Genomic DNA, 283,218 nt, shown 5'->3' with positions numbered 1-283,218 from the left:
CAAAGACTAGCCTCAGAAAGGTGGAAAAAAGTAGGCAAGAAAGAGACCCAGAGAGCATACAGTAGCCTTGGAGAGGTGAAAAAATATAGCAGAAAGACTGAAAGAATGCTGAGAGAGCAGAGAGTAGCCTCACAGAGACCAAGAAAGAAGAGAGATGTTAAAAAAGAGTCCAAGGAGAACACATGGTACCACTGGAGGGCCATGAAAATAGGAGGCAGACTAGAAGAGCCCCGCATGCAGAGTACACTTAGGGCACTGAAGAAACAAGCAGATAGCCTCAAACAGCCTCTGAAAGCATGCAGAGTGGCTCTCCTGAGTGAGAGAGACCAATGGGGAGGAGTTTGAGACAGGTTGAGAGGAGAGCAGAAGGAGCCTGTGGCAGGGCATGACCATGTCTTTTGACCTGCAGTCTTTTATAAAAAAGGCATTAAACAGTATTGGCCCCGGTATCAATCCCCAAGAAATGCAAAAAAGTAAACTTGCTGATAGTTAGTTTGAAGCACTGATCACAACCCTTTAAGGCCAGTAGTCCAGCCAGTTATTCACTCACCTTATCTTCCACTTATCCAAACCATACCTCAACTGTTGCCTGCAAGGTTACTATGGGAAACTGTGGCAAAGAGCTTGCTTAAGTCCAGGCAAACAGCACTCACTGCTCTCCGCTCATTCAAGTGAATAGTTGTCTCACTGTAGAAAGCCATCAGACTGGTTGGGCATAATTTGTCCCTGGTAAAATCTATATTGTCTTTTCCCAATCAGTTTCTTGTGCTTCATACAACTGGAAGCAGTTTTCGTGAGGATTTGCTCTGTGATCTTCCCAGGGGCGGAGATTAGGCTGACGAGTCTGTAGTTCTCTGTGGGCTCTTTCTTGCCTTTTGGGGGAGATGGTGGGGGTGTGTGTGTGTGTGCCATATTGCATCTTCAAATCATCAGGAACCTCCCCTGCTCACTATGACCTCTCAAAGATGACAGCAGCTTTGCAGTGACTTTGGTCAGCTCCCTCAGCACCTTTGGCTGCATTTCAGGTGGACCCATGGACTTGCATATGTCCAGCTTGCCTTTTGGTCCCCAACGTAGTCTTGCTCAACTGTGGGTGTTGCTCCACATCATTGCCAGATTTTGCCACTAAGCTCAGGGACCTAAGGCTTAAGAGCAGACCTTACACAAGTAAATGCCAAGGCAAGGAAGGCACCGTGTGTGTCCTTTGTCACTAGGTGCCCTGCCCCATTTGGCAGAGGGTCCCCTTTTTCTTAGGCTCCCTTCTACCACCAATGTATTTAAAGAAGTCCTTTGTGTTGCTTTCCACGTTCCTCACTAGTTTCAACTCCAGCTGAGCTTTGGGCTTTCCAGATCCAGCCCCACCATACTCGGGCAATGGCTCTATTCCTCCAGAGTAGCCCAGCCCCGCTACTGCCCTCTGGGCACTTCCTTTGTGCTGTCGACCTCAGTGAGTTTTCATTTCATCCATGCTGGCCTTCTGCCAGGCCTGGTAGACTTCCCACACATCAGAATGGACCCTTCTTGTGCTTTGAGGAGGTTGTATTTGAAGTCTGACCAGCTCTCCTGGACCCCTTTGCCCTCCAGGGTGACTCCCATGGGATACTGCCTACCAGATTCCCTCAACAAGCCAAAGCCTACTTTCCTCAAGTTCAGGGCTGTAATCTTGCTACATGTCTCACTCACATCTGGGTGGACCTTGGACCTACATTGCAGACTTGTTGGCAGTCCTGCCTCTGTGTCAGAGAGCGGTGAGGGCTAGCTGCTCCACCACAGAAGGCTAGTCAGGAGTGGAACGCAATAACAAGGCAGGCGCAAGCAGTGGCCTCGCCAAGAAGGAGCCAGGATGCACAACGGCAAGTCCAGGTCTGGATGAGGGCCAAAGACAGTGAGTCTCATGCAGCCCAGTGATCCCCCAGCAAGTCCATAGTGACGAGGCAGATCCCAGGTCAGCCAAGAAGCTGAACCAGTGGATCTGGGTCAAGGTCCAGACCGTGCAAGTTCAGGATCAGCCATAGACAGAGCTGCTACGCAACGGCGATGGAGCACAGGGAGGAGCCAGTGGCAAGGCCTCTGCTTAAAAACAGTTCCCAAGGGAAAGGAGGGACAGGCCCTTGCTCCTAGCTTTCTGCCCAACAGCCCTTATCAGCAAAGGAGCTGGATTTGGACTTGGCCACCTAAACTCTAACTGAGCCAACTAAACTCCTAGAAGAGGGATGCATGCCGGGCCCTGACACGCTGACCCCATCTCCTTCTTCTCCTGACTGGAGACTCTGGCTGGACCACGACCCCATGCACTACCTTGCCTTGCCTGGGAAAATCAGTGGACCCTGTAATCAGCACACCTGCTCTGCCCTCCCTATTCAGCGGGAGTGCTGTGGGAGTGCACCCTGGCCACTGAGGGCATTACCTGTGCTGTGGCCAACCCCAGCTCCCTGTTTGCCCCCCTTGCAGCTCTCCAACAAATGTGTGCGCAGCCATTTCACCATTTCCTTCCCGCTCCCCGGGCCGCCCCTCCTCTTCAGGCTTTGGTCACCACCCCCTGACAAACCTAGGCTCAAGCCCTCCTAGCGCGGCTGGGAAGCCTGTTGGAAAACATTCTCTTGCCCCACCCCTGCGTGGCACCCTGTGTCTCCCCAGCCCTCCCCGTTCCTCAAAGAGGGGGACCATGGTCATAAAAGCCAAAGGTCTGTCTGCAACACTGGCTGTGCGGTCAGGTGTTAACCCATAGGTTGGGTGCCCTCCTACCCAGGCCTTTTCTCTCCACTGGCAGGACCAAGGGAAAGGCACCTGGGCCCCAGCGCCCTGTAGCCACTCTTGGTTTGTTAAGGTCTCCCTTGACAGTATCATTGGTGCACACATGGGTGAGTAGGCCAGGGGTAACAGGCCAAAGTCCAGACATGCCTTAGTGCTCTCTGCAGCAGCCCCAGTCCAACCTCCCTGCAAGCAACAGATCATGTGAGGTAGCAAGTAAGGTCAGTAGCTGGGTGCCTCTGTACCCTGTAGAAGGAAGTCCCCAACCAGTGTCCCACACCACTTCCTCTCAGCGCTGGTTCAAGTGTGGTGCAGATTCACCTGGCTATGATGCATCCCTTGACAAGTCATAGCACCAGTGTTGTCCAGGGTAAACAGTGGGGTGATGCAGTGAGTGGATTAGACCAGATGCTGGGATGCATGTATGTGCACACATTTGCATATGGGATCATGCTGTAGCTGCGTGGAAGCTGGACTGTGTGTACAGCAGAGACTCAGAGGTTTTCTTTTCTCACTTTGTGGCAGGTTGACCCCCGCCTGCAGCTAGGCACCACACAATATCTCACTCACTCCCCCCACCCCCAACCCCAGCAGGATGAGGAGAGCAAAAGCGAGAAAACTCATGGGTTGAGATAAAGATAATTTAGTAAGTGAAGGAAAGAGGAAAGGGGGGGGAAGTGATGCAAAGGCAATTGCTCACCACCTCCCACAAGCAGACCGATGCCTAGCCAGTCTCTGAGCAATTGCTACCTTCCCAAAATCCTCCTTCCCTCAATTTTTATTTATTTCTGAGCATGATGTTACATGGCACACAATATTCCCTTTGGTCAGTTTGGGTCAGCTGTCCTGCTTGTGTCCCCTCCAAATTCTTGTGTACCCCCAGCCTACTTCCTGGGAGGGGCTGAGTGGGAAAAAGTCTTAATGCTGTGCAAGCACTGCTCAGCAATAACCAGAGCACAGGTGTGTTATCAAGGCTGTTTTAGTCACAAATCCAAAACACAGCACCGTACAGCTCCTACAAAGAAACTCTATCCCAGCCAGACCCAGTACATTCTTATACATCACTTGAGTGCTGGTGGAAAGAGACACCATGAGGATACACAGAGATGTGGGATGTAATTTTGCCTCTTCTTATGCATGACTATCCTCTCCAGACTTCCCAGACAACCACAGGCTCCCAACCCCACAGTTTGCAGCATGGGATTTTCTCTGATCATCTCAATTTTGCTCACTACATTCCCCGGACACAGAAGAAACTGACAGTTGCTTCTGCTGCCCGATGTAACTGGGCACAAAAGTGTTCCGCAAATGCTTTTCTCTCCTCAGAGACAATATTAGCCCAGTACAGGGAGCAAAGAGATGCTGCACAGCAAAGCCATTACCTACATGAGTGTTATTCACTAGGAGGTGAAGTGGGCAGGAATGCCGTCTCCAGTCATTGAACAAGGTTGCAAGTAATCCCTGCATCCTTTTCTAGGTTGCAATGAATGGTAGGAGATGAGTGCATCAGGCTATAGGAAAGTCTTTTTTTTCCCCTATGTATAGAACTATCCTTTGTATTGAAATCTCAGGTTGATGGAGTCCAGTGCAGGCATGATACGTACACTGGAGCACAGAAGGACTATGCATAGTAAACACACTGTAAGGAAGGGAAACAGTGATGAGTGAAGTCTAGTCATTAGAACAACACACTGCAGGGTCAGTGAGAGCTGAGCCATTCAGCTGTTTGTGTCATCCTTGAGAAACTGTGCTGGTGCTGGCAGACCCATGGTTTTGGAGGTTATCTAGTTCTCTGACTGTGTTTCAGCTGTTTGGCTCAGGCCTTAACGTCATTACGCAATGCTTCAGTTAGTGATACGTGGTTTTGTTAGCCTAGAAAAGGTAGAAGTCCAAAATGAGTGCAGGTATCAAAGTGTTCTGGTTCCCCTGGGCTCTGCTATGTCCTTCTCCAGAGAAAAACCAAAGAAAAAGCCTTCCAGCTCTCTGCTGCTGCTGCAAATGCATCTATTTGCACTTAAGTTCTCTTAATGTCAGCTGAAGATTTGGGAACTTCCTGGACTCCTCCTCCCTTCCAAAAAGAAGACAGGCTGAGATGCTGAAGCTCAGTCTATGCACAGTTGCCAAGGCGATTAGCTCCAGGGCTGGCACGATCAGCAGCAGAGCACTTCAGTGTGGTGCACAGGGGGGTTTCCCGAACTGGAGGAACCTCAGGGGGAGCGGAGAGCTGCCAGGAGCCTGCAGCTCGCATGACAGCGGCTGACGAGACCTGGCTGGGGCCAGGAGCAACAGGACCCAAGCCCCCACACATATAAAAGCAGCCCTTGGGGAGCGCGAGCGACCAGGGTGTGGCGTGGCAGCAGGGGCATGGTGCGGCAGTTCGCGCAGAAGGGCATGCAGGAAGGGCGCCGAGGCTCTGCTGGCTCTGCCAGTTCATCCACCCAGCAGAAAGCCATGGCCTCTCTAAGCTCTGCACCCACCACGACTGACGCAGCTTCCCAGACAGAGCTCCGTCGGGAATGCACTGCCACCCAGGTGCCAGGCTGCAGGGTGTGCCCTGCTCTTCCACCAGTACTGGATGGCAGAAGTGAGCACACCTGTGGGAGGTGCGCCTGGGTAGAGAGAGCAAGTCCTCCACTTAGTGACAGAGCTCCAGGAGGAGGTGACGAGGTTGAGGAGTATCAGGGAGTACAAGAGAGAGACTACTGGAATCGCACCCTACCTTCCCTGAGACAGGCCCAGCAGGCAGACAGGACGCATGATACAGAGGATTCCCTGTCCTCTCTCCACCTGGCTGAACCCAGTGACTTAAGAGATAGGAGGCAACGGTGACAAGTTGCTGCCCGGCGCAGCAGGCACATCTCCTCTGTGACCACCCCACCTTCCCAGGTGCCCTTGTGTAATAGGTATGGGGCTCTGCAAGTGGAACCAAACAATAATGAGGACTATGGCTCATCTAGCTTGGAGGTGTCAAGGTTAAGTTGGCCTATGCCCTGCGTCAAAACTGCTTCCACAAAGAAAGAAAGAAAGACGGGTCATTGTCATAGGAGACTCCCTTCTGAAGGGAACAGAAAGCCCAGTATGCAGACTGGACCCACTTCTTAGGGAAGTCTGCTGCCTCCCTGGGGCCCAGGCTAAAGATTTGAAGAGAAAGCTTTCTTACTTGGTACGGCCCTTGGATTACTATCCATTATTGATTTTTCAGGTAGGGGGCAATAAAGTTGCAACAAGAAGGCCGAGGGCGATCAAGAGAGACTTCAGGGCCTTAGGACAACTGGTTAAGGGATCAGGAGCCCAAGTAGTGTTCTTCTCTATCCTTCCAGTTGCAGGTAACAATGAGGGAAGAAACAGGAAGAGCCGGCAGATCAATACCTGGCTCCGAGCCTGGTGTCACTGGCAGAATTCTGGGGTTTTTGATTATGTTTACACAACACCAGGCCTGCTGGGGACAGATGGGATACACCTGTCTCAAAGGGGGAAAAGGATCCTTGCACAGGAGTTAGCAGGGCTCACCGAAAGAACTTTAAACTAGATTTGAAGGGGGAAAGGGATAAAACCAGGCTCACTAGAGATAAGCCTGGGGGCAGCACGCCAATGTTTGAGGGACAGTGTGCTAGCAAGGTCCTTTGGTCTGTCATTTCAGTGGAGGTAGGAAATGGAGAGCCATGCGGCAGCAAAGATGCCACACAAGCACCTGAGAATGGTCACATAGGAATTAGGGCTTCTCCCCCAAAAAAGGTGGCGGGATCAATAGGCCAACTAAGTGCATGTACACCAATGCACGCAGCATGGGCAACAAACAGGAGGAGCTGGAAGTCATTGTGCAGTGGGAAAACTCTTATATAGTTGCCATCACGGAAGCATAGTGGGATGACTTGCACAACTGGAGTGCTGCAATGGATGGCTATAAGCTTTTCAGAAGGGATAGGCAAGGAAGGAGAGGCAGTGGGGTAGCCCTATTTGTTAGGGAGTGTTTTGACTGTCTAGAGCTTGATGATGGTGATGAAAGGGTTGAGTGTTTATTCACCAAAAGTGAAGTAGTACTTCACCAAGTAATGGTGAAGTATTGGGTATGAGAGTGACAAAACTGGGGAAAAAAAAAAAGGACACCTAGGAATATGAAAGAAAAGTGAAGAGAGACAAAGTCTTCTCTTAGCTGTGGGCTGTGTTTTCCATGATTAAGGGATAGAACAGATACTGCTGGGGAAAATGGCTTTCAGTCAGTATCATCAAAAAAAGCATCAAAGAACTTAGATGTTCCCAGACCTTTTCCATTTCACAGAGATTGCAGAATAGGCATAATTGGAGAAAGCACAGCAGGACCAGGACTAAAAGAGTATCTTCTAGAAAACAGAAGGGTGCAGGAGAGTCAGGTTAAGAAAAATCACCTAACACATCTAACAGCTCCTTGAACAACAAATCAAGATGATTTAGACATTCAAGGAAAGAATGCATAATGATTGTTTCTACGGCTTCCTCCACATCTCAAGACCAATGCCGTATTTGAGGTGGACAGCCATTACCTCCAGATGTGACGCTCTGTAATAAGTAGAATATTTCCTCATTCTCTGCTCTTGCCTCTGGGCAATTGTATTCGTGCATGTACAAGTTTGTGGATACCACAGGCTTCACATGCATCCTACAATTTCCTTTGTGCTGCAATATACATGCCAATCACAAAATCTTAAAGTTTTCTGCAAAGTGGCAAAACACTGTCAATCTTTTTTTTTTTTTCATGGCACAGTCATTGTATTGTTACACTTTTTTTTTTTGGCACAGAATGCTTAAATTTTATTCCTTCTTTGGTTGTTCTGTTTGTTTTCTGCTTACTTTCAGTTAATGCTGGCAGAATTTATTTCATCATCATTTACATTATCATTCAATTGCATGAATGCATCATTACACTGATTATTAAAAATTAATCTACTGTGAAATGGCAAATACCAAAGAATCACCCTCTTTCTCCACTAAGAGAATGTATAATGGAAGGAAGTTTACCTTCCTTGTCTTATCCTAGTTGATACATTCAAGGGCAGAGGGCAGCTATTCAGAGGGATACAGACAAGCTGGAAGAATGGGCTCAGAGGAACCTTACGAAATTGAATAAGGGCAAAAGCAAAGTTGTGCACCTGGGAAGAAATAACCCCTGGCAACAATACAGGTTGGGAAATTACTAGCTGGTGAGCATCTCTTCTGAATAAGTTGTGATTCTGGTGGATGGAAAGCTGGATGTGAGCCAGCAGTGTGCCCTGGTGGCAGTGTAGGCCAACTGCATCCTTGGCTGTAAAATACCAAGACCCTACCCCGTAGTTCAAAGGAAAGGATTACTAGCATTTGTTAGATCCCATATAGAGATTGCATCCAGTTTTGGGCCCATCAGTACAAGAAAGGCACTGATCAACTGAAGCAAGTTCAGAAGAGGATCACCAAGACAGTGCTGGCGCACTTGCCCTGTGAGGAGAAACTGATGGACCAGGACTTGTTTAGCCTGAAGAAGTGAAGGCTCAGGTGGGAGGAGCTAACCAGAATCTTCCAATACCTACACAGGTCATCAAGAAGACCAGGCCAGGCTCTTCACAGAGGTGCATGGTGGTAGGACAAGAGACAGGAGGCTTAAGCTCTAATGAGAGATACCAAATGGATATAGGGAAAACTTCTTCACCATGATGACAGTTGAGCATCGAGCATTGGAAGAGGCTGGACAGAGAGGTTGTGCAGTCTGTATCCTTGTAGGTTTCAAGACCTGACTGGACAGAGCCCTGAACAAAATCACCTGATCTCATAGTTGACCCTGCTTGAAGCAGGAGGTTGGGCTAGATGACCAAGGTGCGTTCCAACCTGAATCCTCTTTTAATCCCCTGAATGATCCAATTAAAAAGGCATTATGTTAGAATACTGACTGTAATTTCCCTCTACTTCAGCTAATTTTTAGCACCTTGGAGACACTGTGCCTGTTACTTCCCTATCCAGGTAATCAGTATACCTGGTTAGGTAAAAAGGCATCAGAAGGAACACCGAGGGAGCTCATCTCACAGGGTTACAGTGAAAGGACAAGAGGTAATGTGCACAAGTTGCAACATGGGGAATTCTGGCTGGACAAAAGGAAAAAAACTTCTTGCCCCTGAAAATTGTTCAGCAGATACGCCTGGAGAAAAAAAAAATTGGCTGGACGAGAAACTGAGCAACCTAATCTAGATTTGAAGTTAGGCCTGCTTTGGTAAGGAGACTGCATTAAAGAACTTCATGAACCTTCTCAAACCTAGATCCTCGTATGATCCTATGTACCAGGGAGTTTTCTCTTTCACTTCCATTTGACCATTCCCTGCAAAAATGTGTAACTCAAGTTATGTGGCCAAGCCTCTCCGTTTTCTGCCTTTTTGCTGCTTGAAGTAGAGGCTCATGAGAATCAATTAATGCAATTATGTCTTCTCCAGATAGGCTGTTAGTCTGCACATAGTACATGAGAGCCACAGAAATCTTTGGATTTTAAAGGTTTTTAAGTTGCTATTGCTATGAAGAGTCTGGCATTAGCATGTAGCTTCCTGAGAATACAGTCACTCTAACAAGCTATGTTTTCACTGTAACTTATCTTATTTCACTGTAACTTATTCTTATCTCAAAAGAGAGGCTTATGCTCCATTATTAATTATCAGGTCTAAAACATACAAAGAAAGAGAAGAAACACAAAAAAAAATCTCAACTCTAACCCACACTTCAAGGCATAGCAGCAGAAACCTCCTTAAAACTTTTGGTTGCTAGACAGCTGTGTATTGTGCTACTCTAACTTCAGATATACTTATGCAAATTCTGCAAAAAGCCTGACCATTATTTAAAAAATACCCAACAGGCAATAATAACAATAGGAATAGATGACTCAAAGAGGCCCACGTTAGACATAAAGCATTGCCAGTATCTTTTCAAGCAGAAAAAGGTGTTCAACATTCTGTAACAGCTAAGGTGGTAACAGAATCCTCCCTTACTTTTATCCTGTGTATATACTCATAAAGCAAGGCAGCACAGGCAGGCTACATCCCCACAATCTTCATGTGCTTTCCAACAATGTCAATACAAATATCATGGCTGGAGAAAGATGTCTCTACTTCTGGAAAACTCCTTTATTCCAGAAGCACCATGTTGATGCCAGTGAAATACCCCCAGTGATTCACCACAGGCTGCTTAACTTTTTAACTCAGAAAAATAACCTTTTCTAACTGGATTAATTCTAACCTAATTCAGAGGCAAGATCAGCACAGCCAGAATCTGCATAGACATCCTGCCTCACACACCCTCAGAATTAGAGAAACTCATCGTTTTCAGTGGCGTTTTTGGTGTGCTGCTCAATGAAAATCCTTCACAGCAGGACGCACTGTAATGGCTTTGCACACCTTTATGAGGACTGCCTGTTTTTTGAAGTTACCAGCCCACTGGCTGACTGCAGACTACTTTAGCAGGCATCACTGCCTGATTTTCCACTCTGCCGCTCTCATCCTAGAGTCTCTGCACAAAAAGGCTGGGGTGGGCTACATTCGTGACTATGGCCTCTCTTACTAAGCAGTCCTAGAGCTGCTGCTGCTGCTTCTAGAGCTCCGTTATAGCATAAAGCTGCCCGCAGGCCCCAAATGTCCAGTTGATGAATGCCTGCAACAGGCTGCAGTTCCTGTTCCCTCTTTGCATTAGGTAACCATACCTCATGCATAGTATGAATGGTCACTTCTGCTGCCCTGCCTGGTGCCAACATGGTATCAGTTCTTTAAAATGCCATGTGTACAGAATTAAATGCATATACAGGCTGACATACATGTATATTTCACAGAAAAATTACGGACTGTAAAAATTCCTCGGTAAAGCAGAGGCCTGTTGCTATCCAGGAGGACAGCCAACACTCAAAAGAACTAAAAAATAAAGTCGTGGGGTACAGAGCAGCGAGGGCTGCTGCTGCACTGGAGCACCTCACCGCCACAACGCTACCCACACCGCATGGCACCGAGAAGACTGCCGGAGCCCGCACGACTGACGGGCGACACCCGCAGCAACGCCGCCGCCGCGGGGGCCGCCGGAGGCCCCGGGCGGGCGGGCGGGCGGGCGGGCCGCGGCCCTGGCCGCTGCCGGTACCGGCACTCCCCGCCCCGCTCCCCGGTAGCACGACGAAGGCTCCGCCCCCTCCCCAGCCCCGCCTTCCCCACTCGACATTTGCATACCAGGCCTCGCCCCTCTGTGTGACGAGCCTATCGAGCGCGACCTATAACGGCTGTTGCCCCACCCCTTTCTGCTGCCACCGATAACGGAAGCGCCCGGAGGCCGAGCCGTGGCGCGCCCCGCGCGCGGTCTGCGCGCCGCCCCTCCCACCCGCACTCCCCCCCCCCCCCCCCCCCCTCCGGGCAGCATGTGGGGAGCGAGCCCGGGGTGGGCGGCCGATGCGGTGAGTGCGGGCGGGAGGGGGGCGGGGGAAACGGCCGCTCCTTTCCTCTTTTTCCGACTCAGCCCGTCCCCGTACTACGCGCGCCCCGCAGGCCGCTTCCCCGCCCGCCCCCGCCGGCGAGCGCGCTGCCAGGTGGGGGAAGGGGGCGGGGGGCGTAGGCCACCATCTTTGGGGAAGCCTGCGACCCAGCCGGAGAGGTGCTGGTGCTGCGCTTAGATCGCCCACCCCGCCGTGTCCTTGAGCTCTAATGGGATCAGCTCTGGAGGGGGTCGGTAAAGGGGGTGACTGCAACGGTGGTCCCCTGCAGCGCAGAGGGGGTAAGTGGTGACACAGCTGCGGAGGGTGTTGTCATTTCGCCTTGCGTCCCGTGCGAGCGCTAGCGCTCTTCTTCCGTCTCGCTTCCCCTCCCTGGCCCTGCACGCTCGCCCCAGCCAAGTCTCCCGCTCAGGTGCTGTGTTCTCTCAGGAAGCGCCAAAGGGTCCCTTGGCACGGCTTATGTTCCCAGCAGGGAACGGTGCAAAGTTGATGTTTGTAGGCAAAAAAGTCTTTGGCAATAAAGCATGATCTGCCAGGTGGAAGCAGACAGCACAGGAAAGCAGACAGAACAGCCCGTTGGGATGCGTCTATATTTTTTACCCTGAGGGTGGTGAGACACTGGAACAGGTTGCCCGGAGAAGCTGTGGATGTCCCATCACTGCAAGTGATCAAAGTCAGGTTGGACGGGGCTTTGGGCAACCTGATGTAGTGAAAAATGTCCCCGCCCATGGCAGCGGGGTTGGACTAGGTGATCTTCAAAGTTCCCTTCCAGACCAAACCATTCTGTGACTCTATGCACTGTAAAGCATGTTTATCATTCAAACTTAGAAGTACTTCTGGAAAAATGAGGCAATGCATTACCAGTAGTAGTAAAGCCATTCAGTCACAGCACAATACACAGCGAGCATTCATTCTGTTTAGGAGGATGTTTTTGCTGTCAGAGTAATTGTGTTTAATTTGAGCTGTTCTGGTAACTCCTGGACCAGAAGAAACTGCTAATAATGGGAGTTGAGAGGCCTTCTGTTAGCAACAGCATTGCTAATAAAATTCGCATTGCTGCATCTTCGATAGTTGACATCCTGTCATCCAGAAAAACCCACTGAGAGTTTTCTGCTCACTGTGCATGCATTCAGAGTTTTTGGACAAAAAGCTACCTGCTCCTTATAAATGGTGTAGGTATGATTTTAAATTCATCAGTAAGCAGAGCAATTTCCTTTGAGCATTTTGGATCTGTATCACCTTTGAGAACAGCTCTCTTGTTTTTATGGCTTTACATGTTCATGCCTTTGGGTCATTCATACTTCTGAGTATCCTGCAGTCTACCTGCTTACCCTAGACTGTGTGACTAGGGTAATACATGTGGATTAAATGTAACATTTTTAAAAGCTACAGGAATAACTGTCTCCTTAGTAAATGGTTTATTCTGGAGGATGTGTTGCCCCCAGAGGAGCGTAAGTATGTTGATGGGGCACAGATGAACATGCCTTCTCTGTTTGTAACTTGTTCAAAAGGCATTACTGATTTCATTGATCAGATTCAAGGTCCTGAACTAACATTGGGATGGAGCTGAGGTCTGGCCATTTTAGTGAGAACATGAGGAAACTAAACATTACCAAAAAAGCCTGAATTTACTTTCCTCGGAGCTTTAAAAAAGTGTAGACTACCTCTGTAGGAGAGAACATAGCCAAATACTTACCTGAGAGGAAGAATTAAGTTGAAGGTGAAAGATTGTCATCAAAAGATGTTGGCCAGTTGTGCTTTAACACCAATCAAATGTAGGCTCTGTGGCTTTGTATTGCTGTGAGGAATAGAATAAATGTTGGTAGATGCCCTCTGAAATAGGGAACAGTTTTCTTACCTCTTTCAAAATATTTTTACATGCAGCTGATGTACCTTTAGTGTAGTTCTGCTTGAACTTGAGGCAGCTATCTATGTATGTAGCCTTGTGTAGGCTTCCCTTTGTACTAAAGTAGGTTTGCCCTCAGATTCTGCAGTTTAGAGTTGTTGTGGAGGTCCACTTCTGATTCCTCTGTTTTCTAAGTATCTAGATTTTTGTAGCTCTTTAGAGCTTTTAATGATTAGAATACAGTCTGTAGCTATTACCTCAAAGAGGTTTCTGGGATTGTTTGTCAAACAATCACAGAGGGCTAGGTTGGGAAAAATAAGGGAGAAGGGTAGTGCTAGAAGGAGTGCCTTCTGCTCTCAACTCCTGCCCCAGCAGCACTGGCTAGTTGGTGCCTACTTCTAGTCTCCCGTATTTGTCTTCTTCAGGTCTCTGCTTTTTTCTGAGTTGAAATGTCCAGAAACACCTGAAGCATCCATAATATTAACTGGACATTATTTGACTTATTTGTGCTGGAGGGCATTATTCCATTAGGTGGAAGCAAAAGTTAAGTTGAGGAAATCGTTGGGAAGAGTCTTGGTTAGGCAGTTAGAGTGGATGAATTGCTGACCTTTTCTGGGAGTAGGGCAAGCTTCTTTCTCTGAAAGATTCCCCACAACCTACTTAGAATTTTTGCTTGGAGGGAGTGTGGCAGACAGAGTTGACATGTTAGGAGATATATGCAAGTGGAGTCAAATACTTTCAGAGTTTTCAGGATTTTGTTGATGAATGAAGAACGAGCTGAAATCTGGCAGGGACTGTTCTTCTAAAGGTATTCTGGCATAGCTCTTGGTAGGCTTGAACTTGTCTAGCTGCTTTTTGAACTTCCATAAATTTGCAGCACCCACAGTATATCATGAAAAGGAATTCCATAGATTGCCATCTGGTTTATGAAGAAATTTCTCTTGCACATGTCAGATTTAAAACAAGTGAAACCTTTGATAGGTGTCTCCTTATGTTGGAAGAAAATGTGACTTGTTATTCCTTCTACGGTTTTGTCATGGTTTTGTAGATCTCTGCTGTATCCTTTCCTCGGTCCCTTTTCTTCTATCCTGCAGAACCGCAACTATGGTAGTCGTTGCTTGTGTGGAAGCCACTTTGGCTTTTGCTGTGAACCTTCTTTTTAATTACAAGTACAGAGTACCAGTAATTTTACTGTATCGTTTTTAAGTGGGTGCATTAAGGGGGAAACTAACCTTCATGCAGTGTTGAGGAATAATGCACTGTGGACTTGCACAGTTAAATAATTATATACTTTGTCTTAGTTTTTAAATTTTTTTTCTAACAACTTCTGATATCCAGTCTGATTTGTTCACTGTTGGTGAGTACCTAGTAGATGTTTTCATCAAGCTGTCAGATGTAACCCCGACACCTCATTCCTGAGTGGTATGTAACTCAGAGCCTATTGTATATATGAATGGCCTTGCTCATATGACCATCAGTATGAACTTTAGCACCTCTCTCTGATCTGATAAAGCCTGTAGCTCTTGCCTTTACTGGCACGCTTACAGACATTTGATGGAGTTTTGAAAATGTTTAACTAACTTAAAGGATAATACTGGATAAGTAGCAAATTGAGAATTTTTCTCTGAAAAGAGAAAACAAATCTGCCCTCCACCTGTCAGGGGTTTTTTTTTCAAGTATTGCAAATTGACTTTATTTTGCTTTTTTATGAATTTCTCAATTAATGCATTTTTGCAAATAGTATCAAAACTTTTTTGTGTATGTGTGTGAATGTTCCAGGAAATGCTTCAAAGAACGTCAGAAGATTTTTTTCCAAAGATGGAAAGTTCAGTTGAAGAGATGGATACCTCTGATACCCAGTGGGGCTGGTTTTATTTGGCTGAGTGTGGTAAATGGCATATGTTTCAGGTAAATACCTATGAAGTTATATTAGCTGTTATGGATTCCATACGTCAAACTACCTATTGCTGAATTTGTCTAAATGTGCTTTTTCATCTGTTTTGAAGACTGATTCGAACAGTCATTGCTCTGTTAGCAGTGAAGATATTGAAAGGAGCTTCCGGACAAACCCACATGGTTCTGTTTCTTTTACTACTGCAAAATTTAACTACACGCTAGACTTTTCAGGTATGTATCTTTTCATAGAGTAAATTTAAATACTAGAAGGTGCCAGATACATCAGTTCACTTGTTCATTCAGCAAATTATTGTCCTTGTATCTAGTGCAAAAACTTGTGATTGGAAATGTCATCTTTACTGGAAAGTACATAGGAATTTTTACAAGCAGCTGCCTTGTTACATTTTCTAGTGTAGTTTATTAATAGAGTAGCATGTCTTGTTTAGTAGCACTCCATCATGTTACTGCTGCTTACCTCAGCTGTAGGTGATATGTACCATACATCTATGGGACCGGGAAGTTTGAACCTTTTTCCTTTAACGTGCAACTGCTTGTAAGCTTGAAAAAACTCTTCCATTCAGAGTCTGTATAAGAAACATTGATATGAAGGAAGCTTTCTGCAAAGTACTGGCAGCAAAGTGATTTAATAATTCAGCAGGCAGTTGAAGCCAGTTCTGTTGTCAGAATAACAAGGAGATAGGCAAAAGGATTTTCTAGTAAAGATCTCATCTATGCCATGCTTGTAGAGTACAGATTACAGGATTCTAATGTATGTAGCTAATTATATATTAATCTGTCCTTTGTTCAAAGGTGTGTTCTAATGACTTTTTTTTTTTAGCTTTTCCATCCATAGATTGTTTATTTTCTGATTGAATTACGAAACAGATATATGCTTAAATAGAAGCCTCTTCCAAATCAAAGAAAATAATAGTATTTCAAATACAGAAAGCAGGGACTGGGTAAAACAGTGATGTACTGGGAGTGATGTAGTATGTAACAATACAAGGAGTTTTATGTTTACTCGTGTTGAAATGTCTGTTTAAAAAAACCTTTGTTTTGCATCCAGAATAAAAACACTAAATGCAAATACTAAAAAACCATTTTTATGTTACTGTTTGTAGGTCATGCTGTCTTGCATTAAGGATAGTAGTAATATGCTTTGTCATCCTAGTTGTATTAAAGTCAGTGGAAGTTTTGCCAGTGGGGCTGAATGTTAGATGGGCATTTTAACAACAAACATTTTGCTTGTGTAATATTTGCACATTTTGCCAACTCGTAAAAATGACAGTGATTCCAAGGCCAGCATTTAGAAACATTTATCGAAAATGCTGATTTGTTAATTGTTGAAATAGGAATTCCTGTCAAGCAACTTTGGGTGTAGTAATGTTATTTAAAAAAAATGACACTTAAATGTTTCATATGCTATAGATGAATTTGAGAAACTTTCATCCTAACTCTTGTTTTATGCTCAGTGATGAAACAAACCAACCTAACTACCCTTAAGCAACGTCCAATAAAGCGAGCTCCCTTTTCTATCAGTGCTTTCAGGTAAGGAAATAAAAGGAAGACTCCTTATTTTTATTTTATTCCTGATTCTTCTAAGTAAAATGAAACAAAAAAAGTTTTATATTTATTGTTTATATTTATTTACTTTTTGCATCAAACAATTTGAGAGGTGAATCAAGGCGGGAGAGCTAGTCAAGTGAAGAAAGAAGACATTTCATAGGAGATGAGTGACAAAAGAGTTTTTAGTTTGTTTTTTATCTTTTTTTCTGAGAAAGTAAGTAGCTTGTAGTGGGAGAGGCAAGGCATACTGATATCCTTTGGCAAGGGTCTTAAAGCTGTGTCTGACTTTAGCCATTGGAGTCCCTTGCTGGAAATACCTGTTGGATCAGAATTGCTGTGGAGACGCAGCAGCAAAAAATGGAGTAGTTAGTTCCATTGTAATAATGACTTCATAAACTATTTAGAAGTATTATTGTAACAGCAAAGAAGATTGAGTTATATTTTCTTGCCTCTGTGATTTGAAATTACAAGAAATTGCATCATAACAACCAGATTGTTTTATGCGTCTAATGGCTTTAAATTATAAGTTTCTTGACCATTTGATCAGTCATCAGATGTAAAGCTGTGCTGAGGTAAATCTCATACTCACTAAACAATAAACTGATATATGCAGTGATACTACCACAGGTAAAATTGAATATATGGAATATGTGGGTTTTTTTCCCAAAATAGTTTCTTAGAAATAGTTTTAGTTCTGAATTGTAGTCTGGTTATACTTTCAAAAAGAAATTTTGCATTTGTAATAAGAAATGTAGTAGCAATCTTTTTACACTTGACATTCAAGAAGTCCTGTTTTTTTGAAGTGTCAACTGTTTTTTCAATGGATATTTGCTGAAGAGCGCATGCAATAATGTGGCAATTCACTTCTGGTTTTTTGTTTCTTGAATAATTGCATTCAGTACTCTCTTTCCACGTGATGACGCCATTCTTTATTTTCAGGAGGTTGCTTCTTTTAGTCACGGTTTTAAGGCTCAAAAGCTGCTACATATGTGGTGTATATGCTTTAAACACTCTTTTTTTGAGGGTTTGGGTTTGTTTCTTTAAAAACAAATTCAACTGTAATTTTCCAGTGTGTATTTCTAACATGATGCTTTTAAATACTTCAAATGAGGGCTCAGTTTCCAGAGGCTTAGGCTGGTTGTAATTCTTCATAGTTTGGAATGTTCGGGCTATATCTACACTCTCACATCTCTAAATTAATGTTGCTCTCCTGATGTTGCGGACCTTTCTGACCATCTCTTCTGATTTATCTTCCTATCTTTTGTTGGGTAGATGGTATATTAAAACTGTTCATTACTGCGGTTTATTTCTAATAAGTTAAGCCAGAATTTGAGTACAAAACAAGGCCTCTTGCCTTTGACCTTGCCTGCTGACAACAGCCTTTGTTTGAATTAAAACTCTAAGTAGTTTTGTATAAGTTTCGGTTGGTTTGGGGGGGGGGCTGTTGTTTTTTTTTTTTTTTTTGCATACTGTATTGTTTGGAGCAGGAGTTTGACAGGAAGAAAGTGCCTCCTGTCCTTGATGTGATGTGTTTCTACCTTTTTTTGTTTCTAGTTTCATCTGTGAAAATGAAGCTATCCCTATGCCTTCACATTGGGAGAATGTAAATACTGAGGAGCCATATCAGGTAAGAGTTGGTATGCAAGTTGGTCAAAAACGTATGATAAAGAAATAATGCATCGAAGTGAAAGCGTACTAACCTCTTTTTTTCCAGCTTATTCCATTGCAAAAGAAAACAAACGAATATAATGAAGTTTCTAGTCTCTTTGGAAAAACAATGGATAGCCACCGAATTAAAAGAATTAAGAGAATACAAAATCTAGACTTGTGGGAGTTTTTTTGCAGGTGAGATTATTTCTAAAACCAACAGTCTTAGGATTGTTAATGGAGCAAATCTTGAAGGCATGTAGCAGAAATATGTTTAATTGCTTTTATTATTAATGAAAATGTGTTACTTTTTATCTTTTTAAAATTTTCTTATTTGTCATTCCTCTGTATTCAAAATTCCATTTTCAAGACTATGCAGCTTCTATAGGTGCAGAAATGTAATACTTGTAGAAATGCATTAGATGTAGATGTAGCACAGATAAGACTGATGCATTAAAGATGTTCAGGATGTCCATGTGGTAGATGCCCATAATACTTACAGTTAAGTACGGAGAACAAAAATAAGCTTTCAGTAAAATAATTCCTTGACAGGCTTGTATTATTTTAATTTTTTATAAACAAAGCAAATGAATATTTGTGGCTTGTTTTATTTCTCAACTTTATGAAATTTAGGGCAGAATTAAGTGTCTGATTAGCACATATTCATGTAATTTCTTTAAGTTTAATGTGCTACAAAAGCTTTTTCTAAGTTCTCTGCTCTTCCCTCTTCATGTTGTGCTGGCCTGGAAGAAGTAGGAAGTGCCAAGTTCTGTTTCCACTCATTTCGTAGTATCAGTCTTAAGCAGTTGTATTTGACAAAAGTTATTTGTGTAGCCTCTGATAAGGAGTACATGTCAGAATCAGTTTTATAGATGTATTACACTATTAAAACCAACTGAACTAAGTTAAATAGTGAGGAAATAACTAAGCAGGTGTATGTTAAGAATTTGCATAAGTTGTATGATTTTTTTTAAAAGATATGTAATTTATTGTTAATTTAAAGCTTATATCATGAATATGCATAAGGAAATGAATTTAAGTTCTTGGTTAAGAGAGTTAGCCTTCTCTTAATTGCAAATTTGGTTACAGTTACCTGTTTAAGTGTTAAGGCTTATTTGGTTGGCCTTGTGTTTCAACATCTACCTTTCTACAAATAAGTTTCTGTAGAGGTGTATTTATACCATCTTAATACCAATCTTAATTTTTGAGAATAGGAATAGCAAGCAGACTTCAAAGTAAATGTCCTTTGAGTCTCCAGTGTAGATTGGGGGGGGGCAGGGGAAGACCTTTTTTGCTTAGCTTAGGAACTGATGTCATTTGGAGAGTGTACTAGTTTTCCTGACTAGTCAGTGAGTAGAATTCATGGTTTAAGAACTCTGAATCTGTGGATGCTGTGCTAGAATATTCTCAGGGTACGAAACTGAGAATGGGAATTAGAATTTCATACATCTGGAGTATTACAGTATTGCCATATAACTTCTAAACAAGGTAGTTTTTAGTACCTGCACGGTATAAAAGTATATGGAGAAAAGTCATTTCAGTTTTAAAACTTTTTTCCTGTATCAAACAAATACAAGTGAAAATGAAAATTGCTATAATAAGTGTATGCAATTGAGGCTTAGCTGCTTTTCTGCTGAGGGTAAAATACAGCCTTGGAGTAGATAGGCTTACACACACTGGTGAAGAAATTAATTGCCTGGTAGTATATTACAAAGAAGTAGGTATTCCAGCATTTCAAATTCACTAAAAGTTCTTTTGGTGTCCCATGTGGGAAAGTGAAAGTAACAGAAGATGAATCTTAGTCTAGCATATTTTGGTTTATGCATCTCAGTTCAGAGTTGTAGAGGAGTACAGCAAGTAGAAAACAGTGTTTGAGATTGCTGATCATCTTTAGAAACAACTTGTGTGCTTCCTTATGTACAAAGAGCATGTCTCTGGGTATTTAGTTTTGCTTGAGATTTCTCCTTTATTGAGTGAACTGGCTGTATGAGAGCCTTCTGAGTGGTGGATCAACTTAATTTCGTTTTACTGGATTAGCTTGTCACTGCTGGTGGAAAGTGCTAAGGTGATGTTTTTTAGAATAGTTGGACTCCTCAATTTCTGTTCAAAATCAACAAAAAGTCCTGCTGTAGCATTTCTGTATTCTGCAGAACCACCTTCCCAGTGTGCTCAGTATTTTCCACTATTTAGGAAGAACAATTGCTACTTAAACTTTTGTGTTTTTGAGAAGGTGTTTAGTTTCATTGACAAGGTCAGTGATTAAATTTGAGCATTGCTTGAATGATTATTTGCATCATTGTAGTGGTCAAAACACATTTGCCTGTTATAATAGTTCTCATATTAATGACTATTTTAAATTGGTTTCATGAAATCAACTGGTCAGAGATAGTGAAGGACTGTTACAGAACATTTTTGGACAATTGATTATTCACCTTTTCTATAAATTTGTTCTGTTCCCCTGTTTCAAGAGAAGTTACTCTAGGCTACCTTTATACGTTGTCAGAGATCAGCAGCCAACAATAGAGGGCTGCTGACTGAAAAATTTCAAGTGTTCAGCATTACTAGGCCTGAGCTCAGAGGTGTTCCCTCACACGGGTGGTCTTCTCAAGATGCAGGGAATATTGGCTCCTGGGTTTTGTTGAATTGCTAATAGAGTGGAACGTGAGTGCCTGGAACCTCTCTGCCTCTGCAACAAACTGTCACAAATGAGATTATTAGTAAAACCTCCCAGATGCCCTTGGGATTCCACTGACATTCTTCTGATTTGGAAAGCAGTTGTAGGGGGAAAGAAAGACACCAAAAAAAATTAAGTTGCGAAGACGTAAGTATTTTAGTTTGCACTAAATGGAGGAGAAAAAAAAAAAAAGTTGAACAATAAAACAGAATAAACATATCTTTCAAGCTAAGTACTGCAAGATTTTCACTTCTATGAAATGTACTTATTTATAAATAATGCATAATTTCAATGTAATGGCATTAATATGATAAAGAATCTTTGCTGCCTGCCTCTTTCCCTGGATGATGGGACTTCCTCAGACTACATCTAAACTGTAGGCCCTGAGAATGCTTCCTCAGTTCAAGTGTGCACTCCACAGCAGATTGATTAATTTCATAAACCTAAGTATGTGCCTGATAAACCTAAGTATGTAGCAGAGTGCCCCATGCACTGTGGCTTTTATAGGAAGAGAATTCAGGTACATAGACAAGAACAAAGCTATGATGCACTCTGACTTGTTTTTGTCTGGACAGTCAAGGGATCATAACTATGAACAGCTCAGTGATTTAGACACAGGTCCAGAGTCAACGTCTTCATGGATCTTGGGAAAACCCATCTGACAGAAAGTCACTTTAAAAAGATTGATGGAAAATATCTCTGTTCTTTAATTGAAGGTGTGCTATGGCCTTCTGCCCATGAGACTGTAATATAGGTTCACCTGTAGTAGAAGGTTGTTGGGGTTTTTTTTGGTTTGGTTTGGTTTTGTTTTGGTTTGTTTTTTTCAAAATTCTAGAGCAGCGTAACCCTCTCAATGCATGACTTATCTCTTTTAGAAAGTATGTGAACCATAAATTCAGAAAAACATTATGAAATTATCATGTTGAAGTAATTTTACCTAAAAATTCAGGTAATTTTATTTTTAATATTTTTGTTGGCTTACCTGGGTAATTATACTTTATAATCCACTAACTTTCTTATCCCTCCCGCCATGCTATTTAAGTAGGTGGAGGGAACAAAATGGGAGAAAAATACCTTTCTTTTAAAAATGTATCTGCAGAAAATGACCACGTTGAAACTAATGCCAAATGAACAATGTTGATAAAATTGGTATAAAATACTTTTTTTCCTAATCTTGGATTACTTCTGAAAATAGTGCACAGCATCCAGAAGTGTGTGATTTCTACACACGTACCTTAAGAATTCTGATCTGTTTAGAAACTAGAATCATCTAGACACTTGTGAAAGTGGAATGTATGGAGTGTTTTAGGTCTGTCCCTTCTGCAGTGTTTTCAGAGTAGTAACTTAATTTGATTGCACAGATGTTTGTAATGCTATGTTGTGTGTTCTCTGTAGGAAAAAAGCTCAACTAAAGAAGAAAAGAGGTGTCCCAACTATTAATGAGCAGATGTTATTTCATGGCACCAGTAACGAATTTGTTGAAGCAATATGTATTCATAACTTCGACTGGAGAATAAATGGGATGCATGCTGCTGTATATGGAAAAGGTAAGTATTTTTGTCACATACAAGAGTTTGGTAATCTTAACAGTCCAACATTGTTAGGTGTTCCCTATAATATGTTCTTTGTGATGTACTCCCTGTGTTTATCAAAGAGCTGTTTAATATAGCTCTGCTTTTGCATCAAGTGTAATTAAGAAAGTTAGGATGCAGCAGGAATGTAATTGTCACAACTGGCTGGTAGGACCAGGGAGCGTGGGGAAGGGATGCCCAACAAAGCAGTGTTGATCACAAGAAAATCTCCCTACTAAAATGTTCCACTAAAAATATTTGGTCATGTTGCTATAATATAACGATTTAGAAAAAAAAATCGGATTGCTAATGAACATAAAAGAACAGACATCTTTCATCATCCTGCTACCTATATGCATGCTGTAGTAGTTAAGCTGTCATAGGAATGTAATGAGATATTTTTTTTTATTTCAAAGGGACCTATTTCGCAAGAGATGCATCATATTCCAGTCGTTTCTGCAAAGAGGACATGAAGCATGGAGATACTTTCCAAATTCATGGTGTGAATCTGCAGCCTCATCTGCATAGACCAGATAAAGTCATGTTTCTTGCTCGTGTGTTAACTGGTGACTATATCAATGGTGATTCAAAATACATGAGGCCTCCTTCAAAAGATGGAAGTTTTGTGAACTTGTATGACAGCTGTGTGGATAATACCTGGAACCCAAAGATTTTTGTTATCTTTGATGCCAATCAAATCTACCCTGAATACTTAATAGAATTTTGTTAAGTTTGAAAGGAGCTGAACTGAATATTGTTTGTGTCTTTTTGATACTTCTGTTCCTTTTGTAAAGACAATATAAAAACATGAAGCATGAAGGGAGGTGAAAGAGAAGCTAGCATATGTTTATGGAGGAGGGAAGCGATTAAACATTTAAGAGAGACTGTCAAACTGTTTTTAAAAATCTGTAAACTTTACTAATGCATTTTTCAAATGTAGAGGCTATTAAAATTTGAAATTGCTTAGTGAGCCTTAAATACATTGGGCATTGGTAAGTTTTCAAAGGCAAGATTTATGTTCCGATTTTTTTTTAATATATTACAAGTATTTATTCATGTGGTAGAAATATGCCTGTAATATAGTATGCATATGATGAAACTAATCTTTTATAAAGATTGTCTTTAGAACATAAAAATAACAACAACATAAAAAAAACAGGGAACTTGGCTACATATGTGTGTATGTCTGTGTTCTGTAGTGCACGTTGCTTTATGTTTGGAGGCCTCTTAGTTTGGATTCTAAACCTACAAAAAAATCCATCTGGAGAAAACTGATGAAGGAGCTATGAAGTTCACTGAAGCTGTTACGTTTAACTTTAGGTACATTTTACTGTACGCTTCAATTATATACTTGCAAAGCTTTAATCATATACTTGCAAGATTACAAAACCCTTGCGGTAGGATTTGAACTTTGGTTTTGATGGAAATGATGCTCTTGTGGTTGTTAATTGTTTGGTATGTAACTGTTGAGTTCAGTGTTCAGCAGTGTTGAGTTCAGAGTATCAGCAGTGCCATACACCTTTCTGAGTTCTTATTCTACAGGATTTTTGCCCTCTTGTTACCGTATGCATGTGCATGCACTTACATTCATGCAGCTGTGCTGCTGTGATTTTTGCCTGGTCAGGGTTTAAGAAGCACTCAGTGCTCGTGTACGTGCTGTTACAGAAGACAACGTTTAGATTAACGTTACTGGAAATAATGCAGTTAAACTAACAATGAAAACTTCAAAAGATGCCATCCTTTAATTTTTAAACACTTTAACAGAAAGCTTTCAATAACACTTGTGTAGATCAGGTTTTCATAACTGATATAGTTGTAAAGTTACGGAGTATTTTTTACATGTAGAAAGAGCAAAAAAGACAATATTTGGGTAAAAAACAAACTTGAGTACCTAAATACATGAAGAGCCTGAAGAAAGGGCTGTTACAGTGAAATGCACTGAAGTGTTAAACAATTTGCTATGCAATTGTGTCCCTAGTGTTTTTCTTTGTTAAAGGATCTAAGGATCACTAAGGGACAAGGTCTAAGTGGAAGCCTTTCCAGGCTGCTTCTTTGGCTATGAGCAGTAACAATTCCCTATAGAAATAGTATATAACTATGGCAGAGAGAGAATGATCTGTATTGGTCTGTCATGGAATTGTTAATGGACTTTTCAGATCAAAGGCTATGTTTAAAATCTATTGTATTTAAAAGGCACTGCAGCTGGCATGACCAAGGCTGCTCAAAATCATATTAAACCTATGGAACTGGAAGCAGAATATAACTACATATCTGGCATCATAACTGAGGACACAAACATCTCTTCCTTCTCCTTAGTGCTGTTATCTTTGCCTGTCAATGGATCTTGCACAACTTGGGTGTCTGTATTTATAATTTCATGGTAGCTTTTCCTTTTGCTTCTGTTCCTAAACCATTTAGGGCTGAGATGCATTTTCCTTTATTTTAGTGCAACATGAAGTATGATCTCTGACCCCAGTTGGGAACTCTAGGTTCTACTGTTGTAGGCATGATTTATGTTTGATTCACTACTATGCTAGCTGCACAAAAGGCACGTTGTTCCCCACATCGTATAAAATACTTAATAGCAAATCATGCAGGGAATTTGTGTATTACTGACTCCTTTTTATTCTTATACAGTATTCTACAGAACATAAATTTAATGAAACTAACAAATATACGTGCTCTTGTTCCTTTGATTTGGTCTTTTATTTCTTCTGAGGTCTGAACTGACCTTTTTAGTTAAGAAAACTGAAGTTTCTTTTTTAGTGTCTCATGGACACAAAATACCATAATCTATACTGATCTTAGTGACTTTTCCAATTGTTTGTGTCGTGGTGTCTTGTTTACTACTTAACTCACTTCAATTGAATGGCAAAATCTTAATCTTACCGAATTGCTGCACAATTGTAGTTTCAGCTCTTTTAATGTACTGTTCTGCTTTCTGCTGTCCATTTGTGCTGATGAACCTTGATACTGAAGGTATCTGTAAAGTAGCCATCTTTTGCTGGCAAGGGGAGAGAGATTATTATTGCAAGCAAAGTACAGAACTCTACAAGCAGCCAATACAAGAAATAGTTGGACTTAATAATAAGCAACGGTGAAAAAGGAAGGGAGGAAAATAATTTCTTGGACTGCGGAGCGTTAAAAAAATGAAAAGGGATTTGGTCTGATTCTGGGGAAGGAAACCTGCTATTTTCTGTTGCTATTTCATGTAATGAAACTTTATGCTCCTTTTTACACCTGTGCAAGAGAGCATGTCCTCCTGTTATGTGTCTTGATCTGAGGTAAAGCTTTCTTACTAAATTATTCTTGTGGCAGAATATTCGCATTCACTTTCATTCATTTACGCTTCAGTATGAGCTGATCTTATTTCTATATCGTGCTGGCCTCCTGCGCCAGCTTTGCTTTTTAGAATGGTTGTGTACTCAATTACTGCTGAACAGATCTCATTTCATCCAAAGCTGTTTGGGAGAGTGTCTGTCTTCATTCCAGTTCATTTACAGTGGCAGTTTGTACAAAAATTGTTTTTTTAAGTTAAAATCTGCAGAAACAAAAGGATACAGCTTTATTTTTTAATAGATGTCCCAGTACCCTCACATCCAAGCTAGATGTGAGATACATAATGTACCAGCTGGAGTTAGTGACTTAAATTCCAGGAGTACGTTGGATGCCAATTTAGCTGGTGGTTTGAGGACAACTCTGATCCTTTTTAAACCATTATCAGCACACAAGATCATAGCAGGAAGGCTAAAGTCAGTTTGTACAGTCTACATAGGTGGTGATTACTTTCAGGAAGAAGACTCATCAGTAATTGGTGTGCTCCTCAGGGGCCTATACAGACTGTACATCTGATGAGCACGTGTCAGTCTTAAAGTTCCTTTGACCTATATGTCCATCACTGGTCTGGTCTGACCCCAGAAGCTGGCACCAAATTCCCCTCACGCACACACAGGACTCACCAGTAGCTGGCACCGAGTTCTTGCAGCACACGTTCACATGGGACAAGGAGTGAGCATGCACAGAGAGATGCTTAAGAAAAGATTTAATAAGAAGATAAAGAAGCTAGGCTGGACTACAGTGATCAGGCACAGGGCTCAGCTAGACAAACATACTGACCAACCCCATTTTATGACTGACTGGCCCTACTTACACCCCATTCTGTCTACCCCCCTTTGCTCCCCCCTGCTCCCCCTTCCCCTGTGCATCCCCCACCCCAGGGCTCTGTACAGCTCTGTTGATTCCTGCACGCCTTGCAGTCCAGGGTCCCCTGGTATGCAATATCATCAGTTGCAAAGTCCAGGCTGATCTTCCTGGAAGTGGCACCTGTGGGTCCCTGATAGCCCATCAGTCAGTGTGTGTGGTGAGGTTTGTTTCTTGTGTTGTCTCCATGTTTGTTTTGTCAGGTCTGTGTCTCCATGTATTTTGTTTCTGGTTTCCCCTTCTTCCCCTTAGTTTCCCAACTGACAGATCCCCAGTCAGATCACCTCGCTGGAATAAACTTTCTCACACTCTCACATGCCCTTATGAATGGGTGTGACTGACCAAGTCTGGTTCTCATCACTGCCTCCCTTATCATGTCAGTCTGGTTTGTGTCCCATTCTCGTTCATGGCTTCCTCCTCTTCTTATTGTCCCTGCTGCATTGGAAAAGGTCCTTGACCAGATACCCTTAAAGGAATGACACTCTCCTTCCACATACCCTTACAGATAATTGTACCACATAACATGTCCTGCGGTTCTGGTCCCACATTTGTCCTAACTTGGATTTAGTGGGAGAGGTCACATTTCATTCCTATGGTAATGAATGCACCTAGCAGGATTGTTTGCACTGAGTTTTCATCCTGATGCCTGGACAAGAAACAGCCAATGTGAGGACAAAGACTGGAAGCTTGCAAGTTCTTTTGAGTGGATCTTTCAATAGTAAAGGGCCCACTTGAATGTACAGAAGTAGGAGAGTATTTGGTGCATAGTGGAATAAGCAAGAAAAAAAGTGCAGTGTAACGAAGAGAAGGTGTACAGTATGGGAAAAACATAAACGATATAAACTCTGCCCATTCATACATTAATGAGTTCCATGGAATACCATAAAATGAGTTTCTCTTCCTTGTGTGCTTTGAGCTCTTACGAGTTTGATACTGCTATCATGTTAAGGATGGCAAACCAGCTGGTCCTGGCTTTCTGCACACTTATTTGCAGACATTTAAAGATTAATTTACTGCTACTACTTCTAGAGTCTTTTGCAAAAGAGATTGTAACTCCACTGCTAGAAACAACGGTCTTATGCTGTTCTCAGCTATTGACTTTGTTGACTAGAAATGTCATTAATTTCTGTATTTATATTTTGCCTGCCTATTGCCTTAGAATGTCTTTGAGGAATTTTTATTTCAGTATTTTCCTTTTTAGAAAAATGTATTTTGCAATTAGAGAGGGATGAAAGAAGAAAAAGAAAGGATAAATGTATCAGCATTTGGGGAAGCTGCTCGGTCCATGTGCTAAGAGTGCGCCTATCATGAAGGCAGATAGTGGAAATGACATTATGTTTCCTATCTGAAACCAAGAACAGTTGTATCAATTTCCTGTTATAGTCTCCTAGCCAATAAATGCCAAATTTTACTTAAAGGGAATGAAATCATATTGACACCAAAAGGAACAACCTTAAATGTTTCTTCTCTTTACTTAGGTTCTCCACTGATATGGTTTTCTTCCCTTTGACTAATAAATGTATATAATAAAGCAATGTAAGATGTAAACTAAGAACAGGTGGTGAGTATCTGACCCGTGTCCTGATTTCATGAACAATATAAGACAGCATAAGACCTTAGCCTGCTCACCTCCCTCTTTCTGTTCCCATGCTCTGCTTGCATTCACGTTGTCATAAAGTGAACCAGACAAAAGATCTGGATCTTTGTTAAAAACTAATTTGGAGTGGGAAAGATCATTTGGCTTAGTTACAGTGCCATTCAGTTTTCTTTTCTGGTCTATAACACTACTGCGTAAATAATATATGGCTCCAGTGTAGCTATCTACTGTTGACAAGACACAAAGGAAGATAGGAGAAGGATGTCAGGAAAAAATGTAACAGGAACGACAGACCTGTGTCTTTGGAAGTAGCTCCAATTTATGGTGCATTGTGCATGAAACAATGTCAGCTGTAATGAAAATCTGCCACCTCAAACTTTGTCAGGCGGCCATCAGGCTAAAGCAGGCAGAAAAGACTTGAAGGGAAACAGTTGTAGTCACCTGTGAGTACATGACTACTGTTGTAGTCACAGTAGGGTTTTTTAATTTAAAGAAGGAGTCCTTAAGAGAAGGATCACCTAATTAACTAAAACACACATAGAGAAAGACCACATTAGCTCCAATAGTCTTGTATAGGGCTTAAGGCACAGGAATTGGAGCAGTAGTTACAAAACGCGCTTGTCCTTCAACCTACTTATTCACCTTTCTATGCCTCACTTCCCATTTCATGTCTTCTTTTATGTTTACAACACATACGGAGTGCAGCTTGCAGCTGAGCTTGACTAGCACCCCCAGATCCGAATCCGAATCCGAATTCTCTCAGTGCCAGGAGGCACACAAGGCGCGAACATCATTCTTCCACTTCGATCGGGTCTGCGGCTGCGTGCTCTGGAGTCCCAAGGGCCACAGCGCAGTCTTCTGTTGGTTTTTTCCTCAAGACATGACTGATCCAGTTCCATCTCCTCCTCCTCACTTCATTACTGATTTTCTCCATCTTCGAGTTGATGCTCGTCGTTTCTGCAACTTTTTATTTTTTTTCCGGGAGCAGGTAGTTGGCCTCCTGCCCAACCCCCATGACTTGGAGGGCCAGTGGTTTTTCTGTCAGGGTGGCCTTCCCTTAGGCTGCGTTGGTTCGCAGCACCTTCTTCAATTTTATCTGGTGCACCCTCCAGAGAGGGATCCCCTATCCACCACCCAGGGGACGCGCCTTCTAGCCGTGCAGCCCCAGCCGAAGGAGCACCCCCAGATGCCCTTTGTAATATGCTGATGCAGTTTATTGTATTAAGTGACGTGTTTAGGTTACAGACCTGGTGGTGACCAAGTAGTGTAATTTTTTTTGCAGTCAATATCTACCTTTGAGCTGGTGAAGGTTAGTAATCCCAGCTGAGAAGAGTTGGTGCAAATTAGGCTTTCAAATGATGATTGGATATTGGATACACTGTGCTATTATCTATGTATTAACCAGTTGGATTACTTTTAAAAGACTTTTTTGTATAAAAGGGCTGGCTGACACCAATACTTGCATCATAGATTTTGTGTTAACATAACTGTTGAGAATACTGTATCCCTGACAAAGCACTGTCAACTAATTACTGGATGTATATGAGAGTCACTTAAATAATAGCAGCTCCAGACTGAATTTTTTTAACGTTTTTGATTTTTTTTTAGTATAAGAAATATGACCCAAAGCAGTGGGATAAGACAAGGACAAGAGATGGAAAACCTGGGAAAAAAGATCAATAGGAGAAAAAATAGTTACATAAGTGAAATAGTGCACGTGTGTGCATGTATACTGGGGCTTGGGGAGTGGAAGCAAGAACATAAAGAACATAAAAATATTACTGCTTTAAATCTGTCCTTTAAAATTTTTAAACTCAATTTTCATGCTGATGATCTTTCTGAATGTTCAGCAACCTTACGTATTCCCAGTGGGACAGAGTATTGCATGGAGAGTCAGGGGACCTGTAGTCAAATTTTCATCTCTTTTGGCACTTTGTGGTGAGGGCAGACTTACGGAAGCGGTACATAAATAATACAGAACTGTCAGAAATGAGAGACGTATCTATAGCACCTCTTCTAAGCACTGTTGTTAAGAAGCGTGAGGATAGCAAAGCATTGCTGTCTGCTGTAAGCATAACTGGCTTCTCATGGAGCCAACATGCTTCCTGGAATATCCCCACACCAGTGACAGTGCATACATCTTGTCTTTGCATGTCTTCCATGACAAGTGTGTGATATCAATTTTACTGTGCTTAATTTGATCACTCTAGTGTGACGAAAGGAGCAAAAATGTTCTGTTTTATGTTAATGAATCAGAGGAAACTGCGTTACTGCTCTAAATCTTTCTGCTTTATGAAGCAATTGATTTCTGGACAGGAACCGTCTTCTGTTGTGTGCATATACTAGTTATTGCAATAGATCTCCATTTTTCTTGGCCTTTAGCTGCTATGGCGGTAAATATGACTGATTTCCAATTTCACAATATGAACTTTCTCTGTCTCTTTGTAAAAAACCAGGTTTCTATCAAGCATGCTCATAAGGTGGTGAATTTGTAAAAGTTTTCCTTTGATGCACAAAATCCTTCACTGAACAGTATTCAACACTATGAGAATTGCATTAGGGAAGACAATATAGTTCTCTTTATAATAACTATTCATTTAAATGGAAAAGCCCTGAGTGGAGGAGATGTAACTAACAGAGCTTTTAGCTATCAGTGCACTTCGGCTGTTTCTTGGCTGGAATCTATGTAATGCCTCATCACAGATTGCCAGGCTGTGGACAAAAATACACAGTTTACCCCCTCAGCATAACTGCGGGGGGAATTGGTAAGGCAGTATACAATTAATGTTGGATTTGATCCAGGATACCTTTCCCTTAGGAGAGTAGATCAAGATTTTTAATGGCAGTACTTACTTCTTGGTGCAGGTACCAGGAGCCGACTAGGAAAGGTGCCCTCCTAGATTTGTTGTTTGTAAACAGAGGTCTTGTGGGCAAAGTGGTGATTGATGGCTGTCTTGGTCACAGTGACCATGAAGTAGTTGAGTTTCAAATCGTTGGTGATAGGAGAAAAACCACCAGCAAAACTTTGGCCCTGGATAAGGGGAAAGCAGACGTTGGGCTGCTGAAGGAGCTAGTTAGTGAGGTCCCCTGGGAATCTGCTTTTGAAGGTATTGGAGTCCATGAACGCTGGTCACTTTTTAAGACCCATCTCTTAAGAGCGCAGAGGCAATTCCAAAGTGTGGGAAGTCAAGCAAGCAGGGCAGAAGGCTGGCTTGGCTGGGCAGGGATCTTCTTCTAGAACTTAAGCAAAAAAGGAAAGTGTACAGACATGGCGACATGGGAGGACTACAGAGATGCTGTTCGCCACTGTAGGGAGAAAATTAATGTGGCCAAAGCTTGATTAAAGTTCAAGCTGGCCAGCGCTGTGAAGGACAACAAAAAGGGCGTTTTTAAATATGTTAATAGCAAAAGGAGAATCAGAGAGAACATTGGTCCATTGCTTGACGGGGTCAGTCACCTCACAAATAGGGACATAGAAAAAGTGGAGATGTTTAATGCCTTCTTCGCCTCTGTCTTCAACACCGATGATGGTCTCTGGGACCCCAGGAGCCCTGTGTTGGAAGACCATGACTGGGGGGATGATAAACTCCCAGCTTACCCTGAACTTGTTTCAGACTTGCTGCTCCAGCTGGATGTACATAAATCTATGAGGCCTGGTAGGATTTGTCCCAGGGTACTGAAAGAGCTGGCTGATGTCATCACAGGACCTCTCTCCATTATTTTTCAATGGTCTTGGGAGTCTGGAGAGGTCCCAGTCAACTGGAACTGGGCAAATGTTGCTCCAATTTTCAAGAAGAGTAAGAAGGAAGACCCTAGTAATTACAGGCCTGTCGGTCTCACTTCAGTGCCTAATAAAAGTATGGAGAAGGTTATTCTGGGAGTTACTGAAAAACACTTGAGAGGCAATGCAGTCATTGGTCATAGCCAGCATGGGTTCACATGGGGAAAGTCCTACTTAACCAACATAATTTCCTTTTATGACAAGGTCATCCATCTAGTTGACCAAGGGAAGCCAGTAGATGTGGTGGGTTTGGATTTTAGCAAAGCTTTTGATACTCTCTCTCACAGTATCCTTCTGGATAAAATGTCCAGCACACAGCTAGACAAGTCCATAATACATTGGGTGAGCAATTGGCTGACAGGTCAGGCTCAAAGGGTTACAGTAAATGGGGTTACATCAGGCTGGTGACCAGTCACCAGTGGGGTTCCCCAGGGCTCAATTTTTAGGGCCAGTGCTCTTTAATGTTTCTATAAATGATCTGGACACAGGAATCGAATGTACATTAAGTTTGCCGACAATACTAAACTAGGAGGAGCTGTGGACTGCCTGGAGGGTAGAGAGGCAGAGATCTAGATAGGCTAGAGAGCTGGGCAATCACCAGCCCTGTGACATTTAACAAGAGCTAGTGCTGGATTCTCCACCTGGGACAGGGTAATCCTGGTTATAGGTACAAATTGAGGGGTGAGAAGCTGGAGAACAGCCCTGTGGCAAGAGATCTGGCGGCTTGGGTTGATGGCAAGTTGAATGAGAGTCAACAGTGTGCCCTGGCAGCCAAAAGGGCCAACCATATCCTGGGGTGCATCAAGCACAGCAGCGCTAGCCGGTCGAGGGAGATGACTATCCCACTCTGCGCTGTACTGGTGCAGCCCCACCTCAAGTACTGTGTGAAGTTTTGGGCGCCTCAGTATAAGAAGGACAACAGACTATTAGAGTGTGTCCAGAGGAGGGCGACCAAGATGGTGAAAGGCCTCAAGAGCAAGACTTACAAGGAGCAGCTGAGGTCACTTGGCTTGTTCAGCTTGGAGAAGAGAAGGCTGAGGGGGGGACCTTATTGCAGTCCACAGCTTCCTCAAGGGGGGCAGCTGAGGGGGAGGTGCTGATCTCTCTCTGGTGACCAGCAATAGGACATGGGGAAATGGAATGAAGCTGTGTCAGGGGAAGTTCAGATTGGGCATTAGGAAAAGGTTCTTCACTGAGAGGGTGGTCGGTCACTGGAACAGGCTCCCCAGGGAAGTGGTCACGGCACCAAGCCTGTCAGAATTCAAGGAGCATCTGGACGATGCTCTTAGTCATATGGTTTAGTTTTAGGTAAATCTGCGAGGAGCAGGGAGTTGGACTCTAAGATCCTTATGGGTCCCTTCCAACTTGAGACATTCTATGACTCTAAGTCTATGGAACCTGATGGGATGCATCCCAGAGAAGTGAGGGAGCTGGCCAGTGTCATTGCAAGGCGGCTCGTAAACAGAAGGAACGTTTCTAGCAAGTTTGAGGAAGGTGATCCTTCCCCTCTACTCAGCACTCAGACCACATCCGGAGTGTTGTGTGCAGTTCTGGGTTTCTCACTACGGGACATGGATGTACTGGAGTGAATCCAGCAAACAGCCACTAAAATGATTAAGGGAGTGAAACACCTGAGGAGAGACTGAGAGAGCTGGGACTGTTTAGCCCAAAGAACAGAAGTCTCGGCACATAATTTTATCAATGTATGTAGATACTTGGTCGGGGGGAATAAAGAAGACAAAGCTAGACTTTCCTCAATACTGCAAAGTGAAAGGACAAGAGACAATGGACACAAACTGAAATACAGGAAATTCCACCTAAACGTAAGAAAAAAAATGTTTTTACTGGGTGCATGGTCAAACACTAGAACAGGTTGCCCAGAGGGGTTGTGGAGTCTCCATCTTTGGAGATTTTCAAGATCCAATTGGACAAGACCCTGGGCAACCTGCTGTAGCTGACTCTGCTAGGGACAGAGCAAGGGGTTGGAATAGATGACAGCCAGATCAATTCCATGATTAAACTTTAATTTTTAGAAAAGTGACATATTTTTTTGCAGTGTAGCACAATCAAACTTATACTGCTGCAGGTGACATGAGCATGAAGTCAAACATGTATTTCCTTTACTCTGGCAAGTGAGATGACTCTAGAGCAGGTCAAGCTGGAAGACCTACAGTGTCATAGCTGTCAGTTAATACAATTTCCATTTTATAACCAATCTGTAAATTTCTTGCCATATGTTTATGACTCCAGTTTCTGTAACTTTTCCACTGATTCCTGAGCATAAAAAAGGAAAACATGATTTTGGATGGTACTATCAAGTTCCCTCTGGGTGATGCAATTTCACAGGCAATTAAAAGCTGCATTAGTGTGGAAAGCCAAAATAGGTCTGTTTGTTACTACCAGCCTAAATGCAGAAGAAAATGACCCCTTGCATCCCAACAGTATGATAGCTCTGCAGACTGAAATAAACACACATCACCATAAATAAATTGTGAAATACAGCCTGTTTTATTTAAAGGGTGGGGGTTTTATTTTTGTATTGCACTTGGCATTTCCTGACTTAAAGAGCTGCAAGCTGTCTTCTGCCTACCACCTGTTTCTGTTTGTAGTTCTGGCACTTGTATAACCCAGTGGTAGAGACTGTCATCCAGTTTCTGACTAATTTTACATTAAGCATAGCAGTCAGAAGGATCCTAGCTCTGGACAATATGTTTTGCACCCTGGTGTTTTTCAAAATCTCTTGGGTTTAGTCCTTGAAGAAAACCAAGTGAGTTTGTACCTAGACTTCATAGAGGACAATTCTGGACACATATAAAAAGGTGGAATTCTTTAAAGTATTCCGTTTACCACTGTAATTTAAGCCTGTGCTATGAAGTAGATTCATGCATATGCATCTTTATTCTTGGGCTCTTTTTTCTCTTTGCAGTTAGCATCATAGTCTCTGACATCGCAGTATATGAATTTACTGCTTTTCACTCCATTTACTCCAGGAGGGAGATATGGAAATGGATTTGATTCTGGCTTTTCATGAAGAACAAACTTGTGGCTGCTGAAACCTGTCAGGATCTTTGCCTGTGCCCTCATCAGCTAGGGAACTGAGTGCATATGAAGGTACATAATCAGAAACTGCTGAAAGAAATCACAGCAGTACGAGTGCAATTTTGAAAACATAATTCTGTTCTGAAAGAGGTTTCTTCAAGGCCTTGGAGGCTGAATTTCCATGGTAGTATACAGGAATCTGATGTTCCAATCCCACCAAATTTCAATGTGATAAATTTACCCTTTAGCTATATGTCAAAGTAGTCCATTCCTTGTGTGGACCTTCTGGGGTTGAGTGGTTGATAGTCCTCTGAAAGACATAGGTAGTTGCTCCTCATTCTTGCTACTCCTCCAGTCTGTAAATACTTTGATGCAAGTTCAATATTCTTCCCAATTTTGCTAAAAAGAAAAGAAAAAAAGATTCATTTTAAAGCAGAAGACATAAAATGGATAGGTCTCATGGTGCAGCTTTCACCTATCAGATGACACTCACTTAGTCAGGACACACACAGTTAGTTGGAAATAATAAATACTCAGTTTCTTTTGGCTAATGTGATTAAGTCCAGCAGCTCCCATGACTACTACTCACAAGAAGTAAAAGCAAAGATTTCTTTGGTTTATTTTGGGAGACCTAGACAAGACTGTTGAATTCAAACTGCAGATTTGACCCAAATTTTCAAACAATACCAGGCTAAATAATTTAGATTGTGAATTATAATAGTTACTGCTAAGCCCTATCTTCTAGTTGACATATATCTGCATGGGTATTGCAATATAGTTGTCATCCTACACTGGTAAGTATTGTATGTCTTGCTTCTTACTCCACTATTTATTCTTCCTACTGAAGAGCTAGAATCCATAACTTTTTGCTATGAGAGAGAATGAAAAGAGAGAGCCCATTTCTAGCTCTGCTCCAAAGTATTCATAGATACATGCAAAGACAGCATTAGCTGACTAGGCACGACCTAGACAACCTCAGTAACCAGCTCTTCTGTTGTTCCTTAGTAGGCCCCAAAACTTTCTTAGAGAAACTGGAAAGTCTAAACTGCATCATAGTAAATGATAAGGAAGAAAATTGAATGATTTGTTGCAACAAGGTGCCTAAGTAGTCCCCAGGTTTAAGATATATTGCCTGGGGTCTTAATACATTGATGTTACCGCTAAGTCTGCAAATGCTACTTGAGTGAGCTTTTTTTCCCCCATGCATGTGACAAATTCTCTGTTGTTCTAGAATTTTCCTGTGTCTTAGCTAATCCTGAATTCAGGATGTTTCTTGGAAATATTTCTATGTTGTTTTTCACCCCATCTTCCCTGAATTGTTTTAGTATGGATTGCTGTGGAGCCCTTTAGAATAGTTTTCAACATGGTAAGAAGTTAACTTTCTATATGCTGTCTTCAGTTTCTCCACAAGCTTCTGAATTATGTCTAGTACCTTGTGGCTGACAGTGGGCCTTCATTTCTCTGAAACAATCTTGTAAGAAACATTGTCCACACCTTTAAAAGAAATGTAATTCCATCTTTTACCTGCTATTTTACTAACACAGCAAAAAGTTAAATAGAAAAGTTACCCTGAGTCAAGTCAGCATGTACAGATTATTATAGCTGCTATTCAACATGATGATGATTTCATGGTAACTACCTGTGTGCCTATTTTAGCCCACAGTACATATAAGGCAGCTGCCATAAGGAAGTTTCAAATATTTACTTTATTACTGAGCATGGATGTGAGCAGTAACTGTCCAGTAGCACTTTAATGTACTGTAAATCCACACTCAAGCTTGCCTTGTGGAAAATTGTACAAGCCTGTAGTCAAAGAATCATAATAATTAGTGAAGTAAAATTTCCCTTTGCAGAAGCCATCCTAGTTAAACTCAGTTACATAATCATCAACTCGGCATTTAATAACTGATTTAAAAAATTACTTGTAGTGCTTTGTAAGTAGATATATCAGGCATACATGCCTGTATTCTACAAACTACCTGCAGGTCTTCCTCACTGTCACGTCCCACCTGGGGAGGAGCGGAGAGGAGTGACTAAGATTCGCAAATCCTGTCGGTGTGGATTAAGGTGGGCCAACACTCAAGGTCTGTATGCAAACACCAGCTTCAGTAGAAAGCTTTCATAGAGACAGAGATGGAGTACAAATATTTGATACCCACCAACCCTCTCACGATTATATCTACCCCAGCTATGCAGCTAAGCTATGCGGCTTTATAGAAAATCAAGGAAGGCTGTGCAGTACTCTTAACTACAATTTATCAACTTTGACGACTTTATTACCTTAGGAGAAGCGAAAAAGAGAGAGGGAGAGAGAGAAAGAGGGAAGAAGAGGAGAATCACCAGTCCTGGATCCAGCGTTGGACCTGCCAACAGGGGTATTCAGTGGAGAGAGCCCCCGAGAGAGAGTCCCTATTTACAGATTTCAGTCTTGGACTTTTGGAACCTTCTCTTGTCCCAGTTCCAGAGTGGTAGAGATACCAGTCGAATTAAGAGGGGTGACCAGTCAGACCAAGAGGGGCGATACCAGGACCCTCCCCCAGGCATTCCCCACAGTGTGTGTGGGAATAAGATGCTTCGCAGCCCGTGGGAGATGGGGCCAAGGCAAGGCCGCCCTGTCTCCACAGGGCTCCCTCCCTCACCTCACTCCAAGGCGCTGTCTGGTGCTGGGTCCCAGCAACCGTCGCTCTGCATTGTGGTTTTAGCACCAAGGCTGTTTGAGACATCTCATTGTTTTGCACTAGCAGTTCTCTACACTCACATTCTCCTTTCAAGATGGAAGATTTGCTGTTTACCAGTGCTCTGGTATTATAGCTTACTTTAAGGAGATAAACCTGAAGAGTTACAGGCTGTTCAGGGAAGATGAGGTGGGACTGTACAATGTGAAAAGGAGTGCCTTGGGTGCATGGAGCTTTACTTTGGGACAGTTGATGAGCATGAGTAAGGACCAGAGAACAGACCAGGGCCATTGATGTCATCCCATAGGATGACCCATCCCATACCATAGGGAAGTCTGCTGCCTCCCTGGGGCAAGGATAAGAAACATTACCAGGAAGCTCCCCAGGCTGGTGAAAGCTTCCGATTATTATCCACTAGTGGTTGTTCAAGTTGGCAGTGATGAGGCAGCTGATAGTGGCATCAAGACAATCAAAAGGGACTTTAGAGAACTAGGGGGATTCCTGAAGGATCAGGAGCACAGGTGGTGTTTTCCTCCATCCCATCAGTAGCCAGGAGGCATATGGAAAGGAACAGGAAGACCCATGTCATTAACACATGGCTCAGAGGCTGGTGCCAGCGGTGGAATTTGGGGTTTTTCAACCATGGGGCAGTTTACATGGCACCAGGCCTGCTGGAGACAGATGGGGTTCACCTGTTGCAAAGGGGGAAAAGGATCCTGGCTCAGGAGCTAGCAGGCCTCGTTGAGAGAGCTTTAAACTAGATGCGAAGGGGGAAGGGGATAAAACCAGGCTTGCTAGGGATGAGCCTAGGGGTAGCATGCCTGTGTGGGTGAAGAGATCTATAGCCCAACTGAAGTGCATTTACACCAATGCACGCAGCATGGGCAATAAACAGGAGGAGCTGGAAGCCACTGTGCGTCAGGAAAACTATCATGTGGTCACCATCATGGAAACGTGGTGGGATGACTCACACAACTGGAGTGCTGCAATGGATGGCTACAAGCTCTTTAGAAGGGACAGGCTAGGAAGGAGAGGTGGTGGGGTAGCCCTGTATGTTAGGGAGTGTTTTGACTGTCTAGAGCTCAACGACAGTAATGATAAGGTTGAGTGCTTATGGGTTAAGATCAGGGGGAAGGCTAACAAGGCAGACATCCTGGTGGGAGTCTGTTACAGACCACCCAACCAGGACGAGGAAACAGATGAAGTATTCTACAAGCTGTTGGCTGAAGTCTCACAATCCCTAGCCCTTGTTCTCGTGGGAGACTTCAACTTAGCAGACATCTGCTGGAAATACAAACAGCAGAGAGAAAGCAGTCTTGGAGGTTCCTGGAGTGTGTGGGAGATAACTTCCTGACGCAGCTGGTAAGCGAGCCAACCAGGGGAGGTGCCCCACTGGAACTGCTGCTTATGAACAGAGAGGGCCTGGTGGGTGATGTGGTGGTCGAAGACTGTCTTGGGCTCAGCGACCACGACATGTCAGAGTTTTCAATTTTAGGAGAAGTAAGGAAAGAGATCAGCAAGACCGCTACCCTGAACTTTAGAAGGGCAGACTTTGGGCTGTTCGGTAGTCTGGTTAACAGAGTCCCTTGGGAGGCAGTCCTGAAGGGCAAAGGAGTCCAGGAAGGCTGGATGTTATTCAAGGAGGAAATCTTGAAGGCACAGGAGCAGGCCGTCCCCATGTGCCATAAGTCAAGCAGGCGGGGGAGAAGACTGGCCTGGCTGAACAGAGAGATTTGGCTAGAACTCAGGAAAAAAAGGCGAGCCTACCGCCTTTGGAAGAAGGGGCAGGCGACTCAGGAGGATTACAAGGATGTTGTGAGGATATGCAGGGAGAAGATCAGAAAGGTGAAGGCGCAGCTGGAACTTAAACTGGCCACCACTGTTAAAGACAACAAAAAAAATTTTTATAAATATATCAGTGACAAAAGGAGGGCCAGGGAGAATCTCCCTCCTTTGTTGGATGCAGAAGGTAACCTTGCCACGAAGGATGAGGAGAAGGCAGAGGTACTTAATGCCTTCTTTGCCTCAGTCTTTCATAGTCAAGCTAGTCATCCTCGGGTTTTTCAGGCCCCAGAGCTGGGGGATGGAGATAGGATGCAGAGTGAAGTCCCAGTTGTTGAAGAGGTGGCAGTCACTGACCTGCTCATCCACCTGGATGCGCACAAGTCCATGGGCCCAGATGGGATCCACCCGAGGATGCTGAGGGAGCTGGCAGAGGAGCTGGCCAAGCCACTCTCCATCATTTATCAGCAGTCCTGGTCAACTGAGGAGGTCCCAGATGACTGGAAGCTAGCAAATGTGACGCCCCTCTACAAGAAGGGTCGGAAGGAGGATCCGGGGAACTACAGGCCTGTCAGCCTGACCTCGGTGCTGGGTAAGGTCATGGAGCAGATCATCTTGAGTGCCATTACATGGCACGTGCAGGACAACTGAGGGATCAGGCCCAGCCAGCATGGGATTATGAAAAGGAGATCCTGTTTCACTAACCTGGTCTCCTTCTATGACAAGGTGACCCGCTTAGTGGATGACGGGAAGGCTGTAGATGTTGTCTACTTGGACTTTAGTAAGGCCTTTGACACAGTCTCCCACAGCATTCTCCTGGAGAAGCTGGCTGCTCACGGCTTGGATAAGTGCACTCTGCGCTGGGTTAAAAACTGGCTGGACGGCCGAGCCCAGAGAGTGGTGGTGAATGGAGTCAAATCCAGTTGGCGGCCGGTCATGAGTGGTGTTTCCCAGGGCTCAGTGTTGGGGCCGGTCCTGTTCAACATCTTCATTGATGATCTGGATGAGGGGATCAAGTGCACCCTCAGTAAGTTTGCGGATGACACCAAGCTGGGTGGAAGTGTCGATCTGCTGGAGGAAAGGAAGGCCCTGCAGAGGGACCTGGACAGGCTGGGATCGATGGGCCAGGGCCAACTGTATGAGGTTCAACAAGGCTCAGTGCTGGGTCCTGCACTTGGGTCACAACAACCCCATGCAACGCTACAGGCTGGGGGAGGAGTGGCTGGAGAGCTGCCTGGCGGAAAAGGACCTGGGGGTGTTGGTTGACAGCTGCCTGAACATGAGCCAGCAGTGTGCTCAGGTGGCCAAGAGGGCCAATGGCATCCTGGCCTGTATCAGGAATAGTGTGGCCAGCAGGACCAGGGAGGTGATAGTGGCCCTGTACTTGGCACTGGTGAGGCCGCACCTCGAGTACTGTGTTCAGTTTTGGGCCCCTCACTACAAGAAGGACATTGAGGTGCTGGAGCATGTCCAGAGGAGGGCAACGAAGTTGGTGAAGGGTCTGGAGCACAAGTCTTATGAGGAGCGGCTGAGGGAGCTGGGGTTGTTTAGTCTGGAGAAGAGGAGGCTGAGGGGAGACCTTATCACTCTCTACAACTCCCTGAAAGGAGGTTGTAGCGAGGTGGGGGTCGGTCTCTTCTCCCAAGTAACAAGTGATAGGACGAGAGGAAACGGCCTCAAGCTACGCCAGGGGAGGTTTAGGTTGGATATTAGGAAAAACTTCTTCACCGAGAGGGTGGTCAAGCATTGGAACAGGCTGCCCAGGGAAGTGGTTGAGTCTCCATCCCTGGAGGTATTTAAAGGACGGGTAGACGTGGTGCTTAGGGACATGGTATAGTGATGGACTTGGCAGTGCTGGGTTAACGGTTGGACTCGATGATCTTAAGGGTCTTTTCCAACCTAAACGATTCTATGATTCTATGATAATAGGTGTCTGCTACCAGATCACCTGATTGAGAAGAGGTAGTTGAAGCCGCCTTCAGGCACCATGCCCTAAGAGCTCTTCTGCAGTTGGGAGATCTTACAGTGATAAGAACTATGTTGAGGTTTTTTTCTCTTCCTGGGGGACTACTCAGAGAACCTGATCCCAGATGCAGATATTTACACATTTCTCAAAACATACTTTGGACTAAGTGAAATCTCTGAATCAAATGAACGTGAAATCAATTCTGTCTCCTGTTGCCATCTTCTGTACATGCGTAACTAGACTTGGGACAGTTTGAGATCACAAGGCGTGGAAGATCCCAGATGGTCCATTTTGAGTAGTCACCACCTTAAGATCTTGCTGTGGATGAGTTTTCCTGCACCCTTCCAAACCCTTCTGCCCTGTGCCGTTCAGGTTACAGAGATTACAAGTCCACGCTCTGACCCTCGAAAGCCATCGTGGCTGCAAGAGGGACCAAGGAAGCCAGCGCCTCGTCGACCTCCCCTGGCTCTCCGACCTGAGTCGCCGCCGGGGGCGAGCTGGTCCTGCCAAAACTGAGGTGCGATCGGGCCCCGCGCTGCAGCGGCCTCCCAGGAACCGGCGTCCGAGCTCCGACCGCACGGCCCCGCGGGGCTGGAGGGAGGGAGGGAGGCTGGGCTGGACGGGCTCGCCGTCCCGCCCCCGGGGCGCAGCCCGCCTCGCCCGATTATGCCACCGGTGCTCGAAACAAAGTTTAGAAAGTTGTTTCTGCGGCCTTCCTTCCACCCCGAGGCGCGGGCAGGCGGCGGAGAGCCGCACCGCCCGGCGCGCAGGGCCCCTAAAGCGCCTTCGCCTGGGCGCCGGCAGGAAGCGGCGGGAGGTGAGTCGGGGAAAGTATCGTGGGCCGACGGAGCCGGGGGAGGAAAAAGAAGAGGACCGTGCACAGCCAGATCGTTCTCCTACCGAAGCTGCTGGCGGAAAGGCACCCGCGGCCGCTGCTTCACCCTTCTTTGCAGAGCCCCGGTGTCTCAGCACTGCCCTGCTCTTCCGCTGCGGTCCGCCTGTTGCAAGCTTTGCTTCCTGCGAGGGGCTGTCTGCGAGAGGACATCGCCTTTGTGGACTCGGCGGGGCCGGCCAGGGGCTTCGCAGCTTCGGGGCAGCCGGCAAGGGGTAGCCGTTACCAGCCCATCCCCTCTCCCCGCTGCCGCCCGCCGCCCCCGCCTGCGCTCGGCGCCGCGCCGGGCTCTCGGGAGGAGCAGCCCTGCCCGCCGGCGGTTGCGGCGCTGGCCCGGGGGCTTGCGCTGGGCCGGGCCGCTGGCAGCGGCGCCGGGGCGGCCCGGGAGCGCCTCCGAAGCCGCCGTGGGGCTCGCACCGCTGCCTTCGCAGCCCCGGGCGCTTTCGTTAACCCTCAGCTCGCCCTCGGGCTGGCAGGCAGCAGGGTTAGAACCGCAGCGGTTGCCCAACCGGCTGCTTCTGCCGCCGCGAACGCGAGCAAGTTGCTTAAGCCCGCTCTGCTGTGTCGCCTTTCTTCGTACAGCGCTGGTGCCAGCACTGGAGCCAGACGGGGGGAGAAGCTTGCATTCAGAACGACAGCTGAGCGTGCTGGAGTGTCAGGTGTTGCGGTTCCTCCCACACAGAGAATATTTCATAAAGGTGGTGCCCAAAAGTGCTGCTGCCTGATAGTCTTTGTATTTGCATTTCTGCATTCGTCATGTAGCTTCACGCTAAGGCCGATAGGCAGTGTCACAATCACTTTATTTCCTGGTCACTTCAGGAGCCGCCCAGTTGGTTTTCAGTGTACACATCCCTGCAGATAAAAAAGATAATTGAGTTTGTGGCTGGTGGCTGCCTTCAGGGTGGGAACAGGCCCACCGACTACTTAGTGGAAGGCAGTGCTGCTACTGATGGTTGTAAAAATGATTCTTATGTTCTCCTACGCTAGATTGGTGTCAGTCTTACACTGCTGTAGCAGTAGTGTGGTATCTGATTTAGTTTTCTGTCTTTCTTGATACTGAATGCTTATGATGATTGGAAATGACAGTTATAAAAGAAACTTACTGCTACCAGGATAATAGATTTCTTAATATATACCAGTAGAACAGATTATGACTGCGTGTAATGAAACTTGGCTAGTGTCACAATTGGGAGAATGGTGAAATCCCTCTGGAACACTTTGACTAATTTAAGACACTTTTCTTAGGTGCAACTTTGTGGTTTTCAACAATGGTTTCCAGGTTAGTTCCACTTTTCTTTTTAGATGGCATATATGAATTATTCTGATGCACTGGTAAAAGTTTATTGGTTGTCTGTGGGATGTCCCAACGACTCAGATACCTGGTCCCCAAATTTATCATTAAGGACTTCAGTATTGTACAACTCAAAAGGTAACTGTTACACCCAAAAGAGTGAAAATTCAATGTCAGTCTTCTCTGTACTAAATTCTCATCTTTCTTGACATCAAGAAAGAAATCAAAAGTCAGTGTTTCAAATACAAAGAGCAGATGTAATTTCTGTGAATGGATTAAGTAGCAAACGAGGATTTTAGGACAATAATAGTTTACAGTCTCCTGGTCTGCCAGCTCCTGGAGACTTAAGTTCGCTGCTGCTGAAATGAAGGAGGTGTATTTGGTTCTGTGTGACACACCTCTCCCCCCTTTTCCTCCTATCTTGTGATGGACTAGAAGAAAACTATAAAGAAAGTTAGCAGAAATTAATGCACTAAAGAGCGTTACTCGGCAAGCTTTTCTTGTGGTTCTTCAGCCCACAGGATGCATGTGCTGCTTCTAACAGATCTCTCTCTTTCCTCCTGTTTCTGTTCACTGACAAATTATACGCTGTCATATTTTTGTAGATGGGTAAATGGTAGCCATATGGAGGGGTAAAGAATGTAGTGGTCTGCCCAGATTCCCTCTCTACCATTTGCTAATTTGCAGCATAAGTATATATCAAAGTACAGTTCTACATATAAGGAGGGGATAATACATCTTTAGGGTTTTATTTATCTTGTTAAAAATGCAGATTTAATCAGTTTAAGTTAAACCTGATGTAAAAACATAATTGATTCCACTGTCCATGACTTAACTATGCAGAAGCACCAGGTTGCCTGTGTCAGGAAACTGACCGAAACTCAGTTAAACTCAAACTTTGGAGATCTCTCCAGACAAAGATCTAACCAGGTCAGGACTAGAGTTTTCAGTCTAAATCTGATTTGTTTTTTTATCCTAAGAGAAAACAAAAAAATTGGTGATAAATATTTACATGTGTCCCAGACTACCCCTTGCTCTGATACCTTATTTTGCCAGACAGAAATTATGAAGTAGCCATACCTGTTGCACAGTGGGAAGTCACCACATTGCTGAGCCGTGGCTAGGATATGTGCCCCTTTGAAGAGCCTGTGACCTCCGGAGAGCCACACCAGAAGATATTCTCCCTATCTGCAGTATTATGCAATAGCCCGTTTTTCCTCACATGACTCATCCCTTAGTCTCACAGTGGGGGTGTCAAGAAAGGTGAAGGGTCTTGCTGGGGAACTTCCGTTCATTAGAGAGCAGCATAAATGGAGGCAGGGATCCTGCACAATTGCAAGAATAACTTTTTGACTAGTTGACTCACAGAGAATGCTGGAGTTGTATTTCCACTTGAAAGCAGTAGTGAATTAAAATCCAGTTAAGAATCTGTAATGCATTTTTAATTGTTTGTGTTGCTAGAGTTTTTTGTAGAACTAAACAGGATGAGGTACACCAAGCCTACTAATCAAATGTAGCTAAGTGGATTGGTTTATATGTTTCCCAGACCTTGGAAGTAAGCCATGCAGAAGAGATAGCATGAAGGTTATCTTGTACTGCGTATAAGAAAATATGACACTTCTTCTGTCATATTTTACCATTACTTCTTGCAATGGAAAAACAGTGGACTAGCAAATTAAATATTCCTGTGCCTCACTCACGTGGTCTTGTCCCATACAAACTGTCCCACTGACTCAGGTTAAGTTGGTTTCCAAGATCAAGTTTATAGTTTTAGAAATTCCAAAAATTTTGAAAACAAGAATTGTTGCAAACCCAACTACAAACCAAGTGCCAAATAACTAAGGAGACAGAACATGCCTTTCAGGGCTTCTAGTGCAATCTGCATTAGCTTGAGTCCACTAAGGTCTGTGGCAGAGTAGACTGAAATTTTCCACTAACATTTTTTCCATTAAAAATGAATTTTTATTTGAAGAGAATATTTAATTTGCATCTCAAAATCCTTTAATTTAGGTTAAAGATGTAACATTCTTTGACAAGCTAGAAATTTTAGATTTCAAGCCAAATTTTTATTGGTTTTCAGGCAGATAAAAGGTTTTGATTTTTTTTTCCAGAAGTTACATTTTTAGCAAGGACTTTTGGAGGAGGCAGAATATTTCAAGATTTTTTTCATGAAAATGGTGTACGTGAAAGATGTTCTTGTCAACCAGATTTCACCATTTGAAAGTAGCTCCATTTAGCAGTGAGTCATTAGGAAAACCTGAAAGATAAGACAATTAAAAGAAACATATACTGCTTTACTTAAACTTTTTCCAGGCCTTTACTTCAGAGGGAGGGTCTGTTTCCAATGCAAATAATTTGTCAACAAATGGAACAGCTCATATGAATTGGCAACACCTCCTGCCAGAACATCATGTTACAGGTTACACCATTTACTAAAACAATGCTGTTATTAATATAGTTATTTGCATTTAATTTCATTGCTTGGGACAATGCAACACAATAAATCATGCAGTCAGATGGAGTCAGCTTGGTTTTGACTTTGCCATGCTTGGAATGTGTTGCATATGTTGTAAGGTGCTCCTTCTTAACAATAGGTTTTACTTCTCTGAACTAACATCCTTGCCACGAAGGATGAGGAGAAGGCAGAGGTACTTAATGCCTTCTTTGCCTGAGTCTTTAATAGTCAAGCTAGTCATCCTCGGGTTTTTCAGGCCCCAGAGCTGGGAGATGGAGATAGGATGCAGAGTGAAGTCCCAGTTGTCGAAGAGGTGGCAGTCACTGACCTGCTCGTCCACCTGGATGCGCACAAGTCCATGGGCCCAGATGGGATCCACCCGAGGATGCTGAGGGAGCTGGCAGAGGAGCTGGCCAAGCCACTCTCCATCATTTATCAGCAGTCCTGGTCAACTGAGGAGGTCCCAGATGACTGGAAGCTAGCAAATGTGACGCCCCTCTACAAGAAGGGTCGGAAGGAGGATCCGGGGAACTACAGGCCTGTCAGCCTGATCTTGGTGCTGGGGAAGGTCATGGAGCAGATCATCTTGAGTGCCATTATGCAGCACGTGCGGGACAACCGGGGGATCAGGCCCAGCCAGCATGGATTTATGAAAAGGAGATCCTGTTTCACTAACCTGGTCTCCTTCTATGACAAGGTGACCCGCTTAGTGGATGACGGGAAGGCTGTAGATGTTGTCTACTTGGACTTTAGTAAGGCCTTTGACACAGTCTCCCACAGCATTCTCCTGGAGAAGCTGGCTGCTCACGGCTTGGATAAGTGCACTCTGCGCTGGGTTAAAAACTGGCTGGACGGCCGAGCCCAGAGAGTGGTGGTGAATGGAGTCAAATCCAGTTGGTGGCTGGTCACGAGTGGTGTTCCCCAGGGCTCAGTGTTGGGGCCGGTCCTGTTCAACATCTTCATTGATGATCTGGATGAGGGGATCGAGTGCACCCTCAGTAAGTTTGCAGACGACACCAGGTTGGGTGGAAGTGTCAATCTGCTGGAGGGTATTTAAAGGACGGATAGATGTGGTGCTCAAGGACATGGCATAGTGATGGACTTGGCAGTGATAGGTTAACGGTTGGACTCGATGATCTTAAGGGTCTTTTCCAACCTAAATGATTCTATGATTCTATGTTTTGGAAAGAAGTCAAAATAATGGTAAAATAGCTCTATAATAGTTCTGATACAAGTTCTATAACTGCTAATGTCATCACTGCTTACATGTAAACATTTATAAAAATTAATGCTGCAGGCACAAATGTTAGCCAGAGTTGTTGCCCAAAATACATAACTGGCCTAATTGTATTTGTATGCAGTAAGGATTTATTGGTATGTTAGAGCGAGGGAGACAGAATTTGTGGGGAGAACACACACTCAGATACACATACCCACTTACACCACTGTCCTGCTCAGGTGTTAGGTAGCAGGCAGGCAAGAAACAAGAGGGACGGAGAACAGGTCTTCTGGAGACAGTGTACTTGAATAAGGCAGGAAGAGCAGGTGGAGGGAGAGGAGAGCGTGAGTCCTTGAAGCATGCAGAGACTACAGGCAGGGTGCTCTCACAGCTCTGATGATCCTGTGATTATTCTGCAACAATGATTTCCATGATGATAGTTACCCCTATACTTCAGTGTCCTTTTATAAGAAGTTTGCATTTCCAGACAGTTCTTAGCCTTTCATTTCTTAAATACATTAAAAAGGAAGCACCCAAAGCAATGAAGCAAGAGGAAAAGATGTATTTCCACTAAAATCCTAACTACTTAGAGTAGCTTTACTTCTCAAGGAGCCTAGCAGCACTAAGCAGGTCCATTTAACTTCACCCTGCTGTTTCAGTGTGGATCCCTAAGAACTGCTAATATTTAGGCAATAAAAATCACAGAAGATAGTGCTGGAAGGAAAGTGAGAAGTTCTGTGATTATTGTTGCCTGCACATTAGTTGTTTTTCATTAGTGTTTCCATATTGAAGGACTGGATGGGGAATAAATGAATCTGCCTGCTTCCTTTGCTTATCTCTGTTACCTTTGGACATCTGAATTTTAATACATGGATAGTTTTGTTTACTAATTCCATAGAGGCCAGCAAAAAGCCAGGCAGGTGACTTTCTTCTTCATCTGTGTGGGAAGCTAGCCTTTGGGAGAGGCAAATTTTCTTACAAACCCAGCGAAAACTAGTTGTTTGGGTGGACATGTTAAAAAAGGTAATGAGGACATGATCACCAGTCAGACAGCTGGGGTCCTGCATCATTGTGCACAGAAGTGGTGTAGTTTGTTTTTTCCCCACATTTGGATTTGTGGATTCATCTAGGGACAAATGCCAAGTGGGGAGTGAGTGGTCTCTCTCCGAAGTCTTCGGTAGCCTATTTTGGAATTGTTAATGCTGTCACTTTAAGTATCTTTTCTGTTTTTCTCCTGTTTCCCAGTTAATATTATGGAGACTGTGCTTCTGATATATGACCTGGGTTTTTTTCCTTCTTAGTTTTAGGTATGTTTTTTTCCTTAACCAGTCATCTTCTGAAAATGAGGATTTTCATTGATATGATTATGATGTATTTATAACCCACAACATCTTCTCCCAGGTCTTTTCCCTCCTTGATTTTTGCTCATCTCCCTTACCTTGAAATAAATTGGAAGTAATTTTATGGAAATCTAAAAACTGGTTGTGGTATAAATGAAGCTTTGAGCTTGCGTTATGCAGAATATCAAAGTAGGTGATCCTAATGGTTCCCGTAATCTTTAAAAGCTACAGTCAGGGCTGGTTGGAGAGTTTCTATTAAGACTGATTGTGAACAGAATTTGGTCCTTCCACACAAATTTACTCACAGAAAAGGAATTTCTACATAATATAAACTTTTTCCTTTTTCAAGCCAGTGGATGAAAGATTCCTTTGTTGTCTGCCTTTGCTGTTCCCCTGAAATTATTTTCATGACACATTTCTTTCAGACTATCCTGTTGTGGTCCCTCACAGGAACTCCATCCTGCCACAGTTAAACTCACCATGCCCACCCCATGGTACACTATCATGCGAGATCGTGTGCATCATGAGAGAAGTTACCTAGCCAGTGAATCCAGGCTGTGTGGAAGAAAAGAGGCTTTTAGACACATTTCAATGCTTCTCTGAAGCACAAGCATGAGACTTGCATGTTTTTACTTGAAAAGTCAAAATTGAAGGAATGAAAGTCCCATTTTTCATCCAGGTGTTCATATGGTTAGGTCAAGCTTTATAATGCTTCCATGAGAGCTTAAAGGGTGATTGTCTTGGTCACAGTAGAGGAAAAAACACAGATTTTTTTTTTTGGGGAGCGCACAGCTTTGTATCTCTGTTAGTTGTTTTAAGTGTGGGACCTGAATTTTTACCTTGAACGGTCATAAAATCTTTAAAAAATGGCTAAAAATAACATTGAGGTCCATTGATCTATTAATCTTTCTCAAGGAATGATCACCTATGGCATTATTTGCAGGTTTGTGTTTGGTCTGTTCTTCCATGATGGCCGTTGTACTGCCTTTGCAGTCAGTGGTTCAGTGCTCTACTTTCTTCATCATTGGATGCTTTTTCGTGTCTAGCTTGTCCGCCATGTTACAGCACGAGTGTTACTTCTTGTGTATTGCATTATGTGCGTAGGGAATATTGTTCTCCAATCCTGTATCCAGCAAACTTCTATGTACTTGAGGATGGTTACTGTGCTCTCTTTGGTCTTAGCAGTCCTGTTCCTCTGTCATTCTCTGTAGGTCCAGCTTTTTTTGATTCTTGATTTTTCTTTGATGGTTTTCTTGATGGGCCACTTGGCCTTAATTGAGCTAAATAAACTATAACTTTCTGGATTAAAATGAAAGGATTCTACAACAGGGTTCACTAACTGGATAAACACTTGTCCAAGGGCAGGGCACAGTAACAGGGAACAGAATCACTTCTTTCAGCAAACTGTGCCAACTCAAAATAATTGTGGTGGTACATTTTAGCAGCTTTAGAAGCTTTTCAGCATAATGCTAAAAGATAACTAACTCTGACACTACGTTTGTTCTGAAGAGGTCCCTGTTCATGTGTCAGGCATACTACAGAACAGCTGCAGGTTATTTTAACAATGATAATTTGGTTTTAGGAAAGTATATGTCTTGTAGCAAAAGTATGCAATCTAGTTTTTATTTTCCAGCATTTGTAAAACATAAATGTTATCTCTCATAAGAGTATTTTGTATAAATCCATGGTGACCTTAGTATTAAGTAAGCTTACTACATTTTTCTGCTGATGATTTGTGTTTTGAAGTGTGCTGCAGAAAGTTTGTACCTATAGACAGATGCTCAAAAAAATATTTTACTGAAACTTAGAAACTCAGAGAGATGAATGCAGGTAAAACAGCTCTGTAAATTTTTAACTATCAAAACTAGGGAGAATGGGGTTATCACAAGTCATGACTTAAGAAATCTGTAGATCAGCAGTGCTCTGTACCTCTAGAGTTTGGTGATTTACAGTACACCTGACTGGAAAATCGTGATGAAAATGTTACTTGAAATACTAACAGTGAGCTGCCTTTTGCAGACCAGTCCAAAAATACCTCATGATTTATCATCTGTAAAAACCTCATAAAGCCCACATCCTTGTTTAGTATTATTTGGAGCTATGCATGTTTGCATCAGCTCATGATACAGCCTGTTTTGCATAGTGAAGTGTTTGTAGCTAAAAGAATGGAAATCAAAGGTCTTCATAAAATAGAATAGTCTTTTGAATTTGTAAGCCATTTGATTTCTAAAAGAGAGGGATGAGTGAATGGAACTACCTGTGATATTTAAAACTGGCCTTGGAATAATTACATTGCTGATCCAGTAACGTGGGGCAAATTGCAGTTTTACTCTTTCATGTTATTACCAGCATTTGCGAAGTATCAGGACACTCCAGGAATTATGATGAACTGTACTAGCTTTGGAAGCTGCCATAAGGATTAAGAATTTTAGTGTACGCGCTAATTTAATTTTCTGCTGTATTCAAGACGCTTGCTGTGTAGCAAGTTTTTATGAGGTATATGGAAGGCGGGGCAACTTGTATGAAGGTGAGGCTCCTGTGGTGCACATAATTTCATTTTGTGGTATGGAAGTATTTAGAAAGCATGGTGACGTTTTCTGAATCATATCTGTACTGTTTGCTGAATGTAAACAACTCTATCAATCAAACTGTATATAGTGCCTTTTTGTTCCACCATTTTTGATCTGTTTTCATATTTCTATTCTTTCACATGCAATTGACTATCATTACTTGAACAGGTTTTCTTTTTTCTTAAGGAAGTCTAATGAACTGTGCAGAAACCACAGGCACTAGCAGCTCTTACTGTCATGATTAACTTGGCCTGTTCCTGCAGTTGTGGCCTTTTGAGAAATTGTTGAGATGTGAAAAAGAAAAAAAAATATATTGCTTCCAATACATTTGGAGTCTGGGTCAGATCTTGTCAAGAACATCTTTAGGCTGCACTTGTCCCACTGATTTCTGGTATTTTTAAACCTGTTTTTAAGTTAGTGTCACTGCAAAGTTGAAACTGATGGCCTGTTTTTGATTACCTCATACACTGGTGTCAGTCAAGAATGAGCTGTATTGAAGTACGTGAACTTTAGGTGTGTAAAAGCAGTATGAAAGGAGCATCTCAGCCAGACTATTATACCACTGTAGTCTGAATGTGGCTTGCAGTGGCCTTTCCATCTGATCCGCTTGTGGGTGGCTGTAGTCAGAGCAAAGATTCGTTTAGCTCATATACTGGTTTTGAGACTGTCTGATATTGGAAACATCAGGAAAGGGATTATGAAACAGGGCAGTTATGAAGCGATGTTTCCTTCATGTATCTTCCCAGCTACTGATGGTTGGCCAGACTTCCTGAGCTAGACATTTTCCTTGTAAGAGAAAGAGTACGGCTGTTCAGGCAGCTGCAATAGCCAAATGCCCCTTGTTATGTCTGACCTATAGTCCCTGTGATGGCATTTCCTAGCCTTGTTAATTTTCCAGGGCCTTCTTGGCTTCTGGCATGGGTGCTCTGGCAGGCTTCAGCGCCTTTTGGGGTGCAGAGCATGGTGAGCCCCAGCAGAGAGCTCACCCGCCACGGCAATGAGCGGTACCCAGTGCCTGCATGCTGTGTGCAGGCGGAGGGGCAACGGCTTGGTTCAAATAGCTGGTCTTGGAGTTTATAAAGCACCCCTGACTGCTGTATGTTAAAACTGAAGTAAGACCCATTCTGAGGAGGAGTCTCCTAAAGCAGGATGGTATTGGGTGTAGCCATTCTTTGCCTTCCCTCAGAACATTTTTTCTTCTGCTGCTTGCAACTCTGCTTTAGGAAGGATTTTGACAGCTAAGTTCTGTGATTGTTAAGCCAAAATTATTTCAGCTTTGAAGAGTATTTGAATAACAGTCCTGGGATGATTTGACTTGCAAAAGAGAGCAAGGGGGAGAGAGGAAAATTCACCTATGTTTGCAGATTTTTGCCACATGGTTTCAGAGCGGGTGGGTGATTTGCTCATCAAAGTCCTAGTTTTGTTTGAAGTCAATGGCCTGTTTACAGTGCTTTTATACTTACATGCAACATGGGAAGTCCAACAGCCTGGCCCATAGCTCTTGGAGAAATCACTTTGTCATGGAAAGCCACTGCAAGCTGCAAGTGTGACAAACTATACATCTAAGAAGTTCTTGGAAGATGCTGTTTTTTAAGAGGTATAAAGCATTAGCAGGTTTGAACTTAAACATAGAATAAAGCAGACTCTGGCTGAGTTACTCTGTCTATGTGATCAGAGCCTTTTCTCCTTAAGAAGCTGAGCAGACAAGCTAAATAACGTTCTTGTTTCCTCAGATTCTACCTTCACATCCATGCAATGCCAAGGCCTGTACTCTGAAGACAACATGCATTTCAAATTCAAATAATTCTCACTGGTCTCTGTTGGAGTTGTTCCAGATTGTGCCAGTCATGCTGGATCAGAACCAGGCTATGTGCCTTTGTAATAGTCAAATACCTCTAAAAATACTTCTCTCTGTTAAAAAATATCTGACAAATTTGTGGCTACTTTAGGTAGACTTGTTTAAAAAAACAGAAATACAAATTCAAGATGCAGATACAGAGTCAAGTTGTTGCATGTCATCTGAGCCCTGATAACTGTGCACATGTTCTTAGCCTGTCACAAATACACAGTATCTCAGTGAAATAGCCTGTTTCTCTACTTGGTTTACCCACATGATAATGAGTTAAGATCATACAGGAGTCTTACAAACATCAGGTGAGGCATGACAACCCGTGTTTCGTCAGCAGTGCCTTTGAGCCCATAGGCTTTTGGGAAAGCCTGCTCCTTTTGTATTGATACTGTGTGTTGTATGATTGTACAAGTTTGGAGGGGGAAAATTATTTACATCTGACCTCCTAGAATGAATTTAAGATAAAATTATAGCCAAACATGAATATATACAAATATTTTCATGCAGGCGGCATAATACAAATTTTCACAGAGGCTCTTCAGAATGTGATTAATTTATCAAGTCTTCCCACAAAGTTCACTAGCAATTAGTTCTCCTTCACAGGTGAAAGTCAAAGCCCTAAGTAATAAAGATGAATGTAAGGAAATGTTTCAGAATTCTGTAATCTGTTATCTTTCTCTTAATTTTACTTAGTTGATTTAAACATCATGATCCATCAGGTTCTATCAGTCATCAATCACCTTCCATTCTGTAGCTATTGTATGAACTGTATTCCAAAGCACTGGATGCAAATTGTGGTATGTGGTGTTAAGATGATCAGAGTCAAAAGGATACCAGTTGAATACTTGTAGTGACTTTAAATTATTTTTTCATTTACCTGTATTTCTTGTGTTTTCTTGTTCATGTTAATTGATTGTCTATATTTCTTGTTAAACTGGCTGATTTTGCTTTGAGATTCCTTTTCAGAGCTAGTTTTGTCTTCTCCTTGCCTCGGACTCCCCCCTCCTCATCCATTGTCCCATTTGCAGTGTTTTTAGTGCAGCCCATCAAAGGTAGGCATTTTCAAAAAGCTTTTTGTTCTTCTAAGCTTTAGTGCCTAATTAAATAGATTGCTAAGAGATTGCAGAAAGCATGTTTAAGAGGGTCTGATTTGCTCTTTTCCTTACCTTCCATGCACAGGTTTCAGATCAGAATGTGTGAGTAAATGGGATAGCAGCGTCCCAAAATATTCCTGTGCTAAGATTGTGACGATGGACAGAATACAAGGAGACTGTGCCAGTCCTGTGCCACCAGGAGATGCAGAGAGGAGCAGGACTGGAGAACAAGACCCAGGACTAACTGTGTTGGGAAAAGCACATGAGTTCTTTCAGATTTGTGATCTGGAAGGCAAAGGCTTCATCACTCATCAAGACATGCAGGTAAAACAAAATTGGCTATGTGAAATGCACAATGAGAGAAGCTCTTAATGCCCTTGATGAGTTGAGACTGATTAATTTAGAGTTAAAAATTGTGACAGCCTCCTGATAACTTTAAAGAGGTATGTAGGATTTAAAATAATCTCTTTGAAGTCTTTCTTACATAATACTTGCATTTATTTCCACAGACAAAGCAACAAAAAAGTGGAAAATAAGCGAAGTTTAAAAAAATGCCCAGGAATTTAGTTCCATTCTTGTTGAGAAAGTTGAGACTCCAGTAAATTCGTTACTTTGTGATTTGCCAAAGCATCATGAGTGTATTCCGTCCACCAATTTTATCCTTCTGTTTTTTCAGCAAAATTGTGTCAATAAAGTCTTTCACTTTGGTTTCACCTGCCAGACAATGGTGAACCCTCAGCCGGATCACATATATATGTAGGAAGTATAGAGGAACAGTATTTTAGCATTATTCAGTGTTCACAATAATCTTACCAAATTGTTCTTAAATTGTTTGAGGGGCCAAAATCAGATTTGCTGAAAATGTTGATGAAAAAAAGCAACTATATAACAAAATCTTTTGAAAATGGAATTGGGCGCATATTGCAGAAATGATAAAGTGATTTGAAGCAGTATGTGGCAGAAAACAAGAATGTACTCCTGCTTGACATGCAAAGCATAATTTCATTGTGTTCATCCATTTCTACTTCAGTACTTATGAATGAAATAGAACTGGGGAGTTGTAGCAAATTCAGCACAAACTACTGCCAATGGAAAGCATCTAATATAAAATTTAGAAACCTTCCATATCCTCAGAAAGAAATATGTGTCTGCGTATAGGAAAATGCAAACGAAACACTTTTAACTACCTGTGTTGGAAAACCAAAAACCTCATAGTAAATTGCTCAGATTACTAGCTCTCAAGAGCTTTCTGTGTCTTGCTGAGTTTTGCGATGACCTGCGCTAATTCTGCAAAGTTGAAAAAAGATAGGAGTGCAGATGCTTGCTGTGCTGTAGGGTTTACCAATATACATTACCTCATTGAAGTAACTGAATGCAAACAAACAAATATGTTGTTAGTGGTGATTTTGGTAAATTCAGACCCATAGAGAATTTAATGGACTATAATTTTACTGTCTTCCCAAAAAGTGAACAGCATATATTTTCACCTAGTGGAAGACCCATGTATGTGTATGTATGTATGTGTATATAAAAAGTTTTAATATCTGTTTTTGCAAGAAACGTAAAAACATTTGTTTATGTTTGATTCTGTTTTATGCTTATAGTGCTGATAAATTTATACTTCAGGTTCTAAAACAGATGTTGCAAAAGATGCAGTAGAAAAAGGGTTGCAAAGAACAGATAAAGTACATCTTCTATTTCACCATGAGTATTTTTTTTACCATATCTGACAACTTTGGTATGTATGTAAGCGTCTGGTTCATTTAAATACAGAAATAAGTGTGCTCAGAACACTTGAGAAGATGTTTCTTTATATTTGCTTTTGTTTCCTGCTGATCCAATTAAAGATAATATTACAAATACAGACCTTTTGAAGATACTGGATTATCCTTATTCCACTCAACACTTCAGTAAATCAAGACTAATTCAGCTGAAATCAATGCAGTTCCATTAACAAAAAACTGGGGCGAGACCCATCTCCTCCATTTGACTTTACAGTAATTTAGTGACAGTGAATAAAAATTATAAATGAAAGTCTTTTACATTAATTGCAGCAATTCAGAAACTAATCAAATTAATAGATTTATTTGGACACCAGTGACAGTAATCTACAATATTTTCTAATGGATTTGGTACCCATTATTTTATTGATATAAAAAATAATGTTGTTTTATACTGAACAACTGTACATTAGACATATACTGTTACAATTATTCATTATGCTTGATTAGAATGACTAGTTAACTAGAATCCCTGTATTGCAAACTTGAGTTTGAAATCAGTATAGTTGATTTTGATTGCATTTTTCATGATGTTCACTCTCTATAGTAAAGACGTAAATCAATAAAATCAGTTTTTTCCTTAAAAGGTACGAAGTGTTGATCACTTTTGCATCCTGCTGTTTGTTAGTTAGTACTACTTACCATTAATGAAGAATTGCTTCAAATACAAGATGCTAACATTAAGCTTTTTAATCTCTAGTCATGTGATATGAGGCATGATTTTCAACAGAGAGTGCTGAGTATCTAAAATCCAATTAACTTCAGTGGAACAGATCTTGCAAACAAAGTTTTCTGATGTGTCTATAATACAGTAATTATATTAAAGATTTACTCCCCCCTGATTACATCATGCTATTTATTTTGAGATTATGTTAGTACTGGTTGTTTGGAATTTTTCATTCCATTTCAAAACATTAAATGTGCTCAACTTTCAAACAAACAAGAGGTTTTCTGAAATTGCAAGAAAGCAAATTCTACCTGAGACTTGAAACCACAGCTTTGCACCTCGGGCCTTGAGGTTATAAAGAAAAATGAGGATTAGTGTTGTAAATTTTTTTTTTTTAAATGCATATAGCAGAATTGGGTTCAGATCTTGACTTAGCTATTTGACCTCTGTCTTTTTAGTTAGCAGAGTAAAAGCTTGGTATTTTCAGATAAGTAAGCACAGACATCATGAAAGCACAGAGCACAGTGGGTGGTAATGCAGATAATTTCTCTTTAAGTGCCAGTGGTGTCTTTGGATACGTTTTATTTCTTTTTTTTTCTTTTTTTTTTTTTAATTTTTAAGAGCCTCATATTGAAGGGACCTATGTTATTTTACAGTAAGCCCAAAATGAGAAAATAAACAAAAACACACCTATGAAACCAACAATAACATTTTGTTTTCCTAACAAAAAAAAAAAAATTAACTTTTTTTTTGAAGAATAAAAAAAAGAGGTTGGGAACACATTGTTAGTCACACAATCTTAGTAACAATGGTAAGTGTGGCCCTGGTTCATCAAAGTCAGTAAATTATCCTCAGGGAATTGGTACATTCTTCAAAATCTCCTAGTTTCATTTTTTTTTTCAAGAAAATGCAAGTAATTGTGGTGTTTTCTATTGCAAAATTAGTATAATTTGGTTCAGAATTTGAACCCTGCAATAGGGCACTCCAGCTGTAGTTAGAGAAGCATATATTTATCAGTCAGGTTTGCAGCAAAACCCACAAGCAGTTGTACTGGAATAGCAGGTTGGTCTGTGTTTATGGCATGGTCAGAAGAGGACAGCCAGCTCTCAAGTAGCACTCTTTCAGCAAGTCCCAAAGATCTGGCAGCAGGAGTGCAGTTTCTGTTTTTCTAAGAGTAAAAAGAGTAATTTGTCTGAAGCACCTCCTCCCTCATCAGTGCCATGTAGGCTGTAAGAATTTTACAAGAGAAGCTAATTTTAAAAAGTTTCGCTTTGGATCGAAGAGATTAAAATCTAAAGCTTTGGGAAGAGGAGTGTGTTTAAATGAGAAACTGATAATAAGTCAGGTGTATTGCTGATGAAGTAATGTATTTAGGCTGAATGTACATCAAGTTTTCTTAGTTTTTTGGAAGCAGGCAGCAATGCACAATTAATCCTGCTTAGAAATCCCTTCAGCACTATTCTGTGCTTTAGAAGCTCTGTTGCTTTCCTTTCTCAAGATCACCTTGGAATTCCTTTTACTGCTCTTCCCTTCTACTGATACAGGTTTATAACATATACCGGAAAACCTTTGTTGCAGCCAGGGAAGTCCTGGTTAATGCACTCAGGCAATTCTTACCTTGGCTATATGGCCTGATATATCGAATAGTGGTTTCTATTGTTCTTGGATTGCAGGAGAGACTTTCTTTGACCCTAAATCCCTTCCCCACAGTGGAACAGATTAGCACCTTTGTTCTGATGAACTTTATCAACCTATTAGCTTGCAATTTTAATATATTGTACATACAATAGCAGTTCAGGGAAGGGATTAAAATATTAACTAATAAAGCAGACGAATTTCATCGGTGTATATTTATATTGCTTCCCAAGCTGAGGAAAGGTTTTACTCTTCCTAGTACTGTCTCCCAGTGGAAATCCTTGCTATTGTAGTTGATTGCCACTCCAGTTTCCTCCTGTTTCTGGGAATCTGTCTATAGTGTTAAAAGAATTACAGTAAAACCATTAGGGCCTGATTTAAAGAAATTTTTTTTTCTCTTTTGTGCCTGTCTTTAGATTCTCAGGAAAAAAATAAGTGATTTTGTGGAGCTGGTTTCATGAAGTTTTGTCTTTTTTGATGTGAGCATGCTGCATTTCAGAAGTAGACAGTCATGAATTACATTTAACTCATTACAGGAGCAGCACGTTTGCTTCTTGGACCATGCAGCTTTCTTAGCTTTGTTTTATTTATTTATTTATTTATTTATTTATTTACACATTTTAAAGCAGCTTTAATTAGGACAGTATACTCTTTATAATGTTCTTGTTTAGAAAGTGTCTTGCTTGACCTCATGACATGGAAGGAACTAGGCTTACAGTTCTGCTGGCAAGTTTGTCCAGCTGCATGATAATCAAGCCATTTCACCAGGATGCTGAGACTCCACCTCAAATTCTACCTCTTCCCTGTGTGATTGGAATCTGTGTCACAAGGAGATTGTTCTCACTGCTTTGTCACAAAGGATTCATAAAGGCAAATAATGAAGTCATAAAAGCAAATCTCCCTCAGTTGATGTTGTTTTGCTCTGTGATGTATTTGAATTTTCACTCTGGGAAATAAAAGGACCTTCTGTATTATTGATGTTCTGTAGAAGCTAGTCTTCCTCTCATCCTGTAGTACTGGGTAAAGTTGCTGCATGTTTTGTCATTCCAGAGACTGCATCCTGAGTTACCTCTTAGCCTGGAAGAGCTTGAAAAAGTTTTTGTTACATTGGATGCTGATGGCAATGGCTCACTTACCCCAAAGGAGTTCACCACAGGATTCAGTGAGTTTGGAAAGCATGTCTCCTCTATAGAGCTTTATTCATATTCTATACTCTCCACATCAATAAAGAAGCATTTTGTCTTAACAGTACACTTAATGATGCACACAGGGAGCAAGACTATTCCCTAAATAGAGCAGATATATCTAACAGATGAAGAAGTGGTCAAATTATGTCTATAAATAGACAAAGGGCTCCAGGGTCTTTCTCTCCTGTGTAAGATGGCAAGCCATAGCACGATATGAGACATATGATGTAACCATTTGAATTACACCTGTTTTAAGCCATGGAGTAGATCTATGAACAAATTTCAGAAAATTTCCCTTGGGGAAAAAACAATCTTGTGTTTTATTTCATATCAGGTCATAAGACCTGAGAGATAATTAAGATTATCTCTAAGATTAATGTAAGACAATGTTGAAAATGTGTTAATACCACTGTCCTTACAGCTGTGGGAATGCTTTCTACAACAAATTAATTCTTCAAGTGATGTTACTTTATTTCAAAACAAAAGAGGATGAGGCAATTATTATTACTGCATGATGGGAGCTGATAAGTTCTTTGTAACTGCCTGCTCTGCAACAGCACTTTTACTGTCATGTTCTCTGTGTTTGTGAAAGGGTTGTTTTCTCCCCAGCTGTGATGTTCAAGATAAGATTGCAATGTTAGTTAGTGAGACTGTGTTTGGTTGTTTAGGCAGAATCAATTTTGTACTTAAATTTTTGCTCTGCTGAGTATAAGCATTAGATTTAAGCATTTTCTCTAGAAAATGAAATCTCTTCTGTGTGTGAATTGTAACATTAAATCTCCGTTTAAATACAATGTATAGGCCCAGCAAATAGGACCTTCATTTTTGTTTACAAATCATTAATCATTTGAAATTTTAATTCTCTCATGTCCCACCTCCCCCATTTTAGAGCTAGATCAAGTATCTTAATAGAGAGTATGCTTTACTCTGCAAATTACTATTATTTTAAAAAGAAATAATGTGTTACTGCTTTGCTTTGAGTAACTTATACATATTTCTTAGTTAAATGAAGATTATTTTCATAAGTAGTCCCTGCAAAACCAAAATTTTCTGTTAAGGGAGGCTGTAAGTGGCTGCCACCTCCAGCAGCTCCAGAGCCTGGAGATTCCTCCTGCCCAGCTGCTGGACCCCAGTCCAGAGACCCAGATGGATGTGGCAGCTGCTTTCCTGTTTGCAAGTTCAACTGGTAGTGAAGTTAAACGTGTATCCCAGAGACACCCACGTGTGCGTGCACACAGTCACACAAAGGACATGGATACAGCAGGCTACACAGATTGCCACAGACAAGGCACTGCCTTCAACAGCACCTATGTATAGGATTCACGTAAAACATAAGGACAGACAGTGTAAAGCATGCTACATTTTAACCTGCTGCACAGGATTGACAGGCATTTTCTAGGGATCCAGGCTAGGTAGTCATACATTTGGCTAGGTGATGATGTTGGCATTCCTAGTAGAAGCAGAAGCTGTATTAGATAAAGGCTACTTTGGAAAACTAGAGAATGCAGAAAGCAGAGTAGTGTCTGGCTAAAACTTCTACTGCACCAATTCATATGGGAGAATCTCATCCATATTTCTAAATGGTGGCAAATCTGAAATTTACTGTAACGTCTCTTTGCAACATATTCTGTTGTCTCTGTTAACATGCTCTGCTGGGTGCTATGAGAAAAAATGCAAGATAGAGTTGATAAAACCATAAAACCACACCACTATTTCTGTTTCCTTGGGTCTATGGTAACTTCTATACTAGAATTTAGAATATAACCAAAGATCCTCTGCAGAAAATCCCTTTTGCCTAGATTCCTTAAAAGTTCTGACTTGCAGATGCTCAAATAAAATAGCTGGCACGTTTAGAGTTTGACAGAATGTATCTGGTCTTCCCCAACTGAGCACAAGTACATATTGATTATTCATGTGGCAATTTCACTTCTGCATCCTCACTGTACAACTACTGTACGTCTTTCTTCCTTTCTTTTTATGGATGTAGCTAAAAAGCCTGTAGCTGTTTGTTTTAGTATTCTTTGCAGGTCTCAGAATTTTTGGCTCTCTTGTCTATATATATATATATATACACACCCTTTTTATCTCCAATTCTAAGATAGTTTCAAGCTTCACCTGTTTGTTAATTTACTTGAACCCTTCAGACCAGTTGACTTCAGTAATATCTCTTCTTGCTTAGCCTCATGTTTCATTTAAACTGAATCAACTCATTTGTCAATCAATGATTATTTCTTATAATCAATTCTTCTATAGTGTTCTCAACACTTAATAGGGGAAATACAAGGTAACATCCTGTGTTGTTGGCTAGTGAAAAATTGTCGAGAAACTCTCTTGAGTTTCATGAAATGACTCATGACTATGATGTGGTGTCAATAGCCAGGAATATCTGAATCACAGAATGGTTGAGGTTGAAAAGGACCTCTGGAGGTTATCTGGTCCAACCCCCCTGCTCAAGCAGGGCCACCTCAGGCCAGTTGCCTAGGGCTACGTCCAGACGGCTTTTGAATATCTCCAAGGAGGGAGACTCCACAACCTCCTTGAGTAACCTGTGCCAGTGCTTGGTTACCCACACAGTAGAAAAGTATTTCCTCATATTCAGATGGAACCTCTGGTGTTTTAGTTTGTGCCCATTGCCTCTTGTCCTGTCAACAGGCACTACTGAAAAAAGCCCAGCCCCATCCTCTTTCCACTCTCCCTTCACGTATTTGTACACATTGATTATATCCCTGAGCCTTCTCTTCTCTAGACTAAACATTCTCAGCCCTCTCAGCCTTTCCTCACATGAGAGGTGCTTCAGTCCCTTAATCATCTTTGTGGCCCTTTGATGGACTCTCTCCAGTATGTCCATGTCTCTCTTGTGCTGAGGAGCCCCGAATTGGACACAACTCCAGGTGTGGTCTCCCCAATGCTGAATAAATTGGAAGGATCACTTTCTGCAACCTGGTGGCAATACTCTGTCTAATGCAGCCGAGGATACTGTTAGCCTTCTTTGCAGCAATGGCACATTGCTGGGTCCTGTTCCTGGTGTCCACCAGGATTCCCAGGTCCTTTTCTGCCAAACTGCTTTCCAGCTGGGTAGCCCCCAGCATATATTGGTGCATGGGGTTGTTCATCCCCAGGTGCAGGACTTTGCACTTACCCTTGTTGAACTTCATGAGATTCCTGTCAACCCATTTCTCCAGACTGTCAAGGTCCCTCTGGATGGCTGCACAACCCTCTGGTGTATCAGCCACTCCTCCCAGTTTGGTGTCATCTGCAAACTTGCTGAGAGTGCACTCTGCCTCATCATCCAGGTCATTAATGAAGATGTTAAACTGGACTGGACCCAGTATTGATCCCTGGGGTACATGCTAGTCACTGACGTCTAACTAGACTTTGCACCACTGATCACCACTCTCTGGGCCTGGCCATTCAGCCACTTTTCAGTCCACCTCATCGAATGCTCATCCAGCCTGTACATCAACAGCTTCTCTATAAGGATCTTGTTGGAGGCCTTACTGAAGTCCAGGTAGACAATATCTACCACTCTCCCCTCATCTACCAGGCCTGTCACTTCATCATAGAAGTTTGTTGAGTTGGTCAAGCATGACTTCCCCTTGGTGAATCCATGCTGACTACTCCTGATGATTTTCTTGTCCTTAATGTGTCTGGAAATGGTTTCCAGGATTAGGTGCTCCATCACCTTCCCAGGGATCAAGACTGACTAGCCTGTGGTTCCCTGGGTCCTCTTTCTTGGAATTCTTGAAGATCGGGGTGACATTTGCTTTCCTCCAGCCTTCTGGCACTTCTCCCAGTCACTATGATCGATCTGAGATTATCAAGAGTGGCCTCACAGTGACATCTGCCACCTCCCTCAGCACTCCTGGGTCCATCCCATCAGTGCCCATGGACTTATATATGTCCAGTTTGCTTAAATATTCCCTGACCTGATTGATCCTCTTCCACGAAGTGTACATCTTCCTTGCTTCAACCCTTCTCTCTGATCTCTGGGACCTGGGATTCTTAAAGGCCAGTCTTGCTAGTAAAGACTGAGGCAAAGGCGGCATTCAGTACTTCCTCCTTTTCCATGTCCTGTGTAACCAAGTCCCTCCTCTCATTGAGGGACACATCTTCCCTAGTCTTCCTTTCCTTTTGTCTCCTATGTACTTATAGAAGCCCTTCTTTTTTTTTTTTTTTTTTTTCATCCCTGTTCAGATGCAATTCCATTTGGTCTTTAGCTTTCCTAATTTCATCCCTGCATGCCTAGACAATGTTTCTGTATTCCTCCCGGGGTACCCAGCCTTGCTTCCACCTTCTGTTTGCTTTCTTTTTGTGTTTGAGTTTGGCCAGGAGCTCCTTGTTCATCCATACAGGCATCCTGGCATTTTTGTCTGGCTTCTTATTCATTGGGATGGAGCTTGAGCTTGGAGGAGGTGATCCCTGAATATTAACCAGCTTTCTTGGGCCCCTCTTCCCTCTAGGGCCTTATCCCTGTCTTCTGAGCAGATATTTGAAGAGGCCAGAGTCCGCTCTCTTGAAGTCCAGGGTTATGAGTTTGCTTTTCACCCTCCTCCCTGCCCTCCGGATCCTGAACTCCACCGTCTCATGGTCACTGCAGCCAAGGCTTTCTTTTGACTTTCACATCGCCAGTGAGACCCTCCTTGTTGGTGGGTATGAGTTCCAGCAGAGCACCTCTCCTCATTGGCTCCTCTGTCACTTGGAGGAGGAAGTTATCATCGATGCACTCCAGGAACCTCCTGGTTTGCTTATGTCCTGCTCCATTGTCCCTCCAACAGATATCGAGGTCGTTGAGGTCCACCATGAGGACCAGGGCCTGCAAACATGAGGCTGTTCCTATCTGTCTGTAGAAGGCCTCATCCACTTGTTCTTCCTGGTTGGGTGGCCTATAGCAGACACCCACTATACTGTCCTTTTTGCCTGTCCTCTCTTTAATCCTAATGCATAAGCTCTCCATCAGCTCCTCTTCTATCCCCACACAGAGCTCCATGCATTCCAGCTGCTCTCTCACATAAAGGGCAACCCCCTCTCCTCGTCTTCCCTTCCTGTCCTTCCTAAAGAGCCTGTATCCCTCCATTGCAATACTCCAATCATGGGAGCCATCCCACCATGTCTCCATGATCCAGTCTTTCTGTTATTAATGGAAATATCCCAAATAGATGGAAGAAACTCCTGTAGGGGTCAAGTTTAGAGGAATTAAAATGCATGTGAGTCAAATGGAGTGAAAAAAGTGTTAATAAAATGTAGCTTTCTATATGCACTTTATACAGGAGTTTGAGGTGTGCCTTTGGTCATGCACTAAAAAGAATGTTAAAATAGGAGGTACGTTTTATCAGTAGCAATGCTGTGGTTATTTTCAATTCCTAACTTCTGTTTAAGAATATCAAGAAATAAGGCAACAACATTTATAAAGTGCTTGTTGCTGCAATTTATGTCTTTTGTTTATGGAGGTCTGAATTTTTTCAGTATGTTTGTGAATTTTGAGGTGAGTGATGTACTGAAGGTTAGATATTAAACTGGGGACAAACTCAGGCATAGAACTCAGGGATCCTCTTGCCATGCCTCATCCTTTTGTTGTTTCATTATACTCCCTTTTCTTGTAAACAAGTGTAGGAGTTACCTTCACAAATTATATTTACTATAAAATTTGATCTTTAGTACATTGCTCTTCAGTGACATTGCTTCTTATAGTAAGTTCTGAAAATGCTAACGTGTGTAATTTCTAATTCTTAGGCCAGTTTCTTTTGGGGCAGATTGCTTTGAATAATGAGATGATGAAGCAATCGGAAGGTGAAACAGCCTGCCCACTTAAATGTGAAGAGACCGTGACTGATGATGAGGATGAAGAACTCCAGTTCTCAAATCTGATGGATCGGCTTGGAGCTAAAAAGGTTTTGGATGAGTGAGTCTTCACAGCAATAGTAATAGATTGTATGATCTTCTATGATTCAGCTCTGGGTTTGATTTTAATGGAATCCATGATGAATGACAAGAACCAAGGCTTCTCAGTAACACAGTGATTCTTTAAAAATTAATTTTCTTGGTTGTCAGAGATGGTAAAATGCCATTCAACCGAAATTTCCAAGAGGATAGCTATTGTGCTCCAGGCATATGAAAAGTGTATTTGTGCCATATGAAAGCTATACCGTTAACCCACTGATGTACCATGAGTTTTGAACATAGATAATTACTAGCATGTAATCCACATGATGCCACTGATTTTCAGTCAAACATTGCATGATGACTGCTTTTTTGGCAAGGGCTGTGTTTAAAGTGCACCAGTTAACCATAAGAAAGAATGTTTTCTCCCCTTTTTCTGCTTTTTCTCCCCTCTATGCATAATTGCATGTTGTGATCGCTCTGATAACACTACCTCTTCCAGGACCAGGATGACTCACCCTGAAACACAGAACGCAAAAACTGCTCTAAAAGCTTCTTGTGTGTTGACCTGACATTCATTGGTCAATCACAGTGAATGTTCTAGACCAAAAAAAAACATGGGGCAAAAATGGGAGAGAATCTGGACAGATAGTAGGAATGTTTAAGAAATGCATCAGTGATCCTTACCATGAAATAAAAGTGCTCATCAGTGCTTCTCTTCACCTGACTGCCTGTTACAGGAAAGAGTTGATTGTCAATCATCCTGAAAGGCTTTCATTATGAAGAGATTTTTATCGCCCACTTTTTCTATCCTTATCCTCATTTTGTCCTTTAAATATAGCACTCCTTGCTGCCTAGGTTCAGGCTTACAATGCACATGGAAGAGAATGAGTCAGGAAGAAACAAACAAAAGAAGTTGTTCAGGAGAATTTTGGCAAAGTATTAAAAAACCCATTGTCATTCACAGTAGAACATCTTTTTTCCCATATCTGCTGAACAGATTTGGAAACAAAACATTCTCTTGGTAAATCTTTAAATCAAAATTTTCAAGATGTCATGTTATGATTTTTGTAGCAGTCCCATTGTGGAATTAAAATGGGTTGAAAATTAAAGAAGACAGTAAAAATGCAACTTCTTAGCTTGTCTAAGTAACTTAGGAGACTGAGTCTCATTCATTGCTCATGAGGAAGTGTATTTGATTAGCTTTCCCACTGCCCCCTCCCCACTAGATTTGTGGGAATTTCTTTACTTCTAATAGAAGTGACGGGATGGTACGGTGTAGCTCGTCTGTCTCCTTTCTTATCCATTCCTGTTTAGATGAAGTGTCTTTGCAAGGCACCCACTAAACAAGCAGTTCCTGTGATCCTCTGCAGTCATGCATGGCCAAACTTCATGACGCGCTTTTTGAATAAATGCAGTTTCCATCATTTCCCACCCACCTCATGCTTTTCAAATCTGGCACTGCTTAAGCAGCCCTTGTTTTTAATAGGCCTTGTGTTCTGACTAGTGATGCCCTGAAGCCTCCATCCACTAGGATGCTGTGAACTGCAGCCTGAGAAGTGTTCTCTCTTAATGAATCCTTTATGATCTCTTCTTTCAGTGAGAGTGACGTGAAGCAACTTTGGTTGCAGCTGAGAAAAGATGAACCTCATTTACTTTCCAATTTTGAAGAGTTTCTGGTCAGAATTTTTTCCCAGCTCCAAGAAGCAGATAATGAAAAGAACGAGTTGGAATGCGCTCTAAAAAAGTTAGTACTTCTCTTTGTTGGACTGTTTGTGTAATTTTACAACTATCTTTTACCTACTATTTGAATCTTTGAAATAAACAAGGTATCTCACTGAAGAACTAGGGACTATGATCACAAGAGTTCCCCTAACGTAAAATTTTATTAGTAATGAAGAGTACCAGTAAAATTATTTATAATGCAGAACTGGCTGAAATTAGCTTTTCTCTTCCAGTTAACAGATTTTGTTGACTGAGATTCTTTTGGAGATGGCTATTATTGCATTGCTGTTTTAAGACAATATTAAACAATTCACTAGTTAATCAGTTTGATTCCAGAGGACAGTCAGATTTAGCAGTAAATCTGGTAAATTGTCTGTGTGCTTTGCAAACATTGCATGCAGAAAAGCTATAAATCTGGATTAACTGGCGAGAGAAATGAGAGGTTTAAGATGTTAAAGCAGCACAAAGCACTGATACCAGTGAAAATGTAAGTTAACAAATATATATATAAAACAAACATATGAAGTATAGTAAACAATATATATTGGTTTTATATATAAAAACATAGATGTGTGTATATACAAACAAATATATAAAATGCATATATAAAAAAAATATATAAGAAATAAAAATTAATAGGTCATCCTTTAATATGTAGCTATCTAGAGGGAAAAAAATTGTGATGCTAAATCTAAATAGAATGCAAAATCATGCTTATAGTTCAAGTTCCCCTGTATTTTTATTGCAAAGTGTCACTTCTGAATTTCAGATTCTTACAGATTGAGTAATAAAGGCAAATATATTGTTGAACGTTTACTTCATTTGCTCAACAGTCTCCTGGCTATTTTGAGAATGTGACAAGGCTTCTGAAGAAAGAAAAAAACTAAAAACATATGGTGATTAAAGACAATTGATATTGATAGCAGCGTTTTCATCTAAGTCTACAAGTGTGGTTTTAGCTTTCAGACAGCTAGTCAGCTGGAAACAGCATAGAGATAGTTGTGCTGTCTGGTTTAGACTAGATATTATTAACAACCGTGTGTGATGAGGTATTTGTTTTGTGGTGGTTTTTTTTTTTTTTTTTTGGTCAGATTCTTGTCAGAGTTTTTTGTGAACTGGATGAATACATTTGTCTGTTTAATAGCTGTGGTCAGCACAGAGGTGCATGGAGATTACATTAGCATTGCCTGACTTTTCTGGCTGACATGAAATCTCTACCTCAAAAGTGCACAGGTTTTAGCTAATTTCTTCTTTCTATTGCTCCTGATAACACCTCTAATTTCAGTACATAGGTTGTTGTTTTGTTTGTAATCAATAGCTGGAAGGAGTTAGAACTATCAGAGGAGTAATATTGTCTTTGGTAACAGTGGGGATGAACAACCTCTTTTATTTTGAACTATGTACAAATAACAGCAAAGATCAAGACAAGACCATATAGAGGGGGAAAAATTATTTTTTTATATCCACATGCTTCTTAGCACTAAGATGCATGTGTCCACATAGACTGGCCAGGATGTACTGTGGGGTCACAGAAGATAAGGGATGCTGCTTATTGAGGTCTTATCATGACTCCTGGGTTCTTCTTGATTGCTGACAATAGTACCCTTTGGAAGTTGAGAATGAATGTAATCTTTCATCTTTTCTTCCAGACTCACCTCTGTGAGTCATTAGGCAATAACGCAGTCTACTGTCAGCCTTTTGTCTCCTTTCCTGGATGTAGGCTGTGCTTTTGTCTTAAGTTGTTCCTTTTTTTCTAACCTGGATGCCCTGAGAAGCTTCATGTGCATGTGCTAGGATCTTTATGCCCTGCCAATCTATGCTGTTGACCCATGCCATTCTTCTATACCTGGTTTTTGTCCTTTCTTCTGGAGCTTTCACACATGCATATTTTCATTCATAAACCTGAATCCTGTGGTCTAAGGGACTCAGGGGTTTCCTCCTGTCCAAGTTCAATAGATACAGTATGCTGCTGCTGCTCCCATTTGTAGGTCCAGCCAGTACTGAGGCTGAATGTATATTCTCAATACACACACATGCAGATATACCACATATGGGGACTGTGCAGACTAATACTTATTAGAAAGTAGTGCCTCTGCTGGCACCTGCCTAAACACAAGCAGCATTCACCTAAGCATGAAGGATGATAGCCTGTTCCTGTTTCTCCCATCCAGTTTATCAGGAGTGAATTTTATTCGTGAAAACATACACACATGCAGCCCACACACACATTTACTTTATTCAGAAACAAACTTGCATTCACAGATCCTTTTAATATTACCCTGGACTTTAGTCTACCTAATGTCCCTGCCTGCACCCTGGGCCCCTTACCCATTCCTTGACTCAGACCGTGAGTCTTTCCAGATGTGGGTCTCCTTCTACTTGCTGGCTGGTTCAGCTGGATTGAAGTTTGCTACCAGAATGTGTTCATTTGCTTGCTCATTAACAATCACAGATCCTTCAGATATTAGCATGAGGCTTTTTAAGTCCATCTAATGGCTATGCCGAGACCCTAGTCCCTTTACGTCCGGTCATCAGCTCAGACCTTGAGTTTTTCCAGATGGAGATCTCCTCCTCCTTGCTGGCTATTTCAGCTTGAAGTGTGCTAATGAATAACACCCACACAGAATAGACATTGAGTCCACACAGTTAGAAATAGGATGTAATAAGAAGATAGCATAGTCTGCGAGAATCAGACACAAGGCTTGACCAGACAAATATACTAACCATCAGATTGCTTAGACTTGACTAAGCCACTTATCCCCCCCTTCACATCTACCTTGGCCCCTTTCTCTACCCTTGTCTCCTCATAAATAAAGAACTTGTCCCTAAATACTTTCTTTGACATTGGTCCCAGTTTTTCTACATCTGTATGCAAATTTCATATTTCTGATATTGGTACCTAAGTAATCTTGCCCTTATATGATGTTACTGATGTGGTTATCTAGATGCTGTTTTCCTTGGCAAGATTCTTCTCTCCAAAAGGTGCCAAATACTCTCCTTCAGATAGCTATGCAGTTGGCTGTTTACTGCATAACTCCTCCTAGAACACCTGTGAAAGCCATCTATCAGGGTGCTGTCTGTAGCTGTTGTCAGTTTCTCACTGTTATTTGTTATGTCCAGCAGTTTCTCATATGATGTCCAGTAGTTTCTCATGCCCTGTTCAGTTAGTTAATCCTCAGACTAAGGCCTAGTCATCTCAACACTTTAACACTTAATCTATATTAGTGTTAACATGTCTCTTACAAATCTGTTTTCATAGAGCTCAATAAATTTATAAATAAATTTATAATACATATGTATAACATGCAGCATGATCCTGTATAGAGGAAATTTGTGATACTTTGTTGGGTGTTACTCAAAGGCATAGGGTGGATCTCCCTGTGAATTTTTATTTATATATATATTAACTTATATATTTGTGTGTGTGTATATATATGGGGGCATATATTTAAAGAAACCTTCTATAAGCCAAGTAAGTTTTTTTCCTAGAAAAAAATGTTGGTAACTTTTAAATAGTCTTGAAGAAGAGATTTGCATATTGTACTGTCTACTGCTGACCCTCTTACAGATACTAGTATTTTTGTCCTCTGAACATGTAAATTATGGCACTGTGCACACTTAGTGTGTGACTGTTTTTATTACTTAGTAACAGGCCATGATTTTTTCTAGTATTAAAGGTCTGCTTTAGTATTTCAGGTAAACTGACCCACTCTGATTTTGTCAAATATTAACTTCACCTCAGTTTTATATTTTATTTTAAGCATTTAAGACAATTGTTGGAGAAGAAACTTTAAACCTACCACTGCAATCTCTTAGTTAAAGTGTTTCAACAAAGATTCCTAACAAGATACCAAATACATTCCTGATACACTCACAGAAGAGGTCTGTTAGTGCATTAGACATATTCTGTGCCAATATAACCATGGGCATGTTTCTCCTTTTAGTTGATCTGTAATTCTGGTTCAGTAGAACAACAGTCAAAATACTGCTGATGAGTTTTTACATAGAACTGAATACACTTTAAGGAAAACAAAGCAAAAAGCCACATTTTTATCCCAGAACTGGTGTTGTTCTCCTCACTGGTATTTATCATCATAAAGGAATTGATGATGAACTGTTGCCTATATTTGTAGATTTTAAGGCAAAACGAAAATATGAGGTTTAAACCCTCTCCTTTTAAAAATACTCATTTGCTTCATTTCTTTTCATTTAAACAAAAGTGAGAGACTTTTACTACAGTAATGTATCAAACCAAATACTGTACATATATCTGGTCTGGTGCTGGAATCAGCCATAGCTAAGCTGTGCACTGACAGTATTGACTAGTAGCTCCATACATTCATCCATTTTGCTTTTGGCATCTACACAGTGGTTAGAATTTTTGTTTGCCAGGGTAAGTTAGTTGTCCTTGATTTTCTGATATTTGTATTTAATTTTAAGTGCTAATTTAAAATTAGATGGCTTCTTAAATTTAGCAGTAGGGTCATGTATTGAGTGGGCAAAAAAGCAGTAGATGAACTTCATCGTAGATAAATGTAAGGAAGATAATTTAAGTCATGCTTACGTGATGCTGAGCTTGGAATGCGCAGTTACAACTCTGGAGAAGGCCCTTGGGGTCATTGCAGAGAGCTTCCTGAAATCATCAGTTCAGGGTGCAATGGCAGCCAAAAAAACCCAGTAAAATGCTATGCATGTTCAGGAAAGGTACTGAGAACATGACAAAGCATGCTTTTGCCACTACGTAGAATCTTGGTGCACCCCCATCTTGAGTACTGAGTGAAGTTCTGGGCTCTGCAACACAAGAAGAATGTAGTGGAATGAAGAAAGGTATAAAGAATGGCAAGTCAGTGGTTAAAGGAATGGAATAGCTATTCTGAGAGAGGTATTTTTAAAAGGTAGGATCTCTTGAGTGAGGAGGCAAAGGCTGGAGTGGGATATGATAGACCTTTACAAAACCATGAGACCACTGACTAGGAGGAACTGTTATTCTTCAGATCCCTAGCAGTAGAACCAAGGGGCATTTAATAAGACTGATAGCAAGTAAGCTTAAAACAGGTGAGAAAGAGACCTTTTTCTTCTAATAGCCAACAAAATCTTCAACTGCCATTAGCTCTGTCTGCTGCCGTGCTTTGCGTTTGAAAGACAAACCTAGTAAAAAGGTGGGCTGTGTTTCAAACAGCAGAGTTCTAAACAGAGAAGATAAACATAAGGGTAAACCAGAAGGGAAGGATGAACTGCATTCTCATTGGGCTTAGCATGGGACAGTGTCAGAGTCCGCCTTTGGTGGAAGAAGAGGAGAATCAGCGTCTCAGAAGATTAGTGCACGAAGTGCACGAATCACTGTATTTTTTTAAAGGGAAAGAAGAACCATTACAACAAACTTAATGAACAGCAATTGTGAAACCCAAATAATTCACATAGCAGCTACATGAACGGGCAGAAATTAAGCCCTTGTGAGTGTGTTGATCCTGAACTCATGATCTGAACCTAGTGAACTCATGTTGCATTCCTTTTTGGTTAGTGTGCTCAACAACAGCACCGTCTGCCTTTCATCTCCGTCTCTGCTTATTCCACAGCATTACTGAAAGAGAAAGATTACATTATTGAAAATTGCTGAAATTATACAATTATGCATTGAGTAAAACTGGATGGTATGATCCCAGGGAACAGAGATTTTAATCAAAATGTTTTGGATTTTTGACATAACAATGATATGCCCTTATGGCTTTATTTTCCCCTGACTGCATGTGGGGAATATTTGCCAGCTAATGTGTTGGATTATTTTTTCTGCTGCTTGTTAGTTACGTTACTTATAATTGTGTTACACTTTTGATTATAACAGGATATTATTTTATCTTTCTGTTTAATTTGATCAGAGTTAAGAATGGTAAGCCATGAATGGAATGCTTGAGGAGTATTCGGCCTGCAGAAATGGCATTTGCTTATGTGCCAGACCAACTAAAAAGATTCCTACATCCAGAGGTACCTCCTGGATGTAGTCTTGATGGCGCTGCCATATCCTTTGCTTCCAAACACATAAGAGGAAAGAAATATCTAAATCAGCAGCTTAATAATACAGCACTAAAGTTATTCTCCCTGTGACACAGAAGCAAAGAAAATCTTTATGATTCCCATGGAAACACTGACTGCCGTGCAATGTGTTCTGCCTGTGCAAAGTTACAGGGTTTTTTAGTACGTAGTCAATCTAGCCCTGATCAAAGTGACATTATACTGCATGAATACAGTATTTTTAAATATCGTCTTAGCATCTCTGCCATACCTTTCTAAATAATTGTTAATTCTTTATGAATTTGTGCAATTTTATTCCATTGACGAGTGCTAATTTCTTATGAAGCATTTTCTTAGTTCTAAGAAAATAAAATTTGAGATCAGAACATGACCTGACTTTACACTGTAAGGGGAGTAAGGCAGCAAAAAAAGCTTCTGGATTTTCTGGCACTCTATTTGAAGCATTGCAGTCACATGAAGAGGCCCTTGTCTGGGCTGCTTTTCTCACCTAATCAGAGTTTACAAAAATCTAAGTGACAGCAATCATTTTCCTCAAATTGATGTAGCTTGATATTTGTTTATTGCTGCTGTAAATCATGAGAAAATGCCTCCCCCCCTCATTTTTTACCTGTGACTGAAAATGCAAGCTGGCAATGTCAAGTGTTCTGATGTTTGCAAGGGGTAAAGACAGACATGTTTCTGGTGTTTCTCACTCCTCTTAGCTTAGATAAATTTTTTGAAGTTTCTTTCCAATTTGCTTGGCTTTAACATGAGAAGAGAATCAGGCCTTTAGTAAGTGAAAACATTTAGTAAGTGAAAACAGAATATGTAGAGCATTAGGTAAAAAAAAAATAGTAGATAGGCAGATTACAAAATTAATGGCTTTTTTCTACTGTATGTTCCTTGTCTTGCTCTTATTGATGTGAATGCCCTAGGAGATGATGTACTTTATTTGTAAAACAGATGCATTCTGCGGATCGCTCAAGGAACAGCTCTAACAAGAGGAATGTAGGGGAATATACAGCAGTGTCATATAAAGGCCCTATTAATCTCTGTTAAAAATCTTTCTAGGATGTCCCCTGAGTTTGATGCAAAGTGATTTTTGCTTTTCAGTTTCTGGGTTAATGACAGTAGAATAGAGTAGAAGCACAACAAAGCAGATGTCTTGTTCCCTTTCAACAGTTAAATTTTTCCTGCCCAGACTAAAGCATCTGCTCAGTGTAATCCTTCATGTATCAAACTGCAATGATGTTAATTGCAATATTCTACTGGAAAAAGTGAGCTTTGTAAGTCCTTTTTTTCCTACAGTCAGATACACTTGTGCACAGCATATTTACTTCTGTTCCTCAGCTGGGCTTTTCAAATTTGTTTCAGCAAAGCTGTTAGAGAGGCAGTAAGGCAGCTTTCAAGGACTTTCAAGAAGTCCGTTCTAGCTAAATCATCTTAGACATGATAGATGTACCTCATTCAATGCTCTTGAATGATGAACAATGCAGTTCCAGAGTAAAAAAATGAAGTTGCTATGAAAATAGTTTTAACTGGCAAACTTAGCTCTGCTATTCTTAGTATTGTCACTAGGAAGCTCTGTTCCTTAAACCTAAGATTTAGTAGTCATTAAAACTGCATAATGAACATCTGCTTTATATGGAAACATCAGATGTGTAACTTTATTAGCCTTTGAGCTGTTGAAGCTTTCCTTCCGTGAGAAAAAAATTTAATCTGTGACCTTTCCTGCACAAAAATGTCTATCTTCTTAACCCTAGAACATTCTCTGGAGTCTTGTATTAAGGCAGAAATGTGGGGCTTAGCTCGTAATGTGAGCCATGACTTGAAGGAATGTTGCAAAGACCCACTCAGTATACTTTTATCTCTTATTAGGAAAATTGCTGCTTATGATGAAGAAATTCAACACCTCTATGAAGAAATGGAACAGCAAATTCAAAAGGAGAAAGAGCAGTTTCTCTTGAAAGTGAGTGTCTCTTTGTTATTGTGGGCATGGATTTGGCTCCCACTTCCAGTGGTTTTATACTCATTCTGGGTGTGAAATGAAAGCCCACAAAATGTGTTTCACAACAGAATAAGAAAAAACATAATTTACCTCACTGCTGCTTTTGTACTGCTCCAGGCTCTGCAGCTTCAAACTAAGTGACTTGTTGGATGAGAGGAGCATCGATGTCCTGTGCTCAGTGGTTGGCATACAGTAGCAGCTGGCATTCTTTTGAAAGTCAACTGAACTACAGCCTCGTTGTATTACTGATGCTGCTATAGGTCCAACTTCTGGTCACAATTAGGAAAAATGCTCTTTGAGGTTCAGAGCAACACTAATCCTGTTAAGTTCTGCGGTCTCTGCTTTTGAGGAGGGGATAAGTTCTCACTGAAGTGCAACAACAGAGATAAATCAAGTGATGGTAATTTCTGAAACCACCACAGCTATTTGCAAAATAAACGTAGGTCAGATTCTTTTGTCACTGCCATGGTGTTTCTAGAACACCTGACAATGAATTCCCTTTTCTTACAAAGTCTCCTTTAAATCTCCTCTACTGCTTTTGTAGTCAGTTCTTCGGATTTGTCTGTCCTGGTTTTTTTCTCCTAAAACAAGGAAACTAACAAGAACTCTCAGTATGCTCCAGGAAAGAGTAATCTTAGAATCATTTAGGTGGGAAGGCACCTCTGTTGCTAACTTTCAAACTAGATCAGGTCGCTCAGGGACTTTTCCAATTGAGTTTGGAGTATGCAAATAATGGAGATTCCACAGCTTCTCTGGGTGGCCTGGGACAACCAATCATGAGCTACTGGCTCATGCCTTTTTGTTGTCTTGAAAGCAGTCATATAAATGAAACCAATATATGGTTTCAAACAACATACGGTACACAAAATGTTGCCAAAACTAGTGGATATCCATCAATTATTGCCTCTGTTCTCAATCACATATGATATCTAAAAAATCCTTTTGTGATCCAAATATATGAAGTATTTTTTGTTTCCTGACATGAAGTGTGTTAGAGCAAAAAGAGCCTTAATAAGCTGTCTAAGGAATCAATCTTTTCACTTGCCTCACAGGGTAGTGAACCTGACTAATAAATTTAAAGTTTTTTCCATTCCAAGCTGAGAGCAGTTTTTAGTGGTGGATGAGATGAACCCTTTATATAAAGTTTGTATATCAGCTGAAGGATAAAAAGTATTTGCAACTTTGCCTGACAGCAGTTGTTGTGGAAGAAATGGTTTATATGCTCTTAATAGCCCACAACTGAAGTTGTATTGCAAATCCTAAAACAACAAAGACTTTTCCATAAGCAATGATTGTTGGATCTCATAATTAGTTGTATATTTGAGGTAAAGCCGTTTCTTTCAAGCTTTTTCATTAAAGCTTCCCACTGCAGCTATTTACAGCTTAGTCAGCATTCATACTAATGGTTGTCAGGCAGTCAAGAAGTATTGTTTCTCGGCATGACTAATTTGGGATTTGGGGAGATCTGACTGTTAAATTCTTTCTCTAATGCAAAGTTTCACAAAGACTTTACAGCCTGGAGAAATGCATTGATATCATATAAAAGGGAAATTATTATGACTTGAATGAAGAGCATTTACATTTAAAGAAATCGGTAAGATGCAAATAAGTACAAATTGTAGCTATTTACAATACTTAATACCCTGCTGACTGAAGGCTGTACAAAAGGGGCAGTTAGTCTGTCTTTTTCTCTTGGATATATATTCTTCCACATAAGAAGCCAGTTAACATGCATTTGATTACCCCATTGCGTGTACTGCTAAAGGGAAAAAGCATGTAGGAACCACTGCTGTCTTGAGGGAATTTTTATTTTTGTTTAGAGGCATTTTCCTGGGGATCTTAGAGAGTAGAAGCCTATTGTGGAGGAATAGGATAGATTCTCAGATGATATGAACTGCTGGAACCTGATTTTACTCAGGGGAGGTCTGACAATTTGTCTCAGCTGAGGAGTGTCTGAAGGAGTAATCCCAAATAGGACTGGGAGTTCCCAGTGTTTGCAGGATACTTAGATAGTGGACAGATTGATATAATTGAATGGCAGAGCCTGAAGCCCAGATCGCTTGCTTATACTGGTGGAACATCTGTGACAAATTGTTGTTAGTGATGGATTTTAAAGGTAGCAGGTATTGTTTCTTTTACTTCAACCTGAGTTGCTGTGCTGTGTGTCAGTAGCCTGTATCTCCCATGTCAATCCTGATATCTGGTATGTGAGTTACAGTATGACTCCATAATAATTGAAATTTGTCCAGGTTGTTTCCATCAGTGCATTCTCATCACTTCTCTGTGCCAGCAGTTGTCTGGTTCAGGAAACCAAACGTGCAGAAAGCTATTCGTGTTTTTGCTTTTTTTTTTCTGCTTGTTTAGCTCTCTGAAACAGCTCGCTGCTGCAACAGATAAGCATGAATGCTAGTGTATAAGAGGATGAGGGTGTGTGTAGCTGGAAATGGGAGGATGCATCCTAGCTCCATTGGTTTAGGTTGGTTAAGCTCCTAAGGCTCGTGTCTAAGATAGAAGACTTCTGCCTCCACTTTGTAGACTTGATGCCTACTCATGTGCAATCAGCACATCCTGTAGCAACTGCAGTCATTGAAGTTGCTGGACTACACCAGTTTACAGAAGCTCAGAGGCTGGATTCATGAGTAATACCATCCGTAAATAGAGTTCTATCAGTAGCTCATTATGTTCACTGTGAAAAGCTTGCCTATTATTTTCATGCCTGATTCCTCATGTCTCCTCCTGCTGATGAAATTGTGCTGTTCTGTTAATACATTTCCTCTTTGAATTTTACAGGACACAGAGAGGTTTCAGTCCTACAGTCAAGAGCTGGAGTGCAAGCTCCTGTCAAAAGAACAAGAGCTGGAACAATTGGTTCAAAAACAGAAAAGGGTATTAACTGATATCCTTCAGAGTTAAAAAATAGATCATTTTTATTTGTTCATATGATTTTATTTAGGTACTATTTTAGGTCCCAAAAATGCAAGTTGGTGTGATGTGGTTCTGCCAAACTGTGACCCTCTGTTGCTTTTGTGTCGTGATTAGATACCTGAATGCATTTAAAAGTGGAGTTATGACTGCTAGACTTCTATGCATGTGCTTAAGAAAAATGTTACCCTCTGTTTCTAAAGCAGTTTTCCTTTTATATGATAAAATGACAAAAAATGCTCCAGGTATTCTCCCCAGGTACTAGGTTAATTTTATGAAAATGTAGCAGAATTCCACTGCCTTCGATGTGCTAGGAACTGGCTTAATGCCCAGACAGCTCAAGAGCAGAGAAAAATGATTTGGGTCTTATAGTGTACACCTTTGCTCAAAGCTTGTACCAACTACTCATTTACTTGTTTTGGATGATTCAGCACTATGAACTTGAAATGCTTCCTCCTGAACAACCTGCTCCTGATACGTCTCTCTGTGATCACGGTTTTATAGCAGTGCATGGTTCTCTTGCATGGTAACAGCTTGTCAAGTTCCCATATTAAAGCCTGATGTGTTTTACTTCTTAAAATGCATGACCTGCTTGGGGAAGCAGAGTATTTCTGCCTGTGTGAACTTGCTGTAAAGCATCTCCAAGGTCAGTGCATGAAAGACTAGCAATAGGGAAAGGGGGTAGCACTGGACTGAAATGGAATGCTGTGAAACCAACTCCCTCTGTAGAATATGAATATAAAATACATGTAAAATTTCTTTTCCTGGCAGCAGTGCTTGGGAGTGCTAGTCCTGGGAAGCAGAAGAGGAGTAAGAGGGGAAGGGAAGGAAGAGGAAAAAGAAGTTTGAGGGCAGTTTCCTAGTTGTGTGTAGTTTTTTAGATCCTCTTCTGAGGAATGAATCCAGGTGCTGCTGAAGCTGATGAGAATTGTAGGATTGTACTTTAGTAAGAGGGGTGGCAAAACTCTAGCTTACTATAATTATGCAAGTTCAGCTGATGAGGATATAAGACTGAGGATGAAAGGCCATTACATAATTGAAATCAACTGCATGATGTTAATTACCTTTGTTCAGTACAACTGTGAGTCAGAATGGATGTGGTTTTATGGAGGCTGTTTACCACATTGCAGCACTGTAGTGAAATAATCTGTACTTTGAAGATATTTGTGGGGGCACACAAATCAGGTGTTTTTAGCCTGAAGCTAACTGCAAAAATATAAGAAACTATTTATCGTAATTTTGTAATGATTATATTTTAATATTCTCCTTTTTTGTTTTTGTTTGTTTGTTTTTAAAGCTGTGTTTAAAACTTAGTTATCAACCAGTAGTTCTGTAAAACCTTTTTCCTGTGGTTCTCTGAAATATATGTGTTCTAAATTTGGTATGAAAACCACAGAAGCTATTCAAAGGCTTACGCTCATTTTTAAGCCTGGTCTAATCTAGTAATACAGGCAGCAGTTTTGTCTTATGATTATTGTCTACATTGCCTATTGTCTACTATTGCCTATCTTGGAGAACATAGAATCATAGAATTATTAGGTTGGAAAAGACCTTTAAGATCATGAAGTCCAACCATTAACACAGCACTGCCAAGTCGACCACTAAACCATGTCCCTGTGGACCACATCTACATGTCTTTTAAATACCTCCAGGGATGGTGACTCAACCATAAAACAATGTCTGTGTTATTTTTATTAGTATTATTTTTTATTTAATTTTATATTTTCCTTTTCTATTCGTTGTGTTGTTTATTATTAATAGTATTACCGTGATTTCTATTTTATTTGTAATTTCTATTTATCATTTCCCCTCTCCCTTATGAATTTGCGTGAGTCTCGACAAGGGTGCTTTTTGAAGGACAGGATTTTCATAGTACCATAATAATTAAGCTATCCCATTTTATTTTTATTGAAAGGAAGCTGTGCTGGACAAATAGAATTCACTGCTTCTAATGATGTGATGAGTGAGATAATTTTATTCAAATGATTGATGGCATTTGAAACTTTCGTCATTCAGCCAGCTGATTGGTACCCATTGTCAATCTTACATACAATATTTGATTTCTTTTCTTTCTGGTATAGCAGCCTAGCCTGTTTATTTGAATGCTTAATTCAGTGTAGTTACAGGCAGTGTTTTGTACCTATATTTTTTAATTCCTAAGGAACATCTCTGAGAGTGACTCTCATCTTTCCTCAGATCTGTTTTTATAATACTATATGTAATATTATAACCCCACTCTTCATTCACCTAGATACCAGTGTGTGCTAGGTTAGCTTCCACCTGTCTAATGCTTGCTGTATCCAGAGTGCTCTGCCACTTTCGCCTCCTCCTCTTGCATGGAAATATACTTTGATAATTAAATCTATTCTTGCAGATGGTAATGGTGGCTTGGTTTAATTACAACTTCCATGCTTGATTATATGAGAGAACCTCTTGGGAGTAATACAAATGCTTTTTTCCAAACTTCATTAATAAGTTTGGTTTTGTTTTTTTTTAAAAATACAATGTAATTATTCCTGTGTTGGAAATTATTATAAAAAATGTGAAAGGGAACTTCCAGACAAGACGAGATCAGTGTTGTTTCTGCTGATTTAGCCAGAGGGAGTCTCCCTTATGAGGGTCTTCTGCCTGTTTTGACTGAAATACTGATCTGATTCCATGTTGACTGGCCTTCTGTAGGCCAAGGTTCCTTTGGCTAGGCCTTTTTGCTGCCTACCATGATCTTAAATTGTCAGCTTGCTCTACATGGCTTAGATAAAGCACAAGGTATTCTCAATAGTGTTCCTCAAGGGATGTGTGATGACATGCCTCAGAAGGAGGCACTGGGGACAGAGGATGTCCAGCATAACATCTAGGGCACAGAATCTTGTATTAGGGGAAGAAAGTAGGTGTGGACCAGGTAAAATGCAGGAGAGTTACTGGGCTTCTCACGTAAAATGATGCATTCTGTGCTGATGACAGTCACTGAAGAGCATGATTTTGGGGTTCTGAGTGAGAGATCCATGAGAACACAGATCAGTAGCACTCAAAAATGCAAATCAAATTATAGGATTGTTAAGAAAGGCATAAAGAACAAAATAATCCCCAGCCTTATAACACTGCATAAATGTTTCGTCTTTCACATGCACCTGAAATAAATAGAAAAAAAAAAAAAAAGAGAAAAAATACAGAAAGGCTGCTGAGCTAAGAACAAGAGAGTGCATGGAGAATGCTTAATGTATATGTCCTTGAGGGACAGCAATAGCTGTCCTCAACAGCAGTTTGTTTATATTGGACAATCCCAGTTCTTTATTAGATTTTAAACTAGTGAGTTTTTCCTCCCGTTTTTGTCAAAAAAAAAAAAGAGAATATACACCATCATCTACTGTGTCTCTGCTTGACCTGTGGTAATTGGTTAATTCTCTCTGCTTCCTGGATTTTCTTAGACATGACTGTGGGCCATGAGTCTTTCCCAATCAATTTTCATCTACTTGATGACCATGGGAGACAATTTGCAACTCCAATAAGCAGCTCGAGCCTATAGGGCCTATGCCATTCTATACCAGCTGAACATCCGCCTAATGAGTTATTCCACTGTATTAGGAGTTGTTTAAATGAATGCTTTAAAAGTAGTGTTTGGCATGACTTAAAGGATTGTATAGATACGGTGAAAGGAAGGAGCTCTGTATTGCTGTGAAATAACCCTTTCTCCTCTTATTGTGTCCTGGGGTTTAAATATTATGAGCATCTGCTATTGAGTATAGTTTCAACATAGTTGTTTTTCTCACAAGAGTAGGCACTAGGATTTGTAGCAATTGTTTCTAACATCAGTACTTATGATTCTGGGAGCTGATGATGGCTACCATTGCAGTTACATTTCCAGGCCAGTCTCTAAGTTCTCAGATGGCCATAGTATTCTGGAAGTGGGATTTCTGCCTGCAATTTGTCGCTCTTAAGCTTTTTGAAAGTTCATCTTTGTGTGATCACTTTTTGCTTCTCCCAAAACCGCTCCTCTGGATAAGAAAGTCTTGTCTTCTAGTACCTGAAGCATCTGGTCTTCTACTTAGAATAGATAATGTCATTCTGTCAAGGAATGGAAGCAATACTCAGGAACTGAAGTGATCTATCAATGTAAACCAACATTGCTCAGCAGTAATTTGATGCCCAGCTAGTCAGCGTTCCATATGAACTGTGAGCCTGCTGAGGCTACAGTTCAGCAAATATGTGAAGCTGGTGCTGCTGCTGAGATAAGTGCTCCCACTCTACTCTTGTTCCTGACCTTTCATAATCCCAGCTAGAAAGTATTTTCTGCTTTTGTTTTGAGCCTGGGCCTTAAGGTTGCATTCAAAACCAAGACTAGAACAGCAGCAGTGTTGTGGAGAGTGAACAGACTGGCAGAGCTGGACAGATTTTGGTTTGGGTGAGCTCTGCTTGTTGGGATGAGAAAAATGAGAGTTCCTCCATTGTGTCTCAGATCTGAAGGATTGAACTGGTATCACTGTAATGCTCCTAGTACACTTTACATCCATTAAAACGCATACTGAAAAAAATAAAAAAATAAAAAAAAGCTTTTATATCTTCAGGTCAGCTGTGCCTTCCCTAATATGAAGTGGACCAATTTTAGTCTACTTAACTTTTGCTCTGTCATCTTAATTTGCTCAGTTAGCCAGGGAGAAGCAGGTAGAACTTCTTTACATACCAGAAACCACTGTCATCTGCTGTTATCTCTTTCACAGGGAAGGTGTATCTTTCCTTTGTATATACTTTGGAGAGTGAATATAAAACTGAATAAAAATCTCTAATTCACAGTTCTTGGCAGACTTAGCTGAGATGGCAGAAAGGTTACTGCTTGTTGATGTTACTGGGGATGGGAAGGTTTATCAGCTACCAGATTTAAATCTAACAGTTTTTAGGCAGAACTCTGAATTGTTCTGTGTAGGCCTTGTCACTGTGGAAATTGTCTAAAATAGCAGTTGTAAATATCAACTAAGTATTGCTACTCTGCTCTGTAAACACCTATTTTGTGGTTTGTCCTGGTGCATTTTTGAACTGGATGAAATTCAGTCATAGAGTGGAATAGCTTTGGTTTTGTGTAACATAATTATGTCTGTATGCAGAGCAGTGGAAGAGCACCATGTGTGTTTTATTCGTATGTTGGCTTTGACAGAAGCAGCTTCCCTATTCAACTAACTCTAAGACTTGAATTGAAAGCCTCAAAACCAAGATGCCTCGCTTAGTTATAATACTTTCTGTTCTCTTTTCTTCCATCCCAGTTAGAGCAGCAATGTACAGAACTTCTCAGTGGCAAAGAAGAAACCAAAGTAGAGAACACCAAGCTGAAGCTGACTAACCAGGAGCTGCTGAGAGACCTGGAGAGAACATCTCACGAGCTATGCCTGGCTCAACAACAGTTACAGGTGCTTCAGGAGGAGGCGTCAAGACTACATGAGGAGAAGGAACTGTAAGTCTCCAGCTGCAGTGGTTCTAGTGCATTTGCTTAGCGTGCCAGTGAGCCTCCTTCTCAGGGTATTCAGTGCTGTGATTTAAATTTGTGTCATAAGCAGAAACCACTAGCAAAGCTAAGTGCAGTTCTAGTCATTTTTCTCCAAGTAATTCAGCATGTTTTCTGTAGCATATCTGGCTTCTACAGAATCTTTTGCTACTTCTTCAAAACGTCGGTGTTCGCCCACCCCTTTGTTTGTTGAGGGTGTTTGGAATTAAAAGTCAGTTTCATTGGTTAAAAATTATGTCTTAGTTTTGAAATACCAGTGGGATTCCTTACAGAAATTACAGTTGTGGCACATGTTACTCCATCCTCCTCAAAGCTAAGTCTATCTGCAGCTTGCTTCTCAGAATGTACTCTGGCTATGAGACAGCTAGAATGTGCTTCTTTTCTTCATCAAAAGCAAGTCTAGGACATCATTTCTGACGAACGACCCTGACCAGCAAGATAAAGTGTAGCTTATGCAGCTAAATCACAATTCAGACAAGGCCTTATGGCCTTGGGGTTCATTTTGGGGTTTCCAGTTCAAATGTTTTGGATTTCAGATTCTGACTCTGAATTAAAAAATATTTTTCAAGAAAGAATATTTGCAATTGATATTTTGAGGGATAGAAATGGTCTTTAAGTGACAAATCAATCTACCTGTCTTGCTCCAGCCTTCTGCACAAAGCAAAAGTTACATTACCCTGAAGCTGTAATTGGCAAAAATGTTCACTGAAGTCCATTTAATAGAAGACAGTTTTTAAAAAATGCTCAGGGATCTATAAAACCCTTTTGTTGCCAATGAAGAGCACATGGATGCCAGACTGTGGTGCATATCTTGCCAGACTCTATATATTTCAGCAATGAAATACGTAACTCAGAGCTGTGGCTGTTTCAGGATAGAGCAGAATATTAGATCAAATGTCATATTCTTTTTCTGTTAAGTTTTGTGCCAAACTCTTCTTAGTTATTACAAATTTAATTTTTCTTGAAGGTATAAATAATGAACTTTGTTGATAAATGATTGTTAAAGAACAGCCACTGTGTTTAGAGCACTAATTTTAGGTTTGCATGTTTGATGTGTGTTTTGGAAGTAGACAGTAGAAATGTTCCTCCTCAAGGTGGTTTGTTTCCTCTTTGAGGCCTCTCTTTTCAGATCCAGAGCAAAGACTGTGGAATGATCTGTTTTTAAAGCTACAGAGGAAATCTGCCCAGTGGTCAGACTGCTGAATAATACTACTGCATTTACAAAGCACTGTGGATTCAATAGTGTTTTATGGAATTAGAGCTCAGCCCTACTCAACTGCACCTGCAGTGTTGCTTTAAACAACTGTATCAGTCTGGTAAGACCTGAGCTGTTCAAGCAGGTGTAATGTTCAGACTGTGCACAGGAAGAACTTGAGGCTTCACTGAAAGGCAAAAAATGTTTAAGGCCAGACACCAAGTTGCATTAAGTCAAAGTAAATGGTGTAAATCTAGTGTAAAAATCCAAGACGCTGTGTCCAATGTTTAAGGCTGCATAACTGTTAAGTCAGGAACTGAAAAGAAATTGAAGGGAATATAGATGTGTGAGCCTGACATATGGTTCTAGGAGCAAGATAAATTCTAATTTTGGTTAAAATGTTACGTGGTCTTTAGTGGCCATGAGTGAGAAGGATTTCAGCAGTATGTCTTCTCTGAATGATGCAAGTGCCAGTATCAGTGTATATTAAGCTCTCTGGATGAAGAATTATAAAGCTATAATTTTTTTAAAAAGAACCTCTACTCCTTCCTCTGCTAACTCAAATTGCTGTGGTACTGTGGGCCTTATACCGAATAAACTTTTTTAAAATTAGTAACCATTCATGCAGAATAAAGTCTACAGGTTTGGAGAAGCTGAAGTCCCAAATGTGGATACTCCTAGGGGGAAGCATTTTAGCAGTGTTGTTACCATGGTTAGAACAATTTTATTTATTTCTTTTCATTACAGGGAGGTGTACCGAGTGACAGAAACCTTACAGAGAGAGAAGTCAGGACTTCTGAAGCAGCTGGATTTTTTCAGGTAATGCAGACCTTACATTCAAGGACTTCTTGCATCATTCTGAAGAGATACATTAAAGGATGAAATTATGTTGGGATATGTACTGGGTGTAGGTGTCCGGGTGTTGGCAGCGGGGCGCCACAGGGGCAGGCCTCTGTGCCGGAGAGGAGAGGCCGGGGCTGCCCCGTGCCAGACACAGCCAGTTCCAGCTGGCTCCAGCAGATCCACCACAGGGCACAACTGAGCCCCGCAGCCAAGATGGTGGTGCCTCTGGGAAAGCGTGTGTAAGAAAGGGTAGAAAACACTGTGCAGCAGTTGAGAGAGAGGAATAAGAAAAAAATGTGTGAGAAACAGCCCTAAAGACGCCCAGGTCAGTGGAGAAGGAGGGGAGAAGGTGCTCCAGGCGCTGCAGCAGAGATTCTTCTGCAGCCTGTGCAGAGTCCACGCAGGAGCAGGCTCCTGGCAGGAGCTACAGCCCATTGAGAGGAGCTCATGCAGGAGCAGGTCTTCTGGCAGGAACTGCGGCCCATGGGGGACCCACACTGGAGCAGTCTGTTCCTGAAGGACTGTGCCCCATGGAAAGGATCCACGCTGGAGCAGTTTGTGAAGGACCGTAACCTGTGGGAGGGAACCCACACTGGAGCAAGGGCAAGGTGTGAGGAGGAAGGAGCAGCAGAGAGGAGCTTTTATGGACTGACCACAACCCCCCATTCCCCATCCCCCTGTACTGCTTGGGGTTGGGAAGGAGGTAGAAGAGTTGAGAGTACAGAAGTGAAGTTGAGCCTGGGAGGAAGGGGGAGTGGGGAGAAGGTGATTTTGATTTTTTTGTCTTTGCTTCTCATCCTCCTACAGCTTAGTCTGTTTTGTCTGTGATGGTAGTAGGTAAGCAATCTTCCTGTCTTTATCTAGACCCACAGGATTTTTCCATCTTATTTTCTTCCCCTGTCCTGTTGAGTAGGAGGAGTGAGAGAGCGGCTGGGTGTGCGTCTGGCAGCCAGCCAAAGTCAACCCGACACAGGATAATGACACAGAAGACAGCAAAAATGGTTATAAAAGGCAATATGTCTTTTGTAAGCCCCGTTCTTGCACACAGTAGAAGGCAGTACACATGAAAGATTTGCTTTGTTTTGGCAATTTGGTATTGTAGGACAATTATCTCCGTTCCAAAAGTCAAATGTAAAACAAAACAATGGTGAACTGTTCTAAGCTGGTTCCGTGGTAGAAGCCTGGCCACAGGAGACTTGAAGCTTACTAAAAGGCTCTGTTTTTTCTGAAGTGATGGGAGTACAAACAAAACAAAGATTCTTTCCCCCAAATTTTTTTTGTAAAATTATATCAAAATATAGTTAGCAAATTTTCTCTGTAACATTTCTGTATTGATAGACTGCAAAGTTTGGAATTGTGTTCAGACAATTGTAGCCCTGTTTTTAATGTGCAGCAATGCTAGTTTTTATTTGCTTAATGGTAAGTTTGCATGGGCTATAGATTGTACTGGCCTGTAGGCCTTCATTCACTGCATTTCCTTCAGGAGGCCTCATTTTAAAGTTACCTAAAAAGCTTCTATGCTTGAGGAAAGGCTGTTACTTTGCAGTGTGTTTCCCATAGGCCACTCCATGTGGTGTGATTTTGCCTGCTACTGGTAACGGGGCCATAGATGGAAACATCTGACAGCAGAGGTTGTTTTCTGTTCACTAAGGCTGTAATGGCTGCTTAGTCTCTTTTGTGGCCAGGCCAGCAACATATGGAGACACTGAATGATGTACTAAGCAGGTGTGTTGTCAGATCTGATCAGAGTTGGCTGATTGCCTGGAGTCTTCGTTTCTTGACATTTTCATCTCTTCTGCATAATGAATGGAAGATGGACGTTTTCCTAGGGAGACTTTTCCATGGCAGCCACAACTGTAGCCATCAGAGGGACATAACTGGCCTTCACAGGTGTCACCAGATGAATAGAGATGGTGTTCATTACACCCTCTCCACATTAAGAAGTTATCTTTACTGTGAAAAGTTTTAAACATTCTAATTTAAAGTAAGTGAAGGCATATTGACCAGAACTGATTTCTATGTGTTAAGGCATTTGTTTTGTTCAGCTATGGAATGAGGGCCAGATGCTAGCTAGCTTTAATCAGCATAGCCCTACTGGAGATTCAGTGGCCCAGACAGGGAGCTGGCTGTGGTGAGAATATAAATAAAGCACAATCAAGGGTGGAGATATGCCAAATTAAAGTGCATTTGTCTTGCCTTTTACACTGCCAACTGTCCAGTCTGTTAGTGTTGAGTATTAAAATCAGCAGTTCTAAATACTTGGCCTCAGTGTTTCTTTTCTTTGTGTTCCCTTTGCAGGGAGAGGAACAAACATCTCAAAGATGAACGTGACATATTTTTACAGGTAAACAACTATTATTTTCAAACCCAATGTTGAGCAAACACATCAGAACAGCCTCAAAAGAAGGGTATGAGAAGGCTATGCAGGAGACAGACTCTTGTGCTACTTAAATCTTGCCCCATTCTTAATTTATAACGTCTTTTTGCTCATTTGAGAATAAGATTTTTAAGTTTGCTATACAAATTTAAGAGCTACATTTTTAGAATTACAAAGTTGGAGCTTCCTTGAGGGAGATGAATGTGTTTTATAAAAAGCTAAGGATGCAATCATGAGAGGACAAAATAACCTAAAAATTGAACAATTTAATTGTGTTAATCTATTCAGTCAAGAGTAGCTAATATCCTGAAACGTTTATACAAAAGTACAATATCTGAATACCTGAATCAGTACCTGAATACTGGTACTAGGTAAGAGCAGATCACATTAACTTTTTATCCAGCAGCAGAGAATGGGCCCCTGAGAAGTTCCAGAAGTCCTCTGGCTTAAGGAGACTAAGGCCACTTAGTTTACACTTGTTTGTGTTCTTATTCCTACAAGAAGCTGCTAGTGTAAATCACCATATATCTATTGACTTCTTTTCATGATATGCTGTTTTATTGTGGTCCACTTAGTTTACAAAGGAGATGAATTCTTGCAGGATCTGGAGTTTCCATGTTCTGATTGTTTATCAATCAGGATTTTGAAGCATTAATACCTCTAGACTTTTTTCTTTCATATTCATTGCATTATTTAAACGTTAGGAATGAAGGTAGTTAACCACAATGAACAACAGGAGTAAATTAGTAAGAAGTATTCTGTATTTCTGCAGAAATGCAAAACAAGTGTTCCAAAAGCCAGCTGGAAGCAAAGATCAGGGTCTGTCATTGGGAAATACATGGAGAGCAAGATGCTGCCTAACAGGTAAGAACTTTTTTTCATGTGTTCCGTGTTTGAGTACAATGAGGCAAATGAAGAGGCAGATTTTCACATCATAGAACAAGTGTACTGTCTGCAAAGGCAAGAGACTTCCCCATCGTGGATGAGTATATGCTGGGAGGCAGAAAAGCTTGCCCATTACCCTATGTTGATGTGGTACAATGTCCTTGGTAACTCCCTGGAAGAGTATACCTCCTCCCCTCTCATTGTAGAGGACAGCAGTCCTGTTGTAAAGTATGGGATGTGGAACTAGTAAAACATGTAGAATTTAATTCTCAACTGTGTGGTAGTAAACTTGAAATCAGCAGGAACAAGATGGTGATCTCAGTGAAACACTACCATGTTTCCTTTGAAACAAGAGGAGCTGGAAAGAAGACTAGTATTTCACTCTGAAATAGCAGCTAAGACAATGTCCCTGAAGTCACAGGGCCATGAAGTGTAAGGAGGGAAAGCTTTCAGAGACACAGCGTAGTAAGTTCAGTACTGAGAAGTGGAGCATAATTGGCAAAAGCAATTATGGCACAAAAATAACAGAAAAATTTAGGTGGGAACAACCTCTGATGTCTCTAGCCCAGTCTTCTGCTCAAACAGGGGTGAGTCTAAAACTAGATAAGGTTGCTCAGGGCCTTGTTCAGTTGAGTTTTTGAACATCTGGATGGAGGTCCCACAGCCTTTTTGGGCACATGTTCCCTTGGTGCACCAACCTCATTGCTGTGGTTTAACCCAGCAGGCAGCTAAACACCATACAGCTGTTCGCTCACTCCCTCCCCTCCCCAGTGGGATGAGGGAGAGAATCGGGGAAAAAAAGGGAAAAAAAAATTTGTGGGTTGAGGTAGAGAGTTTAATGGAACAGAAAAGGAAGGGAAAATAATAATAATAGTAATAATGGTAAAAGAATATACAAAAATAAGTGATACACAATGCAATTGCTCACCACCCACCAACCAATACCCAGCCAGTTCCTGAGCAGTGGTCACTGACCCCCTGGCCAACTCCTCCCAGTTTATATACTGAGCATGATGTCATGTGGAATGGAATATCCCTTTGGCCAGTCTGGGTCAGCTGTCCTGGCTGTGCCCCCTCCCAGCTTCTTGTGCACCGGGCAGAGCATGGGAAGCTGAAAAGTCCTTGACTAGTGTAAGCCCTACTTAGCAACAACTGAAACATCAGTGTGTTATCAACATTATTCTCATACTAAATCCAAAACACAGCACTATACCAGCTACTAGGAAGAAAATTAACCCTATCCCAGCCAAAACCAGAACACTCATGAAGACAGTTTGTTCCCCATATCAAATCAGCATTTCTCATATTGCAACTTGCATCTGTGGTCATTGCACACATCTGAGAAGATTCTGGATCTATTTTATCTACACTCCCCCTTCTGATGAATCCCCACTTTGCTTTTTTTTCATCCATATTGAACAAACCCATCTCCCTCCTACCTGCTAAAGAGAGAATTAGGTTACATATAGAAAGGGTCTGGGTTGGGGGGTTGTTTTATTCTTCTAGAATAGAGGCGGGAGGGGAGTAGGAGATCACAGCAGAGAAATTTACTTTAGCTATTCCATGAGGTTAGAAATGAGGCTAATCTTTTGTTTCGTATTCTGGTTCAAGTTTTCCCCATAAGTTATTAGCTTTCCCCATGACGCTTATAATTATCAAGCAGGCTATATATATATACACACGCTGTATGATGAGCTGACTTTTCAGTAGGCATTGGACTGAATCTACTATGCCTGCTGTGCATAGTAAAAAACATGGGAGATTAAATTCAGTTACACTAGAATAAAACAATAGGAATCCAGGTCCAATATATTTTTGTGATGTACTTGTTTCTTTCTCTGTCTAGCCATTCATTTGAAGAAGATGATGTTTTCAGTAACTCAAAGAGAAGGAATTCTGCTGGACTGAATGGAATTGTCTCTCTGGAGCCTGATGCTGGAGCCACTGGAGGAATATCTAAAACATCGCGTCTCCAAAGAATAATATCAATTGAGGAAGATCACCTACCCCAGCTTCTTGACAGGCTGGTTGATAAGCAGCTGAACAGATGGGCTGGAGAAGATGAGAATACTTCTTCTGAGATGGAAATGGATAAGAAAAACACAGAACAATCAATGGAACACTCACCACCATCTTCTAGAGAGCAGCCTGTAGGGAAGGAAACACTGTCAAATGTAAGGGGGCAAAGGGGACCTCATGTTGTGTCGTTCTGGGCCCCACCACTTAAGAAGGATGTTAAGGTACTTGAATGCATCCAGAGGAGGGCAACAAAGCTGGTGGAAAGGCTGGAAGGAATGTCCTGTGAGGAGCGGCCGAGGACTCTGGGTTTGTCTAGTTTGGAGAAAAGGAGGCTGAGGGGCAACCTCATTGCTCTCTACAGCTTCCTGAGGAGGGGAAGAGGAGAGGGAGGTGCTGTTCTCTTCTCCCTGGGATCCAGTGATAGGATGCATGAGAATGGGTCAAAGCTGTGCATGGGGAGCTTCAGACTTGACAGTAGGAATCATGTCTTTACCGACAGGGTGGTCAGACACTGGAACAGGCTTCCTACAGAGGTGGTTGATGCCCCATGCTTGTCAGTGTTGAAGAGGCATTTGGACAATGCCCTTAATAGCATGCTTTAACTTTTGGTGAGCCCTGAAGTGGTCAGGCAGTTGGACTAGATGATTGTTGTAGGTTCCTTCCAACTGGAACTATTCTATTCTATTCTATAGGACCTTGGAAAACATGAAATGGTGTTGAAGGGTAACGTGTTATTCTTAGAATCTAAAATTATTTAGTTTTCTGTTTTTAAGTTAAAGCATGACAAATTAAGCTGTTGCATGAAGAAGGAGATGGAAATATGCTGCAGATAAATATTGAAGGTGCAAAGAAGGGAAACTCAACCTAAGGAGTGGTAACTGCAGACAATGTGTGTGTAGACTTATGTCTGAAGGGCTGTTTAGGAAAAGTGAAGTTAAGCCTCGTAACAGATGACACAAGAAGATCCACTGAAAGGTAGCGATTGTCTATAAAAAGAAGCAACTCTTTTTCTGAAAAGTTGGGTTTTTTTTGCCAAAAAGTGATATTTCTCATATTCAGATACTTTTGAGTCAGCTTTAGTAGCTGTTACACTATCTGAGAAGTAATGAGAGCAGATATCTTTACTTTTTAATTATTTTTGAGAAGAATTTTAATTAGCAAATTGAAATCCAGATTTTTTTTTTTTTCAGGTCTAGCTTGTATGTGCATGTTAACAATGAATTCACCATGCAGTAATAATGCTTAAAACAATACTCTGGAAGGTACATTTCTTTGGAGTCTAAAGTCCTTCTTGCACTGCTATTGCTTCAGAGCTAGCTGTGCTTGTTTTCTAATTTTAGTATCATTGTTAAGTATTACTCATTTTTAGATTCTTGAAGCACGTATTAAAAAGATTTAAGTATGGGAAAAATAGGTATGCCTGGTCATAATTATATAGTTCTTTTAGAAGAAGCAAGCATATCTTAAAAATTATGATAGAATTCTGCCATGGTTACATAATAACTTCAAAATGGTACATTTTAATAAAAAGTCTAGGGCACAGAACAGAGCTTCATCCTTTGAAGTGATTTAATACAAAGCATACTTTTTGCTTGCTATATGACTTGTTTTGTATCACATTTTCAAAGTATGGCATCATTGGACTTTAGGACAGCAGAAGCCAAGTAGGTCATCATGTCCAGCTTGGACAAACCTGTCCTGCCTGCTCTGTTTCAGCAGTCATGCCCCTTGATAGTACATCCTCTCAGCTGGGTAGGAACTGGGAATTCCCTCAGATCTTGTTCCTTATAATTTTTCTTTTTCCCCAAAACAACTGAGAGCAAGCAGGGAGGGGAGAGAAGAAATCATAAAATGTCTCCTGCCTGGTTGTTGAAAACATTTTGTTTTGGCTTCTAAAGAAACATTGTGAGGGTAAACAAGAAGTTCATCTCCAAAGGTCACTTGGAACTTGGAATTCGATTTTTTTTTTTTTTTTTTTTTTTTCTTCCCTATGGAATGTCAGTGCCTTAGCCCAGGCCTTAGTTTGGGTTGGTTTTTTGCTTGTTTTTTTTAAATTTAGTTTAAAAAAAACACAGCAGAATACTTCTTTCTGATAACTCTCATGTGGCACTGAAATACGTGCATGGTCCTGCATGGTCCTCTTGGCCTGCTGACTAGGCCTGCCAATGACTATTCAATTGATGGCATTCCATTGCTTAGGGTAGCCTCTAGGCTGTGTAAGTGTCTGAACACTGACACTTTGTGTGAGTAGTACTTCGTCCCCTTCCATACACCGGCTGTAGTCCGATGAATTTCTCATACCACTTTGTGTTTCCTAAATGATGGCTCTTGGGATCACCACTTTCTGACCATGAGACTTAGACATCAGAAGTGGTTTTGTTCCATACAGTGATCGCACACTGATTCCCTCTCCTGGCAGCATGTCTGGGCTAGGAGGAGTGGTATTCAACTAGTAAGTGTTTTCAGGGCAGCTCTGCATATAATCCTCAACTGGAGCTGAAGAAAACTTCAGAAAAAGATAACTCCCTGCTTGCTGAATCATGAATTATGATGTGTGAGTCTCAGTCAACTAGACTGTCTTCTGCAGCCAGTCCTTCTCTCCTCTCATGTCTTGCTGCTCAAAGGATCTGCAGTATAAAGGAGTGTATGATCTAGAAATACTTGTGCAAAGGAGCTGGAATGATTCCATGCAGTTGTTACATATGTCACTCCCTCAGATATGAAGTCTTGCCATTCTCTGTTTTGCACTAAGAAGATGAAGGATCTGGGACAACCTGTATTTTTCAATTCATCGCCATTTGTGTTCCTATAGTCTACATGGCTTTGTATTACTGCATTCCATGGTCTCATGTCTTACTATACTGAACTCAAGCTCATAGCTGCTGACATTAAGACCTTCCTATTCACCACATATTCATAGTCATTTAACTGCTAATCCTTTATAACCTACTGCATCTTATAGGCAAGTAGAACCAATGTAAATTTTGTCTCCTTTTAGAAATGAACAAGTCCATTTCCATCCTATAGAAGGTGACTTCTGAAAGTGTCTAAGAATTTGCAGCAGTACATGAGGCCAGCAACTGCTCTTTTTTAACAGTCGTCAGTTAGAACATTTTTCTGAGTAGCTATGAAGATGAAGCTGCAGTTAGCATAAGCAGAAATGTGATTGGGAAGACACCTGAAGGAACCGTAATGGAAATGAAAGCAAGATTTTCTGTCCAAAACTTCTGCTCGAGATGCAATTCCTCTCCCCTCTGTTCTCTCAATGTGGAATATGAACCACTATGTTTATACCTGCCATCTTCCACATTTGTGTTAAATTGCACAAAAGGTAGGTATGTTACTTGACCTGGCTACTGTTTATATGAAGGCCACTCAGAAGACATGTCCAGGGAAGACTTTTTCAGACTGCATTGTTAACTAAAGTAAATTTACATATCACTGCTATTCCATTATCCCATAAGCACTTCGTTGAAGTAGACTATGAAGTAGCTCATCCCTTAGTATAGTGTTCAGATGCAGTTTTAGAATCAAGTTTGATTATTAAGATTATTTTCATGAGTGAACTTGATACATCTCAATGAAAAATAACTGCCTGTTATGTTGGGAGTTGAGCTGAAGGCCTCTGGTGTCTTTGAGTCTTGGTGCTACTGAGGTGTGTATGACCACCAGGGGCAAGGTATTTCAGGTCATGTTGTCCATGTATTCAGTTATTGTTCTCAGAAGCACTGTGAAAATGGTGCCAAGCTGATGATTGTATGTTCACTTGGTTTATTTCCCAGAGCACACAGACTAACAAGCTAGGAATGTTTTTCAGCAGAACTGAAAATGTGCTTTATATAGATCATAGAATCGTCAAGGTTGGAAAAGACCCTTAAGATCATCGAGTCCAACCGTTAACCTATCACTGCCAAGTCCATCTATACCATGTCTTCAAGCACCGTATCTATCCATTCTTTAAATACCTCCAGTGATGGAGACTCAACCACTTCCCTGGGCAGCCTGTTCCAATGCTTGACCACCCTCTCGGTGAAGAAGTTTTTCCTAATATCCAACCTAAACCTCCCCTGGCGTAACTTGAGGCCGTTTCCTCTCGTCCTATCACTCGTTACTTGGGAGAAGAGACCGACCCCCACCTCGCTACAACCTCCTTTCAGGTAGTTGTAGGGAGCGATAAGGTCTCCCCTCAGCCTCCTCTTCTCCAGGCTAAACGACCCCAGTTCCCTCAGCCGCTCCTCATAAGACTTGTGCTCCAGACCCTTCACCAACTTCGTTGCCCTCCTCTGGACACGCTCCAGCACCTCGATGTCCTTCTTGTAGTGAGGGGCCCAAAACTGAACTCAGTACTCGAGGTGCGGCCTCACCAGTGCCAAGTAGAGGGGCACTATCACCTCCCTGGTCCTGCTGGCCACGCTATTCTTGATACAGGCCAGGATGCCATTGGCCCTCTTGGCTACCTGGGCACACTGCTGGCTCATGTTTAGGCGGCTGTCAACCAACAAAGATGTATGTGTATTACTAGCAGCCTATAGTTGCAGTGGAGTTTGGGATTTTAATAGAAAAGGAGAAGTGAACAATGAGATAAGAAATCTCTGTATAGTTGTAATGGGCTATTAGCCCAGCTCATGAAAGAGACATGTATTTTTGTCCCCAAAATTTACAGCCGTGAATGAATTTTTTTCATGCTAAGGAAGACAACAGCTCGAGTTTTTTTCCCCATCAAGTGCAGCTCTGTATTGTTTCTGCTTCTTTCTGTAAGGCTTCAGGACATTTGTAGAAAACATTTGCAAGGCCAGACTTCAATGTCCCATTCAAAGGACTGTCGGGCAGTGAGTTCAGTTCTGATGTCTTCTTGAAGTCACCAGTCTCAGGGATTCTGTACCTCAAATGCCTAGCAGAGGGCCTTTCATTCCCTCCTCTCTCCCTCCTCACAACTCCCACCCCAAAAAACTAATCCCAGGAGCATCCATGATCTTGCTCACCTTCTGCAGCATAAAGACCAAACTCGCTATCTCCCTCTTCCTCCCCCACCTTTGTGCAAAATAGGAGAAGAGGCCAGCTAGGGCACCCCCTGCCAACCAGCTGGTGCTACAGTGCTCTTCCCTAAGTGACTCCTGATCTACATGTAAAGGTCTTGGGAATAATGACCTACTTGACAGAGAATATAAATATTCCCTCCAGCATCCACTTAGCTTAGCCTGCAGTAAACAGGACGTGGATAGGCAGAACAAATTGTTCGTCTTTCTGCTTAAAAAACTAAATGACAGAAACATAGCTGAATGTTTACAACCTGATTAACTGGGTCTGATTCCCTCTCTGTCTGTCTCTTTCCCCCGTGCTGCTGCCTGTAATGTTAAACAGATGTAGAAGTGCAGCAATTCCATGGAAGCTCTTGGCTCCACAGTAGTAGCAGAGAGAAGAATCTGGTGATAGATGGCATAAGCCAAAAAATTATGACTTTGCTTCTGTTATCTAGGTGAAGATGCACTGTTTCCTCTGTGTCATTGGTATAGGATGAAACTACTGAGCAGAGCTGTGTGAAGCTTTATGGGTTTTGATTTGCAGGGATGAACATAAACCATTTTCTTTTGGCAATTTCATGAATTTTTCAATGCAGTCTCATGTCAAGGTTCATATTCAGTGTACTTCCAGAGCTCAGTCCAAATCACTGCACTTCAAATGATCTGGAATGATGCATGGCAAACATCTGAAATGCTGGGTTATTTTAAGAAACAGAATATTGCTTTATGAGTAATGGAGAACACAATAGGATAAAATCTCTTCTTATTCCCATCTCAGTTAGTCTTCAAGACAAGGCAAATTGGAGAGGCAACAGGATTTATAGAACAGTTGGAGACTAATGTTTGCTCTTACTTGAAGGAGGAGAGAATAAACTCTGTCCCAGACCGCTTATTCAAGATTATTTTTGTGGGCAATGCGAGTGTTGGAAAGACTTCATTCTTAAGGCGATTTTGTGAAGATCGTTTTTTCCCAGGCACAGCTGCTACTGTAGGTAAGTTTAAGAAACATTATTACTATTATTATTTTTGTTCCAACAGTACTTAGCAGCTTCTACTGAGATCAAGCCCTGTGTTATAAAACAGAAATGTACAGATGTTGTAAAAGCCATTATCCAAAAGGAGAGTAGGACATGCAAAGTGAGTTCTCCTAAACTGGGAAGCAGATAATTGATAGAGAGGTTTCAGAGTAGAGTCCGTACTGAAATCCTGGCAGTACTGAAATAAATCAGAAAAATCCTATTGATTTCAGTGAAGCTAGAATTTCCTTGTAGATCTCACTGTTCTGAAACTGATATCTTGTTCTCTGAACTGCACTGTACTAACCATCCCACCTCCATACCCCATCTCTATCACTCTAAGTAATCTGATTTTGTTTTAAAGAGAAAGTAGAATATCTGAATTGTGCTTGAAAATTTAGCCTTATACTAAGCACCAAAGAAATATGTTGGACCAATGTTTTCAAAGAAAGACAAACATTTCAAAACCTATGTTGTAATTACATTGCCTGAAGTTGTAAACCAAACTTTCAAAAATCAGGCACATAATCAAGGTACAAAAACTTAAGTATAGGTTATTGTAATGCAGCTGAGTTACTGTAAATTACCAAATTCATTATACTTTGTATTGAGGCCTTACTTATTCTGCAGCATATATGAAATAAATCTTGTTCACAATAAAAGGTATTTAAATTAATGGATTTGTCTTGCATCTGTGACAATCTAGGAACATTCAGGTGAGCAGTTGCTGTAGCTCCCTTGACTTACGGGGTAGATAAAGACACCTGAGTTTAAATTTCTACTGGTATGTTGAGTTCACATTAGAGTCAGGGAGGATCTAAGGTCTTAGCATAGGGATTTAAATTCATTTTGGCACTATAAGGTATTTCACCCGGCCTTCTGCTGCTGCTTTGGAAGAAAGCAGGTCTCCTGGGTGTCCTGCCAGATTGAAACAGACATTTTGAATACCAAATGGCATCTCAGATAGCACTAGGTGCCTGCGAGCAAACAGCTGAATTCTGCCCTGCCATCCTCTCCAAATCAGTCCAGTCAGAGGACCCTAGGAACCAATTAATCTGACCTTTGATGCTTATTTCAGGGTGAGCTTAGTCATTTCCTAGACTCCTGTTTTTTCATTGACTAGATCTTCACTAACTGTAGTGAGAGCTTAGATACCTATATGCAATTGTCTACATTTAAGAGTCTGGTGCTATGTCCCATCCATGTTGTCTTGTAAATAGCTGATATGCTTCTCTAGACTCTGGTATCTTACACAGTGTGTGCAATTGTCTAGAGCTTCCAGAGGAAAACCACAGGAATGCATCTGACCTTTTCATCTTTTGGCTGGTCATCCAGTGTTCTTGCAAATGCAATAGCAAGAAAGTATTTGTCATAGCTTTGATTTAGTCTTCACATCAATGAGTTTCACAGGTGTGGACTATGGCTGGCAAGATACAGACAGTTGAAAAGTCAAGTGAACAACCTGGAGAAGAGTGTTCTCATTGCATTTCTACAGAATAGCTCGATTTTCTTCCCTTGAAATATAAGCAATGGGTATATCCTCCATCCAGATTTCTTAATTGCCTATTGAAGGAACATGGGCTTGGATGCTTCTTCATTAATGCCAGTGGTAAAAATCCTATTGATGTGGAAAATGGCCCCAAAGAAATTGTTGATGACCTGCTGAGGTCCCTTCTAGCCTGAATTATTCTATGATTCTGTGATTCTATGATACAGTACAGTGTGATACAAGAAAATGCAGGTTGTCATTAGGAGGAGGCAGTAACTGATTAAGACTCTAATTATAGTTATAAATATCCAGAAGATACTTATATCATCACAGGTTAGGGGAATTGGGAGAGGGTTCATTTAAAAGTTTAAACAAATTAATTTTTGTCTCGCTTTTATTTAGCCACATAAAAATTAGGGGACTAACCTAACTGTAGTCAGCTCATCTTCTATATTCTGAAGAGGGGAGGAGGTTCTTCACATATTCAGTCCATCTATCTTCAGCATTTATCTTAGGTTCTGCTGTCCCCTTAGTGTGGTGCCTTGTGTTTTTCCACTAACTGTAGAAGGTGGCTATGTGGCTAGCTCAGACTAAGCACTGAAATTTCAGAAAACTGAAGTTACACAGCATGAATTCCAGGCTAAAAGGCTTAGACTGCTGTGGACTGTCAAAGGGACCCTTGACTCATGTATCCTGATTTGGAAAGTTACTTATCTTACAGCTTTTACAAAATTCAACTACTCTGTTAACATTCAGTATTTTATTACCGAAGAACTTCTGACAAATAAAAGCCGTTGTTGTTCTCTGATAGTTAGAGACTATGGACATAATTTTTAATGTAGTATCTATATTGTTACCTTTCTGGAATTGTCACTATTTGCTGGATCAAGTTTTCATGGACATAATTTTTAATGTAGTATCTATATTGTTACCTTTCTGGAATTGTCACTATTTGCTGGATCAAGTTTTCAAACACCAAACTGAGCATATAAAGAGACAACCTACCTTGTATTTCTGTTATAGGTGTGGATTACAATGTGAAAACCATCACAGTAGATAATACCAAGGTAGCCCTGCAACTCTGGGACACTGCTGGCCAGGAACGGTGAGAAACATTCTGTTGTGGTTTAACCCTGGTAGTCAGCTAAGCACCACACAACTGCTCACTCACTCCCCATCCAGTGTGATGGGGGAGAGAATCAGAAGGGTGAAAGTGAGAAAACTCATTGGTTGAAATAATTAAATAATTAAATAATTAAAAAACCCCCACCAAACCCACCACCAACAAAAAAAACAATGAAGAGGAAAAGAAACAAAACCAAGAAAAACAAGTAATGCAAAAAAATCCAGTTGCTCACCACCAATCAATCAATGCCCAGCCAGTCCCTGAGCAACTGCAACCTCAGCCAACCTCTCTACGCCCCGCAGTTTTATTGCTGAGCACAGTGTCATATGGTATGGAATATCCATTTGGTCAGTTGGGGTCACCTGGCCCAGGTGTGTTCCCCTCCCACTTCTTGTGCACCCCAGCCTACTCACTAGTGGGGCAGTCTGAGAAACAGAAAAGGCCTTGACGCTGTGTAAACACTGTTGAGCCCTAACTAAAATGGTGTGTTACCAACACTGTTTCCATCACAAATCCAAAACATTGCCCCATACAAGCTAGTATGATGAAATTTAACTCTATCCCAGCCAAAACCACTACACATTCTAAGGTTTTGCTTCCTTGACTCATCTGTTCGAAGATCAGTAAGCACGGATCTAATCCTGCTTCTCAGGAGAGGAACAGATATAGGAGTATTCCTAATAGAGCCAGTGAATTCACAGTTTAGATCCTTCCCTGGCAGCAATAATGTGCTGATTTAGTGCTAAGTGTCCATTGAAAAACTGACAGTCTGTAAAAGAGAATCTTATTGAAGATCTTAAAAGTTTAGTACCACACAATTTCTTTAGGAGGAAGGCTGATTTTAAAATGTATCTAGAATTATTTCTATAGCAGAAAATGCCTTAATAGTTAAAAAAGTTTTTTTTTCACCAAAACAATCCCATTGTAGTTGAAGATCTCCAAGTTTTTGTAAGTTTTCAGTGGTAATTTCCTAATCCCCATCTCCTCACCTACAGTGTAGTTTTCTATTACTAAAAGCAAGGATGATAATGATCTACATTTTCTACAGGAAGCTTGGGACAAAAGCCCAGAAATCTAGCTAGCTTTAGGCAGGGCACTTTGTGAGGGGGGAAATTTCTGCTCCAAGCTTAAAATGAAAGAGGATGGGAGAAGGTGAGATATGCAGCTGATTATCCAGACTAACCTAGAATCAATTAAAGAAGGCAGAAGGAACTTTGCCACTTTCTTTCAAAAAAATATTTTTTTTGCAAAGAATTTATTTGCTGTTGCAGTAATTTGTGGTATTAGTGTCCTCCATGAATCTTCTGATGAATGTGAAAAGGGGTCTGATGATTCAGGAAGAATGGGATTGCTTACTACAGTTCATAATAAGCCTCACCTTTCAAACAGGATCTGCAGTGAAGATCAGTATTACAGCTTCTCCCTTGTCTAGTTTATGGAACTTTAGAATACACATATAAACCAAATTAACAGGGGTTTAACCCTTACTAAGACTAGATTAGAAGAAACTGTATGGCAACATCTTACTTTGGGGGGGGCTGGGGGTGGGGATTACTATAAAATTTTGCTTATATTGTCGGATTGCTACTTCTGTTGAAGAGAGCTATAAACAGGTTCTTACTTGTAGGTACCGAAGTATTACTAAGCAGTTTTTCAGAAAAGCTGATGGTGTCATTGTGATGTATGATATAACAGCAAAAGACACATTCACAGCTGTCAAGCAGTGGCTGATAAGCATCGAGGTAACATGACATAACTTTAAATCTAAACTTTGGTGTCATTATTCTCTACCTTCTTCTGGACAGGAAGTGTTAGCAGGGCAAAGCATAGAGAGCAGCATGTTTCTTGTGTTTTCACAATGACATTTTTGTTAGTCATTTTGAACTGCACAGTTACCAGTAAAGCTGTTTTTAGAATCTCTGTGTCTATGTAAATAATCACAGTTTGTGGGTTTTAAGGAATTAAAATGAGTGGTGGGGAAAGCCCAGTACAGTCCCCTCTAATTTCTCATAAAGGTTATCTAGCTGGTGACTCCCATTGGATCACCACTAGCACTGGGAGGTGCTTTGGATCAGTGATGATGGTCTGATGATCACTGATTATTACTAGCAGTTTGACAATGAAGTATGTAGCTCACGGGAAATAGACTGTGTTGTGAACATAAGGCATAACCTTAAAGCTATGGTATCTACATCAGTGCTATAAAACTCTCTCATGGTAGACAGTTCAGTTTCCTGGGGATCATCCTTTCAACCACATGAAAACAAAATCATAGCCCATGCCACTGAGTGGCTTCAGTTAATTAAAAATTCTCTTTTTTCCTCTTGGTATATCTTTGTAGCTCATAGACAACATATTGAGAGTGCAAGCAGCTGAATTTGCTTGTGGCCAAAAGAAAAAATAAAAATAAAACTGAGGTTGCTGCTATACAGGACTGTCGCTAGAGAGAAGAAAATGTGACTTCCTATTTGCTCACTATTGTAGAGTATTGCTGCTGAAAAAGTCGGGGACGAATTGATATGTGAAGATCGTTTAGTCTGATTTTATTGGGCATGTGCTGTAATATAATACACTGTTTTTCGTAATGGCCAGTAGGTGGCTTTGCAAGTTGAAATTAGGACTCAAATGTTTCCAAACAGGCACAGTTATTCCTCATCTGAGTAGCTCTACTGAAGTAATAGTAGCATGCATTTTGTTAGAACAGGCCCTTATTAAATATATGATCTTAACAAATCAGTCATTGTTATAATCCAGTATAGTAAAAGCTAGAGGAGAATTCCAGGTTTTGATCCAGAAAATCAAATATTGTGGTCAAAATCTTTTTCCAATCATCTGTAATAGTTCACTCATCTTTACTGACTGATTTTGTTTGCTACAAACTATTGCTAAATTGAAGGCATACGGCCAAGTCCATTTACTGCTGCAGCATTCAGCCCACTTTATGAATGTACTCATTGTGATAATTCTAACCATTTTCAGGATTAATTTTGATTCATGCCTATTCTGTGTATTTTTGGGGGCCTATTCTGTGTATCTCTCCACTACTTTATGTAATTTATTTGGCATAATTGTACCCAGATGTTGTCATTATTTTTCTGTCCATGTAATTAGAAAAGCAGTGGCTATAAACATGCAATGTCAGAGCCTGTGTAGCGTGGTAGTCCTCTCTCTCCCATTTTAATGTAGAGTCTGATGAGCTTCTGTGCTGTTATTAAAAAATGCCAAGTTAGTGCAATCTCTAGCATTCTGTCTTTTTCATGCCATTTATCCAACTCTTATTCCTGACATATTTGTAAGTAAAGCAGCACATACCTGACTCATACATGATGTCTTAAATGTCTTGTTGCAGTGTGACATTTGTTACTTTTTATCCTCTTGATCTGTCATTTTTTAAATATAATGCCTCAGTTGATATTTATTCTTTGTTCTGCAGGAGGCAACTGGGGAGAATGTACCTGTGCTTTTGTTGGGTAATAAAACTGATAATGAAAAGGAACGTGAGGTCCCTATGGGAATGGGAGAGCATCTTGCTAAGGTACTATACTTACAGGGGAACCCCTTACGAAATTTGAAGGTGAAGGTTCTAAAATGGAGTCTGAATGTGTCTAAATTCATAGAAACTCGGATTTTAATCAGACAAGTATTTTTAAGGATTAGGAACCCCATCACACTCATCAGTTCAGCTCTCGGTGATGTAAGTGCTGGTAACTATAGTAGTTGTTATAAAACTGTCCAGATGAAATAAACAAAAAGTGAGTGGTGCAAAAACTATTTAAGAATTCACTCTCATTGTCTCTCCTCTCTCTTGCCCCTCTCTCTCCCCCCGTTTCTTCTCTCTTTCTCTCTATTTTCCCCCTCCCTTCTCTTGTTCTCTTTCTGTTTTCCTCTTTTCTCTGTGGATGGATTCTTAACAGAGACATATTTTGGGGACCTTGTCTCCCTCCTACCTCCTGTAAAACCACAGAAGACCATCTGTTACTCTTATGGTAGGAGTAGAAAACATGTTTACTTTTAGTAACTTCCCATCAAGGAGATAAAATAAGTAGAGTTAACAGTCTGCATTTACCAGAGCACTGGTGATCCATGGGCCATAATTTAAGCATTAAGGGACTGCAAATAGCAGATACTTCTTTATATTCCTGTGTACCATGCCCATCAATTTTTCTTTTGAATCTCTCTATACAATGCATATAGTTTGAACACCAATGCCTCCAGAATATTCATTTATTTAGAAATAAGTCATCCCAATATTCCTGAGAAATTAACTGAGTTAGTAGGAATTTACCTAAATTAAACAATGTCCTGGATTTCACATATGTACTTGTTTCTCCTTTGAAAATAGATTTACAGTTCTGCTTGCTGGTAACCAAAAAGGATATTTTCAAAATCTGAAATGCAGCTGAGCTGTTCTTGGTTTATAGGAAAGATTGCGGCTGGGCACTTCTCTATAACTGAAAGAATTAGGGCCAGATCTCTTTTTATCTTATTTTGATTATTCATACAGCCTTTTACAAGCATACCTCCATAGTCAGGTTTGTGTCCGTTATTTTAGTTTTATAGGGGCGCAATATCAGCCTTGAACTTCATCCCTCAGAGGTTCTCCCTTTAGGAAATCTGGTTTATTTTCTTGTATGCATGGAAATACAGATGGTTTTGAGACCCTGGAGGCTGGGAGGGACTCCATGGTGTAACATTGAATCCTTCTGTGAAAAAACAAATGATACATAAATGCTAAATGGACAGAGTAGGTGTCTTATGTGTCATTTAGCTCTCTTAAAAAATTGTACGAGTAAACCAAAGATGAGTCATTCTAATATATAGAACTCACAGCCCACCCGGCCATTAATTCTAACATGTCATGCAAGAAAATAAAATGTTTTGCATAAGTAAAACAAAGAAAGTTGTCAAATTAAAGATGGTTATAATCAAATGAATGGATCTGAATGACTCATTTGAAGGTTTGAATGTGCTGCCTGAGGTAGCTAAGGGAAGGACAATGGATTAGTTGAAAAGCAGCATAGATATAATTAAGTTATAACAATTTGCTTGCTGAGCTAATAATAACCATGAATTTTAATGAGATATTAGTTCTTGCTAAACAGCCATGTAATTCCTATGAAACCACATACCACTGTCTCTGTCAGTGAATGCAATTGAGTTACTTATTTTGACCCAAAATACATGGGACTAGACGCTGAGCTGATACAAATATGTATAGCCATAATAGGTGAAAACAACCTTGAACCTGTTCTCGTGCAAAGAACCAGATTAGCCTGTTGACCCGGAAGTCTAACAGTTTTTATGGACTGTTTCAAGGTCTCACAGGATGGGATGCTTTTTACCTAGATTTTTCTATAGTCAGAGAGGAATGTGTACTTTCAGGGGGCATTCCAGCCCAGCTGTATTAACTCTTGCTTTGCTTCAGTCCCACATCTTACAAGTCAGCGTACTACAAATTCAGTCAGAAACCCAAGGGCTCCCATTATAATGCACGTGTCACATATAACTTCTTTTCAAGGCAGGCAGCACGGTGCATTATTAAAAGGAAGAATGGCAGCTTGAAGGGAGTCCTTTCAATTCCCTGTCATTTGAGAAGACTGGTAGTTGCAGTGTGTGTGATAGCCTGGGAAAGGGGGAATAGAATGAGGACAGGGATTCTGGAAGGTATCATAGGGAACAACAAGGCTGCGATGAAGCTGATCTGTAGTTGGATGACTTAAAGAGTAAACATCATGATGGTAAGGAGAATTTTGCAGTATGGACTTTGCAGGGAGAAACAGCAGACACAAACCAAAATGTTCACATGCGGTACAAGAATGACCTGATGGAAGACATCTAAAACTCTCTTGATAGAGCTACTGGGAGTATAAAGAAAAAGAGAGAGAAAGAAAAAAGAAAAGAAAAAAAAAAAAAGGCAAGTCTGTTGGACTGTTTTAGCAGAGGATCCAGAGGGAAAACTCCATTTAACAAATTTCTGTTTAGCTTAGCTTGATCCACTGATCAAGAGTTCGTATGAGCACAACAATACAGAGAGTATTTAGATCTTTTTGTAAGCATTCAGGAACAGCCAATGTTCTGTTTGAGTGGACTAGTGTAACAACCACTGCCAATTATTTAAATAAAATGGCTTGTGATATAGGTGCGGCTCAGGCATTCAGGCAGCATGATTTTATTTTGGCCCTGCACAGACTTCCTGAATGATCTTAAATGGGTCAATAAATCTTTCTCTATCTCTGTTCCTCAACTATAAACTAAGATAATAATGCCTTTGTCTGCCTTGACTTTGCACACTATGTATGCTTCATGGGATGAGGACTGTTACTGTGTGTTCATACAGTGTCTCCTTTACGCACCTGTCAGTGCCATTGTTATACAAATACTGCTAATGAGGGAGCTGTTCTTCTCAGAGTGATACTACTTTACAGGACAGAAATTGCCCACCTCCGTCTGGTAATCAATTTTCCTCCCTGTTCTTTAGATGTCTGCTGATTTGTATGTAACTTTTAAAAATTAAGTAATTGCCAGTGATTTCCCAGGTTCAACAGCTAATTCCTGGACGGCGATGGATGGCATTTCCTGGCTTATTAATGATATGTGCCCTGCCTTCCACTACTTTGTTCTCGTTGTGTATGCTATCAATTAAATTTTCCTTCCTGACTCAAGGAATGACACTTTGCATTTCCCGGCTGACTCCCCCTCCAGAGAAGGACCTGTTTGCCAGACTGACAGAAATAAGCAATTAATATCAAATGAGTTTAAATTGTTATCTTTCACCAATAAGAATTTGCTCTACCCATGGAATTTGTTGAAAAATCCATTCAGATTCATGCCAGCATAAATGATGTCATTACTCAGAGTTCTCTTCTAGTGAAATTCAGTTGTATGTGGGGATGATGTAGGAATAGTATCACTCTGTGCTTGACTGACACAAAGTAGCTAGATACTGACCACAGTAGGTTTTCTATTAGAATTCTGATCAGCTGAGCTGAAAAAAAGAGTGTAAATCTTATTTCAAACTTGTGAAATCTTGTGAAAGTAGTCAGATGCCTATTTTGGAGAGGATAGTCTGTTATTCCCTCTCAAACTTCTCTTACTATCACAGCTACCAGGTCAGGCTTTTGTGCAAATGATCTCTTGCATGTGCATTTATTGTGATAAGGCTTCAGCTGAAGTGCTGAGAATGTCTCCAGGGCTTGATCATTTATCCATTGTTCTTAATTGCAAAGCTCCCAAGGGCTACAAAGCCAAAGGTGCAGGCTGACTGCAAAAGAAGGTTCAGAAAAATTTTGCAAGTACAAAAAATTAAATAGAATTAATTTGTTATTATCTTTTGCTGAGGTCTTCAACTGGTCATTTGCTGGAAAACATTGGTCTCAGTTGAATACAGAAACACTGCTGCTGAACCTTTCAAAGATTAAAAAAAAAAAAGTTACTGGAATTATTTTCACCTGCTTTGTCAAGTACTCAGTGATGTACTAATTGCCTTATCATCACAAGGAGAGTTCAGTACCTTACAAGGCATGTTTGTGTTTGAGCCTTTGAGAGATCAAGCTCTTACAGCAAAAGCCACTGTATAGAACAAATATCTGCTAAGAAATGCATATAGTTGTTGTTTAGGAGGTACACTTAGACTCCTTTTCTTGCTCTTTACTGTTAGCTCTAGAATTAAATACTAATTTTTCCAAAGATGATCTAGTTCTGTTTCTTTATTTGCATATTTCACTATGTGTCGCTTTTTTAAAGCTGGAATGAGATATTGTGCAAAATCAATTGAAACAGTCTTTCTGTTTGATTCTAGGATTACCATTTGATTTTCTATGAATGCAGTGCATATTCTGGGTACAATACCAAAAAGTCTGTGCTTCACTTAGCTAGGTAAGAAGAAAACACAATCTATGAGTTCTATACGTGCCTGACTTCCCTGTCACTGACGACAGAGTGAATTCTGTTTGTTAAATAAGTTTGATAGGAACTTATGGTGATGAAATATTTGTTCCTTTTAAACTGACTTGTAGCCTGACCCTGTTGCTCCAACTGAGCAGTTACTCAGGTTCATAGAGTCTTCTGTAAGCTAGTGAAGCTCTGCATAGACCCAGAAACACCTGAATTGTTGCTAGGAAAGCTGAGGGCCTGGGACGTTGTGGTAGTTCTTGAAGGAAGTTCTTGGCTGTTTGGAGAAATATACTTGGACGTGGATGCTGCTGAGTCCTTGCAGCAGAACATTGGATATGCTTCTTTCTTCCCTCTGCTCATTACAGCTCAAATTCTGCTGTCTGCCTGGGGACTAGGAGAGAGGGAGAGATGGATTTTTCAAGTTATATAAAGGCTAGGGGTAAAAATACAGGTAAATCTGTCCCCTCTGACCTACTTACAGAGGTGAAAACACTGGTAATGAATTGACAGATCTTTAATATTGTTGCTGCAGTTAGTGAAATTGTGTGAATGTGTCAGGTAATTGATAAATGTCTAGGTAGCCAGATGTGGTTTTGTTTTGCTCCAGCCTCAAAAATAACAAATTAAAGTCACTGTTTTGAGTCTCTGTAAAATACAATAAATGCTAATAATCAGCAGCAACTACATTTTTCTAACTAAATGAACAAAGGCAATTTTGTGATGGAGCCACCATAATTGTACTTTTTTGTTTGTTTTTTAGTTCACAAAATTCTGTCATTTTCTGTCAATCTCTGGACAATTTTATAGGCTTGGGGGAAATGTTTTTTTGTTTTGATCTCTTATGAGTGTTATTGACTTTTTTCTCAAAAGCATTGTTTCTTTCCCCCAGGATTTTAAAGGAACATGAAGATAAAGTGAAAGAGAAAACCATTGAACTTCAATCCGACATGAATAAAAAGTCTTGCTGTATCAGGCCATAAAATGCTGGGGCACGTTTAGACAAGTCATACATTTATACGACACTACATGGCACCATCAGATTTGCTTTGTCTTCCAAATATTTCTTCTATATGTTCTGAGTGTAGGTGTAAGTGAACCTTAAAATCCTTGTATGCTCTGATCTTGACTTTTGCAAATATTGTCTTTAGCGAATTGACAATGTATTTGGAGCAGTAACAGTCTTTTATTCTGTTTGATGCCTAACACGACTGAATCTTGCTTTGTGATCAGGCTTATAGAAGCTGCCACATTATTAACAATAAGAAGTAATTTTGTAGGAAGAAAACTACTTGGAATGTGAAGTAAATTCTTACTGGTGTGGATGACCTATCTTCTGAATACTTCTGTTCATTTCAGTGCTCTTTAGATCCTGATTTTGTGCTGACATTTGTTACAGTTTTTTAAAAATTGAAATAGGTAGCTGGTTGGTTGTTTAAAAGCAACACACCAGCAATTGCAAAGTATAAGGTGATATTTTAAAGCTTAGTGTGAAATATACGTGAACAAAGGATTGAAGAACTACAAAGATTCCCGTAAGTAGTACTAACTCATTTATACTACACATTGTTGCATTGTCCTTGATAAGAAACCCGTCCTCCCACTTAGAGATGATGAATTAGGTATGTTTAGACAGGTCACTGAGATACCATACAGGCTTGCCTGAGCTGTTGCCAAATAAGCTAGCATGTTTCCATGGTGAGGTGGTGCTATGCAAATATCTAGCTTAGTTTCCAGAAACAGTAAAGTCATGGTAGTGCAGTGCTTTACTCTGGCTAGTTAGGATTGCACTCAGAGCAAATCAGCCTGCACTCTTCACCATATTTGACATGGCTGTAGTGCATTGTGTTGTAGAGCTTGCTCTGAACCTTTGTTTGGCTATGGCCTCCTATACTAGTCTCAAAGCAATCTGTGGCCAACTTAAACGTTCAAATCAATTCACTGTCATTAGTGCTGGTTGAAAACACATACCTACATAGGAAGCTCATTTCACTGGTATAGTACAAAGCATATTATGGCCAACTGAACAGCTCTTTGTCTCCAGAAGTCTGTCATAGAAGGTTTCATGCCAGATGTTGGAGCCAGAATTTTCAGAAATAGTAGATCTTCTTTTGAGGAAGATTTTGAGAAACTTTCCAGCATGGAAAAATCTCACCAAAATCCAGTGAGATACTGCTCTCTTTAGCAGTGTTAAGAAAAAATTCCTCCTCAAATACCTAAATACGTGAACTGATTTTTCAAAAGCATCTGCCACACAGCTTTTCCCTTTGGTTTAACCAGGGCGTGACAGCATCACGATATAGTGTTTGAAAAATCAAACCCATAGGGACATGTTATAGAAAATCGTGGCCCACCCTGGATCCAATTACTTCCAATTACTTTTGGAAGCCTTTGTAGAATATAAATGAAAATAAGAAACTTGAGTGGGTCACCCAGCCAGCACATGATCAGCAATTATTTTTGTTGGTGTTTGTCTTCACTGCATCCGACTATAATCATCAAGAATGATTATTCATGATGGTGAGCTTGTTGGGAAAGTGGAACCCATGGCATAATTTATTTCATTAAAATATCAAGCAAAACTGTAGATTTTATTATATGAGACTTACAGACATGTTTTCAATCCATTTTCTAAATGTTTCAAAAAAGTTATTTTTAATTTGAATAAAGAATCCATTTGAAACTAAAAATGAAAGTTAAGCACTAGCTCAATAAGTAACTCTATTTTGGGATAAACACTTCGTCATTAATTAATTGTGCTCTTGGGATTTCAGTCCAATCAAAGGTATTTATCTAGTGCCAAGAACTGTATGATAGAGGTTTGCAAACTTTCCCCTACAGCAATTCCTATATCCATACCAGCACTCAAATGCCCTTTCTTATGAGTTGAGATCCAAACATGACCCCTTTCCCTATCAAGTAGAATAACCAGAATTTTCCTTGTATCAGGAATGATGGATGGACCAAGAAGCCCAGGATGAGCTGATGCTTAGTGGTTTTTCCCTTCCCAGTCTGCTCATCCAAATGAAAAAAACTCCCCTTGCTTCCAGTGGGGTGCTTAACCCCTAAAACCCAAAAGGAGCAAAATGAGCATCCATTAATGAAAATCAGTAGGCTTTCTGTTCACAGGGTTGCTTCCTGAAGCCCATTACTGGTTGTGGAGTTGTGTAACACCTTATCAACTGTTACATGTTATCCATCACAGCAATCTTCTCAGAATTGAATCGCCTGTGTTCAGTCCTGGCTGGAGTTGAACTAATGCAAACCCCTAAATTAAACCTCAACAAAAACAATGGTTTATCCCAATTTATCAGGGAAGAAGTGTCATCTGTTAAAATATGGGCTTTGCTAACTGACTTTGAATGATCTGTTCCCCTGCAGTAGGGTGTTTTCTACCCCATCAATATCAGAACTGGCAGTATTTCTTCCAACCTCTGTCAGCCTCAGGAAGACAGTTTGAAGGCTTAATTTCAGCTTTACTACCACTGACTCTAGCCCCACAAAACTCCAAATTCAGATCCTTAATTTTTTGTTCCCTGAAGTTCATCTTGATTTTGGAGGAAAGTGACACATGAGGTGGATCTTCTTTATGTGACTTCTAGAACATCATTTTTATTTGGACATCTTTTAGCATGCACTGAGACCCTGCTAGTAGGATATACACAACTTGAGGGCAGACAATGCTAAGGCGCAGCTGAATCCTGGGATGAAGGGGATTTCTTTATCTACTAGAGCCAAATCTGGTGCGGTCTAAGACCCAGGTGGTGTCTCCCATGTCACACTGATAGCTGTGGCTGCTGTTGTTCCTTTTTGCAAGTCCAGCCAAAACTCAAGCTGAGTACATATTGCAAAGATGGAGATACACACACAACACTAACGTCATCAGCCACACAGATGAGAGCAGTGTCTTCACTGCTCATCACCCACATACACACAAACAGCATTGCCATAAATACAGATAGCCCAAAGCTTCTCTTCCTTCCCAGCTGATCAAGATTGAAGTTTGCTGATGAAAACATACATGTACACAACTCATAGGATTTGCAGTGCTCTCTTTCCCCCTCTGCCCTCCCTCTCTCCCCAGGATCATGGAGAAATTTGGTAGAAATAAGATTTAATAAAAAGACTGGATAGCCTGCAGTTATGGAGTGCAGGGCTCAGTCAGATAAACTCTGACCAGCAGCTTTCTTGCATACAACTGGTCCCTTTTATTCTACCTTCTCTTGATTTTTTTCCCATGCTTGTTCTTCCTCCATCCACATTGACCCCTTCCTTCCTCTGCCCTTCATATCCCAAAGAAACAACTGCCCCTAGTTGCTTTTTCCCCGTTAGTCCCAGTTTTGCTACACCTGTACCCACACACATTTTATATTTATTCTACCATTACCTAGGTCACCTTGGCTTTACGTGGTATTATTAATATAGTTACTTAGGTGCTGCTAGCCTTGCCAGTTTCCACTCCCAAAAAAGTCCCTACTATTCCCTTCCAGTTATCTGTGGACTTAGTCATGAAGTTGTCACATAACTCCCCCTTAACCTCCTGTAATGTCCAGCCATTGCTCACAGTGCTATCTGTAACTATTATCAGCTTCTCACTCTGCTATTTGTTATGTTCAGAGCTTCTCATGTCACATCCAGAGTTTCTCATGGTCTGTTTGGTTAGCTAAACCTCAGGCCAGGTCCTAGTCATCTATCTGCACACCTTAACAAACAGCAATTATTTGTTGATTAATGCCCACAGAAAATAGGTACGACTAACATGCTACAAGGCTCTACTTCTGGACAGATTCTATGGGCCAGGTGGTCATTGTCAGCTTCCAGTGTTCCTCGATGCTGACTGATGCTTTCTGTTGCTGGGTTGCTGTCTTCTGACTCTCCACCAGGGTTTTATACCTCCTGTCAGTAGTTTTCTCAGATCCATCAAAAAGCTAATACTGGCTTAATAGCAATGAAGCTTTCTTTTTCTTTTCTTTTCCTCCCCCCCCAGTTTTGAATTAGCTTTAACTTGCTCAGACACCCCTCCCGCAAGCTTTTTGGTAAAGATAAGCCAAGATCATGATGCAGCTGTGTGTGCATCATTAAACGACTCTGAGTCATGAAGTCTTCTCTTGTGGGTTATGTAGAGATTTTTGGAGATGTAGATGATGTCTTTGTACTGAAAGAGAAATGAATCAAAAGGTAGTAGGCAGGGGAATACTGAGCAGAAGTGTATTTCACCTATTCCTATTACGCTCAGAGAGCACCAAAACCATCTTCATTTAGAAGTGACTAAAATGCTGATACAGAAATCTTTGAATACAAGTATCTGCAATGCTACAGAACATTTTAGCTACAGAATGTTGTTTTGTTTCTTCTGTCAGGCTCTTCCTAATAGTCTTTGGACAAAATTCATAGCCGGTGTAAGTTCAGTGACTGTAGTATCTCCTTTTTGGGATGTATATTACTCTTGAAAATTTCCCTTACTAGAATGAAAATTACCAACAATAGTGAATGAGAAATTCTGCTGAAAAATTGCTTCTTACACTCAGCAGGCTTCGTCCTTCTCTCACATTCACTGATCTAACTCCTTGACTCAGTAATGTTTCTTCTGATGCCACCCTGTATACAGTAAATCAACTCACAAGTAGTGCGCACCCATGTAAACTCTCTGAGAGGCTGATCAGTTGGTAGGAGAAAGTGGGAGAAATTAATCTTCTCAGCCTGGTCAGGTACCTAATACTGGCAGATCTTTGGGTGTCACACACACTACAAAGCCCATTTGAATGGGTATAACACAATGCTCCTAGCCCTTTGGAACAGGCATATGTTACAGGCTGTAAGTAGCAGCGGGCTGCAGTTGTGACCTGCATGGGGGGGATCATGAACTGCTGTGTGCCAGTCAAAACTGGTTCCAGCCTGCTCAGATGCAAGCCAAGCAACAGCAGAAAAAAAAACGCTGCACACTATAACCTTACTCAGTGTACGGCACCTCCCCACATAACATATTTAAGAAGTACTCTACAGCTGTTAAGGTGGGGACACTCCACACACAAGGATTGTGTGAGGAACAGACCGCATTGAAGAAAGTTTGCTCCTGAGAGAACTGCAGCCAGTCGTCATTGCCCTGGAATGGAGCAGGAACAACTAAGGAACAGGACAACTGGAATCCCTGTGCCCAGGACAACTGGAAGCATTGGGCATTCAGCGGCAGAAGCCATAATACTTGGGATGGCAGAAAGCACTATGCACACTGCTTCAACTGCATGTATTGCCTGTTGCTGCACTGGATGAATTCTGACAGACAGAGTGTACCTCACAGTGAAAAGAGAGGAAGCTGAGACTCAGGGGCAGAGGAGAGGAAAAAAGCACATTGATATGTTTGTCTAGTTGTTTGCGTTCTTTTTCTTTCCCCAGTACCTGAATCAATGACACAAGATTTATGTTGGTTGCTAGTAAATTAACTCAGGTAAAATTCCCCAACTTCAGACTGTTTTTATTTGCAACATCTGTATATTGGCAGAATTTTCTACCATGTGAGATCATTATTGAATAAATCCACTTCACCATCTGCAGAAGTGGAAGCTTGTTTTAGAAAGTAGAAACATGCCCATGAAGCTCATCAGTAGCAACTTCCTGAATTCATCCACTGCTGTTGAAATAATGAGTCTTTTTGATTATTGAAATGACAAGAATTGCAATAACACTCACACACACTCCTAAAAAACCCAGAAAGATAGGCACTTTGAGCTGTTCACACCTCAAACAACTGAAGTTCTTTTACATACCAACTAACCTGAAATATTGTATCCAGTGACACTGATTCCTTCCAAATGTACTGGAAGTTAAAGGTCATCTGGTCAGTCAGATAAGGATTGCTTCTTTCCTTTCAAACACTGAAGAGGAGAGTGTTTCAAACAAGTTCAGCTATACTGGAAAACTGTTTAGCTTCTGCAGTCATCAGTCTCCTTCCGGTGCCTTTTCTGCAATACGCTCCTCCTGAGCACAACAACATTGCAAGCCTTTCCCCTTTCCCAGAAGACCCCAGATTCAGGGAGGCTTTCTTACTGGAAATTACTGATTTTCATAGGCTGAATAGGCAGGGAGTAGGGAAGCCAGTGGAACTGAGACATATAAATAGAATATTATGTGGCTCTGAGTATTACTCAAGTACTCATATTACTTGAGCTGCTGTTTGTGTGTATGTGGGTGATGAAGCAGTGAAGACACTGCACTTTGTGTTGTCTGTGTGGCTGCTGGCATTAGTGTTGTGTGTGTATCTGCAAAATGTACTCAGCTTGGGTTTTGGCTGGACTTGCAAAAAGGAACAGCAGCAGCCACAGCTATCATCCTTCTATGACATACTGTGTTGTGCCCTGTGTGTGCCGCATTTTATCTTGTGCCATCTTTATCTCAGAGCAAATATGAATCAGGAATGTGAATATTGCTGTATCTGTATAGCTGTTATTAAAGCTCAGGTGCCATCTTTTTCAGGGAGGAAAGTACAGGGTGGGTTTGTGACTCACTGTCCCTGCCAGTCATTACTTCTTCATTTTACCTTTTATAAGTCATTATAACTCTGCAATAAACCAGTTTAAGTTACTGCCTTGGCAGAATCTCAAGAAAAAAAGAAAAAAAAAAGAGTTTTCTACTGCATTTGTGAGCTGAACTAGCCCAGCAAAATCTGTCAAATACTGGAGCTAGTGGGAGGATATGGGTGGGAAAACACAGCTAAGATCAGAGTTGTGAGAAAAGAAGTCTAGAGGGGTGGGCAGCCCATTTTCAGTATCAGCAAGGTGTTTAATTGTCTCATCTGTTTGTAACTTCACCTTTAAATACAGATAAATGGAACTGGATGTGAACTAATTTACCATGCTTCTCAGGTGGCTTTGGGGGCCAGTGCTGAGCTCAGTATTGCTTCAGCCAAACACCAATTTGGATACCTCTGCTAGGGGCGGAAAAGCCTCAAGACTGCCATTGCGTAGCTCAGACCTGTAGCATTCAGCTGCAAAGTTTAGTGCGGTTCCCCTGTGAGTGTGAGTGCACTGTTCTTTTTCTGCATGGCCTTGCTCCCAGTCATCACAGGTGCAAATGACTGAACTACCTTGTACTGCACTACAAGACAGTTTTGATCAAGGTCCTTTGAATCTAGATTATTAAGGGTCATCAGTTGTCATAGCAACCCGGTATTGTATGGATTTATATTATGAAGCTTCAATAAGGCTGTTGCTCATCCCTTTGAAATAAGGCGTAAATCACTAATGCAGCTTCTCAGTGACAGGATTTCTTTAAGTATTATTCTAACAGAGAAACGGATTTGCATTAAATGACGTCTGTCAGCAGAGAAAGACGAGTGATGAGTGAAACTTTCTACATGTATACAATAGACATTTTTATTTGTAACCACACTGTGAAGTCACCTTCTACACTGAAATGCATTGGTGTCATTAAAAGCCCCAGGGGAGGTTGTGCAAGGAATTACTAAACTCAGATAGGATGTCTGAAGCTCTTGCTTTTGTCATGTCCATGTCCCATGGAGGGCGTGCTGTACGGAAGTCAAGTGCTACTCATATCAAGGTAAATGGAGAACATACACACAGATGATTAAGTAGTGGAAATTTTGTTTAATATTTGTTCCTCATTGACATGATTCTTAGGGTTGCATAGAACAGTAGCTAAAGTATCTTTTTGTCATTGCTGTGGCGACGATGTAGTTGTGCAAACGTAGTATACTTAGACTTCTGTAGGGTGCCATTTATCAAGAAAGTGGAGTCATACAAAATCAGCATTACAGACATCTATGAAATGGTTAAAAATTATCTGCTGCCAGGTCTGAAAATATAATGCTAAATAAGCAAGGCATGGTCTATTGTGAAGGGGAATGTGTTTTATCAGATCTGCTGATAGCTTATAAAATCTCCATCCTTGGAAGTTTTAAGTATAGGTTTTACACAAAGCCACAGTTATTTGACATAGCTTTGGGGAAAGTTCTGCTTGGAGCAGTAAGTTGGACGAGAAACCTCTAAGGTTTTCTTACAACCAACATTTCTGTGGTGCAGATGGAAAAAAAAACAGATAATCTTTTAGTCAAGCAAACCATTCTGCATGTCTGCTTTGTATACCAACATTAAGGCCTAACAGTTAGACTAAGGCTGCTACAACACCTGCAACATAGCATCCAAGGGTGCTATGAAAACACTCTGTGGTGCAAGACATTTGCAAGAAAGCAAATTCATTCCTATCTTCCAGAAGTGCAAGAAGGAGAGTCCAGACAACTACAGGGCAATAAGCCTTACTGCAATTCCTGGGAAAATGATGGAGCAACTAATCCTGGAAACCATTTCCAGACACATGAAGGACAAGGTGGTGATCAGGAATACTCAGCATGGAATTACAAAGGGGAAATTGTGCTTAATCAGCCTGATAGATTCTACAATGGGATGGCTAGCTTGGTGGATGAGGAGAGAGTCATGGATGTTTAGTGCTTTTGGCACTGTCTCCTATAACATCCTCATCGACAATATGACAAAGTATAGGTTAGATAACTGGACAGGAAGGTGCTTTGAAAACTGGCTGAATGACTAGGCCCGGAGGGTCTAAAGAAGAGAAAGCTCAAGAGGGATCTTATCAGTGTGTGTAAATACCTGATGGAGGTGGGGAATGCAAAGGAGGGAGCCAGACTCTTCTCAGGAGTGCCCAGGGACTGGACAAGAGGCTACAGGCACAAATTGAAACACATGCAATTTCATCTGAACACTTTTTTTTCACTGTGGAGGTGGTCAAACCCTGGAATAGCTTTCCCAGAGAGGTTGTGGAATGTCCATCCTTGGAGATATTCAAAACCCAACTGTAAATGGTCCTGGACAACCTGCTCCAGCTTGTCATGCTTCAGCAGCGGAGTTGGACAAGATGTTCTCAAGGGATTGGTAGATCACAGAGGTACTTTCTGGATCCTGGAATTCTGACTCTATAATGTTCAAAGCCCTGTGGGACTAGCAGGATCTCCAGGCTGACTAGATTTATCCTCACTATCACAGGCAATTACGTGAGTGTGGACCATAATAAAAAGAACACATGACACACAGGGAAATAAGAGATGACGACAGCTTAGAAGAGAAGTTTGATTTAGGTTTGGTTTTGATATATAAGCGGATTCCCTTTTTCTGTATATCACCGAAGTACAAGCTAGAAACATCTCGAAATAAAGGAAAAGCAACAGCATATTTATTGTGCCAGTACTGTTGAAAGAGCAAGGATGGGAAGAACATAACACAGTGTCAATGTTCTGGCAAGCAAAAGTGAATTTTGCATTTGGACCAATGAGCATTAGGTTGGAAAGGTCTAGGCATTTGCCCAGATTGAGACTAGATGTCCCTCTGCTTAACAGAACTCCTACTTAATGGTATCATTTAGCAATAGAACTCAAATGGAATATTCTCCCAGAAAATGTTATGCTTTAATGTCTCCGCTACGTTTGTTAGTGGGAGGTGTCAGACCAATTTACCTGGTCTTTTGAATATTTTCTGAATATTTTCAGAAGTTCTTTTCTCAGTTATCTCCACATGTTTACTGGTAAAGGATACCTTCAGGTTTTTTAATTCTGCTGCTTCCATATCCTCAATTCATAGCTCAAAACTTGTTGTCATCATATGTTTTGTTGTTGTCTACTTGATATACAAATGCTACCCATCACATGCTGCTGTTTCAGCTTCACACAACTTATGTTGCTTGCCTGCCTACACTCATCCCATAGGAAAGCAAGCAAAATAGTGAGCTATTTTTTCTGAGATGCTCTGTCAGTGGTGATAATAGCAATTATAGGATAATCAGACAACTATGGAAGTAAATAGTTTTTGCTTTAATCAGGTCTCATTAGCTAATAACATTGATTTGTCATGCCAATGAATGTGAAAAATATGCCACTATGATGATAAAGTACTTCTGCTAACTGATCAGCATTACAAGTTATTGTTAATTAATGAGTTATGTATGCCTTTTTGGACTGCCATTTCATATTTGTGCATCAAAATGGTAGAGCATGTATGGTTTGTGATTAAATTCTGTTGTGACCTTAACACAGGGGTCCAATTTCTGGTTCTAGGGCTGTGTTGTACAGGAAATGCTGATGGTTCATTTGAGTAAACGGAAATGGCTAGACATGAAATCACAGAACCGAACTGCAAAAGAGGATGTTCTGTTTTCCACAAGAGGATTCAGGGGTCAGCTCAGGCTTGATTTTGCTGACTGCTGTCCTTCTAAAAGACCATGTTTGATAACTCAGAGAAATGCCTTGGATTGTAACCCAAACCTGTTGTTCTGTGAGGAAGTAAGACTGATTTTTTGGTAGTAGTTGTCATCTGAAAGCTAACACAGTTTCTTTCTGTTTCACAATCACACTGTAGTTCTCTCCAAGCTTTCTCAAAAAATGCTATCTTCATGTTGTTTGCATCATAACTTATCTCCAATGTTTGTTTCCCCTGAAAAATGAGAAAAATATCAAATATACTAAGAAAAGGGAAAGGGAAGGGAGTCAGGGAAATTGTATCAGTACCTGCAGAGACTGGAAAGACAGGTAAAGAGAACAGCAGATTGTAACAATTTTGAGATCATAAAAACTCTTTTCGATTCCCTTCAGCAGTATCTGGACCGTGGAATAATTCTTTTTTGTCTAAAGGATGGGTGCTCTGCTTAGCAGTCATCTGTGAGCAGTGATCTGCCTCTTTCTTTGTCTCAGCTGTGTATAGCACGTGTCTTTTTTACCCTTTTTTTGTCTATCCCCAGAAGCAACAGCTATTTTCAGGGAACCGTCTTGTTTCCTGTAGACGTACTACTGCCCTGGCTCACCTCAGTCAACATACTGTGCAGAAATACCAATATTCTGGGGAATCTTTAGCTGATGATTCACATCCTCTTTGCTCTAAAACAATACATGAAAAATGAATTTAAAAAGTCATCTGTTTGTTTTTTTTTCTTTTTCAATAAGGCTATTAGAAAACAAACATATTGTTAGATCTGAAACATCAGGTTTGTTTCTTTAGTTGCTTTTTAAAAAGATTCGTAAGTGCTATAAATTCACACTTAATTTTTAGGAAGTTTAAATATGATCTAAAAGATTTGTCTTCCTCCCACCTGCCTGTGTGCTTTGGGGAGTAACATCTGAGATGATCTCTGAGAAATGTTGAAAGGAAATGTTTCAAAAAAGACTAAACACCTTCCACTTTTCCAGTTGGAACTAGTCTGTGAATTCTTAATGGCTATTGAAAAAGAAATCACCTGGCTCTGTTGTATGTTCAAACTAGGCAAGTGCACACACTGGCATAAACTTACACCTGATATGCCAACCTGAAAATTATTCATAAAAATGTGTCCTCCATGCCATCAATACAACACGGTAAGAGACCTTGATGTTCTCTTTAATTAGTGACCCTTGGAGTTTAACATTCTTTGGAAAACCCTTAGCTATATTTGTTAATCAGTATCTAACAGCAGCAATGTATACCCTAGCCTCTGTTAGAAGGAAAAAAGCGGGGGGAGGGATTACAGGTGGATAGGTGGTGTAATTAATATGAAAGGCTAGGATGCAATCAAGGGTTGTATAGGGAAGAGAGGAGTTACCACGAGGGGACTAAGGTGGGAACTAATTGTATCTACCAGTATCTAATGGAGAGTTACAGTGAAAACAGAGCCAGGCTCTTCTCAGGGGCAAATTGTAAAGGAATACGAGCCAACAGTCTCAAGTTATAACAAGAGAAAAATCCAGCTGAACATAAAATGCTTCCTTGTGAGATTATCACAGCATGGAACAGCTGCCCAGAGAGGCCGGGGAATCTCTGTTCTCGGAAATGTTCAGGACATATCTGGACAAGGCCCCGAGCAATTTGAATTGGCTCTGAAGTTAGCCCTGCTCTGAGAAGGCAGTTAGACTAAAGACTTCCAGAAGTCTTTTCAATTACAAATGATTTTAAGATTCTATGAGGTTTTATAGCAACTCCAGCTACTCTGTTTTGCTGTCTCCTTTGCATTTTGAATACCTTCTTTTTTCCCCCTCACCCATCCTCAGCATATATAGTGTGAGTCATTGCCTGTGGCTAAAGCAATCTACTTTTATTCAGCTGAGAAAGGAGTTCTGAGCCCCTGACTCCACCTGAACAAGGGAACCCACAGCCTGATAAGAGGTGGGTCACTCTGGTGCCTTCCTGCTCCACCACCCTCCCCACTCCTCTCTCCTGCTACTCCTGCCTGCAAAAGAAAAGCATGTTCATCAATAAAGCAGCCTTCTAAAAGCTATTTTCCCATTTCTAGAACACTCATGGGGCTTTGTAAATTGAAAGTAATTATAATGCTGTGTTGTTTTGTCTATTATATTAGTGACACCGGGACATGCCTTCGTTAAGTAAATCTTTCTTTCTTAAGTGTTATTTACACTTGAAAAAAAAAAAAAAGGCTTGTGGTGTATTCTCGTCACAGAGAACATGTTACATCTAGCCGTATGCACAGTACTTGAAGTTACTCATTATACAACACAGACAGATTGTCCTCTGTGACACTGAGTTCAAGCCATATGAATTGGGCCACTTACAGTGTTATTGACAAGATGTTGAAATGACAGCATACATACGTATTTTTTTATGTAAAAGTAGCATGTGTGGGATGTATTTTACAGATAAAGGAGAGTGACTGTTAGATTACCTTCTTAAAGTGGGGATTTATTCTTCATTATATACATATAATACCATGTATCCTTTATAAAATTACCTTCTAAGTGAAGGAAGTTTCTTTTGATTATTTACAACCAAATCTGTATGTGGTAAATTAATATATAGAATCATAGAATTGTTTAGGTTGGAAAAGACCTTTAAGATCATCAAGTCCAACCATTAACCTAGCACTGCCAAGTCCACCACTAAACCATGTCCCTAAGCACCATGTCTACCTGTCTTTTAAATACCTCCAGGGATGGAGACTCAACCACTTCCCTGGGCAGCCTGTTCCAATGCCTGACCACCCTCTCAGTGAAGAAGTTTTTCCTAATATCCAAACTAAACCTCCCCTGGCGCAACTTGAGGCTGTTTCCTCTCGTCCTATCACTTGCTACTTGGGAGAAGAGACGGACCCCCACCATGCTACAACCTCCTTTCAGGTAGTTGTAGAGAGCAGAAAGGTCTCCTCCCAGCCTCCTTTTCTCCAGACTAAACAACCCCAGCTGCCTCAGCTGCTCCTCGTAAGACTTGTGCTCTACACCAGCCTCATTGCCCTTCTCTGGACATGCTCCAGCACCTCAATGTCCTTCTTGTAGTGAGGGGCCCAAAACTGAACACAAAATTATGAATTAATATTAAATTTAAGACAAATCCTATAAGAAATTATCTCTGAGAAGGTTCTTCAAACTAGCTCTGTAGTAAAACCATTCTGTCTCAAGTATATTCTTGTCTATATTCTGGACTGTTTCAACCGCTATTAAAAGTCTAAGATGGTGTAAAAAGGCTCTAAAACTACTAATTCTGCACATAGGAAGGTCCCTGGAACAAGTCCTGCAAAAACCAAACCAAACCAAACCAAACCAAACCAAACCAAACCAAAACTGTGAAACTTTAATAACATCTGGCAAGGGCTAGTTGGTGCTGGCAATAAGAAATGAATGTGACAATAGAGTCATACTATACTGTTCTGTAGAGAACCTTGGGAACAGGGAGTGGCCCTCTTAACATTAGGGACTACCTCCCTAATCCTACAAGCACTGCAAGTGTGAATTGCACACTATGCCTTTTAGAGGTTTGTTCAGTATCAAGCTTTTTTTGGATGCTCCTTTGTGTTTCAAGTGATAGGAAAATCCCTGAGAAGAGTTTTAATACTTTTGCCTTAAGATGAGAGTCAAGGCAGAAGCAACCTGCTTTCTCTTTTCTCCAGTGCTGTATTTGTTACTCATCAAGGACAGTCTTTTGTGTAAATACTGTATTTCAGTTTCTTTGTCATGCTCTGTCCTCAGCTCATGATCTTTTCTTCGTGTCAGTGGGAAGGAAAAGAAAAGCTTTAAATGTATGTCTGTTTCAGACAGCAATGTTTGTTTTGTCATTAGTATTTTAATGCAAAGCTTTGAGGATCACTGGCTTGGGTTCAACCCTGGAGTCCATGATAGAACTTGAGAAGATTAGGCTCAGACTCTGTGGTAGTTACCCAGACTTGTCGGATTGCTGAGGAAAGTCTATCATCTGATTGCACCTGCCCTGCAAGCTCTCTGCATATTTTTTTCAGTAATGCTGACCTAACAGGTCCCATGCATGCTGAACTCATTGATGCTTTCAAAACCGTAGTGGTAGGTAACACCTGTAATGGTCTTGAAAGCCTAAATTTTATTTTTGATCGCTGTGATTTGAAGATACTCAACACTGCAGTAGGCATTCTTGGTTCTTTATGTGATGGAGATACATCTTTATGTGATATGCTTTTGATGTGAAGAAGAGCACAAGCCAGTTTCCTGGGGTTGAATGTGACTGAAGTCTGGTCATCACCTCAGAGCTGTGCCATTAACATATAAGCAAGGACTTAATCTTGCAACATTGAAGTGAACGGGCACTTTTAGTAAGAAGCCAAGGTGGCCACTGTTGAAGAGAGACCTACATTTCACTGTCAGGTGAAAGATGAGGCAGAAAGGTCAGTACACAGCAGTGCTTAAAATACCTCTCAAACTGGTTAATGAGCTGTTCTGATCAAGTTTTCTTTGCTGCTTCTTGTCCAATGCTTTCTGTCAGGCAAAAATGATGCATTCTCAGTAACAGCAGGCAGACCCCTTGTGAATTCGTTTGGGTTTTTTTTTTTTTTTGGTGATTTGTCTTTCTTTAAATGAGGTGGGTTTGGTTTTTTTCCCTTTTTTTTTTTTAATATTAAAGATATTAAAGATTCATGCAGTGGGCAAGAGAAGTGGATGGTCTGAAGTACTGTCAAAGTATAAGTTAGACAAACAAACAAAGCAAGAGTCTTTCCTCTTGCAGTTATAGTCAGCTCAGTGATTACTGACAAAGGAGAAGTTAAAAATATTGTTTGAGTATCTTTACATAAATGGAGAAGGCTGAGAAAAAATTTGGTAGAATTCCTTACCTTAAAGTCCTAGAATCACAGAAGTGTTAGTAGAAAGGGTCTTCTAGATGTTTTTCTGGTCCAAGCCACTACTGAAAGAGCAGCTGATCTAGCTATGAACTGATCCCTTGAAAATGACAGCAATATTTGACAGATAAAATCCTAGTCATTTTGTGAGGAAAGTTGTTCATCCTCATTCCAAGAAAATGAAAGAAAAGTGCTTTAAAACAATAGTGATTAACTACACTGCAAACAGTACCTTTTACTGCTGAATTACAGTTTAATTTCATTCTACATAGATACCATGTGATACAATCCCTAGACCATAATCTTTAGACCATAAGAAAATGGAGGCACTGTACAGTTTTTATGAAGGGAAAACAATAGAAATAGGTTTCTAAAAAGTAAAAGTTGACAAATACTGGCAAAATACATCTTCAAGTACGCTTTATTTGCAGGTGATTAAAAAGATTTTTAGGCAAAAAACTAGTCAATCTCATCCAATACATGATGGAACATGATTTACTGCCTAATGCCAGACAGACTGGAAAATGGGTAGGTAGGACCGATGATGCAGTTTTCGACGAATTACATGTGATTAAATGGTCAACATTCATATAATAAAAAGACTTGACACATATGTATGAAGGATTATAAGCAGTTAATATTTTAACTATAAGTAGGAGATATTGTAAGAAAAACAAGGGGTGTAAGGGGATTGGGAAGCTACAGACATCTTAGTAATATAGAAGCCATAGACTTTTTTTTTAAAGACATAAGCTTGTTCCTGCAAATCACTGCACTCTTGAGAATAGTATTTGCAATTTAAAACTTACCTAAAACATCACCGAAAGAAAACACTAATTCCTATTTTTTTGAAAATTATTTTGTATTAAGAATCTTGCAAAGAACTGAAATATGGCATGGCCAAGAAAAATGAATTACCCACCATTTCAGAGACTTTGAATTCATCACGTTTAAATACTAAGTGTCTGATTTCAGAAGGTCTCATGCAAAATCCAGCTATAAAAACTCACCACAGAATATTTTCAAGGATAAAAAGCTAATGTTTTTTAAAGCTCTGACAGACATCCAGTTGTGAAGGTGAATTTTAAAACTAATGGTCCACATTTTTCAGAGGACATTCAAAAAGATAGTTGTTGAACTTTCTGTAAATGCCCAGCTCTTATTTACACTTTGCATGGAATATTTACCAGAGCTATAATTTTAGACAGTTAATGGAATATATCACTGCCTAGAGTACTGTCAGAGGTAACATCATTATCTTTCCATAACTGCATAATGAGAATTAAATCATCACAAAACAAATTCCTATTATGAAATGATATTTTTTCTCATGTACTATATATATTCATTTATATTGAATATAAGTCCAGTAATACTATCACAGTAATGTGCTGCAGTGGTCTTTCATAGTGAGAAAACTGCCCTAATCATCTTTAACATGCAAAGCTTGGAAGAACCAGAAATTCACATAAGTAGTACAATTTGTATATGCATCTTCTGCCATCCTAAAGTTAACCAGAACACTCAAGACTGTTGCTTATTTTTCCTATATGTTTGAAAAAAGCTACAGTTCTGTATACTGTACATTCACAGTGGGGTCCCAGCCCCCTGTACTATCTGCAAGAAGGATCAGGTTACCACTTTCCATCAGAGTAAACATTCTAGTATTTAATATAATAATCTTGTGAACAGTTGTTCCTAGCTTGAAGTTCAGCAGTTCAGGACTTGATAAAATTCTCCTCTTCGTCTCTCTGAAAGGTTTCTTGCTAGCGCATTTTGTAGTCATTAGATACTGACATTTCACATAGCTGTCCTTTAAAATCCAAGTCTACTGTGAAATCCAGGTCACGCTGTAAAAAGATTTGAATGTAACATGTAAGTAAGACCATAAGTTTAGTGTATGAATTCAGTTATCATTGCTTGGGCTGAAAAGACCTGCAGATTCAAGAGATACCTACTGTGATTTCTAACAACTTTTGTTTTTAAATGGTGCTAACATTGAAAAAGTAGGATATAGGATGTGTAATAGCATTCACCATACAATCTATGTCTAGGGCATATTTATGTATTTTTCTTAAGGCTGATTTAGTGTCCTGGTTACAACTAGGAAGCTTCTGAAATGCTGTGCTATCATCATACGTATTCTATAACAATTTTTTAAGGATATCCCCCACTGAGATGCTCTTAATCTAGGGTAAAGGGCTTTCACACTAGGATTTATTCCAGAACAGATCTAGTAAACTTCCCATTGCAGAGAAGTCCTCAGTCATTCTTTATATGCCATGTTTTTTGGAAAGAGGCACTACATAGCCCTACAAAACGAAGCCGTCTCATTTTGAAAGCTTTTGAAAGGCTTCATGTTTCAGAAAAACAAAGCACTAACAACTAACTAATGATAACCATAACTTATGATAACCATCAAGAGCACCTTAATTTTAGCACGTAAATCTGCATTCAGGTGCTTACTGCTGTGCAAACAAATTTGAAATAATTTCTTCATTTTTCTCTCAAAAGAAAATTCATACATTCAACCCAAAAGAAAATCTTCCAGTCCCCCAAGGACAACATAAATGTGGGAAACAGACTATTCTCCTCTACTTTCACGGCAAGCGGTAGCTTCAGGAGTTCACTCCTGTGTTTGTTTTAATGCCAGGTTTATTTTGCATTTATTTCTTCCCCTGTATCAATACTACTATGAAAACCATATCCAATCTGTATTTGGTACAAAAAAGGAAAAGTAATGCAAAAAAGGAAGGCATTGAAATGTTAAGATTTGCTACAATCAATAAATGCACTATTTCAACAATTACAACAACTGCATGGATGGATTATAACCAGGTTATTGTAATGGCTGTATGTTGTAATAGAAAATGAAGAGATTCTGCTTAAGGTTTTTGGCAGAAAATGGTGCCACTGTTTCTCCCAGAAGCCACAGTTCTCATGTCTTGCTCTTCTTTACAGGCATGGGTTGTTCATCAGACCATGTCTCATAGTTTCCTTACAAGTGAAAAGAAGCACTGAATAACTGACATACTTGGTGAGGGATTCAGCCCATAGCAGAGAAATTGAGGAAGTTTTTACCAGTCATGATAGTGTGATCTCCGTCATGCTTTAGCTTTAGTCTTAAACAAAACATCTGTATTTTCTGTGGAAAGCCACCATTTTTAAACAACCATATCACTCGATTAGTGAGTTCAAGTACATTTGATCAGTGAGGTCATACAGACCTTAAGCTGAAATCTGTTACTTAATTTCCTAAAGGAGAGTTCTTGCGCACTGAGTGGGAAATCTGGCTATAGATGTGGAACTGAAGTACTCTTGATCACCCTGTGTTGTCAGAAGGGATCTTACCACTAATTTTAGTGACAATATGAAGAGACCCTTGCCTACTTGTGTCACAAAATGTGAGCCAAGCTGATTGCAGAGGGCAGCTGACTTAGTGATATACTTGAATCGTTTCCTCCTTCCCATGCTAGCTTGTTTGCAGGCTGAGTTCTGTAACATTAGCACTGCATTATCATTGCTGTCACCAGCTTTGGTGAAGCTGTGACTAGAGCTCTTACTAATAAACATGAATTTAGAGCCTTTAGCATGCTCATTGTTTTGCTTGTATGCATTTTATTTAGTGTTGATTATAGTTCGTGATCAATGAAGTTGGAATCAGTGATGCTGACTCACCACATTTTTTGCATTTGGTTTCATGGATATAGTCCCAAAGATTTCTTCTCCTCGTCTCACAGTTAAATAGTCCTCTAAGTAGAAGACAGTTTGCTTCCAGTGAGTATAGGGAGCATCAGGTGCTAAAAAATATATATATGGGTATTATTTATAGAAATTGCATCTTTGTCTTACAAATCAAATTAAGACTTGGGAACAATTGAAAAAAGCCTTTCTTATAGAATGCTTTAACTTATATACTGTATTAGCAAACATGCTTTACAACAACACAATTCTATTGACTGTCAGTGGGCTGTCTTCTGGATTTTACTGGAATATGTCAGATGTGAATCACACCCAGCAAGAAGGATCACACAATGGGGGTTATTGGGCATGATAGGCACTTTTTTGATGCTTTTCTTTCAACCCACACACATTCAAATTGGGGAAATCTTTACCACTAAGTGCTTTGAATGTCAGAAGTCTGAATTAGTCCAAAAAATAATTACACAAACACATGAAAGAAACATTCATCAGAAACTATTAATCACAATGACACAGATGAAACCTTTGACTTATGATCCCGGAACAGCAGATTTTATAGTTTCCAGGAGGATACAGCTGGGGAAAGGGCACTTTCACCTTGACCTGTTTTTGGACTTTTTAAAGGCACATGCTATGGGCAATTTGCCAGAGATGGATACTGGACTAAATTAATTTCTAGTCTTGCTTAGCAGAATCACTTTGATGACCTTCTACTATTTCAGGTTTTTATTTTACTTAGTTGTTGTTATTTCTGATTTAAATTCAAATCTTTGAACAGTGCCTAATGAACTTGCATTGGTTACTTCTTGTTCTTAGCATTCTTGCAGTTAAGAGCATCTAGGAACTTAAGAATAGTTGTACAAGTTCAGAGACTTCCTGACCTGGAAAAAAGCCTGAGATAAATTTATTTTTCTTCCATTTCCCCAATCACTTTTTTGATGCAGACACAGGCCCATTGTATTGAATCATGCTAATAATACCTTAACACTGTTTAATAAATTAAACAATGATCTCATTTCACTTCAACATCAATGTTTCAAAAAAATATTTGGCTTTAGAAATTTTTTGCAACTGGAGAAATAATGAAGCTTTTTTTTAAAACTGTCAGGACAGGGATTTTTTAACAGTTCTTTTTTTCCAAAATTCTAGAATCAGAAGACTGATATAAACAAACTTTTATCAGAAACTGTGTTGGCAAACTGGTATCTTCCAAAGGAAAAGTATTTTACCAGATAATTTCTGGCTATATGTCTAGACAGTATTAATGACTGTTAATCGCAGTTCCTAAATGGAGAGGTCTTCTTGCAGGAGTTCAGATCCAGAATCTGTTTTCCATTTGGACGTGCTTCTGTAAAATTTTTAACTGAAAACATGTTAGATTGAATTAAACTGAACTTATATTTTAAATCATAACTGCTATCTTGTACACACATGTACATGTGCACATGCCCTTATGCAGAGCTATCTTCCTTAGAAAAGCCTGACATATCGGTTAACTTGTGCTCTGTGAACAGGGTGTGTATGTGGAATGTAGGCACAGGTCTTCAAGTCCACTCCAAATCACACACTTATTTTCTTCATAATTAAAAAAATGACATATCAATGAAGTGGCACTTCCTCATGTCCTACAAACTTGGATATTTTACTGAATTCAGTAGAGCTTTGCCAACAGACACTGGCTGAGAATCCAGACCAGTCTTCTAGACAGTGGTGTCTATTCCTTCAGTTACACAAGGCCAAATGTGTAACTGAAGGAATAAAAAGGTTTATGCAGCAACTTGTTCCACACCTACCTTATCATGATGTGCTGAATAGAGGCAGAGAACCACTTCCCTCAACCTCCTGTCTACACTCATGCTAATACAGGTCAGGATGATTGGCCAGATTCGCTGCAAAGGCATACTTCTGACTCATGTTCAGTTTATTGCTCACCAGAATCCAAGAGTCTTTTCCAGCAAAACTGATTTCTATTCAGTTAGCCCAAGCAATAGCATGGAGTTGTTTGGTCCCAGCTGCAGGACTTTGCATTTGGCATTGCTGAACTTTATAAGGTTCTTATTAGCCCATTCTGAACCTATGTAGGTCTCCCTAAATAGCAGCCCTTTCTCTTCAGCCTATGCTCCTCCCAATTTGGGATCATCAACAAATTTGCTGAGAGTGCACTCTATGCCATCATCCAGGTTGTTAATAAAGATGTGGAACAATATTGACCTCACTGTTGGTCATCTGTGGGATGCGACTAATAACTGGCCTCTGGTTTGACTTTAATGATTGACACATTTTGAGCCAATTTTTCACCCATGTTATTGTTCACTTATCCAGTCTGTATCTCACCAATATAGCTGTAAGGATGCTATGCAAGGTTGTATAAAGGGCCTTGCTAAAGTCAAGATATACAACAGCCACCGATCTTCCCTCATCCACACAGCTAGCTGTCTAGAAGGCAATCAGGCTGGTCAGGTATAATTGGCTTTAGTAAATCCATGCTAGCTGTTCTGAATCACCTTCTTGTCCTTCATATAGCTGGAAATAGTTCCCAGGCGGATTTGTGTCATAACCTTCGCAGGAACTGAGGTGAGGTTGACAGCCCTGTAGTTCCATGGATCCTGCTTACTCCACTTCTTGAAGATGGGTGTGATAGCTGTCTTTTTCTAATCATCAAGAACCTTCCCCCATCACCATGACCTTTTGACATTATGCCAAACTTGTTATCTGACCTAGGCTTTTGTCCAAACGTAGCCTCTTCTCCCTAATACTCTTTAACCTCTCTCCTTGAGTTCTCACTTCCTGTGTGCTACCGGAAGCTAAGGCCACCTGTGGTGGTCTTGCAGAACATTTTCAGTCTAAGTACCTGAGTGAGCCCTCTTTATTCCATACACCCAAACATCAAGAAGAGTCAAGAAAGTCCTCATCCCAGCCACCTTTTGCTATACTGATACTGGAGCAAGTCTATATCTACTCTGCAGACAAGCAACGCCTTGCAATAACATAGTGGGTCCTTTTCTTTGCCACTTTTGATGCCTATTCACTGGGATGTCTAAAAGCCAAGCAAAGAATGGCTGGGTTTGAGGTTAGATTTGCTGATGGGACATATTTTATGGGAAAACATTTATCAAATATCCTAATCTGGTCAACAGATGTTTCTTAAAATATGTATGTTCATATGCACACATAAAACAGAAACACATTCCGTTATTCCTTTGCAGATGAAGCCACATTCTCAATGATATAAAAGACCTTTTATGTAGTTCTGGCAATACAAGTAGACCTCCTTTACTAAGGTAGGTTTTGGTTAACATCACAACACAGTAACTACATCCTTCATTCAAAGCTTTTTTATACAGAAAACTGAAGGTTTGACTATATTACCTTTTAGAAAAGATTAGTGTGCTGCCTTCTGCTGAAAAATCAGCCTTCTGTGGAAAAAACAAATGCCTAAAACCTAAAGTGTTTTCCACCTTCGATAATTTTTTTCAGCATGAACTGAGAAATATTAGCACTTCAGGATACCACTGCAGTGCCTCACAGATTGTTCATGTCTCCCTAGCTACGCTTTGTGATTCCTATCATGGTGTGGGAAATACTATAGTTTAACACATATATAAAATGTCCAGGGAAACATGGTTACTGAAAAACATAAGAACATGAGGTACCAAATAACATCATCCATATGGTTAAACTTCTAGAATTAAATATAAATAAGTATTTTAACAAAGTACTTCAAGCTTTGAATCTCATGTAAAGGGTTGAGAGCTCCTGTGAAGGGAGAAAAAAAGAAATTTCCAATCATATTTAACTTACATCAGGTCCCACTTACACCTGTTTGAGTTGTGTAATGGTGCTAACTGCAGCCAGCACCAACTCTAATTTGTTGTTCTTGTCATTAAAGCAGTCATGAAGTTTTTACATTTTTTGCAACACTGGATGGTTTATTCACTCTGGTGAACAATGCCTTACAGGAATGGATTTATTCCTTTAAATATCTGCTCACCAAGGTAAGTTAGAGTTTCACATTTTGGTTGTTAGAGCCAATTTACATAAGCAGTATGTGTGTGGTTGTACCTTGGTAAAAAACAATGGTTTTGTTCTAGTCTGACAAGAGCTTTTGTTGAGTTTTGGATTTTGGGGAAACTAGGATGTAGACCTGCTATTTCTCACTGAGCTGACAATTCCCTGTCTAATCTGAGAAACTTGACACAGGATTTAGATATAACTGGTGATGGGCATAAACTCCTGGGTCATCATTCCCACTGAGCTCTAAGCTTGGTAGCTATTGTGAAATCCTGCCTCTGTTTTTGCAGAATTCCTACAAACAGTTGTCCTTTCCCCATCCTGCTCACCTCCCCCAAAGTGACAATATTTTTTATTACTGAAATTCGAACCTGGTGGTACAGTAAGCCTCCATGTACCATCTGACCAGTAGCACTGATATACTGATAGCAATAGAAAAGAAATACAGATTACCTGTAGAAAATCCCATCTTCTTGTGGCACTTTGTAAATTCGATATTAAAATAGGTGACCAAGGCATGAATGTAATCATTACGCTGAATTTGGAGGCAGAATGCAGAAGTAAATGCCAATTCTTCAGTCTTCACTGTATAAATATCTACTTCCTGTTTTGAAGAGAAAGAAAAAGGCATTTACATGCAGATATCTGTGACTAAGGTAAGTGTTAAATAACGTACTTAAGCATTTTATTTAATGATCAGCAACAAAGACAACTGGCAGCCCTTTAACGCTGTAAGAAATCAATGGCACATTTGAATATATGAAATCATCAGAAAATGATCCAGTTATCTGACTAAGTTGACAGAGTGTGATAAGAGAGGCCACTCACAGAAGAGTGTACATCCTTGGGAAAGGCAGGGAAGGGCTGCAGGAGCTGGAGGAAATCAAGGTAAAACCATGCTTTGACAAATATAGGCACAATGGATGTTGAAATGGAGATACAGGTCCCAGTTCTAAGACCTTTCATCATCAGGGACTGTCGGCATGAGGAAGAGTTGGGTTTTTAAAAAAAATAAACTTCTGATTTGTTTGAGCATCTCTGGAAGGGAATGTGCTTTGACTGTGTCAAGCAGTCAAAACATCTGAGGCATGACAGGGGCCTGCTTTTTGCTGATAATGCTTTCTAGTCCTATGTCAGATAACTAATTCCAAATAGTAAGCACAGGGATCTTACTCTTGAACTAGACAGATGCAAATCATGTAAATTGTACTATGACTTGATTGCAGTGGTTGGGAGCAATGAGGTAGTCTCCAAGATTGCTTATTTCCATCAATATTTAAATCTCACTGTTCAAGGCTTAAACTGAGTTTTTCAGATGGATCTGATTTTCCCAGCTAGGTATTGCTTGTGTCTGGGTTGTTTCTAAAACTTGTAGTCATCATAGGGAGGATACTAAGTCTGAAATACTATTAATTGTATTCTAATGCTATGGGAAATGTTTCCTATCAGTGTACTTTCTGATATCCTTCTAAGTGTATCTGGCTTCACCGTCCATACTGTCTTTGTGAGGGCATATTTGGCAAGAGCCAGATACCCCCAAAATATTTTTCCCTCTATTATTTGGAAAGTCAGTATTAACAACAAAACTCTTCATGCATACAGAGAAACAGAAGCTTTGGAGGCAAAAATTTCCTCTACTCTACCAACATAAGCCAGGAATCATATCACTGACCTCACCAGCATTACTTCAGACTCACGCTGCAAAAATGGAGTCTAGAATGTCCATTAGAGGGCTCTTTTAGCCTCTTTTAGGGCACAATAGAGGCTTTCTTAGCAATTGCATTCTATAAGCCAAGAGAAGTGTGCAAAAATAGACATCAAAAGATGCAGCCATATTTCAGTTACTGAGGTCTTTGCATGGACCACATATCATGTGTTTCTGAGACTTAGAAAACTTATGGTGAGATGATTTAAGCAAGCTATAGTTTTGGCCTGTCTGATTAGCAATATTGTTAAGAATAACTTAACGATAATGAAAATTATTCTAGTACATTGCAATGGCACTCTGAGTCATTAGTGCTTATGTGACCCATGTTTATAAGTGGTCATTTAAAGGTGGGATAGACTTAAAAGGTATTTTTTTCCTCAAAAAAAGATAAAATAAAAAAGCATACTAGGAATAAGAATTTCCAAAGTCTCCCAGCAGATTTCGATAGCAGCCTGCAAAATTTGCTTTGACAAGCTAGACTGGACTGGTGGGTGACAGCTGCAGATTTCTGTAATTTTTGGTGGCTTTTTAGTGGTATCACTGTGGGGAAGTTGTGAATTAAGTCCGATGACAAGGCACATAAAAGGGACCTAGCTCCCTCTCTCTGAGCTGTGTTGGCTCTGCAGGGTAAAGTGGAATCAAAAGCAGTTGGAACTATTTTTATTACAGAAGTTAGTGGAAATGTCTCAGAAATATTGAACAGATGTGCTGGATAAAATGGTGGTCACTTATGCAATCATTTTTTTAAGGACAGAAGCATACCTTTTTTACTATGCAAGATACGAGACAAATGTGGGGTTTTTTATTAATTAATATAGTTTTGAAACTGGCCTGATCCTGTTTTGGTGATCTCTTTGAATCATACTCTGGCCACTATATATTCTTACATTAAATAACACTGCTTATTGAACGTAAATTACAGCTAACAGCACAGGGGACAAATGCTATCTTTGCATAAAGTAAGTGGAGAAGTCATGATTTACCAGATTTAATTTAGATTTCAAAACCAACAACAACAAAATGGGCATAGTTAAGCATGGAACTGATCAAAATACAGCTCTTAATTATACTAAAAAATAAAATGTGTTAAGCTGAGCAACAATAAAAGCGTCAGAATTATCAGCTAAATAGGGAGGTCGAGACTGTGGTTGACACTGCATGAAAGACCATGAGACCTCCCATGCTACATGTCCTTGTTGCAGAGAGACAGAGGTCCAGTTTTTTCATTCACTGCATAAAGAATGGTTCTTGGACTGTCCTGTGGCACAAATTGCTTTAGGACTGAACAAATGATGTATAGAAGATCATTTAGAATCACATGGATGGTGATAGTGAGGTTGAGATGCAGTGTTGCCAGCTGCTATGTATTTCTCGTTTGAATGGTATCACCTTAGCTGAAGGCAACCTTACTAATGAGAGAAACAGCCTTGAATCAGGTTTGCTGATGGGAAAAATGCTGACTTGCTGCCTGACGCATTTCCTCACGCAAATCATAATTAAGGTTGCTTCTAGGGTGCCACTCCACCTCGTTTCTGATCTGCTTCCCAGCCAGTCAGCTTACTCAGCTAGGATTGTGTGAGCATGGAGATAAGTTAAAGATTCAAACCTCAATCAATGTCTGGTTTTGGTGGGGTGTTTTGTTTGTTTCTTTTGGATTTGGGTTTGGGGGTTTTCCCCCCCTTCCTCTCTCCCATTGCACTAGCTGTCTTGGTTTGGACAAAGAGGGAAATGGTCACCCTACCATAGGATGTGATGGTGAAAGCAGTGTTAATCATAGCAGGCAAAGGTGCTGAACTGGTGTAGGAGCTGGAGGACAGGCGGCATTGGTACAAGCAGTATTGCCAGCTTTAGCACAAGGATTGATCTGAAGGCTGAGAAGTAAAATTAATTGCTAGGGAAAGGAGAAGGGGCCAAACCCTCTTTTCTGACAAACATTGAGAAAATGACCTATATTGTGAATTTCATGCATGCATAAAGATGTGGGGGGAGCACTGAATGCAATAGTCAGCCCCCAAAACACATTCACTTTTCCAAAAGAAAATTATTTTTCTGTTTGTTTTTGTTTGTTTTTTTTTTTTTTTTTTTTTAAAGAGTGCAGAGAACTAACAGTATTAATGTAGGGAGAGAAGAAACAACATTAAATTCTGGGTGTTTCGGGGGAGCAGTGAAAGGAAGAATGGAGTATCTGAGATGATTGTTTTGACTGGATATTGCAGCATATGTTGGTCTTCTATTAGATGAAATAACAGGGAAGCAAATGTAGCTATGGCTTCTAGATAACAGAGACCTCAGCCTCCTGCCAGGGCCTCGCTTCTGCTGTCTTTTCCTGTTTGCACAGAAGGAAATGCCTGAAAATTACTAGGGTGGTGTTTGGTGGGTTTGGGGGGCAGTGGGGGTGGGGCGGAATAAGCAGAGCTAAATCTGATTGCTGAAAGGAAAGACTGTGGGGAGAACTGTTGGAAAGGAAAGCGTGACAGGGAAAGTCACTTAGGAAATGGAAGGGAGGTTTTCATGTGGAGAAAAGAGTAGAGAAGAAAAATGAGAAAAAAAGAGCAGTGTTTGGAGAAAAATGGAAAATGAGTGGCATAGGTGCCTCTTGCTTTACTTGAGGAGAAGTCGGGAGAAAGGAATGTGATTAGGGAGTTCACTGAAGTTGCAGTGGAGCAAGAGAAAAGTCTCATGAGGAATGCCTTGTCCTAAACCTCATGGGTCAAGATTACTATGGGAGAAGAACATGGGACTCATTGCAGCTCACAGACAAGTGCCTCACCTGTGTGGCTGGATCTCTCTGAGCAACAGTACCATTTTGCAGACAATACTGCAGGTCCTTTGAAATAAGGCTTCATACAGGTGAATCATATTTCCAAAACAGCAGAAATTTTTCAAAGAACTGGATATTTGAGCATATAGGTCAATGGTTTTTTGCTATTATGCTATGTTCTCTGATAAACAAGAATGTTGCATAATTTTTTTGTGTAGGGAAGGCAGTTTGTGCTTTAAGTAGCATTAAACCGTGTAATCTTAAAATGGTGTGTGACCTGCAGGAACTTTAAACTGTTCCTGGAAAGTGTGGGACAAATGGGAGCATAAAATTAGATTTATTTCTTTTTTTTTTTGTTCTTTCTCTATGGCTAGATAGGGGAGGATATTCAGGGAAGTCTAACAGTATTTTTTATTATAAACTTGATGTGGCATGTTCTTCATTATTCTTTCGTTTTGAGAGTTTTTGCCACTCTTTCATTGCAGGTTTTCCTACAGCTGTGTGAACAATTGATTTATTTTTATTGTAGTCTCTGGTGCTGACACCAAATCAAAATTAACATAGAGAAAAAGTTTTGGGTCAACCCAAACCCATTTGTATTTCTCTAATATGCAAGGGGATCAGAGAAGAAAACACAACTGTTTTACTGAGTTTGAAACAAACTTTTCCATTTTTTCAGGCAATGTTAAAGCAGTAGGCCCTCAGAAGGACACTTGTACACTTTTCCTGAGATCAGTTATTGACTCTGGTGGTTTGAAGATGCTTTGGTCCCACTATCCTCCCTGGCTGATTTGGTTTGGAATTTGAACAGAGGACTCCTACCTGCCAGGAAAAATTCCTATGCCCCTGGGATGTATTTAAGAGATCATTCAAAGGGGAATTGCTTCCACAATAGAGAAGATGCTGTATTCCCTGCATGCACCACCCCCAGTGCACCTGTGGCCTAGTAGCTAGAGTTCCTTGAAGGGTTCAAGACTTGGGTTACATCCAATTCCTGAAGAGTACAAATGAGGACAATTTACTCAAGTTTCCAGGATTCTAGATAAGTGTCATGGTTACATAGCATGCAGGGGTTGATGTCTTATTTTGCTGATTTTGTAGAACAATTCAGAGCATCTAAATTGGAATTAAAATAACTGCAGAAGCACAGGGCTCTGACTGGTCTGTTAGGAATGCATCTAGTGACTAGTCCATCTACTGTACAGGGAATCCAGACTCATCTGGTAGACACCCTAAGTTAGCTGGTTTGGGGTTGAATACACCCCTAAAAAATCATAAAAAATCTTTGTTTTCTTAGGCTAATATTATTCTCTGAATTCACAAATATTTTCAGGATCAAAGAAATGCACTTTATATAAATAAACCATGTGCAAAAGTAAATTAAATTAAAAAAAGAAATGCAGCCTCAGTTTTTCCTGCTTCCATATTGCTAGCTTGAAGAAAAGCCTCCTACCTTCCTGCCTTTCATTGACAATTTTCTCTTTCTTTCGTGATCAGTTTGTGAGATTAGGGACAGATTCTGGGACAGAGAGTGGTTCCTGCTTGTGTAGTTATTACCTGCTTTGCTCCCAAAGTGCCACTACATGGTAAAGCACCTTTCAGTGTATGGACAAAATATGTCAGGCCATATAGAATTAAATATAAAACCTGAATAGGAACAGTTTGAAAAATTTTGTCTGTCTTCTTAATCCAATTACTTTCAAAGATCTTCTAAAGAAAGCATTAGATTTGCACTTCATTTAAGGGCATGGGGCTTTTACAACTTTTTATTCCAGAGAAGCCAACCCATTTTGCCACCTGATCTCTCACTCTCCAGATGTATTTTATGCAGTCTAAATAACTGTTTATTTTGTGTGTGTTGCAATTTTAAATTGCTCTGGCTCATGCTGTTTTCAGACACAACCATCTTGTGTTCCCCTCAGTGCAGATGGACTGTGCATGCATACATACTCACACAGTTTCTACTTCTGTTCCTTTTTGCTGCTTTCAGTAAAGGTTCTGCAGACTAAAGGTATATATTTCCTTTTAGTATATGGGGATACTTAATGCTGTGTTTGTTACTGGCAAAAAGTGAAAGTAAAAATTAGAACTGAGCCTTTGGGATAAATGAGCACACTCCTGAATTTATGGAACAGATCCTACCACTGCTATTGATGTGGACAGCCTTATTCATGACAGTAGTCCCACATGAGGAGGATTACTTCACGTGGAAGGAATTTTAGAGCTTTCATGTGTTCCTGCAGGCTATGGAACGTGTTCTTGTGAACAGGAAGTAGTGACCATTCTGTCTTATACGTAGAACATAGAACTTATATGTAGAGGGAACAAGCTAACCTCTGGCTGCAGATGTTGGGGTTGGGAGAGCACAGTAACATTCTGGATAAGGCTAAGAATTAGGAAGTTATACAAATAAATTAGGTTCCAATTCTGATCTCATGCTCTGGAATAAATTAGAGTTATTTCATCAGAGCTGACCAATTCAGAAACTGATGCTTTAGTCTTTTTTTACTGCAAACAGAATTAATTTACCCCTTCTCCTCAGCAGCATTCCATCAGTAATTTCCAACCTCTATTTACAAGAAGGTAGGGCAATTAAAACTCATATCTAAATACACCATGTCTCTATTTATCCAGTATTTGCACACATATAATTTGTAAAAGTCTTAAGTTACAGTTAGCAGTAGCCAGATGAGTACAGAGTCAGAGTCACAAGGAGCAGCTTGCTTTTGGGTATTCCATAAGTGATCAAGGTATCAATGTTCATGCTTAGCTCAGGTGACAGTAGTGGGCATGTGCAACATACTAGTACTGACTAATTCAAAACTGCACAATTCTCGTTCTTAGTGTGATAGCATTCTATGATGATGGCTTCTGCAGCTAGTTAGAAGCATACAAAGATAGTAGTAAAACATAAGCAGCAGGTCTCCAAAGAATCCTACAGTTAGGTGTAAACATTCATAATTAGGTATATTTGGAATTACCAAACCTTTATTAAACAGGCATTGGTCACCACTTGCTTTGGATCTACTATGTCCACCAAAGGCTCCTTCATGGCAACATCCCTAATACAGGTCATGTCAAAGCCGTACACATTCTCCCACCCTGTCAATGCAAATGGATGTGTCAAAGATTAGCAGTAATAATAAAAATATTTTTTGTTTCTCAAAGTATCTTTCATTTGAAAGAATTTCTACCATCCCCTAACTTTCAGCTCTCCTCCTTAGCTCTTTCCTCCCTGCCCCAGTTGTCTATGTCATCATTGCTATTTTACAGATAATGCAGTTGTGGCAAAATAACCCCTCAATGTACACCTTTGAACAAGTGGCCCTTATGTTTTGGTGTCCCCAAAACTGTGTTATATGAGATTTGTTGATGATTTTCATGGCTTTAGACATTTCAGAGTGTTGCCCAAAATCATATAATATGTCAGGTTGAGACTTGGAAAGAACTGCTAAGATTATTCTATCCTTTGCTATTCATTCTGGTTAATATTTCCTTTTTTTATACATTGCTATTCAATCAGCAGTTTGCATGCTCTCCTACTTATTTAAGTAGTCTGAGTTTCAGCAAGTGAATTACTGACAGGAGTAGAATTACAGGCGTGTTTCAATATTTGGGGCATCCAAGTTTTAATCTGCATGTACATCATGACAAAAAAGCAAAATGTCCACTTTCTGAAAGATTTAAAAGCCATACTAATCTTCCATATTTGAACTGTTCTTCTGATTGTTCCGATAAATGCTTATTATCTTGCTGAGTTTTTTTTTTTTTCTTCGACCAAAATGAAAACAAAAACCTCCAAAAAAAGTGAAATCTTAGTCTTATGAACCATACGAGTAAAGGTCCATTCAGTGCTCCATCTGAAAGTCTAAACTGAATACTGTGAACTTTTTAAAAAATTGTTTGAACACAAGCAAGGTAAACTGATAAACAGCAATACTGAGCATGTTTGAAATATCTTGTTTTTTCAGAGCATAGCATTTAAGTTACTGGTGTTCCCAGAGGACTATGATTGAAAATGTAGTATGAGCAAACAATCTGCACATTTCTAAATTGGAACAAATCTGGACATGAACAGTTCTTTGATATGTTATCATCTCTTTATTGGGCTGTGAATTTCTTAGTATTTCAGGGGAGAGAGTGATTAAAACTTCCGTTTCAGGCATCATGAGCATGTGGGAACTTCAGATTATATTTATAGAAGCCATATGTTTTCACATGGTTACTCAGAAAAGATTAACTAGGAAACCCTGAAGGAACAATTTATTAACAGAGCTGTTGGGGCCTCCATCACTTGATGTACTTCAGCCTACATGGGATGCCTTTGAAATATATGCCACAGTCTGTATTAGACAGAGACTTGTCACAGGAGTTAAAAGACAAAATTATATGTTTTACATTTTGCAGGAAATCAGAGTAATTTACTACAGTAATACTCTGTGGCATTAATAAAGTTTGAGACAGCAGAAGTCAGAGTTTTTTAGAAACCTCATATTGCATTATTTCTTAATCAATATGGTGGTTCTTGAATGCCCTTTGAAATGCTCAGCCCTGCATCTCATATGAAGGCAAGACTCTATCCACCTTGAGAGAAAAAAGAAAGATAAAAAATTGAAATGTAAGGAGACATCATCAAGGATTTATAAACTGAAAAGAGAGACAAGATGGTGATGCAGAAAGGTAGTGAGATGGAAATAACTGCAGAAGACACAGAGGTATAAAAAAGTGAGGGGGGGAAGGGAAATCGGAGGGGGAATCAGAAAAGAAAGTGTCTTAAAGGAAAACATAATTTCAGAAGAGAAAAAGAACCCAAAACATTTTTTTTAAATGATGAAAAAATAAACAAGCTGAAAACAGGTATATTGTCTGTGAGAAGAGAAAAGGACTCAAGGCCTAGAAAGGAAGAGGTTCAAAAGCAAGGTGAAAGAAAGCATAAGGGATTTTTCTAGGCCAAAATGGCTTTGATTCCTTTACAGAATGGAAGCCTCATACATCCTTTTGAAGCTGTAAATTTTGTAAGGAATTTAGCTGTCAAGGTCACCACATAACTGAGGAGAAAAATCTAGGCTATGCTTGAGGAGTAGATATAATTCTCCCTGGCACCTATACAGACTTCCTGTCACTGTCCCACTGCACTGGGCTTGCTTTTGACCCAAAATGGCAGTTTTGACGCATTGACAGTTCTGTGTATTGGCACTGAATTTGATTACAGAAACACCAAACTTTCTTTTCTGAGAGGAGCTGAGAGGCAAGGAATGAGGAGTTGTTAGGCATTTTCATTTAAAGTTTGACTGAAACCACTAATTTTACCCAAGCTTTTGAATGTATCCTTAGTTAATAAAACTGCTTAGGAATTTTGTGTTGGTTTTTTTTTTTTTTTTTTCCCCCTAATGGAAAATGCCTTAAAGTGAAATTGACCAGCTCTGAAAAAGAAATAAAAGTCAAAAATTAAAAAAATTAAAAAATAAAAGAAGAGTGAAACAATGTAGAACTTGCTCATTTCATCAAACCTATTATGATCAAATAAATCCAAACTTCGGTGACCTGGGGGACAACAAGTTGACTGTGAACCAGGAGTATGACCTTGTGGCGATGAAAGTGAACCACATGCTAAAATATGAGGAGTGTCCAAGAAACTAGGTTTGCTTAGCCTGGGACAGCAAAGGCCAAAGGTGGGATCTAATTGCTATCTGCTCCTACAGAAACAAAGAAAAAGTCAGATTCCCTTCAGGTGACAAGGGACAATGAAGATAAGTTTCAGCAAGGAAAATTCTGACTGGATATTCATAAACATGTTTACTCCTGAGGGTGCTTCAGCATTTGAACCAGTGCCCAGAGAAGCTATGGAATCCCCACCCCTTGACTCTGCAGGGCAGGGCCCTGAGTGACCTGCTTTAGCTGTGAAATCTGGCCTGCTTTGAGCAGGAGGCTGGACTAGGTGACCTGTAGAGGTCACTAACGGCACCAGTTATTCAATGAAACTTCACGGGAAAAACAAACATTTAAAATGTAAAGGAAAAGTCAATTTTATGCATCTATGAAGTAAAACAAAAAAGTTTATAACTTTTTTTCACATCAAAGTAAAATGGAAATTTCTGATCCTTATTTTTCATTTAAAAATTCTCACATAGTGTTTTAAAAAGTTAAAAAAGCATTACATGTTTTTTTCTTTTTGACAAGCTTATTAGTGAGATATTTTTTCTAGTCTTATTTCTTAACATTTACAATTAATTTGCATCCTATTAGTTTTTCTGTTCTTGTTATTTTAAAAACAAAAACCAGCACCTAGCTGGCATTACCATCTATTACCAATATTACCAATTTTAATGGCAGTTATGTGCGATGATGTATTTATCAAAACAACAAACCTAAACCTCCGAAAATCCACATTTTAAAATAGACGTAGAGATATCAATGTAACTCTAAGCAAGGTCTACATCAATTTATTCATGCATCTTTCCTTTGTGCACTTTAAATTACTGCAAGTTTCCTGAATTTATCATCAGACTAGAGTTTTCTCAGTGTTCACGTTTATATTGGAATTCTGGCCTGGTCAGTGTGATTTCTTGGCTTTTGCAAAACTTTGCCAGCGAAGACATTATGGTAGGCCACTACAGATTTAATATTTCAGGGAAATAACCATAGAAAAGGGTTACTGTTAGGCATTTACTCACAATGAATTTTGAAGTCCTTGTACTGTCTGTCTTCAATTGCTACCACGTACAAAGCAGCTCGGTCTGGAAACATTAGCCCTCCAGGTTTCTGTTGATGAATTGTGGGGAAATGGATCTCGTAATCTATTCACCTGACAAAGACATCACATTTTGAACTGCACATACAAAAACCAGACAAGCACCCCTTGCATGCCTTTATTGTTTTCCTTCAGATTGTCACATCAGCTTTAATCTCAGCAACTCTTGCAGCCTGTGGCAACATCATTAGATAGTGTCTATATGAACTTCACCAGCAGTTATTTGAAAGCAAAGCTCTTTCACTGAGATTCCCTTTGTTAATCTTTTCATTAAAGCCTAGAAAATGTCACGTGGAGATGTAACTGTGTCTTGTTATGGTGACAGTAGGAGAGGGAAGGCTTGTAGTCAGAAAATAAATGACGACTGCTCCAGCAAGGACTATGACATGCAGAGCACCTACCAGCCACTTGTCTCGTGCGAAGATGACTGTGTTTAACATTGACTCATAGAATAGACAGTAACCCATCCACTCGCTGATGATGATGTCTACTTTATCCACGGGTAATTCAACTTCTTCCACTTTACCTTTAAATATTGTGATTACTGAAAAAAGAATCCAAAGAAATATGTTTCACATAATAAAACACCTGACTAAGTTCCTTACTGGTGAATGTCAGGCTGACCTTTTCAATATGATTCTCTTCTTGAATGCCTGTAGATAAGGGGTGACTCGATGCGACTCAATGGATTTTACACTACTTTAAAACTACTTGCAATAAGTATAATAAACAGAAGTTTTAGTATCAGTATAAAAGGAAAAAAAAACAACCAACCAAACAAAACACGGAACCAAAACCCAAACCAAATAAAACCCATATATAAAAAACAACAGAAAAACAGGCCTTACCTGGTTACCTGCATGATCTCATTTTACACGCCCTTTGGAATTTGGAAGATTTCTAGATCATTGACCAAGTAATGCAAAGAATCCACCTAGAATCCTTTAAACATCCCTGTAGGGTTACACATACATGATCTCATCACTGAGATATTGGAGATTTACGGAACTAGGATCTAATTCTCTGCTTTTCAACATATTATGCTGGCTTCACAATGAGGAAACTAAGGTTTATTTCTTCCATGAATTCTGGGGAGCTGACTCAACTGAGAACGGCAGATCTATCCTGACAGTACACAAATAAGAAAATTTGTACAAACACGGTTCTCTCATGAAAAATCATTTTTCATCCCTTTCTGCTTCATGATTGAATCTTTTATAACATACTGGCATTCTCACTCTGAATCGTCTATCTGGTTTAGACTTGCATAACTTTCTGCAGTTATCTAAAGTGACTGCTGGAAAACATTGCTGTCAGTTATTTTGTCACCAAATTAGTTTCAAGGAAATTAAAAAGGTTGCTGGAAGTTTGATGGTATAGAATACCAGATCCTCAGAGACACTACTACAACACAGTGCAATAAATTACTGGCAATATGGTACACTACTTACAGGAGACTGGGTCTGCACTGCAAAAGCAAATCAACAAGCAATTAATAGAATTGGTTGATACTAGAACAGATATTTTGCTTAAAGGAAAATTAAATGCTGGTCCATATGTAGTTCAATTGTAACAAATAATTTAATTTTAGGATTACTACACAATTCACCAATCATTCTTGCATTTTTTAAAATATATTTCCTATTTATAAATGTATTCCAAATTCTTTAGACAAATAATCTTCAGCTTGTGTTTGTCTGCTATTTGTATTGTTTGTTGCAGTGGGTAAAGTCTCATGGTTCTGGATTCTTCCTTGACAAGGTAACTGATGCACTTGAAATTCAGGAATAGTATGAGTAGGGAATATTTTATTTTCCATTACTAATTGATTAGATTACTGTATTACTCTTAATAAATGGCAATTCTTAATGATGGCAATTTTTATTGATGAAAGTGGTCAACATTCAGTTTGAGGAAGATGAAGGTACTTTCATTTAGTTAGAACTAGCTAGGTACTTTCATTTAGCTTTTTAAGAGTGGAAGTGTGGGTTAAATGATTTTTAGAACTCAGCCCAGGGAAAATGAGATTTTGCCTTTCCAAAATACATGCAGTACTAGTATTAGTCAAACTAGATGTGGCCACTTGATTTGCATAGCAAATTTTTAATCCAGACTGGCTCCCTAAGAAGTTGGGAACACTGATTCAGACTGGTAACAAAAAGTATCAGCTGGTAAGAGCAACCTGATTGGAAAAGAGCAGAGTTCTCTTCTCCTTCCCATTCTTTAAACTCCTTCCTTTCACAGTTAGTAGCTCAATAGTTCATCTGTTGTTATACTGAAGACTCTTCATGTCTATAAGCTCCAGCCACGAGTTCTCTTTAGTTCTCTTTTCTCCTGAGAACTTTCACTGCCACAATTCTTTTGGAGTGAATTTTACCACTGTTGACATCTGCCAGAATGACACACCTGCAGACTTTGAAGCCCTCTGTTTATACCTAGAACAGTCACAGTGTAAGCAGCAGCAGCACAAGTTCCTCCCACCTCCCTTCACTTTGATGAACCATCTTCATAAGGCACCATGTGGGAACAGATTGTGCTGTCCCCAGCTGTATTGTATCTGTTCTGGAAACAGTGGGTTTTCTCTTGGTTCAGCCCCTTTTGCTGACTCTGCATTTCTCTAAACGATTAGGGGGAAAAAAGAAAAATTTCCATGAGCAACAAGATCCTTTGGCTCAGTACCTGGTTGCATTAAAATAAAAATGAATGTGGGTCAGTGTAAAGTATGTAAATGTAAATGTTAGGTCAGTTATGTAATTTGTTTATACTGGAGACCAAACTGCAGTTGGACAGACTGTCCAGGCAAGTCTCCTGCCAAAGGGGAGGGGTCTCTGCTTCTTGCTCCACAGTTTTTCCAAGGACTTGCTCCTTGGAGAAACAGGAGGAAGAAGCAGAGATGAATACCTTCTGCAGCCTCTGGAGCACACTGAATCCTTCATATCAATGGTCCCTTCACACACAATTCCTGTTGGTGGAAATCCAAATGTAAATTGATTTATGGTATGCTGTTTGTGTAGCTATTTGATGAAAGGCCATTCTGGGAATATACGGGCTCTGCACTGAAGGTGCAGGATAACCAAGCTGAGGTCAACACCTCATTGTTCTAGCGCCTTATCCCTACTGTGGAGGAGAATATTTTCCAGTCTTTTGCTTCCTTCTTTTTCTGAACTGAAAGTTGCATACACTGGCTGGCCTCTCACATCCCGCGTCACTGCTGTTTCTTTCACATCACACCACTTGAATGCACATGTTGTAAAATAAATTCTCCTCCCAAACAGCTCCATGTTAGTCAGAAGCTGCCAGTGACAGCAATAAAAATTAGAGCAGATCCGAAATCTATTCCTGCACATGTGCTAGCATAGCACCAGTGCAGACACAGCTGAAAGTGGCAGCAAATGAAACAGTCTAGCCAGCTATGACCTGCACTGCTCTGCAGCAAAGGCAAGCTCTTCACAAAGAGCACTTTTAAACAAGAACTGGCTCATAGCCTCAGTTAAAAAAGCCTGATTTTTTAGGTTGTAACAAAGATATCTTGTGTGCAGTGTTTTGGAGGAGGATTGAATACATGAAATAGAGCTTGTTGGAGACTATTTTTTGTTAAGAGTTTTCAGTAGGTTGGGGGTATTTTTAGTATCTTTTTTAATTGAAGTGTTTCCACATCGCTGGAAATTTCAACAGTTTTCCTTTCAAGAAAAAAAAAAGTTTTCTATGATACTGTTATTCTGAGAATTGAGCATTTTCATTTGTGTGTGTGTGTTTCAATATGGTTTTAAAAAAATTTTTTTTGTAAAGTTGGAAGTCAGAAGAAACTCTTAGTGAAAAATCTATATTGATATGGAATACTTTTTGCTTTGAACCTTATTTCAATTTGAATGTAAGTGTGTGTGTGTGTATTTGATTTAAGTGATAAGGTGGAATTCAAATGGCAGAATTAATTTGAAAAGTTCAGCTCTAATATGGGGCCTTCTGTCTGCTTTGCTAAATCAAACTGCCTGCTGATGAGTCCTATTTGCTTCTGTTGTTTGTGAGCCTAGAAGTAAATGTAGAAGTAACTTCTCCTGTGAGGAATTGTTGTAGTGCCTAGAATGAGGTGTTTAGTTTTGTATTGATATAAGTAAATTATTCAAAACTACCATTTACATATAAACCACACGACATAAATTAATCAGAAAAAGCGAAACAGTTATCTTCTCTTTCTCCTGAAGAAATTATTTTTATATATGCCTTACTGTTGTCCAAGTGGTTGGCCTTGATAATTTTTTCCGAGTAGTCAGATATACTTGAGCATTCAATCTAGGAAAAAAGGAAAAAAAGAAAAACAAGACGAAGGGTAATTATGTGTTAAGAGATCTCAGCTATGAGGATAAAACCAAAATCTACTGAAGGCAGCAAAGGCTCTACAGAGCATGTAAGCACTGATAAAGAGTAAGTCAAACCTGTGTGGGCAGGATCATGATCAATGATATCTTAATATTGAAACTGCAGTCGGTGTTTGAGTTAAACTGGCTCATATAGAAAAGACTGGTTTTAAAACTGTTAAAATGTGGGAAAAAAGGTCCTAACTACAGAATTACATAGTTTATTAGACATATTATTTAATTTATTCCTGCTATTTCAGAATATTGCCTCCTCCCCGCAAAAAATCTGCTGAAGGGAATGAATTAGCATGCTGCTACATTTCCTCACGTATTTTAAAACAAAATACATTCAAACTTTGTGAATAATGTTAAAATTCAAACTGTGCCAATACTGGTCTGTGTCAAGAAGCAACTACTTTTCTCTGTGAAAAATGTATCATCTTTGGCAATGCATGCTATCAGAAAAGAATACAGACATTTTACACATAGGAAATGACTGTAATTACTGTATTTACAAAACCATCTAGATCTGCATGTCTTTTCCTATGACCTATGCTTTTACTAGGAAGGGAATTACAAAGTACCTTCTAGCTTTATATTTGCCCTTAAATTTGTTAAAATCTGAGTTCTAGCATAAAAGCCCATGTTTGCAATGACCTTTGATATCTTTTAGAGAAATACTGCATTCCATGAATCTGTCTGGTTTTTGTGCCCTTTAAAATCAGAAGGGCCAAAGTTGCTGGTAGTTACCTAATCAGTTCCTAATTTACCTCTTTCAAATTTGACATTAAACTGCCAATGCTACTTTGTATAATCCTTGTCTCTTTAATTCCCCTATGGGAATGTCAAATAGAATTATATTACCTCTAGTGAGGCATTTTATATGTCCAGTGAATTCCATTTAACCTCTAAAAGCCAAACTGTGCTTGACCTGTGTGATGGCACTCACAGATGGCAGGACACACAAATCCCTTATTCTTTTTATATAGCTCATGAAACAGCTAGACATAATAGCAGTCATAATATCAATCCCTGTCCCCGCAGGAACATGAGCATTAATTCTACTTAGCTTGCCTGTGGATGTAAACCGCTCCTTAAGATGTCTAACTCAATGGCCTGAACATAAACCAAAACGGGCATGTAGAAATGAACACCAGAGTGCCAGTCCAGAGAGTCCAAGGAAGCAATCCCCTGGGGAGAACTCCATCCTTTTTCTCCACCCAGCTTCTTCTTCCCTTACTGTAAACTGTATAGACTACATGCCTTGTCTATACTTACAGCCATTATAACATACTCAGTTTTCCTGTCTGTATTCACACCTGTCTGGCATTTGCAATTTCATTGCCCATTCTTTCTGCTTGTTTTGGATGATTTTTAAATAAAGCATGGGTATGCAGGTGTTTGGAGGTGGCTTTCCAACCTTTCTAAAGAAAAAGATGCAAAGAAATAAAAAGTTCTATTTCATGAATGACTATGAGTTTCCAAAAACCAGCTTCATTCTCAAAGAAGCAAAATAATAAAAAAAACAACACTCAAATAATTCCAGGAAGGAAGATATATTTCAGAAAATAGAGTTGCTTTAGGGTGGCTAAAGCTGTTTTTCTCTATTTTGACTTGGACTCTATACCATGGTACAATTCTATTTTAAAAAGCAACTCATTTCAGAAGAAGAAAATACTGAATTCTGTAGTCAAAGAAATAGGGAAAAAATTCAGTTTTGTAAGTTTTTTCCCCAGATCTCCTTCAAGTCAGTGATCTGCTCAGATCTGTCCAATTTTACAAAGCATTTGGATTTTACGAAAACTGTGTGTTCCAATAAAATATGTCTGTACTTCAGTTTACAGTCATAGAATCATAGAATGGTTTGGGTTGAAAGGGACCTTCAAAGATCATCTAGTCCAACCCCCTGCCATGGATAGGGACATCTTTCAATAGATCAGGTTGCTCAAAGCCCCGTCCAACCCGACCTTGAACACTTTCAGTGATGTGGCCATCCACAAGTTCTCTGGGCAACCTGTCTCATCACCCTTATCGTAAAGAATTTCTTCCTTATATCCAATCTAAATTTACCCTCTTTCAGTTTAAAACCATTCTGCCTTGTCCTATCACTATAGGCCCTAGTAAGTCTTTCTCCGCCTTTCTTGTAAGCCGCCTTTATATACTGAAAGGCCGCAATAAGGTCTCCCCGGAGCCTTCTCTTCTCCAGGCTGAACAACCCCAACTCAGCCTTTCTTCATAGGAGAGGTGTTCCAGCCCTCTGATCATTTTTGTGGCCCTCCTCTGGATCCTCTAGAACAGGTCCATGTCTTTCTTGTACTGGGGACCCCAGAGCTGGATGCAGTACTCCAGGTGGGGTCTCACCAGTGTGGAGTAGAGGGAGAGCATCACCTTTCTCAACCTGCTGGCCATGCTTCTTTTGATGCAGCTTGGGATACAATTGGCTTTCTGGGCTGCGAGCACACATTGCTGGCTCATATCCGATTTTCCACCCACCAGTATCCCCAACTTCATGAGGTTCACACTGGTCCTCTTCTCAAGCCTGTCAAAGTCCCTCTAGGATGTCATCCTTTCCCTCAAGTATATCAACTGCATCACTCAGCTTTGTGTCATCTGCAAACTTGCTGAGGGTGAACTCAATCCCACTATCCATGCCATTAATGAAGATATTAAACAGTAGTGGTCCCAGTATGGACCCTTGAGGGACTCTTGAGTTTCTTCAGCTGTATCTAGTGTGTATACTCAGCTCTACTTTCATTTTACTTCTCAGTCTTCAATCTAATGCTGTGAATGTCTCCTCTTTTACTGGGGTCTTTTTCTGAAGCAGTCACCACATTCCCAGATTTCCTTTTCCCCTGGGCTGTGTCCTCATCACCACGTTTTTATCCAAATCATCTAACATCTGACATGTACCTTCATTTTATGTGTCTGTTTAATTCCTTCTTACCTACAGTCTTGTTTGTCTGAAAATACCATAGAATTCAGATAGTTCTACTGCAGTGATTGCCCTGAATTTTGTGTGACCAAATGCAGCAGATGAACCAAGGTTTCAATGTATTTGTCTGTCCCTCACTCACCCCTCCCAAGCACCAACAGCCACGTGCCAATCCTCTCTCTACATGTCTTACAACAGCTCCCCAGTTAGATGAACATCATTGCACAATCTACTGTTATTCTCCCACGATGGTTAGGGGTTAGAGCACATGAAGAAGGAAGAAAAACTGAGGGGGCTGGTTCTGTTCAGCTTGTAGAAGAGATGCCCCCAATCCAATAGCTATCTTCAACTATTTAAAAAGGGCTTGCAGAGAAAACAAAATCAAGCTCTTCTCTGAAGTGCACAGTGACAGGACAAAAGGCAGTAACCATGAGCTGCAGCAAGGGAAATTCCTGCTGACTGTAGCACTGGAATAGGTGCTGAGAGAGGATTTAGAGTCTCCATCCTTGGAGATTTTCCAAATTGAACTGGAAAAGGCCTTGAGCAACCTCATATAGCTTTAAACTTCAGTCGGCTTTGAGCAGGAGGTTGGATTAGATACTTCCAGAGGTCTTCCAGACTTTCTATGAGTCAGTGATTCTATGATTTACACCTCTTGAAGACCCAGAGATGATTCTAGCAGTTGGCTGAAGTAGTGGCAAGGAATAAGTTCCAACTGTGAGTAAGAGGGATAACAAGAATCAGACAGGGTAGTGGATGCATTTGAACCTGAAAAAGGGAGAGAGTGAGAAAGAGGACAGTGATTTCAGTGGCACTGTAGTCAGAAAACCAGCACTCTGCATTTGTCAACAGTTCCCACATCATACTATTTGAAAAATCACATCTAACTGTAGAGAAGAAACTGGAACATCTCAGCTCTATGTAATAACTCATGGCAAATGTTTGCTTTTTAAAAGGAACGCTCACAGTTTCCATTGGCACTCTTTGCCAATAGAACCATAAAGTCTTAATATGACTGTAAGGTTGCTACTGACAGATCTCTGAAATATCTGCTTTTCCAACACAAATACAACTCTGCCGCTTGCTGTGTGACAGGGTTCATGGTGAGGTAGGTCATGTGACAAGAAGGCTGAAACTCTTAGGCTGTAGCAGAGGAGTTTCACACCTAAGTGAGCTCCTCTGAGAGCTAAGTTTCCTGGGTAGCCCACCCCCCAGCTTCAGTGCCCACGGGTGAGCTGACACTGGTGTGCCACAGAGCTTTATAAATGCCTGAGGTACAGCCTGAACTGTAAAGAAGTCCAAAGGAAAAAAAACCACCACCACCACCAACAAACCTGTGGAAAAGTATTTACTTTTCTTTTACTGGGTGAATTTTCTGCCAGTGAGCTGGCTCATGGTAGAATCAGATAAGCACCAGTGCCAGCACAAGGGATGGAGGAAGACCATATGGCCAAGGATCTGGGAGATAGGAAGGTGGGAGCACAGCATCATCATTTTGTATATGCTTATACTTTCAAAGCACTGCAACATCCTTGCGCGAAACCTGCATTCCTGCATCAGAGAAGGCTACAGGTTTATTCTCCCTGAGGCTTTGAGATAATAAATTGTGTACTTGGTTTACAAGAAATACATTCTAGCTGCCAATTCTGTATATTAAGTCTCATGCTTAAATGCCAAAACTTTTGCCAGCACCTTCTGATTTCAGCTATCTATACTTCCATGCTGTAGTCTGATACTCAAATGAGGCACTCAGCATTAACATTGGATTTTGAAAATACAAGCCTGAGAATTGAACAGGAGTCTTTGCATTTTGTGTATCATTACCAGTAATAAAGATGCACAGTTTAGATATTATCAGTGTCTTCAAATGCACAGATGTAGCCAGCTAAGTTTTAGTAAACAACTTTGTCAAAGAAGTACACAGAGAAATAGAATCTAGGTCCCCTTTTCTATGTTGTGTTGTGTCTGCAGGGCAAACAGAAGTCCAAAGCAAAAAGAAATTGTATTTGTCATTTTAGAGTTAGTACAAATAACTCTGAATATACTTAGGAAGCAAATCTATGCTCTCTCTAATGACTTCTCTGCAGAGAACTGCACATTCATGCAGCTAAAGTTCAATGTATTTAAGGTAATCATTCCCTTCTGTCTCTGAAAAGCGTTATTGTTGGCACAGAAAACATGCACATGCTTTCTTGCATGATTTGCCGAGTTGTAATGTACAGGGAAAAGTGTATTAAAGAGATCTGTTTCCAAGACTACACAGTTGCAGAACTTTAGAATTTAAAAAAGCAAGATAGCTCCTTTGACCCCTCTGAGAAGCAGTGAGTCCCTTTAACATTTTTTTGCAGCCAAGAAGAAATGTGGATATGTACCAGATCACCAAAGATTCCATAAAATAAAAGACATTATATCTCGATTTGGAAAAGGCACACTACTGCAGGTCATAGAAAGCAAGAGAACTCCACTGAAGTCACTGTAAATCAAGCCATACAAGACCTTGGAGAGAAGAACTTCAAACAAAGACAAGTAAGAAAAGGTAAATCACCAAGCCAAATTCTCAGGCAAAATGCACAAACAAACTCAAAATATGAGAGAAAGTCCTCTTACCCCATATACCTTCTTGGCTCCTGCCTTTGCAGCAAACATAGAGAGGATTCCTGTGCCACTTCCAACATCAAGGACAATCTTATCTTTAAAAACATGTTTATTGTGATACATTGAGTTTCTATAGGTTAATGTGCGCACTTCATCCTTTAACATTTCCTGTGACCAAAAAAAAAAGCATTGTGTTATTATTTGAAGTGCTTATATGCATTCAACACTGCTGCTGAATGCATTCCCTTATTATAATTTAAGCATTATTAACACACAACCTGAAGAGTTTGTCAAGTACTTTGGGGTGCACACATCAAAGCAACTGTAAAATGCTAGCTACTTAGAATTGAATTATTAAGAAGCAGCATGATGTTCTTTCTACAATTTTATTTCTCTAAATATTATTTCACTGTTACAATTGACAACCAGAATGTAATCCAATCACAGCACTGCTTTGGGCATAAACAGAAGCCATACAGAAATCCAAGCTTTCCTTTTTCTGCTAAATCATGCACAACCTAGAGCCTCAGCAGAGGGACTTTCTGAGGTTCCTCTTTGAACACAAAAGAAATCATTCCATAAACCATAATCATAGAATCATAGAATACCAGGTTGGAAGGGACCTCAAGGATCATCTGGTCCAACCTTTCTAGCACAATCTAGATGAGATGGCCCAGCACCATGTTCAGCTGAGTCTTAAACGTGTTCAGCGTAGCAGAGTCAACCACTTCCCTGGAGAGATTATTCCAATGATTGACTGTTCTCATTGTGAAAAATTTTCCTCTCGTGTCCAATCAGAATCTCCCTGGGAGTAACTTGTACCCATTACCCCATGTCCTCACCATGTGTCCCCTTGTAAAAAGGGAGTCTCCATCTTCTTTGTAGCTGCCCTTTAAGTACTGGTACATGGTGATGAGATCACTGCTAAGCCTCTTTTTCGCAAGGCTGAACTAACCCAGCTCTCTCAGCCTGTCCTCATATGGCAGGCTTCCCAGACCCTTGATCATCTTGGTGGCCCTTCTCTGGACCCCCTCCAGCCTGTCCACATCTTCTTTGCATAATCGGGACCAGAACTGTACACAGTATTCCAGGCATGGCCTGACAAGTGCCAAGTAGAGAGGGATAATGACTTCTTTATCTCTGCTGGTGATGCCCTTTTTGATGCAACCCAGCATCCTATTGGCCTTCTTGGCCGCAGCAGCCGCTGTTCACTCATATTGAGCTTCCTGTCCACCAGGACCCCCAGGTCCCTCTCCACAGAGCTGCTCTCCAGCCAGGTGCATCCCAGTCTCAGCTGCACTCCTGGATTATGTTTTCCCAGGTACAAGACCTTACACTTGTTCTTGTTAAACTTCATAAGGTTCTTGTTAGCTCACTCTTCCAGCCTATCCAGATCTTCCTGCAGGGTGGCTCTTCCTTCCAGAGTGTCTACTTCCCCACTCAGTTTGGTGTCATCTGCAAACTTCATCAGGCTACACTTGATCCCATTATCCAGATCACTTACGAAGATACTGAATAGCGTTGGGCCCAATATCAATCCCTGGGGGACCCCACTTGTGATGGGTTGCCAGTTTGAAAAAGAGCTATTTACCACCACCCTTTGGGTGCAGCCCACCAGCTAATTCCTCACCCACTGCACAGACCACTTGCCTAGCCCATAATGCATCAATTTCTCCAGGAGGAGGCTGTGGGGAACTGTATCGAAAGCCTTGGAGAAGTCCAGGTAGACAACGTCGACTGCTCGCCCCATGTCAACCGAGCAAGCCACTTTATTATAGAAGGCCACCAGATTTGTCAGGCACAATCTGCCTTTTGTGAAGCTGTGTTGGCTTTTTCCAATCATGTGCTTCATTTGACTCCTGATGGCCCCCAGGCGGATCCGTTCCATAACTTTCCCAGGGACTGAAGTAAGACTGATGGGCTTATAATTACCCGGATCCTCCCTTGAGCCCTTCTTGTAGATAGGGGTAACATTTGCCTTCCTCCAGTCCTCTGGGACATCCCCTGATCTCCACAACTTCTCAAAGATTATAGAGAGTGGCCCCGCAATGACATCAGCCAGCTCTCTCAACACCCTTGGTGCATGGCATCAAGGCCCATCGATTTGTAGGGGTCAAGCTCCTGTAATAATTCACATACTAACTCCTTCTTTGCTGATGGTGGGTCTATGTTTGGATCATCCATGACATCAACCAGCTCCTTCAGTCCTGGTGGAGACAGCCCATCAGGTCCCATAGACTTATGTATGTCCAATTTAGTTTAAGTGATCCTTTGCCACTCATCTTAGGGACCTAGGATTCTTGAAGGCAAGTCTTACCAGTAAAACCAGAACTGAAGAAGTAATTTTCCTTGTCCTTTGTCAACAGATACACTGCCTCATTCAGCAACAGTCCCGCTGTTTCCCCAGTTTTCATTTTGCTGTTAATACACCTAGAAAAGCCCTGATTTGTTACCCTTCCCATCTCTTGCCAGATTCATGTCCAGGTGCAACTTAGCTTTCCTAACCTTGGCTCTGAAATAACTTCTGGGTCACCTGAACCTTCTTCTACCTCTTCTGGGCTTCTTTTTTGGTTTGAATTTTGTCAGGAGCTTCTTGTTCATTCATGCAGGCCTCCTGCCACCGTTGCTTGACTTTCTGCATGTTGGGATGGACCGTTCTTGGAGGAGGTGAGCCTTGAAATCAACCAGTTTTCCTGGACTCTGCAGGACCATCTCCCATGAGATTTTTCCAGGCAGATCCCTGAAAAGGATGAAGACTGCTCTCTTGAAACCCAGGGCTGTCAACAAGACAAACAGCATGGATCCTGAGAGAGCATCCATGCTCTCAGGATCCTGAACTTCACAATCCCATGGTCAGTGCAGACAAGCCTGTCCTGACCATCGCACCCCCAGCTGGTTCATTCTTTTTAGTATCAGGACCAGCAGAGCACCCGCACACCCACATTGGTTCAGCTCATCTGTGCCAGTAATTTACCATCGTGCACTCCAAAAATGTCCTGGATTGCTTATGTCCTGTTCTGTTGCCTTTCAGCAGATGTTGGGGTCATTAAAGTCTCCCATGGACCAGAAATCATACTCATGTCTCATGCAGACATGAGACTTCTTTCAGTTGTCTGAAGAAGACCTCAACTACTTCTTCCTGATTAGGTGGTCTGTAGCAGACACCCACACAATGTCAACCATGTTGGTCTACCATTTAATCCTGACCTATAAGCTCTCCCTTTGGCTGGGGCTGCACGGCTAGAAGGCGCGTCCCCTGGGTGGTGGATAGGGGATCCCTCTCTGGAGGGTGCACCGGATAAAATTGAAGAAGGGGCCGCGAACCAACGCAGCCTAAGGGAAGGCCACCCTGACAGAAAAACCACTGGCCCTCCAAGTCATGGGGGTTGGGCAGGAGGCCAACTACTTCCTCCCGGGGCGAAAAAAAAAAAAAATAAAAAAAGTTGCAGAAACGATGAGCATCAGAAATGATGGAGAAAATCGGTAACGAAGTAAGGAGGAGGAGATGGAGATGGATCGGTCGTGTCCTGAGGGGAAAACCGACGGAAGACTGTGCTGTGGCCCTTGACTCCAGAGCACGCAGCCGCGGACCAATCGAAGTGGAAGAACGATGTTCGCGCCTTGTGTGCCTTCTGGCACTGAGAGAATTCAGATTCAGATATAAGCTCTCAGCTGGAACATCATCTGTCCCATAGTGGACATGATTCCATGCATTCAGCTGCTCTATCTCCCTTCTCACCTTCCCAGTCTGTCCCTCTTAAAGAGCCTGTATCCAGCTATTGTGGCATTCCACTCATGTGAGCAATCTCACAGCATCTCTTCGATACCTGTGAAACCATAGCCATGCAACTGCACTGACTTCTAATTCCTCCTGTTCATTTCCCAGGCTGCATGGCAGTGTACAGGCACTTCAGAGAGGCTCTCTGTCATGTTAATTTTCCAGAAAAGGTGTAAGACCTTCCCCCATAATGCTGCCTCTCGGTACTTCCTTTTTTGTGTGCTTACACTTGGGGTGGGCCCCTTCTGCTCTGTTTTATTGGCTGAATATGAGGTCTTGTCCACACCACCCTGCATCTTTTGTTTACCAACTCGGTCCACCACTTCTCCATGTGACTGTGGGTCATCATCTCTTTCGTCTAACATTCTTAGCTTAAAGGTCTCCTCACCAGGTTGGCCAACCTGTTGGGAAAGATGCTTTTGGCCTGGTTTGTCAGGTGGATTCCATCTCTTCCTAGCAGACCTCAATCCTCAAAGAGGGTCCCATAGACATAAAAGCTGAAAACTTATCATTGACACCAGTTGCACAACCAGTTGTGGACCTGAAGGAGCACTTCTCCTCAAGTCCTTATTTGCACTGTTAGAATTGAGGCAAAAAAACCACCTGGCACACCTTGCTGTTGATCATCATGCTAAGAGCTGTGCACGCTTGTTATGCTCCAGGTCTCATTGGTGCTCACGTGGAAGAGCAGCAGTAGTAATCCAAGGCTGGTCTAAGGGCTGGACAAAATGTCAGCAGCCTCTCCACAAGGTGTCAGATCCAAATGCCTAGACATCAGGTCAGGTCAGCAGATGGGGGCCTTTGTGCCCTGCAGGAGAGAGCCTTCCACTACTATCATTTGTTGCTTCCTCCCAGTGCCTAAATGTGGCTCAGGACCAACTGGTTCTGATGCTTTGTTGGACAGAACTTCCTGCCCCTCATCTACAATGAAGGTACTGAACCTATTATGTAGCTAGAGATCTGCAAGTGGGTCAGAAGCCTTCTTCCTGTTGCCAGAGTCACAAGTTTCCAGCCTTCACCATCAGAGAAGTCTCCACTTCCAAACCTGATAAGTACAGACTCTGACTGCCCCTCCTTTCAGTACAGTTGGGGATTTAGACTCTTGTACCTTCAAGATCTTGGAGAAGATCCAGTCAGTCTCTTCCTCATGTCCCTGATGCTGCAAAGTCTGCCAACCTCCTCTAGCAGCTCCTTTACTTGTTGACACAGATCCTCTACCACTGCACACGTCCTGCAGGCAAGGAGGCAACCTCCTGCTTCCCAGTCTCAGCAAGAGGCCCCAGGTACTCCCTGCACTCCCTGAGCTGCACCCTTCCATCAGGAGCTCGATCTGATTTGAGGTCTCTGATGTGTCTTCAATAGTTCTCTTAGGTGTCCTTCCAAGTCAATTGTTCCTGTCTTCTCCCATTCTTGGATTGAACTTCTGAATGTTACACTGGCAAGATGTAATTGGCAGATAGAAATCTTCTGTTTATGTATATGCCCCACAAACAATTACTAGAGTAATGGAAATAGATACTGTTTGTTATGTGGTTTGTGAAAACTGCCACTGATTTCACATTGTTGGCCTTTTTACATCCTAGTCTTTAAGATCCCATCCTCTTGGGTCACATAAATATAAGATATTAGTGTCTTCTTTAGAATTGGTCTACAGTCAACTTTTTGATGGTAAATATGGTCCACTGTGTATTTGTAATTCTTTCCAGGAGTGTATTTACTGGAGGCTATTGGGCTATATGTTCCCATTAATGCAGTCTGTGCATTCAAGTAACATGCCAGAAATTACTTGGCTTCTAATGTCAGTTGAGTAGCTGTTCCGCTGGCATCTGTGCTCAAATATGCAAGAGGACAAAAGACCTAACTTAGCAATAAGGTAGTTTCCATGTGTGGTTGGATTAGTTTGCAGCTCTCATAAATGCACTAAATTGGTGCACTCATGAGGATTACCACTGTACAGATAGCTAATATAAGCTCTGTGGAGAACTCATATGTAAGGATCTAAGTGGGGCAGAGGTTTTGAGTACAGGTCTCTAGAGAAGTGGGTAATACCTGTGGCACTTAATGAGATTATACAATCTTCTGAGGAAACGCAGAGGAATATGATCATGAGCAAGTGGGAGAGGGATAAATAACTAATAAATCAAAGAAAACATTATTATTATTATTATTATTATTATTAATCATTGAAATAAAAATAAATATTACCTCATGAATTCCAAAGTGAGCATAAGAATCAAAGTAATAATCCCTGGATGTCATCTCTTCTGGATTGATGAGCTTTGCCATCTTTCCTCTGCCCGGGCAGCTTGGTTGCAATGGTACATGTATGACAGATTGAACTGGCTTTGGAACAACAGTAGGCTGAGGAGGCTGGGATGGGATGGGGCAAACCTAGGAGAACATGGAATATTGTTAAGAGGCATCATTAAAAGAAAACATTTCTCTCTATGTCTAGCATAGTGATATTATTGTAACCAGCTAGGAGATAGTAAGATCAAAGACACCTGGGGTATCATAAGTGAAACTTAGGCTTCCTTCTGTTCCTGGTTCTTTAACTTATTTACTGTTTCTTGGAAAATTTCTTTAATGGCTTTTTCCTTGATGTTCCTCTGCAGATACCTACATCAGTGCAAAGTAATGGCAAATTGTTGGTGTTGACTGAAGTAGGTGACTCTAAACATTGACACAAGGCAGTTAAGAGCTAGGTTTTCTCCTTTAATGTCCTTCCGTCAAACTGCCACAGCTTTGTGAGAGGTAAGTTGTAATAAATAAATAGTTCCCCTGCAAAGAAGAGCTCACAATCAAAGGCTTTTAAACACAGTGTTGCCAACAAGAAGGACAGGATTCACAACTGATTCTTAGTTGTCAGGTAAAGTATCTGGCTGTATTGATGAAGTAGGTCTGAGAATGCTCACAATATCTGAAACTCCCTGACACTATCTGAAAGTCTCTCAGCATGTCCAGAAAGCACTGTAGGGAGCTGTGTGGGATATGTGATCCCTTAATTTATTTTCCTGTTGTTGGGAGATGCAGGAGTTTTGTGTTACCCATACCCCCTGGCCCACTGCACTTCATTTTCCTTGCGTATTGCATCTCCAACACCAAAATTTCAATACAGACAGAATACTCACACCCTCTTGACTCAGATTTGACACCTGTAGCATCTAAGGCAAAAGACAGAATGTTTCACAAACATGAGACAGAGACCATGGTCTGGCCCATAAGTACATCTACATCTTTCATATTTATTATGAAGCAAAATGCTGAAAACTGAGAAAGACTGAGAAAATGCTACAGCTTCACATGCACACTAAGTCACCTGCAAATTATGGGTCAAAAACTTCATATATTAAGAAGGTCAATCCAACTTAAAATATGTCACCTCCTCTTTTACTTTTTTTTATTTTCAGATTTAGTAGTTGCCCAGTGGGGACCAGATTTGCGTGAGTCTCTCCTAGATTCCCTTATACTCTCTCTGAATAGCATCAATTAGCCTAGTTCAGCTAACTTCAATACAAAAAAAAAACCAACCAAACCCCAACACATTTTTTCCCTTGTTCATCTGAAGATTTAAATGTGTCATCTTTTGATGGTTTCTTTGGTCCATCTGTGAAAAATTAATACTAGTGGTTTATGTTCCTGTAACACTTTTCATCCCCAAAGATCCAGAAGTGCTTTATTTGTCCATCTTTTCTATTTCTGATGTTTTTGACTTTATCACCTCACCCAGTTCACTTCCCACTCAGAATATAATTGTTCCCAATTGGTATTTGTATTTCTGTCCTGTCTAGTTTTAAAATGTCTATCTGCAGTCATTTCTCTTAAAAAACTATTTCATTGCCTGTTCATTGCAAGCAACACCTTGACAGTCATTCTGTCAAGGTGTTGCTTGTAATATTCAACCCTTCCAAATTTAATCCTGATACTTTTAATTACATACTTGAGGTTATATCCTAATTTTTTTCTCCATTGGTGTACACACTATCAAATTTTGGCAGTTACCTTGTCCTGTAGTCCTTTCTGTATTTGTCTGCTGGATTACAAAGACTTAAACTATAGATGTTTGGAATTTTGTTTTAATTTAACATGAACTCTGTAAGGTCTTACACTTTTCTCCTAAATCTTGTCCTCTGCATCATTTTATAAGCAGAATATGTAAATATAACAGTCACTGAACTCTTCATTCTCTTCCTGTCTTAGGTAAGAAGGTCTCCAGATACAAGGCACAGGCAATTGCTCAAAAGCTACCTACTAGAGAGAAGATCTGACGGTTTTTGTAAATGAAACCAAAGGGATATTAGCATTTCTACTGCTGTCACACTACAAATTCAGATGTGGTTTGCTGTGCAATAGAAAGCATTTTCTACAGGAAAAAGAGACTAGTCTTGAAGGTGAATCTTCTGCCTGGGTCTCAGGCAATATCAGTTTTGCTCCTGGCTGCATGGAATTTGTTTAGACAGGGTTTCAGAACAAGGCTTATTCTAAAGATACAGAATGAAACTAAATTCAGAAACTCAGAGTAGGAAAGTTGCCTGAATGATTTTGTTTGGTGTATCGGAATTAACAGTTATCTCATAGTCTGCAAGACAGCTGAATTCTGCTACAGCCAAGGAGTGGCAAGATAACTTTTATTAAGCTACTGAGGCAGTATTAGATGTTTGACTTACAGTACAATTCAAGTTTATCTAAAGTACCTGAAGACTTACTGCTCTCAACTGTCCATCTACATCTCTGCCAGAGAATACATATCCCATGTAATGGAAGATGTAGAAGCCTATTAGGTCTGCTTCTCAGCTGTCTTAGTTTGTAGCCAAGCAGTCCATGGTAAAATGTGTTGATGGTGGTTGTGTGAAAATGTTAGGCTGTGAATACCATTAGGTCATGCACTGTCCATCCTGTGCTATGGGTATCATAGCCTCATGTGGAAGGGGTAACAGAAAACTGGATAGGGATGGTGATCTTCTCAGCCAGCAGCACTCTGTGACAGGGACTTTAAATCAGTTGCTTCATTTCTAGTTTAGGCATATGTGCTGGTTTTGGCTGGGATACAGTTAATTTTCTTCATAGTGGCTAGTATGGGGCTATGTTTTGGATTTGTGCTGAAAACAGTGTTGATAATACAGAGATGTTTTCGTTATTGCTGAGCAGTTCTTACACCGTGTCAAGGCCTTTTCTGCTTCTCACACCACCCCACCAGCGAGTAGGCTGGGGTTGCACAAGAAATTGGGAGGGGACACAGCTGGGACAGATGACCCCAACTGACCAAAGGGATATCCCATACCATATGACGTGATGCTCAGCATATAAAGCTGGAGGAAGAAGAAGGAAGAGGAGGACATTTGGCATGATGGCGTTTGTCTTCCCAAGTAACTGGAGATGGCTGAACACCTGCCTGTCAATTGGAAGTAGTGAATGAATTCCTTGCTTTGCTTTGCTTGAGTGGGCAGCTTTTGCTTTACCTATTAAACTGTCTTTATCTCAACCCATGAGTTTTCTCACTTTTACTCTTCCGATTCTCTCCCCCATCCCACTGGGGCAGGGAATGAGCGAGTGGCTGTGTGGTGCTTAGTTGCTGGCTGGGGTTAAATCACGACAGCATATTAACACAACACAGACCTTTCAAATTAAAATGATGTAATTTTTTGCAGCATCTGTAATACCCACTGCTATAATTTCTGTGTGCAGCACTGCAATTCTGAAACTGCAAGGCAAGGTCACAATTACAAGAATTATTTTGTGAGTGGGGCTCAGGAAATCCCTCTATCATAGATTTGCTATAGACACTGTGAACAACTTCAGTCAAGAGTAACTCATGTCCTATGACAACAAATACCTGGGGAAAACATATAAACACAGTGGGCAATTACAAAATAAAGAAATTTAATGCAAGCTATTATTTGTATCAGAAACTATAAAAATCTTCAGGTGTACAGCTCTGTGCTTGCTAAACTAGAAACAACTAAGCTTTTAGGGATATGGTGTAACTGCTTTAGGAGAAAACATGCCTCCAAGAGAAAAGCTATCAAGGAAAGACAGCTTCCTGTATTCTTTCCAGAACTGAAAAGAATCCTTGATATGATGCACAAGCTTAGCACCTGTCAGAAACAACTCATCTGTTGAATAACTCCTGAAAAGGGAAGGCATCTGGGCTGGGGGTAAACCTAACATCAATGAAAAGAATCTAACAAATTCTATCTGAATAAACCATATTTATTACAAATATGGATTCCAGGGAGCTGCACACAGTTCCAGAATACTGGCCGCTGCTAATGCAGATGAAGTTTGAAAGAATGCAAGCAGCTGCTTCAGAATCCATTCATCACTATGCTAAATGTGCAGCCCTCTATTTTTCCATCTCCCATTTGCACTGAAGATAGAGTTGGAGGGTCTGAAGGATCTGAGAAGCAATCTTTTTCTATCATTGCTATGGGACTTAGGTCCTGCTGCTCTGTATCATTTCAACACTTAAGTCAAAGGAAATCAGGGAATATTTTCCTACTTTTAAAAATTAAATCAAGTTTCTTTACTCTTTCTTTGTGGGTAAGATTGGTAGATTACAGATGCATCAAAGGTATTAGCACAGGACTGCTTTTTTAAAAGCTTTGAATTCTTATAAAAGGCAAGATTCATAACTCTCATTCATTTCTCAAAATCTCACACCTGAATGTCTTGATATAGATTTCTAAAACACATATAGGCACTCCAGTGATGGATGTGACTTTCAGGTATGTGGAGTTGCCCATGTGCATCAATGGAAACTGTTGAAATTCTTCTTTCTTGAAAAGTGGACCTAAGTGAACATGGATGTACAATTCCCATAATACAAAAGAGAACTCGGTATTCAAAAATCATAGGCTATTTTGAAAATCTGAGCCTTTTAGATATATCCATCTGCCTACAGAGAGGCAAGGTGGTGAAATATGCAAAAAACATTTTTTAGGAGGTTTGTGACAAACGCTGAGGTGTGTAGAGTAAAAATAAACCTGAATTTCAATGTTCGTTTCTTGATATTACTATGGAGACACAGGGCTGGAGGTTAAGATTCCAATCCTTGTAAAACTGTTGTTCAAGCTGCAGTGTTTTCTCCTTGACAAATTCTTAGTTATCTATGACATTTTTATGGCATTGAAGAGGTTAACAGTATCTTCTGTCTGGAAATGCCTACCCTTTCGTTAAGAAACTACACTCATTAAGAATGGAATTATAGTTCAATATGATTCAGTTTCAGCATTCTCTTTTTTTTAAACAAATGATTTTATCATATCTAAATGTTGATTATACTTATTTCTTGGGCCAGAAGCTTTCTGTATCAGAACTACTAGAATAGAATATACCTAGCACCATTTTCATTAGTCTGAATTTAACAATCTACACCTTTAGCATGCAAGAAATTATCACCTGGTATGCAGTCACCATAGCAGTTCCAACAAGACAGTTTCTTCCTGCTGCAGATACAAAGGCATAGCCAAATATAGGAGGTATTTGGTATCCTCCTGCCAAAATTTAGGCTTACTTCTACAACAGCTTCTTGGAAGTCATTACACAATGGTACTGGCTAAACCCTGCCTTGATGCCTTTATCTTGTAGCCTTTTGAAGTAAGTCTTTGTCCCAGGTTTGTGGGAGCATATCTTAAGTGATCTTTGGATTGAGCAAAGAATCTGGTGCATTATCTGAGAAGTTTTAATCTGATTTTCTGAGGAAATTAAGTTGCCACAGTATCTTGTCTGTGTCTCCCATTGATAACTTCTGAGCTTGTCCAACCCAATCTAATTTGAAAGAGTGGAGATATCAAACACATTCATATTCCTATACATTTCCTGAAAATCACAAATTAGGTAGAAGAATAGTCAATCTGATAATCCACTGAAATTGAAGCAGACAGATTTCAGTTGTCATTCTTTCTACTTGCTCTAAGTTTATTAAGCTAACTGGCTTGTGTTAGATGTGTAATATGTAATCTCCAGACTGACCATACTGTATGATCAGTAATGAAGATGTAGGAAGCACTCTAGGCAGAGGTCAGAACTAAGTTGGGCGATGAGGGGATAAAGAGAATGTACTTGCAGGAAACAAGGTTTCATTAGCTCCCCTACTCATGGAAAAACCTTTTTATGCTAAGGACATTGTCCTGGTTTCAGCTGGGATAGAGTTAATTTTCTTCTTGGTAGCCGGTATGGGGCTGCGTTTTGGGTTTAGGATGAGAACAATGTCAATGATACACTGATGCTTTGGTTCTTGCTAAGTAGTGCTAAGCTGTTGCTAAATAGGTACTAAATGGCGCTCACACTGGTCAAAGACTTTTCAGCTTCCCCTGCTCTGCCGGGTGCACAAGAAGCTGGGAGGGGGCACAGCCGGGGGGGTGCTGACCCAGACTGGCCCAAGGGCTATTCCATACCACATGACGTCATGCTCAGTATATAAGCTGGGGGAAGAAGCAAGGGGGGGAGGGGATAGGGGATATGATGGCATTTGTCTTCCAGAGTAACAGTTACGCGTGATGGAGCCCTGCTTTCCTGGAGATGGCTGAACACCTGTCTGCCCATGGGAAGTGGTGAATGAATTCCTTGTTTTGCTTTGTTTGCATGCACAGTTTTTGCTTTGCCTATTTAACTGTTCTAATTTATTTCACTTCAATTATTAAACTGTTCTTATCTCAACTCACAAGTTTTCTCCCTTTCACCCTTCTGATTCTCTCCCCCATCCCACTGGTGGGGAGTGAGCGAGTGGCTGCGTGGTGCTTAGTTGCTGGGTGGGGTTAAACCACGACAGATAGTGAAGTTCACAGGAAGCGCAAAATGGCCAGAAATCAAGGGGTTCTAACAGAGACCAGATGGGACAAACATTCAGCTGCAGACAGACATTACTGCTTGGAAACAAGGATGTTATATATGTCTGCATTAGGTATGTGTTTTCAGGAAGTAAGGCTTTCAAAGACCAGTAAAGAATGTTTGCCTTTCGTTGTGGATTTTGTTTTCCTTAGTGGAGGCTTTATGTTATGATATTTCTCAAAATCAGGATGAAATAGCCAGTTCCTTAGCAGCTACAAATCTACTTTCTGCTTGATAAAAATTAGGTTTAGTTTATTGCAGACAACTATGAGTTCAATGCAACTGCAAATTTCTGTAAACTCTAAAACTGAAAATCTAGCCAGAAAGATTCTGTAAGAAAATTGGGATAAAGAACTGATTCTTAAAACTGCTTGCTTTGAAGCTACTTTTTCAACCACTTTGAAGTCAAGTGCTGCTCTGAACCTTCTACATGGAGTGTCTGAAATGCCAGATCAACCTGTCATGGATAAATCTGTCTGTCTATTATCAGCAGAAAATTCATTGTCCTTTACAGACAAGTACAGTTTAGAGTACATTACAACTGCTACATGTTATCCCTAAGGTAATGGTGATAGTAAAAATGTTGTGAAAACACTGAGGCACGTTCTGAAATCCGAGGCTCTATTGTTTGTTTTACAATAAAGCCTCTGTCCAGAACAACTGAGACTGAGCAGTCATACAAGGAACTTGATTATACACTAAGTGTCCAAATCCTCAAAAAGTCAAAGATGAAAGCAAGTCTTCAGTATGATAAAGGCATGGTTGGCACATTTAAGCTGCAGCAGAAATAACACTGAGTAGCAAGAAGGAATGCAAAGATCACAAAGGCTGGCAAATCTGTTACTTGTTTGAAAGTTAAAAAGGAATTTAGGTATCTAAATGTAAATACAAGATAGGAACTCTGATACCTTTGGGGATCTGACCCAGGCTACTATATATTGTCAAGATTCTTAATTCTATCTATCTTAATTCTTAATTAATTCCTATCTATTGGGGAAAAGCCAGAATCTTCTTAGGGACCGGTCACAAATTAAGGAAGCAAGTTTCCATTTTGAGTATAAAGGAATAATTCTTCCCCCTAATAGAGCTTAACCACTGAAACAAATGCTTAGAGGGTCTGTGGGGTCTCCAACCTTGTAGATTGCAAAACTCAACTGGAGAAGGTCCTTAGCAGCCCAATCTAGCTTTAAAGTTATTTTTTATCTGAGCAGGATGCTGGACTAGATGACCTCCAGAGGTTCCTTCCACCTATATTATTCTATGATGGCAAGATATGGACAGTTATATTTGTACTATGCAGGAGATACAGGTGGCAGTGGCAGGATAAATTTATAAACCTGATCCTAGTGCAGATTGTGGGGTGGCTTATAAATTTGTGTTTATAGATTTGTACACACAGTAGGAACAGAACCTGTTCTGATGAGATTAAAGAATGCAGACTATGAGAAGAACACAAGGACGTGACACTGGAATGAAAAGCTTTTGAAGCTACATGTAACAGAACTGGACTGAAATGATAGGAAATGAGATGACAGAATGTAAGGATGGGAGTGATGTTAAGTATCTGTAGCATTTATAAAAGTCTGAGCAGTTCTAGACCATTCTGCGTGCTGGTGCAGGTAATAAAAATGCTCTTCATCCAACCTGCCCTCTTCACTGCTTACTGCCCATTACAGTGCAACTTGGGTACAGCAGCAAAAAAGTAGGTGACAAATTGTAGTTATGGATGTCATTGTTTAACTGAAGTTGCATTCCTTTTTATAAAGATGGAGATTTTGCAATGCGTGTAGAGTAGAAGGTCCAGTGCAGGGCATGAACAGTTCTAGTTCAGCATAGAACAGAAGGAAATATGAGAGAAATGTTACTACTATTAACTGAAATTCACTCTTTGCAAAGTACCTCATGAAAGGCTAGCAAAGAATTATTTTAAAAGTGCTCAGAGGTACCTTTCTTTAGGACAAGGTTGCATTTTGGTTATCTTTGGCATGTGATAGATTTAATCTCACAGACTTAACTGCAACACCTTGGTTTACAAGATCCTTGTTACAAGGAACACCTGGAGAAATTCCTTGTGCTTACACCTATACTCTGTTGTGTAGAGCAGATGGTCTGTCATTAGACTCTGTTGACCATCTGTTTGTTTGAAGCCTCATGAGGACTGAGCTAGGTTGCACGGTGAGGAGTTTCTGAAACGCTGGCTAAAGTCTCAAGCCTGCTTCTATTGAAGTCAGAGAGCTTCGCAGCTTCAGCTCAGTGGGGAATCATGCCCTCTGGTGGATAATATTAAAAGTGAAATACAGCTGGTAGATGGCTAAATTCATTCTTCATTTCATAGGGTAGAGACTAATTTACTGCAATCAATAATCTGGAAATGAATCTCCACATATAACCATGCTGTTCCCTCCAAATATACAGCATATCGATTTGTTACAGCGTAATGGTCTCTGTCACATGAGTCAAGAATCTGAAAGGCAGAGAATTAAACAGAGAAGAATTTTAAAACTCATGAAGGAGGCAAGCTGTGATGTTCTGTGGCTGGATGTTCTATGGTTTTGTTTCCATTATTCAGCGTAATCAGGAATGGAAGACGTGGATATACTCAAGCACACTGGTTATTTTGACACAAGACTGACATCTGTAAGTAAATCTGGCAGGTTGAGAAATAAAGGCTAGACCATCAGGGCTATGGTGTTTCTGGGAGACATTCCAGACTTCTCAGCCTTTTTCTGGCTCAGTACCATGTATCAGGACAGTTAGGAACAGCACGCTTTCTAATAAAGCTCTTCTGAATTTGGTGCCTTGCTAAGAAGTATGGGCTTTTTGGTTGTTGCATGTTACAGCAGCCTTTCTCCTGTTCCAGAATCCAGTCTGAAAAGTTTACTCTGGTGTGTAGATCACAGAGCAGCACAAACTGCAAACAGCAGCCTCACAAGGCCAGTGGCTCTTGCAGGTTGCAGCTTCCTGCCTCATGCAGATTTACAGCTATGTCTGACATGGTAACACTGCAAGTTCCTGCTTTCCACTGGGGCATCCCGTCCCTTTTAAGGATTCATGAAAGGCAAAAAAACCCAAATGATGAAAAAAAAAAAATCCTTCCTACCTTTTTATTGTTCTCCTTTTCTGACTAAAGAAGGTGAGAATATAAGTTCATTTCATTCATTTGATAGAATCTGAGACATTACAGTAGTGAAAAACAGGAAGGTGCCTTAACGAGTGGTCCTCAGCCTATCAGTGTTCACTGGGTGAAATTCTGATATCATCATGGGAATTTAAAATTAAAAACTGAGGTCAACTGTGAGAGCTAAGAACGTTATTGCCAGCCATATATTACATAGTTGGTATTACTTCTATCAAAATTTGAAGTGCACATAATACCTAAAATAGCCATTAAAGGCCAGGGAGCACTTAAATTGACTGATCACCATGGAATACTTTTCCTTCTCTTCTAAAAAAAAAGCAATAGGTATAAACTATGTGGTATGTTTTCCTGCAACAGATTTTCCTTCTGAGATTTCTGGTTTTCAGGAATTTTGACAGATCTCTTCTCTTTGCAGCACTACATCCAAAACTCTCTAGAACAAAAGCAATCAAGATGTACAGATATAAGGGGAAACAGCCTGTTGTTCTGACAGGGCTATTAGAGGCTTAGCTTTTGTGGTAGTTCAGAGGGAAGGTTTGAGGTACCTCTATTGCCTGTCTATTGTTGAAAGTGCTGAAAGGGGAAAACCTGATAGCAGAATTTTCCATTTGAATTAAGCTATAGTCTCTGGGAAATAAAGAACTTTTCCAAGTTTAGTGTAATTTTTTTTCTGATTTGCCTTTCAGGGAGTTGCACAAGGGGAAGAAATATCTTTGCATTAATAAAATGCATCAGGTCTTCCAGATGATTTTAAAATATTGGTCACAAACTCAAGGAATCTAAAAATAAACTGTATAAATTTAATTCCTCAGCATTCATTGCAGAGTCACCTCTATATTTGGTAGTGACAATTGTTAACATTAAATGCTTCCTACTTGCACTGATACTGATATTTTAATGTCCCATCGGGCAAGCACTTCTATACCAACAACAAGTAACGCTTAGCTACATTGTGCTCTTCAGGGGCCAAACTCACACTACCACTTCCAACTCCCATGATTAGGTTCGCCATGGCAGAGTGAGAAGGTTGCAAAGGTGTTATATTGCCATAACAGCACTGGCTTAAACTACAGTTGTTAGTCTTTCCCTTCCCCTTGTAGTCTGCAATATAAGTAGCCAAATAGCACCAGCCTTGCTTCATTTTTTGAGACAGGATGGAAACCCTCAGATTTATGTGTGGCTGGCTGAGTGGTCTTCAAGTCCTGTCAATCCAGCACTAGTTCTAGGGCACCTGGGTACTGTGAGGCAGCAGCTGGAACAAGGGTAATAGTTCTTCATGTGTGCACATGAACACTGACAGTTCAAGGTTCCTGGTGAGTGATGTTTCTCTGCTGCTTGGGTATATCTGGCACTTTGCAATCAAATAGGATGAAGAAATTGTTCCATGCTATGTTTCCCTGGGAGTAGCTCAAAGCCTATATTGTTATTTAGCAAGTCATGATTCAGTTCCTTTTCCTCCTGTAATGCGGGGCTCAGTAAATAATGAGGCAGTTTTCTAGGACTGCCTTCGCACAAACTAGTTGGACTAGCTGGGAGGAGGATCTAGGTTTCTCACTGTTCTGCCCTTGTTGGCCCCTTCCCTTCTATGTGCACCAGAGAGGTTTCATCAGTGTCACCTTAATACTTCTTTTCTACAGTATAGCTCACAGTGTAGACAGACTGCACTGGAGAATAAAAAGACTGCCCTTTCTCTGCAGAGTCCAACATTCAGTGTGCAAGGCCTTATAAAAGAAGCCTCCATAGTGTGTCACCTAGGTAAGCTGATGTAACTCCTCATAAATTCTGAATTACAGACTATTTATCATCATGGCTATGAAGCCATGAATGGTGCACAGGGATCTATAGTCAGTATGTTAGGGGCCTGTTAACAGATGGTAGTTAGTTGTATTTTAAGGATGACTAGGCAATTCAGCTCTTGGGGGGGGGGGGGGGGCGGGGGGAATATTTTTAAGGACAAGATCACTTTCTGAGGCATGAAAGCCTAGCTTTGTTAGCTATTGTTTTCACTTTGTGATCAACTATAAGCCAGGGAAGACATGCTACTGTTATCTGGAAGCAGTGTGCAGAAATGTAAACGTGACTGATGGTTTTTATTCATCTCCAAGAGCGATATTGATGTGCCAGATTACTTTAAAATGCCTCACATGACAAGGCACAGCTTGTTGTAGAAATAGCAACAGAAGTTATAGGAGCCTGTACTGAAAATATCAAAGTTGAGCGCAGTGAAGAGGAAGACTCTGTTGCAGATCATTGCATAAAGACTTATGAAGCTACAAAGCCAGAGAAGTGTGAACTTTCCATTGTGATTTTCTTATTGGTTGCTACTATCATAGCTGCTGCATAAGTGCCTGTCTTACTGAACAGAATCGTGGTTCCAGTGATGTAAAAATAAATAACAAGTGATATACCTCCTTATGAGAAACTCCTCAAGATGGACACAAAGTGGAAAGGAAGGAAAAATAGCTTGGTACTTTAAAGCTACTTTACATCACCCTGGCAAGTGCATGAAAATCTGTTGAGAAAAGGGAGGGGGCTACAGCCCCCATTATCAATGCACATGATGTGTTTCTTGTAGGGGAAATAGCTGTACCACTGGACAGCCTCTTCCCCTTCCCATTATCTTCTTGACTGACTAGTGACAAGGAACAAGAACCAGAAAGTGCTAATCAACTATAAAACCAGTTATTTTTAGGCCTTTTCTCAGTATCAGGCAGTAAGCTGAAATTCACATGAAAAAGTAGAGCTGTGCTATTTTTAGAGGCTAATTATTAACAAAAATAACACGAGTATTCTATCTGTACAAATTATGTTCTTAAATTAGCAGAAAATTTAATGGAAGCCCTCCTCTGCTTAGCAAGTTTCTAATGCACTGATCCCTGAAAGTCACTTTGCATCTGATATCCCAGTCATTCTCTTTCCCTGTCACTGGGCTTCAGATGTTTCACAACAGTTCTAGGAAGACATTATATTCTGTAGGCTTTGCTGATATTTAGGATGGGGGAGGGGAAAAAATTTCCAAGTGATCACCTACTCCATGTCTGAGCTAAGCTTCAGTGTAGTTTCAGATGTAGTTCAGCTCTAGAGGAGGTCTCTGCCTAAGAAGTATCCAGGTTTATCCATTGTTACTGTTTAACCTCTGCAGGATAAATGAGGACAGAAAGGAGAACAAGACTGAGAAATGGCAGTTCCTGAGCTGAAGTGGTAGAGAAAATCAGCACACTGATTTACACAGTTCAGTGCAGCTTCAGAACTACCAGCAAAAAGGCACCAGCATTGAATAGAAGTCCCACATTTGGCACTTTCATTTGTCGATTAGCAAAAAACAGTCTGTTTCCCTGCACAGAGCAAAGACACCCTGCCACTTCCCTTGGAGCTGTGGCTCACTGGGTCTTAATATGTTATAGCACAGATTTTCTCTTGATCACCTGTCATAACCAGGCTGGCAACTTTTTTGTCCTCTGTGTTGATTTTAAGTCCATCTTACTGTGTGACTTTGAAGGCATCAGCCATCTCTTAGTGTGGGTTACCAGAGTATTGCATCCTCTTGTGACTGACTAAACGCCTAGAGGTGGAATGTGACTCTCTGAATCAACCCCTAAAATGGAAGAAGGCTCACTGGAGATGGGCAAGGGTGATGTGCCCATGAAACTCGGGGAATAATGCAGGGTGTGACTGACCACAGCTGCTGCAGAGAAGCTGACTTTATCTCAACACAAAGGGGACTAGATGGTGGCCTTTGTTTCAGATAAGCAGCTATCTAGAGTTGAGTGGATCAGCTGGTGGTTTAAATGTTTCTCCCTGAGTTCATTAAAAGAGCACGAATGTCTCCCTCAGTTAGCCAGACTTGCATGGGGCAAGTCATTACATGGATCAGCCCAACATCAAGTACAAAAGTTGAACAACTAGCAGAATAATTTCAATGAGAGCAACAGGCTTGAGCTGCCTTCAACTCACGTATTCCTTCCCGGTGACTGGGGACACTCAGCATCATGACAGTGAGCACATTACAAAAGCCAGTAATGGGAATCACATTGGTATTATGATTTAACTGCAGTTGACTTACATTTGTATTATGTTTTCAGTGTATTTTGTATCACTTTACTAAATCAAAAATCCCATGTAACATCAACTGCCTTCAAATAAAACATTAATAAGACATTTGATATTTAACGTTACACCCTCCATGCATGGAATATCTAAAAGAAACTGGTGAAGACTGACCATTGGATTCTAACACCTACCTGCAACTAGTATTTTCATTTTCAATCATTAGAATAAAAGTTTTGTGAGGACATTCCAAACTTTATTTTTATCAGATGCAAAGGGCCCAACTGTAAACAAATCACTGGGGATAAAACTGGCAGAAATCCTTTAACTTGTGCTCAGGAGCCCCAGCTGCTAAAACAAAAATAGTAGCTTTTCTGCCTTACAGGCGTGGTTAAGTGTATGGTGGGAGGAAAGTTCCGACTCTGTTCTCTTTTGGGCACCTGGAAGTTCAGAAGACACTTCCCCTCGAGATTTACGATGAAGAGTGCATCTTCTCTTCCCTCTCCAGGCTTACCTTGGCGTGAGAATGTATGAATTTTATACTGAATGGTTTTAGGTTAGTTAAAATATCACACACAGTCTACTTTGAACCACCTCCATTGCTATTCATTAAGGGGCTGTCTCCATCCTGGCTTTTGCTGTTACTATTTGCCTTCCCTTTCTTGCTGTTGCCATTTTCATAAGGGGATGGGTGTTTTGTCTCATCACTTCCATTGATGCTGATTCATAATGTTATCAGGGCCCTCAGACAGGAATGCACCCAAGGACATGACTTTCCAACTGTGACTGGCATATCCTGCGGGAGTGCAGATAAACTCACTGAAGCCAAGACAAGGAACCTGAGAAGACAAGACCACATCTGGAAGAAAAGACTCAGAGTTCATGAAAAGAACACTACGAGACACCTCTTCAATAACCACTAGGAACCACCAGGGACCATCAAAGACTCCCCATGGAAGCCCTCGGAGACTCAGGCTGCATGTGTAAAGACTATGCAAATATGATAATTAGCTCCAGCAAATAGAGTGAATATGTACAGTAATTCTGGGAAATCCAATGCATATGTGTGTAATAGGGCGATATAAGCTTTGACTGATGCAACATACAGCATCCACGTTAGGTGGAACTATCCCCCGTGCATCCAGCGCTGCAATAAAGAGAATGCCTGCTTCTTTATGCTACATTGGTGTTAAGAGTTTTATTCCCAATTTCGGTGAAAATAGGGCAGCGTGTGTTACTGTGTTTTGAGAGCGGGTGCACGCTTGTCTGAGACTGAATGAAAATCCTTGCCTGATTTATGGACACAATGTAGAATGCTTTGTCCACAAAATCCAACCTGTGACTGTCCTGACAGTTGTCAGCACCTCTTTGCAACAAGCAACTGCTACTTGCACCACACAGTATCAGTTGAAGCCCAGTCCTTCCTGCAGGTCTCAGGCATGCAAGGGCAGTCTGCATTCTGCTACCCCATTTCTGCAGCTGCCTCACACCCTTTCATGCTTTTCTGTTGACATCCTGTGTGGGTCCTGATTCTTCCTTCATGTTGTGAAAAGCTTTGGCTCTGCCTAGTGCATTCACAGGAGCACATGGGAAGCAAGACTTGCATGTACATGCATGAGTGGCTAATCTTTCCCTTTATGCAGTATTAGAGAAGTAATTCAAATGATTGCTGTAGAATCACTACAGACTGGAGAAGTGTCTTGACTTAGAACTGTAGAGCAGAAAGGAAATTACTAGAGACAACATGAGCAGAAAAAGTAGACAGTAGAAAGATCTGTATAACTGGGTTTCTGTTCAAATTAGTCTTGCATTGATGCTGTGTAAATAGGTTGATTAGCATGAAGATTGATGTTCGCTGATTAAAGTGCTTCTGACCTGTGATTTTCACTGATTCATGTGACTAAAAGCTTAGAGAGTGAATCTTAGCTTTAAAAAGGTTTTTACTATTCACAGTTGTGAAGAAACCTTGAAAACACAGAGTAAAAGTTTCAGGTACTGAAAGGCCTATAAAAGGAATGCATTGACGCAAATTCAGTGCCTTTTTTTAGCCAGTCTTATCACCTTTCCACATATGATGAGGTTGGCATTATTGTTCTTTAGCCACAGTATGGGCAAAGCATGATGTACAGCAATGCAAAATTTTTTATTGCACCAACCCCATCTGTGTTCCGATGGTGGAACAGGCCGTCAGTTTCTCTTGCCTTTTGACGTTCTGTGGATGGGCCAAAAAAAAAAAAAAAAAATCCATCAGAATCTGTGCATTGTCTAAGATAACTGGGAGTCAAAGAATTGGAGTGAAAGTTTCACTTGCTAGTTTTCTGAACATTAACATGATTTAAGACAGGGAAAAAAAACAGTAGAAAGAAAAATAATAGAAGCAAAATTAGGGTTTCCCTATAGCCTGCTGCTGGCCATGTCACTGAATTCAGATCTGCCAAAGCTGATTTATCGTTTTCATGAATCTCAGGACCACAAGAACAGGATTTGGCTCACTCCAGTACTACTCAAACCTCATTCCCAAGAAACAAACTTCTTTCCCAACCTGTCTAGTGGTTACTGTGATACCAAAGACTTAAACAATTTAGTAAAAGATCATAGAACATGTGGCCACACATGTGAACAGAACCCACATAGAACATGTGGCCTCTCCAGTGCTGAATAAAGAGGAAGTTTCCTCAACCTGCTGGCAATACTGTCTAATGCAGCTGAGGAGACCATTAGCCGCCTTTGCAGCAAAGGCACATTGCTGGGTCCTGTTCAACCTGGTGTCCATCAGGATTCCCAGGTCCTTTTCTGCCAAACTGCTTTCCAGTTGGGTGGCCCCCAGCATATACCGGTGCACAGGGTTGTTCCTCTCCAGGTACAGGACTTTGCACTTCTCCTTGCTGAACTTCATGAGGTTCCTGTCAGCCCATTTCTCCGACCTTGATTTGCTTATTCAAATTTATTTGGATGTAAAATCAGTGTTTGAGCTATTTTCTGGTTTTATTTTCCCTCATGATTTGAGACCACCAAACAAGGAAATGGGTAGAAACAGGAATCACATACCAGATTTCCTCTTTCTGGCAAAAATATTAATTCTCTGTTATTTCGCTCTTCCTATACACTTATAACTCACAATCCCCTTAGTGGAGCTATAAGTGGTAGTGGCTTTTAAGAGAAACTTTGATCTCCAGTGGACTCTGTGTTTTTAATAGTGATTAGACTTTCACACCTCTGAAAAGTCTGCAAGTAATGAAAAATGTCAGATGCAGTCAAGGGGCCCTAAATATAACATACAGCATGGAAAATATAAATGGTGCTTTATAGAATATGATTAATATTGATGTTCATTATCATGACATATCATGACATATCATACATAGGAAAATGTATTGCTAATGACTTAGGAGAAACTAGCTGCTAGAGAACTGTTCTCATTCTTTATACAGAAGATACTCTGTACACACAGTACAATTCAGAATTGCTAAATCCTCTTGAAAGTTGTCACCATAACTAGGTACTTGTAGCATTTATTTCTGTCCTTGTAAGATTGTACTGGTCATGGATTTATGTAGGGATATAACTTTGGCTTCCAAGAAAGATAGGTCTTGATCATACATAATGAAGAGCATAACAGTGACTTCATGATTACTATTACACTGAGATTCTAAATGAAGCAAAATGGATATCTTTTAAGACTTTAATGACTTAATACATTATGCGTATTTGGTATAATCTACAAGGTACAACTGGTTTTTCCATTCATTCTCTTAATGGATCTATAGTTATCTGAAGTATTTCAGTATGGTTTAGAGTCTTAAGTCACTTAACATAGAGTTATCAAATTTGTCTATGATTGGACATAGACAATATTATTGGACATAGACAGTATTGTCTATGATTTCCTGTTTCAGGAAATATCAGACCTGCTCACAGACAATTGTAGTTTATATGTGCTAAATCCAGCACATTTGTGAGTCATCAAACTTATTGTACAGTATGCACAATAAGTCCCAGACTTGGTTTAAACAAACTACAGACTTGGTTTAAATTATACAAATATGTGTGGTGTGCAGAACACTCATCATTCAAAAATACAGGATTCATTTGGCCATTCCAATTGTAGTATAATCCCAGGTAAACCTTTCAAAATCCCTAAATTTAACCTATACGAAATATCTGTGCAGAACTAGAATAAATGTCTAAGCAATTACAGGCATACAGTATAGCTAAGATGAGAGCCAGGATTTCAAAGGTATGTGGAAGGGTATGTGGAAGGAGAGTGTCATTCCTTTAAGGGTATCTGGTCAAGGACCTTTTCCAATGCAGCAGGGACAATAAGAAGAGGAGGAAGCCATGAACGAGAATGGGACACAAACCAGACTGACATGATAAGGGAGGCAGTGATGAGAACCAAACTTGGTCAGTCGCATCCATTCATAAGGGCACGTGAGAGTGTGAGAAAGTTTATTCCAGCGAGGTGATCTGACTGGGGATCTGTCAGTTGGGAAACTAAGGGGAAGAGGGGGAAACCAGAAACAAAATACATGGAGACACAGACCTGACAAAACAAACATGGAGACAACACAAGAAACAAACCTCACCACACACACTGACTGATGGGCTATCAGGGACCCACAGGTGCCACTTCCAGGAAGATCAGCCTGGACTTTGCAACCGATGATATTGCATACCAGGGGACCCCGGACTGCAAGGCGTGCAGGAATCAACAGAGCTGTACAGAGCCCTGGGGTGGGGGATGCGCAGGGGAAGGGGGAGCAGGGGGGAGCAAAGGGGGGTAGACAGAACGGGGTGTAAGTGGGGCCACTCAGTCATAAAATGAGGTTGGTCAGTATGTTTGTCTAGCTGAGCCCTGTGCCTGATCACTGCAGTCCAGCCTAGCTTCTTTATCTTCTTATTAAATCTTTTCTTAAGCATCTCTCTGTGCATGCTCACTCCTTGTCCCATGTGAACGTGTGCTGCAAGAACTCGGTGCCAGCTACTGGTGAGTCCTGTGTGTGCGTGAGGGGAATTTGGTGCCAGCTTCTGGGGTCAGACCAGGGGGTGGGCACCCCTGGCCCGTGGTGCCAGCGACTGGAGCGAGCAGGGTCTCTGCGTCTGCAGCTGGAGGCAGTGGAGGTCTTTAACCCCCAGCCACTGGAGTGGGAATGATGTCTGTTCCCAAAACCAGCTGTCGGGGGGACAGCGTGAGTGAGGCAAGCAAGGAGCTCAGTGCCACTGGAGCGGGACCACAGGCCACTGCCCATGTGCCTGGTGCTGGCTGCTGGGGCAGAGTCTGTGTCTTCCCCAGTTCTGGTGTGCCTAGGGTGCGCATGTGTATTCACCAGCAAACTTTAAGCTGGACTAGCCAGTGACTAGGCGGGCCGAGGGTCTGTGCCAGGGTCCCCTGGGCAGCAAGTCTGTGCTTGTACGCCCGGGACGACTTGTGAATGTGGAGTGCATGAGGGACAAGTGTGTGAGTGCTGCGTGTTTGCAGTGAACGCCAAGCTGGACTAGCCAGCAAGCTGGGGAACCTGTGGGGCCGGTAAGGGGGCCCAGGATCCAGGCGGGGGGTGCTAAACGGGCAGAGGGGCCATGCTGGTAATCAAGGGATCTGCAAACGTGTGTGTGCTTGCGAACCTCGAGAGTGGGGATGTGCGTGTGTGTGCCTGCACTAATGACCTTCTGCCTCTGCCCACTGAAGAGGAGGCAGGGGCTTAGCTGTCTGTGGATTGCCTTTTACGTGAGTCCTGTATGTAAGTGCTGTTGAAGGCAGCGCCTTCTCTGTGGCAGCCTGTGTCGGCGTCCTCTCTGTGTGGCTCTGTGTGTGTGTGTCTGGGATACATGCACAGCCTTGTCACTGGTTGAACCTACAAACAAGAAAGCGTCAGCCATGTCCCTCAGCCTGGGCAGAGGTCCTGGGTCCCCGGGGCACCAGGCTGGGCTCCAGTGGCCAGGCAGGGGAGGTCCTGGGCTGGAGGAGGTGGGCCAAGCTTCTTCCATCACTTAACAGTATGTAGGCAGAGAAATATTCAGAAATTTACACCTATGGTTTTCCGAAGTACCCATTCAGCTCAGCGGCTTCCTAGTTGCTGCATCCCACTCTCTGTAGCCTCCAACCCCTCCTCCTAGGGGTTCAGCAGTGTGATTCGAGGCCTAGCAATGATCAGCTGCCCAGGTGTGTAACCCTCGCTCAGACTCCTGAGAAAAATCCTGAATTGTAAGAGAGAGCTCTGACAAAGCCTGTAGCATAGAGCCATGAAAGATAAAGTGAAGTGAAACACAAATTTAAAGTTCAAGTATTTGGGAAGAAAAACAATAACGTGAAGAGATATAACATGCTAAAGGACTCTAAAGATGGCAACAGCAACATGAAGCATGAACATGAAGCAGTATGAAACAACATGAACGTTCTCAGTAGCTGCAGAATCTGACCCTTCACCATCTGCTTCAGGACTACCTGGCCAGAAGAGACTCTTTGTGTGTCTTATGTTGGGAATGATAAGCATATTAATGCTTTGCCTAATAACTTATTAATCCTAACTGCCTTTGATATGTTAGACAATAAATAATTGCTTTGTACTTTTGAGTTGAATGTATTCTGCCTACAAGAGATTCTCTGGGCATGGTGAAAGGTGCTTGAACAGAATGACTCAGAGGGAATGCTAGTAACAGCGCCTAAATTTCTGAAGAGGTTTTGAAGGAAAAATATTTTTGAGAACCAGGCTTTTACATATTTCTCAATGTATTCTTACTGGCAAAAATGTTCAAATCAATGACCTCTGTGAGAGTAACTAAACTGCATTTTATGCATTTTACTTGAGTTCGTCTGACTTGCAAATGTACTGTCTTATTCTCTGACCTCTGGGATGTGTAGGTGTTACAGAATTTAAGAAAACAAGACCAGTTATATTTAATTGCTGAATCAAAGGTGTGAATGCTTGGAAGTGATCTAAACTGAAACACACAAATATTTTTAAATGCTCCCTTTCTGAATTGGGAGTTTGTATTCCTAACAGTTCACCAGGTTAGTTAAATTTTAACTTACTTTAGAGCTTTGTTAGCATTATAGCTGAAATGTGAGCTTGTTATTTCAACTTTAAACTGAAGTCTATACCTTCCTGTAATTCTCCACAACTAAACTGAATTTTGTCAGAACACCCATACTGAGGAAGACAGTGAATATAAAGGATGCTATTGAATGAGAAGGACTTCTCTGTGAAAATGCCTTTTTAAATAGAGCTTCTCTGTCAAGAGATATCTATCTATCTATATATCTGTGGCATAAGACTTTATGTGTAATAAGACTTTAACCAGGTTTTATCATTTTACAGTATACGAGCCCACACTGGCACAATAGCGTCTTCTCTGACATAGTTCTAATAAAACAGACAACCAAGGTGCACAAAGAAATGAAAGTCACAGCATAATATGCAGTTTGAATTTATGTAAATATAAAACATTGTGTGTATATGTATATGTATAAAGACACATACACATGGTAAGTTATTTTTTAAGTAAGCATCTTAAAGTGTGTTTAAGGAACTGCATACTTTTCTGTGTGGCTGAAATGACAAATGATCACAATGTTAAGGCACTTACTGAATTATTAAATAGCTTAGTCTTGCTCATTCAGAACTAGTTTTGTGTATTTTATTTTCATTTTAGTTCTAAGATGGGGAGTACAGTAACTTTCTTGATTTGAAATAGTGTTAGAGTAGAAACTGTTGTGTCAGTGTGACTGGATATCTTGTTGGTAATTCGTTAATTGCCAGACTCTGGAGCTACACTGGTTATGAATGGTTTTTTAATGGTGATGGCATTTTGTAACCACATTGAAGGAGCTAATTAAACTGAAATCTCAAGTTTAAAAAAACCCTGGTAAAGGAAAGTTTCTTATAAGTCTCCTTAGTAATGAACAGAGAAATATTAATCTTTCTTCAGACTGTTAAGGCAATTGTGTACTTCTGAGACTGACTCGTCCTCATTTATAGCAAGGACAACGTATATGTCCTTAAGCACTCTGTAAATTTAGCCTAATGAAGTATACGTGCTCATATTTGGCCATTAAACATTATTTGGTTTTGGTTTACCTAGTCTGAGAAATTTCATTGTAAGAGACTGATATTAATAACCCATCAACTCCAGGCTTGGGTAGCATATTTGTTCTCAAGAGGGCTGCAAATACCACAATTGATTTCAATGTGTTTTCAGCAGTTATTTAAGAAACTTGGACATGTATCTAACATTCAGAACACAGGTAATCCCACTAGTTCCAGTGGAATTATTTTTGCTCCATATTATACAAGGTGGATGAGTGTTTTTAAAAATCCTGCCAGTATGGAACTTGATTCTACAATAAATAATCATGCTGAGTGCTACTGACACACATGAGCAAACCAGCGTGTTCAGCATTTCTTGCATTATTAATAGCATATTTACTGAAGTGTTCAAAGATCTCCAGCAATTTATGTTAACTCCAATAACTTCTGAACTACACCTGCTAAAAAGATATCTATATAGTGTGTTTCTATGTATTTCATAGTGCAGTTGTTGATAGCCATGTTGATATAAATCAGGCTTGTATAGCTTTCTGTTAACGAGAGAATAAGCTTTTGCTATTTCAGACCTATCTTTTAAACACAGTTAAGAAAGGGATATGAGAAAGTATACTCCTAACATTTTTATACAATCATGAAACAGAATGATGAAAAGTCTATTCTTGAGCAAAAACACTGGTGATTCATCCTTTTCAATACAATTTTATATATAGATGTGTGCTGGTTTTGAATCTGTATAAATCACAAATAATTCTGCTGAAACTGGTGCATTTACATAAGGGTAAACCTGTCTTGAGATCAGAATGCAGAATTCCAGTAGGCATGGTTAGAATACTCAGTTTTACCTGGTGGAAATAGATCTTGCAAGCATAAATACTTTTGCCTTCCACTTTACAAAGTGACAAAGACATATTTTATGAGCATTAAGGTGCATTATTGGCTTTCTTTTGAGAAGGGAACAGACCTATCAGGTAGAAAGATGGCACAGAGACTTTTTTCTTCAATAAAATAATTGTATTGAGGCTACATGAAAGCATGCCTTCTATAAAAAAAAAATGCTAGAAGAATAGTTTCACATTTTCATAAAAATCTCACAGTAATAAGTCAAAGCACCTTCTTTGTTTAAAATCCTTCTCTCTCTTTGTCTCCCATTAAGTTTATCTGCTTAAACAAAAACTCTCTTAGAAAAGCAGGACAGAAATTGAGTGTCAAATACAGAGAAAACAGAAACATAAACCCCATTTTGAATTGGCCTAGTTTTACAAGTTCTAGGCTAACCTTCATTAAAACTGTATACACATTGTCGCAGTACTAGTATTATATTCATTGAAGTATGTTTGAAAAATCTAATAAGTGTGAGATGGAGTTTGGCACTGGAGGCTTGACTTTTAACCTCTTGGCAGTGAATGAGAAATGACAAGTAGCAGGACACATGGTTCGAATGGCCTTGAAAATGACAATCGGCTTTTTGACTTAATAGAGTATAAAGATTCAGCAGATTAGATATTAATAGAAGGGTAACGTAGTTAAAACAGCAAGCTAGGAAAATATCTTCTCAGTAACATGCCAAGTTCAGCAATGACAATGTGACTGTGATCAAACATGAGGTGAGGTAAGAGGCAGTGTGAGTGCCTGTGGTGGAACTGTGGTAAGTTGGAGCTGAGCTGCTGCTCAAGATCCTGACATGGAGACTAGTGAGGAGTGTCGCATTTTCTCCTGGCTCTACTCCTTGGTGACTGGGGTGGGTTTCAGAAGACAGTATGTGTGTGTGTAAAAGGTATGAGAGTGGGTGAAAAACTTTCACTGACAGAGTCTATATCTCCCTCACAGTATGGTAAGTCAGTTATTTGTGAGAATAACCATTGATTAACCATTTGTGGGACAATGCTGGTAAAAGCAAATTTCAATGGAGAATTTCAAGGAAGCTTTAATACACACACCTTGATAACTTATTAAAAACAGTCTTGTGTTTTTCTGTGTTATGTTCTTTCCTAATTGATGGTTGGTTGGGGTGAATCACAGGGCTAGAATTACATACTATCTCTTCTTATTCCATGTCTGACTAATATAGTAAAAAAACAGTCAACGTTGTTTTTATTCTCTCTTTCTGACAGAGAAATTGAGGTTTGCATTAGACCTTACCAGCTGTTGCAAAAACCCCTATTATTTCCTTATTTACAAGCTGTAAAACGGTGAATTGATTCACTCTCCTGATGGCCTTCTGCTACCTCCACCTACAGCTCCTTAATTCCTGACATTTGTTGAATCCGACAACGGGACAATGATACACAACAGGAAAATATTCTGCAAGTACGTAGGCACCAAAAGAGAGGCTAGGGAAAATGTATGCCCATCGCTAAATGGGGCAGGGGCCCTGGTGACAAAGGATGTCGAAAAGGCCAAGGTACTCAGTGTGTTCTTCACCTTGGTCTTTTACTGGTAAGACCAGCTTTTAGGAGTTACAGTTTGATTCTGTGACTTTTTGACAGTAAATTTAAGTATATATTTCTGCTGTTCCTGCTTTTATGGAAATGAGCAGCTTCTCTGGATGTTGACTGTATTTCCCTATTTTTCCTTCCTTACTTTCTTCCCTTCCTTTTCATCCTCCCTCCCTTTCTTCCCTCCCTGCCCACCCACTTCCCTGCCTGCTTTTCTTCCCTTCTTCCCTCTCTCCTCTCTTCCCTACTTTGTTTTCCACCTTCACAAAATAATTTCCTTATGACCTTTGACCTCCAGTAAATGTACAAAGCACATTCTGTTTCATGACTAAATATAGTATTTATATATATAAATACTCAAGTTGCACCAGGAGGGGTTTAGATGGGATATTAGGAAAAACTTCTTCACTGAAAGGGTAGTCAGGCCCTGGAAACGGCTGCCCAGGGAAGTGGTTGAGTCCCCATCCTTGAAGGTATTTAAAAAATGGGTAGATGTGGTGCTTAGAGATATGGTTTAGTGGTGGACTTGGCAGTGCTAAGTTAACAGTTGGACTCGATGATCTTAAATGTCTTTTCTAACCTAAACAATTCTATGATTCTATGATTTTCCACAACAGGGCTTTTACTTGAGGGCAACTTCACGTTTGCCACTTTTAATCCCAGAAATCTAAGAGATCATCAGACTTACACAGAGCTGAAAAGGTTTTAGCTGAAATTTTACTCTGCAACATACTTTCTTGCACAATAAAATATGTTCCCTTTTTTGTCTTCTCTGCCCAATAATTGTTCTTGTACCTCAGTTTTATTATTTCACAGTCTTTGTCTGCTTCTGGTTTGCAGAGGATCTAGTGGGTTATATCAAAGCCAACAGAACTGAAAGGGTAATGACAGCCCTTACCATTTTTTAAGGCCCAACAATACAATAGGCAGAGCATCCCTAACAATTTTTGAACACCCCGTGCTGCCTGTAAATTCAGCTACTCCTAATTAAGTTTAAAACACCGTGACTCCTAAGGAGGCAACTATATTATGATGTGGCTAACACTATCTTATTTGATTTCCTTCTGAAACAGCTGTTTCAGCTGTACAGTTGTACGAGATGCAAACTGTGGGTAAGAAGCACTGCTGCTTCTCAGATTTGACCTCTCTCTTTCTAGGGGAAATAAATAAGAAACAACTAACCCAAAATACCAAGTTAAAACATGACAGATACACAGCTGGGCTCAGTCACAAGGATTTCTGCAGAATACACTTTATTGACACTACCTGGCCATGTGCATTTAATCAGTTAGTCTTCTGCTATAAAGTTCTTCCAGTTAAGAAAATATTCCTCGTTTCCATTCTCATAACATTTCTCCAGAGCTTTAGTTAAACGGAGGTAAGCAAGATGCTATATAGTACAATGGTCATGGGCCTGAGAAGATGACCTGTAAGAAGAGATTACTGTGTGCTGAGCTTGTTTGATTTGTGGAAAAGGAGGCTAAGGGACAATCTAATAGCAGTCTGCAAGTACTTGAAAGACAGTTAAAAAGAAAATGGAGACAAACTCTTCTCAATAGCACCAGATGAGATAATGAGGTGCAAACATTACAACTTGCAGTTTGGGAGGTTCAGATAGGACGATAAGAAAAACTTTTTCAGAGAGGTCTGTGCAGCACTGGAAGAGGTTGCCTAGAGTTAGTGCAATCTCTGTGCTTGGAGATTTTCAAGACTTGGCTAGAGACAGCAATGGCCAACATGATCTAATGCTGGTGACCGAGTGTGAGGTTGCACGAGTTGTTCTATAGAAGTCCTTTCTAACCAAAACTTATGTGTTTCTGCAGTGACACTGAGTGTGATCCCTATTTATAAAGGACTCAATAGCATTACTCCAATCCAATATATCCCAATGTAACTGAGATTAGAGTAAAAAAAAAAAAGTATGTATCCTATACTTCAGACAGAGTAATATCTAATACAGGGCACAATCATGAGGTATATGGTCCTCAAATACAAGTAGTTCAGAAGGAGCTATGGGAGGGGTTAATTACTTCCCTATTTGTGACTAAGGAAAAGAAAATCAGTAGCTGGTCTTTATCCCAAGCTGGGGTCAAGCTTCAGGGCAATGGATTGATGAATAGTACAAGGACGCAACTAGAAACTGAAATAAATGGTAGGGTCTCCTCTCCTTCTTTCTAAATGAGAAATGAAGGTCCACAACAGAAGTAAGTTTGGACTGGTGGATTGTTGTTGGAAGGCGCTGATTGGTCACATATTATTCTGGGCTCTGAGACTGGGTTTGAGCTTTCTGGTGCTATTAGAAGCGATGAAACATAAGCTGCATGGCCAGAAAAGGACAAAGACAGAAGAACTCCTAGGCCACGTGATCCCAAGTGTGCATTGTGGGCACTGAAGGAACACTTCAACACTAATCCTTGGAGACCACTATATATCACTGCTTCCCAACCAGTATATGTTTACTTTCATCGTACTGTTACAAGAGAGGGAAATGATACTTTTTGTTTTAAAAAAGGGAGGCGGAACTGTGACAGTATGGTTCAGATATACTGGGATCCTTGGACAGGACAAGAAGAGCAGTAGGAACTTAAGTGTATGGTCCAGAACAAACAGTATGCTGAATGTGAAGCTTGCCAACTGCACTATGATGAAGCGTTTGCCACTAGAAAAAGCTGAAGAGAACAGTGGTATAAAACAATGTCTTAGAAAATACACGCCTCCATGCCAAGTGTTTTTTTTTTTTTCCCCATCCTTTCTCAGAAAAGCTTAAGGAACTCCTTTTCCGTGAATAATGGCTAGAAAAGGTGGTAATGCCCCTTTTTAAACAATAATTCACGCTGGGAGGAAAAGACCCAGGTACCATGCGGTCCTCAATATACACAAACTTCCAAGAGCATGTCTTAAATGAAGGACAGGATATTTTAATTGAGGGAGAATAGTATTCTCCTCACCTTCTTTATTGTGTCTCTGTCTAAAATTTTAGCTAGACATTTTATTCCCACCATAATTTCCTTGCAAATACTTTGTTACTGAAATATTCTCTTCATTTTGGAAAGCAAGGACATTGAGATTTTATTTATGATCACCTAACATTTCACACTCAAAATACAAAGCAAAATCATCTTCAATTTCTGCAGTTAACAGACTTTTCAGAAAAGCAAACTTGGCAGTGAGTGCTTCTTCAAGTGAGTCTGCCTTATTTCCAACTCTGGTCTCTAAATCTCCAAATTGTTGATGCAATAAAATGAAGATAAATAGATTTTCTATTCCAGATTTTCAAACTGAGTTTCTATTTTTAGAAATATGCATATTATGGAAGAGACAAAATTGTACATACCTTTTAAAATTTGGATTTTTTGAGATAGGTTTTTCACAACTGGGACCTGAAAAACCTAGCTTATAAGAAATAAATAAAGCCATCATCCTTCATCTTTCTATACCTCTTAAATCTCAGTTTAAAACTGAAATACTAAGAATGCCCATCCTCTCACAGTCACTGTGAAGTGAGAAAGTTGTCTCAGCTCCCATGCAACAGCCTGAAAGCAATAGCATGCCAAGAGACTCCATTGAGCCAGTCAGTACCTGTTCAAGCACACAGGAAAAAGCCAGGTAGGCTGTGATTAGTCAGCAATTGCTCCATTCTGGCATGGTGAAGACACCCTTGTGGCCATCAACTCAGCCACTTAGTGGGCAATCTCCTCTTTGCTTCCTTGAGATGAGTGCTTCTTGTTTCTGTTGTTTAGAAGTTATTCCCAAAGAAGAAAGAAAATTATAGAAAGGACAATCCTATTTTATCCTAAACTCTAGATCAAAATAAAGCTGGCATCAAAGACAGTGAGCAAGACAGCAGGCAGCAGGATTCTCTGTGGAATCAGATAGGAGCAACCAGTTTCATCATTCACCCCCTTTAGCTGTTCATCACAGTCAATGGACTGAACTTTGTTGCAAACTCAGAAAGGCTGAAGCAAAATCTTATGAAAAGATTAGGCTCAGTGTTTTTTTACCTTTATGTATTTCTCTGCTCTGCCTGTACCAGTAACGGCACAAGCCTCCATCTTTCACAATCAGGTTGAGGGTGAAGCTCTAGAAGGCACGTGATTCAGTCTCGCTAAGCTCACTTTAGGCATGGAGGTAGAACAATTACAAAGGTGGTCATCTACAGAATTTCTTGCACTCTTCTCTGAAGAATTCGGTGCTTTTCACAGACTGAGATTAGAAAAAAGAGTGATTATGGCAACTTCTTTGCAAAGTGCTCACTAGCAGGGAACCTCTCTTTTAGCACAATGACACAATATGATATGGCCCATGATGTCAGCAAGATGAACCATACCCTTTCTAAAAAATACCAGTCTTTTTGACACTAAAATGCTGTTCACTAGAACAACCCTGTGCTGGCAGAGGATGATCCACGCTAAGATATCTTTATTTTGAAACTCTGCTTTGAGCGATTTAAGCATAAACATTTTTTGATCCGATTATATTATTAATGCCAACCAAAAGTTTTTTCTTCAATGGGGCCAAAATATTATGGCCAATATCTTGAATTTTTAGTATTAAATTTGAGAAAGTAATGGAATGCATTTAACTACACTGAGATCTTCAGCTGAGCTAAATTAATGTTCTGCACAGCTGAAGTTGGTAGAAGATGGCTCAGAGCCACATTTCTGCTCCCCCACTCCTGAATTGGCTAGAAACCAAAAAAGCCCCCATGACTATACTAGAACTGCCTTATTACTAGCCTAAATAGCATGGGCTACTTAGTGCTAGTAGGAGCACTGTACAGTGCACATCAAAATGTGGTGAAGTGGAATACTCCCTGCTGTAACTCAGAGCTGCCTCTATAGCCCTTGGGGATTTGACTACACCCCCAGTGAAAGATTCTTCACTGACATCATGGGTGGGCTTTCTGACTGCCTTGTCAGCAGTGCAAAACATCTAGAGCATGGGCCACTGGTCTGGTCTCTATAGCTCACCTATGCTACCTGCACACACCAGCTACCACAACTTTTCCTGTTCAAAGTTATGTGACAGGCATGTGGCACACCACTCAGTGAGGCTGAAAGATATGTCATAAGCTGCTGCTTCAGCTAGCTATCTGACACCACGCCAGATCTGTCGTGACTTCTGTTAGCTTAAGAAGTACACCACATAGCAGCGCTATTTCTCTCTTGGGTAAACATTACCCACTCATTAATGGTCATTCATATATGGTGTTCTAAGCAATTTAATAACATTATAAATAAATGATAATCTTCTACAGCACCTCTCACAAATAAATCATGGAGTTCAACAGTACAAATGGGAAAGCTCAGAGGGATACAATTACATCTCCAGGATCATCCAGCGTCATAGCCAGGAATAAAACTTACGTTTACTGAATAAATTCAGTCCACTGTTCTCTGTTAGGCACACTCTTGCTCTGCTTCTGTTCATTTGTGCTTTGATATGTTATTAAGGAGAAAACCCGCTTCCTCCTCATGAATCACAAACAGATTTCATGATTTCAACAGATTTTATAATCTCTTCTCCCCTCAGTAGTAGTATGGCTTGATTTCATACAGATAGGACGTTGTAATCTCCCCACTTCTGATAGCAGAGCAGTTACTGTCACAGACCTGGATCTCATGATACTGTGCCAGTTATATTGATCTGTATGGGGAAGCATTTCTATTATGCCTGTTACCCCAAATCTTCAAAAGATTTTTTTTCCTAACCAAAACCGAAGCTTTGTAAATAGGACATTCAGGGAGGACTCTATGTTGCTGCCATTAATAAATCACCCAATGTCTCTATTCTTAGCGGTTAAACAGGCATCTTTTCTCTCTACAGACACTGTGAAGTCTTCAGCATAAGAATTGCCTTTATTGCATTGTACAAAACCAGCCCAGTTTCAGGTTCTAGAATTGTTTCAGTCAGCGACTAATGACTAACCTGTTACGGGTAGATGTATATGTCTGTTGGATGTGCACATAAACCCTGGCACTTTGTGCTGTTCCCTTCACCTGGCATAGGTTCACAAGCTACATTAAGGCACACTGCTTCTGAAATCTCACTTCTTTCAATTTGTTTCCCATCACTGATATCAGGTCTACTATTCATACGGCTTCCATTTAATACATTTAAAATAAAAAGACCCAGAAACCAAAATCTACAGCAGGTCAGCACCATGAATTTTGCAGAATCTTCATGCGTATGTTCTACAAAGCACAATTTCTCTTTCACTTTGTTTTCTGTCTTAGTGCCTTTAATTACTTGCAGAGAGCTCAATTCTGGATCTCTTATTTATGCAAACAGTGCTATTTTATTTAGACAAGTCTTCTTTCATGACTAAAGATACAGAGGTTCATTTTTATATCTTGAGGAGAGATTCTACAGCTTTTTTTCCAATGGAACTTCTCTTGAAGTTCACGGGATGGCCAAGGAGAATAAAGATTTTCTGAACCATTCCAGCAAGCTTCCTATTAGTGGGGCAACTATGGCGTTCAGTGAGCCTCTAAATAGAAAAGACTTACGATTTTATTCCCCTTGACTTTTATTTTTATACAAAGCACTGTGTACTCTCAGGCTGCTATAAACACATACAAAAACCCACTGATTCCACTTAAACTCAGGCAGACAGACTGACATCAGACTGTTATCAGTACAATAAAATTAGAAAACTATTCTGAGCCTGATCCAAGATCCAACAGCACCTGTGACAATACTTCCATTCACTTAACTATGTTTTGTATCAAGATACGAGGCTATAGGGATATAATGTAAATGTCTGTACAATCTGGTACCATGCGAGCAAATTTCTGTAAGTTTCCTAGTAACACGATGTGTCCTCCTTGACTGGAAAGTAATGTTAGTGAGCTATTGCTTTTCTACTCTCCTGTACTCTTGTTTGAGGAAACAGTGAGTATTGTCTTATTGCAGCTTGGGTTTTCCCTTGTCTGTATTTGTCGTCATCATTTCTTTAAGCTTTTCAGGCTAATGAGCTAGCACTATGGTCATCAGAGGGTAGTTAAGGGAATAAAGAGTTTCTCATACAGTGTCTATGTTCTTTGTCTTAATGTATTTTTTTAAATTGCCCTACTACTGAAACAGTATACTTGCCATATTTGGCCACAGGTTTGAGTAATGCTGTCAGTTGTGGTAGATCTAAAAAAAAAAAAATTACTATGAAGAGGTAACAAATAATTGGCTCAAATCAATCTGAGTAATAACCAGAAGATTTTTGGAATTATCTGGGAGTGGGGCATTTTGACCATTTGTTAAATGTTTTAACTCTTCATTGCTCATTATAGCTGACATTTTTTGTATCATGCCTATCACCATGGCACCAAAGTACTTCAGAAATTTAGTGAGAATCAAATCATGCGTATTACTGATACCCCACTGATTTCAAATGAAGCAAATATATACTAATTCCTAATTTTCTCTGACACTGTGATAAGTCCAAAAGTGAAATGCTTTGTCCTGTATTCTTTCTGTCACAGAACATTTGCTAACTTCAGGAGAAAGTTAGAGAAATACAGGTTTGAAGATCGAACTGGTATCATACGACTTTGCTAAATATAGATGCTTGGTCTTGGCATATTTTGCTTGGTGCACTTCTAAATCTGCAGGTATGCAGACTACTTCTCTCAGTACATAACAGATCTTAATATCACAAATATGAAAACTAATAAAACAGAAAATATCTTGGCAGGCGTTATGAATGTATCCCTTCTGAATTTCTTAACGTACAAGTGCAGCAGGATATGCCTAATCTGCAATATTTTCACTGTCATTTCACAAATCTGCCACTGATGGGTACTCTGAGGAGAGGAAGCACAGCGTTTTAATATTCTCCTAACCTGTGTGCAGCATTGGAATGAAATTGTCGTTGTTAAGAAAGCCTTCTCCGTAAAATGACATTGCAGTGTGTGCAGCACTGCACAAGCAGAAAGACACAGGCGGTTAAACAACAAAAATGTACTATTAGTGAATTGAAATAGAACAGGAATATTTAAAGAGCTCCCCTCACCCATTTCCCCTGTCTAAAGACCATTTCCATTGAAAAACGGCTTTGAAAGGAACTGACTGTGCTTGTACATTTCACCTTGCAGTACTGCCCAGGATCCTGGGACCTTTAACGCACTACGTGCTGTCAGTACTACGACAGTTTACAGATGTGCAGCCAGACTTCTTGCTATTTATAGATGCCTCTTCTGCAAACAGTACTCTATGGGGTTGTAATGCAGTAGCAGGCATGTTATTTGATTTAGTGCTTACATCACATTTAAGAAAATTGTGCTCTTCACCTGGCATGGCAAAGGAGGCATATTTATGAAGGTCAAGCAGAGAGAGCACTATTAGGAAGAGAAATGTGGAATTCGTGAGGGAGCAGGACACCTACTGGGAGGATTATCTGAAAGCAGGAGACATTTGGCAGGCACATTGAAAGAACAGAGGGGGGAATAGTCATGTGCTCACTCACACTGAAGTGGTGCTTTTGTTCTGTGTTACCTCTGCAGGGCAACTGGGGCGGGGGTCAGCGCCGCCCGTGTATGTTGAAGTTGGTTGGGGTGCAATGGCCTTGGGGGTCTGTACGTGGCTGTGCTGCATATCGCTTAACCATGTGTTAAGTGTTTAGCCAGAGTGCTAGGCACAGTCTATTAATAGAAACAGGGAGTTTCGCACACACTCGCGCTTTCGCCTGTCTCCTTCTCACATGCTCCCAGACAAGCGGGGACTGCATCCTGCATCCTTCTGCTTTTCCAGATCTGAGACTTCGCACACTGCTGTATCCCTTCAGAAGTCTCAGTGAGGTCAAGACAACCCTAGACAAGTAAACAAGGGCTGCTCAACCCCAATGTTGCTGAGATGGGAAAGGCTGAGGAAACCGAAGGTAATAGGGGGCGGGGGGGGAGGGGGCAGATTTGTAGAAAACCTGAGAACTCGCAGGGTACCCTCTCGGCCCAAAGGCAATGCAAAGCTATTCTCGGCACTGCTCAGGCCAGCCGGGCGCAAGGCGGAATGCTCCTCCTGCGCCTCGGGCAGCTCCGCTTGGTAATACGCAGCAGGCTGCAGGGACACGGATGCTGCTGAAGTCCCCGAACAATCCTGGCGAAGGTTCCGCGGCGCTCCGCCAGGCGAGGAGCACTCCGAGCTGGCCAAGGTGCTGTCGCGAGAGACCGTCTTCGTCCCTTTCAGCCTTCCCAAACACACAAATAACCGCCCCTCTTCCTTGCCGCCGCGCACACCTCCTCTTCTCTCCTGCCAGGCCCCCGTACCCCGCGCGGAGCCCCACCGCCGCCCGGCCCCCCCAGCTTCTCCGGGAAGCAGCCGTGAGGCGGCGGCTTCCGGGAAGCAGCCGGGGCCACAGGAGGGTTCAGCGGGGTGCAGAAGTTCTCTGCCTGCGGGGAACGGGGAACGGGGGGGGGGGGGCATGCAGGAAATCACAGCAGCAACGGGGGCAGGAGCCAGCCGAAGGAGCCAGGAAAGTTTATCTGCACTTACTGCTGCTTCTGCCAAGGGGTCTGTGCTCGGGGCTGGGGGAACTCGGGCGCCGGGCTCTGCCGCGCATCCTTACCTCGGTGCTGTCGGCAGCGTTCTCCGCCATTTTCCTCCTCAGGAGCAGACAGCGGGAGGAGTGTTTCATTCCCATAAGAGCTAGCCAAGGGGTTGGGGCTTCGGGGTTGGTGTTTTGTTTTGTGTTTTCAAAGATCTCCAAACACTGGTGTGCCCCGAAGAATAGGGAGGAAAAAAATTACGGAGAACAGTAATGAATCAGTCAGCTTTGTCCTTTCTGCGTCGTCCACGGGAATGTTTGTCTCCTCTTAGCATCGGGAGCTCCTCGGGCACTTTCAAGTCCTCCTCTTTCTCCCCTCTCCTCCACCTCCAGAGAGCTCTTGGGAGAGAGGCGGCACACACTCTTCAGGTTAAACTGAAAGGCTGTTGGGCTGCGAGTCCTCCCCTTCAGAGAAAGCAGTCGGGCTAAACAGGAGAGAAGCACCAGCTAATCTGAACTTGGGCGTGCAGTGACCAGCTGGGCATCTTTGTGTCCTGTGGCTACTCTTCCAGAGGCAGAGGGAGCCAGAGACAAAGCAACAGGACAAGGAAATCATAGCCCTTTATTTTCCTTCTTTGGGCTTCTTTCTTTCTCTCTAGGTCCCAGGAAACTTCCTTTAAAGATGGTCACAGAATTTGCCACCCTCTTTCTATGAATGTCTTCTGAAATGGCAATCCCTCCTCCTTCTCCCTCCACCTCCTCTCCCCCCCTTCCCCCCTCCTCCCCCCCTCCATCCCCCCTTCCCTCTCCCCCTTCCCTCTCCCTACCCCTTCTGCTCTTGGGCAGAGCTTGGTGCCCTTCTCTGGGAATTGCATTCACGTGTCTTTCGTAGAAAAAACCCCATTATATCAAGCTCCCCGCACCCGTCGCCTACACCCTCTCACACGCAAGCACGCATTCACACGTGTGCACACACACGTTGTCTCCCTCTCACACAGGCATGCACATTTTTTTTTCTTTCCCATCCCTCCTCTTCTTTTGAATCAGCAACATTTTTCTTTGCAAGGACTCTTGGCAAGGCTCTTAGAGGGCAACCGAAGAAGCCTGCTCCAGCTTCTTTCCTCCGAGTTAAGTGGCAAACCTGCTTTCTTAATATATCTTCTCGTGTGTGTGCTCCCAGCTTCTGTTTTACTTGAAGTTTTTCAGCAGGATCCACCCTCTGTCAGAGAGCCGTGAACTGTAGAAATATAGTCCCGGTCCGGATGCAGCTCCTGCTGAAAAGGGGTGAGGGGCGGGAGGGGGGGAAGTGGAGGGAGAGGTTTTGCTGGGGAGGGAAAGGGCTAAAGGTGTTTTGAACTTTTTTTTTAGCCTTTTCCTAATGACATCTTCCTCTGTGGGCGTGCATTGCCACCTTCCCCACGCGTTTATCTTGCTTTCAGTCCTCCGGGAACTTTCTAGTTCTGAGTTGTCAGCTGGGAGGATTAGCTTTACCTCACTCGTGTTGCTGTGGGTAAGGGCGGGAGAGGGGGCGTATTACATAATTAATCCTTCCAACTTCACTTTCCGCAGCTCCATCTCCAGCCCACTGTTCTCACGTTTCTGTTTTGTTTTCATACGGAGGAGGTGAGAAAATAATGCTGGTGTGTGGATGTGTGTTGCTCAAAGGATTTCAAGGACCAGAACAGGATTGCTGCTCTCTGAACAGTTTGAAATAATTTCCTCTGGGGGTGCCAATGGAGACCTGAAGAAGAAGTTTGAAAGATTACTTTTGATGCATATTTTAAGCACATAGCCAGCTCAGATGCTACATCAGTAACAGATTATGATAGATCTGGGGTCTTGAATTTTTGTCCCCTGCAGCCTATTTTAATGTCTTTTAATTAGAGTTTATCTTTAGCTGACCTCTGGAATACTGACATACCATGAAGTACTGCCAAAACAACAGGAGGTCCCTGGGCACACAAGAGGCTGAAATATTCCCGGGGGGTGGGCGAATCGATATAGAGAATGTGAGTTCAAGAGCAGAGAGTAAAATTATTCTCCTACCCCACGGGGATGAGGAGGTGGGGCCAAGAAAATTAAATAAGGAAATTTCTCCCTTTTACTTGAATGACCATCACAAATTCTTGTTCAGACACAGATCAGTAGGTATGCAATAGATTTCAGGGATTTGTAATAAATCACATAGAAGTAAGCAACCCAGGGAAGCAGAAGGTGTGTGGTATGCTGAAATGTCAAGTGACAATGAGTGTGCCATGTAGGGCACAATGATACTGTATGCAAAGGTTTCAGAATGTGAGAGTATGTTATAAACACACATGCTATACAGCTTGAGACTGGACCTCTGAGATACATTGCAGAGCCATTTGATCATTCAGTTTTTCACAAGCCTCTGGTTTCCTGCTAATCCTTTCAGTTCACATTTATTGTAACACCTCAAGTTCTTTCATTAGCTCTGCACCACCGCTAATTTTTTCAGTAATCATCCACACCTGCTTAGTTTATAAAGTAGAACTTTATTTCACACCTTCTAGGCATGAGGCTCAAATGATGACAGAAGTGGAAGCAGGCCATTCCCCCTCTTCTTTGGGACATTCATAGAGCTCTTGAAGGTCTTAAAACCCCTCAAACATGAAAACCCTTATAGCCATTGCCGATAGAAGCTATTTTAGAGTATTCCAAAGCTACCCTCACAATCTTGGGCTATGGACTTCTAGGTGGAGGGATAAAGAAAAAAATAATTTGCAAATAAAAATTTAATGTCTCTGCAATCTTTGCCACATTGTTTTTCTCTGCTATGTCATGAACAGCTGGTGGTTACTGAGTGCATGAAGTTTTAGTCAGCATGTATTTGGACTAACCTACATAGTTTTAGTGTTTCTACTCTATTTTCAGGTGATGATACACATGGCTAAACTTAGCCTAATTAAATCTTTCAAAATAAACCAGTGTTCTATATAGAGAAAAATAATTAGATTTTTCAAAACTACTCCAGGACATATTTTCCAGTTTTCTCTGACAGCTGGGTCTGTATTTCTGGTACAGCTCAATCACTCTTTAGTCAGCTAAATGAGGCATCAGATTTTCAAAAGCACTCAGCAACTGGCAAAACTGGGAGGCAGAGATTTAATATATCCTTCCTTCTTCTGCTTCAGATACTGCATGACTTGCCCTGGCACCTATTCTTATCCTCCTCCACCTCTTTGTCAACACAGATGATACCTGACTGCTCATCCTTGAATGTGGTGCTGATGCTTTACAGATACCAGGAAAACCTCATAGTTTTCAGCATAAGCATGAATGTATTGGTCCTGAACTCCTTTGGAAGTCTGCCAGATGGTTGGTGTCCTCACTCCTCCTTTTATGTTCTATATGTGATTGAGGAAACTGCTTTGAAAACACACACCATTTGCTCTAATCTGTTTTATTCCAAAGGGAAAACTATTTGTCCTTCAGGACGTTTTTTAATCAGTCATGGGTAGAAATTGTTCCTTGCAAGAATCAATTAGCAATATCAATTAAGAGGCCGAAAGCAGCGTGTTTACACATACAGATGTCTGTGTGCACATAGATACTTGGCCAGTCCTTCAGTTTGAATATGGGCCTCAGTGCAAGTTCCTGTTGATACCGAAATTCACAGGAACACTGAACTTGAGGAATATGAGCTTTCATACAGTTTAGGGGACAAATTCTGCCCTCACACATGTGAACACAAATCCTGCTGACATCTGTGGTTACCTAAGGGTGATAGTTGGCCATTGGAACTGAGCTTGGGAACATATTTCTGATCCTCTGTTTTGTTAGATCTCAAGAAGAAGAGTACTGTAATGAAGAAAATGTCATGGTAGTAAAAGTGCATTTGTAGCAAAGCCAGGAGATGTCAAAAGCATCTTCTGAATTTAAATATATCATATATAAGTACATATGAAGGTCACAAAGTATTACAAATGGAGTGGGGTGGTGCTGAAGAGAAAACGGAAAGGGAAGCATTTATTACTTCAGATTTTCAATAATAACAGCTGTGGTTGAGGCTGCTCTGCTACTTGCTGAGTGTGGCAATAATACTGTGCTGGCCCTCAGAAGATTCAGACTTATTGCCAGCTTTGTCATTAGCTTGGATGAAATCCAAATGTCTGCATTTGAGGTGGGATAATCGTGTGCATCGGTACAGACTGAGAAATTGCGTAGCTGTCCAGATGGAAAACATCTGGGGGTTACAGGATGGGGGTGGCGCTAGGCTGAATATGACTCAGCATGCTTTCTTGCTGCATAAAAGGCAAACGGTATAATTATCTACATTAAATGGAAAGTGGCCAGTAGAGTGAGGGAAGTAGGATTCTCTCTCTACTTGGCACTGGTGAGACTGCATTTTTGATTCTGTGTCCAGTGCTGGGTCCCCTGGTTCAAGAGGGAGGTAGATAGATACATTGGAGATGGTTCAGTGAAAGACTACTACGATGGTCTCTTAGGGCACTAACCTCCGAGGAGAGTTGGGCTTGTTGGGTTTGGTGAAGCAGACGTCAAGGGGCACCCAGTAGTGCCTTATGATTAGCTTTAAGGATTGTAACTAAGATGAGGCAAACTCCTCTTCGTACAGTTGGATGATATGAAAAAGGGCAACAGCTGCAAGTTGTGGCTTGGGACGTTCAGATTCAATATTAGCAAAAGAAGTGTCCCTCCACATAAAAAAGCCTAACCTTTCTTTGTGCTTTATACATCAAGGAAAGCCTTTCTTTTTCAATTGCGCATCTGTGCCTGAGGATAACATCACTGAAATATGGGATCTGCTAAAGATAAAGCTAACGATATACATGAACAGGAGAACATCTTTTTCCTCTGATAAAAACTTTCTCCCCAAAATAATTTTTTGGGGAAGAAGATGGAATGAAGTTGCTGCTGTGATGATTCCTATTGAAGTAGGTAAGAATTACTTCACGCATTGACAATTTGGCATCATTTCAAGTAGGAGGCAATAGCAGTGCTTCAGTTGAACGATGGACAGGAAATATAAGGACAAATAAGGAGAAGAAGAGAAAATATGAATAAGGAAGGAGGTCAGGTGGAGGACTACAGAAGAGGACTGGCAGAGAAGGTGAAAAAATATGTAGCAAAGTTCTGCATAGGGAAGCACAGGGTAGCCATGATAGGCAAAGAAAAGCAGTGATGAAAAGGCTGAAGACAGAAGGTAAAATAGAATAGCACTTTGTATCACAGATAACATTCATATGGCCTGGACCAATGTTAAACTGTTACATTTATTACACTGGAATGTTCTGTCCTATAGAATCATAGAATCATTAAGGTTGGAAAGAACCTCTAAGATCATTGAGTCCAACCATTAACCTAACTGCCTGGTCCACCTCTAAATCACATCCCTAAGCACCACATCCACACGTTTTTTGAATACTTCCAGGGACTGTGATTGCACCACTTTCCTGGGCAGCCTGTTCCAATGCCTAAATATAAACATAAATATAAATATAAATATAAATATAAATATAAATATAAATATAAATATAAATATAAATATAAATATAAATATAAATATAAATATAAATATAAATCAGAGTCCTTCCATTGGGTTTTCCAAACCCTCCTGCCACTCCCGTTTCTGCAGCTTTGGCCATCTCTTCCCCAATCACTTATTCACAGGTCATAAGGAAGATGATTACACCAGGAAATTTCACCTTTCTTAATACCTTGCCTCTTGATGAAAGGAAGAAGACAGGGCATAATCAGCCTGGAAAAGACTCCTTCTGTTTGACCTCAGACTTCAGCAGAAAGACTGGGCATCAGGTGCCTTTCTTCCTTCTTGTTTGTTTAGAAAAGTGGGGAAGGGCTTTATACAGAGACTGGAAGCAACCATTGGGCTACAAATCCACTTCCTAGTTGGATGAGGAAATACTGTAGCAAAAATCTATTCCTACTCCAAAATCCCCACCAAATTTTGTTTGTTATCTGATCAAAGGAAGACATGGGGCAGGATCCTTTTGTAGTATCACCTTGCATTGTTCTTTCAAGTTAATAGCACTATACGAATTGATAACAGCTGTGATTTTTGCCCTTTAAGTGAGAAACTGCCATAACTGATAAGCCAAGGCTAACTAGTTCTCATCATTTTTTTTCTTTTTTTTTTTTTCTTTTCTTCTTCATTCTTGAGAAATTTACTGGTTTTGAGTGATGTTAGTTCTTTACCTGTTATTGAAGGTAATATTACTGGTAGAAAGTCACAGTGATTTCCTTTGCCTCAAAACATACATTATGTTTGGCAGTCTCTCCAATGTCTTCATGCGTCTTCTATCCCCACTATGTCTCTCAAAAATGCCAGTAGTTCAAATATTTCTCTTATTTCCTTCAATTCACCCATGTTCATTCTGAAGATTCTGAAGTGAATTCTAATTGACACTGTGGATTTAAATATCTTATTTTATTTATGTTATTCCTTCCTGGTCCTTTAGCTTTCCTTATTAACTTTTTTTCCTCATGTATCATCATCTTTTTATCCTTCTTCATGAAGAGTAACACATTCCAGCCCTCTCCTGGGAATCACTGCAGTTTTCAACCATTGATGCTAGGTTTGAGTGAGGAAGGGTCTATCTGAAGCTAAACTGATCTGAGAAACCCACTGCCACTAAGCCAAGAATATATGTCCAGGGCTCAGATAATTCAGTGTTAAATTATAGAAACCTTGTCATAAACTGAACCCTTAACTATGCTTACAGATGATGACACACCAGAGAAATACCTTGTCCCTTGCAGATTCATGACCAGAATTTTTGTATTTTCCTAAGGTTTCATTTTACTTAACAACAGAAACTCTATTTTGCAGTCAAAAAACTGAAAACTTAAATCTAAATTTAACTAAAATGTTCCTTCCTTTTTTTTTTTTTTCATTATGAGTGCTAAAGTCTTAAAAAGTTGTAACTGGGTAAGCTGGAAGAAAGTCCTATCCTGACAACTTCTATAAAGGCCACAAAGCGGATCTCCAATCCTCTATGGATTAGAGGAGCTAACCAGGTTATTGAGAATTGAGATTACTCCAATGGCAGAGATAAATGGGTATAATATCATGGTATGTTAGATGCTGAGCTGCATAAGTGATAATACAACCTTGTTCAATTCCCACCTAACTTTTTGAACCATTACAGATCATATGCACTCAAAACAGACAACCAAATTCCTCTGAAGTTTGATAACAAAGTCATCTTCAAGTTATGAGGAGCCTAAGAAATATTATGCAAAATATTTTTCCATATAACATAAGAAAAGCATGGATATACTGGAGCAAGTCCACTGAAGGGCCACAAAAATTACTAAGTAACTGGAGAGCTCTCTCATATGAAGACAGGCTGAGAGTGCTTGATGGGACAGGGGGTAAAGAAGATGGAGCCGGAGTCTTCCCAGTGAAATGCAGCAAAAGAACAAGAAGAAATGGGCACAAATTGAAATACAGGACATAAAAACATAAGAAAAAACCCTTTTTTACTGTGAGGGTGCCCAAAGATGTTTTAGAGTCTTCTTCATTAGACATATTCAAAACCTGACTATAAATGGCTCCAAGCAACTTGCTTTAGTTGACAATCCTTTGAGTGGGGGGGTTGGACTAGATGATTTCCAGAGGTCTTTTCCAACCTCAATGATTCTGTGATTCTGTGTGATTCTGGAAGATCTATGAAAATCACTTAGATGGCTCTGTCAGGTCTGGCAAATAGCCGTCTGCTTGCTTTCTCTTCCGTATTACTCCTGAAGCCTTAAAAAGAGAAGATTATATATGTTCACTCTTGTACCAAGGTGATTTGATAGGTGCAGCCAATGCTTTCATGGAAAAAATATGCTGAGAGAAGTGAAAGACTTGCTTGCATTCTATTCTTGCATGCTCAGAGGAGAGAAGGCATGTAATTTTGTTTGAAGAGCTAAACCTCATTATAATGCCATCCCCCATAAGCTATCAGTGGGTAGAGAATATTGCACCTGGGCACACAGCTTATCAGAAAGAAAGTGAAGTATACTCTCAGAATCATGAACCCATCCTTACTGAAATGAAATGCAAAACACCAGCTTCCATCCTACCTTTCTGATCTTGTGTGATAGCTTTTAAGAAACTTTCCTTTCTGAGAAAAAACTCTACCTTCTGCCTTATATTGTTTGCTGGAATCTGAGATGGAATTTCTGTAGTTAAATAAAAGATCCATTTCTGTTTCATCTGGCCTGTTTTTCTCTCCTGCTGGATTATAGCATGCGTAGCAAGTCTGAGGTGAAGACCAGATAAGTAAAAATATCCCTATTCATTCCAACACGATGTTTCGCTGCTTTGTAAGTATCAAATCTTAGTTGTTTCTTTTCTTCTTAGGCTACAGTCTGTGCTTAAACTTTTAAATTTCTGTGTCACATAGGGTTAAAGGAATTTAACTAGACCACAGATGAAGTTGCAACAATTGAGATTACTCCTCTCTTTTCCTTCTTTGCCTAATGGCAGGCACTCTGTTCTCTTGGTTTCTGTCACTTTCTGTTTTTCACCCATTCTCAAATTTCCTTTCTTTTTCTCTTCTTTTTTTTTTTCCTCTCACCTTTTTTGAGATATAGACTATTGATTTCTTGCTAGATTGGAAAATGCTAGACGTATTTATTTGCCTTCTTCAGTGATATGCATAAAGCTTTGGGAGCACTCTTGTAAAGCATTTTAACTGGAAGACCTATGAAAATCACTTAGATGCCTGTCCTGGTTTCAGCTGGGATAGAGTTAATTTTCTTCTTAGTAGCTGGTATAGTGCTGTGTTTTGGATTTAGGATGAGAATAATGTTGATAGCACACTGATGTATTGGTTGTTGCTGAGTAGTGTTTATACTAGTCAAGGACTTTTCAGCTTCCCATGCTCTGGTGCACAAGAAGCTGGGAGGGAGCATAGCCAGGACAGCTGACCCAGACTGGCCAAAGGGCTATTCCATACCATTCGATATCATGCTCAGTATATAAGCTGGGGGAAGAAGAAGGAAGGGGGAGACATTCGGCATGATGGCGTTTATCTTCCCAAGTCACCATTACGTGTGATGGAGCCCTGCTTTCCTGGGGATGGCTGAACACCTGCCTGCCCATGGGAAGTAGTGAATGAATTCCTTGCTTTGCTTTGCTTGAGTGAGCAGCTTTTGCTTTACCTGTTAAACTGCCTTTATCTCAACCCATGAGTTTTCTCACTTTTACTCTTCTGATTCTCTACCCCATCCCACTGCGGCAGGGAGTGAGCGAGCGGCTGTGTGGTGCTTAGTTGCTGGCTGGGGTTAAACCACGACAATGACTCTGTTAGGTCTGGCAAATAGCTGTCTGTCTTCTTGCTTTCTCTTCCATAACTGTCTTATACAGTAAGTCATTCTGCTATGTGCCTCACTTTTTCCTGTTGTGAACAATTTTCTTCACACACATGCACATGTGTTCAGCTGTCACTGTCGACAAGCCACCAACTGTAACTATGATAGTGGGTTGGCCTTTTTTTTTCTTCCCAGTTTGGTATTTTCCTTCCTCTTCCATTAAGAAAAATTGCCAAAATGCTGCTGCCTCCCACTAAAACACAAAAAATAAGAAAGTCTGATCAGTACTGCATGTATTTCATGAGCTGAGAGCAATGTAGCTTATTTTCCAGAACCAGCCTAGAACTTAGCAGAAGTGAGGTCATACTTCTTTACAATGTTGCCTGATGATGGTCCCCAATAAATTAAATACAGTCAGGCTTTGGCCAGGTTATAGTGTAGAGTCAGCACTCTGAAGTGCCTAAGATGATGATTTTTCTGGCTGCAAACAGAGCTCAGCCTCCTGCATTATTGATCTGATTGTGGACTTTGGCAATTGATGTAGTTGTGGATTTTGGCAGAATCTAGAGAGTCTGCTAGTTCATCTGTGGTCCCTGCCAGAGAGAAGATCGACTTATTTATACTAGACTCTGCATAAGACAGGTATAATTGTCTGGTCTAGGTGTTAATGGTGCCCATCTTCTCTCTTTCTTCAAACTAATAGAAACAAAAGAGCCAAAATTGAGAAGTACATGAACTTTATGTGGTATACTTGTATTTTCTTTCAGGGAAAAAACATTTCATGAGCAGTGCATAACGGTTTTGCTTGTAGTGTTCAGAAACCTGCTTGATATAATAAAAATCCTCTGGAAATCCAGATGTATTGGGTATCATTTGTTGAAGTTGGAGAAGTCAGTTAGTACAGCAGAGTTGTTCACAGTTTGGATGACAGTGAAAGCTTGCTTCTGAGAAGGGAAAGGGAAGGGGAGCAAGAACATAGCTAGTACTACTAAAGGCAAGGCAAAGCTTCCTTAAGGAAAGAACTTTTGATACTAGCTATTTTTGTTATAGACGTGGCCTAGAGGGGCCCATCAAGCTCAGAACCCCATTGTTCTCGGTATTGCCCTTCAGATCCTGCTTTGGTAGTTTGGCACTAAGTAGATGACAGCAAAGCATTATTTCCCTGATTCTTGCTTTACACTTGTGCCACAGAGCTCAAGTGAATTACATGCAGCATACAACAAATTCCAGGAGGGCTGGGCCAGAGCCAGTTTTCAGGTCTATTTCAGTAGCTGACAGGATCTTCCTGTCCATAAACCTAAGAACTGGCATGCTGGAAAAAACTTGAAACAAAATTCAAGCTGCTAGATCAAAACAGTACATAATTAAAAATGGAGGATGTAGAAAAAAAGTGATGCAGAATTAGAACTGTTCTTGTGACTAAGTTAATTTGTGTGATCCATTCCTTTTCATTAGGAACACTGCCTACTACAGTGTGGAAACAACAAGAATAGAACGGATGGGTTTAACAAGAAGGGTAAACCACTGCAACTCCAAATGAAAATATGCTTATCTTTACTGCAGTCTTGGGATGTGCAACAGGTTTGACAAAATATGTAATCTCTTAATGACAAATATAAGAAAGTGGCATATTCTCTCCCTTGCACCTAGTACTTTCTGGAAATACATAAAATGATGATTTATAAGTAGCAAATCCATGTGTGTACCAGCTTCCAAAGAACTACCAACTTGGTGAGGAGGAGAAAGGAAACCTACAGCAATCTAAACCACAGAGGATTCATGTTACAAGTAAATTTAAGGGACGTTTTTAAAATGGCATATGAAAGGTCACGTTCATTCTGTACGTGTATGACCTCAGGAGGAATTTGAGATGTACTGGTCTCAAAAACAGTAAGCTGTTCTGTGTCTTGTGCTGTCAGGATAAATAAAAAAAACCCCAACAACCTTAAGCCACAATGAATCCTATAATGGTCCCTGCAAATTATGGTCAAACAGAAGGGTAAACCTTGAAGAACAATATTAATGGGAAAGCTTATTGAAGTTTCTAACATCTAAGGGTATTTTCATCTTGTCTCTGCCCGAATTTACTAGATGATTTTATCTATCTTTCAGTTTTGCAATCTATAGTATTAATATCTAAGTTAATATTAATCTATAATATTAGCCTGCACTTTGTGGTGTGGAGAATTAGTTGATGGCTGTACATGCTTTGTGTCATATATGTTTAAGGACAATACAAAAGTCCTCCTAAGTGCAAAGTATTATTTAAAGCACTTCTTATATGTGACACAAGGATGGGAAAGACCATCTGGATTATCATTTCAGGTACTGTAATGGGACATCATCAGGTATTCCAGTGATATTTGTAATATCATTGTAAGCACCCATACGCTGCAAACTTATACTATACTTATTATCTCATACACTGTAAACCAAACGTGCTTCATTGTCCAGTACAATCTTACAATCTGCAGTACCAGAGAGCAAAAGTCCTCAAACTGTGGTTTGCAAAAGGAAGAGAGCAGAAGAGATCGAGGGCATGGTCAAGTAGAGAGTATTGTGAAACAGAGTAGCCTAATCTTGGTTACTCCCTAGGGCTGAATGTATTTTATATGTTTTTACATTAGATTTTTTAAATTATTTTGTCTCTCTGAGTGTTACTCTGCCATATCCAAAGGCTGTTTTATCTTCAGCACAACTATAGTTACGAGTGAAAGACACAAAAATTCTCACATCTGAAAACACCCTATAAGGAAAGTAATCATGAACGGCCCTTGTGGCAAGATTTATGGAATTTTAAGTTTTAATTCTGATATAAGATTGAAATTCAAGTTTTTTCTATAGTTTGTGACCATTGCAGAAGCCTGTGAAGACTGTAAAATATAAATGTACTAATCAGGATATTACAACGTGGCTTGTCACTGTGCTCTCAAGCCTGGTCATCCTGACCTCTGAGCCATCACTTCCATGTATACTCACAGCTAATTTAAAATATGGTTGTTAAAGACTAACAGTTCTGTATAGGTAGTGATGATGATTAATGTAGTATAAGTACTGACTCTTACCAAGAAGTGTGTTGCTGATGAATGAATTTAGAAAAAATTTAGCTTTACAGTTTACAGCTGGCCTGATTTCTCAGTTCTCTAAGCACTGTCATTCCAGCAATCTCTAATTCCCTAATTGATATATAATATACAGATATGTTCATTTGCAACAAGTTCCAGTCACAGTGTAGCTGTGTATCTTGGCTGTGCCAATATGCATACTCAGCACAGTCATTAATTCTCTGGTTGACTGAGGAACTCTACAGATAGTTTCTGCTGGCTAGGACAACTGATTTGAAACAATGGATTGACATGATATGAGGTGGTTGACCAAACTCCAACTGCCTTCACAACAAAGTATTTGAAAAACCATTGCAGAAGCTCTCCAAGTGGGAGTTTCAGACAGTCCTGGAGATTTGCCCAGGCAGTTCCTGCTGTGTATAAGCCAATTGGCAGGCACTATTAGTATGGTATTGTCTCAGAGATGCCCCCAGGTAGTTGCTGCTGCAGAATTGACCAAACTGTTCATAGATAAGATACTTGTAACTAGTCATTAGAACTGTTCTTGCAGATACAGAAATGGTCGAACATAACACTTAAGACATCTAGACTAGGTTTACACATATAAGACCATGTGCCAGCTGTATTATAAGAATTCAGCAGAGCAGAATCTCAGTGAATCTCATCTGATTCAGCTGAAGATGCCTTTGCAAAGACACTTGCAACAGATACTTAGACCGTCACTGTCTGGGCACCAGCTGACCAACCTGTTTAAGAGATTTGATTTCATATGTGAACATTATCTTATGCAAAAAATCCCAATAAATTAGTATTTTTTAACAAACAATCTGTCTTATGAGTGTCTGTAACACCCATTCTCATGTACATCACCTCCATTAGAATGTTCATTAACAGAGGGGGAAATGTGTGGGGCCAAAACCCCATGAGAAACGGGGACTTTGGCTCAGAAGCAAACTTCCTTTCAGAGAGGTAAATACCTACTGAGCTGACATGACTAGAACAATTAGATTGGTGTTGGAGGCCCAGAGTTTGACCTTTGTTATACTGCTATGGAGTTGTTACGGAGTAACTTTTATTAGTCCAAGTGCAACTAGGCAGGTGTTATGAAAACACATGTAATTGGCAGAAATAACAGAACTTAACTATTCAAGGGTATTTGCCTGGCAACTCGCTACACTAATCAACGTATAGCACCTCAGAGCAGTCCACCAATCATAAGGTTAAAAATCCAGAAGTTGCTCATCCACCTCAGCCTGAAGGGGAAAACTCTTCCCGCTGGAGTGCCTAACTCTGGAGCACCTCCAGGGACACCTGGGACCAAGTTCACATGGCCAGAACCGATACTCTTAACAGCCTGTTGCTCCAGAACACTGACAGTCACCTGCTGCTCTTGTAAGCAAAGAAAGGGGAAACAGAAATAACCACTGCTCTGTAACGTTGTAGTGTTTTATGCATCAGTAACCACTCTTTCACAAAGGCAACAAATACCCAAACTCCTTCATGTGGATCCAATTATTGCATAAAAATTAATGAATGCTTTAGTCTGCCCCAATCTAAAGTGAAACAAAAACCTCATGTAATGTGTTCTGGAGAAAGTGGCAAGTTGGGTTTTTTTGTTTTGTTTTTGCAAAATGTGCAAACTTCTTGGGGTAGCTCTGTACTGGCTTTGTAGGGAAGGTCTGTTTTCCAGAAAGATGTGCAATTATTTCCATTGAGACTCCACTTCAACATCACAAGAATCAATTTGAGTGTCTATGCCAGAGTGGAACAGTGGCTCAAGAGATTATTGGAGGGACAGGGATTTTAATCCCTAGATCACAGAAACAGAAATTTGCTGAAGCTGGTAGTTATAGAAATTATTGTCCTCTAATGGGCATTTATGTGAACCAGTGTATGAAATGATTTGGCAAGCTCAAGATGCAGCTCAACAAGGCAATTTTCACAACAGCAAGGCCGGTTGTCCAGTGTTGCTGTTTTTATTTGCTAGTCCACTTGTCTCTGTGGATGCAGGTTGATCCAGATCGGGGCACTGATTAAAATTACAAAACCAATCTTTATTCTTTTTTTTTTTCCTCCCCAGGGGGTGTGGCATTGTGCTCTTCGAGGGTTTACTGTTATTCCATTTAATTTACTAAATTAATTCATTGTATAGCTGAAAAAAAAGCTGAACTAGCACGACATTGGGGCTGTTGGAGAGTAAGGTCCAAAGGGCAAGGTACAGAAATTTTGCCTTCAGCGCTAAGAAAAACATGACTAAACCCACAGCTTCAATTCTGTGTTTATGGTGGAGGTAGTGATTTGTTAGTGCCTGTACCAGCAATTTCAGTAAAGATTCCAATATTATTCTGAATATTGGTCTGAATAATACAGACAGGTTTCTGTACATAGTCACTGAAACACTGACTTTCTCACTTTTGGTTCTACCATCTGAGGACTGACATATTTCAGAATGAAGGATGGTTTCTGGTAAAATCAGCTCCTTGAAAGGAATTACCATATGAACACCACTAGGGGAAGGCGTGGGAATAGCACCTGGGGAGGGATAAGGAAGAGAAGTTTTAAACCACGCTGAACTTCATTGTATTGATGCCTTTCTGCTAATTATTTATATTATTATTGCTCCACCCATAATATTCTGCATAACCAAGAGCTCCATGGATAAATCTCAGCTTCTTTTTTTCAGATTATTACATTTATTTTCCAAAATTTAAACAGACATCCAAATTTCCATGCAAGAGAAGACATCTCTAAGTATACACCCATGCCTTCATACTGTGGCCAGTTTCGTGGTGTTTGGGGAAAACTCGGAATGCTTGAGGATATTGTCTTTTCTTCAGTTCCCTTGTATAATTTAAGAGACTTTCTATAGCCCTTCAGACTGTTTACAGCTCCTGAAAGCTCCCTCAGGTCCCTGATCACAGGCTAGATACCACAAGCATGTACTAAATGGTATTAAATGTCATTGTTTCCCAAGAGACCTTGAGCCTGCTGGAGGTTCTCTGTACAGGAGAGAACTCTGATCTAAGTCAGCATTTATGGCTGCTTCAGTGGGACCAAGCAAGTGGAACAGGAATAAGATTATGGCCTGTCAGATGGTCTTAGGGTAGTTTCTTTTTGAACTACGTTTCTGATGTAGAAATGTTGATAGAAATTTTTTTCAAGCTAATAAAACCATTAATACTTTTCTTGAATAGAGTTCATTTCATTTAAAGTGTTCCTTCACTGGCTGAGAACTGGAGCATAGTATAAATTCTGGGAGCCTACAGATCTGTAAGCAAGCCATATATTTCTAAGTAGACACATTCAACTAAACTGAAGGCTAAATGTTCAACTAGTAGGTAGAAAGGTAAAGGTTGTTGCTTTATTCAGAAACAACCTGAAAATTGTATTTCTGAGTCCTGGTTAGGACAACTGCTAGGTCGTTGAGACTACTGACCTCTAGGCAGGTTATCTCACATCTTATGCCTGAAAAAAATCATGGTCACAAATACTAGTATGCTTTCAGGAGCCAAATATGAAATTGTGTGTAATTACAGTACAGATACTCCTGAGGATAAGAAGCGAATGTGAGATATTAGACAGGAGTGAAAGAGAGGGTTGATATCTTCAAGGATACAGCAGCTACTACAAAATCATATAGAGCTCAGTGATCATTATTGCACAAAAGGAGACTGAAAGAGTTTAACTTGTTTAGTATATCAAAGCAGAGGCTGAAAGGAAATCAATTACTCTATCAATACTCTAGGAATAAACAGAAGACCAGGGAAGCAGTCTCTCAGCTAAAGGACAAAGTTGACAAAAGAAAAAAAAGGTATGAAGTTGCCATGATTAAATTTAGGTTAGAAATCAATAGTAGTCCTCTGAGCAGGAAGTCTGGCACAGCCAGCTACTAGGGTCAGCAGGGCAAGCAATCTGCCTAGTTTTAAGACAGCACTCAATATGTTATGAGCATTTGCTGAGACAATACAAATGAAGGCATTGTTTTGTTTTTTTTTTTTTTACTTGCCATACTTAGCACTTAGAAGATAATATAAGCCCAGAGGAGATCAATGTCAGGTCATTGCACCCAAAAAAGAATTCCAAATTAGAGGCTAGAGAAATTTTGACATGATTTTTCTATTTTATTTTGAACAATGTAAAACACAAGGCTACAATCAGCTGGTAAATTTTGCTATCTCTGCACAGAGAAAAGCACTCTTATTCACAATACTTGCAAGTGATTAGCTCTACGTGCTTCTTTAAGATTCCTTGTGTGTAAAAAAATTTCTCTGCCATCTCTGAAAGAAACAGCTACTGGTGAAGTAGCATGGCATGGCTGAAAATGTAACAGCTGGACAGAAACCTCCCAAGTTTATGATGTTTAGTATTTTGAATTCAGGTCCCAAACTTATGTCATGCTGCCCATCAACACCCACAGCAGGACTTTTCCACAAAACATCAGCTCAAACCTTACCATAACAGCCAATGAAGACTCTGTAATTCCCCAGCAACTGAGAGGTGAGTGGGGCTGGCAGGAATACAATACCCGCAGCACTGGAATAACATCAGTGAAGACACTGCCTTTGAAATAAGGCTACTGGCTAAAATATGGCACTATAGTTTGCAGAGGTCACCATCCATTCCTCTCCATGTTGAAGGTATATATGAGCAGTCTTATTGACCTCCACAGCAGAACTTCAACTGTTGACTCTCCAGTCATATGCACAGATTTAGGAAATCAAAGCTTAAAAGACATGAAAATCCTTATGCTTTTTGTACACTAGGGCAGTTAGCGCATATTTTCAGGGGTTGTCCATGGGTTGCTACTAAGAAATTTCCCTTTGTGGTAGATATCACCTCTCCACCTTTACATGGATCTTGTAGAGCACGAACTGGTGGGGTCTTTGTGCTTCATTATTGTGCTGTGTTCCAGCTGCCAGTAACAATGAGATCATTACAGTGACACATGATAAGCCACTATGTGTGCCTGAAAACCAACTGAATATCAACATCACCAACATTGAATTAAAGACTGGCCAGAACATGAACAACATTTCAGGGTGAGGTGGCCTCTTGTTCAGCCTCATTGATCCCCAGCTCCACAAACATGTTCAAACTTCTTTATGGTGCCCACATTATTGGTGCAGGCCACTCCCCTAAAACTCATCTCACCCCAGACTTCTTAGGATGTGATCAGCAAACTTGTAAAGTGGGAGCGTAAGCCTGTGGGGTTTTTTTATTTAATATTCTTTCTAGTCACATTTAAACTTTCAGTATTAATTTCATTATCTCTTATTTGAAAAGTGTATTGTTCAGGAGGGCCAGAAGGCACTGCATAGCCTTGAAATACTTGCATTAGAACAGGAAATCGTGGCTTGCCTTTCTGTCCAGTCACAGAGCACTTTGAGACCAAGTGGGAATATGACGCTCCAAAAAAATGGAGTCCTCCAGGGGCAAAAGTAAGTGAGGTAAGCTGATCATGTGACCAGAAGGGGTTGTCAGGGACTAGCAAGGGCTGGCAGCTCCCTCACAGATGGGCAGCTAGAAGATGAGCATGATACCAAGGCCAGGGACCTCATCAGCCAGGGAAGACCTGGAGGGCTTGGCAGGGAACAGTCCGAGCCATCTTTGGAGAGCTGCATGGCCAGGCAGGGAAGCATCCATAACCCTCCTTGGAAGCTCCAACATGCTTGACAGGGAACAATCCAAGTCATGCCATGTACCCCAGCTGGCTTGGTGGGGAAGCTTCCAAGCTGGCCCTGGGGACCCCCAGAGGGCATGATGCAGAAGGGTTCTTGCAGTCTCTCAGGACCCCCAGGTGACAAAATGGGATTGGTGGAGAAGGGTCCAAGTCTGCCCCATGGGCAGCCTCAGAGGCTGGGTGGGCATGTTTGGGAAAGATTCAAGCCACCACTGAGGAGCCCCAGAGGATTTGGCAGGGAATGGTCCAAGATGACCCTGGGGAGCCTGGGAGGCCAAGCTTGGCCTGAAAGGGGACAGCTAACCCCTAGAAGCCCTGGCAGGCTTTGTGGGGAAGCAATCTTGCTGTCCCTAGAGACCCCCATATAGCATGGGGGGAGAAGGGTCAAAGCCACCCCTGGGGAGCCCTGGAGGGCCTAGTGGTGAAGGATGCAGGTGAGGAAGAGACTAACCACCCCTGAGGAGCCCTCAAGGCTAGGCAAACTTGTTGGGGAAGAATCCAGGCCATCCCTGGGGAGTGGTGGAGGGCTTTATGGGGAAGGGTCTGTAGTGACTTAACATTGAGGAGTTAGTGGTCCACCTGACAGTTAGGTAACCTCAGTAGGCACAAGCCTGTGCTGTGCTAGGCCGCATATATAGCTAGGCTGCATGTATAGCTTGGCCATCAGGCCTGTGTTATGCTGCGCATATCCCTTGGCTTCAGGATAGCTTAGTTCACTGTAATAGAGGAGCCTGTAGGTAGCTCCTACTCTGAGTTGGCAATTACACCATCTGCAAGTCTTTGTCTTTACCTACAAGTGCACATAAGAAAGGTCACTCAGAAAGATATACTTATGGCACTAGTAAAGGCAGGAGTGCCTAGGGAACAGATAGATGGCAAACCAACTCCTTGCTTGTGGAGCTTGTATAAATAAGTAAAAACAAAGAAAGGTTGAAGGACACTGTGGAGCACTGGAGCAACAGTCCCACCTGCACCACCCTATGTAGACAGTGAAGAGATGTCTTCCTTAATTGTTCCCATATACTCTGGCCTATCTCCCTGGAAATGAGAGTAGGGAATAGGTGGTCCCTCTCCAGTGTGACTAATAAACTAGCTGGGCAGGAATGTCGCCCATATGTTTCATTGCACACATTGGAGCTGCCATCATAAGCAACAACTTATGGCTCATCTAGATACCGTGAAGAAATTACCTTAATTCATGGAAACTCATCCCATTACCCTAAAAATAAACTGATGAATATTAATATATTCAGGGAGGTGAAAGAACCAGCCAGATAATTTTTTATAACCTTGCAACTAGAAGGATATTCACCATTTATAGCTAGGGTACGTTAAGAGAAAAATATATCATGCCAGCTCTGACAACATGAAAGAGCTGAGGTTGCTGAAGTTCCATGCTCCCAAGTCTAACCAGCAGCAAGACTGAAAGTGTATTCCCAGTAGGCACAAGCATACAGAGCACACGTATACAACACATATACACATATACATGGTCAGCCACACAGATCACAGACAGACACATGGAGCACTCACATGAACGGACAGCACCACCATATGAGCCCCAAGGCTGCAGCCCCACTCCACTTGCTGGTACAGACCATCTCACAGACACACACTCACACTTACACACCCAGAGCTGGCTGGGACTCCCTTGGTTCCAGACCACTACATGCCAGCTAGTCCAGCTTGATCTTCACTAGTGCTTACACACTCACACACACACACTTGCATTCACTCTAGTTGCTGTTGCTACAGACACGTGGGCTGCTATGACCCATGGTCCCACTCCAGTTGGTGTACACTTAGGTCCACTCACTCCAGTCTCTCCAGTTGCTGGTACCACAGACAAACAGGCCCCTCCAATCTGTGATCTGACTCCAGTTGCCACTCTCAGACCCCCATAGATACCCCCCGCCCTCCCCAAGCAGAGTCCCTTACCGAGGAAAAGAGTTAGAAAAGAATTTAATAAGAAGGTAGGAGAGACTGCACTGATCAGGCACAAGGCACGGCAAGACAAGTGTGCCAAACAGCACACTATTGTACGCAACCAGCCCTTTTTATCCGCCTACCCATCTATTTTCATACACTTGTTCCTCCACAAGTCACCTAAATTAATCCCTTTCCTCACCTTTGGTTCCTCTTCTAAACATCCCATAATACATTTTGTGCAATTCTAAAGTTCTCTTCCCTTGCATCCCCTATTGTATACGACACCCTCAGGCAACAAACCCTCCCTCAGTTTGAAAAGGTGATCAGTGTTACTCCTGATGACACATCTTGATGGGTTTCACACCTGAACAGTGGTGCTAATGACCATCTTGGGGCTGCCACAGTACAGGGTGTCCATTTCACAGGAGTCACTGTTCTTCTCTGGGCTTGTAGAGATGGAGCTTTTGATGGGTTGCTGGGTCTCCCTGCCAGAGAGGCCAGAGGCTGTAGTGAGCATCCAGTATATTTGACTAAGACTTTGGCGGTCCTATCTCTAATGTCACTGCTACTCTACACTTATTCTCACAACCAATACTTGTTTTACTTATCACTACTCTTGTATTACTAATTGTAGTAATCACTTACTGAATCGGCAACTTACAGTATCTTGAAGGGACGATCAAAGGATGGAATGTAGTGATCCCAACTGAAAGGACGTTGAACTTCAGAGCTGGGTCCTGGAGGCAGGACAGCATCAAGGGGAGTGGAACTTGATGCTGGCCTGCCAGGCCTAGGAGGTGTGGGGGACTGGCAAACCATACCAGTCTGCTAGGCTCCAGAGGAGGGATGACCTCAAGGGAAGTGGGGCATCACATTGGGCTCAAGAGGTGGGATGGTCTCAAAGGGAGTGGAGCACCACACCAGGCTCTGAAGACAAGGCAGTCTCAAAGGGTATTGGCCCACCTGCCAGGCCAAGGACACTGGGCAGCTTCAAGGGGCACAGGCCTTCCTGTCAGGCCCCAGAGACGGGGTGACCTTGAAGGGAGTGGAGCACCACACCAGGCCCTGGCTGCAAGGCAGCTTCAAGGGAAGTGGGGCATTCTCCTGAGTCAAGTTGACCAGGCAGCCTCAAGAGGAACAGACCTTCATGTCAGACCCCAGAAGCAGAGCAGCCTTGAGGGAAACAGGCCTCCTTGCTAGACGCTGGAGGTGGGGCAGCCTGGAGTGCCCTGGAGGACAACAGGCCTCTCTGATGGACCTCGAGGCAGGGCAGCCTCAATGGGAGTGGGACACCACTCCAGCCTACCAGACCCCAGAGGCAGGGCAGCAAAGAGGGGAGTGGGCCCCCCTACCAGGCTGGGTACACCAGGTCGCCTCGAGGGGAGCAGCCCTCTTCACTGGGCCCTGGAGGCAGAGCAATGTCAAGGGAACCATGCTGTCCCACTGGGCCCCAAAGCAGGGCAACCTTGCTCATGGCTTGGGTAAGTGCACTCTGCGCTGGGTTAAAAACTGGCTGGACGGCTGAGCCCAGAGAGTGGTGGTGAATGGAGTTAAATCCACTTGGCAGCTGGTCATGAGTGGTGTTTCCCAGGGCTCAGTGTTGGGGCTGGTCCCGTTCAATATCTTTATCGATGATCTGGATGAGGGGATTGAGTGCACCCTCAGTAAGTTTGCAGATGACACCAAGCTGGGCAGAAGTGTTGGTCTGCTGGAGGATAGGAACGCCCTACAGAGGGATCTGGACAGGCTGGATCATTGGGCTGAGGCCAACTGTATGAGATTCAAGAGGGCTAAGTGCTGGGTCCTGCACTTGGGTCACAACAACCCCATGCAATGCTATAGGCTTGGGGAGGAGTGGCTGGAGAGCTGCCTGGCAGAAAAGGACCTGGGGGTGTTGGTTGACAGCCACCTGAACATGAGCCAGCAGTGTGCCCAGGTGGCCAAGAAGGCCAATGGCATCCTGGCTTGTATCAGGAATAGTGTGGCCAGCAGGACCAGGGAGGTGATAGTGCCCCTGTACTTGGCACTGGTGAGGCCGCACCTCGAGCACTGTGTTCAGTTTTGGGCCCCTCACTACAAGAAGGACATTGAGGTGCTGGAGCGTGTCCAGAGAAGGGCAACGAAGCTGGTGAAGGGTCTAGAGAACAAGTCATACAAGGAGTGGCTGAGGGAGCTGGGGTTGTTTAGCCTGGAGAAAAGAAGGCTGAGGGGAGACCTTATTGCTCTGGACAGCTACCTGAAAGGAGGTTGTAGCCAGGTGGGGGTCGGTTTCTTCTCCCAAGTAGCAAGTGATAGGATGAGAGGAAAGGGCCTCAAGCTGCACCAGGGGAAGTTTAGGTTGGACATTAGGAAAAACTTCTTCACCGAAAAGGTGGTCAGGCACTGGAACAGGCTGCCCAGGGAAGTGGTTGAGTCCCCATCCCTGGAGATATTTAAAAGACGGGTAGATGTGGTGCTTAGGGACATGGTTTAGTGGTGGACTTGGCAGTGCTCGGTTAATGGCTGGACTTGATGATCTTAAGGGTCTTTTCCAACCTTAATGATTCTATGATTCTATGAGGGAAGTGGGACACAACGCCATGCCTTGGAGGTCCCCCTGCCAGGTCAAGGACACTGGGTGGCCTCAAAGGTACAGGCCCCAGAGGTGGGAAAGCATCAAGGGTAGAGGGCCTAGTCCAGGAGCTGGGGTGCCCTTGACACAAGTGTACTCTCCAGCAGATCCCAAGGTGGGGCAACCTGTTAGTGAGACACTAGTGAGCATCAGATCCACTGACCACAAGGCCCATTAAATAAATCACCTTTGCCTTATTGTGCACATACATCTATTAAAATATGGCTAATAAAAACAGACTCCAGTGTGACTCAACTATATTTTATCTTCTTTGGTTTCTTGACACAAAATATTTTAAAATTTGGCTTTTTGTTGTAGAAGATTTCCGTTTCAAAGGTTTCCAAGTGAGAAGAGTGATCAGTTCCCATGACAGAATAAAAAATCTGCCAATCTCACTAACTTAGATTTAGGAGTTTTCTTTGCCAGGTTGCAGTTGATATTCCATATTGACGTCTTAAAACTCAGGATTTGCATTTTCACAACTAGGCACACTCTGTTGCCAATGTATGTTAAGTAACATCACTGCATATTTACCCCAGGGAATAATACCAGACCACTATAGCTGAATTCAATCACAGAAGTGATGACAAGTCAGTTTGCACCTTAACAAGAGAACATCACATTCTCAAAAGCAACGAAAAATTAACTCTGCTCATCATACCACATGCACTGCAAAGCAGAGCTGTACCATGCCAAATGGTATTATTTGTGTTAATTGTATTACTATGATATTTTTCTTGATTAAATCTAAGCCAGTAGGGTATGGCTTTAATTTCTAAATGTTGATGCAGCTCAATTTTCACTCCCTTCAGCCCTGCCCCTTCTCTTTAAGACCTGCTAAGTGTTTTCTGCTCCTTGTCAGCATCTGCTCCCTTCCTTTCTCCAAGCTCGCCTTGTTCCACACAAAGCCTCTATCACCTGGTACAATTTCTGGTCCAAAGGCAGATGACTGTGGGTAGGCCGACCTTGAACAGAAATTAAAGATTAACTACTTCAATCAAATATAAATATTGATTTTAACAGTCAATTGTAAATAAAAAAAAAGACAAATGCAGCAATCCTAATTAAACATGAAGGGCCTGATTCTCAGATTCCTTGAGCTAAAGGTACAAAGCACAGTCCAGGCAGCACCAGAAGGTTTCACATACACCACTCTTGAGGAGCTGCTGTCATAAGAGGCAGGGCTACAAAAGCCTTCCACTAGAGGATGGTGAGAATGCTTACTCCATTTCAGGTTCACACATCTTAATGCAGTCCTTTAGGCAGTGAATATTGGTTACATAAGGACTCTTGCTTCATAGGGGACATGAAGGAATCTAACTGTCTTAAAATGATAAATGAATCTTTCTTATCTTGACTTTTTCTGGTTTTGACATATACAACTTATAAATCCCAAGAAATCTGTCTAATCTGTTTATGAAGTGTCATATTAAAATCTATGCTAGAGAATGCAGACTGATTGACGTTGCCATTAGAGACAGTAGATCTCTGTGTTTGCTGATATGAAAGGGTTTAGTTCTGGGTGGTTTTTTTTTTTTTTTCCCCCCTAAGAATTTCAAAGGGAATATGTGTTTGAGTGAAAAAAAAACTAATCATAAATTTAAGACTTGTTTACTTTTTGAAAAACTGTAGATTACTTCTGTTCCTCCTCCCTTTTAATGGTTCCTTAGCCAAGCAAGGCATAATTATAGCTTTCTCCATGTATTCTTTTCCCATAAATTAATCCCTCCAAACAGACCCATCAGATTTTTTTTTCTTTCTCTCCCTTTAAACTCTTCTTTTATGGGAATATCTGTCTTTAAGGACATGTCTAAAACTGCCCACAGGACAATTCTGTCAGCTCCAGGGAGAGAGACTACTGCTATGTGTTATCAAAGTTCAATACCACAGGCCTTTTTTGCTGGCTTATTCCTTTAAAAATTTGCCTGATTTTTAATTCTTCACTTTAATATTCCTGAATTTAATACTGTTGAACTTCTTTCTCGATGTTTCCTACCAATCACATATCTGCCTCTAAAGTTACGTTTTCTGAAACCTATTCCTTAACATACAGGACTTTAACTCCCTTTAATATCTTCTGGTTTTATCAATATTTTCCAACACCTCATAAAATAGACTTACTTTTGAATTTGACCAAATCCATTAACCCCTTTCCTACAAACATAATCAAGCATAACGAAGAATATAACCATGGTAATGAAAACTAAGCAACTCTGAGACTCCTTAGTATACTTTATCACGTGTTCATTTCAGAGCCTCTTATGTTTCCTTCCCACACCATTACAGTACTTCCTTTCTATATCTTAATCTCCATTTGAACGGAGATTTGCTTCTTAAATAAGAACAGTGCAGTGCCCCAAAAGGAAAATACGGAGGTGGCAGAGAAGAATTCTAGACTCTAAGTGTTCTACACTCTACTGCTAATGATAAAGTTTTGGCAACCGATGCCAGTCCAATGAGCTGGGAAGCTATAAATTAAATTTCTCTCAATGTCTATGCTTTCATAGGAGTGAGATCACATATCAGTGGTTGCTCTTCCCAGGTCTTTGAACCTTGTAACTTGTAGATCTGACTTTATGATTTCAACAGAGGAAGTTCAGCCAATACTGTCACTCTCTGTTAGGTGCTAAGGAGAGCTTTTTCTTCCCACAGTTTGAATACCTGCTTTGCAGTGCACTTGGAAGGGTCTCAGTGTTGTCTCCCTTTAAGCACACATGGAATGCTTTAGGTTGGGACAAAACTCCCTCCCCTCCCTTTTTTCATGAAAAAAAGAAAATGAAAAGAAAGTAATGATATTTTACTTACCTGTCAGAAATCACCAACTGCAGGTGAGCAAACAGGAGTTTTAAAGAAGAAATTAATATGCAGTTCTGCTCTAGAAATGGCTATCTAAAAATGGCTCTTACGCAGCATATACTTCTTGAGGATGTTGCAGGAAATAATGGGACTGTGATACATAAGGCATAGATACAAAATATAAAGCACACAGGAGACTATCAGATTCTCTAATCTTGAGACCCCTCAAGCCTCTGTATCAGAAAGAATAATTAACGCCTTGGACTATTTTAAACCCAACTAAACCCCAATATAACTTCAGCGTTATTGTAAATTTGCATCTTTGATTTCAAGGTGAAATTTAAATTCTTGGTTCTGAAAAAAAAAACCAGGCCAACCCAATAAAACTCACTTAGTTTTTAATCTAAGCACATATGCTAAAGAATATCTGAGACAAAGCATTTTTTTTTCTTGAGAGAATCATACTTTGGAAGTCTGTGTGAGGACTGTGAATACAAACATGTCTTGTGCATCACTGTCAATGGGATGCCTTCTGCAACCAGTGATTGAACACAACCTTGCTTTTGCAGATGCCACTTATTATGGTTATTTTCAAGAGTACAAGTTTTCATCAGATCATTCCATAAGAGAAAGCACATGACACCAAAGGAACAGCAATTTATTAACACAGCAAATGAACTAATCAGACACACCCTACTTTGTCATACATAAGTGAATCTCAGAAAAATTTCAAAGCACTCTGCTTGTTCCTACTCCAAGTATATATTTTTTTTGCTTTCAAAACCACTGATCTCTATTAATTGTAAAAACCTAGACTGTAAAAGCCATAAGTTAAATATTAGGATTCTGTCGGAGGGAAGAAAAAAAAAAAAAAAAAAAAAGAGGTTGAGATTGTATTGATACAAAAATTCACAGATGCTTCTCCTCACAGTCTGAATCTCCCCAAGGGAGAAACAGAGTATTCAGAGAGTCCCTGAAATGAAACTCAATAGCAACGAAGTTACTATTAAGCAGGTATTCTTTATTGCAGCGCTGGGCAGCACTGGGGATTCTCCACCATAAGTGCTCCACCGATCTGGTAGACTTTCAGAGATTATATACTATAAAATCCTACATATTCACAGGATTTCCGAGAAATCATTTACATAAACATGAGATTTCCTGGAACTTATTAACGTATGCAAATGTACGATCTCTACGCGCAGTCGTCTTCCGTGGTGGTCTTCAAGTGGTCTTTGGGAGTGTTCAGATGAAGGCTCATAATCTGATCTGAGTGCTTTAACAATCATGTTTTAATGCATAATTGCTTTAGCAAATTTACAGAGACAATGTATTGTCTTGGCTAGTGAAAGAAAGGACTGTATTATACAAACCTAGGAAGAAACCATCCTTATAAAAGAATGTAGCTAACCAGTACAAAATGAACAATAAGATCATGTAAATCAAGGTTTCCTTCTTCCAGATATTTTAGACACACTCAAAATGAGTTGTTTCTTTTATCTGTATTTAATTTATTCTACTCTGCAAAATGAGATAAAACAGTCTTCTCTTACAGATCTCACTAAGGTATTTTCAAAGGTGATTTATGTGAGCCTATTTATGCTGATGTTGCAATTCTTGCATGAAGTAGATTCGACCATTTGTAGCTGTGGATCAGCAGCAATGCTAGATAGAAAAACCATGTTACGATTGTTTGAACCTGTTTAAAATTAAGAATTGCTTTAAGCTTTCTTTGGGAAGCCAGAAAAAGGCCAATAAACTTCCATGTGCAGGCCCCTAATAAATCTGTGGGGACACAAATTCTGAGCTGGAATCCAAGGTTTGCATAGGAGCACAGACTACGTTCAAATTTAAGACATGATTCTTATATAAGTTTCAAACAGTAATCACTCACAGGGTAAAAGCAGATAAAAATACATTTGTGTGTTTTCAGAAATTACATATTGCTTTATTTATAAGAAACAATTGATTATCTCAGCGGCAAACTTAGCACTCCCTACTCAAGTCACGTTCTTAAGTGCAGCATGACTCTGTGTGCTGGCAGGACTAAACCTTGAGTAGTTATCAGAAATACCTTGGATGAAACAGGCTCAGAGAATAAACAGAAGTATCTTGAGAGAGCTCTGACAGAATAGAAACAAGACACTTTTGCAGGAGGGAGGTAGAAAGGTCTGCACAGCTGCTTCCCTCTTTACTATTGAATGATTTCAGCCTTCAGACCTGTCAGGCCGGTACATGACACAAGTCCTAAAATCCACTTAAAACAGCCAGCTGATTTTGATATAAACATGCTTTTGCTTGACTGGCCAAGAGTTCTGAAGGACTCTCATAATTAAAGAGGCAGAATTAATTTGATATACAAAGCCTCCTATGCTTTTTGACACCTGCTTTGTAGAGTGTCTCTCACTAGGGAAAAATCCAGCAGAAGCATTTTGTTGATTGTGACTTTCATTTTAATAGTTATTCAGTATTGACATGCAATATGCTAAAATGTAATTTTTGTCATTAAAGGCACATAGTCTTCTTTTCAACTCCTCTCCATTCTCTGCACTTAGAAAAAATGTGTTGGGATGATCATTAGCTTTGTATGGCAGTCCTTTTTGTACACTGCATTACAAATATTAGCTATAGATTTTTATCTTGGCATTCAGCATTCCTACATATTTTTTTTGTCAGTTCTTTTTCTTTTGTAATGCATTAAGTGTCAGGGTTACTGTCATATGCATGTTTGATATGAACACGAGGACAAGAAAAAAAATGAGGCTAAGAAGGACCCTATTTTTTTCTTTTGATAGTTCCTCCAGTTTTTTTAGGATTGTGACAGTATCAAAAGTCAGCAACTGTTAACTGAAGAACACTCTTTACTGTGACAAACCTCTGACATTATCTTCGTTAGAATCATAGAACCGTTTAGGTTCAAAAAGACCTTTAAGATCATCATGCCCAACCATTAACCGAGCACTGCCAAGTCCACCACTAAACCATGTCCCTAAGCACCACATCTACCCGTCTTTTAAATATCTCCAGGGATGGGGACTCAACCACTTCCCCGGGCAGCCTGTTCCAGTGCCTGACAACCCTTTCAGTGAAGAAGTTTTCCCTAATATCCAAACTAAACCTCCCCTGGCGCAGCTTGAGGCCCTTTCCTCTCATCCTATCACTTGCTACTTGGGAGAAGAGACTGACCCCCACCTGGCTACAACCTCCTTTCAGGTAGTTGTCCAGAGCAATAAGGTCTCCCCTCAGCCTTCTTTTCTCCAGACTAAACAACCCCAGCTCCCTCAGCCACTCCTTGTATGACTTGTTCTCTAGACCCTTCACCAGCTTCGTTGCCCTTCTCTGGACACGCTCCAGCACCTCAATGTCCTTCTTGTAGTGAGAGGCCCAAAACTGAAACCTACTCGAGTGTCCTGGTTTCAGCTGGGATAGAGTTAATTTTCATCTTAGTAGCCGGTATGGGGCTGTGTTTTGGGTTTAGAATGAGAACAATGTCGATGATACACTGATGCTTTGGTTCTTGCTAAGTAGTGCTAAGCTGTTGCTGAATAGGTGCTAAATGGCGCTCACACTGGTCAAGGACTTTTCAGCTTCCCCTGCTCTGCCGGGTGCACCAGAAGCTGGGAGGGGGCACAGCCGGGGGGAGGGCTGACCCAGACTGGCCCAAGGGCTATTCCATACCATATGACATCATGCTCAGTATATAAGCTGGGGGAAGAAGAAGGAAGGGGGGACACTGGGCATGATGGCGTTTGTCTTCCCAAGTAACCATTACGCGTGATGGAGCCCTGCTTTCCTGGAGATGGCTGAACACCTGCCTGCCGATGGGAAGTAGTGAATGAATTCCTTGTTCTGTTTTGTTTGCGTGCACGGTTTTTGCTTTGCCTATTTAACTGTTCTAATTTATTTTACTTCAATTATTAAACTGTTCTTATCTCAACCCACGAGTTTCCTCCCTTTTACCCTTCTGATTCTCTCCCCCATCCCACTGGTGGGGAGTGAGCGAGCGGCTGCGTGGTGCTTAGTTGCTGGCTGGGGTTAAACCACGACAGTCCTTTTTGGCGCCCAACGTGGGGCTCGAAGGGTTCGAGATAACAACAGATTTAATTGGAATGCGCTAGATCGAATTTATAGCTGTTATTGCTGTTTAGCTGTTAATCGGCAGGCTTCTGTGCTTGCCACGGGGCTTGCTTGCCTTACTGTATGTTAGAGTGTAGTGCTTGTTAGTGGCTGCTTTTTGCTTTTACTGCTTGCTGTACTGCTTATCATCTTACTGTGCTGTGCCTGGGAACATTTTGATAACAGCAAGGGCCACGTGCCTGGGCTAGCAGATGGCCAGGGCATTGCTGCTGGTTTTCTGTGCTGCTGTACTGGACAGGCTGGAACTCCAGTGTGAACTCGAGTCGAAGGGACTGTGACCTGTGGACGAGTTCCTGCGGGAGCACGACACCACAAAGTGTCTGTGGACGTGGATAATCCCATGTCAGAGCAGCCCATGGAAGTTAAGAGTGGAGCAGAGATCCACCTGCAGCCCATGGAGGACCCCATGCTGGAGCAGGTGGATGCCCGAAGGAGACTGTGACCCCATGGGAAGCCTGTGCTGGAGCAGGCTCCTGGAAGGACCTGTGGACCCGTGGAGAGAAGAGCCCACGCTGGAGCAGGTTTGCTGGCAGGACTTGTGACCCTGTGGGGGACCCACGCTGGAGCAGTTAGTGAAGAACTGCAGCCCGTGGGAAGGACTCACATCAGAGAAGTTCATGGACTGTGCTGTCGGAAGGACCCCACGCCGGAGCAGGGGCAAGGGGAGGACTCCATTGCAGTGTTAAACCCTATAACCTGGCCCAAAGGGGCCAGGGGTGGAGACTGTAATGGAAATACCTTTAAATTGTTGTGACCCGGGATTTGAGTTGCATGTTATGGGAATTACTATAGCAGGAACCCCTTGTTGCTAGCCAGGCTAGGAGTAAGGGGAGGAGTTCATTGCAATGTTAAACCTGGCCCAAAGGGGCCAGGGGTGGAGATTGTGATGGAAATACCTTTAAATTGTTGTAACCCATGATCTGAGTTGCATGTTATAGGAATTACCATAGCAGGAACCACCTGAACCAATGGAGGAGAAGCCTTACAAGAAGCAGTGCAAGTGCAGCAGTGACCTGACCTGAGCTGGCTTTGGTGCCCAATAACTCCACGCAACACACCACCTCTCCTGTCCTGAGTGACCACTATCACAGATGGAGCCCAAAGTCATGGACTAAATGAGCTCAATGGACATTTTTGGGACAACAGGGGTGGTGGTCAAAGAGAATGTATTGGATAATGTGGGACCTGAGCATGATGTAAATGGTATGGAATAAGGGGTGGATACTGTCCTGGTTTCAGCTGGGATAGAGTTAATTTTCATCTTAGTAGCCGGTATGGGGCTGTGTTTTGGGTTTAGAATGAGAACAATGTCGATGATACACTGATGCTTTGGTTCTTGCTAAGTAGTGCTAAGCTGTTGCTGAATAGGTGCTAAGTGGCGCTCACACTGGTCAAGGACTTTTCAGCTTCCCCTGCTCTGCCGGGTGCACAAGAAGCTGGGAGGGGGCACAGCCGGGGGGAGGGCTGACCCAGACTGGCCCAAGGGCTATTCCATACCATATGACATCATGCTCAGTATATAAGCTGGGGGAAGAAGAAGGAAGGGGGGACACTGGGCATGATGGCGTTTGTCTTCCCAAGTAACCATTACGCGTGATGGAGCCCTGCTTTCCTGGAGATGGCTGAACACCTGCCTGCCGATGGGAAGTAGTGAATGAATTCCTTGTTCTGTTTTGTTTGCGTGCACGGTTTTTGCTTTGCCTATTTAACTGTTCTAATTTATTTTACTTCAATTATTAAACTGTTCTTATCTCAACCCACGAGTTTCCTCCCTTTTACCCTTCTGATTCTCTCCCCCATCCCACTGGTGGGGAGTGAGCGAGCGGCTGCGTAGTGCTTAGTTGATGGCTGGGGTTAAACCACGACATCGAGGTACGGCCTCACCAGTGCCAAGTACAAGGGGACAATCACCTCCCTGGTCCTGCTGGCCACACTATTCCTGATACAAGCCAGGATGCCATTGGCCTTCTTGGCCACCTGGGCACACTGCTGGCTCATGTTCAGGTGGCTGTCAACCAACACCCCCAGGTCCTTTTCTGCCAGGCAGCTCTCCAGCCACTCCTCCCCAAGCCTATAGCATTGCATGGGGTTGTTGTGACCCAAGTGCAGGACCCAGCACTTAGCCCTCTTGAATCTCATACAGTTGGCCTCAGCCCAATGATCCAGCCTGTCCAGATCCCTCTGTAGGGCGTTCCTATCCTCCAGCAGACCAACACTTCTGCCCAGCTTGGTGTCATCTGCAAACTTACTGAGGGTGCACTCAATCCCCTCATCCAGATCATTGATAAAGATACTGAACAGAACTGGCCCGATACTGAGCCCTGGAGTCTCTTCCACATATTTGGGGGTTTTGTTTTTTTTGTTATTATTTCTTTTTACAGATTCAATTTTGATGCATTTAGGAATTCTGAAGCCATTACCTTTTAAAATTTCTTTTTGAGATGTACCAAATTTTCTCCCCCAAGGGTAATAAAATTTTGGATTAAGAGTCATGAATCTTCTGCTTTAAAGATACTTTTCGATATCTAGGAACAAGAAGTGCTAGAAAGATGTTAACATATTGATATCCAGAAGTAAAACCATCTAATCAAAATGCTATGCCAATGATCTCAGTTAGAAAATATATACCATCTAATTCTTTCATTAAGCACTTCTATTTGGAAATTCTTAGACATTTGGTCTTATACACTCATTAACTAACTCAAACTTATGTAATCATGCATAACTAATGATCTTAAAAAGTTACAGAATGACATATCTAAGTTGCCTTTTGTAAGGTACCAGAATTTTCATGCTTATCGAAAGGGATAGAATACCACTGGTTATTTAGGTCTCAGTGCATTTGAATGAAGCTGCTTTGTGGGCTGCCTTGAAAGTTTCTGGAAAGTCAATGCATCAAAACCCAAAGTCTTCCATCTTCATGTAATTCCATAAAGCTCTAGCAAGTCAATATTTTTTAAAAAGAATTTTTTCCAAACATATCTTTTTTTTTTTTCTTCAGCAACTTCTTCCCTTTTTTTCTTCAAATTTTTACTCAGATATTGAGATGGTTATTCACATTTGGCTTGCCATAAATCATGTTTCTGGTAAGCAAAAAGTAATGTCAAACCAATATAATTTCTATCATTTTATATTACTGGCTTTTTCTTTTTTTTTAAAATAGGAATCATGATTTATTTATTGAAAGTATAAAAGCAAGACTAACTAAAGAATGTAATGTTCACAGTTTTTGTGACACTGGATTCTGTCTTTTCAGAGTATCTTGAGCTGAATAACTAGTTTGGGATCTGGCCAATGGGAACTGATCAGTGCTCTGTTTTTCCTAAAGTAAAATCACAGAATTGGCAGTAATTGGTTTTCAAAGAAGATTTTTACCAAAGGTTTGGAGGCAAAAATCTCTCATTATTTACAGAATTTAGACCAAAGATTTTCACTAAGAGAGCAGTGCAAAGTACAAAAAGAAAGTACTTTTTATGCTTATATCTTTTTGGACTGACAATATGACAGAGGCATGAGAGGCAGAACTTTAAACTGTAGCTCTTGAGGGACAGAACAGATACTTATGCAGTAAAATTTCAAATAAATAGCATACAAAATATCTATGAAATATTTCTACAGTGTTTGACTAGCGACTGTATTAAATATGTCTTAACCTCCAAAATTCACTCTCCAAAATTTTTTATAAACAACTAAAATTGGACTGCTACTGTTATTTGATGTGGACCATGCTGGTAGACACTCCAGTGAGAAAGTGATCTCAACAAAGACAAAGTTAATGAATGTTCAGAGGACCCCCAAAATTCTAAGAGCATAATTCTGCAGGATATTTCTGCAAATCCCCACTCCTCTCGGAAGTTGCAACTGATTGAGGGTACTTCCAGTCACCCTGTATATCTCAGATTTTTGTTGTGCTTATAAAAATACCTGAAACATGCTAGTCTAAAATAAATGTTGGTCACTATCCTTTACTAGTGACACAAAAGACATAACAAAACACACATCAAAGAGGAAAAGGAGACCATATCACTGGGAGATGCTGTGAAATTATAGAAAAGCTGTTGGTGCCTTTTGAAAACCTTTAAAGTTCATGATTTTTAGGAATGGTTTCTTTTTTTTTTATAATATACTTTAAAGTTCATGATTTTTAGGAATGGTTTCTTTTTTTTTTATAATATATGATTAGCAAGGCAGGTATTCTGCACCTGTGGGGAGAGAGAGACATAGTTCTTTCTGGATCTCAGTAAGAAAGGCCCAACAGCAAATGGCTTACTAAAATGGCTGTTTTCATAAGACAGAATATAAAGAGGAATATAGATAGCAAGTATATCTTGCATCCCTTCAGATGCTGGACATACTGCATAGCGCATCAGACAAACCCTGGATGGATTTCTTCCCCACAGCACACTACTCAGATTCCATCCATCAAGAGTGATTCCTCCTTTTTGGTCTTTCAAACTATTACATATTTTCTTATAAGAAAACAACCATATTCCTGAAGGATGTTCATGTGAGAACTTCTTGCTGTAGATTTAGATAAAAGCAAGGCCATACAGGTGGTGTAGTAGCCAGTACCAAGTGGAAGCTGCCTGGAGGCTCCTCTGTTACAATGAGCAGTCTGAGTTTATCCTATGTCCAAGGAATTTGTGCAGTAGAACAAAAGTCTGAAGGCCACACTGTATGTGCAGCACAGCACAAACCTGGGCCTATTCAGGTAACTGTTATGTGAATCACTAATTCCTCAGTGTATAGCAGTCTCCCAGTCAGGATCATTACAGCAGGTAAATACATTTTTTTCTGAGACATTAATAAAAATAGATGATTAGAGATATGTTTACCTGAGGCTGCTGCATAAATTTATGTCTCTGCAATTACAAATACATTTTAGATAGCTGAAATGAATGTAATCACATTTTACTTGCATTTCCCTCCTAGTCTTTACTTTTCATAACACTTCCATGAATGTGTCCTTCCATTCTTAACATTACCTCTGTTCTAACATCTGACTACTTAACCAAAGTCAAGCACCAGTCATTAACAGAAGTGGTTATGCTTGGAAAAGAGAAGTTTGTTCCTTCTTCAAAGGCTGAAGTTTTCTCAGATATAAATTATCTGATTTGGATGTACATTAAGTTCCCTTTATGAAGTTTTGATCGCGAAAGACTCTTTAAAACAACTGTAGATATAAGAGACTTTTTTTTTTTTTTACACTTTACAAAAAGCAAAACGCATGGAAATCAAAAAATGGTTCTTACACATCACACGCCTGATGGGTAAGAAACGAATTGAAAATAAAGGGGAAAAACCAAAAGCTGAATGCACAAGCAAAGCAAAACCAAGGAATTTAGTCACTACTTCCTATCAACAAGCAGATGTTTTGCCATTTCCAGGAAAGCAGGGCTTCATCACATGTAACGGTTAGTTGGGAAAACAAATGCCATAACTCTGAACCTCCCTCCTTCCTCCTTCTTTCCCCAGCTTTTGTTGCTGAGCACGACATCATATGGCATGGAACACCCCTTTGGTCAGCTGGGGTCAGCTGTCCTGCCTGTGTCCTCTCCCAACTGCTTGCACACCCCCAGCCTACTTGCTGGCAGGGCCATGTGAGAAACAGAAAAAACCTTGACGGTGTGTAAGCACTGTTAAGCAATATCAAAACCAGTGGTGTATTATTGACATCATGTTTGGTCACAAATCCAAAGCATAGCACCATATAAGCTACTATGAAGAAAATTAACTCTGTCTCAGCCAAAACCAGTACAGTGTATCAACAGGCACCCACACTTATTTTTCATGGTCCACTTAGTGAATTGGACTGAGTAGGTAGAGGCCAACTTGTTCTCAGTCAGGGCTCCAGCAAGGCACTGTCAGTCATGGCCATGTAGTTGCAGTCTCTAAAGAACTGAAGAGAACTTAGCAAGCTTTCAGGGTCTTGGATCATTGTGACACATGGAACGTATATCACCCTCTGTGATCATACAGGGTGACTCAAACCAGGGCCATCCCTGACAGTGAAGAGATTATTACTGCTGAGTGACTAACATCTGTCAGGTAGTCCCCAGAGAAGTGGCAAAGATTAGCCATATCTGACAAATATATCACCACGCCCTCACCTTAATGAAGGGATTGGGGAGCTATGGTGGGAGTTTGGGTCACCATGGCTGAAGGTGATATCAAAAAAGTCTGTAGGGCTGTGACCTGCTTATAGGCCACAGCATCGTGCAGGTTTTGGAGGTCATTCTAGAGCTGTAGGATAGCCCTAGGCTCCTGTTCAGCCTAGGGGCTAGGATCCATGGTGCTCAGCTCACAGCTGAAGATGGTCTGAGCTAACAGACAGTGGGGAAAATGCTGTCAAGATTACAGAGAAAGTTACAAGATGGTCATGGCAAATTGAGCCTGGTGATGCACTGATAACCCTGACACACAATAATAATGTGGTTTCTTGACCTGCTACAGTAGACTCAAGTGGGCCCTCACTCTGTAGAGGCAGAGACTGGGGGAGGCAGGTAGAGGCAGCAGCCTGGGAACTTTTGCATGCTACAGAGGCCTTCCACAGGCTAATCAGAATATTATGTAGAAACAGAGTCAGACAATAATGTAAATTGGAAGACATCTCTGAAAGCTGTTGAAGAGAAGTTGTGGATGCGCCATCATTGGAAGTGTTTAAGGCCAGGTTGGATGGGACTTTGAACACCTGATCTAGTTGGACTACATGATCTTTGAAGGTCTCTTCCAACCCAAATCATTCTATGATTCTAAGGTCAGCTGTTATGAACTCCAGTTCAAAGCAAAGGTAGATCCAACTGTGAAGTTAAATCAGCTTGCTCAGGTCCTTATCCACAAAAATTCTTAGTCTCCACAAATTCTGCAATGTTTCAGGGCAACATCTTCCAGTATTTGACTGCCTTCACAGTGGAAAAGATTTCCTGCTATCTAATCAGAATTTCTCATGTTCTAGCATGCACCAGTAAGAAAAGTCTGCTTCCAACTTGTCTGTACCCTGCTATTAGGTACCTAAGTGCAATAACATGTCACCTGAGCCTTCTCATCTTAAGACTGAACAAATCTCTTTCAGCCTCTCACTGTATGCCAGAAGCTTCAGTCCCCTGACCATCTCAATGGCCCACCATTGGACTTGCTCTGCTATGTCAATGACTCTTGCAATGTGGAACCCCAAACTGAACACAGTACTCCAGATGTGGGCACACAACTGTGGAACAGAGAGGAATAAACACTTCCTTTGACCTGCTGGCTACATTGTTGCTAGCACAGCCCCACTATGTCCTTTATCACCTTCTACACAAGAGCAAATTGCAGAATCCCCAAGGTCACCAGCTCATTTTTTGCAAAGTTGCATTTTATCCTGTCAGCTCCTAGCATGTATTCCTTCACAGGCTTCTTCAGTTGCAGATGGATGACTTTGCATGTGCCTTAATAAGGCTTGTGTCATTTCTCCAGTCTGCTGAGGTCTCTTTGAATGGCAGTTATACCCATCATCATAATGCTCTATATAATCTCTCTCTGGAGCACAGGAAGCAGCAGTTTCTTCCAGTCTTTTCTGCTCTTCCTCTTTCAGTCAGATGAAGCAGCTGTTCCACTGAAGAGATCTGTGTTAGATTCTAGTACCACAAATTTATTAATGTATAGAATAACCAGCAAAAAATGCTGTCATTAAATTGAAAACCCCACTAAAATAAGAAACTCTAGATCCTGGTTGATACCGTAGGTTATGTGAAAATTGCAACCTTGAGTCTTTTTTTGCTTCTTCTAATAAAACTTACTTGGGCTCAGATTTCCCATGAACCCGTTTGGCTTTCAGTGGAAAAAAATTTCCCTGCTTCAAACAGAGACCTCTCCTGCTTTTTCTAGAACAGTCCTTCTAACACACAAAATTTTAGAGCTGAGAAAGTTTATCTTTACAGCAGCTAGAACACCTAGCAAAGCTGAATATTTGATATATAAGTTAAAGATTAAGGACTGTTTATCTCTTACAATCCAATTCTTTCAGAGAAAATGAAATAAAGCTTCTCAATATTCAAAATGTACTAGACAAGTATGGGAATATTTTTTTTCCTCAGAGTTCATTCCTGAAATGGAAAGGTCATGTCAGCCAAGGGAGATTCCTGACAACCAGGAGAAAGTAAATGTCACTATTATTTTCAAGAAGGGCAAGAAGGGAACTACAGGCTGCTCAGCAGTAACTAAGGGATGGTTCCTGATAGCTGAATATTAAAGATATGTTCGGTTAATAATTTTAGGACTAAGAAAACCTTTGGCTGCTCCTTTTAAATTTATTTAGCCTCAGACAAGACATTATTTAAAAACTAAAGAGCAACATCACAAGGTTAAGGGAATGTATGCAAAAAATACACATAAATGTATAAATCCAGATCCACCCCCAGTCACAATGGAATACAAGCTAGAAGGAATGAAGAAGGTAAGAAAGTATATAATTTGAAAGAAACTGGGAATGCAGTTACTGCAAGAAAAGAAATGTTGCTCTTTTTTTTTGGTAAGGATCTACCTTACCAAAGTGGATTGCATGTCCACTAGCATCCAGTTTCTGGCATCAAATAAATGACTCTCTCAGCAATTGCTTCAGTTTAATTCTGTGTCATTTGACTTCAATGGAGGACCTTATGAAACATTAACATTTTCAAAGGCACTGCCTCCAGGTAGTTTCCATGTGTGGTTTCCAAATGAAGAGAAAGCAAACAGGTCTGCACTAACTCATGTAGATTAGTTTGCAAGACAGCTTTTGCAATGCAAGAGCAGTAAAAAACCCCAAAGATATAACCCAAACCTCAAAAATTTGCCAAAAAAAAAAAAAAAAAAAAAAAAAGAAAATTAAGTCAATTCCATGTAAGTCAATTCCATGTTTTACAGTGCAGTAGGATCCAAGTTGCACATCCAAGCATAGATACACTTAATATGGTGTATGACACTAGTGGGCCAAAGTAGTCAAAACTGTGTCTAGCTGGCAAAAATCTGTTTGAGCAGAATGAATGAAGCACCAGCCAAGCCAATGAGAATTTGGCAGAGAGCATGATGCTCATGTGCGTGCATCTGCTGGTCAGATACAAGACAAATAGCAAGGAAATTGGCTCTGGTTAGCAAATGATGTTCCAGTTGGTGTATCAAGTGGAAAGAGACTTGCTGAGAAACTGTATCTAAAGAAAGGTGGCAATTCTCATAATACTCTTGTAATACTTGTATGACAATGTGTAGCACAGATTCTATCCTTACAAATTGTCCAATAGCATCATCCGTCCAAAGAACTAGACAAACTTCACTGCAGAAGAAAATTAGGTTTAGGTTAGCTTCCACTGTAATTATGGAGAAACTGGCATTTCCCCACAAAATGGTCAAAAGTGGTCACAAATAGTACTAGAGAGATCCAGTTTGATTGCAAAATGCAGCAGGATCAGAAATTCAAGAGGTAACATTGGTGTCCATGTTTGCTGTAAATGTTGCTCATTATCTCTTCGTAACACTTAAAATACAGTATTTTAATACTTATTCTGTTTATAGCCTTACAGATAAGTCTGAGAGCTTCTTGTGATAAATGGAACATGTTGCTGTCCTTAGACTATCAGGTAACATAATGCTGTTTCCACTTCTTTATTTATATGTGCACCTGAGTTCTTTTTCCTATGATTTTTTCCTGTCAAAAGAGCAAATTATGTATCACAGCAAAGAGCATTAAATAAAAAAACCACACCAGATTCTACCCATCTATATTCAGGATAATCCTGATATTTTAGTGGACAATTTAAGATTTATTCTGGCCTGAGGAAATCAGAACCTGGATTATCATTGTTTTCTCACCATACTTCCTCCAAGTCCCCGTTGTAGTAGCAACAAAGATGTTACACAATCGGAAAAGTGAGCAATGGTTTACAAGCTAAACTGGAGTCTTTAATTTAACTCTTGGAAAAAAAAAAAAAAAAAGGAGCAAAATCATTCCAGAATGCGATACCTTCTGGATTATAAGGAAAACCTGGGAATTCATTATTCCACCTGATGGCGTGCCACTGAGATTGCAGCCCTGGCATGACAATTTTTGGTCATCAGACTTCAAAAAACGGTAAATCAACTGTAGAAAGTTCAAAGGTAATCTATAAAAGTGACCAGGAGTTTGAGAAAACCCATCCTAAAAGGGAAGACCAAAGGAATTTGGATTGTTTCATCTGGTAAAGACAAAATTAAGGAGGAATGTTATAAGTCTTCTCTTACATTAAAAAAAAATAAAAATCAATGAAGACAGTGGTTAGTTGACATCACATCTACTGGACAAGAAGAAGAGTTGTTTGGAATTGCTTCTGGAGGTCTCTGGCCCAACAATCCCACTCAAAGCAGGACTATCTCTAACACTAGATCAGGTTAACTGTCCCCTTTTGACACTGAACTATTCACTATTGACACTTGAAAAACTCGATGGAAAGAAATGTCACCATTTTTCTGGGTCACCTGTTCCAGTCCTGTACTAACCTCCTGGTGAAAGTATTCTTCCTAATGTTTGATCTCAATTTCCCCAGCCGTAGTGTTTTTGGCTGTTGCCTCTTGTGATCTGGCACTATTTACAAAAGTAATCTGGTCTCATCATCTTTGTTAATCCCATCCCAGTTCTTATGGGTTGCTACATATTCGGTTTTTTGTCTTCTCTTTGCCAGACAATATCAGCTCCTTCAAGTCCCCTTTGTAGATCATGTGCTTTAGGCCCCGCACCATTGTGGTAGCCCACTGCTGGACCCTTTTCGAGCTTCTCCACATCCTTCTTTTATCAAGAGTTCTTCAGATCATGGCTGACTGAAGTTTCCTGAAGTCCTTTCCCTAATTACATATGTTTTAAGTTCTCAAGAAAGATAGGCAAGATCTTTGAGACCCAGCCTTCCAAGAGATGGAACCAGGTGCTGTACTTCATCCAAAGTCAAATGAGCAAAGGATGTCTTCTAGCTATGATAGGAGGATTCTAGCTCATAGCCCAAGACTGCATTTTCATAGGCTGATAACAGCTAAAAGATGCAAAGTGGTGCCTTGCAGGGCTGTCAAAATTTACCATAGACAGATCTGTATGTTTTATTACAGAAGAGGTTTCACTTTCAAGCTGGTTTTCAAGAACCAATCTATGCTCCAGCAATTCAAAGACTCTGTGGTGGCAAAATAGATTTTTTTTTTTTTGTTAAATGATAGAATTCTCATTGACTTTTCTTGCCAAATATCCGTTTTTGCAATAATTTTTCCTTGCCTTGAAAAGCAACATTTACAGCAAACATGGACACCAATGTTACCTCTTGAATTTTTGATCCTGCTGCATTTTGCAATCAAACTGGATCTCTCCCCAGTTTTTACTGTTCCTATTAAGTGAAAAGACTTTGATCTACAAACCTCAATCACAAGATCAGTGCATTGAAATCATCCACGCTGCAAAAACACTCTACTTTGATCTGTTTTGTCCCAACATAAAATAGTTCAGTACAGCCACACAGTTGGCACTTAATTAAGCAAACAGGTGCCTGTAAAATAATGAAGTCTATACCTTGGTTGATACATGATCTTGTGTTCAGAGCAATGATGACACTACCATAGATTGAGACAACGTGACACACTGTGTACTCTACTAAGTAGGAAAATGAGCTGGAGATGTGGACCTTGTATGTGGATTCTACATATGCCTTTGTGTTCACATGCTAAAAAACTGTTTTTCTGTTCCCCACTCTGGTTTATCTATTTTGACTGTAAATTCTTCAGAGCATCTGTCTCTTCCCTGGGAACAATGTGCGCTAAGCTCATCTGATCTTCCTAAATAATAATTTAGAATAGATAATAAGCATAAATAGGTACACGGATGTAAAGTGTAGCTTGTCCAGTGAGTGTTTTATAAAGAATGTGCCACCTCCTCACTGATTTTTTTAAACAGGTGCATGACAGACTGGAAGAGAGTCCAAAGGCACACTTGCTGGCAGAGGAAAGGTAGTTGTTTTTATACTTAGTGGGAGAGGGAGAACCTAGGTAGTTACTACAGTGCCTACGGTCTTTCCAATCCAGACTGAGGAGTGTTACAGGGAAACATCTCTAATGGGGTAGCATAGGTTCGGTGCCAAGCTCTGCTTTATTTATTACACTTGCTGATGATTTGGAAAAAGGAATTTAGAGCTTTTACATCAAAAAAACACCAGGATGTGGCTTGGGAAAAAAAAAAAATCAAACAACAACAGGACTTCACGGGTTAAAAAACTCCGATGTTACAGTAGAGAAAAAAAAGCAGAAAGAGGGAAAACTGGGGAACACAACCCAACCTGGAGACATCTAGCTAATTTTAACACCTTAAATTTTAATTAGAGTATGATTTGTTGCATTCTATATTCTTCAATTCTCAGAGCAGGGTGGGGGCATTTTCTAAAGAGCATTTTATTTATACCTTACAAATACGCCATGGACAAAGAAACCAGGAAAACAATGCCAAATGATACCAATGATACCTAAACGATTTTGTGGACAGCAAATTTAATATATGCTTGAAATATGATATAAAGGGAAGGAGATGAAATAATGTACTTTTGAACAGTATTTTCCAAAGCATTCTTTCTTACACAATTAAGGGCTATTATTCTGCACAGTTCTTAAACATATACTTAACTTCAAGGCCCAGTGTAGCTTTGACTAAAGTGGTATGTTTAGATTTAACTGCAGGACTAAGTGTTTAATTTGTTCAAGAACTAAGCAATTTCATGTGATTGAAACTAAAACACACCAAATAAATAAGCAAAATAACCACTTCATAGTAAGACTGAGTGTAAGATTAGACCTAGGCCACCACATACTAGACACTACATAATTAAGTAGGCTTGATACCCTTATATTCTTAATCTCTTTTTCGTAAAATACAGAAAGATAAAAATGAAGCTAGAACCAATATGGACACCACACATGATACTGAGCATAACTGTCCTAAAGCTGTTAGCTTTATCATCCCAATTCCTGTTTCAAAGGAAAAATAAAACAAAACAAACAAAAAACCCAATACAGACCAAACCAACGACTCAAAAATCCCAGACACATTGATACCAGCTTTGAAAGCATAAATGTCACAATAACCTGAGGTTCTGGGATTCATTCTGCAGTCCTGACACCACATAAACAGAGAAACAAATGACTCAGTGCCATCTTGTTAATATTTGTTATAGCAATCAGACTCATGACATTGCTTGGAAGCAATGAGAGATTCGACAACTGCTAGAAGGTGGGACATTGAAAAGATGCAAATTATCTGTCATGAAATATTAAATTTGCTTATCACATTTTGGAAACCTTTGCATCAGTCAAGAAAAATGCAGAGAATGAATTTTTCATTCTGCAAAAAGCTAATAGTCTAGTGTTCTGTTTTTAATTAAAGCATTAAGCCAGACAGATACATCATCATACTACTCATACATCAGTATGTCAACAGCTTATAAAGTAAGATTTCTTCTTGGCAGTGGTAATTTTTTGTCCTGAACCATAGTGGTTAACAGCTCTTGCACTTTACTGTTGGAAAATAGGGATAGTCATACATCAGTGTAAGTATTTTTCCAGTCACAGTAAATGTATGCCGCAACATTGTTCAGTGAGAGGAAACTCCATAGGACATAGTGGCAAATTTGCATTTAAATGAGTGCCTTTTATTTCTGCATTCTAAATAAAATGAACCATCTGCAGTTAGACAATGTATCTGAAGGTACCATGATACAAAGGGCTCTGAGGTACAATATAGTAGTTTCCTTTGATATCAGCAGGTTGTAGACTAGGTTTGTTCAACAGCTAGTATCTCATTCTGCTAGAAAGACAAGATCTGATCATCTCAGTCTCCTTTCTGCATGGGAGTAGAATTTCACTCTTGAGGAACTGCCAGAAGAAAAGTCCATGATTTTTATGAATATTTAGTATTTGCAGATGTTCCATGAACAACTAATAGGACTAAAAGAATTATAAGTATTCATTGTACTGGTTTTGGCTGAGACAGAGTTAATTTTCTTCATAGTAGCTCATATGGTGCTATGCTTTGGATTTGTGACCAAACATGATGTCAATAATACACCACTGGTTTTGATATTGCTTAACAGTGCTTACACAACATCAAGGCCTTTTCTGTTTCTCACATGGCCCTGCCAGCAAGTAGGCTGGGGGTGTGCAAGCAGTTGGGAGAGGACACAGGCAGGACAGCTGACCCCAGCTGACCAAAGGGGTGTTCCATGCCATATGATGTCGTGCTCAGCAACAAAAGCTGGGGAAAGAAGGAGGAAGGAGGGAGGTTCAGAGTTATGGCATTTGTTTTCCCAACTAACCGTTACATGTGATGAAGCCCTGCTTTCCTGGAAATGGCAAAACATCTGCTTGTTGATAGGAAGTAGTGACTAAATTCCTTGGTTTTGCTTTGCTTGTACATGCAGTTTTTGCTTTTCCTATTAAACTGCCTTTATCTCAACCTATGATTTTTCACACTTTTACCCTTCCAATTGTCTCCCCCATCCCACTGCAGGGCAGTGAGTGAGTGGCTGTGTGGTGCTTAACTGCCTACGAGGGTTAAACCACAACAGTACATTTTTAGTTATTTCCTCCCCCTCAACACCAATATTTCTTTCATAACTGTTCCCAATCCTGCATTATGTTCTTGTACCAAATATTCTTGGTATACCACATATGCTTGGATAAGGAGACTCACAAATACTAGTTAATTAAATCAGTTAGCTGTGCTACTGAAATTTTATTATGAAAACAAGAATCCTCCCAGATCCTCCTTCCATGCTTATTGTATTAAATACTGTAGCTTTCAAAACTCCTTCTATGACTCCCTCTTCTAAGCCAAGTGGGTCTAGCAGGTTAACTGCTTCTCACATAGAAGTATTCAGCCTATGCTTCTCAACTTCCCATCATTTTTACTGCATGCCTCTAGAAATGTCCCATATATATGCTATTTTGAAGTCGCCAGAGCGTTCCTGAGAAATGTACACCACAGTACTACAAAGAAAACACACTGCTGACTATAAGGGGATCCTACAGCTGATCCCTGATTTTATGTCTCTGAGAGGGGAGAAGTAGAAATTTGACCTGAAACATCAGGTGATCCTACATCTCCCATCCTATCAATCCTAAACCCTTTCATCACATATCCTTACACCTCCAAATCAGAAATCCAGTCCCATGTTCCTGTCACTGCCACTCATCTCACCCCAAACAGGAATTAATGTTATTCACCCCATCTTACACTGCTATGTTTCCTTAGTTCTTTATCGTACACTTCCCTGCTTCCATGTCTGCAATATCCCTCTCTGCCTCAACATCACCACTCTATCCTCATCTGGATATTTAGCACCATCTGAGTTCCTGCAGAAGCTTTAAAGCATCTACAGATATCAACTCACATTGGGAAACATTACCAACAAGCAGTTACCTTACCTCTGAGCAAGGCATATCCTACACTTCAATGGTTGATATAAGACAAGGTGTTGGGGGGCATGTGTGGCATTTTTTGGTGGCTTTTTTCAGGAAAACCACACTAGAAACAAAACAGAAATTGCTGTACAATAAATGACTGTGTGTTGATTGCAATATTCTGTCATTTTTCCTTCCTTTCCACTAGCACTGTTATCCTGCACATCAGACATCAGTTAAAAACAAATTCACTGTCTCTCTTTGAAATTTCATACCAAAAAACCAAAACAAAACCTTTGGGAGAATTTTCTGGAAAACAAATGCTGGGAAAATTTTAACATTTTTGCTAAGTCTAAACCACTGAATAATTTGAGATTTTTTAAAAGATCCTGATATGATATGTGGTACAAGAAAGATTTGGGCTGTTTATAGTGAAGGTAGGAGGTGCTAAAATTGGTTTCTGTGCTGAAACTCACTGACTACAGAACAAAGGATCTTTCAATTCCTTGTAAGAGTTGCACTTTCAGAAAACTTTAAAGAAAATTCACCCAGGTATTACAGCATGTAATGGCACATATAGGCGTAAGGAAATAAATAATAAAATTGACTGGGGTCCATGTGAGAGCCTGAAAGCAGACTAGAAGTTGCAGACAAGTGTTGAATTCTGTGAGGGGCAAGCTATAATTCCATTAACAGTTTATGCAGATTAGACCATGTAAAAATTAGTTAACACTGCAGTTAATAGAAAACAGGTGAAGTCAACCAAGTGTAGAGAAATGAGTTAGACAAGCAGATTCGGAAGTGGCATATAATATTTTATTGGAAGCTGCATGCTTGAACAAAATAAATGCCTAAAGGTAAACACAAACAGTTGCTACCTGTCAAATGTACTGGGAAAGAAGAAGAATCTGCATGTAGTGCTACACTCAGATTTTTAACTTCTGAGCTAAAGCACACAAAGTGTAGTGAAGGCAAGTGCAAAGAGTAAAGAACACAATGCTCTCAATCTCAATGACAGTTTATTCTTCTGCATAACATGAGTTACATGTGCGAAAGAACATGCATTTCCATTGGGCAAACAAAAAACAGAGAGCAAGCCAAATAAGTGATCAACAAAAAAGATACACACTTCACATTAGAATCAGGAGATACATAGTCTTGAGAAATGCCTAATAACAGCTGACAGCGCTGAAATAGTGAAACCCTCAAAAGATGACAATAAAACTCTGCTGCTGTTGTGAGAACAAGGAGAGACCAGAAGAGCATTCAGGTTTAAATTGAAAGGTCAAGTGGGAAAGGTGAATGTATTATTTTACAGAAAATACTTTAAATGGACGTCTCAGGTACTTAAAGTAAGATTGTACTCACTTATTTAACTAAAAACTGGATAACTGTATGGAATATTGGAAGTTCTATTCCAAAAGTGATTACATAAAAATTGCACCTTCCTACTCAACAGATTTGATTGATTGCTGTGTTTATTCAGAGTCAGATCTATTTAACTCAAAGACAAAAATATGCCTTTACAATTTTTTATTCCTGTCCTGTCTCCTTGCAGAGCCCACACAATTCAGCCAGGGGTCTAGATATTATTCATTCTTGTGCAACAGCTAAATTACTTTGCAAGTTTCAACCAACTATACTTGTAAAAGCAACCAGAACATGGATTCAGTGCAAATATTATGGAATTAACTTTTACAGTCTGCATTGTGGAGTAGGCCAGAAAAGATCTTATTGTTTCCTCCTGGTCTTAAAACCTGTATGTAAAATACTGACTTCCCTAAAAGTCATGGGATTTTACTGCTGACTTCAGTCATACCTGAACATATGCAGACATAAAATAATTCTCAGTCTCTTTCTGTCATTTGTTGGCTTGAATGCAATTGACCTCTAGCAAACAAAATTGTTTGTTTGGCAGTGTAGCTGTTAAAGAGACTTTCTCCATATTCTCAAACATCCTTCACTGTTTGTAATATTATACAAAGGTATATATTTACAGAAAAGGTCTAGAATGGACATCTGAGCAAGATACTTAAATTCAGATTGTACTCTCATATTTAACTAAAAACTGGATAAGATATAAGTACTCCTATTACCTATGCAATGTGAACTATAGAGATTCAGCCCTTTATTCTCTCCATTATCCTCCATTCAGTCTTTTAGGCTTCCCAAACTGACATGTGAAGTTTTTCAATTCAGTACAAATGTATTAAATTTTAGAAAAGATGGTTTGAGATTGATTAGCCTCATTAAAATTCTCTATTGCCACCCCAAGTTACTCCTCCTGATAAAATGCACAGAAAGGCCCACTACAAATCTGCCCCCTCACAAAGAAGAAAAAAAATGAACAATATAACTTTTTGATATAATTGATTATTTCTCAGTTCAAAATAAAGACAACGGAAGTAAAGTGCTTCGATATTCCAGCTGAAGAGTCTCATGAAATGAAAGCCTGTTCAGAAAACTTCATAATCCTAGAGAATGCATATGTACCACTTAACCTCAAAAATAGGTGTAACATAATGTATGGGTGTCTTGATCCAATGTCGGGGGAGGTTTCGATATGATCCCCAGGACGAGATTAAGACTCAAACAAGGTCAGATGCCGTACAGCCCTTCGACTTTATTTCGGTGAACAAAGGGGTGAGGACCAGGTAGGGGGAGGTGGGGGGCAGGGAAGAGAGAGAAGGGGGAAAAAAGCAAGAGAGCGGGCAAGAGAAAAGAAAGAGTGTGCTCAGGCAGGTGAGAAGAGGGCCACGTGGGGGAGCTAGGTACCACCACTCCGAGTCCGGTGATGTCCTGTCAATGGGCTTTCTATGTCCAGCGGGTCCAGCCTCTGTGTCCAGGCGTCGAAGTGTCCACAGGAGCAGGTCCTCAAGGGGTGCACAGGGTAGGAGGAGAAGCCCCCGCAAAAGGCGCACGCGGTCCTTTTATAGGGCCATGCACATGCACAGAACGTGTCTGCACACGTGCAGTTTGTGCTTCTGCTTTTTGCGTCCTGGTCTCTGCACAGGCGTAGGAGCAGTTCGTGCTCCTGCCTTTTGCGCCTTCGTCTCTGCGCAGGCATCCTGTGGCGGTTTTGTCGGGGGCTGGATGTTGAAGCCAGAAGATGGCTGTGTAACGGCAATGTCGAGACAATCCTGGTTCCATAGCAGTCCTTGACACCACACCGTGGCTCGACATTGCAGTCTTCACAGTGGTAGGAGAGGTGGGAAGAGGGGGGGGACAGAGAGAGAGAATGGAGCAGAGGTGGAGACAGAAGCAGAGAAAGAGGGGAGGGGTGGAGGAGAAAGGTGACATGGGACATGGTAAGAGAGTGCTCAATTACAAACAAACAAACAGGAACATCGTCCAATGTGAACACTCTTTTTCCTTAACCTTTCTAAGCTTAACAATATTCAACTTTATAGAACAACCCTGAGAAATCCATTGGGTGAGGCAGTTCACCATTATAACAAGTATAGAATGACCGGTGAGTATGACATGGGTAGGAATATGCAATTTCCTTTTTTAAAGAGGTCTAAACAATGGTTATTGTGGTGGGTTCTACCTGGCGAATGACACGGATTTGTTTTACGCCATCGGGTGAGGTGGTAGGTACAAACTGCATATTAGATACCACATGTTGTATTAGCTGAACAAAGCAGGGGATTATACAGGGTAAAAAAATTAAAGTGGTAAACGCACATAACAAATATAACAGGAACTGTTTCACCCAGGGCGCCCCTGGCAGCCAGGGCCATAGATTACCATTCCAACCATTCCAGGCCTGGATGGAGATGTGGGCTATTTTTCTAATGTCTTTGGTTAATTGGAGGACTACCTCACCTACATCGCCTATTTCTAAACAACAATTAGAAACATTTTCCACATACCCCTCCCTCTTCGGCCAGTAAATAATCTAAAACCATGTGGTGTTGAAGGATCACCATGCGCATTTGTTGAGACTGTTGAGTTAAAAGATCTATAGCATTGGCAGTTTTATTGGTAATAATTTCTAAAACAGCTTGTAATCGGATTATACGGTTCAAATTATAGATTGGTTCCCTCGCCCCTGATATCGATTCATTCGGGTTCCAGGTGGCAGGCCTGTAATGTTGGATTATTCTTTCAGGAGGCCACTCATTTTCCCCCCATTTTTGTGTTCCGCCCATGTTCACCTCAACAGCTCGCTTGTTGCGGACAATCTTTCTGTCTTCCAGATTATCATACAATCTTATCCCCAACTGAGAGCCACCTGTTTCTGGAGGAAGGAAGAATAAAGGCCGGATGATTCGTACATAGCAGACCCCTGACCAATTCGCTGGCAGTTGTTTGTAGGCGCTATGTCTGCAAATCCAATAACAGTCCCTTTTAGCTGTGGCCCTGTTGACGAATGGCCACGCTGCATCCTCGGGGAACTGGAAATACATTGTGTTATCGTTGCCCACGGGGCTAAAAAAGACAGTTGGGTTATTATTTGTCAGGATAGTGCAATACCGGGCCCCGGAGTTGTTTTTCCATTCGCAGGTTTGCTTGTAAATTTGGTCCCTAGATTGTTGGAGAATTAACATTTCATTTTTATTTACCCAGTACCCTTTGAACCCTCGACCGTGTCCAGTGTTATCCAGCCACACCCATGTAGAGATACCCCTATTTGCATTTGCCAACTTGTTCGTAAGTGTCCATTGGCACTTGCTTTCTCCCACATAGACCCCTCCCTTTTGAGTACAATTTAAACAATATTGCCCCACAGCGGGAAATCGAATTGGCCACATTCCGCTATCATCCCAACTGACGTTGGCAGTTTCACTGTAGTTGCCTACAATTTGTGCTGGAGTGCGGGGTGTAGAGGTCCTTATCTGTAGGGTGACAGCATGGTATTTCCAAGTTCCGCCCTCTCGTTTAGCGGAGGCATCGGTGAACCAAGCGTTCTGTAATTGTTCCAAAAATGGGGGGGCTACCTGCACAGCAAAAGGGGGCACATCACCTTCTCAGTCTGGGGCCACTTCCTCTTGGATAACTAAATTTTTGGTAGCGCCCTCAGAAACTTCAAAGATACCACAATGATGTTCTATTTGCACGTACCATTTTCGTACCAAAGCTCTTTGTGCCACGAAGCTCTTTGTGCCACCCCGTCAGGGGGAGGTGTCCCCATTAAAAATCCATTAATCACTTTGAAAGGACCTCTGAGCACTATTGGTTGCTGGCAAATGGTGCGCTCTGCTTCTCATAAAGCCAGGCTGACTACAAACAGCCCCTTCTCCCACATGGTGTACCGTTTGTTCTGCATCCTTGAAACTCCAGGAATAAAAGCCAACGGGCCGGAGAGGCCCTGCCGGCCCCCTTTGCCACAAACTAATCGACAGCCCGGTTGCGGCAAATCCCCACTCGATCTGTACCGGATCTGTTGGGTGGATAAGCCCCAGGGCTTGGTATGCGTTTGCCTCGAACGCCAACAGCCGTAGCACCTCATCGTGGACCGGGGTCCACTCCCACTGCGCCCTTTTCCATGGTAAATCACATAAGTGTCTCACGATAATTGAGAAATCAGGGATATGTTTCCTCCAAAACATGAGGAGTCCTAATGCATACTGTAAGTCTTTTTTTGATTCTGGTATCTTAATTTGGTCGAGGGAGGAAAGGGTGTCCGGTGGGATATATGTCATCCCTCCCTTCCACCAAATTCCTAAAAATTTCACCTTGCTTGAAGGGGTTTGTATTTTCCCAGGTGGGATTGTCAATCCTATGCTCTCTAAATGGGTCATGATGTCCTTCTGGACTTCCCCAACCTCTTCTGCCCGATTCCCCATTATGAGCACATCATCTATATATTGGTAAATTTTCACCTCCGCCCTTATGGGAATTGCTTCCAGCTCCTGCACTAGAGCATGGTGGGCTAAGGTGGGGGAGTGCTTGTATCCCTGAGGGAGCCATGTAAAGGGGTACTGTTCCCCCCGTCCCCAGTAAAGGCGAAGCAGTCCTGATCCTGCGGCTGCAGGGGAACCATAAAGAACATGTCTTTAACATCAATAGTTGCCATAATAGGGTGTGCTTGCTCTTGAATGGCGGCTATGAGCTCGGCAATGTTCAGTACAGCAGCTGTTAATGGGCCTGTGTTGGCATTCAGCCTCCGCAATCTATTGTTAACCTCCATTTGCGGTTTGGTGTTCGGACCAGCCATACCAGGGAGTTAAAGGGGGAGTGAGTGGGAACTACAATCCCCTGCCCCTTTAAGTCCTCCAGCACTGGCGCGATTCCGTCCCTGGCTCCCATCGGTAGCGGGTAGGGTTTCACGTTTGCCAGTTTGGAAGGGGGGAGGGCAGGCGCCATTTGCAACAGGTGCACCCCTGCACCAGGGGCTTCGGCCAACCGCCTGATCCAGGGGACGCCGAAAGACCACGAGTTTCTCTGGGCGTCGCACCACTGTCTGCCCTTTAAAACATCTACGCCCAAGAAATTCATTATGGCCACCCTAGGATTAACAGGGCCATCCTCCCCTGGTAACCATAGTGACACTGGGGTCATAGGTACTAATTGTGTCTTTCCCAGAGCGTTTAAAACAATCAGGTTTCTAGAGGGAACCGAGATCCCACATCGTTCCGCTTCTGTTCGCCTCAGTGCAGTAATTTGCGCCCCCGTGTCGATTAAAAAGGTTACCGGTCTTTTTTTTTTGGTCCTACCGCTACCATAAGCAGCAAGTCTCCCTTTGCACTGCAGGTGAGCTGTCTTATGAACATCCACCCTCTGCCCCGCCCCTCACCTTCAGGGGGCAGAGGTTTTAGCTCTCCACTGCCTTTCCTTCCCCGGCTGGTTTCTCCTCAAAGTTTATTGGGTGTGGTGTGCTAGGAGTTGGCCTCGAAATGGCCCCTTGCTCTGATCATCACCACACAAGCTGCTCCAATTTCTTCACTGGGAGCCTCTCCATTAAATCTCAGAGAACGCCCTTCTGGAGCCCCAACTGCCACAGCCCCTGCTGACTCAGGGGTTTTGCTTTCCCAGTCAGGTCCCAGCCGCTCCCAAGGGGTGACTGCCACCCACTAACTCGTTCTGCCACCTGCACAGCCCTGGTCTCTGTTCTTTGGGGTGCTCCACTAACAGGGCCATATTTCCTCGAGAAATCAATTAGCTCCTGAGCTACCTCCTCCTATGTCCATACTTTCTTCCCTGGCCGCCAGTAGTCAGGGATCATTATCCCCTCCAGAGCAGCTGTGATCCTTTCTTCCCTGGGGGTGTTCTAAATCCTCCCTTGCAATTGGATCCCAAAAGGTTTCAGGGAGTCGCAAAGTCCCCGTATCAGGGGGGTCATTCTCTCTGGGTCTACAGGCATTAACATTGGGGAGCCCAGGTTGGACTTGAGCTCCCAGTCATACATCACCTGAAGGCATGCCGCCTTTTGCACACTCTCTACTAATTGATCTACCATGCCCGTTATAGCTAAGGGGTCTCCCCTTTCCAAGGGGCTCAACCCCCCAGCCCAGTATGCAGCTCTCTGGGTCAACAACCATGGGGCGCAGTGATCGCCTGTAGTTAAAAACATGCCTGGACCCCAATACCCTTCCACCTCCTTTTCCAACAGTAAGATCCCATTCCCCCCTCCCCGATAAAGACACTCTCCACACGTATTCGGTCTCCGATTCCTTTGTAGTCCTCACAAAGTCCTTTCTCAGCTTTCCTAGTTCAGTTGCTGTAAACGGGACCTCCTTAGTAATAACTTAGGGACGATTGTCACCCTCGTCCTCATACACATACTCCATTTTGATCAGCAGGTACATGTGGGGGGGGCTCTCTGCGGTCTCTTTGGCTCTTTGCAAATCCCCCGGGGGTAAATCTGCCGTATCCCCTTCTCTGCGAGCGTTGTTTCTACCCCCAGCGGCGTGTCCGCTTCCCTTAAGAGTTGATTTCTCAACTCATTTTTTTAATATAGCATTTTGGCTCCTCTCCTCCTCCAACTGTTCCTGCAGAGTTTTTATTACTGTCTGCAGGGAGTTCACCACCATACCTGTCCGACAAGACCTCTGCTTTTTCTCCTCCACCGCGGCGGCCAGACTCGCTCCTAACACCGCATAGATTATAGCCTTTCCCTTCCCCCTCTTAACCTTAGCCTCCTTCTGCAATATACTTATTCTATCCACCACACTCTGCAACTGAAACCAGTGTTCCCTTGCCCAGTCTTGTCCCTGGGGCGAGGGGTGAGACCGGTGTGCCTCCAAGAGGTCATATAATTTCTCTGTCCCTTCATCCAGTGAAAGCACATGGTCACAAACATTGTTGGCCTTTCAGGCGGCCATCACCTACAAAGGGGATATCGTGCTGAGTGGGTCACACTTCAGTATCCAAGTTTCCCCTATGCGCTCCCAGGAGGCCAAACTGTAAACTAATACCCAAAAATTCCTACAAAGGGGGGTGTTGTCCTGAGAGGGTCCCGCCTTAAACTCCACATTCCGCCTATATGCTCTCAGGAGGCCAGACCATACACTAATATGTAAGCTATCAACAAAGAACCACCAACATTCACTCCATCCTCATGCTTTGTTTGTCTCCAGCTGCTTCCCTCGCAGGAGAGCAGAACCACAGATCGGAACTCCGCACTCGCTTCGTACTTGCTCGTACGTCTCGTTCACACAAAATCACACAGCACACCAGAACAAGGCAGTACGGCACACTCGTCTCAGGGGATCCTGTCCGTGACGCCAATTAAATGTCCCGATCCAATGTCAGGGGAGGTTTCAATATGATCCCCAGGACGAGATTAAGACACAAACGAGGTCAGATGCCGTACAGCCCTTCGACTTTATTTCGGTGAACAAAGGGGTGAGGACCAGGTAGGGAGGTGGGGGGCAGGGAAGAGAGAGAGGGGAGGAAAAAGAGCAAGAGAGCGGGCGAGAGAAAAAGAGAGAGTGTGCTCAGGCAGGTGAGAAGAGGGCCACGTGGGGGAGCTAGGTACCACCACTCCGAGTCCGGTGATGTCCTGTCAATGGGCTTTCTATGTCCAGCGGGTCCAGCCTCTGTGTCCAGGCGTCGAAGTGTCCACAGGAGCAGGTCCTCAAGGGGTGCACAGGGTAGGAGGAGAAGCCCCCCCAAAAGGCGCACGCAGTCCTTTTATAGGGCCATGCACATGCACAGAACGTGTCTGCATACATGCAGTTCGTGCTTCTGCTTTTTGCATCCTGGTCTCTGCACAGGCGTAGGAGCAGTTCGTGCTCCTGCCTTTCGAGCCTTGGTCTCTGCTGTTCTTGCCCTGGTCTCTGCGCAGGCGTCCTGTGGTGGTTTCATCGGGGGCTGGATGTCGAAGCCAGAAGATGGCTGTGTAACGGCACTGTTGAGACAATTCTGGTTCCATAGCAGTCCTTGGCAATGGGTCAGAGACAAATTACACTCCATGGTCGGGCACACACACACACACACGCGCGCGCGCACACACACACACACACTCTCTCTCTCTGACACTTGGCTTATTGGGCAGCCAGGCCCAAAACATTCAGGTTGTAATAGACCCCAATGGCTGAGGCCTTGTGTAAGCCAAGTAACTGCACATTGTATCTGGGCCCTTTCTGCAATACTGGCCTCCTGCCTACATTCCTGCTCTCTGCACCCAAGAAGATTGTGCAGGTTGGCACACTATGCAAACACACCTTTCAATTGCAACACAGATGCACTCAAAGCAGGATAGAGAAGGATCTAGGAATGAACACAAAAAGTGTGACCTGGATGTTTTGAAGAAGATGGAAGTGGGTAGAATGGGAAGGATGGGAGAGACATGATCAAAACAGTTACACTATCTGAAGCAGTGATGTTAGTAAGGGAGAAAGTGAACAGCAGAAAGAAAACGGCCAAGGAATTCAAGACATAAAAGAGGGATTTCTAGAAAATGTACTAGTGTGGAGATGGTATGGAGGGACAGAAAGTGGATACAACTAGATGAGAGCAGTATCTGAAGGGCATACAAGCCTAATTTAAAAGTCAGAAGGTGTAGACTGCAAGTGGAAGTGGTCCATGGTACATAATATACCAAGAGGAAAATATCCAACTTACACAAAGTTCTGGTAGCAGGATGTAGGCTAACATTGAAGGTGAACAAATTTTGTATCTTTCGGAAAAAACCATCTGCATAAGAAGTCGGAACTGAGGTCAGATAGAGCAAATAAAGAGTATCTGAAAGTACTGCTCCTGAGAGCTAAAAAGAAAAAAAAAAAAAGCATTCAGAATCAGAACTATGATTCAAATGTTGTTTTGTTCACAGTTACAAAAAAAGATCTATTTTAGCATCCAGAAAAGGGGAAATAAGTAGGGAAACAACATGTAAAGTGAACACTCCAGACAAACACACCCAAAATATTACCACATTCATTGACAACTGCAATAAAGCACCATAGCAGTGCCCTTCAGCATGCCCTGAAGCTGCAGGATGTTGCACAAGGCTAGAATAGCATCAAGTGAAAGCCCAAACAGTGAGAGCAGCCCAAACAAGAAGGAAGAACTCTGAAATCACAGGATATGATCCAGAGAGTACTTATATTCCAGACATTAGGGTATTGCTCAAAGTGATTAAAGTATCACCTTCCTTCTTCTGAGTTCAATGGCATTCATCTGTACCGCAAATAACAAAAGTTCCGCCTGACATGTTGGGTTACAGTACCTTATAAACACAGTTACAGAACCTTGAAATCAATATAGAGCTTTGCAGAATTGTGTGGTACAATAAGAATGATATTTCCAAGTTCAGTGAGCACTAGCTCTTAATACAGCACTAGGGAGAGCTAGGTATAATAAATAACCTTGAGCTTGATCCTATTGTTAATTGTCGCCTGTTCGTGCAGAAGTGCAAATGAAAGTTTTCTCACTTTCACAAATTATTGTGTCAAAGCATATAGTGTTTCCATATCTTTTCCATATGACTTTTATGAGTGTTACTTGCAACTTACCTACACAGAATATAGCCTAGCCCTAAATAGTATTAGTCCCTTGCAAATAAGATGCATGCTAGAGCTGATAAAGCTTTGATACCTTAAAATTACTCCTATCCTGAAGACTACACATACTAAGGCAGGGTCAACTTACTGAGTACAGAAAAACACACCTTCTGTGTATGTGTCAATTTAGAAATCAGCATTTATTTATATGAACATCTCAGAAATTAAAAGAATATTTAAGACTCTTTGTTTTACAATTCCACTTATGGAAACACACAGAATAACTTGAGGCTGGAAGGTACCTCTGGAGATTGTTTATGCTGACCCCTGCTCTTTAATCATTGTCAGCTAGAGCAGCTTGCTCAGTGTTTGGTCAGGTTTTGAATATCTCCAAAGATATTCAAGGACTACGCAACATCGCTGGGCAGCCTATTCCTGTGTTTGACTACCCTTATAGTAAAAAAGGAGTTTTATGTTTAAACAGAATTTTCTGTAATTGAATTTTGCCTGTTACACAACTGAGAATAGTCTGACTCCATTTCTTTATTCAGACATTCATATCCATGAATAAGAACATCCCTGAACCTTCTTTTCTAATGCTAAACAAACCCAGATCTCTCAGCTTTGCCTTATATGAAAGATGCTCCAGTCCTTTAATAATCTTAGCTGCTCTTCACTGGAATTGTTCCAGCCTGTCCACATAGTTCTTGTGCTGGAGAGTGCAGAACTGAACACATATCCCAGATGTGAGCTCACTAGTGCTGAGTAGAAGATAATAACTTCCTCGATCTTCTGGCTACACTAGATGTCACAGTCCCTTGGATCGCTCAACTTCACAGGCCAACCTACTCTGTTATTTCAACTTCATTTCATGAACACATTAAGAAGTACAAGAAACAAACATGACAAATCAGGACTCAAGCCCCTTTTGCCCAGACTAGCCTATCATGTGAAGTCACTTATTCACCAGTCAAAGCCATAAAGTTTCATAACTTATAACCCATAACTCTTGATTCATGCACCTATGAGCCAAAAAAGAAAAAAAAAAAAAAAAAAAAAAAAGGAAATAGTTACCTAGCCAATAGGGAGAGTGCTCAGCCATCTCCTCTGTCACAGTACAGACATCCCCTGAATCACACCAGGAAACATAAATGCCTCAGCAGTTCAGCTGCTTTTGGCTCCACTTCAAAAGCTTTTTGGGTCAGCTGATGGTTTATCCCTTCCAGCTTGGAGTTCGGTCTATACCATTTCCATAAGTTAGTAGATTGCAATGAAACTGCCAGACAAAAAATAATAGCTGCCAGAGCCAGCAATTTATAGGGCTGCATAAGAGCCCTTTAGCTCCTTCTGGCCAATTGTCTCAGGTGTCCCTGAGGAAGTGAAAGGAAAGCTGTTGATCATTGGTCACAGCTGTTGCTCCCGTGGCCTGGTTGCTCTGTGCCTGTAGTCTTTGAGCACTGTTCCTAGGTTAGGTGGGGTGTCTTTCAACCAGCTCCTCCCAGGCAGGTGAGACTTGGGATGAGAGAATCAATGGTGTCCTCCACCACCAAGCTCCGAGATGTACAAGGCCTAGCCTCAGAAATGCCTCTGCTGCATGCTCCTGGCAAGCTTTCTCTCTAGCACATGGATTTCATAGAATCATAGAATCATAGAATCGTCAAGGTTGGAAAAGACCCTTAAGATCATCGAGTCCAACCGTTAACCTATCACTGCCAAGTCCATCTATACCATGTCTTCGAGCACCACATCTATCCGTTCTTTAAATACCTCCAGGTATGGAGATTCAACCACTTCCCTGGGCAGCCTGTTCCAATGTTTGACCACCCTCTCGGTGAAGAAGGTTTTCCTAATATCCAACCTAAACCTCCCCTGGCGTAGCTTGAGGCCGTTTCCTCTCGTCCTATCACTTGTTACTAGGGAGAGGAGACCGACCTCCACCTTGCTACAGCCTCCTTTCAGGGAGTTGTAGAGAGCAATAAGGTCTCCCCTCAGCCTCCTCTTCTCCAGGCTAAACAACCCCAGTTCCCTCAGCCGCTCCTCATAAGACTTGTGCCCTAGACCCTTCAACAACTTCGTTGCCCTCCTCTGGACACGCTCCAGCACCTCGATGTCCTTCTTGGAGTGAGGGGCCCAAAACTGAACACAGTACTCGAGGTGCGGCCTCACCAGTGCCAAGTACAGGGGCACTATCACCTCCCTGATCCTGCTGGCCACACTATTCTTGATACAGGCCAGGATGCCATTGGCCCTCTTGGCCACCTGGGCACACTGCTGGCTCATGTTCAGGCAGCTGTCAACCAACACCCCCAGGTCCTTTTCTGCCAGACAGCTCTCCAGCCACTCCTCCCCCAGCCTGTAGCGTTGCATGGGGTTGTTGTGACCCAGCTGCAGGACCCGGCACTTAGCCCTGTTGAATCTCATACAGTTGGCCCCGGCCCATCGGTCCAGCCTGTCCAGGTCCCTCTGTAGGGCCTTCCTACCCTCCAGCAGATCGACACTTCCATCCAACTTGGTGTCATCTGCAAACTTACTGAGGGTGCACTTGATCCCCTCATCCAGATCATCAATGAAGATGTTGAACAGGACCGGCCCCAATACTGAGCCCTGGGAAACACCACTCGTGACCGGCCGCCAACTGGATTTGACTCCATTTACCACAACTCTCTGGGCTCGGCCGTCCAGCCAGTTTTTAACCCAGCGCAGAGTGCACCCATCCAAGCCATGTGCAGCCAGCTTCTCCAGGAGAATGCTGTGGGAGACTGTGTCAAAGGCCTTACTAAAGTCCAAGTAGACAACATCCACAGCCTTCCTCTCATCCACTAAGCGGGTCACCTTGTCATAGAAGGAGACCAGGTTAGTGAAACAGGATCTCCCTTTCATAAACCCATGCTGGTTGGGCCTGATCCCCCGGTTGTCCCGCACGTGCTGCATAATGGCTGCATAATGGCACTCAAGATGATCTGCTCCATGACCTTTCCCAGCACTGAGGTCAGGCTGACAGGCCTGTAGTTCCCCGGATCCTCCTTCCGACCCTTCTTGTAGAGGGGCGTCACATTTGCTAGCTTCCAGTCATCTGGGACCTCCCCGGTTGACAAGGACTGCTGATAAATAATGGAGAGAGGCCAGCTGGCCAGCTCCTCTGCCAGCTCCCTCAGCATCCTCGGGTGGATCCCATCTGGCCCCATGGACTTGTGCGCATCCAGGTGGACGAGCAGGTCAGTGACTGCCACATCTTCAACAACTGGGACTTCACTCTGCATCCTATCTCCATCCCCCAGCTCAGGGGCCTGAAAAACCCGAGGATGACTAGCTTGACTATGAAAGACTGAGGCAAAGAAGGCATTAAGTACCTCTGCCTTCTCCTCATCCTTCGTAGCAAGGTTACCTTCTGCATCCAACAAAGGAGGGAGATTCTCCCTGGCCCTCCTTTTGTCACTAACATATTTATAAAAACTTTTTTTGTTGTCTTTAACAGTGGTGGCCAGTTTAAGTTCCAGCTGGGCCTTCACCTTTCTGATCTTCTCCCTGCACATCCTCGCAACATCCTTGTAATCCTCCTGAGTCGCCTGCCCCTTCTTCCAAAGGCGGTAGGCTCTCCTTTTTTTCCTGAGTTCTAGCCAAAGCTCTCTGTCCAGCCAGGCCGGTCTTCTCCCCCGCCTGCTCGACTTGCGGCACATGGGGACGGCCTGCTCCTGTGCCTTCAAGATTTCCTCCTTGAATAACATCCAGCCTTCCTGGACTCCTTTGCCCTTCAGGACTGCCTCCCAAGGGACTCTGTTAACCAGACTACCGAACAGCCCAAAGTCTGCCCTTCTAAAATTCAGGGTAGCGGTCTTGCTGATCTCTTTCCTTACTTCTCCTAAAATTGAAAACTCTGACATGTCGTGGTCGCTGAGCCCAAGACAGTCTTCGACCACCACATCACCCACCAGGCCCTCTCTGTTCGTGAACAGCAGGTCCATTGGGGCACCTCCCCTGGTTGGCTCGCTTACCAGCTGCATCAGGAAGTTATCTCCCACACACTCCAGGAACCTCCGAGACTGCTTCCTCTCTGCCGTGTTGTATTTCCAGCAGATACCTGGTAAGTTGAAGTCTCCCACGAGAACAGCGGCTAGGGATTGTGAGACTTCAGCCAACCGCTTGTAGAATACTTCATGTGTTTCCTCATCCTGGTTGGGTGGTCTGTAACAGACTCCCACCAGGATATCTGCCTTGTTAGCATTCCCCCTGATCTATATCCATAAGCATTCAACCTTATCGTTACTGTCGTCAAGCTCCAGACAGTCAAAACACTCCCTAACATACAGGGCTACCCCACCACCTCTCTTTCCTAGCCTGTCCCTTCTAAAGAGCTTGTAGCCATCCATTGCAGCACTCCAGTTATGTGAGTCATCCCACCACGTTTCCGTGATGGCGTCCACATCATAGTTTTCCTGCCGCACAGTGGCTTCCAGCTCCTCCTGTTTATTGCCCATGCTGCGTGCATTGGTGTAAATGCACTTCAGTTGGGCTATAGATCTCTTCACCCACACAGGCATGCTACCCCTAGGCTCATCCCTAGCAAGCCTGGTTTTATCCCCTTCCCCCTTCGCATCTAGTTTAAAGCTCTCTCAACGAGACCAGCTAACTCCTGGGCCAGGATCCTTTTCCCCATTTGCGACAGGTGGACCCCATCTGTCTCCAGCAGGCCTGGTGCCATGTAAACTGCCCCATGGTTGAAAAACCCAAAATTCCATCGCTGGCACCAGCGATTTCTAGCCATGCCAGCCACCATCGCTTGTCCATTGCTAATAGCTAATGCAGCTGCCCTCCATTCACCAGTCCTCCATCTTCCTGTGCCCTGGAGCCGCCAGCATTCTGCTGCAGCATCACGGCATTAAATGAGAGACTTGTTCGCAGCTGGAGCTGTACCCCAGGATAGTGCCCACTTCAAAAGCTTTTTGTGTCAGCTGATGGTTTATACCTTCCGGCTTGAAGGTTTGATCTATTGGTAAATGGGTGCTTCTTTAATTTTTCTTAGTCACTGTGCGGGAATAGATAGAGCCACTACACAGGTTAATTTTACTTCCTACCTCTGAGTTCGCAATTTTGAGGAAATGGTAAAAGAAGGTGGCGGGAGAAGGCATCGGGAGAATGCCTCCTCTTGTTTCACCACCTCTGCCTGCTATGTCCTCTTTCTCTTCATCTGTCTCCATCTTCCATTGCCATCTTCTGTTGCCTTCTTCCCACTGCCTCTTCCCACCACCTCTTCCATCATCTTGTTCCACCACCATCTTCTGCCGCCATTGTCCACAGCCGTATTCCATTGCCTTCTTCCACTGCTGTCTTTTGTCGCCGCCTTCTGCCACCTTCTTCCGCCATCATCTTCTGCCACTTTCTCCTCTTCTGCTGCTGCCATATTCAGTCACATTTATTTATTGTCCGCTCCTTCTCTTCTTCTGTCACCTCCTTCCACCACATCTTCTGCCGCCTTCTTCCATCGTGTTCTTCCATTGCCTTCTTCTGCCGCCTTCTTCCACCACTGTCTTCAGCTGCTTCCTCCTTCTCTTCTGCCGCCACCACACTCTGCCACATTTATTCATCGCCCCTTCTTTCTCTTCTTCCTCCACTGCCTTATGCCACTGCCCCGTTCTTCCGCTTCCTTCTCTTTTTTCACCTCCTCTGTCTATTACGTCCTCTTTCTCTTTGTCTGTTGCCTTCTCCCACCACCTTCTCCCACCGCCTTCTCCTGCCACCTCTTCCACCACCATGTTCTGCTGCCATCTTCCACCGGTGGCAGAAGAAGGCGGCAGAAGAAGGTGGCAGAAGAGTTGGCAAAATATAGCGGCAGAAGGGGCATAGGAAGAGGCAGCCATGGAGGTGGTGGAAGATGGCGGCAGAAGACCGCAGCAGAAGACCGCAGCAGGAGAAGGTGGCAGAAGAGGCACACAAAAAACCAGATGAACAGGCAGCAGAAGAATTTGGTGGAAGAGGCAGCAGAAGGCGGCAGTGGAATACAGCGGCGGAAGAGGTGGTGGAAGAGCCGATGGATGAAGGTGATGGAAGATGGCAATGGAAGGAAGTGGTGGACAGAGGCAGCAGATGAGGCTGTGGAAGACAGCAGCGTAAGGGGCAGCAGAACACAGCAGCAGAAGAGGTGTTGGAAGAAGGCGGCAGAGGAAGGTAGTGGAGGAAGGTGGTGGAGGAAGGCAGCAGAGGAAGGTGGAGGAAGAGGTGGCATAAGACGGTGGTGGAAGATGGTGGCGGAAGACGGTGGCAGGAGAAAGGGGATGCAGTGGTCAGAGGTGGTGAAACAAGAGAAGGAAATGGTAGAAGGTGGCGATGGCGGAAAGCAGTAGTGAAAGAAGAGAAGGAGGGGGCGACGAATAAATATAGCTGAATATGGTGGCAGCAGAAGAGAAGGAGGAACTGGTGGAAGATGGTGGTGGAAGAAGGTGGAGGAAGAATGCAGTGAGAAGAAGGTGGCAGAACAAGGCAGAAGATGGACACGGATGAAGAGAAAGAGGATGCAGCAGAGGGAGGTGGTGAAACAAGAGAAGAAAGCGGCAGAAGAAGGAGGTGGCAGAAGGTGCTGGTGGAAGAAGAAAGGGAGGGGCAACAAATAAATGTGGTGGAATATGGCAGTGGTAGAAGAGAAGGAGGAAGCAGCAGAAGATGGTGTTGGAAGACAGCATTGGAAGATGACGGCATAAGAACGCAGTGAACGAAGAGAAAGAGGATGCAGCAGACAGAGGTGGTGAAACAAGAGGAAATGGTAGAAGGCGGTGGCGCAAGGTGGTGGTGGAAGAATAGAAGGAGGGAGGATGAATAAATGTGGCTGAATGTGGCAGTGGCAGAAGAGGAGGAAGTGGTGGAAGATGGCAGTGGAATACAGCAACAGAAGAAGATGGTGGATGAAGAGAAGGAGGAGGCAATGGAGGAGGCAACAGCAGAACGCATCAGAAGAAGGCATAGAATGAGTTGTCGCAGGAGGCATCGGAAGAATGTGGCTGAATTAGTCAGAGAAGACAGTGAAAAATGAGACGGAAGAAGACGGCAGAAAAATTGAAGGAGGAGGTGATGGAGGACACTACAGATGAAGGTGGCTGAAGATGGCAGCAGCAGGAGAGAGGAGGAGGTGGTGGAAGATGGCGGTGGAAGGGGTGGTGGAAGACAGGGGCAGAAGATGGCGATGGAAGATGGCGGCAGCAGAGCTGGCGGAAGAGGCAGCAGAAGACAGCAACAGAAGAGCTGATGGAAGAGGCAGCGGATGAAGGCAGCGGAAGAGGGCGATGGAAGGAGGTGGCAGATGAGGCCATGGAAGACAGTGGCATAAGGGGTGGTGGAACATGGTGGTGGAAAACGCAAAGGAAGACAGTGACAGAAGAAGAGAAGGAAGGGGCAATGAATAAATATGGCTGAATATGGCGGCGGCAGAAGAGACAGAGGAAGCGACAGAAGACAGCAGTGGAAAAAGATGGTGGAAGATGGTGGCAAAGAGGTGAAGGAAGATGGTGGCGGAAGACAGTGGTGGACGACGGCAGAAAAAGATTGCAGTGGAAGATTGCGGCAGAAAAAGCGGCGGAAGATGACTGTGGTAGAAGAGAAGGAGGGGAGATGAATACCTTTGGCTGAATGACAGTGGAGAATAGAAGGAGGAAGCGGTGGAAGAAAGCGGTGGAAGATGGTGGCAGAAGATGGCGACGGAAGAGGCGGCAGAAGATGGTGGCGGAAGACAGCAGCAGAAGAAGGTGACTGAAGAGGGTGACGGAAGAGGGCAATGGAAGAAGGCGGGAGATAAAGAGAAGGATGACGTAATGGATGGAGATGGTGAAAAAAGTGAAGGAAGCAGCAGAAGAAGGCAGTGGCAGAAGGTGATGTTGGAAAAAGAGAAGAGGGAGTGATGAATAAATTTGGCTGAATATGGCCACAGCAGAGGAGAAGGAGGAAGCAGCAGAAGACGGTGGCGGAAGAAGGTGACAGATGAGGCAGTGGAACACAGCAGTGGAAGAAGTTGGCAGAAGAGGTGGCAAAAGAAGGTAGTGCAATAGGCAAAGGAAGAAGGCAATGGAAGATGGCGGTGGAAGACAGCAGGAGAAGAGGGCGGTGGAAGAGGGCGGCGGCAGAGGGCAGTGAAAGAAGGTGACGAAGGAAGGTGGTGGAAGATGGCATCAGAAGAAGGTGGCGGAAGACGGCAATGGAAGAAGAGAAGCAGGAGCTGATGAATAAATATGGCCAAATATGGTGGTGGCAGAAGAGAGGGAGGCAGCAGAAGGAAGCAGCAGAAGAAAGTTTCATTCCTGGCATCTTCAGTGTGGAAGGAATGGCTGGACATTTTCAATTTCAGAGCTGGCTCTAGCGAGAGTGAGGGAGAATGTTGGGACTGTTAGGAGGTCAGGCAAGCGCAGAGCCCCAGTGTTGGTGGGGCTGTGAAAGGGGTTCCAAGGATCGTTGAGGAGCAGCAACAGCTTTCAGTCCTGGCACCTTTGGTATGGGAGAAATTGATGGACATTTTCAGTTTCGGAGCTGGCTGTGGCAAGAATGAGAGACAATGTTAGGTTAGGAGGCTACACAAGCGCAGAGCCCCCATGTTTGTGGGGCTGTGAATGGGGTTCCAAGGATCGTTGAGGAGCAGCAACAGCTTTCAGTCCTGGCCTCTTTGGTGTGGGAGAAATCGCTGGACATTTGCAATTTCCGAACTGGGCCCTGGCTGTAATGAGGTTGGGAGAGAGAGATTGTTGGGACCTTTAGGAGGCTAGGCAAGCGCAGAGCCCCCGTGTTTGTGGGGCTGTGACAGGGTGTCCTGTTTTCAGCTGGGATTGATTTTATTTTCTTCCCAGTAGCTGGTATAGTGCTGTGTTTTGGATTAAGTATGAGAATAATGTTGATAGCACACTGATGTATTGGTTGTTGCTAAGTAGTGCTTACACTAGTCAACGACTTTTCAGCTTCCCGTGCTCTTCCAAGTTCACAAGAAGCTGTGACGGAGCACAGCCAGGACAGCTGACCCAGACCGGCCAAAGGGCTATTCCATACCATATGACGTCATGCTCAGTGTATAAGCTGCAGGAGTTGGCTGGGAGGGAGGGACCGCAGCTCAGGGATGGGCTGGGCATCTGTCCAGGAGAGGTGAGCAATTGCATTTTGTATCACTTGCTTTGTATATCATTATTATTGTTGTTATTATTACTACTACTATTTTACTTTATTTTAATTATTAAACTGTTCTTATCTCAACCCATGAGTTTTTCTCACTTTTCCGATTCTCTCCCCCATCCCACCGGGGAGGGAGGAGTGAGCGAGCGGCTGTGTGGTACTTATTTGCTGGATGGGGTTAAATCACGACAGTCCTTTTTGGTGCTCAACGTGGGGCATGAAGATTTTGATATAATAACAGATTAACCAGAGAGTATTAAGGAATTTCTATCTGTTAACAGTTGTTGGTCACAATATTGATTCCTCTGTTCTCGGTATTAGTTTACCTGATCTGCACCATGCTCTTGTTTTTGCTGTACATGTTAAATATTGGTGTTGGTTTTTGCAGTTTGCTGTGCTCTGCAGTGATTAGTGATGTTTTGCCTGGGAGATTTATTTTCAAAACAATGACCTTGAGCGTTATCTGGTATGTGGGTTTTGTACTGAAGCCATTACTGTACTTCGGGTACCACCTCGTGGAGGCAATTAGCAATTATACCTCTTTCTCTGAGAGTTTTTTTTATGGAGGAAATACAGAATGGCACCTTCACTACCTTCTGTGGTGTTTATTCCTTCATTACAACAACTTTTCAGCATCTTGAACATCCTTGGGTAGTTAAGATACATCCATTGGTGTCTTGGGAATATTGTTTCAGTTTTGTCTAAGGTTAATAAGCAATTTAAGAATATCATCCAGAGATCTGCCCCAAGGCTGGATAGTTATGAGTGGCAGGGTGTTTGGGACAGCATGGGCAAATGCCTAGGATGGTGGGCCCCTCCAGTATTTTGGAACTTCACCCCTGAACAAGTGCAGAATCCTGAAAAATTAGTAGAATATTTGGAAGAAGCATGCTGTCACCCTGGCAATTCTAGGGAGACACAAATCATCGCAGTGTTCTGGGGCCTGGCCCATGCCTACCAAGCCCTGTTCAACACTATTCAGTACCCTCAAGCGGAAGAGAAGATCTCTGGATCTGATGACAAAACAACAGGCACTGCGGCTACTCCAATCCCACCAACAGGCACTGCAGCTTCTCCAACCCCGGCAACAGCCACCGCGGCTATGCCAGCCCCAGCGACAGCCACTGCTGCTATGCGAGCCCCAGTGACAGGCACTGCAGCTACACCAGCCCCTGCGACAGGTGCTGTGGCTACTCCAACACCTGCGACAGGTGCTGCAGCTAAACCAGAGAACCAACCCGTGCCAGTATCAGTCACCCCTATACAGAAGAAAAAATATGCAAGAAAATCAGCTCATTTAGTAAGGGATGAAGATGAACCAGGGCCATCACAAGAACAGGAGAAGGAAGAGACAGAACCCATAAATGAGATGGTAACGACCTGATCCCTGTCCCTGAGTGAGCTGTGAGATATGCAAAAAGATTACAGTCGTCATCCAGGCGAGCACGTTGTCACCTGGCTGCTCCGATGCTGGGATAACGGGGCCAATAGTCTGGAATCCGAGGGTAGGGAAGCCAAGCCAAGCCTGGATCCCTTTCTAAGGAAGGGGGCATTGACAAAGTTATTGGAAAAGGGGCACAAGCTGTCAGCCTCTGGAGGAGACTCCTATCAGGCATGAAGGAAAGGTATCCCTTCAAGGAAGATGTTATATGTCACCCAGGCAAGTGGACAACCATGGAGAGAGGTATCCAGTACCTGAGGGAATTAGCCGTGCTGGAGGTGATTTATGATGACCTGAACAATGAGCAGTTATCCAAAGATCCAGATGAAGTCCAGTACACACAACCCATGTGGCGGAAGTTTGTACGGAGCGCACCAGCATCGCATGCAAACTCATTGGAAATGATGGGGAAAGACAGAGAGGAACAGATGATGGATGAAGTGGCTGGCCAACTCCGACAATATGAAGAAAGTCTCTCTTCCTCCCTAAGCGCCTCTGTCTCGGCTGTGGAAAAACTGTCCCGGGAGTTCCAGCAACTCAAAGAGGATATGTCCTACTTCTCACCTGTACAGACCAGTATCTCAGCCATTAGGAGTAAGTGTCCCTCTGCTCAAGAGAGGATATAGTGGATACACACCATGGGCCACCCTGTGGTTTTACCTGTGTGACCACGGAGAGGACATGAGGAAGCGGGATGGAAAATCTGCTTCGACCCTAGAGGCACGGGTATGTGAGTTGCAAGGAAAAACAATTACAAAAGGTGGTTCTCCCAGGAAAATTGCTGCTCTAGTTTCCAGTGAGCAGTTCCCCAGAGTAGAAAGGCTGATTTTGCTTCCGATCTTAATAAAGGGACTTTTGATTCACATTTAACAAGAAATGAGTAACAAATGCTATGACCAGGACTAGAGGGGCCCTGCCTCCAGCCAGGTGGAGGAAAGGGACAACCGGGTTTACTGGACTGTGTGGATTTGATGGCCTGGCACATCAGACCCACAGGAGTAAAAGGTTCTAGTGGACACCGGTGCACAGAGTACCCTAATGCCATCAAGATATAAAGGGGCAGAACCCATCTGTATTTCTGGAGTGATGGGGAGATCCCAACAGCTGACTGTATTGGAGGCTGAAGTGAGCTTAACTGGGAATGAGTGGCAGAAGCACCCCATTGTGACTGGCCCAGAGGCTCCGTGCATCCTTGGCATAGACTACTTCAGGAGAGGGTATTTCAAGGACCCAAAAGGGAGGGCTTTTGGTATAGCTGCCTTGTAGATGGAGGAAATTAAACAGCTGTCTACCCTGCCTGGTCTCTTGAAGGACCCTTCTATTGTGGGGTTGATGAGGGTCAAAGAACAACAGGTGCTAATCACTACCACAACGGTGCACCAGCACCAATATCACACCAATTCCCATCCATAAGCTGATTTGTCGACTGGAGAGCCAAGGATTGATCAGCAAGACTTGTTCACCCTTTAACAATCCCATATGGCCAGTGCAAAAGTCTAATGGAGAGTGGAGACTAACAGCAGACTATCGGGGCCTGAACAAAGTCGTGCCGCCGCTGAGTGCTGCCGTGCCGGACATGCTAGAACTTCAATATGAATTGGAGGCAGCCAAGTGGTATGCCACCATTGGTCTGGCTAATGCGTTTTTCTCAATCCCTTTGGCGGCAGAGTGCAGACCACAGTTTGCTTTCACTTTTCACTTGGAGGGGTGTCAGTACACCTAGAATTGACTGCCCCAGGGGTGGAAACACAGCCCCACCTTTGCTATGGAATGATCCAGACTGCACTGGAACGGGGTGAAGCTCCAGAACACCTGCAATACATTGATGACATCATCATATGGGGCAATACAGCAGAAGTTTTTGAGAAAGAAAATAGTCCAAATCCTTCTGGAGGCTGGCTTTGCCATAAAACAAAGTAAGGTCAAGGGACCTGCACAGGAGATCCAGTTTTTAGGAATAAGATGGCAAGATGGATGTTGTCAGATCTCAATGGATGTGATCAACAAAATAACAGCCATGTCTCCACCAACCAGCAAAAAGGAAACACAAGCTTTCTTGGGCTTTGTGGGTTTTTTGAGAATGCATACTCCAAATTACAGTCTGATTGTAACCCCTCTCTATCAAGTGACCCAGAAGAAGAATGATTTCAAATGGGGCCCTGACCAACGACAAGCCTTTGAACAAATTATACAGGAGATAGTCCATGCAGTAGCCTTTGGGCCAGTCTGGGCAGGGCAAGATGTAAAAAATATGCTCTACACTGCAGCCAGGGAGAATGGCCCTACCTGGAGCCTCTGGCAGAAAGCACCAGGGGAGAGTTGAGGTTGACTCCTGGGGTTTTGGAGCTGGGGATACAGAGGATCCGAGGCCTGCTATACTCCAACTGAAAAAGATATATTGGCAGCATATGAAGGGGTTTGAGCCACTTCAGAAGTCGTTGGTGCTGAAGCACAGCTCCTCCTGGCACCCTGACTGCTGGTGCTGGGCTGGTTGTTCAAAGGGAGGATCCCCTGTACACATCATGCAGCTGATGCTACATGGAATAAGTGGGTCGCACTAATCACACAATGGTCTCAAATAAGAAACCCCAGTCACCCAGGAATCTTGGAAGTGATCACGGATTGGCCAGAAGGCAAAGATTTTGGAATATCACCAGAAGAGGAGGTGACATGTGCTGAGGAGGCCCCACCATATAATAAACTACCAGAAAATGAGAAGTAATATGCCCTGTTCACTGATCGGTCCTGTCGTCTTGTGGGGAAGCATCAGAGGTGGAAAGCTGCCGTACAGAGTCCTATATGACAAGTCTCAGAAACTGCTGAAGGAGAAGGTGAATCGAGTCAGTTTGCAGAGGTGAAAGCCATTCAGCTGGCTTTAGATATTGCTGAATGAGAAAAGTGGCCAATGCTCTATCTCTATACTGACTCATGGGTGGTGGCAAATGCCCTGGGGGGGTGGTTACAGCAATGGAAGCAGAGCAACTGGCAGTGCAGAGGCAAACCCATCTGGGCTGCCACAGGTGGCAAGATATTGCTGCCTGGATAGAGAATATGGTTGTAAAAGTATGTCACATAGATGCTCATGTGCCCAGGAGTCGAGCCACTGAAGAACACCGAAACAACCAGCAGGTGGATCAAGCTGCTAAGATTGAAGTGGCTCAGGTGGATCTGGACTGGCAACATAAGGGTGAATTATTGCTAGGCTGGTGAGCCCATGACACCTCAGGCCATCAAGGAAGAGATGCAACATATAAATGGGCTCATGATTGAGGGGTAAACTTGACCACGGACACTATTGCACAGATTATCCATGAATGTGAAACATGTGCTGCAATCAAGCAAGCCAAGCAGTTAAAGCCTCTCTGGTATGGAGGATGATGGCTGAAATACAAATTTCAGCAATTCGGAAAAGGGGCACAAGCCTTCATCCTCTGGAGGCAACTCCTGCCAGGTGAGGGCCTGGCAGATTGATTATATCATACTCCCACAAACCCACCAAGGCAAGAGCTATGTGCTTACAATGGTGGAAGCAACCACTGGATGGCTGGAAACATATCCTCTGCCCCATGCCACTGCTTGGAACACTGCCCTGGGCCTTGAAAAGCAAGTCCTATGGTGACATGGCACCCCAGAAAGAATTGAGTCATTTCCAAAACAACCTCATGGACACCTGGGCCAAAGAGCATGGCATTGAGTGGGTATACCACATCCCCTATCATGCACCAGCCTCTGGAAAAATCGAACGATACAATGGACTGTTAAAGACTACACTGAGAGCAATGGGTGGTGGGACATTCAAACATTGGGATACACATTTAGCAAAGGCTACCTGGTTAGTCAACACTAGGGGATCTGCCAATTGAGCTGGCCTTGCCCAATCAAAACTTTTACATACTGTAGAGGGGGATAAAGTCCCTGTAGTGCACATAAAAAAATATGCTGGGGAAGAGAGTCTGGGTTACTCCTGCCTCAGGCAAAGGCAAACCCATTTGTGGGATTGCTTTTGCTTAAGGACCTGGGTGCACTTGGTGGGTGATGCGGGAGGATGGGGAAGTCTGATGTGTACCTCAAGGGGATTTGATTTTGGGAGAAAATAGCCAATGAACTGACTTGTATAATGTTAGTTGCTATATAATACTGTATGTCATCACTTCTATGATTACTATGTGCCATATCAACAGTATACAGTAAGAATCACCCAGATTAATGAAGAATGAACTTTGAAGAAACCGAGGAAAGTGCAGTGGTGATGGAACCAGAACTGGCTTCAACATGCAACAATCCAACACCACACACCATCTCTCCTGCCCTGAAAGACTGTTATGACAGATGAAGCCCAAAGTCATGGACTAAATGAACTCAACAGATGTTTTAGAGGGATGGCTCATAGACTAAGGAAATGATATCTATGTATATATATCAAAAGACTAGAAAAGTGGTGGTGATTAATTGGAATGTATTGGAAAGTATAAAACCTGGGCATGACGTACATGGTATAGAATAAAGGGGTGGATACTGTCCTGGTTTCGGCTGGGATAGAGTTAATTTTCTTCCTGCTTGCTGGTATAGTGCTGTGTTTTGGATTTAGTATGAGAATAATGCTGGTAACGCACTGATGTTTTTGTTATTGCTAAGTAGTGCTTACACTAGTCAAGGACTTCTCAGCTTCCCCTGCCAGACTGGCTAAAGGGCTATTCCATACCATATGACGTCATGCTCAGTATATAAACTTGGGGGAAGTTGGCCAGGGGGCAGCGATCGCTGCTCAGGGATGGGCTGGGCATCGGTCGGTGAGTGGTGAGCAATTGTATCGTGCATCACTTGCTTTGTGTGTTATTATTATTATATTATTATTATTATATTATTACTACTACTACTACTACTACTACTACTATTTTACTTTATTTTATTTCAATTTTTAAACTGTTCTTATCTCAACCTATGAGTTTTCTCACTTTTACCCTTCCAATTCTCTCCCCCATCCCACCGGGGGGTGCAGGGGGATGAGCGAGCAGCTGTGTGGTGTTTAGTTGCTGGCTGAGGTTAAACCACGACAATCAGGTTGCTCAAAGCCCCATCCAACCTGAGTTTTAACACTTCCAATGATGGGGCATCCACAACTACTCTCGACAACCTGTTCCAGTGCCTCGCCACCCTCATCGTAAAATATTTCTTCCCTATGTCCAATCTAAACCTACTCTCTTTCAGTTTAAAACCCTTGCCCCTTGTCCTGTCACTACTGGCCTTGGTAAAAGTCTCTCTTTGCTTTACTTTTAAGCCCCCTTTATATACTGAAATGCCTCAGTACGGTCTCCCTGGAGCCTTCTCTTTTCCAGGCTGAGCAACCCCAACTCTCTCAGCCTTTCTTCACAGCAGAGGTGTCCAGGCTGGTGAGGGCCAGTCCCCAGGGCTCCATGGCCGGCGAGCCAGTTTTCCACGCACAGGCAGTGGCTGCTGGCATCGGGTCTAGCTCTCAGGGGTGCTGGGGCAGGCAGTCCGGCTGTCCGGGCACGAGGGATGGTTGCTGGTCTTGGGCTGGGCTCCTGAAGCTGCGGAAAGGCACCTGCAGAGAGAGGAGGCTGCTGAGGCCCCACTGTGGCTGCGGTGCTGGGTGGGTGTGAGGGTGTGGGGCAGCGCTGGGCACCCTGTGGGGTTCGGGCACCCAGCTGCACATGGGAGCTGTGGGGACGCAGAGCTCTGTGCAGAAAACGTGGCGCCCCGTACCCCTCAGCTGGGGCTCTGCTCGCCTGCCCATGGCTCATCTCCTCTTGGCTCTGACCATCCTGACCTGCCTGCTCTGCACGTGCCAGGAAGGGGACCTGACCCCAGCAGACTGAGGCGACCAAAGTTGGGAACAGCACTGCAGGGCCAGGAGAGCCTCCTGTTCTTTCTCAGTGTGCCCATCAGAGACCAGCACTTGGGTCCCCTGCCTGTCCCTGACCAGACAAGGTGACAGCCTCAGCTCTCTGTTTGGTGAGGTGCTCTCCATCCTCTCTTCAGAATACATATCCAAAGAGATACCTACCCCTGTGTAAGAGACTGAAGTGTTAAGAACAATTGTCTCAAAGCTTGTTTGTGTGTGTTTATCTGATAAGACAGGACAGTAGACCACTCTTTTGTCTGATAAGACCCGGGGGCTTATCAAGTCCCATCTGGCAAGGAAACTTGTGCAAACTTGCTGAAGCAGCAGGCCATTCTTTGGCTTATCAGGTAGCACCATCTTGCAGGGAAACCTGTGCAAACTTGCTGAAGTAGCAGGCCATTCTTTGGCTTATCAGGCACCACCAAGAATAGGACACCAACTGGTATCTGGGTCAGGCCGCTTGCCCCACCAGCAATACATTAGATGTGCATGTGTTGGGTCTGTGATGTTGCCCTGGGTAATCAAACCGAAACGAGAGGGCAAACTCCCTCTCCAACACCAGATAAAAGACGGCACAATGAAACCTGAATGTGGCCATCCACCACCAAAAAACTGAAGACTGAGGACAACGGGACGCCGCTGGATCCATGGTCGTGACTATCCTTTGCTTATCTCTCTGAATGCTTGCTTAATTTCCTCCTAATATTTCCTGCCTTTCCTATCGCTTTACTCTTTTATATTTACCCAATAAAACATCTGATTGGCAGCATATGACCTCGTTTGTGTCTTAATTTCGCTTGTGTCTTAATTGGTGCTTCTCACTTTCTATGGCAATCTCATCCCTCGTTTTTGTTCCTGACCTTGCTCTGCCTATGTCTGTTGCTGGGTCTGCTCTTGTCAAGGGGTCAGGGTCACTTTTAAGTAATACTTGCAACACTAAGAATGTGTTTCAGAAAAGAGTTCCCATTAATTGAGGAGGGCAGTTAAAACATCTTACAGCAGAAATCTCAGTAGAGTTTGGCTAATAACTAACTTGGCACTCCAGAATAGTTGAAAATGCTTCATGGCTAATAGCATCCATCTAATATAGAAGTTTGGCAAAAAAACCCTAAACCAACAACTCACCATTTTCTCTTCCTCCACAGACAGGTAACCTCACCACACAATACCATCCCAAGTAGCACGGAGCCCAGGACTGCCACGGTGCCTTCTATGCAGTACTTCTGGACATCTTTAGGATCTGCAGCATTTGGGCTTCTCTTGCCATCCACATCTAGAGGAACAACTCTGTATGTTAGTGTGTCCTGCCTACTCGGGCAATCTCACAGGAGGTCTGACATTGCCAGAAAATGTTCTTTCTCACTTTGTTAGCACCTCTGAACAAGTGAACATCCTGGGGCTGCAACATGTCCTTGGTTTTCCAAAGGAAACTCCCAAAGTCATTGCAAATCAATGCACTCTGGAGCCTCTCTTTTTCCTCTCAGCTTTGCTTACACTCTGGGATGGCTGTAATCCAGTTTTCCGAGTGTCATGGGTTTGCTCCCCCTTCTTGGTCACCTTTCGTATTTGCACATAATTTCTTTTGTGCACATTCACTCTCTGAGACTTCCTAGTGCTGCTGCATGGAGGCACTTTCTGACCCTTTGGTACAAGTTGTCCCACTGAACAGAACTCATAAGGCCAGAGGGAGAGCACATGGGGGGCACAGCTGTTTGATCAATTGCCCCTTTGAGTGAGATGGACAAAACTCATCCCTGCGTCAGGGAGCACCGCCCCCAGCCCAGCACCCACACCCTGAGAGGACGGAGTCAGGCCCTCTCAGGAGACACCTGAACCTTGCTCTCCCCATTTGCCTTTTCTCCAGCATGGACACTGCTTGCATGGACACTGCTTGCATGCCTCCAGTTTTCATGACTTGTCTCCCACTTATGGACCCCTGCAAGACTGCTCAGTACTTGGATTCTTTTGAAAAGAATCCTATATGCCGGTGTGGTGGGCTTCCCCAGGGTTGGACAGACTGCCAAGAATCAGAGAAAGGTAAAGCCTCAGCATGGCTCAGGCACAGAGGATGCAGAAGGACAGTGCAGGTTCCCTCTAAGCCCGTGCGAGATCTGTGAGTCAGTGCATCCCTTTGGACCTCAGTTCACAGGAGCGATCCCCCTCTGTTGTGCCTAGGGCCTCTAGGGACTCATGGCAAGCTCTGCGATGCCAGTACTGAGCGAGGTACATTAGATTAAGAGGCACATTTCCCATCATTTGCTGAGCGTTGTTCAGATGATCTTGTTTCAAAAATGGCAAAGTTCTGAAATTCCTGTGAACAGAGTGTGGTGGGAGGTGAGCATCTCTCTGCATCCAGAGAGGGTTACCAGCATCTCTCTGGCACGCTGATGGCAGTAACCTCCACACCCCAGAGATGACAGTCATCCTCAGAGAGCTGTTCCTGGCTTCTTTTAGAACACTTGCTCTGTACTAATAGTTTGGCTGCTGACATGATGTGCAGCAGTAGGCACCATGGGAAGAGCCTGCAGACACACAGTGATTTTGATGTATGACATTGGATGCCCGAGGGACAGCAATTACCTGGCATGCCTGTTGGAATTGCCCCTCTTTTGTCATTGGAGACTGGCACTGCATGACTGCTTCCTTCATGAAATGCCTCCTTCTACACAGTCTCATGGTCCATCTCTTTAGAAAGAAAGTAGGTCACTTTAATTAGAAGTAACCATTGCTCATCAGGAACATGGTATCTTCAGGAGGCAATGCTTCTCAAAATACATTAATAATGCTTAGAAACAAAGCCTGGACATTTGGGTGTGCACCTAGTCACTAGTCCAAACAATGTGTCATGCATGGATAAAAATTTAAGAGCTAGACACTTTCCAAGTTTACCAGTAGACAGCAAAACCTGACCTGCTGACAGACTAGAAGGTTGTATGTGATCTTCTTGTTCACATTCCACTTAGTGCATTTTTGGTAAACTGTAAGATGATCGCTTAGTGGATGAGGGAAAAGCTGTGGATGTTGTCTACCTAGACTTTAGTAAGGCCTTTGATACGGTTTCCCACAGCATTCTCCTGGAGAAGCTGGCTGCTCATGGCTTGGACGGGTGTACTCTTCGCTGGGTAGAAAACTGGCTGGATGGCCGGGCCCAGAGAATTGTGGTAAATGGCGTTAAATCCAGTTGGCGGCTGGTCACAAGTGGTGTTCCCCAGGGCTCAGTATTGAGGCCAGTTCTGTTTAATATCTTTATCAATGATCTGGACGAGGGGATCGAGTGCACCCTCAGTAAGTTTGCAGATGACACCAAGCTGGGCAGAAGTGTTGATCTGTTGGAGGGCAGGAACGCCCTACAGAGGGATCTGGACAGGCTGGATCATTGGGCTGAATCCAACTGTATGAGATTCAACAAGGCTAAGTACTGGGTCCTGCACTTGGGTCACAACAACCCCATGCAACGCTACAGCCTTGGGGAGGAGTGGCTGGAGAGCTGCCTGGCAGAAAAGGACCTGGGCGTGCTGTCAACAGACGGCTGAATATGAGCCAGCAGTGTGCCCAGGTGGCCAAGAAGGCCAATAGCATCCTGGCTTGTATCAGGAATAGTGTGGCCAGCAGGACTAGGGGAGTGATTGTCCCCTTGTACTCGGCACTGGTGAGGCCACACCTCAAATACTGTGTTCAGTTTTGAGCCCCTCACTACAAGAAGGACATTGAGGTGCTGGAGCGTGTCCAGAGAAGGGCAACAAAGCTGGTGAAGGGTCTAGAGAACAGGTCATACAAGGAGTGGCTGAGGGAGCTGGGGTTGTTTAGTCTGGAGAAAAGAAGGCTGAGGGGACACCTTATCACTCCCTACAACTACCTGAAAGGAGGTTGTAGCCAGGTGGGGGTCAGTCTCTTCTCCCAAGTAGCAAGCGATAGGATGAGAGAAAATGGCCTCAAGCTGCGCCAGGGGAGGTTTAGTTTGGATATTAGGAAAAACTTCTTCACTGAAAGGGTAGTCAGGCACTGGAACAGGCTGCCCGGGGAAGTGGTTGAGTCCCCATCCCTGGAGATATTTAAAAGACGGGTAGATGTGGTGCTTAGGGACATGGTTCAGTGGTGGGCTTGGCAGTGCTCGGTTAATGGTTGGACTTGATGATCTTTTTGAACCTAAATGATTCTGTGATGGCAAATTACTTCTTTCAGAGAGGACAGGAAAACACTGTAGCCAGTTCAGCTGTGGAAAGAGCCCTTCTGAGAAGCATGTCCCATCATGCCAACTCCATCACACAATAAGGGTAACAGACACGCAACCATATTCTGGGCACTTTCACAAGTGGCAGTGAAGCACCCACAGTCCCCCAAAACAAGAGGAAAACCACAGCCAAGTTATCTAAACCACAACTAGAAACAGACAGCTAAACGACCTGAGACTGAATTAACAGCTCTTCATTTTAGCTGCCTTCAAGTTAGGTCTCCGGCCTCAAGCTGGGTGTCCAGCTTTCACCTGTCCCTGACACCGAGGTGTCACCAAGAGTCCTCAAACATCAAGGACAAACATCCAACAGGGCTGAACCAGGTTGTAAAGCTGGGGCTGCTCCGATCCTGGCCAGGGCACGCCTGCAGCCCTGGCAAAGTCTGCCAGTCTCAGTGACCCCCAAGCTGCCTGCGCATTCTCTCTACCACCCAAGGGCACTTTCCCCTACAGCGACTGGCAGCAAGGCATGAGCACTGCCAGTTCCTGCCAGCTGGATACCAACATCTGCCCAGAACAGCTCTGACCAGTAATGGTCTAACTGGGGCAGCAGCTGTCCCTGGGACTTAGCTTGAACTGCAACTGGTAGCAAGGACTCTGGACCATCTCTGTGGCTTGCCAGCATCTTCAAGGTGTGAAATCAAGTGTCAGTGCAGCGAGACTCTGATTGATCCATTTCTGCTATGTAGGCTCTGGCTTGTCCATACATGTATCTAAAACCTCAGGTTCCTAAGTCTTCTGGTTAATAGTGCTATATACCCACCATGTGCTGCTCTCTCCCATTTCTTCAGGAGTTCCTTTAGGACTTCTGATGACGTCTAGGAAGATTTCCCTATTTCAGCTTTATACTTTGCTCTTTGAGGACCTTAACAGAAAGTATTAAGTTACATTTCTCATGAATAAAATATTGAAAATGAGTGCTTCGTCCATGAAGTCAGTCAAGACAAGCTGCCAGAAGAGCTCCAGCACAGGATGCAGCCAAGAAGCTGGAAAAGCCCTCTCTGTGGACACATCTTCAAACACCCATGAGACATTTTCATCATATATTGTCATAACTGAATGGCAGAACATATAAGGGGATCACATAATAACATGGCACACACATACAAGTCTGTATTCTCACACCTGCAAGAGACACCTGTCTGACACTGGGGCTTTGACCTGGCAGCTGTCAAAGGAAACAAAAAACCATAATGTACCCATGCACTCTCCCTGTGGGACAGCACTGGAATCCAGTCGGGAAGCTGTATAACCATCGACTACAGCCACATCTGTAAACAGAACAGAGCACCTCCTGTGAAATATATTAATATACTTCTTCAGATCTGAATGGTGGTGAATTCAATTCCAACATGGGATTACTCCATGGCACTTGTCTCTCCCTTCCACTCAGGGCCATCTTGCAGACAGTTACTGCATGCCTGCAGTGGCACCATGTTGGTCCAGAACGAACCATGCACAAAGCTGTTGGGAGAAAGGACTCCGTGGAGCTCACACCAGCTCTCAAATCAACCCCAACAAGCCCGCTGGCTTTGCAGCTGGCACTGGAAGCAGTGCAGAGTGGGAGCAGCTCGCAAAAACAGCTTTGCAAGGCAAAGTGCCCGAAGGCACATCACTGATCCTGACCCATTCCCTCTCTGCTCTTCTGCATGTCTGAGCATCAGCCAAGAAAATATTGTTAAATTTCATATGAACTGAATATTAAAACCTAAATGCTCATTCATTCAAGTGACATACCTGTGGGATCACCTTGAGGCTCACGGACAAGATCAAGCGGAAAAGTTGGGTAGCCATCGCCTACAGGCACAGCTGTAATCAGGTATGTTTCCATGACATGTTGTGATATACTTCTTCCTCAGCAACCTGCAGTGACTGGAGGAGGGTCAGGTGATGATGTGGGTGGAGATTTCCAAAGCTGCAGAGGGGCCTGGGTGACCCGTTAGCTGCACTTGGAAGCTTTCAAAATAATGTTTCCAGGCCACGTGCAACACACCTCAAGGACCAGATGGGCAAACATATGGCCCCTCAGGGACTTCCTACTGTGAGATCTCTACTGTGGAGAAAGGAAGCTCACATGAAAGCACTGGAGGAAAAAATGATCATTCACATGTCTTGTGGAGAAGAGCATGCTGGCCAGGGAGAGTCTGCGCTAGCGCTGCCCTGTCTGTTCCCCTGGGCTGCATGTTGGAGACCTGGGTTCATTCAAGGAGAACACTGCAGGGCTAGAGCAGATATGCTCCTGTTTCCCTGAAAGTACATCTCCTGAGCACCCTGCTGTGGGACGTCCCTGAAGCCGAAAGCCAGGATCCAGCTGGGGAGCGGCAGAGTCACGGCCCCGGGCACTGCTGTGACCAGCCCGAGCAAGAAGTGCTCCTGGCCCCCACCGCCCCAGCCCTGCAGCCCCAGGGTGCTGCACCCTGTTCCCCAGGACTGGGTGCCGGCCCCCGCCCGCCTACCCACTCCCTGCCCTCCCCATGGAGCAAGCCCGGGCGTCCCAGGCTTGCAGGGCCACCAGGAGGTGGATGAGGAGGAGGCGAGCGGGGTCCACGGCCCACCCCGTGCTGACACCACACTGCCTGCCGCCTTTGCTCCCCGCCTCCGTCCCCTCCAGAGCGGTGACTGCATCCGGCGCGGCACAGCGCCGCGGGGCTCCATCACCTCACGGCGGCTCTTCCTCCCGGAGCCCCCGCCCTCCCCACCGGGCCAGGCCGGGGCTGAGTGGGGAGGGCTCCCGGTGTGCCCTATCCCGGCGCGGCACAGGGAAGCTCCATCCCGCAGCCAGTGCGTCCGGCCCAGGCCCCGCCGCCCCGCCATACTTCGGCCGTGCCCCTGGGGTGCCACCCCGCCCCCGACCGCACCCCCGTGCATGCCCCGCCCCACCCCAGTCTGTCCCCTGGGGAGGGCGGGGCGCCGCCCACAGAGGAGAGGGACCTGGACTGCCCCATCCCCCCATCCCTCGTGGGGCCGTGTGCAGCGGGGCGGCTCACCTTGTGGGGGGCAGTGGGCTGTGGGGAGGGGCACCGCCCCGCTTCCCCTCGCAGGGCGGTGTGCAGCCCAGCCGTGCGTGGCGGCTGGCTCACCTCAGGCAGTGCTGGGGCCAGCGGCTGGCCTGGCTGAGTGGCTGCCCTCTCTGCCAGCGGGTCCCTGTGTTCTGGCACAGGCAGGTACCGAGGGCCTGCGCTGAGGCCAAGCCGTGCAGGGATGGGGAATGCTGGTCCTGCACTGTGGGCCTCCTATTCGGGGCTCCCCTGACACAGAAGCACCGCAGCTGTGCGCTGCCTGGCAGGTAGTTACAGGGAGCGGCTATGAAATCCATGGAGTTGGAGTGCTGTCACTGGCTGTGGAGGGCACAGGCAAGCAGAGTTTGTTCGCCAGCAGCGCTCCATCCCCAGGGCCTGTGGGTGGTTTGTTGCGCTTGTCAGGTCTCACCTGGGGAGGAGGGGGAGGAGTGACTAAGATTCACAAATCCTCTTGGTGTGGATTAAGGTGGGCCAACACTCAAGGTCCGTACACAAACATCAGCTTCCGTAGAAAGCTTTTATAGAGACAGAGATGGAGTACAAATATTCGATACCCACCAACCCTCTTCACGATTATATCTACCCCAGCTATGCGGCTAAGCTATGCGGCTTTATGGAAAATCAAGGAAGGCTGTGCAGTATTATTTATCAACTTTGACGACTTTATTACCTTAGGAGAAGTGAAAAAGAGAGAGGGAGAGATAGAAAGAGGGAAGAAGAGGAGAATCACCAGTCCTGGATCCAGCGTTGGACCTGCCAACAGGGGTATTCAGTGGAGAGAGCCCCCGAGAGAGAGAGAGAGTCCCTATTTACAGATTTCAGTCTTGGACTTTTGGAACCTTCTCTTGTCCCAGTTCCAGAGTGGTAGAGATACCAGTCGAATTAAGAGGGGTGACCAGTCAGACCAAGAGGGGCGATACCAGGACCCTCCCCCAGGCAGTAGGTGTGTGGGGGAATAACATGCTTCACAGCCCGTGGGAGATGGGGCCGAGGCAAGGCCCCCCTGTCTCCACAGGGCTCCCTCCCTCACCTCACTCCAGGGTGCTGTCCGGTCCTGGGTCCCAGCAACCGTCGCTCTGCATTGTGGTTTTAGCACCAAGGCTGTTTGAGACATCTCATTGTTTTGCACTAGCAGTTCTCTACAGGATTAGGGTAATGAAAAGCAGGGAACTCAAAATGGGAAGGAGCATACGTGTTGCATAGTCTGGGATGGAAATTGGAAGCCTGGCCCAGGAGTCTGCAGGTGTGTGTTTGTCTTGCGTTGGGAACATACACCCACCAAGCTTAGCATATGAGTCAACTGTAGAGAAATGTCTGTGATAATGTGGCTTCGAAAAGAGGCTGAACTTTAAATTTCTGCATTTCTCACTATAGCAGGAAAAATTAATTTGCATATTATTTTAATAAATAATAATACTGAACCATTTAAGTTGCTGTTTTAATGACGTTAACAACCTTGAATGCAGTAACTGTTCATTTGCATTTCATTAAAACACAGTGTAATCAGGGAATCCATTGTCATCTGGAGTGGAAGGAATATTAATTAATTAATAATTAATTACTTGTAGAGCTTTTGTTTTTAGTAAAAAAGCTGAGTTACCAAAATACTTGAAAACATACATTTCTGTAGAGCTGCGTTTTGTTAGGTGAACCTAAGCAGATAAGGAATAAATTGAATGTTGATCCTTCATAAACTAAAATATTCTCAGAAAATGTTATCGTGTCTATTAAGAAGGGAGGTTTAGATGAATTATATTGTGAAAGAAGACTTCTAAAAATTATTTTTAATCATAACCGTTTTCTCTGTAGATTGAGGATCTTTTTTAGAATATAAATACAAGGAGAAAAGCTTTAAAAAATACAAGGTAAGAGTTTGCAAAAATACTGGAAGCTCATAGCAGGTACACTGAAATAAGAGGCTCCAATTTCTTCTAGTGGCATGGAGAGCACTGGAGTTTTTCAGAGGTACTGGAATGAGTGTGGTGTGGTATGTTTTTTTTGTTGTTTTTTGGCATTTTTTTAGTCTTTGTTAGTGTACAGTGTCCAATTTGATACAGAAAATCCAGAGGAGAAACAGTGTAGTCAGCCTATTACTATTGTTATTAAGAATTCCAGCAAACAAGTGGTGATAGACTTGAATGAGTGAACTCTCCATGAGCTTGAGCTGAACAGAATCTAAGTAAAAACTGGGCAAGAGCATTGAGATTTGGCTGTACAGTAATTTTTCCTTCTCCAAAAAAATCACTTTAACTACCACATGTCACGTTCCCTTACTGGGTCCCTTTGTTGCATCTTTGTCATGTGCAGAAGCTTTGCAAGCAGGATCTATGCAATTTAACCAAAAAACCTGATTTACACTTTTGGTAAACACAAAAGATGGCAACGAGTAGCAGGGCACTATGAGAGGCCTTAGCATGCTCCCTGAAGGAGATACTTCAGGGTCTTTGCTGTCCAAGAAGGCTTCAGCCAGGAGGTGAAGGGTGGGGGTCCACTGCTTCGTGGTCTGAAGTCTTGCTGAGTTCCTGTCTTCCAACTCATTGTTTTTTCCGTTAGGATTTTACATCTTTTCATGTTGATTTTCTGCTCTTTAATTCTTGAGTTCCTAACCATCCCACTTAAAACAGTCCAACCTTTTTCTGCATTTTACCCTTCTCACCTTGCAAGGTTCAGCTCTGTTCTTTCTCACAACTTAGCAATTTCCCTGCAAGTCTGAGACAAGGATGCACAGCTGTCCTGTGTAAGAGCTCAGCCTTGGATCAGACAACTGGACCCTCTGGGTAGGGGAGTTGAGAAGGGCAAGCCAGACAACGTTCAGATACTTCTCCGTAGTAGTTGAGAGTTGATTCTGTTATACTGAAGGGGCTTTGCTGTTCTTCTCATTGAACCTACACAGGGGAACTGAACTTGCCAGGTCTATGTAAGTTGGGTGAGTTTTTTTGAGAAATAAGCTAAGTGGATGCTTGAATTTCCTATGGTTACAGGTTATTTATAAATGGAAAACTTAACTGTATATAGCTATTTAATCTACAAAAGCTCAGTTTGGTTCAAATTGTATTACTGTGTAGTAAGAAATTCTTTGCCCATGTTACTACCTGCTTTTCAGCATTCAGGGGAAGTAGCCTTTCCTTTCACATACTGCCGTTTTATTTCTACATATTTTTCAGGTATGCCATCCATAACTTAGACATCAGCTTTTAAGTTAAAAAGGAATGTGAAATGTTTATAACTATAAACATCCCTCTCTTGCGTCTAGCCTGGTGCCCCATGTTGGGTGCCAAACAGGACTGTCATGGTTTAACCCCAGTAGGCAGCTAAGCACCACACAGCTGCTTGCTCACTCCTCCCCCAGCAGAATGTCAGAAGGGAGAATTGGAAGGGTAAAACTGAGGAAGCTTGTGGGTTGAGATAAAGACAGATTAATATTTTTTTTTTTAAATGTAAGTGAAAAAAAAACCCAACAACAAAGAGAGAGGAAATAAAACCCAAGAAATAACAAGTGATGCAAAAGAAAACAATTGCTCACCACCAACCAACCGATGCCCAGCCAGTCCGGGAGCAGCAGCAGTCCCTGCCAACCTCCACCCCCCACAGTTTTATTGCTGAGCACGATGCCGTATGGTGTGGAATATGGCCAGCTGAGGTCAGCTGTCCTGACTGTGTCTCTTCCCAGCTTCTTGTGCATCCCCACCCTGCTCGCTGGCAGGACAGTCTGAGGAGCAGAAAAGGCCTTAACGCTGTGTAAGCACTGCTCAGCAGTAACTAAAACATCCCTATGTTATCAACACTGTTTTCAGCACAAAATTTAACTCTATCCCAGCCCAAACCAGTACACATGTATATATATGAAAGTGACAGAAGAGTTGTTGTACTGTTTCTTTTGCAATATAGGCATAGTGTATAGAGCCTTCCCTTGCACTGAAATGTTGAAGAGTACATGCAGTTTGGATAGAAAACACATTAGTTAAAAGTAAACAAATGTATTTGTCAGGAATTTGGAGTTTTCTATGTAGCTGCCGTTTTATTGTTTTACCTTGATGAGCTGTTTAAGCCCCTTTTGAGAGTATGGTTCCCAATAACTATATGATAGAGGCTGCAGTAGAGTACCTTTGTGGCATTCTCGATATTTATTTACTGATGTGCAACACTTTCAAAGACAGAGCATCAGCCTGAGTGGGCCTGATGTTGTCTAGCAGATCTTGTAGCCCTGTGCTATTTCTATCTATTGCTTTTCTGAACACAAATAACTAAGTAATGAGACAAAACATCATAATGACATGATTTTTGTTAGAAATGTTATTGTCAAGCTTAATGTAGGTCTGAAACTTCAGCCAGAACTGTGAATTACTTGATACTCATTCCTGCTCTCGTTAGCAAGGTGACACCATACCAGATGTTAGAACCTTATCAAGTGTCTCAGCAGTGTACAGTGTTAGGTCCATCTTTGGTAATGCTGTTAAAAGGTATGTTGACCATCAAGTTTCATTTTGACATGAAGTTTCCTGTGGGAATAAATGAGATTGTGTTTTACTTTGATGAGATGCAGCTATGACCTTGAGACTTGTTACAAACAGGTTCGCAGGGATGCAGCTGTGGCCTTCAGGCGTGTTACAAACAAGTTTGTGAAACTTACAGGCAGAAAAATAAGGATGAGATTGGATACATCCCTGAAAGAGGAATTCGCGTGCATCAACTTGAAGAACCAATGGGTAACACTGCGGGGACGCGTGGACGCAAGACAGTAGCCAATGAGATGGGTTTTGCTTGCGCATGAACACTAGATCATATTATAAAAGGGATAGATTGTAAAAATAAAGTTTTCTTCACCTGTCTTCACTTGTTTTCGCTTGTCTTCACTTGTCTTCGCCTAAACTCATACGCGGAGTCCATGATTAATTGCCACAGTTTCCTAGTTGTCCTGGTTTCAGCTGGGATAGAGTTAATTTTCTTCCTACTAGCTGGTATAGTGCTGTGTTTTGGATTTAGTATGAGAATAATGCCGATAACACATTGATGTATTTGTTGTTGCGAAGCAGTGCTTACACTAGCCAAGGACTTTTCAGCTTCCCATGCTCTGCCAGGTGCACAAGAAGCTGGGAGGGAGCATAGCCAGGACAGCTGACCCAGACTGGCCAAAGGGCTATTCCATACCATATGATATCATGCTCAGTATATAAACTTGGGGGAAATTGGCCACGGGGTAACAATCGCTGCTTGGGGATGGGCTGGGCATCGTTTGGCGGGTGATGAGCAATTGCATCATGCATCACTTGCTTTATATAGTAGTATTATTACTGTTATTATTACTACTACTACTACTATTTTACTTTATTTTATTTCAATTTTTAAACTGTTCTTATCTCAACCCACGAGTTTTCTTACTTTTGCTCTTCCGATTCTCTCCCCCATCCCACTGGGGAGGGAGGAGTGAGCAAGTGGCTGTGTGGTGCTTAGTTGCTGGCTGGGGTTAAACTAGGACACTAGTAAATCTCCCTCCTGCTTCTCTTTTGAAGAATGGAGGCTGTGCTAACTTTTAATGTATTTCCGTCAAGGTGAATTATAGAGAAGAGGGAGTGTTGCAATAATAAAGATCTCTCCCTTGTCTTGCAGAATGTGTGATAGCATACCAAAGGAAAGAGGGAAGTTTTTCCTTTAGTGCACTTAAGGGAACCTTCTGCTTGTAATGTGCTAATCTAAAAAGCACAAGCTGTACCTGTGTTTTCTGTGGGTTCCTAGCCTCTTCCTACACCATGAGAGTCTCATCTCTTCTTACTACAGTCTGCTATTTGATAAATTTCTAAGTGTTCTTGAATTTGTTTTTCTGAAATCTTCTGTTTTAATATTTTGACAAAAACTACATTAGCTGAAGCTGAGTAAACCATCCAAAAAGCTGAAAACAAATAAGACTGGTCATCTTTTGAAAAATTTATCTGCCTCTTTGGGAAGAATTGTCTTTATGAAATGTTCAGCTGTGAAGAATTCATAGCACTGACCTGTGGAATGAATTTCTGTGAGGTCTCCCGTGAATACCTAGCTGTCAGTTTGATTCAGTTACTAAAGTGACAATTCACATGTAAGGAATTTAAATTTTAATATATAAAAATGCCTCTAGAAAATGCAGCAAAATAGACTGATGATAAGGTCTGCAGTGTTGTTCGTATTTCCTTGCCGTGCATTTGTTTTGGTCTGCTGCTAATGCTTGTTTGATACATGTTTTCCTTCACACAGTTCTGAATAAATTGTCCATTTCAACTTAAAATTTTTGATCATATGTTTTCAAGTGAAACTTTTTATTTTACCTAATTTCAGATGTTTTTTAATCTAGCTTATTATATAGACTTAAATATTGAACGCAAATAAAAATGGCACTCTGAATATATTGAGGTTGAATTGGAAATAAGTAGCGCATAAGCCTTATCTGTGTTAACTTTAGAAGCTGGCATAATACATTGCTAGAGAGCTGTATTCACAAACTGCCGAATTGCATTTCCCTAACTAATGCATCATGAAAATTATAGAAACCATTGGGAAAATTTTTAATGTTAGGATCTGTATGTATTTGGAAGAAAAAATGTTTACATTTGTATGACTTCTTAACAGCCCACCTATAAATACTGTAGTGGTAAAAGCAGACACAGCAGTTCAAGTAAAACAGTGACCTTCCCTGGCTGCTAACAGTTTTGAAGCGTCCTTTTCTATCATTGTCAGCCATTTGAACAGTGAAATACATATTAGAATTCTCACTAAATTGTTGTAATATTGTTCATACTGTGAGGTATTCAGGTATTAAAAAGATACTCTAGAGTTGGCGTTTTATTTTTTGTATGGTTAAATAATTTTTATGGCTCAGCAAAAGCTCCTTGAAGTCTTAAATTCTAATATTTTCCATAACTGTGACATAAGTAGAATATAGAACAGTATATCTCTACTCTGTTTGAAACTCATATCAACAAAATAATTTTTTTTTGGGGTGCGTGTGCATCTGTCAAACTGTCCATAGGGAACTGATGGAACTGGACTGTGAAGATGCAAGTTTAGCCTTTAAACTGAAAAGCTACATCACAGATGCAAACTACTTTGTGATGGAATTTTTTTATTCTTCATAAACTGTAAGTTTTACAAGAACAAACAAAAAAGGGCAGCATATTGTAGATTGTATGTTGCTTACATAGTAATTAGAAGTACAAAACTTTCTGAAGAACTATAAAAACCTTCTGAATGTGAACATTCTTGAAAATGTTGAAGAATAAATATTAGAGCTAAATGTAGATCTCAAGGTGATTGTCTATTATTTGTAGCGTCGCTTTTGCTTTGCACTCTAAATACGAGAGAGCAGCTAAGACTGGGCCTCTTGAAATTTCTCACTTGAAATTGGTTAGGTGACTGCTGCCGTTACTTCTGACAGTAAATGATGTTACATTTGATAATATATAACTGGAATTGTTTGCTTGCTTCAGAAACAATCTTCAACTGGTGAAGTACTTACTGTCAATAAGAACTAGCTCCACTAAGATTTATGTAGCATTCCCCATTTATTAAAATAGCTCAGGACTACTCACAGAGGTTTAAATTAAATTAGTAATCTGCTTCAGTAACAAGAAAGCAGATCTCCCATCCACCAAGGTGTGCAGCTTAATGAACCATCTAGCCCAGACTAGGCTGTCAAATCATGCTTATTCTTAATGTGTCTTTTTTTTTTTGTGTGTGGAATAATGCATCCCTTATTCTATACAAAACAGAAACGCTGCAACAAGTGCCACGGAACACACCTGTCACTCTCAGTTTTTCCTAATCGATGTTTTCATTCTCCCTTTAAACATGAACTTTTGTCATCAAAGATTAACACCTCTGTATCTAAGCTTCACACAGTTTTATAAAGCACCTGTCCATGGGCATTGTCCATGGCTCCTAGGAAGTGACAGGATGGGCCTGAAGCCAAGAGGAGGCTGCCAGAGCAACCCTAAACTAAGATGACTGTTGTTTCTCCAGGCACCCTGATTTGACCCCTGGAGAAGGCACTGAAGCCCAAGGTAGAGAAAGCATTTTGATGATGAAGCTGGAAAAAGCACGGAAGAGCCCATTGTCTGGAGGCATGGTGGGCCTGGGAAATCAAGAACCTGAAAAAACATGCCCAGGAGACAAGAGATGAGAACAACGCCCAACTCTCCAAGAACTCCCCGTGAGCACTGCAGCAGAAAGAGAGTGTGCTCCAACACTGAGGAGCAGGAGAAGCTGAATGGAAGCCAACCAGCCCGTCAGCCTCCCAAGCGGAGGTGCGCTTGCAGTGGGGAAGGGCAGAAGCATAGTTGCCATCAGCTGGCGCATGACAGTTGAAGCCTGTGCCACTCTTCTCACAGGGAGAAAAGAGCCCTGGTGCTGGCCAAAGCTCAGGAGAAGATCCTCCTTGCAAAACACAGTGAAGCCAAAGCAGAGGAAGAGCCTTTCCAGTGGTGCCAGGGAGGTAGGAAAAATGCAGCTCCTCCACTAGTTGCTATTGCTCCCATGTGACAGGAGATGGTGGAGAGAGAGAGTTCTGGCACTGGGTGAAGGACTTTGGGAAATCGAGATCAAATAACAGCCACAGGTCTCTGAAGGACTGTCATAGAATCCAAAAGCTTCTCCATCACCTCTCTGGAGGAGAAGGTGGGCTTGGTTGGAGTGGCCACAGAGTGTCTGGTCTGTGGCTCAGTGGATCAGCAGGTCAGCAGCAGTCTGGGAAATACTCCCTTGTCAGACATGCACCAGTTCACTCCGAGTTTGTGGGCTCTTGACAGGCAAATGAAAAACAAAGAGAATGTCCCTGTGCAGAGCGGGGTGATAGCATAACAGAAAAGAAACAGTGAAAGACAGAAGCAAGACATTTCTGGTGATCAGAAGATGAAAAAAAAGTACATGAAGGTGAAGAAGGAGGACAAAAAGTGAGCAAGGTTTGCAACACCATCAGGAGAAATGTTTCCTAACTCCTTGCTGGCTGTTTCAGATGCGGGCCTTATGGACAGAAGCATTTGCTATTCTGACTCAGCTTACCACCACCACCTGCAGTTGGCCATCAAAAGCCACTGGAACCATTATCAACACAAGGCTAACCTTCAAACCTTGAAATCTGTGATTGAAACAACAAAATTGCCATCAAAACCCAACCCAGTCCAAAGTGGTGCTTCTGATTTCGATAAAGGGTATTCCCAGGTGAGAAAGAACTGTTGGGAGTTTCTGAAATTTTTTAACTTGAGCCTTCCTGTATGAAAGCGCACTCATAATCCAGAAGGGTGGGAGGTTTCTGCACCTGCTGAGCATATTAAATGGGCATGTAGAGATCTGTAGGGAAAAATATACCCTGGATCAGAACATCTCCAGTGCTGCTCAGTTACAGGTTCAGGTTACCTGTGTGTTAGTCATGTTGTCTTCTCCCCAGTGTGACCTCTGGTGCAAGAGAGAGAAGAAAACCAAGGAATGGCAAACATTGCCACTGACAGCCATCAACAGGGGCATCTTGTGAAGAAAAGGAGTTTCCACTCTTTCTTTTTCCTTGTTTTAGTGAAGAAGTTGTTTTTCCTGGCAAACTTGGGCAGTAGTGTTGGAGTAAAAAAGACAACAATGGCTCTTGAAGATGATTTTGCAGTGTCCTCCAGGGGCTGCAGTTCACGTGCCTTCTGGCCCGTTTCTGACCCTGTCACAAGGTGTCGCCTATTTGAACTCAGTTTTTGAGGCAAAAGCCAGGCAGAAAGGTGCAGGAATATATCCTTGCAGGCAGTGTAAACCAGCCAGCTCCTAAGTCTGCTGTGAGGCAAAGTGAGCAAAGGTGATTCTCCTTTGTGAGATTGAGAGAAGGTGTCACAAGGGCTGGGTCACATGGTCTGGGGGTTTGTACAGGCTCTCAGCATGACTACTTTTTTCTAATTCTCGATTTCTTAACACATCATCGGGGGACAAGTAGAGGACTACTGGTAGAGGGCTTTCATCTGGTACAAATGTAATGTCCATCTTCATCAGATTTCCCCTGGGAGGGACAGATGGCCATTGCCTGTGCTTCCCACCCAAATACTGTAACCAGCTTTGCTCGTGAATGCAAGTAGTATATTAGATCTTTATTACTTCTTTTTTTCTGCAGCGTGATGCATAGTAGGGAAAACAGTAAAGCTTGTTTCCCAAGTGCATTGCCTATGGGCTTCCTCAAACCAGATGGCTGCAATACACCATGTACCCAATGGAGAGCTTTCAAAAGCGATGCCTTAAATGTGAGGGTCTTCTGTTGCTATCAGTAATGACAGATCAACAGTTGGTCCTCTTCAGAGAAGGCCTTGTACATTTTTGACTTCTGTAAAGGGCTTGATAATTGCTGTGGACTAAAATGCTGTAGAAGTGAAGGAAATGTCCTGAGTGCACAGCTCTGCAGAAGCAGGAAGTAGCACTGATCCAGTTTGGATGGAAAATGCTGGGGTATTTGTGTGTGTAGTTTTGGGTGTGTTCACCATCCCTAGGAGCTACTTAGTGCTCAGAGTGGCTTTTTTGCAAGGAAATGAAGGGAGTTGTGCGGTTCTTGTCCTTCTGGAGCACTTCTCAATGCTCTTTTGTCAACCAGAGCTTTCTCCTCTGTTACAGATAGGAGTGATGGCCGTCACATGGAGTGACTCCTGTGAGTACAGACTTCTTTGAAACACAAGATGGCTTGCAGAAAGATGCGATACAAGTGGGGTTACCTTGCGTGCTAATTACTTGCTTCTTTATGTCTTTATGTCTTTGCCCTGCTCTTAACACTTCTTATCAGGTGATTACACATAGAAGATAGCAGTGCCTAATTAGACTAATAATCATATGCAAGACTATGGATGGAAAGGAGGTTGGCCAGAGTTAGTGAAATGAGAGGACTAGTTTCTTGCACATGAGCAAGAAAGCAGCTCTTTTCCAAAGCTCTGGCTGCAGAGATGGATGGGAATGGCAGTGCTAAAGCTGTCTCTACTGTATGATTGAATTATAGATGAGAGCTGGTTTTTCTGAATGCTCCTCTACAGAAGACTAGTTTGTAAAGAGCATTTCTTCAGCCACAAGACTAGGATGTCCTTTATCATTTGATTTCCTTGCAGACCTTAGTGAGGGAACATCTCTGCCACAAAGGGTCCAGCTTCCTCTGAAGATTTGCATGGCCAGGAAACCATCTTCTTGCTCTCTCTTGACGTTGTGCCATATCTGGAATATTGGGACCTTGGTGCATACATGTCTAAAGTGGCTGAAGAACCGCTACTCTATTCCTTGTATGCTGTCCTGATGCATGAAGGTTTCAGCTGGACACTTCGGTGTGCAATGGAAGTGCACATTGAGGAGGTCCTGTCTTGCTCAGACAGTGCCATCATACCTGTGCCTGTCATCAGTGAGCTTCCACGTGAGTCATTTCAGATGGTTTTATTTTGAGGTATTTTTGACTTCTGAAGAACCCTTTGTGTAACTGGTTTTGCCAGGTTAATGTTAAGGAGGAGAGCTTTCAGAAGGGTAAGTTTTCTTTCCTTTTTCTCTGAGATCAATGTGAAACCCTTGACCTTTATTGGGAATAGGAGAACATTTCCAGCTTGGCACCCAGGGAGACACGCATGAATTCTTCTGGTATGCCGTGGATGCCATGCAGAGAGCTTGCTTGAGTGGAAGCAGCAAGTAAGCATAAGCACATGACCACTGAAATGCTCTGTAGCCCTTTTGACTCCTTTCTTTACAACCATCAGTGAAAACCTCTGTTCAGGGCTTTCCTAACACGGAAAACTCTTT

The 283,218-nt window shown here is 41.9% G+C and overlaps 3 protein-coding genes across 5 annotated transcripts; 2 read left to right on the top strand and 1 right to left on the bottom strand.

Moving 5' to 3' along the window:
- Positions 1 to 11,131: 11,131 nt before the first annotated feature.
- On the top strand, positions 11,132 to 23,603 carry PARP11 (poly(ADP-ribose) polymerase family member 11; the record flags this gene model as incomplete). Of its 2 annotated transcripts, none has more annotated exons than XM_082311082.1 (8): positions 11,132 to 11,167; positions 14,829 to 14,957; positions 15,056 to 15,176; positions 16,418 to 16,493; positions 18,066 to 18,138; positions 18,226 to 18,356; positions 22,228 to 22,379; positions 22,820 to 23,603. In XM_082311082.1, the coding sequence occupies 8 exons, from the start codon at positions 11,132 to 11,134 to the stop codon at positions 23,131 to 23,133; spliced, it is 1,032 nt and encodes a 343-aa protein (XP_082167208.1). In that variant the 3' UTR covers positions 23,134 to 23,603. The 2 variants fall into 2 exon arrangements, with proteins under 2 accessions (XP_082167208.1, XP_082167209.1); XM_082311083.1 differs by lacking the exon at positions 11,132 to 11,167 and adding an exon at positions 11,228 to 11,484.
- Positions 23,604 to 42,171: 18,568 nt separating this feature from the next.
- CRACR2A (calcium release activated channel regulator 2A) lies at positions 42,172 to 108,731 on the top strand. Of its 2 annotated transcripts, XM_082308087.1 has the most exons (19): positions 42,172 to 42,260; positions 54,014 to 54,111; positions 54,239 to 54,477; positions 59,287 to 59,398; positions 65,154 to 65,322; positions 66,901 to 67,047; positions 74,913 to 75,003; positions 77,833 to 77,928; positions 83,217 to 83,404; positions 85,398 to 85,469; positions 87,792 to 87,837; positions 88,643 to 88,734; positions 90,602 to 90,929; positions 96,655 to 96,787; positions 99,324 to 99,405; positions 101,054 to 101,168; positions 102,860 to 102,961; positions 107,225 to 107,301; positions 108,209 to 108,731. In XM_082308087.1, exons 3-19 carry the CDS (start codon positions 54,310 to 54,312, stop codon positions 108,297 to 108,299), a joined length of 2,109 nt encoding a protein of 702 aa, XP_082164213.1. In that variant the 5' UTR covers positions 42,172 to 42,260; positions 54,014 to 54,111; positions 54,239 to 54,309; the 3' UTR covers positions 108,300 to 108,731. The 2 variants fall into 2 exon arrangements, with proteins under 2 accessions (XP_082164213.1, XP_082164214.1); XM_082308088.1 differs by lacking the exon at positions 77,833 to 77,928.
- Positions 108,732 to 125,159: 16,428 nt separating this feature from the next.
- Positions 125,160 to 192,831, bottom strand: PRMT8 (protein arginine methyltransferase 8; the record flags this gene model as incomplete). Its single annotated transcript, XM_082308554.1, has 11 exons — positions 125,160 to 125,243; positions 127,072 to 127,193; positions 131,560 to 131,710; positions 138,562 to 138,677; positions 142,250 to 142,337; positions 142,728 to 142,870; positions 146,553 to 146,616; positions 152,221 to 152,376; positions 158,192 to 158,377; positions 192,038 to 192,181; positions 192,784 to 192,831. 11 exons carry the CDS (start codon positions 192,829 to 192,831, stop codon positions 125,160 to 125,162), a joined length of 1,302 nt encoding a protein of 433 aa, XP_082164680.1.
- Positions 192,832 to 283,218: the final 90,387 nt, after the last annotated feature.

The sequence above is a fragment of the Platalea leucorodia genome (genome assembly GCF_965183815.1).
Source record: "Platalea leucorodia genome assembly, chromosome: 4".
In the NCBI taxonomy this organism is placed as follows: Eukaryota; Metazoa; Chordata; class Aves; order Pelecaniformes; family Threskiornithidae; genus Platalea; species Platalea leucorodia.
This window is presented reverse-complemented; position numbering and strand designations above follow the sequence as displayed.

Coding starts and splice junctions, on each gene's coding strand:
- CRACR2A (XM_082308087.1), top strand. CDS start 54,310: ATGGACAGAATACAAGGAGACTGTGCCAGTCCTGTGCCACCAGGAGAT. Junction 65,323..66,900: donor GCTAAAAAGGTTTTGGATGA/GTGAGTCTTCAC, acceptor CTCTTCTTTCAG/TGAGAGTGACGTGAAGCAAC. Junction 102,962..107,224: donor TGGGAGAGCATCTTGCTAAG/GTACTATACTTA, acceptor GTTTGATTCTAG/GATTACCATTTGATTTTCTA.